The sequence below is a fragment of the Tenrec ecaudatus genome, chromosome 17 (assembly GCF_050624435.1).
Source record: "Tenrec ecaudatus isolate mTenEca1 chromosome 17, mTenEca1.hap1, whole genome shotgun sequence".
NCBI lineage: Eukaryota > Metazoa > Chordata > Mammalia > Afrosoricida > Tenrecidae > Tenrec > Tenrec ecaudatus.
The window spans coordinates 56,589,337-56,877,694 of record NC_134546.1 but is presented as its reverse complement, the minus strand read 5'-3'; the positions used below and the strand labels follow the sequence as shown (position 1 = coordinate 56,877,694).

Sequence of the window (288,358 nt, the reverse complement as noted above, 5' to 3'; positions counted from 1 at the left end):
TCTGGGTATGATTTCCACTGATGTGTGTGTGTGTGTGTGTGTGTAAAGAGAAACCAGAATTTAATTCCAAACCACCAAATATATTCAAGTTTAAAATATAATAATGTAGTCTCATTCTAGAATATGCATCCATTCATTCTTAATTAACCCCTTTGTTTCTTTCAAAGCACTTCCAAATATTGTGATCTATGCATTTCTGGATAGATGGACAGTACTGACATACTTGCTATCAGAATGAACTTCCTGAGACCCCAAATTAGAGGGATCTGGGAAGCAACTTCCTGTTCAGAGTGCCTAGTCAAGCTTATTTCTATGCGGGTGCACAAGATACTAATCTGATATGATGGCTGTGGGAGAATATGAGAAGGTTTTTCAAGAGAGAGGACCTTTGAACTGATGCTTGGAAGATGTACATATGACAAGGGAAAGTTATTTCTCTTAAAAAACAGATAGGTATTGGCATATAATTCACCAATCATACAATTCAATAGTTCAGTCATATGAAGAAAAGTTGTACAATCATCACCACAATCAATTTTAGGACTTTCCCTTCATTCTTATATTCATAGTTATTAGCTCCCCATTTCCCCAGCCTCCTCTGCCATATTCCCAAGAAACTAATCCAGTTACTGTCTCTATAGATTTACCTATCCTGGATTTCAGATACAGAAAAATATGAAAAACAAACCAAAAAACCAACAACAATAACAAAGTACAATAAAGTCCTCAATTAAAAAGAAGGCAGACCATATATCTTTTTTTAATATGTAAAGGATGTTGTCTAAAGGAAAATCAAATGATAAAGTGTTCAATTTTAACCGCAATCAACCACTTTCCAATGCACTCTGCCTGATAGTGAAGCGATTCACATGGCTGGGCAATGGGCAGGGGGGGGGATGTACCAGACTTAATCCACGTGCAAAGAAGGGAACGATGTTTCTAACAGAGAGAAAGCGTGAATGTAGGTGCGCTCCTAGAATCTCCCGGAATGACTGAAAGTCCAATGAACCAGCACAGAGCTTTAAGAATATATGGAATGGAATGTTGGAACGATAAAGTCACACTTTAAAGGCTCTGAATGCCTTCCTTAGGAGACTAGACGCCATTAAGTTAGAAAGAAGCCCTGAAAGGTGTGCGTGGGGGAAAGTCAATGCTCCTAACGATTTTAGGAACATGCGATTCAAAAGTCAAGAGATGAAAGATGGGGAGACAGTTGTTGGCTGCAGTCCAGTCAGCCCTAGACTTGTGACAAACCCCTCTCCAACGAGGTGGGACCACGCTGGCTGAATTTTGGGAGTAGATCATCAGGCCTTTAATCTGGAGATCATGGCTAAAGTACCTGAGCCCTGGTTGCCAGGCTGATCCTCCTAGACTCACATCCACGGCAGACATCACTAATCGATCCTGGCTCTCTCTGCCTCACTCTGCCTTCACAATGCAGCCCTCCAGCCCCACTGAGCTGGCACCGCAGTTAAAAGTACGTACTAACTAACCCTGATGTTGAGCATCTGAGCTGGGGGCAGATATGAGATTCATTGTGTTGGGAAAATAAAAACAATTGGGAGAGGCAGACGAAGCAGGAAAAGGTGTTTAGGATGATGGAACGCTTTTACACCTTACAGAAATCCGATGATAAAGTACGCCATGGATGCATTTTCTCTGTAGCCTTTGAATCTGGACTGCGGCGAGTATATCAGGCGATGCTGACGCGAAGTGGAGAACTGTGTTCAATAGTAAAAATGCAACTCGACAAACCAGCAATTCAGTTTAAAATTAATTGGCATGAAGATGCAGTGTAAGAAAAAAATTATCTGAGTTTTATGTCTTTTCCAGTCCATAATTGATTCTCTTATTGAGCGTTTTATGCTAAGTGCTTTATGACGTGGGGTATTAAAGATATTACGTAAAAAATAAAATGGACAGTAAGATGCCCTTCTACATCTAATCCCAACCCGGCTCCATTTGTCAGTGCCTTAAATTAACTCCTGCTTTTACGAATTTTGTCTGTCTTTTGCAGCTCGTCATTGATTTTCCTTCCCTGCATCTTCGCTCACTGACCTTTACCACACAGCCCTTTCTGTTGCTAGTCCCTCCTCCTCCATTTCATCTTTTCAATTCCTCCCGGATGAGATACCTTATCTTGCTGGTCCTGTTTCAGACAGAGACTGAATTATACAGATTCCCCAGAGAGCCTGCATCGAACCAAGGAAGTGACTGATGTTTCTGCAATCATCTGAGTTTGTAAAAATGTGCTTCCACCCGATTACTGGCTTATTGTCTATTAAGATATTAATTTGTCAAGTAACTATTAGTTGCGATCTATGTTCTAGGCACCTGGTCTAGGCTCTGGAAATACACGTGTCTGTCCATAAGGTCACTGTCACAATGCGTATGCTTTTTATATTTGTAATGGAATAAACACTTATTCATACTTGAAGGCAGACATGCAAAGAGAATGTTACATCTTAGGTTGTTTATAGAAGATCTTCTTTATGAGAACTTGGCCTGCTGGGAAGCCAGGATAAACTCCTAAATTGTAGCCCACATTTTTTAATCTGGTTTGGTGTAATCATTTAAGTGGTCTTCTTAAGAAAATGCTCAGTCTCATTAAGGAAAAAGAGTACTCTGCTTCTCAAATAGCCAGCCGCCCTCCCTGCTGGCGCCTGGATGTGTGAGGAAGGCCCTGTGACCTTGGAATAGAGGAAAGGTCTTAGACCCAGCTCTTGTGTGGTCTCGGTGGCCAGTTGTGACTCTCGTCTGACTCATCACCCATTTGTCTGTGAGCCTCTGTTGCCATTGTCTGCAGCCTGCTATCTCAAACCCATCGGGTTCCAGCAAGGCTCCTGGTCTGACTGACCCGCCGGTCAGCTCTTGTGGACATCACAGATTCTGTTAGGGCTCTATCTTAGCTTCCACCCAGTCCCTGGACAAGCCCCTTACTACACAGGCCCCAAGGCAAGCCCGCCGACCCTCCACTCAGCTACCTTCTGAACATCCACCCACTCAGAGTTTCTCTGTCACCACATCAGAGCCCGCAGCTACTCAGGAGAAGCAAACTCTTAGGCTTCTCTGCAAATTGTGCTGTTCCCAGAACACACACCGTGGTCCCTCCGGGCTGACTGCAGCATAGTCGCTGAGATCGCCTTGTTCCAGAGCCCCCAGTAAAGCACAGTGCAGACGTTCCTGCCTATGAACCACACAAAGACAAAACCAGGTACCGTGGAGTCCATCTTGACTTACAGTGACCCCATACATGTCCCAGGAAACTGGGCTCCTTGGAGTTTTGAATGAATGATTTGGGGGAAATCTATCACCAGGTCTTTCTGCAGAGGCAGGGGAGGGTAGTCCAGAACCTCCAAGCTTCTGGTCCACACCCAAGCACATGAACTCTCTGCACCATCCAGAGACCTCTCCATGCTGAGCTGAGTCCTCCATGAAGAATTCTGGACTCAAACTGTTTTCCTGCTCTTGCCTCTCACCTCTTGTCCCCCGTCTCCTAGGCTTGGGGGAGTAGGCTGTTGTAGGTATTTTTGCCCACTTTCCCTTCCGGTTTGGCCAAAGTCACTTTAGCCAAAAGACAGGGGTGTGCTTTCTCCTCCTTCTTAACCTCAGCCTACGGATAAACCCCAATAGTCAATGAGTCTAAGAGAGACTTTCATCCTAACTTGGCTCCATATGGAGAGAGCCTGACAGTATATTAGAGGGCGGTTCCAAAAAATGGGATGAAAAGAAAATCAATTTTCCCCCCAGAGACACTTTAAAGCCCCCTTGTACAGTGAAAAAGAAGGAAGTCGTGATTTGGGTTTTTTTAACTGTCAAAAGATTGGGTCGCAGGAATTTAGCTCTGAAATCCTGGAACAAAGAATATGCCTTTTCAAAGAGGTTCCCTTGTAATTCAGCTCACACTGTGATACTCATTTCTATTATAGCATAGTCAGATTGAACCTAAAAGCAATTTAAATTAAAATAAATAAATAAAAGCCATTAAAATCATGTGGTGATGAATGTCCACGATATGGTCAGTGAATTAAGATGTGTTTGTGTTTTGGACGTTGCTCCAACACCCAAGTATGTATAAGCGGCCCACAGCTAGCAGACACGCTCCATTCCTACTTCTGCCTGTAAGTCAAAGTTGCACATCAGTCAGAACAGCTAGGTCTTACGTCACTTAGTCAAATGTTGACGGTGTACCTTTTTATGCATGGAACCCTGGTGTCCTAGCAGTTTTGCATTGGCTGCTCATCACAAGATCAGCAGTTTGAAACCACCAGCCTATCCAAGGGAGAAAGATGAAGCGCTCTACCCTCATTAGGAGTTTCAGTCTCAGATGACAGAACTATGGAGTGGCATGATGTTTGGATTCACTCCTAATAAAATAGTTTGGGGGGGGGGGGGGAAAGAGTCTCAGTCTCAGAGACCAACAGGGGCAGTTCTGCCCAGTCTTAGATGTCACTCTGAGTCAGCATTGGTGATGGTGAGTTTGGTTTGTTTGTTTGTTTGTTTGTTTTCCTGTGTATACAGAAGGTTAAAGGCATTCTTCCAGATGCACTAGTCTTAGCTATCATAATACAGTAATGAATAATAATGTTTAGTGGCATGTTACAAAGTATCACTCGTCTGTTATTATAAATCATTATATGCATCTTGAATTTTCAATATATTATGGGAGTATCTTAAAATATTTATGGGAGTTGGGACCACGGATGCATGTGTGGTCTGATGTTGAACAATAGGGGCACCCAACTATGCGTGTCTTTGAATATTACAGATTCCTTTATACCTCCCACGCAACAAGAGAAAGCTGGAATGGAAATCTCCGCGTTAGAAGGGACATTGGCGGTCCACCTAGTTATTTGTTCTCTCCAAATAGAAATGCTGACTTGTATCTCTCCAGCCTTCGATTTAGCATTTAAACGCCAACTGCCAAGGAAATGCAATGTCTTCAGCAGGCAGCCTCTCTCCTAGCTAAACAACCCCCACTGTCTCACAGAGTCAAATTTGCCCCCTGGGACTCAGAGGCTTTAGTCCCTGTCCTGCCCCCTCCCCCCCCCCAGCTCCATAGGTGAATTGTGACATGTTTTCTGTACAGTATTCCTACAGGATTACGGAATAGAACTGCCCCATCGGGCTCCCAAAGCTGTGAACTCTGCAGCAGCCACCTGCTACATCTTTCTTCCCAGAGAGACTGGCGGGTTTGAACCGACGACCTCTCTGTTGCCCATCAAATGCGTTCACTACCATGTCACCAGGGCCCCCAGTTTTCTGTACAGTGCCATTTAAAATATTTTAATGTGAAAATATTCTGCCTCTTCTCTATTCTTTTTGTCATGGTGTGTGTGTATTTCTTCTCCCTTCAGTTCCTGCCACCTCTCACCTTCTCGGTGTCACACTCTCGGAAAACAAGGTGACTGGATGCCACTATGATGTCAAGGGTGGTCCCCTAGCACCAAGTCCAGAGGGATCTGGGCCACAGGTCCCTTCTGTAGGAGTCTATTAGTGAAATTCATGAATGTTTGCTCCCTGCTCTCCAATTCCACAGCCATGAGGCTGACGGAATTGTCCGTCTTGGGCTCATAGATACACCTGCCAAGATTTTGACACTATCATACACCTCACTTCCATCCCCGTGTAGCTCTGGGTACTGTTCGGCTGCTGAAGCTCAGGGGCTCATGGAGGCAGAGGCATGGACACTCCTGTGGGGAAAAACAAACAAACAAACAAAAACACCCAAGCATAGAGTCGCTGCAATCCACAGCAAGGTAACAGTGTACTGCTTTGTGGTTGGCTTTTTACAGACCAGAGAAAGCACCATAGTTGAAAGTAGTGTCAGGATTTCACATAACTGTATTTGTGAAGCATAGAATACATTTGTTTTATTCACTTAGAGTGTCATATTGAAATGAGGTAGGCACATTTTGAGTTGTCTATATTTTCGTTTCATCCTGTTAGGCACAACTATGATTTTACTATTGTTTTTGTTTTTAAATATATGCATGGCTAAAGAGTTGTTTAAAAATGGCGAGCTGACAAGGGGTGGTCTGTGGTAGTTGCATAATTTCATGTCAACTTGAAGACATAAAAGTCTAGTCTGTCAATCAGGTCACAGACTGATGGTACCTCCTTATGGGCATGGCCTTCTCATAAGGAGGATCCTGGAAACCTCCCCTCTATCTCTCTGCAGTCACCTTCCTGCTAATGAGCCACTCAGAGACCTGCCAGAGCCTTCTGATGCTTGGATCCACAAGACTTTGCACCCACTGGCCTGTGATTTTCCTGTGTCTGCTTCATTGCATGTAGCTGTATGAGCCTGCAGAGGGACTTATGGGCTAGCCTTGGATGTATCGGATTTATGGACTTGATCTGGACGAGGCTTGGATCTTTTCTTGATATATGATTACTTCTTGAAATAAAGCTCTTTCTTACACACACACACACACACACACACACACAGAAAGCACCATAGTTTTGTAGTCTCCATTTTCATTATTATTGTCTCAGTATCTTTCTCCCTGGCATTGGAAGCCCTGTTATTCCCATTGGTTGGTGCTCTGTAGGACGTGCTTTGTAAAGTTACCAGTGTCCCCTGTAGAAGCAACATGCTCAGGGACCTCAAAAAAGTCCATGGGAAAATGCCATTTTCTTTTCATTCCATTTCCCATGAATTTTTTAAGCACCTTGTACTGTATCAATATATGAAATATAAAAAAATAACAATGCACCTTTATGCTTAGTCTGAAGCATTTGAAATGGACAGGGTTGCCCCTGCTCACCTTCTACAGTCGTGAGCTAGTCCCACTTAGTATGCCCAACTGCGAGCACTTAATTCAAGCCTAATGCAATCTTAACCTACGACGGTTGCGCTGCCACATGTAAAGCGGGAAGCGTCTTAGATTACTGCTTTGCCTCTCCAGTCAAATACCTTAAGTGAATACAAAGATGGTGATATCATATTCCCAGAAGAACTGCAAAATGTTGTACTTCCTGACTTGGGTGGTTTTAAGTTACATTCTTGACTTTGGGAAATAATTATATATATTATATTATATATTGGTGTATATATAAATAACATATGTTATTATTTATAAATAACATATATTATTTATATATTATATTAATTTATATATTAATTTGGGGTTAACCTGATGGCAAATTTGCTATTCATGATACAGTTCTCCTCTGACCTTCTATCGAAATGCCGTAAGGCTAGACCAACATGCAAAACTGGGGCAAGCCTTGGAAACAATGACTGAGACCATACCAAAACCTACAATAGGGCAAAGAAGAGGACCAGGAATGACACTATCTAATTTGCCCCCTGCGTGGGCCACTTTCTGAAGGATCAAAGGGCAGGTGGGTCCCAGAGAAGAAATAAATTCCTTACATTCTGTCTTCAGTGTTTATACCTAATTCAGGTCCACCTCAAGGGGCCTCAGGGAAATAGACCAGGCTGCCTATTTTTGAAAGGTCAGCCCTTTTTAACCCTGTGGACACAGTTTAACTTTGACACACGTGGGATTATCACGAGTCAGCCAAGAGTTCTTAGCTGTGGGCTCAGCCCCCTCGGTGGGTCAGCATCACCGGATGCATTCCCTGGGAGACAGCTACCATGCAGGGAAGGAGAGCGCAGGAGGTAAGCAGAAAAGGGCCACATTCCACATTAGCCACATACAAACTGTGAGCCGTGGCGGGCCCTGGAAATGCCCTGAAGGTGTGTGGCCTTTGGGTAGGACACTGAAGCAAACAGGCCACCTGGTCCTGACTCTCTGTTGGAATGGAGGAATCCACCCAGGTCCTGCAGAGATCTAGCTCAACCAACAGCGGCATTACTGGGGCCACGTCATGCGGTTCCTCCTGGGGTCCAACAGCTCCATCGGTAGCAGCGCGTACAAAATCCTCAGTACTGCTTAGTACCAATTTTAATCATCGAGTAATCTGTGAGATGGCTGTAAATCACTTCCATGTAATAGCTCTTAGAGTACATGAATGCCAACAACAGAATTGTTTGGCAAGATCTTTCCACATGGAATGACAACCCTTTTAGTCACAGCATTATTAGAAACTAAGTGAAAGCCTCTTTTCCCTTTTCTCCACCTTTCCCTTTAATTAGAGGAGCCTGATGACGTAGTGGAATCGGCTCCGGGCAGATAACAAGGAGGCCAGAAGCAGCAGGTTTGAATTGTTTGCCCTGAAGACCCGGTGGTTACTTGTTGGACAGTTCAAAACCACCGACCGCTCTGCAGGAGAAAGAGGAGGCTTTCTACTCCTGTCAAGAGTGACGTCTCAGAAACCCGCAGGCGCTGTTCTACTTTGCCTGCAGGGTCACTGAGAGTCAGAATTGACTCGGTGACAGTGTGCTTGTTTGTTTGTTTGTTTTTCCTTAATTACGGCAGCATTGTCCAAAAAAAATCTTAACAATAGATGTTCACAAATATTTCTTATTATAATATTGCTGCTAAACCATCAAAAAATTGACCACAATATTTGAAAACAACAACATACACTTACAGTGCTTCCTACAACCAAACCCCAATGATTCAAAGCATCATTGTCATGGGAGAACAATGACAGCTCTCACTGGAATTTTCATTAGAAGTTTTACAAAGTAAATCTGCATAGAGTTTTAGCCTTTGGGGCATATTGATACATGTGAGCTAGGCTTCCAAAAAATGTTTTTGATAACTAATGACAGGGGTATTTTTCTTTTAAAAAAAAGAAGAAAGAAATGTTTCATGGACAGTTATTTTAGGACGGTCCACACAGTGTGGTCCACACAGTGTGGTCCACACTCGCAGGCCTCTGCAACAGATACATGCCAGTTCTCACTGCCACGGGGTTGATTCTGACTCATAACAACCCGGTAGAGCACAGCAGAACTGGTCCTGTGGGTTTCCAAGACTGTCCATCTTTACAGGAGCAGAAAGCCTCCTCTTTCTCCTGGGCAGCAGCTGGTGGTTTCAAACTGCTGACTTTGCAGCAAGCAGCCCCCCATACAGTAACCATTGTGCCACCAGGGCTCTGTAAATACCTATTTAGGACTTCTTCTACCAGTCCAACCTTCACATTTTGAGTTGGATGGACCAAGCAAATTCCATATAATTTGTTGGCAAATCCCGAGTTTAGATCTATTTATTTCATTCATGTTGACTGAACAAAAAGTTAGCAACATGAAGTTTATGAAAAGGTTTATCTTTAAAAATATATTTAGTATGAGTCCCTAATAAAATGTTTATATATATATTTGTGTGTGTGTGTTTGAGAGCTTTATATTAAGTAATTATATACCAAGCAAACATCCCAGTCTAGATAAAGTCCAAAATCCCATACTAGTCCATAAATCCCTCTTCAGACTCATGCAATCGTGCAGAAAGCAGCAAGATCACAGGCTTGTAGGTGAAAAGTCTGGTAGATCCAATTATATATATATATTTTAAAAGGTTTATTTTTTGCCATTGATAAAGATTTAAGGATTACTTTTCTAAGCCCAAAGATACGAGTAAAATAATTAAAAATGGATTTTTCTTGAATTCTAAATTACCACCATGAATCCAAGCAGATAAATCATTTCTATTATTATTTGCAATATAGCATAGAATACAGGGTAAATGATAGGAGACCTGCAATAGCTAGAAAGCAGCAAGCATAAAATAAGTTGGCATAAAAGCAATCTCTTTCACAAGAGACATAAGAAATTTTATTCATTGAATTTCTGTGAAGAAAACAACAAAAACTACTTAGGGAATGTGGGCAAAGACTTGCTTAATGCAGAGCCAGAGCACAGGAGTATGCTGTGGCAGCCTAGCATTCTAGCTTCCCATCACTGATGTGCTTTTATCCAGTACTTCGATGGGCTGTTCTGCTTGTGTGCCGTTTCTGAATCTGACAAACACTCATGGGGCAGGTCCACGAGGAATCCGTTGGTATGAGAGACTAAGGAATCTCCTAGACCACTGAGCCCTCAACCAAAGCCTTGGTTAATGGAGATGAAGAGTGATAGCCCAGTGTAGTATCTCTCACCCAAGCTCATCTCTCATCTCAGTCCACGATGACATAACCCTGCTTGCTTGGCTTGGTTGGGGCATCTCCTGACAAAAATCAAAGACTACAGCCTTCAGCAGGGATTAGAACTCAATGGCGAGAAAACAAAGCAAAACAAACGCTCACAACTGGACCAATAGACAGCATCATGAAAAATGGAGAAAATACTGAAACCATCAAAGAGTAGATCTTAGTTTGGTCCACCATCGATTCCCATGGAAGCTTTTTCTGTTGTTCGATGGCGTCAAGTCAGTTCCTACTTTTAGCCGCCCTAAGTAGAAACACTGCCCGATTATGCACCAACCTCATAGTTGTTGCTATGGGTGAGCCCGTTGATGCAGTCTCTATGGCAACTCGCGTAGTTGAGCATCTTCCTCTTATTCACTGACACACTCATGACGTCTCCCCTGATAACATGTCCAAAGTATGTAGATGAAGTCTGGCCATAGCTGTACTTCCCAAACAGACGTGTTAGCCGTTCTGGCCGTCCATCATGCTTTCAACATTCTTCACCAATACGATCATTCAAATGCATCAATTCTTCCATGGTCTTTCTTACTCATTGTACAACCTCACTGTGCATATGAGGTCACTGAAAGTAGCATGGCTTCTATCAGGCACACCTTAGTCCTCAAATAGGCATTCTTGCTTTTAAGCCCACCCTCTGCCAAAACTAGTTTATTGGGCGCTAATTCAGATAGCATATCGTTCCATCGTTCAATCACATCAAGCGGTATTGTACAATTGCTACCACAATCGGTTTAAAAACATTCTCTTCCTTCTTGAACTCCTTGGCATCAGCTCCCTTTTACCCCTACCCCCACCACTGTACTTCCCAGACACCTTGAATCTATTTGCTGCCAGCCCATACTTTAAAGAGGTCTTGTGAAGCAAATTTGCCCAATATTACTCGATTTCTCCACTGCTGTTTCCATAAGCACTGATGGTGAATCCAAGCAAAATTAAACTCTTGACAAATTCATTCTTAAAACCATTTAACACGATCCCATCTGTGTTAGTCTGGGTACATTAGAGAAACAAATCCACAGAAACTCATGTAGAAGAGAGAGTTTTATATAAAGGGTAAGTGCACATCAAGAACACACCCCACCCAGAATGCTGTCCAACTCACAAGTCCAACATTAGTCTGTTTGTCCAACACCAACTCACAAGTCCAACATTAGTCTGTTTGTCCAACACCAACTCACAAAGTCCTCCTCCATCTCACAAAACACATGCAATGATGCCAACTTCAGGAGGAAAGCTGAATCAGTGAACATGTAAGCAGCTCAGCACTGGCAGGGGTCTCCACGTAGCAATACTCAGGGCTGCATCGGGGTAGGTTCATGTGGCTTCTCCTCAGGGATGTCTTGCAGGAAGTGAGCCTTGCCAGCTGAAGCAGGGAACTGGCTAAGGTAGCTGCACACTGCTCCAACCATCACAAAGCAAGAGACTTGAGAACTAGAAAAGCGAGGCTCACCAAGCCATTTATCTCGCCACCTTTCAATTAACCCCACATGTGTTTATTGGCCAGGTTGGCAGAGTAAACTTTAACTATCTCAATCCACCTCTTGCCAACTTGGCACCTGTACATAATTCTTTAGCTTCACAATTGCAATTAAATAACACCTACACCTTCATCCTGTGAATATGTTCCCCCACCTATGAAAGTTTGTAAGCCAACCACTTCATGCCTTTATCCCCCCGATTTTGGGTATCCAGTTTATATTCTGCCCATTTACATCAACCCAGTGCTCTGAGACAATCATATTTTCGACATGAAGAATCTTCATTCTAGTTGGAACCTTGCAAAGTCTGCATCCATAAGCAAAGTCAAATCCAGACAGGCCATCCATAAAGTCAGCAACAATATGCACCAGTTCACAGGCTCAAAAATCTCCAGCTGGTTGGGTTCTGGTCAACTCAATGTGGGCTGCCTCACTCAGCCTCCAGAGGGTGCCCATTGGTCACCTTGCCTTTAGACCATGGGCTCTCACCAATATGCAACAAGCCTAGCCCCCTTGTGCTAGGTCATGAACTTTAGACCAGTCAATCTGCTCGTGTCTTCTCTTTTTCCTATAAACCAAGTCCACAGGTGTCAGTGGCTCCCACTTCCACTCAACAAGTAGATACAGGTGGTCACCTAACAAGCATCCCAGCCTGCCCGCAGGCTCCCTTTAACATTCAGTCCCAGAGAGGAGTTTTCTTCATGGTTCCAGCTTTTTTCCAGCTTATGACAAAGACCACTGGTTCCTGAGTACTCCAAAGCACTGGGTGGGGCATATCTTTTCAAAGCTTTCTTTGCAGGCATGGCCTAAACCCATCTGAAGATCAAATTTTAATGGATGAAAGCAGATGGGCTTACAAACTTTCTATTTTCATACTTCCCATATTTTCCCCAGAAAACAACCGAGTAAACAGTGTGGCTTCATTGGACCCCAGGCTAGACAAAGAAGAAAAACTACCGTGAGGGAGAGGTCAAACAAACATCTACTCTCCATCTTATGATTTGTTTCTCCAGTGCCCCACTCCCAAGGTACCATAATGTGTTAGTCTGGGTACTTTAGAGAAACAAATCCTCAGAAACTCAAACGTGTAAGAGAGAGTTTTAGATAAAGGGTAAGTGCATATCAAGAATACATCCCAACTGATTACAAGGATCTACATGTGACCTCCTCCCTGGGAGATGGCCAACAGAAAAGTGGGTGAAGGGAGACATCGGACAGGGCAAAATAGGACAAAATAATAATTTATAAATTATCAAGGGTTCATAAGGAAGGGGGGAGTGGGGAGGGAAGAGAAAAATGAGGAGCTGATGCCAGGGGCTTGGGTGGAGAGCAAATGTTTTGAGAATGATGAGGGCAATGAATGTACAAATGTGCTTGACACAATTGATGTATGTATGGATTGTGATGAGTTGTATGAGCCCCTAATAAAATTTTTTTTAAACTTAAAACTTAAAAAAATTTTTTTAAAAGAACGCATCCCAACCCAGTGCTGCCCAAGCCCACAAGTTCAACATTAGCCCATATGTCCCACACCCATAATGGTTCAGTTGTAAGAATTTGGCTTTCTTTGCAGTGAGTTGTAATCCATCCTGATCCCTCTCCGCAAGTGCTTCAAGTCTTCCTCACTCCCAGCAAGCAAGGTCATATCACCTGCATATCTCTGGTCAATGAGACTGTCCATGAAAAAAGGACAAGGCATTCATTCAACTAAATGAAATGACAGCATGACTAGAGCAATGGGCTCACATACAGCAAAACTTGTGAAGATGGACAGGACCAGGCAGTGTTTCAGTCTGTGGCATACGGGTTTGCTATGCAACAGAACCTACTTGTCGGCCCCTAACGACCACAACAGCCAATGTGAGGAACTAAAAGGATGACAGCAGTGTGAATGAGAAGGGGAGTTTGTCACCTCCACTCTGAAGTTGAATGCGGGGAGATCCTTTGGCACAGGCAGCAGCAACCAAAGAAAGCAACCGTAGTACCTGGCTGAATGCCAGCACTGGGCGAACATGAGAACCTTAAATGGAAGCTCAAACCGGAGAGGAAAAAAAACAAACACCTGGACCTTGTAGCAGTTACCTGTGAAAGCGGAAGAGATATGAGGTGCCCCCCTCCCCCAAATGCTCTCTACTGGAGGGGCAGCCTTAAAGCAGGTTAGTTCCGTTTTTGACCATGCCTAAGAATTTACCTTTCCGCTCCACAAATCCTGAGTCAGAATCAACATCTTAACAAGCTACTCATGTGGTCTTGTTAAGTCACCTGTTTTGAAAAGGGTCCTACATTACACCCCAAACCAAAGCAAACCAAACCAAACCCACAGCCACCTGTTGATTCTGACTCAAAGTGACCCCGACAGGACAGAGGAGCGCTGTCCTCTTGGGTTTCTGAGACTGTAACTCTGGAGAGAACCAGACCGCCTCACCTTTCTGCTGTGGATCACCTGGTGGGTCGGACCCCCCCCCCCCCCCTGGTCCTTTCAGTTAGCCCAACACTTCAACTCACTGTGGGGCTAACCAGCAAAGCGCAAGCTATTCTGTCAATGTCTGTCACCTCAAACTGGGATGAGAGGCGACAGAGAAAGGAATTAATTAGCAAGTGAAGGTCAACACACTCCTATTAGAATGGGGGAAAAGGAGATTAATCTGTAAATAAGGAAGACTTCTACTTTCTGCTAAGCAAACGGCTCTCTTGTCCTTTTTCATCGTGTTTTTCAGGTCCAAGATTTATCTTCCATAGATGCAAAAGGGTGCCTGAAAACTCACCCAGCTTAAATACAAGCAGTGTCCACTAGCTATGCTAAGAGTATGCTCAGAGTCCTTACCCATGTTGTCCTTTTCCTAAATAACAAGTCACTCAGAGTGACCCCAAGGGGCAGAGTAAAACTACTCCACCGGACTCCCAAGGTTGTAAATCTTTATCAAAGCAGACTGCCACCTCGTTCACTGCTAGCTTTTCAGTCAGCGGCCAATTGCTTTAACCACTGCGTCACCAAGCTCTATCCTACATAGAAATACACTCCATTTTTCACTTCACTTAGGACACACCATCATTTAGAAGATACACTAGTGTTTTATAACCTGCTAAGAAATAACGGGAGATGCCAATTAACCTTTGGGGTCATACCGTTTCATCTTATTAGAATTTATTATATTTACCAAAAGAGTTCTTTTAAACTTTATTTTTCTTTTTAAAGTCATTTTATTGGGGGCTCATACAACTCATCACAATCCATCCATCCATCCATTGTATCAAGCACATTTTCACATTTGTTACCATCATCATTCTCAAAACATTTTCTTTTTACTTGAGTCCTTGGTATCAGCTCCTCATTTTTCCCCTCCCTCCCATACCCCCTCCTCATGAACCCTTGATAACCTATAAAGTATTATTATTATATAATAAATAATTGTATTAAATACTAATATTTAATCAGCAATACTATGTTTAATAATAAATTATTGTTTTATTATTATTGTCCTGTCTTACACTGTCTGACGTCTTCCTTCACCCACTTTTCTGTTGTCCATCCCCCAGGGAGGGAGTTATATATAGATCCCTGTAATCAGTTCCCCCTTTCTACTCCACCTTCCCCTTCCCTTCCTAGTATCAATACTCTCATTATTGGTCCATTTTTAGACAGATTTTTATTATGTATTACTCTTCTGAATACATAAAACAAATTTTAAGAAGAAATTGGTTACAGGTTTCTTACAATTTCTCCTCCAAAGTTTGGCCTTCTAAATAAGTTTGAATTACTATTGAAGACTTTTTTCTCTAACCAGCCCCCACACTCCCCACTCCCCGCCCACCCCCCTACCCCTACCCCCCCTAAACACACATACCTCATTCCCTTTACACACACATATCACCTTGGCTGATGCGGCACTTTTAAAAAAAGTCACACGCCCTGTGTTTTCTTCTCCGTTTGGCTACACATGTTCAGGCAAATGGTGGCACCGTCACCAACTGACACCAGATCCACGGAAAGACGCCTCCCAATCTCAGAGTTGTTCAATCTGGCAAAAATGAGTGTCTCGGGGCCAATGAAACACACATGCATCCGACGTTCTTGCAGGAGGCGTGAGCTGTGAGGGGCAGGCAGGATTCCTATGGGCGTTTCAGGGTCAGGCCGGGGCAGCAGTAGCATCATGTGAGTTGGAACAATCTTCTCCTCCACCCTGTCGCCAAGTCCATGGCGTCTTCTCACTACGACGGAAGGGGGCTTCAAAAGCTTATGAAAAAGCTCCATTGTCTTTCAACCCCATTTCCCCACCAACTTTTTGATAGCTGTTCCTACAAAGGATATTGCGACATTTATTAATTTCAAAGTTTTTTGGGGGATGAAAATAGATACACAGCTAAACCTCTTCCCTCCAGCAGTTTCTAGACATACTATAGTGATATTGGTTCCATGTTTCACAATGTGTCCACTGTCTCTTGGTTTCTGTTCTGGCTGTTCACTTAAACTCCCTGCCCCCAAACCAAACTCACTGGCATCGTGTCCATATCAACTCATAGCCGCCTATAGGGCAGAGTAGAACTGCCTCTTTAGGTTTCCGAGACTATAACTGTTCACGGCAGTAGAAAGCCTGGTCTTTCTCCCCAGGAGTGACTGGTGGTTTCAAACCGCGGACCTTGAAGTAAGCAGCCCAGTGCATAATTCTCACGCCAACAGGGGTCCCCCTGGGTCCTTACAATGCCTTCAAATAGCTATTGCCCGTTTGGCAGCCTTATATAAACATTTTTTAAACATTCCAATACTGAAAAATAACCATTTTCACTTTTTAAGCTCATATTTTATTTCGTTTAAATGTGACTTCCAGGGACAGTTCCTAGTCAAGATTTGAAAAGTAACTTGGGACAATAGCCTGGGGGACTTCTCTAGCCTCAATAGGTCCAGAACGTCTGAATTCCTTAAGAATCTGAAGTTCTATTCCTCGGACAGTGATCTTTGAATGGAACTCGCATGACCTAAACCAGAAGGACAATGCGTGCTCAAACATATGCTGCATTTTTTCATTTAATACTATGTTTTGCGTATCTTCCCATGCAAGTGCTGTGCCTGATTCGGTCTTTATAATGTCTGTATAGCATCTCCTGGTATTGAGCGATCCAGCATGTAGTCTACAGCTGCCCTCCTGATGGACTCTTAGCTGCCTTCCGATCTTCCTCTTGCCATAAATACTGCTGCCGTAGGCATCTTAGTCTTTGGAAACAAAAAGAAGATATTTTTTTAAAAGAAAGTAAGAAAGAATGGACCCTAGAATTTTGAGATGAGAAGAAAATTACTTTTTGCTGTATACTCTTTTGACTTAAATATGGTTTCTACTATGTGCTTTTATTACTTAATTATCATATTTTTGCTCTATTTTGTGAGTTAAAAAAAAACAAGCAAGGGAAGCGATTACAAGGATCTACATATAACCTCCTCCCTTGGGGGATGGACAACAGAAAAGTGGGTGAAGGGAGACGTCGGACAGTGTAAGATATGACAAAATAATAATTTATAAATTATCAAGGGTTCTTGAGGGAGGGGGCAGGGGGGAGGGAGGGGGAAAATGAGGAACCGGTGCCAGGGGCTTAAGTGCAAATGTTTTGAGAATGATGAGGGCAATGAATTACAAATGTGCTTGACACAATGGATGGATGTATGGATTGTGATAAGAATTGTATGACCCCCAATGAAATGATTAAAAAAAAAAGCAAACTGATTCAACAGTCTACATGTATTTTACTAGTTTTACATGTGGCTTCAACCTGTGGTAGTTACAGCATCTTGTGTCCACTTGAGGGTATTTAGAGTGAAAGGGGTGGAGTCTGGCCTGTCAATCAGGTCACAGCCTGATGATGTTTCCTTGTGGGCGTGGCCATCTCATGATTCTGAGAACTTCCTCTCACTCTCTCTCTTTTGGCCTCAGTCTTCCTGGTGACAAGCCACGTGGAGACTCGCTGAAACCCGTGAGGAGCGCCTCCCTCCATTCACCTTCCTGCTGAGGAGCCGCACTCAGAGAGCTGGAGGAGCATCACACCAGCACTGAGATGCTTCCTCTGCCACTGGATCCACTAGACTTTCACCCACCAGGCTGTGATGTTCCTGCATTCGGCATCATTGCAAGTAGCTACGTAAGTCTGAAGAGCAATTGATGGGTTAGTGTCACACATATGTACTAATATTGGACTTATGGACTTATCTGGACTAAGTGGGGATATTTTCTCAATATACAATTGCTCTTTGATATAAAGTATCTCTGGATTTGTTTCTCTAGTCAACCCGGTCTAACACAAACCCCATGCACTTTTTAAATTGGGAGAAGTATATAGGTAACAGAAGGTTCCTACAGTATTCACACATCACATTGTTCAACCATCACCATAAACCATCCACACTTTCATTATTTCAAAATTTAAAAATAAGACCATCTTTCCATTTATTTCTTTGGCTTGCTCAGGATAGTTGCTGTTTTGACTGGTTTTAGACGTCTCCACTGACACTCGTCCAGCCCAGGAAGCCTCTGGTCCCCCGTTGCTTGGTCCCTGGACTTCTTGGATTTTCCAACAGACAAATGGCTTCTGCAAGCCCAACCCAGTGATTCCCTGCCAACTGCAAAGTAGAAACAGACACGTTTCCTCCCAGAGCCAGTCCAGGCTGCCTATCGGGTGGAAGGCTGCCTTTCCCTGCGTTTCCAGACAGGAGGGGCCTGCAGGACTGCGCAGGAAACCTGCCATCTGTTTGCCTTTCCTTCTCTTTTCGTTTTAATCCCCCAAATTAGCGTCCACACATCACAAAGAGCTATAGCATGCTTTCCCTGGAAGTTTCTTTCTATGACTTCCATTCAGACAGACCTTAGCAAGAACTGTTCATGATGAACATCTTCTTAAAGAGAGCTGGATACAAAATGGTTAAATAATGTGCAGGTATTGTGCTTTTTTTTTTAACCTGTTTTTGGATATTGTGCTTTAAAAAATATTTTTAAAAATTAAAAGATGCCATTGTCTATTTCCAAATTCCATGGTGTTAAAATGTTTTAGGAAAGTAATCTCTCTATTTTTTGGAGGTGAGGGGAGAGTATTAAAAACGTAGAAGAACTTCACAAGTGTTTATTGCGGATGTTTTTTCAAATGTATATTTCATAAATCAGTGGAGGGGAAGAAGAAAGAAACTCTCCCCGAATTGTAGGGGTAGACACACTCTCCTCCTAATCCCCACTACCCAGGCTGAGCTGGACTCAATGACTCCCTTCCAAAGGCTCCAGAAAAGTTCACCTTTAGCAGCGGGGGACTCTGGCAAGCATTCAGCCAACGATCAAGGTTAACATCATCAAAAGTGCCATGCGGCTATCGGTTACCCCCTAGTATGAAGTAATGAGATGGGCACATGACCTCTGTGTTGATCTTTCCCCAAAGCCCATAACCCCAGTCTAATTATGAGAAAATACTTCAGGCCAACCCAAGTTGAGAGGCCTTCTATAAAATGCTAGGCCATTACTTTTGAAAAGTGTCAAGGGCAGGAAAGTCAAGGAAAGATGGAGAAGTTGTCACTGTTTTACAGAGATTAAGGAAATGTGACAACCAAGCCCAATGTGGCCTCCTGGCTTGGCTCTTGGCTCCTGGAACAGAAAAAGCACATGCTTGGAAATTAAGTGAAACCCAAATAAAGTCTGAGCCAGTTGCCATTGAGTCGACCCTGGCCAGGGTGACCCATACGTGTCAGAGAGGAACTAAGCCCCTGGGGGTTTCCATGGCTCATGTGCCAGCAGTAGATCTCCTGTCCTTTCTTCTGAGGTGCCCTCCTACCTGTCTAGTTAGCAACTGAGAGCGTTCACGATTTGCGTCACCCAGGGACTCCACTGCCTTTGTAGATCTTGTCTTGGATGTAGTTTCCCCAAACAATCATGCTCATTGTTCCGGTTGCCATCGGGTCCCTTCTGACTCATTGTGACCCATAGGCTTTCCATGGATGGCATCCTTATGGAAGCAGCTGCAGCATCTGTCTCCCAAGGAGCAGCTGCTAGGTTCAAGCCCCCGGCCGTTCAGTTAGTAGCTGAATGCTTCAGCGCCGCGCTACCTGGGCTCCTTACACTAGTCGTTAGAACACTCTGAACACATTAAAGATGCTGTAAGCCACCGTGAATCCATCCCTTCTTTCAAAGGTTTCTGATCCACAAATGAGCTAGGGAAACGCAGACAAGCAGACACTTACCACTGGGCCACATGGTCTGATTCTTGACTCCGCCTCTGGAGTCACAAGAGTCTTTCCAAGGGTTCTAAGTCTATAAGAAGAGTTTGCATCTTTTCCCTCTCGCTTGTAGGAGGATGGACACAACTCTCTCCTTTGCTTTCTAGTTGATCCCTGGAAGGGAGACTTTCATAAGGAAAACTCAGAATAAGACCGTTATGAACAAGGCGTCTCCCATCAATGTCAGCCCCTAACGTGGTTGCTGGCGAAAGGACGAGAGGGAGAAAAAGATTACATCACCTTTTCTGGACTCCACTCAAGGTCCCAGCCACAGAGCCAAAGGCCAGCTGGACATTCAATAACAACTAACAACTATGAGGGTGTACCCCTCAAGATTTTTTTTCAAAGCTACGTATTTAAATTATTTTACAACCTTGTCATCGTCAAAGTACTTTCCCTTACATTTAAGACATTTGTCAAATCTGTGATTCCATTCTTCCATTTTTCTTTCTATCCCCCAACCCTTTTTTTCAAACTCATCTGTTTGGATGGCTGATAGCACCTCCCTCATTTTTTTCTTCACCTCGTCTATGTCCTCAAGTCGCTGTCCTTTCATGTCCCTCTTCAAGTGAGTAAGTTGTGTAGGCCAAGAAAGGCATGCTGGTTTTTGCCCCAAACTGTCACACTGAGATGACTGTGTGAGCAGATGCATTGTCATGGTGGCAAAACCAGGCCCCTGTCTGCCACAAGTCAGGCCTTTTTTGACATTGTTACACTATTCTTTTCAGAGCATCATCTTGATCTTTGATTTCACTTGACAAGTTTTTGGGGGGCTGAGATGATGATGGCATCTTCCACTGGCTTGATTGATGTTTGCTTTCGGGGTCGTAAGAATAGCACCATGTCTCATCAGTAATGACCTTGGGAAAGACGTCTGGGTCACTTACAAAGCACAACATGTTTCTACTCCATGCTCATTTTGCTGGTCAGTCGGAACCCCAGGCACAAATTTTTCAGTGACCTTTCTCATTCCCAAATCTTCCTTTAAAATTTGCTGAACTAAGCTCCAAGATAGATAGTCCAGATAACTTCCCCATCTCTTCAATGGTCCTTCATAGGTCTCTGAGCACAAGTGCACAGATTTTGTCAAGATTTTTGTCTGTTCAGAAGTTGATGGTTTGGCATCAATCAACATTTCACCATTTAAGGAATGAGAAAACCTGCTCATACACTTGAATTTTTCCTATAGCGCTGGCCTGGTAAGCTGTGTTCAACATCACAACAGTTCCTGTGACATTTTTCCTGAGCAGGAAACAAAATTTCACAGGGGCACACTGTTCTCTTAATTGGCCATCACACACACACACAAAAAAACCAGGTTTGAGTAAAACTGCTTTTATGAAAAAAGTCACTGTGACCAGAGAGAACCTTCCCAGGTGATGCCACTGGGTGCACTAACTCAGAGCGAGTTGCTGGATGTTCGGCTAGTAGGAAAAAAAATGCATACTATGAAAGCTCTGTCCAGTGGTGCTTCCCACCTTTTTTTGGGGGGGTAGGGGTGTCCCACCTTGGATAAATGAATAGGTCCTTGAGTGGGCACAATCAGCTTGGACTCCATCATTATCCTGAATGTTGGCAGTCTGAGCCCACCCCGCGGGGCCCCAGAAGAAAGTCCTGGGCGTCAGCTTCTGTAGCAATGTTGTTGTGAGGTGCCGAGTCAGTTCCCACTCATAGCAACTGTGTGCACAACACAACGAACCCCTCTCTAGTCTTGCACCATTGAAGGCTAAGCTTGTCTCACTGTGGCTATTGCAGTGTCAATCCATCTTGTTTTGCATCTTTTTCTTTTTACCCTGACCCTCTTCTTTACCAAGCTTGGTGTCCTTCTCAGGGAACTGATCCCTCCTGATAACATGTCCAAAGGATGTGAGATGAAGTCTCGCGCCCCTCAGGTCGAAGAGATATTCTGGCTGTACTTTTTCCAAGACAGGTTTGCTCATTCCTCTGGCAGTCCGGCAGTCCGTGGTATGTTCTTCACCTTCACCATAATTCAAAGGCATCAGCTCCTTTGAGTCTTTCTTATTCACAGTTCGGCTTTCACATGCATATGCATCGGTTGAAAATACCAGGTGTGTGGTAGTCTTCAAAGTGACATCGTTACATTGTAACACATTAAAGAGGTTTTTCTGCAGTGGATTTGTTCAATGCAATACCTCCTTTGATTCCCCCAGGTCTGCTTCCTTGGGAAATGATTATGGATCAAGTTAAATAAAATCCTTGGCACCTTCGATCCTTTCTCCACTCACTGTGATGTTGCTCACCAGCCTCGCTGTTAGGGTTTTCCAATTCTTCATGTTGAGGTGCAATCCCTACTGAAGAATGGAGTCTCTGCTCTTCAACACAAAGGGCTTCAAGTCCTCTTCACGTCCAGCAAGCTAGTTTGTGCCCCCTGCCTACCACAGGCTGCTCAGGAGTCCTCCTCCTGAGTCCTCCTCCAAGCCCACTCTTCTTCATCTGGTCTGGCTTCCTGGGGTGATTCGCTCAGCATGCTGATTGAATTCGCATGGTGAGAGGATATGACCTTGACACACTTGCAGCAGTCCTGCTCTGTAACACAAGGGCGCAAGAACATACAACAATCTTTTCATCTTACGAACTGACTGGCCCAAAGTTTCTCGTTCAGCTCTTTAGAAGCATCTAAAGGTTGAATTTCCAAACTCTCCCCTCAGCTTTTTCCCACAGTGGAAGTCTTTCAAGGCTCTTGTTGGGGAGGGAGGGGGGGGAATTGCATGAGCTCATGGAGGCAAAAAATGCTTGGTAAACGACAGTGCATTCCGTGCATGTAAACGACTTCAGTCCCAAGATCCCCCACCCGGGGGGGAAAATACAAACGTGCACACGGTCTCCCCTTTTAGATGGTCTCCCTCACTGGGCATTTACAGAGAGCATTTAGCAATTTCTCCAAGCGGCTCACACCCGTTCCCTCGGTGACACCCTTGCCTGTGCTGGGAAGGCCAAAAAGAGCCCACTCGGCCAAGCCTGGACTGGGGACAGCCTCAGCGCCTGTGGAGAGAGGGGCTCGGTTGCTAGGAGACCAGCAAAAGTGGGCAGCCCGCTCCCAAGCAGGTTAGAATCCAGGGAGGAAGGGTTTAAAAAGCCTATTTCCGGCTGCGCCTGCTGGAATTGAAATTCTCTTCAGGGTCCAGCCACCAGTGGTACAATCTGCTCACATAGTGGTATTGAGAGGCCCTTGGAAGGGATCTATCTGGCTGTTTCTTAGGTCTCCCTCCCACAGCGTCTAGAAAAGCAGGCACTTAAAGATATATTTTAAACATTTTTGTTAAGGAGTAGGTGGAGTCAGTAGCCGAAACAGAGGCATGACAGCAAGAAAACCCAAGCACATCTGATCTTGACCCTTGGACCCCGAAGAGGAAATAATTGTGTTCCCTCTACATTATATTCCTGCACACCTTGCACGACTGCTCAGGACAGCAAGGCGGGTGGACGGACGGAACAGAGAGCTTTGGCTTTTGTTTATCGAGCCCACAAGGGGCATGTGCAATGGGGCTTTCCTCCGGAGTCCATTCCTGGACACAGCTGACGTGTGCCTCTGGGCTAATGCGGGGAGGTTGACCTTGTATTTCAGTATCCCCTTTAAATCCAATGAAGAGAATTGGATTTTCCAATGAGGATTTTTTTGGGGGGGTTGCTTGCTTTTTGTTTGCCAACACACCCAGGACACCCAAGAAAGCAAAACTCTCTCTCTTGCTCGCTCACTCTTTGTTGAGCCCTCTGAGCCGTCAGCAAGTTGTACTGACACAACTGGCTGGCACAGACTATGGGAGCCCAGAGTGATCAGCCGGACAAACAGTGGAGTAATAGGTGCATTTAGAGTCAGTGATAAACGGGTGCTCCCGGTCGCAGGACAACCCACCAGCTCTGACGAGGTTCCAGTGCCCCTCCGCAGACATGCTTTATTCAGCTAAGACAGAACATCTCATCACAAACCCAAGAACAATGTCGGTCTTTCCAGGGACAGCCTGGTCTCCAGCCTGCTTTATAGGCAGTTGGGGCTGGGAGGGTAAGGTGAAGGACGTGGGGGTCAGCAGGGGTGGGACAGTAGTTGGTTGAGGAGAGGAGGACTGGGGAAAATAGAGGACACGCATGAAGCAGAGGCTGTTTAATGGAGATGAAGAGGAAGGCAGACAGACCTGAAACCTGAGAATGATGTGCATTGAAATCAACCCGACTGCAAACCCTTCATTGGCTCATAGTGGGATGTGTGAGGAACACGAGGATGAGCTGGTGGGGGCTGCAAGGTGGGGGGATGGAATCCATAGCAGTCTGCATGTGAATGAGAACTCACAGACTCCCAGGTCCGCCTGGGCATCCAGCACCTCGAAAGGAGTGGGCAAGCTCCAGAAGCAATTCCTCCTAAGCCCTCCGTCCTGTGGAGTGGAAATAGGACTTGGTCATAGAGACTGAATGGAACAATCAGAGGCTTGAATATCACGTGGATCTGGGTTCAAATGCTAGCTTGTCCATTGACTAATGTGAGACCTTGGACATGCCATTCAAGCACCTGCATCTGAATTTTCCAAATCTGTGACATGAAGGCTAGGTAGCATTCCTCAGTGGGGTAGCTTTTGCAAAAGCCCAGTTCCATCTACTTTCTCACACCATATCTAAATCTCTGTCCTGGGCGGGGGGGGGGGGGGGGGGGGAGGGGCGGACGGAGGGGAGGGGGAGAGGGGGGGGGGAGAGAGAGAGAGAGAGACACTAGTTGCTGATTGTGATGGTGGGGGCAGGGCGCTATGATCGGCACTTTTCACCAGGATTGCACAGGTAGAGGAAGGGCATTTCTCTAAAAGACGAAAACAAAACAATTATCCAAACAAAACAGCTCCAAAAGGATTTTTGAGCCCCTTCGACTGAGCACCAGGCGAAGCTCTCCTTCTTGGGAAGTTTGTGGTGAAGCTGTGCTTGGTGTCGGGTGCTGTGGGTCCATTTTGACCCACTGTGACCTGTGTGACCGCGTGGGGCTGCCCCATAGGGTTTTCTAGGCTGCTGTATTTAGGGAGGCAGAATATCAGGTCTCTTTACTCACAGACTAGTTGACTGGTGGCTTTGAACCACCAACCTTTCACACAGTACCCCAGTGGTGCTGGTATAACTACTGGGAATCCAAAGTGATGGCAGCTTTTCACATCTCCAAGAAAGATTCCTCTAGCATTTGGAGCACCTTGATGGATTTGATCACACCTCCTAAGAGGAGACCCGGGGCGACTGGTCAGACAGTTCCTCCAGCTTTCCTCATAGGCAAAGCAGAGGGAGCCACCCACTCACTCACTCACTCACTCACTCACTCACTCACTCACTCACTCACTCGCTGCCATCGAGTCAAGGCTGACTCATAGGGACCCAGTGTGGGTTTCTGAGACTCTAACTATGGAAGGGAGTAGAAAGCCCCATCTTTCTCATGAGGAGTTGCTGGTGGGTTTGAACTGTTCACCCTGGGGGATTGCAGCTGAACATATAATCACTACTATACCACCAGGACCATCCAAATATCCCCCACGGTCTCTGGGTCCCCAGGAAAACCCAATTGCCTCCTTCTGGGCATTGGAATCCAGAGGGCCAGTCTTTCTCCATCCTTCATGAATAAGCAGGAGTCTGTAGGTCTTCTTCCTACCCTCCAAGATTCAGCTTTGGGTATGCCAGCCCCTTTGGCCAGATCCATGGGTCGGGGGTGATGAGAGTAGATGTCAGTGGGCTGCATTCAGGTCTGGTTAGCAGGTAGGGCCTATGTTCTGCCAAACTGAACTGCCAAACTCAGCAAGTGAGTCTGGTTCGAAAGCACCCTGGGCTGGGCCTGGAGGTGATGCTCTAATCAAAAATGGAAGAAGCCGGTCAGCCAGCTCCCGGTAGGTCTGCCTTTTGATCACCTGCTGCTCAGTCTGCAGCCTCACTAGGTCAGCTGAACACTGAGGTGGTGGAGAGCAGCTTAAGAGGTCTCCCAGGAGTGAAGGCAGCTGCTGGGCCAGATGCAGGTTACCATGGCAGCAGTCCTTGCATCCCTGGCTTAAGTCACTTCTATAGGCAGGAGCTAGTGCTACCTGATCCATGATTGAAGGTCATTGGGGAGGGGTCTTGTTTGCCAATCCTTCTCCCCCTTCCCAGCATAGCCCTGGCCAAGCACTCTATGTTTAAGGTGGCCGAATGCCAAATAAGTTTTCTACACCCACACATCCAAATGTACCTGAGGATGATCCATATTTGACCCTCCCCAGGAAGGTGGAAAGACCCCTCTCACTGGTACTCTGAGGGTCATAAGATAGAGGCCTCACTGCTGTATTCTGAAAAACCTAAATCCTCCTCTCCGTGCTAAGTTCATCATGCCCTTGTATGGGGTCCAGGCTCGTGCCCATACACGTGCCCAGGCTCGTGTACTGATTAGGTGAGGGCTGCCCCAAAGGGGTAGATGGGTGGAGAGGACCTGGGGCCAGGTCAAGTCCAAGGGAACTTTAAAATTCCTGGAGAAATCCCTTATCTCTCACTTCCGTTGTTCCAGTAACATCTTAAAACCCGCTTTGTGTGATTTCGAGAGAGCGAGTCAAAGGATTCACAAGCCAGCGGGGGTCTGAAAGCACAAATAAAGACATGGAACTCAAGTCAGAAGAAAAGCACAGCAAGGGGTTAATACAAAGCAAACAAATTACCATCTGGTCCATTCCACCTCAAGGTGACCTTGAGGAGGTACAGAGTGGACCTGCACTCCACAGGGTTTCCTGAGCTATAACCTTTATGGAAGCAGGCCACCAGGTCTTTCTTCCCAGCACGGCTGGATGAGTTTGAACCCCCAATCTTTCTGTTTGTAGCTGAGTGCAGATGAGAAGCGTGAATGGGAGACAAGTCTAGGGGTGGGCAACCAAGAAACTGGAAAGAGCTGCCATTTTGCCTGGGTGGGTGGAGTCACACCAGGTGCGACAAGTCTCTAGACTAGACACAGGTTCCAGGCTGAGAATGGGCCATCAGGGCCAAGCCCTGGTTTCAGGTCACAGAGGCTGGGACATCGGCAAGTGGGGAGGGAGGGTGCATCTGACATGGTGCCAGCAGCTGGCAGTCACAGCAGTCCTGAAACACCTTTTTAAGAAAAGCGGCCCAAACCGGGTATTTCCTGTGTCCGTTGTCATTGCTTATGCTATGTTTGGAGTGAAACCAACGGAGTGCCCTGATCATAACTGGCTTCGCCAGGCACTGATGGCAAGTGCCAAGCCAAAGCCACCCAATTTGAGCACATGTGAAATAGAGCAACTGGCTCAGAGGTAGGGTGACAGAAAGCCTGCCCATTGAGGGCACTTCATATTAGATAGCGCAGATCCAGCCAATTTCTTTCTCTCTTTGGGGAAAAATAAGATCGAGGTTGGTGTCTTAGTTATCTAGAGCTGCTGTAACAGAAATACCAAACATAAGTGCCTTTCACAAAATGAACTTTATTCTCTCACCATTTAGGAGGCATGATTACTAGGCTTTGTATTGCCCTGGATCATACTGGGATTCTCTGTGGCTTGACAGTTAACGCCTAGTCATCTCCCATGACCTGACCTAATACAATGGAATTGCAGTCAATCAGTTGTAAGCCTCAATGATGGGACAAGATTAGGGTGGAATGAAACACCCTTCCACAGATCACAGCCCTGATGGAATCAATTAAAAGGATGTTTCCTTGGGGTGTGGCCTGCTTCCAATGCAAGTGAACACTGTGGAAAAGCTCTTTTTACTGGGTCTGGACACTGTGTCTGGCCCACTGATCTCTAGTTCTTTTAACTGGAGCCAATAGCCTGCCATGTTGCCTGCCAATCCTGCAGGTCATCAGCAGCCTGCCATCTGACATGTCAACTTTGGATTCATTTGCCTCGGCAGTCACCAGCCTGTGGTCTTCCTGCTGGTCTTGAGTTCATCAGACCCTGAAGCTACACAAGTCAACAGAGACCACCAGCCGAACATCTGATCCAATGGAATTGGTACCTGCTTGGACTTGGACTTGGTCCATTTTTTACAACTGTGTGGTCCATTTTCTTTATATAAATCTCTCTATATATAGATGGATAGATTACAGATAACTAGATGCAGTTATAGAGATAACATATAATATATACACAGTCTCTCTCTCTCTCTCTCTCTCACACACACACACACACACGTTTCTGATTTCGCTTTTCTCGTAAGTCCTACTTAAGACAGGGGCTAGACGTCTATTCAGAGTGCCAGCTCTGGAGGAAAACTTTCTTGTGTCAGCTCTGAAGCAAGGGCCTTGTCTCCTTTAGCTTCTGCTCCCGAGCTGTCTTCATGAAGCTTGCCATCTCTTCCGCCATCTCTGTTTGCTATCTTGCTTGTTTAATCTCTTTTATATCTCAAAAGAGATTGACTCAAGACATACCCTACTACAGATAAGAGCTGGAAACACTGGAAATCCAGGACCGATAAACCCCACAGGACTAGTAATGAGAGTAGCAATACCAGGAGGGTAAGAGGAAAGTGGGGGGAGAGAGGAGGAACTGATCACAATGATCTACATGTAGCCCCCTCCCAGGGGGATGGACAACAGAAAAGTGGGTGAAGGGAGACATCAGTCAGTGTAAGACATGAAAATATAATAATTTATGAACTATCAAGGATTCATGAGGGAGAGAGGGTGGTGTAGGGAGGGGAAAAATGAGGAGCTGATACCAAGGGCTCAAGTAGAAAGAAAATGTTTTGAAAATGATGATGGCAACAAATGTACAAATGTGCTTGACACGATGGATGGATTATGATAAGAGTTATACAAGCCCCCAATAAAATTATTTTTTTAAAGATACACCCTACATGAATCCTTCCTCATTAACACACAGAGACAACTCATTCCCAAATGAGAGTGTAGTCAGTCACTGGGCATAGTGGTTAGGGTTTACAGCACTTATTCTGAGGGGGCACAATTCAGCGCCTAACAGTCGGGAGCCCTCATAATCTGGAGGAAGTACAGGAACTCGGACAGAGAGCTGAGATCCTTATGAGTTTGCATTCTTCAGAACTTCTTAAGCAAATTCAGATGTGTGAGGCTCTTGGTCAAAATCTATGGAGCCAGCCAGAAACTACTTAATGGGCAAGGCCAAGAACTCAGGTCATAAGCTTCAGGGTCAGCAGTTAAACTGAGTTTTATGGGATGGGGCTGAGCAGCCAAGGCGCTAACAAAATCCCAGACTCTGACCAGGAAGATGAAGGAGAGAAGTACAGACGGTAAAAGAATGAAAATGCGTGCTCATGTTCATAAGAAATCTTAAGATATGAATTAAGATGACTTAAGATGACTCTTCCATCTTAAGATGGCTGTAATAGACTCATAAGCAGTGCTGAAGACACTGTGGGGCAGGTCTTGGGTGGCTAACTGCAAGGAGAACGATGAGCCTGTCTGCTCCTGGAAAGACCGACGGCCGCAGCAACTCCATACAGGGTTACTGTGAATCAGGATGACAGTGAGTTTGGGGTTTAATGAGAGTCACTGTCAGCCAGTCCAGCCTGCCTCATAATGACGGTATACCAGAAACACAGGAGAACTGCCCGGCGGCGTTTCAAAGACCGTCCATCTTTATAACAGCAAGCTGCCTTATCTTTCTTCAGTGGAGAAGCTCATGAGTTTGAGTCCCCAGTATTCAGCCCGCTGCACCACCAGGGCTCCTTACAGACTCGGAAGAAGCCACCGTGTCTTAAACCAGCCCGAGCCATGGCCTGGGATCTGCTGAGAGAGGGTTTGGGAGAGACCAAATGAGATGGAAGTGGCTTTTTCCTGGTGAGGACAGAGCTAACCCCAGAGGGATGGGAGACTGGGAGACTGATGTTCTTTTTTTTTTTTTAATTAAAAAAAATATTTTATTGGGAGCTCTTACATATATCATAACATTCCCTCAATCACATAAAATAGTATTGTACAATTGCTACCACAGTCGGTTTCAAAACATTTTCTTTCTTTTTTTTACATACATGGCATATAATATTTTAAAAATACCATTAAACAATGTATTATTTAAGGTTAAGTATAATATGAGGGGATTTTTTAAGTGCAGGAAAAAATGAATTAAAATATAATGGCATCTTCCCACTTTCCCCCAATTTTTAAAAATCATTTTATTAGGGACTCATACACCACCCATCTCGATCCGTACATACATCAATTGTGTAAAGCACATTTGTACATTCATTGCCCTCATCATTCTCAAAACTTTTGCTCTCCACCCAAGCCCCTGGAATCGGGTCCTCGAGACTGATGTTCTTACAGTGATCGTGGGTAAGGCTGGCGGCGCTGATGATCCAGCACTCAATTAGAAAAGGCAGACTGGTGGTTTGAACCCACCCAGAAGTACTTTGGAAGTCAGGCCTGGCGATTGCGTCTGAAAGAGTACCCCCCCACACACACCCTCCATGGGGAGGACTCTTCACCCACGAGGTCCCCAATCACAGGGAACCAACCACATCAGCCACTAAGGACGCTGGATCGAATGCCGTCTATGGGTTCCTCCTCCCTTCTCCCAGAAAGCGTAACGTTTGATTTCTTTTCCTATAAGCTCACAAAATGGTTAAGCCCCTGCGTTTGCGGCTGCTTGTTTCCCTCTCGTCCCTGCAATACTATTTATGAGCATATTTGGAAACCGTTTTGGGTGGGGACTATTTTGTTACTCCGCAGAGGTGAGTGTAGCTTTGGGCTTTTTGTAAGAGAGATGGGAGTCCAGGGAAAGTGCGACCTGCTCCAGCCGCCCGCTCAAGGGCGTGCGTGCTGGCTACTTTGTGAAGTTTAAGAGCATGCCTGGAGCGCTGGCAGCGTGGACAGTCAGGCGGGGTCAGAAAGGCTCCTTGTTTCCTCCACATTCCCACACGTGGTTTGCATGTTTGCTTTGTTCTCTTTGAACGATTTGATCTTTTTTTTTTTATCTTCTTTTATTGCGATGCCGTGCAGGGGTCAGCTCTCCGGAATGGGAGAAGACGTGCGGAGGTGCATTCGCGCCGGAGCATCGTGGGCTCGTGGAGGATCTCTCTGTACTGGGCGTCCTCTCCCTTCTCCACTTTCCTTCCTTGAGGGCTTGGCAGGTGCTTTGGGAACGAGAACAATCGCGTGTAACAGTGACTTGCGTTTGCAGGGGACTGTGAGACTCTCAGGGCTACTGGGGACCCAGGAGAGGCAGATGCCTTAAAAGCAACCAAACCCCTTGCTGTCCAGTCAGTTCCAGCTTCCAGTGACCCCATGCGCGGCAGAGTTAGAACTGCGCACCGAGTGGTCTTAGCCGCGATCGTCACAGACGCAGGTCACGCGACCTTTCCTCCGAGTTGCTGCTGGGTGGATTCCAACCACTGACCGCTAGCTCGGCAAACCGCTTGGGCCACCCAGGCTCGGGAAGACTTGGCCAGCTGAATTGATGTTGTGCTTTGCCTTCCCAGAAAGCAATGGTGATGGTATCTGCCAGTGGACCCGCAGGCAAAAGGCATCCTCGTTGGCCATGGTGGGCAAGTCCCTGATAGCCTTTCCAAGCACGAGGCCACAGAGACACAAATGAATGGCTTTGGCCCCAAGGACTAGAGGTGGGTGTGACCAGAGGTTTCCTTGGCAAGGTTTCTAAGATCATGCTCCCAGAGCCTTTCTTCCCCAGAAAGGAAAATAAACATATTTATTACCTGTGGGAAACCCCGAGGGATTGTTGTTTGGTGGAAAGCAAACTTTTTTACATATGTAGATAGACTTTAGAGTCTTAGCCTGTCCCCAGAGAGTCTCAGTAAAGTTCCATGAATCCTGGTTCGTTAAGGCATTCCCTCTACTTACAGATAGATGGATAGGTCGGCTAGAAGACCTCCTGAGAATTCTCTCAGCTCAATGATGCTATATTTATTTCCTCTGGGCTGGGTAATATTCCAATTGTACTCTGTGGGTTTATGATCCAGGAAACAAGTGAGCCGTAACTTTTGATAATGTGCTCTGCATATGTAGCTTGCTGTATTCTAAACCAGCTTGCTTGTGTATTTCTTTGTACACACACACACACCCCACACACACACCCCACACACCCCCACACACACCCCCACACACACCCACACCCACACACACATCCCACACACACACACCCCACACACACACACCCCACACACACACCCCACACACACACACACCCCACACACACCCCCACACACATACCACACACACACCCCTCACACACACACCCCACACACACACACCACACGCACACACACGCCACACACACACACCCCACACACACACACCCCACACGCACACACACACCCACACACACACACACCCCACACACACACCCCACACACACCACCACCCCCACACACACCCCACACACACCCCCACCCCCACACACACCCCCCCCCCCACACACACACCCCCCACACACACACACCCCACACACACAGGGTGACCATGCAGTCTCAGAGAGTGTTGCAGAAGACTTGCATGTGTTCCTTTGTAGACTTGGAAGAGTCACCTCGTTGTTTAAAAATCGCTGCTTTCTCGGGCAGTGATTCCTCTGAGGGACTCTTTGTGACGGCACCACTCTGTCAGCTGCAAGGGTTTGGAACAGGCAGAGTGGAGGACCAATGAACCCTAACGTTTATTAGGGAAGGGTTGGGGAAGCTGCAGGGCAATGGGAGCCTTAATCAAACTTCAGAAGGCAGCCTGCAGCCCGTCACAGGCAGGCACCAGAAGCCCAGGGACTCGGAGCCCATCTGCCCCGATGCCGCCACAGCTGCTCTGTCTCCTGCAGGAGGGCCCAGACTTCGCATTTGAGGGACATGGCTGAATACGCCCAGTTCATTTGTCTTCAACGACGACGAAGAGCCCAGAAAACACGCAGGGAGCGAGTAAGAGGGGATCTGTACTGAAACTGGCGGGGAGCTGAGATCTCAGAGGAGAGGCCTGCAGTAAAAGAGCTTGGCCACCAACACCCTGGGAGGGCGGTTAGGAAAAGATTAAATCAAAAGGAGGCGGCCTCCCTTCACCAATCAGTGCCAGTGTTGTCTTGGGGAAGCTGCTTTGCTCCCCATTCCGCTCCACTGCCTAAGATGTAAGAAGAGAAAATGAAAAGCAAGCAACCCGGAGTACCTGCCGTGAGCAAGCAGGCACTTTGCCTCTCTGACCTTATTTATTTAACCCTTAGTTCTGCTTCATGTGGAAGATGGTCCTGCTCCCACTTTCCCAATGAGAAGGCGGAGCCTTAAAATACACAATTAGACAGCATTCTCAGGGCAGCCTAAAGAGATTAGATGATCGGCCCAAGTGTCGATGGCTGATCTGCAGCAGAGTGGTCATTTGAATCCAGATTTAGACAAGTCCAGATCCTGGCTCTCTCTACTGTACAATCAAATGAAAGCACCAAGCTCACTGTCATGCAGTCTGGTTCTGACTCATGACAACACCGTGTGTTACAGAGTAGAACTCCTGGAGAGGGCTTTGGGGGCTGTGACATCGATGGGAAGTCCACGACACTTCATTGTGCTCATTAAATGTGCAGAAATATTGAATATGCCGTGGATTGCCAGAGCAGGGGGAAAAAATCTATCTTGGAAGAAGTATATCCAGATTGCTCCTTGTGTTAGGCCGGGTTGACTAGAGAAACAAATCTAGAGGCATTCACACGTGTATAAGAGAGAGCTTATATCAGGAAAACTTCCCAGCCCAGTCCAGATCAAGTCCCTAAGTCTGATGCTACTCCATAAATCTAATTTTAGTCCATAAATCCCTCTTCAGATTCACGAAGCCACATGCAACGATGCAGGGAGATCACAGGTAGGTGAGTGCAAAGTCTTGTGGATCCAATGGCAGTGGGCGCATCACCAGGGCTCACACATCATACTCACTGGTAGGAAAGTGAAGGCAGAGAGAGAGAGTGGCCCACCTCCAGAGAGCCATTTAACTTGGTGGCACCTCCAAATGAGGTCATCAAGCTGTGACCTAGTTGACAGGCTAAACTCCACCCATATCTTCGTACAGGCACCATGATGCCACCAAGAAACCTAAATAGCCCACTCCTTAGAAGGGAGGATGGCAAGACTTCATCTTTTTGACTTTGAACATGTTATCCGGAGGGACTAGTCCCATCATGCTGGGTAAAGGAGAGGGATCGGCATAGAAAAGAAAGAGCCGGGTTGACACAGTGGCTGCAACAATGGGCTCACATGTAGAATGATGCAGGGCCAGGCATTGCTTAGTTCTGTTGTACACAGGCTTGTGGTTAGCCAGTACCTGACAACAATAAGAACAATCTTTACGGATTCCAGGACTTTTCTTCTGTGGTGCTGCTGGGTGGGCTCAAACTGCCAACCTTAAGGCTAATAGTCAAGTGCAAGCCGTTTGCACCAGTATAGATGCTTCCACTAAAATGAGAGTTGAAAGAGCAGGGTGTGTGAAAACGCTGTGACAACTTGGAAGAACCGAAAAGATGTAAAGAATTTTTCTTCCTTAAAGCCCAATCTCTCTGTAGCAGCCCACGGTGAGAGAGAGGGGGAAACTGTGGTTTAGAGCCATGCGGCTCACTTGCCAAGTCAATGACACTGCTTCCCAGATCACCAGCAGTAATAAAGTGAGTTAATGACTGAATAAAGCTTTTAATGGCGGGTTGGGCTCAACGACCTCGAAGGTCCTGCCAAGTCAGTAATTCTGAGAATCAGGAATTTTATCAAAGCAGTCAGAATGTGCTGGATCTGACCTCAGCGAAAAGGGCAAAGTCAGCAAAATGTTTCCTTTTTGTCTCCCATTTCTTTTCTCTGTTCTCTCCCCCCACTTTCAGTCTCTTGCCAGACGGCCATCACTCTGGGGGCGCTCCTGAGGTCTCAGCGCCAAAAAGAAAAGGCTTTGATGAATGAATCCAGAATAAGGAACACACAGGCCCCGTTTGAGGACGGGCTCCGTCCGACACGAGGACTGGATGACCTGGGGTCTAGCTTTGAGCACGCCTGAGCCCCAGAGTCCTTGCCTACAAGGGGAGAAACAACCGTCTGCGGGATATTGTTGTAGGAATTGCATGATAGCACATGCGATGTGTTTGGCATACAATGTGAGCCTTCCACATGTTCATTTCCTCTTCTCGTGTAGATGCAGTGACTGTCAGTAGAACATAATCCTCCACAAGGTGCCCGTGTATGTAAAAACGATACCTAGAGAAAGCTCTTCGTGCTGAGTGCACACGGCACACCATGCAGACACCTGCTTGAGCTCCAGACCAAGGCAATCAAGGGAGCCCTGTGGGTGTTGTGTTCGTTTGTTTCCTAATGCATATGAAGTTATAGCTTTAAAAAGCCACATCTACACTATCATCTATTACGAATGCAATCGCATCATGGAAAAGTTTGAACTTTTGCAAGGATTACCAACATGTGAGACAGAGACACAAAGTACCTGTTGGAAAAATGGTGCCATCTGATTTTTGCAAACCTTCAATTTGTAAAAAAACGAAAAATGAAATATGCCTGCAAAAACTAGTCCAATGGTGAATTTATCTCCTGTTGTGAGACCTCGAAGTAGAAGAGAGAAATTGGAGGTCAGGAGAGAAGAGTCTGACATAGATGAGAAACCCCTGAGCATCTGCATAATCCATTCCATTTGCATAATCCATTCAATTTGCATAATCCATGCCATTTCATAGCAGGGCCGCTGTAAGGTGAGAATACTTCCTTATGTTTCTCAATTGAAACTCAATGACCAAAACAACGTTCTCTCTTATTAGAGATGTTCACGGAATGGTTGTGTTCACATGTGAGCAGTCAACTGAATCTGAAAGACGGTTGATCATTTACCCAGGGAGATTACTCCATGAACTCAGAGGCTCTTTGCCCAGAAATGGACCTTCTATTGTTAAAATAAAATATTGATGGGTCTGGGTGACGCAAATGCTTAATACACTTGACTGCTATCCTGAAGGTTGGAGGTTCAAGTCAACCCAGAGGTGCCTCAGAACAAAGGCCTGGTGATGTGCCTCTGCAAAACCACCCACTGGAGCACAGTTCTGCTCTGAGACCTATGGGTCACCATGAGGCAGAGTCAGACTTCCCAGCAACAGATCTGGCAGAGAAGGAGGAGTTGGGAGATGAATGCCTCTCAGCTCTTGCTGTGCACTCAGCCCCTGTGCCTCACAGAGCCACACAGTGCCTGGTCCCGCATCAGCATCACAACCATGACCTTTGAACGCAGTGTTGCAGCCACTGGGTCAATCCATTTCCTTGACAGTCTTGCTCTTTTTCATCCTCAGTTTGCGGTTGTATGTGATGCTGGAAGCTAGGTCACCGGTATTTAAAACAGCAGCGGGACACCCAAGGTGAACAGGTTTCAGCGGGGCTTCTGGACCAAAGAACAGATCACAAAGAAGGAGCAGGCTGTCTACCTCTCAGGGACTGGGTACTGAAAACCCTACAAAACATTTCAGGAGGGCGTCATCCCAAAAGAGACTTGTGGTCTCAAATCCTGGATTTTATTAGTGTTTGTAAACTAGATCTGCTAAGGAAACAGACTTTTTTCTTCATAGGTTTAACTATTGGGTCTTCCCCCAAGCCCCCTATTTTGTTAACTGCAGTATAATATTTTTAACAGAGGGAGAAAGATGAGGCTGTCTGCTCCCATAAAGGTTTATAGCCTCAGAAATCCTATATTCAGGGTCACTTTGCGTTGGAATCAATTTGATGGTTTGGTTTGGGCTTTGGGGTTAACAGTGCCAGGCCTGTAGTCATTCCATAAACATTGGTGAAACCAATGGATTATGACGCTGATACTTTTGTATTTTTAAGTAATTCTTCAGATCCAATATAGAGATGTGTTTCACAGGCGATTGGTTAACACATTCTCAGAAATACTGTCAAAGTGACATGCTTTATTTGTCTTCCCCTTGTGGCTTAGGGATTTTAAAATTCTACTCTACAGCTTCCTATGTATGACACAAAGCTATGGCCTTTGACTTTTTGCTAACAAACAATAAATAATTCCTTGGAAACATCTGCCCTTTGTGGGTAATTGGAAGACTGTATATGTTGGTGATGGGATAAGAGAGATGTGACCTTTTAACTTTTATTCAATTGTTAAGCACACAGAAAGGCCAGGGAGAGGGGATGTTATGAACCGGCAAAGGCAATATTCTGATTTGCTTTCAAAACATGGTACAGTTAAAGACGGTTCCAAATCTTTGTTGGTTCCAGTTTTGAGGTTTTTTTTTTTTTTTCAAGAACAAAAAAAAAGTGTCTTAGTTCAAAGCAGAAGGAAATTATTAAAAGAATTCTGAGGTTTTCTGAGATATCAAGTAGCACTTTCCAAATACACTATTAGGTGAAAGGGAAAGAAAATCATGCTTGAACGTCCCTGGAAACCCATCCTTATTTTTAGGATTAAGAGAGAAATTCCAAGGAAACCACTCTTTATACTCTTCTGAAAACCAAACATTTGAACATAATTCTGGATAGTTGGTTGACTCCCCGGTTCTACTTGCTGTGCATCTCCCTGCTCACAGATGGTGTTTTGAAAGCGACAGAGCCAGTTCTGAAGCATTCTTCAATTGAAGGTGGAAGGGATTAAGTTTTCAAAGAGAACAATTTAGGGTCCCAAGTGTTCTCTACAAAAAGTGTCAGACCTATGTTTGGGAGGAGGGGTTGGGGAGAACAGGGAGTTGTTTAACAAGTGTTTTATTTAAATCATGCATATCTCTATTTTGAAGATTGTTTATCATTATAGAGATCCTTTATTTTTTATTTTTTGAGATCCTTTATTTTTGAGAAGTAGTTTCTTTTCCTCACTATAACGCTTCAGAAATATGTGCCCCGCCCTCTCTGTTTTTACTAGACAGGAAGTTAAAATACCAGGTTGCCTGGCTCAATGCCAGACACCTGGCAACCTTAACGCTGTAAGTTCATCTTTCTCTTGGAAATTTGCATTTGTTTTGTGCATTGGGGCCACTTTGGTGACTGAGTTGGGTCAGGGCTTTCCGCCAGCAAGGGCTGGCACGGGCCTTCACATACCTGTGTTAAGTAAGTTTGCCAAAACCAAATGAGGGGAACTTCATAGTCACAGCATGCCTGATAGCCAGGTCCAGAGACCAGGCCCCTGTTCTGAAGGACAGAATTCCCGACATACAGCAGGCCCATATGGACAGCTGTCAGCCCAAGGCAGGTGCAGGAGGAACATTCAACCAAGTAGCAAGCAGGCCACGGAGCAGGAGCGCTTCTAGCATTAGGCTTCCAGGAACCAGCCACCTTCAGCTTTTGGTCAGTCTCTGAGGCCCTAGGTGGCCCATCCCGATGAGTTTAAGTCTCTGTTGGTAGAGAATGAGCAAGGCTGCACGTTCCTTGAAGGCAATGTTATGGTCTCATTTAAGGGCGGAGAATTCACGTTATGTGACACACCACTCTCAGTGCATGGCCCAGGCAGATTGGAAGAAGCAGGATCTCTTCCTTTTAAGAGTCAGTCGTGTGGGGGTGTTTGTCCTGGGACTTTTCCACTTGACTCTGATCTTGGTCAAAGAAGGGCATCCAAAACAGGCCGTCAAAACAAGGAAGGGCTGGGATGAGTCTTGGGGAAAGAAGTGCAAAGAGAAACGGAGGTCAAGGAAACAAGAGACAAGAGTAGGGAGGAATTGCAAGTTGTCTGAGCACCAAGTAGACAAAAGTCTCAGTGTGTCCTGGAGGCTGAGCCAGAGTTCGTATAGGAGATGAACAAAATTAGTTGGGAGGTGGAATTGGATGTTGTGCAATGTCCCTGGGAGTGGGGGTGAGACACCGACACGTCCCCACCAGAGTGTGGGCTTACATAATAATGGATGATTACTATTGTGGGTTCTAAGAAGAGGGTATGCCCAGCAGGGCACTAACCCACCTAGGGGGAGAGTATTGGTCATGTCGCCACAGAATTGGGAGTGTGCATGCAGACCCCACCACGGCTCACCGAACCCTGAGGGCAATGTAACCACATGGAGAAATACATGAACAGAGTGGGCTACAGGGCCAGCCCCAATCACAGTCAAACTGACCCCCTAACCCTTCCTGGAAACATGTACTACTGAGAATAACACTAAACCTATTGGTTGGGGAGAGGGGCCCGTATCCCACACCCACACAGAAGCAAACCAAGAGGAATGAAGAGAAAGGGACAGTCTAGACCCGATATTGGCACACCAAGCCCAGAGGACGATGTCCCCGCATGGAGCTGCTAAGGCACAGAGAGGACTGACTGTAAGCCCGACAACAGCTCAAGACATGTTGTCCCCTCACTGGAGCACACCGAGGACAATACCGGGGACACACAGTGGAGAGTTAGTCTGGTGTGAACCCCGTGAAGCAGGGCAAACCAAGATGGGAACACAACAGATCAGCAATGGGAACAAAGCAAAGCCACAAAGCCCCTAAACAGCCCCCAAAATAGACTACAGGCTAGGAGGGGCAGCTCCCGGAATTCCCCTAAGACCGGTGGGGAGATAGTCATAAAGGTCAGCAGACAGACCTGGAATTATGTGGGTTTTTCCCTTTCTTTCTTTTCCATCTTTTGTTATCTTTGGTCCATGGTATTTCTGGTTTGCCTACTTTTACAAGATAGGCATGGGAAGCAAGCTGGAGGAGAAAGCAAAGGGACCAACAGTCCCGGAGGGACTTGGGAGGAGAAGGAGGTGGGGGAAGAGAGCAGTGAGCAAACAATCCCATTGACAGGGGAACAACTAGGGAATTAAAATCAACAACAAAAAGGACGTAGAGATCCTGGGGGTGTTGGAGCAACAGCAATCTAGCTGAGAGGAATTAGTAAGAGGCGGAAGTAGGGTGAGTGTGATGGTGGAGAAGTAGGAAGGTAAAAGGAAACAGGAACAATCTAGGAAGTATTAACTCCTTCCTGCATCCATCCTCTCTTTCAGCCAAGTCTACACTAATGACCAATGCTTTTATGCCAGCAACCTCAAAAGATGCCGTAGCTTCGTAAAGGTGGTGTGGGGTGGAAACAACACACGCCGAGATGGCTGGTAGGTCAGGAAGCCCTCCTGGTTCTTTCCTCGGGTAGGATTGAACCGGAGTCCCCCAATCCCACGTGTGCTAACGCAGTAGAAGGCACGAACGTCCTCTAGCCCGGGATAGAAGCCGAGGTGTCTCAACCGCGATTTTGGCCTTTGTTCCTCCCAGCAATCCAGACAGAGATCTCTCTGTGAGGCAAAGAGGTGTGTGTGTGTGTGTGTGTGTGTGTTGCTTGATTGTCAGAAGGTGAACAGCAATGTTTCCATCAGAGTACTGGAGTCTCTAGCCTTGAGGTTCACAGGGGCCATCTTTGGAGTACAAAGTCATCTGTAGGTACAATGTAGAGTTGAAGATTAGGTGACTAAGCTTGGAGAGGAACAACTATAGTTAAAACAAAAATGAGGGGAGGGGGTGACTTCTATGGCTTCGGTGATTCCGTCAAAAATCAGCTTGAGCAAAGAGCGCCAACACATATTTCCTGCTATAATGGGAAGAATGCAGGTCTCTCTGGATGGAGAGGAAAACCTGGGGGGAATAACATCCAGCCCGAAGTGAAAGGACTGAAGCTCCAGTCCTCATTAAGAAGCAGATGAGCCAATGTTAGTGAAATCGCTTTTCTTGTGCCAGTAAACTGTGTTTAGCAATCAGGGAGAGAACGCATGGGTCCCTTCCCCCACAGCCTCCTTCTCAGTCCGTGCAAAATCAACTGGAGTAAAACAACACCATCTGCTCAGTTCACACTTGGCAAAGAAGCATGGCGGCTCCTTCTCAAGGGTAGGAAGTCCAAGCTCAAAAAGACACTCTTCTAGCTGGGGAAAAAGATGCCTTTGGGAATCAGGAAACGGGTAGGCTTTGAAGAATCCGGCATCTCCACCGAAAACCCATGGCAGTGCAAGGCTCACTGAAGAGAGCCACAGAGCTCAGAACTTCCTTGTAGGTGTTGATGGGCCTCTGCTTGGTGACAGCAAGGCCCGGTTCACTGGAAGATTAGATTCCTGTGACTCTGTGACTCTGACTTAGGGGGAAGGGTTGGAGAGAAACCGTCATCGTGTGTATGTCACCACATTGTTTACACCTTAATGCTAGGAGAACAAGAATGGAATGTAATCCATTCAAGCCCTATTTTTCTTCCATAAAGTAACCATTTTGTTGTTGTTGTTGTTGTTTTAAGCAATCACATTTTCAAAGTCTGAATCCTTCCATGAAACTCCATTCTCCACCCCAGAGGTGGTGCTTGGAATTAGATGCTGCTCGGCCATTTGATGTGATGCTCCCTGGATTTAGGGTTCTCAGCCAAACTCTGGGGTAGAAGCAAAGATAAGAATGAGCTCTCTCGAATTCATATGACTGCCTCGAGAGATTGAAAGAGTAAGTTCTTTTGCTTTGCCAACATATCTTAACCTTCTAATCAGCCTCCCACGAAAGAATTTTGTACCAACCAGGCTCCCTGCAACAGCCAGACTTGTCTTTGTGCCTCAAGACTTTCAATAGAGCATCTGAGAAGAATCGAGTCCTCCTCCTACCTCCAACACATGGTATTGCTGCATGTTGGTAACTTCTGACTTCCTCGGAGAATCAAGAAATTAGCCTAAGAGGATAAAGGTTGATATACAAGGATAACTTAGGACATGCGAAGTGCCAGTGATAGGATTTGTATTCTTTTTGTTCACAAAACTCTTAGACCAAAGTTTGGGGATTTGGCAAGCATTGGCCCACATCCATTCAATCATTCAGTTATGTGTCAGTATATCTAGCTGCCTGGGAAATATTGGCCAGGCGTCTATAGTGCCAACACTCACAATCACAAAGACAAATGAGGTGCGGTCCCTGAAGCAGTATCTAGCAGCGTCCACCTCCTAATGGGGAATGGGGACCTGTGACTCACAATGTGACAAAAAGTGCCCAAACAGACGGTGTTCAAGGTGGAAAGGTAATCAAAGAGAAGAGAGCAATGGGCTGAATGCAGGTGGGATTGTGGAGGCATAGGGAGGGAGGCAGGGATAGCTCCTTGGCACGTGCACAGTAGTTAGAAGACACCGCTTGAACAAAGACATGGACACTGTGTCTACGGGGCTAGATCAGGTTAGCCATGGCTGCAGGGTTTTGTGTAAGAGCAGTAAGAGACGAAGCTGGGGAGGCTACAGCGAGGCCAGCGTGGTAGACCGTAGTTAGACATTTCCCTGACCTGCTTTAAGGGGGCGTGGCTTAGGGTCCTTTCCAGGAAGGCTCTGAGAACAAAGGGTAAGCGAACGAAACCCTAAAGGACACTTTCTCTGTGTGTCCACAGCATGCTCTTGAAAACTTTGATCCTATTTCAGCCTTTGTCTTTCTGGATTGTAAAATGCCAGTGTTTTCAACCCCAACACTTTTTCATATCATGGATCACATCCATAGAAAATGATTACTTTTTCTTTCTCTCAATCCCCTCCCCCCAGCATACTGGGGTCGATTGTTGAAGCTTCTTGTTGGAAAGAGACCTGGAGGTTCCAGCGTTTGCAAACTTCATCCATTCCAACCAGGCATTGAGGAGATCAGCAACTCAGCACGCCAGCAACCCAATGGAGCAACCCCTTGTGCCTGGGTGACACTCTGCGTCTACCTGTAAGGGAAACAGATGGAATCCTATCAATCAGGCTCACTTGGGGTAGAGCTAAAAGGCAACCTCTGGTCTCCCAACTCCAATTCGACTCTTTTTCTTCAAATTCAGTTAAGCTTCTTCTTTGAGCTGTACTCAAAAGAATTACTCTCTTGTTTACCTTTAAGCCTTTAAGTCCCCAGACGCTATATCTTTCGATAGCCGGGCACCATCAGCTTTCTTCACCACATTTGCTTCTGCACCTATGTGTCTTCAGCGGTCATATCATGGAGGTGAGCGCACAATGATATGATTTTTTGTTCTTTAATGCCTGATAACTGTACCCTTTGTCAGCTCGTGATCGCACAGGCTGGTGTGCTTCTTCCATGTGGGCTTTGTTGCTTCTGAGCTAGATGGCCGCTTGTTTACCTTCAAGCCTTTAAGACCCCAGAGGCTATATCTTTTGATAGCCGGGAAACATCAGCTTTCTTCACCACATTTGCTTATTCTGCCTTGCAAGTCTGGCTACAGATAGGAACTGGAAACACAGGGAATCCAGGGTGGATGATCCCTTCAGGACCAGTGGTGTGAGTGGTGATACTGGGAGGGTAGAAGGAGAGTGGGTTTGAAAGGAGGAACTGATTAAAAGGATCTACATGTGACCTCCTCCCTGGGGGACAGACAACAGAAACGTGGGTGAAGGGAAATGTCAGACAGGGCAAGATATGACAAAATAATAATTTATAAATTATCGAGGGTTCATGAGGGAGGGGGGAAGAAGAGGGGAAAGGGAGGGGAAAAAAAAGAGGACCTGATGCCAGGGGCTTAGGTGGAGAGCAAATGTTTTGAGCATGATGAGGGCAACGAATGCACAAATGTGCTTTACACAATTGATGTATGTATGGATTGTGATAAGAGTTGTATGAGCCCCTAATAAAATGATTTTAAAAAAAGAATTATCTCTTAGGGTACAGGAAAATGGTGTCCAACCAAAGAAGCTTAGGGATATTTGGGGATGACATCCTAGATTGATCATACTGCATCATAAGATATCTTTCCGTATGAAAGTCAGAGAAGAAGAATGAACTGTGTGGCTGACAGATCATTTTATATATGATTAGACCTGGTGATTACTCAGAGTTGATGCAGCGTCTATGTAATCTGGGCATGTAGTTATAGAGGTTTTGGATACTCTATGGACGTACATAATCAGTGCATGATAAAGCTTAAAGCAACAACAAAATGCCCAATGGCTCTAAGTTGTAGCTGAAACCCTCAACTCACCAGAGTTACTCTTGATCTTTGTTTGGAGCAGTGGTTCTCAACTTGTGGGTCTCAACCCCTTTGGGGGTCAAACAACCCTTTCACAGGGGTTGCCTAAGACCATCAGAAAACACATCTTTCTGATGGTCTTAGGAACCGAGACACCGCTCCTCTATCCGTGTCTGCCCGCATGCAGATACACCCACATACGAGCACCCGGTGTGAAGACTGTTATCCACGCTATACCATGCTTCAGGACAAAATTTCATTTATTTGTCATTAGGAATACATATTTCACAATATATAATGACATTGTTTTTGCGATTAATCACTACGCTTTCAGTATGTTTACTTTGTAACAATGAAAATACACCCTGCATATCAGATCCTTACATTACGATTCATAGCAGTAGCAACATTACAGTGATGAAGTAGCAACGAAAATAATGTGATGGTTGGGGGTCACAACCACATCAGGACCTGTATGAAAGGGCCGCAGCATGAGGCAGGTGGAGAACCACTGATTTAGAGGTTGCATGTTGGAGAAAAGAGATCGTGCATCTGCTTCATGAATAATTTGTGTAAGATAACATCTCAACCTCTTTGCAATATAATTTAGGGTCTCAGACATTGATTAACTATCCACCTGTTTAGCACATCAACATGGTGAGCGGCTGTCTTCAGGAAAGCGCCTTCCTTCTTGGGCATTGCGAGAGGGGTGTCCCTGCTTCTGGTGGGTTTGTTTTGCTTTGTATTACACAGCAGTGCCTTGATTCCTCCAATGAAACCCAGCAATCCGGTGCGTAAAGTCATCTTCTCATGTTTTCCCCCTTCCTGCTTCTTTCATTGTGATTAAAAGAACAAAAAGTGGACATGTTGAAGTTAGCGGTCAACGTTATTTGTCCTCACCTCATTTCCCCCCCTTTTGTCTTCCAAGCTCCACATCAGGGCCCGAGAAAGGAATGTGGGCTGTTGGTCACGTGGTCCTTCTTAGTTGTCCTGCTGAGACTGCCAGCACAGTAGCCAAACAACTGTAGTCCTTTCTGGAAAGCATTTGTGACATTGACACTTGGCCCGTTGTGAACTGCACCAAACCCCTCAAATCATTTCCTAGGGGTTTGAAAGCTGCCGTTCAGCGATAAAAGCTCTCGATTGTCACGGACTCGGGCAAGATTTGTGCTTCATGTATGAATTCCATTTGGCATTTCTGTTTGCGTTTGCATGGGGGCAAAGGTACGTGTGCAATCTTGAGAAATCATCCCGTATTTCTTGTAATCAATACAAATCACCAGCAATCTCCGAGATGCCTGGTTGTCAATATGCCTGGCCAAGCCAGAAGTACATGTCATATGTTCCGAGAGTTGCATTTTCTCAAGGAAGCGTCCAGGTATATTTGTTGCCTCAATTAGTCTGATTTAGTGGCTCAGTCAGTGAGCCAGGACCTCTGGCACTCCGTAGAGTCATTTGCTTCCTAAGCTGCCAGCAAGAGACTCAAAACGATCCGGCACGGTCCATCCATGTCTGGACAACAGATGCACCGCTCTGGACGTTCTCGGTGGCGTGGTTGTCAGGTTACCGTGGTGATGCTCAGAGCGGTCTTCCGCTAGGATTGATGTGTCTCATTGTCACATGCGTGGAGAGTCTGACTAACTCTCCGTTCCCTGAGACTGCTGGGAGCTGACAGGCAAGATGCTCCTTTGGGAAAGCTAGTTCCCCGACGTGATCTTTTAATTGTCTTTAGCTGGCAAGCAGTACGGGTGGCAGTCCCGAGGAGAGAACCACAGGGCATGTTTTAGAAAGAACCGGCTCTCTTTTACCCTCAGTCCATCCAGAGGCCATGAAACCAGTGTTCTGCCGCTCAGATTATGTGCTTTGGCAAAGTGGTCACATGGTGGCTCAGACGACATGGGCTTCAATCCGAAGGGGGTGGGCATTATCTAGATCAAGGATGAGGAGGAGACCTAGGAGCCTCAATGAATATATGCGATTTTTCCTTCTCTTAAGACCCTGATGAACTGACTGGTGGAACATAAAGAAACCACTCCACCATCGCTGTTGTTAGGACCAGCCAGGCCGCTCTGAGTCAGAACCGCCCCTTGTGCAAATACCCGAACCTCCCCCAGCCCTGCCCACCATCCCCATTTTTCATCTGTGGAAGCTCATTGCTGCAGCCACTGAGTCCACCTGTCTCCGTGAGGATCTCCGTCTTCTTGACCGAGCATGGTGCCCTTCTCCAGGGACAGGTTCTTCTCCGGGAATGGTCTTTCCTGACAGCGGCCCCAAAGCATGTGAGACAAAGCCTCACCATCCTCGCCTCTAAGAGGCACTCTGGCAGCCCTTCTTCCAAGACCAAGAGGGATATGTTTGTTCTGTCAGCAGTCCGTGGAACTTTCGGCGATCTTGACCCACGCCAACTTGAAATGCTGCCATTCTTCTTCAGCATGCTTCATTCAACGTCCAGCTTTCATCGTTGCCTCACGAAACGAGCTATCCATCGCACTAACATTTTGGCCTCAAGAGCAAATCTAAGCTGGTTGTAAACATATGTCTTATACTAGCTAGGAATCCGTTGTTGCCAGTGACAGAAAACCAATTCGAATGAACCTGAACAGCAAAAAAGGGGGTGCGGTGGTGTTTATTGGACCAGCATGTGCCGTGGGACAACTTCGGGCACAGGAATGTAGCTGCCTCTCAGGAGCACCAAAAACTGGGGCTTCACTGGGCCTCGGATCGTGTTTGTTTACCTTGCCGCTGTCTGATGCACAGACTTGTGGTGTGTCGGCTTCATTCTCTCCTACTGGACACAGGTTTTCTCCATAAGATGCTCCAGTGGTACCACAATGAAGCCACTGCTGCCAATCAAAAGGGGGCAGTTTGAGCCAACCCAGGGAGCACCATGGGGAAAAAGTCTGGTGGTCTGTTTCCATCAAGATTATAGCCATGAAAACTCTATGGGGGCAGATCTACTCTGTCCCGTGAGGTCACTGTGAGTTGAGAATCAGCTGAAATCCATATGCTGAAAAATATGTAGCCTCTGACAGCTCTGATTTTTATATCTTAGGCAGAGAGAAATGGGCCTCACTCTCACAGTACTCCAAGATAGCCTGTAAGGGGCCTGATAGAGGTAGAGTAACGTTATATGAACCAATTGACTACAGCTAGTGGATTAGGGCTCTCTGATTGGCCACACTGAGGTCAGGGGTCCATAGTAAGCCCAATCAACTACGTCCCAGAGAAGGGGGATGCATTTGACTAACATGGCAGTTCCAATAGCAGCCAAGTGATTGGGAGAGAAGGACCAAATGGACCAAATGGCAGGCACTCCCCCAGATGTCCATCATACACAACCCAAACCCAAGCCAAGGACATCAAATCACTTCCAACTCACTGCGACCCGCTAGAGGGTTTCTGAGGCTCTCTCTCTCTCTCTCTCTCTCTCTCTCTCTCTCTCTCTCTCTCTCTCTCTCTCTCTCTCTCTCTCTGTGTGTGTGTGTGTGTGTGTGAGTGTATACATATATATTTAGTCATTTTATTGGGGGCTCATACAACTCATCACAATCCATACATACATCAATTGTGTAAAGCACAATTGTACATTTGTTACCCTCATCATTCTCAAAACATTCTCTCCACTTAAGCCCCTGCCATCAGCTCCTCATTTCCCTCCTCCCTCTCACCTTCCCCCTCCCTCGTGAACCCTTGATAATTTATAAATTACTATTTTGTCATATCTTACACTGTCTGACATCTCCCTTCACTTACTGTTCTGTTGTTTGTCCCCCAGGGAGGAGGTCATATGTAGATCCTTGTAATCAGTTCCCCCTTTCTACCCCACCCTTCCTCCACCCTCCTGCTATCGGTACTCATACCACTGGTCCTGAAGGGTTCATCCATCCTGGATTCCCTGTGTTTCCAGTTCCTATCTGTACCAGTGTACATCCTCTGGCCTAGCCAGATTTGTACAGTAGAATTGGGATCATGATCGAGTGAGGAAGCATTTAGGAATTAGAGGAAAGTTGTACGTTTCATTGTTGCTACACTGCACCCTGACTGGCTCATCTCCTCCCCGTGACCCTTCCATAAGAGGGTGTCCAGTTGCCTACAGATGGTCTTTGGTTCCCCACTCCACATTCCTCCTTATTCACAATGATATGATTTTTTTGTTCTTTGATGCCTGATACTTCATCCCTTCGACACCTTGTGATCACACAGACTGGTGTGCTTCTTCCATGTGGGCTTTGTTGCTTCTGAGCTAGATGGCGGCTTGTTTACCTTCAAGCGTGTAAGATCCCAGACATTATATCTTTTGATAGATGGGCACCATCAGCTTTCTTCACCACATTTGCTTGTGCACCCATTTGTCTTCAGCGGTTGTATCTGGGAGGTGGAGGCTTTATATTTTTATGAGAGCAGACAGTTTCATCTTCTCCCTACAGAGCCAAGGGTGACTTGAACTTCCAACTGTGCCTATAGCGGCCCAGGGCCCGACCCACAGTGCACCGGGGATCTTTCCACCATGCATAACTGAAGTAAAAAGGAAAGGTTTTTAAAAATCAAAAGAAAACAAAGATATATTAGACACAGGTAAGCTTAAAGAAAATAACATGAAGCTGAAGCCATGCAGCAAAGACAATAATTTTATTTTGATGAAAGCTACATTTCAAAATAAATGCATAATGGCAATAAGTCCCCAAACATCAAGTACCATAATATCAAAAAACATATCATAAACCCGATATAAATAGAAAGGGAAATGAATTGTATGTCTATAAAACCAGAGCTGCCATTAAAAAGCTATTTGAATTGATAAAATGGAGTTCAATAAAATGGTAGAATGAGATAAATACACAAAAATCAATAGCAAGCTTGTATAGCAGCAATAATGTATTTAAAATGTGCTGAAAAGGAAACCTTAGTCTTAATGGCACCAAAAACTGAAAAATGAGGGGTAGGGGGCTGGGATTAATACTTGATAAAATTAGAATAAAATGTTTTTAGAAGAATCAACCATAAAGAAAATTTAAAAATCATGTTGAAAACAGGAATACTGAGGGGAAATTAGTCCCACCAGATATTAGAACATCTTGTAATTGAGTAATTAAAACAGTATGATGTTGACACAAAACACACAGGTAAATGAACAAAATAAAGAACCATGTAACAGATCCTGACATGCTCAAAGTATTAATATGTCATACAGGAAACTGCACAGATCAATATATAAGGAAAAAAATTACGCAGCAAACAGTCTTGGGACAGCTGGTCGTTTTGCATAGAATAACCGGGTCACTGCCAAAGTGAAGAGTCAAGCAAGAATATAGGAAAATTGTTTGCAACAAACACCAGGGGATTTCAAAACATTTGTGGAAAAATTAAAGTGAAGGGCAAAGGGAGTTTATCACATTGTATGATTGCCCTATTGTATGATTTAAGGTTACTATCTCCACTCGTACAAAGCCCATTTGAATAAAAAAGAAATGCATACAGAGAGTTTTGTTAAAAATAAATGTCAAATGATTCTTCCTCAAAAGTGGGAACAGGATTTGGGATACTCCTATTAACCATATATCTCAGGAATCTAAAGAAGCTGGTGGTTAAGTTTTGAGCCACTTAGCAAACAATCTTCTATTCAAACCCTCCCCCTCACTCCCCAACCATACTCTGCAGAAGGATGTGGGGGGTCTGCTCTCATAAAGATTGACAGCCTCGGAAACCCACAGGGACAGTTCTTCCCTGTCCTTTAGGGTCACTTGAAGTCAGAGTTGACTTGATGGGAGTAATTGTGGTGAGTTTGGGTCTCCAGAATCTGGAAAAAGATTCATACATCTTGAGTCAGTAATTCTACATCTAGCAAATGATCCTAAATGTGACTGAACAGAGCTGACCACTATAATCCATCCTAATAAACCAGTTTGAAAAACTCAAAAGCATCGTGAACCAACCTGCTCATTGCCACGTTATTTTTCCCCTTATTTTTATTTATTTATTTTTAAAAATCATTTTCTTAGGGGCTCATACAACTCTTATCACAATCCATACATACATCAATTGTGTAAAGCACATTTGTACAATCATTGCCCTCATCATTCTCAAAACGTTTTCTCTCCACCCAAGTCACTGGTATCAGCTCCTCATTTCCTCCCTCCCTCCCTGCTTCACCTTCCCTGATGAACCCTTGATAATTTATAAATTGTTATTTTGTCATATCTTGCTCCATCCAACGTCTCCCTTCACCCACTTTTCTGTTGTCTGTCCCCCAGGGAGGAGGTCATATGTAGATCCTTGTAATCGGTTCCCTCTTTCCAACCCACTCTCCCTCTACCCTCCCATTATCACCACTCACACCACTGGTCCTGAAGGGATCATCCGCCCTGGAGTCCCTGTGTTTCCAGTTCCTATTTGTACCAATATACATCCTCTGGTCTAGCCAGACTTGCAAGGTAGAATTCGGATCATGATAGTGGGGCCGGGGGCGGGGAGGGGTGGGAGGAGGAAGCTTTTAGGAACTGGAGGAAAGTTGTATTTTTCATCATTGCTGCATCGCACTTTGACTGGCTGGTCTCCTCCCCTATACCCTTCTGAGAGGGGATCTCCAGTGACCAACAAATGGGCTTTGGGTCTCCACTCTGCACTCCCCCCGCCTCATTCACTATGGTAAGTACTTTTTGTTCTGATGATGCCTTATACCTGATCCCTTCAACACCTCGTGATTGCACAGGCTGGTGTGCTTCTTCCATGTGCGCTTTATTGCTTCTGAGCTAGATGACAACTTGTTTACCTTCAAGCTTTTAAGACCCCAGAAAGTATATCTTTTGATAGCCGGGCACCATCATCTTTCTTCGCCACATTTGCTTATGCACTCATTTGTCTTCAGCAATCGTATCATGGAGGTGTGCACCCAATGATATGATTTTTTGTTCTTTGATGCCTGATAACTGATCCCTTCGGCACCTTGTGATCACACAGGCTGGTGTATTTTCCCATGTGGGCTTTTTTGCTTGTGAGCTTGATGGCCGCTTGTTTACCCTCAAGCTTTTAAGACCCCAGACGCTATATCTTTTGATAGCCAGGCACCATCAGCTTTCCTCACCACATTTGCTTATTCACCCACTTTGTCTTCAACGGTTGTGTCGGGAAGGTGAGCATCATAGAATACCAATTTAATAGAGGAAAGTATTCTTGCATTGAGGGAGTACTTGAGTGGAGGCCCAATGTCCTTCTGCTACCTTAATACTAAACCTATAAATATAGGCACATAGATCTATTTCCTCATCCTCATATATAAATATATTCATTGTAACGTTATTTGTATTAACCATTCTCTCTGTATGCAACCCGGTCCCACTCTACTCCCTGCCTCCTGCTCGTCTTTGCTTTAGGATATTGTCACCTGGCATGAGTTGATTGCCAGTCTCCTCCTCCCTAGAATGTAAGTAAGCCCCAGGAGAGTTTGCCTATTTCCTTCAAACCTACATCCCCAGTCACCAGAGCTCGACCCAGCCCATCACTGGCATTTGGTAACGATTGTTTGGAATAAAAGAACAGTCCCACGTATCCAACAAGAAGAAGATGGCTCCTAACCACTACCATCAAGCCGATTTCAACTCATAGTGACCCCAGGGGACAGGACAGAACTGCCCCTTTGCATTTCTGAGACTGTAGGTCTTTACAGGAGACGACAGAGCGCCTCTCACTACCAGCAAGCCCACTGACTCACAGTGATCTCTTTATGAGTGTGGTGAGCCTCAGCTCTCTCCCTAGGAAGGGCTGGTGGTTTCCAACTGATGACCTTGCAGCTAGCAGCCCCCAAAGTAAGCCCAGACACCAGCAGGGCATCCCTGTTGATCTTAAGGCTAGCAGCCCAACGCTAACCCACTGCACCACCAGGGCTCCCTAAGAAAATACTTAAATAAATAAAATATCTGGATTCCATATAACATTCTGCAGCTATTTTATATATACATGGGGTCCTGGTGATACAGTTGTTAATGTACTTGGATAAGTAACCTCAAGGTCAGCAGTTCAAACCCATCACTCTTTGGGAGAAATATGTGTCAGCCTATTTCCATAAAGATTTGCAGTCTTGAAAACATGAGGGAATGGTTCTACTCCATCCTATAGAATTATTAGTTGGTTTTAACTTGATGGCAGTGAGTTTGGTTGGGTTTTCTATATAAGTACATTGCACAAGAATAATAATCTGTACCAGAAATGTTTTTATGAGACGATGTTTTACATACTTATTTATTATGATTACAAATACAAACTTCATAAAGAGAAATAACAATACATAAGAAAGGTCATGCGAAGATGACGTACAGGTGATTTTCCTCTTCTTTAAATTTTTGGGCATTTTTAAGGTTATCACATAATCTGCCTTTCTTTACTACCAGAAACTTGATAAGCACATCATCAAAATGAAAGGTTTTATAAGAGGATGTGATCTCAAATTATGGACAATTAGAAAAGGGAGAGTAAAAACAGGGAATTGTAAATTAAGATTTGGGTTTATCTTAGTCTAATTAGATAAATATGGGCTCAAAATATGAAAATCTTTTCATATTATTTGAAAAATATGAAAAAGATCAATTACTCTAGGAGTCAGTGTAATAAAGACAATGTATTTGCTTACTGCTGCCATACCATTACGTAGATTGCTACCCCTAAGTTCCTCTCTGTAGAAATTCTGAAGAAATTCCCCCAAATGCCGATTCCTAGAGTTTTTCTAATTTAGTAGAACTGGGGCAAGGCCCCGGAATACATGTATGTTTTAAACAGAGTTTGGATGATTCTATCTTTGGGGATCCCTGTTAAGGAAGTGCTCTGTCCTGAGCTAAGGAACTTCTTTCCCATCTGTCCTTGAGTCCCTATTCCTCCTGCAGCCTTGCTTTAGTCATTCTGAGCGTGAGTGGGTACAGGGAATCTAGGACCCTCGTGTGAGCAGTCTCAGGCTGGCCCTTCTTTGCCCCTTGAGCCTTCACCCACTGACACGCTGCCATCACCAAATCAGTATATCCCCAAATGCCACAGGCGGTGCCAGTCTAGTCAGGCTCCTCACAGTTCACAGTCTTCAACACAACACCACGGATCTAGAACCCCTCCTAGGCTCATTGCTGTTTTTAGCTGCCGTCAAGCCTTGAAAAAAACCCCATGTCTACTAGTCAATCTGAGTCGCAGTTGTCACCGGAATGGTCCAGCATCAGACAAACTTCCACAGAGGAGTGGGTGGTGGCCGTGCACAAGGTGTGTTGGCCAGGAATTGCATTCCGGTCTACTCAGAAGGTGAGAATTCCACCCTCGAACCACCACTGTCCTCTGGCTCATCTCGTGTTCTAACTGCTTCCTCCCCACGGATCCAATGGACCGTGCTGAACTTCCTGTCCGACTTGTTCTTCCTGGACACCCCTTTGGATTTTTCCAATGCCTCCATTTACCCAGTCTCTATCTGGGTTCTTTCTCTCTCCCTTTCTCCTTGCCCCACCCCTTTTATTTGATTTGAAATCTACAGCTTTTTTCTGCATCTAAACTACATCTGTTTAGATCTCAAATGACCAGTAGGTAGTGTTAATATTCATCTGGGCCCCTACTGCTATCCCTATGATTTCACGTCCATTTATGACCGCACACTAGGTCGGACAACACAAAAATTCTCCTTGATTTCCACAATCACTGCATGCAGCTCATCATCCTTTTGTTTGTTTGTTTGTTTCTTTTGTCTTCTGAGTGTAAAGTGGCTTTTCATTCTTTCTCTCCACCGCTCCATGTCCTGCCAGCCTGGGTGACTTCATTCGCAACACAGTTGGCCCTTATCTAAAACATCACCCGAAAGAATTAATGAGATTTTGTCTCATTTATTTCAATGTTGTCCAATATGGCTCCCAATTGTTGGATAGCAGACTGTGTGTGCATTTAGGGAGAGGTGGGGAAAAAATGGAGATGGGAGGGTGTTTAGCCTAGAATAAGGAGCCTGGTTATTTATATTCTGATAACCTCTTGTTTTGGCCACTTCAAATATTTGTGGAAGTTAGTTTGGTGTGTGTGTGTGTGTGTGTGTGTGTGTGTGTGTAAGTAGGTTTGTATATGAGGGGCTTCCAAAAAGTCTGTGGGAAAATTTATGATCTTTTCATATTGTTTTTCCAGAAAATTCTTGGAAACCCCCTTGAATGTATGTGTATTTGTGTGTGTGTGTGTGTGTGTGTGTGTGTGTGTGTGTAAAAGAGAGAGAGAGAGATAAACAAGCTCAAAGATATACAATAATATGGAGCCAATTCCAGAGGAGCCATGAGAAGAGAAGAGAACCACTAACATTACCACAGAAAAGTGCACCAAGCGCTGTTGTCTGTTTTTGGCTTCCTTGTCTTTCTGAAGCCATATGATGCTCTAGTCTCAGACGGCAACCTTCTAGCCTGCGTTCCCACTTCTTTGCTCACAGCACGTCCACTCTTTGATCTTTCTGAGTGCGCCAGCTCTTTGACACCTTCATTTTTATCTGGTCATCCTAGCCATTCTGGATTTCTTTCCTTCCTTAGCTAGCCTGAGACACGTGATTCATCACTTCAGTGATTCACTTTTCAGCACGCCCAAGTCCCACAAGTCCTTGTCTTTTCACTTCTTTACCGACCCCTAGGAATCGGCAACCAATCAATGCTCAAGGGAGCAGCAGTTAAGAGATCAAAGGACACATTGCATTGGGAAAATCTGCGGCATAAGACCACTTTCAAGTGGTGACACCCAAGGATGTTACTTTGAGGACTAAGGTGCGCCTGACGCATGTCATAATATTTTCAATGGCCTCATATGCATGTGAAAGCTGGACATTGACTAAGGAAGACCAAAGAAGAATTGATGCATTTGAACTATGGTGTTGGTGAAAAATATTGAAAGTAACATGGACTGCCAACAAAACAAGACAAAACGCAAACCTTTCTTGGAAGAAGTACAACCAGAATGCTCCTTAGAAGCAAGGATGGCAAGACTTCATCTCATGTACTTAAATATATATCTACATACGTACTCAAGTATAAGTCAACCCGAATATCACCTGAGGGGCCTGATTTTACCACAAAAATTGCATAAAAATGTGCTGAAAAACTTGGTTTATAGACGAGTATATATGGTATATATATTTTAACAGTTTCATTGATATATAATTCGTATATGTTATAATTCAGTAGTTTAAGTGTATTAAAAGTTGTGCAATCATTGCCATAATCAATTTTAGAATATTTTCTTCATTCTTGTACTGATTATTATTAGCTATTTTCTTCATTCTTGTATGGATTATTATTAGTTTCCCATTACCCCACAGCCTCCTCTGCCATAACCCTGAGGAACTATTGATCTAGTTATTATCTCTATAAATTTACTTATCCTAGGTTTCATATAGAGAAAATCATACAAACCCCTTAACAACAACAACAGCAACAACAACAAAGTAAAACACAGAAAAACCTCAATCCAAGTGAAAGCAGAAGATAATAGAAAGCCAAGCAAATATAAAATGGATCAAAAGGGAAAACAAGCAATAATACATTGAATTTTAATCTGTCTACAGTAATTCACTTTGCAATGTATTGAGGGCAAGACTATTCACACCCCTGGGCAACGGTCTGAGGGAATTCAATGAATGTTTAATCCACAGGATACCCTGCAAATGGATTTTGGGCTGTCATTCATAGCCTCCTGCAAACCAGGTGCTCAGAATTTAAGCTCTTGTATCAGAGCGTAAAGAGAAGGGTAATATTCTCTCCTCTAATACCAGGTTTTTTAAATTTACAGTCCTTGGGTCACAAGGACTGGTGTGCTTCTTCCATGGGGATCTGGCTGACACCTCACTTGCTACTTGTCTTAGGCTAACCTTTTAGGACCCATGACACTATTCTTCCTGCTCGCCAGGCACCATCTGATTTCTTCACCACTCTTTGCTACAGCAACCACTCCATGACGGCAAGTATCAAACAGGACCTCATTGTAAGTCTCATGGGCTTTGGACCTGTTTCAGGAGAGACCAGTCCCTGGAAAGAACATCAAGCTTGTTGAGAAAGACCCTTGACAAAATAGATTGGCACACTGGCTTCAACCATGGGCAATTGGGAGGATGGCACAGGACTGGGCAGTGCTTTGCTCTGTTGTACACAGGGTCTCTATGAGCCAGAACCAACTCAATGGCTCCTAACTACAAGCCAGCCTAGCCACCCACCTTTTCTTCTCCTTCCATGCATCGCCTTACTAGATGTAGGGAAAATCATGCATGTATCATTATGAATTCACCTGGGCCTTTTTGGAATGCCTTCTCTTAATCCCCTCTGGGACTTTTCCACACAGTTTCCCTTCTCCTTAAACTTCCTACCAACACCCCTGCTCTTACTGTAGCCTGTGACCCTGCCGCCCACTTCAAGACCTTCAAGCATGAACTAGATTTATCCGCACACACCCAGCGTCGCCTCTTTTCTTTCTGAGTGCGATATCCCTCCTCCCATAAAGTCCCTCACACTAATCAGAGAAACATAAACCCCAAATATGTGTTTCTTCAAAAAATATTTTTTATTTTCAACGAGACAGGAGCTTGAAGTGTAATGACAAACAGAATACAATTGCAATCGTTTGACTTGTCTGACCAGCACCCTTTGGCACAAATGCATGTTCTTTCTCTACTTGGTTACCTGGGAGCTGCCAGATTATCCCCCTTACCCCCGGCCTCTCGGGTGGTTGGGATGGGCGTCTAAACCATCTTTGGTGATTGAGCCTTTCACGGAGACCGTTGTATTTGGAACTGAGAGTCAGAATCAGGCTGTAATGAAGCTGTCAGTAGTGGCCATTGTTGTTGCCATGTGACCTAGGTCACAGAGAAGGTCATTCTACAGCAAGGGGGAAGCTGAGGCTGATTCAGAGAGATGCAGCAACAAGGAATCCTCCAAAAGAGGCTTCTTTGATGGACTCCAACTTCTGGTTCTAAGTAGTTGTGATAGAATGTATGTCAACTTGGCTGGACCAAGATTCTCCCTGGTTTGGCAGCCAAGACCTAGCAATCTCCCATGATGTGACCTAATATAAGGTAAGACTATCCACAATGGATCTGCTATGAGCAGCCAATCAGGCACAAGAAGTTTAAGGTGGTGTGCACCTTACTCAGATCACAGCCCTGTTGCAATCAATTGAAATGATGTTTCCTGGGGGTGAAGGGTGGAGTGGGGACTGCATCCAATATAAGCAGGCATTTGTGGACAAGCTTGCTTGCTTTTTGCTGCTTCTGACTTCTGCATCTGGCTCATTAATTTTTGGTTCTTTGGGCTTGAACCAACAGTTTGTCCCCCTTCTGCAACTGTGTGAGCCATTTTTAATATAAATATATATATATATGGGGGTACCAAAAAACCCCAGAATTGCTCAGGGTGGAATGGAGCTTTTGTAGTATGCATTTTTCCCCCTGCTAGGCAAGCATCAAACAACTTGCTCCGAGTTAGTGCACCCAGTGGCATCAACTGGTAAGGTTCTCTCTGGTCACAGTGGATTTTTTCATAAAAAGCAGTTTTGCTCAAATCTCATTTTTTGTGATGGCCGATTTAAGAGAACAGCCTGCAGCTGTGAAATAGTGTTTCCTGCTCAGGAAATGCTGCAGAAACTGTTGTGATGTTGAACAAAGCTTACAAAGACAGCGCTATGAGAAAAAACTCTCAAGCGTACGAGTGGTGCATGTGGAGTTTGTCCACCAGGTCAGACCATTAATCGAGCTTACTATTTAGAGGTTCTGAAAAGATAGCGTAAGAGTGTGTGACCAAAAAGACCTGATTTGTGGCAGACGGGGGCTGGTTTTGCCATATGACAATACACCTGCTCAAGCAACCATCTCAGTGTGCTTTTTGAGGGCAAAATTCCCAGCATGCCTCTCTTGCCCCACACACCTTACTCACCTCACCTCTCTCTGTGTGACTCCTTTTTGTTTCCTCGAATGAAGAGGAACATGAAAAGACAGATATTTGAAAACGTAGAAGAGGTGAAGAAAAAATGAGGGAGGTGCCATCCAAATAGATACGTTTGAAAAAGGTTTCTGTGAATAGAATTGCAGAGTTGACAAATGCATTAAGTGTTATGGAGAGTACTTTAAAGGTGATAAGGTTGCTTTGTTAAAAAAAGTTAAATACATAGCTTTGAAAAAAAATTCATTTTTGAGGGGTACCCCTGTGTGTGTGTGTGTGTGTGTGTGTGTGTGTGTGTGTGTAAGCCTCACTGGTTTTTCTTTTCTAGAGAACTCTAAGACAGGAGCCTTGGTGGTGCTGTATTTTAGATTGCTACTTGCAAGTTGGTGGTTCAAACCTACCAGCTGCTCTGAGGAAGAGAGATGAGGCTGGCTGCTCCCATAAAAACAGAGTCTTTGAAACCCTATATGGCAGCGGTTCTCAACCTGAGGGTCGCGACCCCTTTAGGGAGGTTGAACGACCCTTTCACAGGGGTCACCTGATTCATAACAGTAGAAAAATTATAGTGACGAAGTAGCAATGAAAATAATGTTATGGTTGAGGGGTCACCACCACATGAGAAACTGTATGAAACAGTCGAGGCATGAGGAAGGTTGAAAACCACCACTTTATGGGATTGCCCTGAGTCTGAATCAACTCGGCAGTAGGTTTGGGTTTGGGGTTTTAACTTCTGGTTCTATTCTTGCCCAGCTGAACCCATATCCTCAAATTGCATGTCCTTCCTGTAAAATGTCAGCTTTACGTAGCGTTTTGTGCTGGGTTTCTGTCACTTGCAACGTGAAAACCAACTGCTGTGGGTGGGAAGTTGGATGGCCTTGTTTTCACGATTGTGATCAGCTGGGACCCAACGGCGTCTCCTTTGAGGACAGACAGGGTTGCAAGGTCAGGATGCTGCTCCTTCCTTGAAGTCTTCATCCAGGTGCTGTAAGAAAGACGCACGCTTCAATACAGTTGCGAGCTCTCTGCCACCCACCGGGCCAGGGTGGAACTCTGCTCTGTGAAGTCCTTTTTGCCTCTTGCCAGTTTCAGGACACTACTGAGGTCGGATAATCATGGGCTTTGCTGAATTACAGCTGCCAAATTCTCTACTGTTAGGTTTCTACAGCCATCCATTATCCCTCTCTCTCTCGATTCTGCAGCTCTCCCCTCGTTAGTGGCCCCTCACATCACTATTCCACCCCCCTCTCCTCTGAGCAGAATCCATTCTAACTCCCACCTCTTTCTTCCCCTGAGAAGTGACCGTCTCTAAGAGGTTGTCCGTACCCACAGCAATCAGGCTGCTGCACTCTTCTGGGGCAATTGCTCTTGCTGAGGTTGCCCCTGACCACCTTATCACTAATGCCAAGGAATGCTTTCCAGGCCTTACCTGCGCAGCATGGGTTGACCACTCCTGCATACCTGAAGCACTTGCTTTCCTTGGCTTATGAAATACCACACGATCCTGGGGCCCGTCTTGTTCTTACCTGCTGCTTTCTGGGCAAGTTCCTCATTTTCTATGCCTTGCCTGGGTGGGTGCTCCCCGTTTTGGCCTAGTCCTCCTCCTTCACCCCACATTCTCCTTGGGCCATCTCAAACATTGTTGGCATCACCGTAAACATAGACCCGAAGCCCACTTCACCCTCAATCGTCCCCAGGAAGGGAAAAGAGTCACCTTAAGAATATATTCTTACTCTTAAAAAGCCCTTTGGGTGACTGGATTTTTCTCCCCGGTCCTTTACTTTGAATACTGAAATGCTTTCGGGGGAAGGGGGATATGCATTAGCATGAAATAGTCTCACTCAATGTTCATATAGAGACAACCTGACAGAACTGGTAAGAAAGGAAAGAAAGGCGTTGAACGCAGATCTAGTACTTCTAGGGAAACACCTTCGCTGTTGGCAAGTGTTGGATGTCCTTGTAACCAAGTCTTTAAAAGTAACTAGAAAAAGTCATACGGTAAGTGATTGTGATTACAGGACGGATGTTGTCATGTGGTTGGGTGCTTATGACTGGGAATAACATTTCCAGTGACAACACCGTGCATCCAGTTAAACACAGAGGTCAAAGGGAAGATGGTGTGCTCTGGGAAATGATTTAAGAGACTCCAGCCATGCCCCTGGGAATGAATAAAGACACTGCTAATGACAAAGGTGACCCTGGCAATGACAAAGACCTGGGAAGAGTCTCAATAGAAGTATCTTAAGATTATCGCTACATTAAAATGTTAAGTTGATATCGTCTATATAATAACATGTAATGTAAAGGCCCTGGTGGCTCTGTGGGTTCCTGATTGCAAGTTCAGTGGTTCAAACCCACCAGCCACTTGGCAGGTAGAAAGATGGGGCTGCCTGTTTTGATAACGATTTATAACCTCAGAAACCCTATATAGGGTCACTATGAGTTGGAATTGACTCAGTGGCAGCGGGTTTGCTTTGGGGTTGAGTTTAGTTTAAGAGTTCTGGTGGTGACACATGTAGCTAATCACCCAAGGAAAGAGGTGACAGATTTTACTGTAGAGATGACAGCCTGGGAAACCCCATGGGAGTTCTATCTGGGCTTCCAACCTGTCTAATCGGAATGCATCGGTTGGAAAACCTTGAGTTCTCCCTTTTGGGATCACTGAGTCAGATCCACTCAATAGCACACGTTTGGTTTGGGCTCTCTCCAGGGGAAACACGGCTCCCAGGACAGCTGGTGCCCAGCATCCCTTTGCAGCTGCCCAGCCTGCAAACCACCCACCTCACTGCCACCATGTAGGCAGACAGTGATGGTGGCCTGGATGGTGGCTGTCTGAGCCAGGGCCAGGAGCTGTGGATCCTGCAGCCTGCTCTCCAGGCTCTTCTTGCTCAGCCTACCCCTAGATGCTCATGGTCAGCGGGAGCAATAGCCGCTGTGAGCACTGCTTCGCCAAGAAAGGACCGTCCAAGTGTGGAAGATGCAAGCAGGCAAGGGGGAGGGTCAGGAAGAAGACTGGCCCGTGCACAAGTTGGAGTGCTCTCCCCATGGTTGTTTTCTGGGAAAACTGGAATCCTTCACAGCAAGGATTGTAGCCTGACAGAAAACACACCCAGACTGAACGGCATTCGAGAAGATGCTAGCTGGGAAGGGGTCTGGGTCACATCTGGATAAGTTAGACAGTGAGAAGGTCTTGATGTAGACCGACAGTGCCCCTCTCCATCACCTTTCCTCCAAGCGCCTCTCGAGGTTCCTGGCACCGAGAGCCCGGGGGTGCTTTTTGCACAAGTTCACTGTGATGGCTTTCCAATGGAAGATGAAGAACCCTCTCATTGGGGATTGGCAATGTTTCCTGGGGTTGCATCAGAACCATAGCTGTTGACCCCAATGTGATTGTGACCTACGAGGGGACCCTGGCAGAAGAAAGAGCTCCACAGGAAGTCAAGCCAGGAGAGGAGGTGTTTATTAGCTGTACAGTGACCTCCTGTCTTCCACAGATGATAGAAATGACTAGTAAGACACCCCTACTTCTTTACCTCTGAGTGCCAGAATGTACCACCAAAAGCCAAGGATAAGGCCAAGGTGGACATCAAGAAGCTCGCTGGCACCTTGAAGGTGGAAGCCATCCGTGACATGGTCAAAGATGCAAAGAACATTATTCAGGGCCCAGTACTATCCATGTCCCAGTGAACTGGTAGAGACCTGTGAGCTCAGCCAGGAGATGAGGAGCTGCGTGTTCAAAGACAGTAACATAAACATGCTGCGCATGATGTGCCAGGCCGTGCGGTCTGCCTGTACATGCAAGACTGGGAAGGAATCCTGCAATTTGGGCAGAATATCATTAAGCCTTACAGTAAGCACGAGCTGTTTCACTCCCTCAACATGGCCTCACCTCTATGGGGCCGACGTTGGAAGACGGCACGTGAGCCTGGAAAATGAGGCTGATGGACAGAGAGAAAGCCCAGGAGACATAGCCGTTACGAAAGGAGGTCACAGCAAAGATCACCTGTATGCTTCTAAGATCCAGTAAGAAATCAAAAGTCACCGAAGCTATGGAGCATCTTAGTTGGTATTTGAATCCCAGGACAGAAACTTGAAAAGAATTTGAATCTTTCAAACCTTACAGAGCACTCTAGCATTCCGTTGGGGGATTAAAAAAAAAAAAGTTGGAATGAAAATACTCCAAGCATTTCAATCTTTCTCACTGCTTTTTGGGAGGTTGGGCTTAATTCATTTTTGAATGCTGTTCCTGTCCCCCCTCGACCCCCACCCACCAGCTGTACGGCATGCTTTCCTATATTTTGCACAGGCTGCATTTTAAGGGTCTTGTTTACCCCTTCATGCCTGTTATGTTCCGAGCAAACCTGAAGGATGCAGAATAAAAAAGATGACAGCTACCAGAAATTTGTTTGGGGTTTGAAGTGTCATTAAAATGCATCTTATCAATAAATCATGAATATTTAATGTATATTTTATATATCAAAGTTTACACACTCACGTGGGCCATGTGGCTTTATTGGGGAGTGGATATTTTAACTAGAAAAACTGAGGTATAACATATATTCAGGGGTACTTACATTCAGGCAAATTGTGCCAAACTTCAGTCCCAAATAACAGTTTACTGATTTTTTTCTGTGCAGATAGCCTGTAACCCAAAACCCCAAACCCACGGCCTTCGAGTTGATTCCAAGTCATATGGACCTGAAAGGGCAGAATGGAACTGGTGGGCTGGTGGGCTTGAAGTGCCCACTCTCCAATCACAACCAAGAATTTCACCCACAGAGCCGCCAGGGCCCCTAGATGTCCTTCAGGCACTTTAAAACTCGGCGTGTCCAAAGTTAAACTTCTCACATTGCCTTCTCCTTCTTGTCCCCCACTCAGCTGATGTCACCACATTCACTCAGCTGCCTGAGCTGAAATCTGAGTCTCTTCTCTCCCACACACCCTGTTGTGTCTGTTTATCTCTTCGATCTCAGATCTGCTCATGCCTAATCTGCTTTCCTCCAGGCCACCAGTCTCTCCTTCCCAGGCTACTTTAACCAAAGAACTAGTTTCTTAGTTTTGTCTTCTTCCAACTGAATTTACAGGAACGCTTGGGTGGCACAAACCGTTTAGGAGACAGGCCTTGAGATTCAGATGGCATTCTGCACGGCAGAATCTGCAACAACCAACCAACCAACCCGAGGATCTAGTGGACACACAGATTCCTGGGCTCCACAAGCAATTTAATGGATCAGAATTTCTCGGGGGAGGAGCCCAGGGATCTGTATTTCACCAAGGCAATCCCTATGCACAACCAAGTTTGGGAACCAAGGACCTAACCTAAGCCTAGAAATCTGGAGAGATCCTTCTCAAATGCAAAGTAGACACCAATTCCCACGGCAGGTGTGTCTAGCTCCTATGCACCTGCAGGTCCAATTAGAGACCAGTGCTGCTTCTCTAATACCCCATTGCCACCAGCGAACACAGTTTAGAGACTCTTGCTTTGTTTTCCCACACTTCTTATCTTTCCTTATCATGACACTCTTCGTTGTAAATGTTTATCTTTCTTGTTAGACTGGGAATCTCCTCGATCTGGTTTACCATTGTGCTCCCTTAGAGCTGGACCTGTACTTTACAAATATTAAGTGACTACCTGAACCAGCAATTTTGTAATCCCAACACCCAGCATAATACCTGACCAAGTGTCCTCAATAATATTTCGTTGACTCGTAAGTCGTTGTTGAACTGAAGATGTGTGATTATCAACTGAACAACATGCAATAAGCAAAAGTAATATTTGGTAGGCTTGGTCCTTAGCACAGCTCCTGCTTAATTAGGCTTAATCAGAGATGGGACCCTAAAACAGGTGGCTTTTGAAGGGGACGAGGAGCAAAGAAAAATCCCGACCTAATTGAATGTAAAGGGCAAAAGCAAAAATATGAATGTCAATATGGAAGGAAATCTGATCTCTAAGAGATGAGTAGCTCATCGCTGAGATTTGTGGTGACTGGGAGGAATTCTATACTGGGGACGCTAGACAGGGGCAGCGGGTGGCTAGCTTTCTTCTACCTTGGATACTGGGATTCCACTGGGGAATCAGCTGTAGAATCTCATTATTGCCAGCAATTAAACACTGAACCATATTGCCCCTTTAATGTAAAAAATAATTCTTTCATTGCAGACAATACGATTTCTAGCAAGTTTTATATTCATAGGCTTGATTAATTTTTCGTATCAAAGTACACTTAGAATAAATTTCACCAGCATGTTTGGCCTAGTTATTTTTGGCCTACACTTTGATAACTTATACTGACATATAATGGCCACTTTGTTTTCTTGGCTCTCAACGTTTCTTTGTGCTCAGTCCTTGAACATAGGCCTCCCGTTCTAACTTAGATGAGGAACAAAAACGTGTTAATTTCACAAATGGTTTCATTATAGCTCTTCAGGCCTTAGTAGCTCAGGCTACTAGCTTGCACAGATTTTGATTAGCAGCGTAGGCATGGACTAAGTGAAGCTTTAGTGAAAAATCTTGTTGACAGAATTGAGGAAGAGGAATGAGATGCTAGGAGTGGAAAACAGTTTCCCCAGAGACGCCTTCCTGAAAGAGAGAGAGACACACAAAAACACCAAGTGTCAGAATGTCAGAAGCGTGGAAGAAATCCAAGGACCCGAATTAAAAAATGTACCTGGATTATTTTACTGAGGTTACTCGTGAACGGATAAGAGTGTTTGTAGCTTTTTATTTGCCACTCCGTGACTTAAATCACTGGTCAGAAATATTATTTGTTCACTCTATGTTCAGATACCGCTCAAAAGATTTTTGGTGCCTAGTGGGCTGATAAATTAATGGTAGTTCATAGGAGTCACAAGTGAAAAACGGTCTGAGGACTTAATTAGCCACACCCTTGGTAATTTTTCAAAACTTGGAGATAAATGGAAGCTTTGCCTTAAGAAGGCACACTCTATGTTCTTTAGTTTTGTTCTAATACAATTTCCCCGTTATTGTAAAAGGCATCAGAAAATCAAGTTGCGCGGCAATGGATAGTTTCCAAAGAGCTTTGCATATTATCACAGAAAACTGAATAATGACAGATTATTAAAGGTTAATTAAGCAGATTCTTGTGAAATAATTGGGAGGTAATCTATTTCTAATTTAACAGGTCAATCAGGGGTGTTTAGGAAATAGTTTTTGCTGGTTAACAACTGCAGCAAAAACAAAAAGATAATAAATTATTTCCCCAGTGGCAAACAATAAGCGTCTCTCTACTCTTTTAAAAAGTCAGAACTCAGGTGCGGGCTCCCAATTCCATCCTTTTGATTGTTTGAGAGGTATTGTGAAGGATTCTAAGCTCTTCCCCCCAATGTTAATTCAAGCTTTATATTGTTTATCTTGGCACTTTGCAATTAAAGAAAATATTGAAGAAGCCACAGAGGGATGTGGAAGTCAGAGAAATAGCCATTTTCGGTGGGAAGCAACACATTTTGGGGACTATACAGATCAGTGAATAAAAATGGAACTTCTATTGATAACTAAGCATAACTTTCCAAGTACAGAACTATGCCAAAAAAGGGGGGGAAATTTCCATGGGTACAGTTTGTAAAATCGTAAAATCAGTCTCCTTTCCAGTCGTGGAACTTCAAACTGCTTTCCCTAACTTTGGGACGCCCGGGGTGCAAAGGGGTTTAAAATCCTAAGTCCTCTTGCTCCCCCTTCTACAAGCGAACCCTAACATTCCCAGGGAAGAAAAGGTGAAGTGCGGCCAAGGGATCGGTTTCCGTTACAGCCAAAAGACTAGCCCAGAGGGTCACGGGCTCGGCCTGCGCCCCGGGAACGCTGGAAGTGGAGGAGTAGCTGGCGGGCACCTTTGTCTGCTCTTTGGGTGCTCGGCCGGGGCACCGTCCGCACCGGGGCGGGCCGGCACTGCCCGTTTGCAAAGCGCACGGCCGTGGCCTGGGCGGCGCGGCCAGGAAGCGGGAGGTCAGCAGCGCAGCGCAGGCGGCCCCCTCCTCCGGGAGCCGCGCCAGGTCCCCGCCAGGGCCGGGCCGGAGCGCTATTGTTTTTGGCGAGCCCATAAATGCCCGCCGCGACCCTCGGGGCACCCAGGCTTCCTCCCGGAGGCCATTCAGCGTCCTCCGAGGCCCTATATAGAGGGAGGCCCGGGGCCCGGGCCGAGCAGAGGTGCGCACGGGCTCTGGCGGCTGCAAGCCTGGACTCCGAGCGTCGCTCGAACCTCCGGTCGCTGCCACCGGAGGCGTCCGGGGAGGTGAGCCTGGGGGCGGATTGCTCCCCGGGGTGCAGACGTGCGGGGCCGGGGGGCTGCGGCGAGAGGGCGGGAGGAGGAGGAGGAGGAGGAGGATCTGCTTTCTCCGGGGTTTCCCTGACGCCAGCAGCAGCGCCTGGCGCGCGCCCCGCCGTCCACCCCTCCGGGGAGGGGGCAGGGGAGCGGGCCCGCCGCCCGCGAGGCGGCAGCCGGGATTGGAGCGCGGGCGGGCCGCGCGCCCAGCCCGGGCCGTGCGGGCGCAGGAGGCGCGCGCCCGCGCCGGAGCGGGTGCGCGCGCCGGGCCCGCGCCCGCGCCCCCTCCCCGGCCGCTCGCGGTCTCCGCCCACTTCGCGCTGGTGAGTGGAGCCCGAGTCGGCGGCGGGTGGCGGCGCCGGGAGCCTGGAGACCGACCCCGAGCCCCCGCCCCGGAATGTACTGACTCCCCCTTTTCTGCTCTCTTCCCCTTCCCGGCCCCCCCTCCAGCCCCCGTCGGACCCTGCAGGAGGGAGGCGCCCCCAAGTCTCCCCTCCCGCGAGAGGGGCCGCGGGCCGGGCCGGAGCGGCGGCGGCGGCGGCCGCGGGAGCCGAGCCTGCAGCGAGGGACCGGCTGAGGCGCGCGGGAGCGAGGGAGGCGAGGGCTCCGCGGCGCTGTCGCCGCCGCCGCCGCCGCCGCGGAAGAGATGGCGGCGGAGCGGGGAGCCCGGCGACTCCTCAGCGCCTCCTCCTTCTGGCTCTGCTGCCTGTTTCTGCTCGGGCGCCGGGAGCCCGGCGCCGCGGCCGCCAGGAGCGGCTCCCCGCCGCAGTCCCCAGGTGAGCGCGGCCCGAGAGGGGGTGGGGGGTGGCCCGGGCCGAGGGGGCACGGGGCGGGGGGGGGCGGGGGTGCGGCGCTGCGGCTGCGGTGTTTTTGTTTCGGATCCAGGAGGAAACGTGCAGGAACTTCTCGGCTTCAGCTCTGGATGCCGACGAGAAAGCGGGGCTCGGCTGGTGGCGAGTGAAATAGGCACGGGGGGTGGGGGGGCTCGGTTGGGGGGAGGGGCGGCCATGGTGGTGGGTGGGGGGGCGCGTCCGGCAGGGGCTCCGGGTCGAGTTCAGCGCTTTGTACCGGGAGGCAGGTTCACCCCTCGCCTTCTTCCCCTCCCCTCCCCCAGGCTCATCCCACTTGTAAGAGTGGGGCATTCTTGTGCCCACACTAGCACCAGTAGAGGCCACTACACACCTCATTAAATAAACAATCGTAAGGCCAATTCATTAATTTTCAGGGTAGGAAGGGGGAGGAGGCCGGGCTAGGCATTCTCTGGCCAGGGATTTCCTAGCTGAGGTCCCCGGGAAGCGCTGGCGGATCTCGAGGGACTCCGGGCAGGGACTCTGTGCGGGGATTGGAGGCCCGGGTGTGCGGGAGCCACAGGGTGTCAGAGGGGCACCGTTGCCCCCCTCCCGACCAGTGAGGTGAGGACGGGCACATCGCTGAAGGGTTCCAGGTGTTTGCATCTATCCCTATTCCGTTACGAAATGCCTCACCTTTCCTGGGGATTACAACCGTCTTTACAGCTTGCTACCCACTTGTTTCAGCTTTGGATCGAGGTACTCGCAGGCTGTTTTCAAGTGGCAGTGGAGTACATGTTTGTATCTGGTAGCTTCAGAAGCCTTTTTAGTGGCGAGAGGTGGAGAAAGACAGGTGTGCGAGACATTATTATTTTACCTGGTAAGGACTGTGATAAAGAGTTGAGAAGGGGACCCTGGTGACATGCTGCCTAAGTGCCCTGTTGCTTACCCTAAGGTGGATGGTTGGGGCTCTCAGAGTGGGAGCCAGATGTGGCAATTTGTGAACAATTACAACATTGGAAGCCTTATGAGGAGGTTCTTTCTACTCCATCTAATAGGGTGACTTTGAGTTGGAATTGACTTGGTGGCAGAGGTATGATTGAGGGCTGGGAGCACATTCAACCCTGGGAAGGGAAGATTGATATGTAATCTTATAATCTGTTACAATTGTTTGACCAAAGAAGCCTATCATAAGCATTCGAAAGACCAGGCCCAGTGGCTACTTCTAATCACCAAATAATTACTTAGGATTCTCTGGCTCGTGAGAAATAATAGTTAAGACTCACACTGCACTGTAACTTGGCTGCTAAACTTTGCTTTTCTTGCACAGTATGGCTTTTGCCAATGTTAGAGAAAATCTTTGGGCCTAACTTACAAGTGGCTATTGTCTAACCAGATATATAAGCAGCGATTAATGTTTTAGTATCAAATTAGCATCACTCAGGCCCAGCTTTGTACTTACATATTTAGCCTGTGCATGCTTTAGAATCCACATGTAGTTAACTGATCAAGTCTCTCCGTCATTCCCCTGCCCATGGGGATGAGCAAGAGAAAGGTAATTATCTTAGAAGATACGTTTCTTTTTTTTCTGTTTAAGTTTGTGTATTAAATTGGCAGTTTGTTATACCATGTGTTTTAAACGGTAAGTGGAATTTCTCTTTGAAGATTAGTCAGTAATTTTGTAAGTAAATAAGCTGGTAGTAACCTTATTACTTAGGCTAATAGAGTATAAGCAGTCTCTTGAGAATTGGCATTAATATCTGATTATTTCAACATTAATTCAATTAGCATTATTATTTTACACTGATGGGGTAAGGTGCAAAGTATTGAATTGTACTTCTTGTAGCTTATAGTCTGGTGTATGGATAGGAAAGATAGGCTGTTCACTTGCTAAACATATAACCAGTTGTGATACAGAGGAGGAGAATTGGGTTAGAGAAAGTGCATCCTGGAGGAATCCTAGCTAGTCCAGCTGTCCGGGTGTCTCGGAGAAGCAGTGCTTAAGCTGAGCTCTAAGGGTCACTTCGCAGGAGTGGAGGTGCACAGCTAATTGGCAGTAAAGTTGGGTCTGGCACACAGATCTGATGCCCTGTGCTGAAGGCTTTCCGCAGTTTATCCTGGCTCTTTACAAACATGCATGGCATAAGGAGGAGTTGGTCAGTTCTGTCATGAACTACAGAGCGCTCTGGGAATGAAGAACTGAGGAAGCAGCAACTAGAACGAACGGTCATACATCCGCTATCTTTTGTTGGTTTGTGCGTGTAGAATGGTGGGCTGTGACTCCCTTTTGCAGGGAATTACAGTGAGTAGGAGGTGTGTGGTTGTAAGAGGAGGGAAAAGATAAGCATTCTGGACAACGGGCTAAAGGGAGGTCATTTCCCTGCAACGGGAGGGACGACGGACTATGTGAAGACATGAGGAGATGGAGGTGATTAGGAAATGGTCAGCTGGGTAGAGGGTTGGGGCTGAGGAAGACCATTTCCTGCTCTGAGGAAGGATCACTGAGAGGGTATGTAAGACCAAGAGGGGAGATGTTATCCCAGGAAAGCCTGGGAGTGAGTGTCTCCCCTGTTCAGGGCTCAGGGGCTCAGAAGTGAACGGCAGTAGCTGGAATGGGGATGCAGGGAAAAGAAAGGAAATCGTGTTGTTGAGAGCTCAGTTGAAATCTGTATGAATTTGGAAGGTAGACCAAAGCAGCTAGTTCTTTCTTTTTTTAAAAATCATTTCATTGGGGGCTCATACAACTCTTATCACAATCCATACATAACATTAATTGTATAAAGCACATTTGTACATTCATTACCCTCATCATTCTCAAAACATTTGCTCTCCACGTAAGCCTCTGGCATCAGCTCCTCATTTCCTCCCCCCCTCACGCTCCCCCTCCCTCATGAACCCTTGATAATTTATAAATTATTATTTTGTCATATCTTACACTGTCTGATGTTTCCCTTCACCCACTTTTCTGTTGTCCATCCCCCAGGGAGGAGGTTATATGTAGATCCCTGTAATCGGTTCCCCCTTTCTACCTCACCCTCCCTCCACCTTCACCACTCATCACTGGTCCTGAAGGAATCATCCGTCCTAGATTCCCTGTGTTTCCAGTTCCTATCTGATACCAGTGTACATCCTCTGGTCTAGCCAGATTTGTAAGGTAGATTTGGGATGCTGATAGTGGGGGGGGGGCTGTAGAGGAAAGTTGTATATTTCATTGCTACACTGCACCCTGACTAGCACTGTCTCCTCACTGCTACCCTTCCATAAGGGGATGTCCAGTTGCTTGCAGATGGGCTTTGGGTCCCCACTCTGCACTCCCCCTCATTCACAATGATTTGATATTTTGTTCTTTGTTTCCTGATACCTGATCCCTTCAACACCTCGTGATCACACAGGCTGGTGTGTTTCTTCCATGTGGGCTTTGTTGCTTCTGAGTTAGATGGGTGCTTGTTTACCTTCAAGTCTTTAAGACCCCAGACGCCATCTCTTTTGATAACCGGGCACCATCAGCTTTCTTCACCACATTTGCTCATGCACCCATTTGTCTTCAGCGATCATATCAGGGAAGTGAGCACACAATGTTATGCAAATCAGCTATTTCTACATCTTTTCAGCAGTTGTTTTTATACCCCAAGAACAGTTGTAATCCACTGTTGGTTGCTTACGTGTTCCATGGGCACACCCTCCAACTTTTGTTAGGATAATCCAGCATTCATTCATTGGCCAGATTGGAAGGTGATTTGTCCAAAATCGATATGGTCTTGAGGGTAGCCTAAGCACTCCCTGTGGCCGTTTCTCTGCCCCTCCTATTTTTAGAGTTGCTATGAATCAGAATGGACTCAGTGGCAGTGAGTTTGTTTGTTTGGGTTTTTCTCATTTAAGGTAAAGAATCCTTTCCTCAGCATCCTTCATAGATGACTTTATAGTTTCTGCCTATATCTTTTACTTAATAGTAAGTCAAATTTCATTACCTCACAAGGCAGCCAGCTCGTTCCAGTTTTGAATAATTTCTGTTAGAAAACGTTGCTAAATGCAGTCAATTTACTTAGCTGTAATTTTCACCCACTCCCTGACATTTCTCTCTTGTCTTGCCTTTTCTGACATCTCTCTTTCCTGATTATACTTCTCTGATGAAGCCATTTGTCTTCTTCCATCCACTCATTAAATATTAGTACCGAAAGTTTATAGGAACCACAGGTGAGCAGTTCCAATCCATCCCCTGTTTCACGAGAGGAAGATGAGGCTATCCTGCTCCTGTAAATGTTTTCCACTTTGGTAGCCCTCTGAAGGGTGGCCAAGAGTTAGAATAGGCTGAATGGCAGATACCCAGCTTCTCTCTTGGGGTTTACTCTCTCCTTGTTTTCTGTTGCTACCTATAAAATAGTGATTCTCTCCTAGTCCACACTTGCTCATCTGCCTCTGCGTCGCTGTACTGGGTAGCAGTTTACATTACACAAGTTGAAAGGTAAACTCTTCTTGGGTCTTCTCTCCCACTACTTTCCCGGCTCCTTTTCCCAATGATAATCAGCAAATTCCTGCTCTCACATTGGACTTCTTGACTGGTGTTACCTGTCACTTGCTCACCCATGTTGTGGCCTACAAGTCACCCTGCCAGTCAACATTCCCAGATTCCCCTAGCCAATAGTTATGTTTACTTGTTTACTTATTGGCTGTTTCTTGAAAGGAGTCCGGGGCGCTGTTGGGAAAGCACTGGACTGCTAACCGTCAGCCATTGCTCTATAGGACAAAGATGCGGTTCTCTGCTCCGTAAAGATTTACAGCCTCACAATCATACGTGCAGTCTCCAAGTTGTTCCCGACTTGGTGGCTTTTGGCTTGGTTTGGGGTGGGCATTTCTTGAATCCGTATCTTCTCATCTCTGTCCTTACCTCGTCTAGCAAGAATAAGCAGCTGGGTGGGTAAGCCAACCTCTTTTGTCTCCACTGTTCTACTTTCTAGAAATCTGTGCTCTTGCCAGAGCGCGCTTTTACCAATACGTCTGGACCGTGCTGGTTTTCCTACTTGACATGTCTCCCTCATTTCCCACTGCGTGAGTAGTAGAGGCCGAACTTCCTGGCATGGAGCTTGTGAGGCCCATTGTGTTCTCTGCCTCCCCACTCCCCTCCTTCCCAGCCTCATCTCTTGGCACCCCTAATACGTACCTTATGTTCCTCTGCTCCAGATTAGCTGCCGCACCGCATGTCTGCCTGCTTCTGCACATACTGTTCTTTCCTCCTGCTAATGCCATTTCCCACCTTGTCTGCTTCCAAAACTCTTATTTATTCCCTGGATTCTTCTCAGCCGCCCCCTCCCTTGAAGAGAGTGATAGCTATAATTCTCTGTGTGGCTATTTTTCTTCTAGTGGCACTTAGTTTTCTTGTCTCCCTACTCATCTGAACCTCTTAAGGGTTGGGACCTATCTTAAGTACCTTTATATCCACAGGGTTAACGCAGGCCTCCAGCACAATGTAGACCAAGAACAAGTGCTTGCTAAACGAATGTTAAATGGCCTTTGTTTTGCATCTTCAGGGTTGTACAGCACAAATCCGATTCCTTTCTGAGATAGCCCTTCACACCTCTGAGGACAGTGCACCACTCCCCTCCCTTCTGCCTTTTCTGAGCCAATCATCCCTCCTCAGTTCCCTCACCCACTCTTCACATCCATTAATTTGCTGACCTGTGAGTTTAGTTACCCTTCTTTGCATATTATTCTGCAGTCGCACTCCTGAGTAGTTGGGTCTTCTTCGGCTAGATCATGGATCTGACTAAATCACCCGGGGAAACGGGACTGATTGCCTCCTCCACCTTGCTGCTGAGAGAAGGTACAAAAGAGGGCAGAGGTGTTGTTTCCGAGATGATCCCATAGATCAGATGTGATTGATTTTACTAAAGAATGAGAACTCCCAAAGAGCAGTTCTCTTCTGCATACAGGGCCGGGAAAGGGGGCGGCGTAGACTTCACAGCCGCTAACAGCAGTGAAGGACATCCTGTTTGGTAAAGTGCAGCGGCGTTGAAAATCGAGATGGGTTGACCAGTGGCTGCGTCTCTGGGCTCAGGCATAGGAACCATCGTGAGGATGGTGCAGGACTGTGCAGTGTGTCGTTCTGTTGTGCACAGGGTCACTATGAGTTGGAGCCGACTTGATGGCACCTGACAACAACAACAACAACAGACAGGATTCCTGGTGATGTAGTGGTTACGCATTGGGCTGCTAACCGCATGGTGCATAGTTTGATACTACCAGCCTTTCCACAGGAGAAAAAACAGGACTTTGTACTCTCGCAAGGAAGTAGCCTTAGAAATCCACAGGGGGCACTTGTAGGAGTCAGAAACCACTCGATGGCAGTGAGCTTGAACAGTGGCCATTACCGAAGACTCCCTGAGCCCCAGGCTCTGTGTGTGCGGAGCTCGTCCCCTCCCGCCGACCTGGGAAACAGAATGCTCAAAGACGAAATGACTTGCCCAAGATTCTACAGCTCCTCTGTGGAAAAGTTGGCATAGGAGTCTGTGCCTTTCCAACCCCAAGCCCCGTGTTCTTTTGATTGATATTTCTGCTAAATCAGTCGGTCATTGTTTTTTTTTTTTTTGTATTATGGGTTTTAAAATTGTTCCCAATATGTTGCTGTAGTGAAAAATGCTGTGTTGAAAATGTCCCTGCCTGCGGTCCTTCCCCTCTGTATTTTGGATCGGGTAGGATGCTGGGTCACCATGGATGGATTATTGGTAAAAAGATAGCTTTTGTGTGGATGTGTGGGTCTGGGTTCCATTGCTTGAAGCAATGTAGGGAAACCATGAAGACTAAGACCGTTGACCACTAACTACCTAGGTAACCTCTCCAAGTTATTTTCACCTTTAATGACACATTTTAAGCACTTCGAGCCGATATTCTAAAATGTAGACCCTTTAGCTTCTCTGTTTCATTGTTCACTGGAGTCAAGCTAATTGATAGGTAATCTCCAAGGTTCCTTCTACCTCCAAATTCTTAGTAGGCTGATGTCTATAAAACTGAGTTGGTGGATTTATCGTAGCTAAGTAGCCTCAGGTTTATAGTTCTTGGTTTTAATGCCCATCATCCCCATTAATGGATGCAAGAATAACCTTTCGTCATCCCTAAATTGTACTCTGTAACCCATGGGGTTGTGTGAGTTGGAATGGATTTGGTGGCAATTAATAACAAAACTCAAGTTGTGGTGTTCATCTTTTTTTTTTTTCTGGAGTGAAGTAGGATGTGATTGGGAAATCTTTGAAGTTGGTTGTAAAAGGTTGTATGCAATATTATTTTTGTATGTGTGAAAATAGCTCTAGGGCTGAGTTCAAGAAATGTAATTCAGTAGTAAACAGTTGTGAGCTATTTTAAGTTACATCTTCACTTGAAATGTCAGGTGCAGTGCCCTCTGATGGCACAATGGTTAAGTGCTTGGTAGTGAATGGAAAGGTTGGCTGTTTGAACCCACCAGCCACTCCGAGGGAGGCAGTTTGCTTTCGTAAAGATGACAGCCTAGGAAACTGGGGGTCGGGTCATTCTTCTCTGCCCTATTGTGCTCTACACTGAACGGTTACTCTGAGTCAGGATCAGCAACATGTCTTAATCAGAATTGTAAGGGATGTGAGATTAAATTGACCAGGTTAGAGACCTGGCTTAAATCAGCTGGTGCCCTGTTGATTCCTCTGTGCAAACACCAGGGGGAGAGGTGGGGTGGTTGGTAACCAGCATTGAAGCCGTGCAGGTTCGATTTTCCTGACATTAGTGCTTCAGTTCCTCTTGATAAGGAGTTAGCAGCTGGGCAGTCTGACATTCGGACTGCGTGCCTTTGCTTTTCCTCTTCAGTAGACCAACAAAAACCAGTCATTAGCAATACCCTTCTTTAAAATTGTCGGATAGCAGTAAATGTTACATGTGGTTTTCCAGTAAGTCGCGTGGTTCTTCCATAGCCCAAGGTAAACATTAAAGTAATTTTGACTAGTTGAAAGTACACATATTTGAAGGCCATTTGTGCCCAAAGCTGTATTCTGGAGCTACCCAGTCAAATTGGACTTGCTTTCTGTCCTCAGGAAGCCTGTGACCTGCTAGCAGAGGTAGAGCAGATCCAGAGATAATCTGGGCAGGGATTTGTCGGGGGAAGGTGCCAGGACTGCTGCAGGGGGAAGACAGGCCAGAACCCTCTTGAGTTCCTGTTGGTAAGGGCACCCTGCTGCTTTGGGTGCCACACCTTCAGAGTGGCACTGGGCTTCACTGCACTGTTAAGACTAGAAGTCAAAGGATGACTGGGATGTTTGGATAGAGAATGCCCCACTGCCATCGACTCGCTGACTCATTGCGACCGAGGCTAAAGTCTTTATGGGAATAGAAAGCCTTGTCCCTTCCCACCCACCCCAGGAGCGGCTGGTGGGTGTGAACTGCTGACCTTGAGGTTAGCAGCCAACACATAAGCTTATTTGCCACCAGGGTTCCTGGTGTATAGCATAGGAATGCTAGCAATGGAGTCATCAAAACAAAACTCACTGCCATCAAGTTGCTGTTTACTCCTAACAATCCTGAAGGACAAGGTAGGACTGCCCCTGAACGTTTCTGAGACTGCAACACTTCAGGGGAAGAGAAAGTTTCATCTTCCGTGGAGTGGCTGGTGGATTAGAACTGCTGACTTTTCGGATCGCAGCCCAACATGTAACCCCCACAACACCAGGGCTCCTAATACTCCATGTGTCCTGGAAACCTAGCTACTTATCTTAGCAGCTTTTAGTATTTATTATTGCTCAGGAATAGCCAGAAAAACTTAACCGAGAAATTCTGAGGAGTAAACTTTAAAGTAATGCTACGTTGAAACTATGCAGAGTATTTGTGATTTTTCTGCTACAGAGGAAAGCGCACCAAGATATATTCTGTTATAAATAAATGAGGCCTCGTTACAGTAATTGTTGTTAACAGGTGCTGTTAAGTCCACATCTGACTTTCAGTGACCCATGGTGTAAGAGTATAACTGACCCAAGGTGTTTTCTAGACTGTGATCTTTATGGGAGCAGATCACTGTTCTTGCTCCTGTAGATCTGTGAAGTGCGTTCGAACCTCTACCTTTTTGGTTAGCAGCCGAGTGCTTAAACGTTGTTCTACCAAGCCTCCCAATTGAAAGAATCATCCCCAATGAATTCAGGCATAGTAGAACCAGTTGCAAGAGTGTGGCATAATTGAAGTGTAACAACTGAAATGGGAGGACTCGGTTCTTTGTTGTTGTTACCCATGAAAGCTTTTAGGAATTTGAGATGAGATTATTAGTTGTTTTTAAAATTATGCATTGTCTTGCATCCAAAGGCAAAACTTCTGACTGTAACAACCCTTTCATTTTACTACGCTCCCCCACCCCTACACACACACACACACACACACACACACACACACACACACACACACACACACACACACACAACTCAAGCATAATGCTCCTCACTTCCAGAATGTAACTGAGCGCTAGCAAGTATGCGGAATAACTTTTGAAATGCATGCGTTAAAGTGCATTTTCTCTGAATCCCAGATGCCCTTGTTCAGACTCTGTTTACCGCTAATTCCTTCACAGTTCTTAATAAGCACTGTAACCTGATTTTTAGCCCATGTTGTGAAAGTTGCGTGTGAGACTTGAAAGAAGCATACAAGCACAAAGATCTTCCCGTGAACAAGATAATCCTCACAGATTGGGAAATTTTCCTTGGCTTCTTTTAAGGAGTCCTGGTGGCTTAGTGGGTTATGAACTGAGCGCTAACTACAAAGTTAGCAGTTAAACCAGCAGCTGCTCCGAGGGACAGGGGCGAGGCTTTCCACTCCTGTAAAGAGTGCAGTTCAGAATGAAATAGGTGAATCTACCCTGTCTCATAGGGCTGTTTAGAAAAGGAAATGACTCAATAGGAGTGAGTTTGTTGAGTGATACTCTGGCGATACTGTGGTGAGTTCCAGACTGTCAGAGTAAATTGGAGATAGCAGTAAAGGAGTCACGTGCATTTTTTTTTTGGTTTTCCAGTACATGTAAAAGTTATATTTACAGTATATTTACACTCTAACATAGTCCATATTAAGGAGCCTTAGTGGAGCTGTCCCTGGTGGTGGAGTGATGTGTTGGGCTATGATCCTCATGGTTGACAGTTCAAAAACCACCAGCTGCTCCGAGTGAGAAAGGCGGGACTTTCTACTCCTATAAAGTTAGTCTTCCCCACCAGGGTGTAACAGGAAGGGAGCACAACAGAGCAGCCAGGGGAGCAAAGCAACAAAGTTCCTGAGGACTTTGCACTCAGGGGGCAGGGCTTGGCATTGCATCAGACCTGATAGGAAACCATTCATAAGGGTCAGCAGACAGACCTGGAACTATCCATAGACTATGTTTTGTTTTGTTTGTTTTTCTCCCTGCTCCCCCCCCCCCCATGTCTATCTTTATAAGATAGGCAGAATAAACAATCCCAAGGAGAAAACAATGGGACTGAGGTTCAAGGGAGACAGGGGAGAGGAGGTAGTGGGGGAAAGGGAGGAGGGAGCCAACAAACCAGGGGAAAGGGAACAACAAGAGATCTAAAATCGATGGTGAGGAGGGCATAGAATGCCTGATGGGGTTCGATCAAGTGCAGTGTAGCCAAGAGGAAGTACAGAGAGCCTAATGAAAGTTGAAAATGATAGTGGGACAGGAGGAAAGTAAAAGGAAATAGAGGAAAGACCTAGGAAGCAAAAGACACTTAGAGGTATAAACATAGGCATGCACATATGTAAATAATATATAATGATAGAGACATAGGCCTATGTACATATAATTATAGGTTAAATGTTAAGATAGCATATGGACATTGGGCCCCTACTCAAATCCTCCCTTAACGCAAGAACACTTTGTTCTAACAACCTGGCATTCTGTGACGCTCACCTTCCCAACACAATCACTGAAGTTAAAATAGGTGCATAAGCTAATGTGGTGAACAAAGCCAATGGTACCTGGCTATTATAAGAAACAGCATCTGGCCGTCTTAGAGGCTTGAAGATAAACAAGCAGCCAACTAGCAAGGAAGCAACAAAGCCCACATGGAAAAAGCACACCAACACGTGTAATCATGAGGTGTTGATGGGATTAGGTATCAGAAGACCCAAAACAACTAATCATTGTGATGCAAATGAGGGTGGGTGTAGGATGGAGCCCCAAAGCCCATCTGTAGACAGTCAGACATCCCCTCATGGAAGGGTCACAGGAAGGGACAAGCCAGCCAGGGAGCAGCATAGCACTGATGAAACACACAGCAGTCCTCTAGTGCTTTACTGCTTCTTCCCCCCCACCCAACTATCATGACCCCCAGTTCTACCTTACAAATCTGGCTAGACCAGAGCGTGCACACTGGTACAGATAAGAGCTCTCAACACACAGAATCCAGGACAGATCAACCCCTCAGGACCAATAATGAGAGTAGTGATGCCATGAGGGTAGTGGGAAGGTAGGGGGAGAAAGGGGGAACTGATCACAATGATCAACATACAGCCTCTTCTGGCCCCCTCAGGGGACAAACAACAGAAATGTGGGTGAAGGGAGACAGCGGACGGTGTAAAAATATGAAAATTAAAAAATTTATAAATTATCAAGGGTTCCCGAGGATGGGAGGGTGAAGGAAGGAGGGGGAAAAAGAGGAGCTGATATTAAGGGCTCAAGTAGAAAGTGTTTTGGAAATGATGATGGCAACATATGCACAATTATGCTCGATACAATTGATGTATGGATTGTTAGAAGAGCTGTAAGAGCCCCCAATAACATGATTTATTTAAAAATCCCCAAAGTCTCTGAAACCCACAGGGGGTTACTGTGAGACACAGTGGGCACCATGGCAGGGAGTTTGGCTTGAGTTTGAGTGGCACTGAGGAGGCATTGCGCTGCCAATCACAAGATTAGAGGTTCAGCTCACTAGCCCTTTCATAGAAGAAAAAACGAGACCCCTGCTCTTGGTAAAGATGTATAGTCTTGGAAACCGTATGGAGCAGTTCTCCACGGCCTTCTAGGGTCTCTTTGCGTCAGAATTGACTGGAGGACAATGGGTTTTTATGTGGTCGGCTATTAAGTGTGCAATAGCATTATGAAAAAGTTTGAAATGTGAGACTTAACAAAACGTGACAGGAGACACTAGGTGTGTTGGGAGACTTTCTGGATGCAAGGTTGTCACAAACCTTCTATTTGTAAAAAACACGGTACCTGTGAACAACATACAAGTGCACATTAAGTGAGAGGGTGGTGATGGATGGTTCAGTGGTGGAACATTCTCCTTCCGTGTGGGAGACCAGGGTTTGGTTTCCAGTCAGTGGACTTCAAGCACATGCATCTCCCACGAGTCAGTGGAGGAGGCTACTTGTTGCTTTGTTGCTCATCAGGTTTCCTGGGGAGCTTCCAGACTTAGATGGACTAGAAAGAAATTCATTTCTAAGTCTGAAAATTTGTCAGTGAAAACCCCATGGTTCAAAGTGATCCAATTCCCTTTGCATAAGGTCGCCGTGGATTGGGATCAGCTTGACAGCAGCCAACAAACACACACACACACACATGCATATATATATGTGTGTGTATGCATATATTCATATGTATACACACACAAGCATACAAGTGCATGCCTGTGAGGGTAAGTCACAAAGTACTGCCACTAGGGTTCCAGATCTTACATGCATGCATTTATCCCAAGTAAAACAAACATGTTTAAACATGTCTCTGCTATCAATGATGCCTGCAAAGAAGTTCTCTCAGTAATACATTTGTTGTTAGAATGCCTTAAAACAAAAGATAGTTCTGTATATTTTTTAAATTGTAAATTGGGTGAAGGTGGCAGTGCAAATCTGTTTTCCATTCAGACAATACACATTTGTTTCATGTCATTGATTACAGTCCCGACAATGTAACATCACTCATCCCACCCCCTCCTTGTTTCTGTTCTACCTCCCCTCTGAACTCTTCCCGCCTTTTGAACTTTGAGCTTAGGTAAATGCTTCCCTTTTGATCTCAAATGATGGACTCTTCTAAGGAGCGTATACCTCTGTAGTGTGATTGTTCACTTTATAGACTTGCCTGTTATTTGGCTTAAAATTGAGCCGTGGGAATGAGTCCAGGTCCAGGCATGAAGGGTGACTGAAGGCCATAGGGACAGGCGTTTCTCTAGTCTCCATCTGACAGTAAGCCTGAACTTGTTTGATTCAGAGGAGTGTTTCATAGTTTTCTCCCACTCCCATTCCGCCCAGGACCTTCTCCTGGGAGCCTTTCCAGAATTGGTGGTGGCGGTAGCTGGACACCATTGACGTCAGAGTCATCAGAGGCTGAGATTCTCATGGCCTATTAGTTTTTTGGTCTAAGTGTTTACATGTGTCTTCGATTTTCTCCATTGTTCTTTACTTTGGGTAGGGAGAGTCCAGCAGAGTCTCTTTAGATGGTCACTCACTTAAGAACCAGCCACTACTCATCAAGTAGGATAATAGAACAATGTCGTTGTGGACTGTGTTATGCCGGTTGACCTCAGTGCCTCATGAGACTGTCCTCAGCCTTGAAACCCACCTTCTCATTCTCAACAGGTTTTTGGTTATGGGCTAAGACTTTTTCATGAACTTTTTCTCAATATGAGTAGTACCAACTTTTATTTTTAGAATGAGACTGATCAAGTTCATGGAATGATGAATGAACACAACAAGGTGACCTAAAACCCAAGCATAGTTCACCATCCTTTGTTGAAATGGTTTTGTTGACATGTAACTCACATACACATCAGTGGTTGAAATGCATCAAAAAAAGTTATACACAAAGAAAGCTGATGGTGCCCGACTATCAAAAGATATAGTGTCTGGGGTCTTAAAGGCTTGAAGGTAAGCAAGCGGCCATCTAGCTCAGAAGCAACAAATCCCACATGGAAGAAGCACACCAGCCTGTGCCATCACAAGGTGTCCAAGGGATCAGGTATCAGGCATCTTCAGAACAAAAAATCTTATAATAGTGAATGAGGGGGGACCTGTGGAGTGGATACCCAAAGCCCATTTGTAGGCCACTGGACACCCCCTTACAGAAGCGTCTCAGGGAGGATACGAACCAGTCAGGGTGCGATGTAGCAACGATGAAACATACAACTTTCCTCTAATTCCTAAATGCTAACTCCTCCCCCACTATCATAATCCCAATTCTACCTAACAAATCTGGCTAGACCAGAGGATGTACACTGGTACACATAGGAACTGGAAACACAGGGAATCCAGGGCGGATGATCCCTTCAGGACCAGTGTTGTGAGTGGCAATACTGGGAAGGTAGAGGGAGGGTGGGTTGGAAAGGGCGAACCAATTACAAAGATCTACATGTGACTTCTTCCCTGGGGGATGGCCAATAGAAGAGTGGGTGAGGGGAGATGTTGGACAGGGCAAGATATGACAAAATAATAAATTATAAATCATCAAGGGTTCACGAAGGTGTGGGGAACAGGGAGGGAGGGAGGGGAAAAATGAGGAGCTGATGCCAGAGGCTTAGGTAGAGAGCAGATGTTTTGAGAATGATGAGGGCAATGAATGTACAAATGTGCTTTACACAGTTGATGTATGTGTGGATTGTGATAAGAGTTGTATGAGCCCCTAATAAAATGATTAAAACCAACACAAGTTTAAAAAAGTTATATAATCATTGCCACAGTCAGTTTTAAAACATTTTCTTCATTCCTGCATCCATTGTCATTGTCATCTCTGTCCCCCACAACTTCCCTGTCATGACCCCAAGGGATCATAATTTGGCTTCTTTATGATCTTCTGTATGCTTGAGTATATTTGCTATATGTGTGTGATGTATATGTACACACACACATATGGATGTATATCCAAGAACATAGTAGAGTGCATGTGTAGAATCAATAGGATACTTTTATGCTGTGGGTACAAATGATTTAGACATCAGGGGTAATAGCAAAATGTTAACAAAACTGATGTGGACATGAACTCAAATCCTGAAGCTTTGCAGTCAGGTTTCAGGAGTGGAGGTCCACATGAAACTACAGGTTTTAGTTGGATTGTACAATTTATGGAAGGTTGGAAAGAGCTTAAAGATGACCCCAAAAGGGGAGCTCTACCTCAGTAAATGAAAAAAACGACAATAAAGTTTCAGAAACTGGTGGAAGACCACAGAACACCGCTGATGTGACCGCTGCTGATGCTGGGATCTCAGGTGGTTCAGCATCTTCTTCAGTTTGAGTGGCCATCTTGACCTCAGGAAGCTTTCTGCTCACGGGGTCCCCAAAGTGTTACACAAGATCAGCTAACTGAAAAAAAGGCAACTGACCTTTCTACCCGTCTTTTAAGCAGGATTGAAGCGATTGAAGGCAGTTTTATGGGATGACTTGCAACAAGATGAACCTTGCCTGTACCATTGCTATCCAGAGAGCCAGGTCCAGTCGGAATACTGGCTCCCAAGGGGATCTGCCGGGCCAGTCAAATTCAGAGCTGAGTGATGGTGACTAGCTGGAAGGCTATGACTTCAAAAGGGCAGTATTGATAGTCTTTCTTGAAGGATGCAGGATGGCCATCGAGGCTTATTTCGAGGAAGTTTTAAGAAAATTGAAAACACTACATTGAAGAGGAAGACGCCAGGAAAGTTTCATCAAGGCGTTTTCCCTATCATGGCAGTCTACCTGCCCATTCTTTGAGGCTAGCCAGGGCTGTCCTGTGGGAATTTCATTGGGAAACTTACCATATCCACCCTACAGCCCGAATATTGCCCCCCCACTACCCGATGTTGCCCCTTCAAACTTCTTTTTGTTTCCCGTGCTCAAAAACATTTAAAGGAAACAGGATTTGGGTCTCTTGAGATGGCCAAAACTGCCATTTTAACATGGTGTATCAAAGAGTACAAATTCTTCAGGAAATGGTTAACCCCAAACCAAATCCACTGCCATTGAGATGATTCCAACTCATAACTACCGTGCATAAGGTTTCTGAGGCTGTTAATCTCTCTGGGAGCAGAGAGCCGCCTCTTTCTCCTGTGGAGCAGCTGGTGGGTTTGAACTGTTGCCTTTGCCTACTTCATAGTACCACTATGGAGGATGCTGAAAAACAGTCACTTCACATTTGGATATTGTTTAATAAAGGTTTCTGTGATGTAATAGTACTCTTGTATAAATGCGCGCGAGTGTGTGTGTGTGTGTGTGTGTGTGCGCGCATATAATTCTCTCGGAAACCTTTGGAGTTTTACCTCACTTCCCATGAGAATGGGTTCAGGAGGGGGTTTGAGGTGGGAGGAAAGGAAATGAGATTAGGCAGGGAGGTGAACTTGGCAGGGAGGGTGGGTGGGATGGGCACCTCGGCGACTAAGCCCCACCACTCTGGCTGTTACAGTATCTTTATAGCAGCATCTCAGCCCTGACCACTCAAATATTTATGTAAATTAGACAGATTATTTTTTGTAAAGTTGTTGACTTAAAAAATAGAAAGCAAATGAAAAGGGAAGCCACACTTCTTTATCCTCTCCCCAGAGGGACTCAGCTTTAGTAGCTGAAGACGTTTTGTTTCACAGATACAATGGAAAGTTTTAAAGCACTATCTAGAACTATATGTACATGTAACAAAAGTTCGTGTGTGCTCTGTATGCAGCTTTTCAGCTGGTTTTAGGACATCTTTCCTGACAGATATCCTAAGTATGTGCGTGCATGTAAATTTACCTCAGTTGTGTCTGGATCGCCATATGGTATTTTATGTAGGTATCATATTTCATTTAAACAGTTCTCTCTTGGCTCTCCATTTTCATGATTGCAGACAAATGACACCATGAACAGCTTCTTATAAATGCCTTTGGACACATGTGCCTGGTACTGGACTGTAGGCTGGATTGTAGCTGCGGAGCTCTAAGGTAAAAGAGTGTCTAGAGTACAGCGTTTGGATAGTAATTTCAAACTAATCTCCCAAAAGCCGATGCCCCCTGCCTGCCAACAGCGGGTGAGAGCATGCCTGTTTCCTCACACCAGGCAACACAGAGTGCTTATTTCCCCGCATTTTTTAGTCTTTGCCCAGCAGAGAGATGAAAAACATGTCTTTTCAAAAATTTTGCATTTCTAAGTTTCCAGTGGAAGGAAGTGAGCATCTTTTCACTTTTTTTGGTAAATGGTTTATTTTGTTAGGATTGCCTATTCATGTCTTTTGCTTATATTTCCACCTCCTTTCTTTAATCAGTGGTTCATTTATCATGTTAAACTAGGTTATACATAATTAAGAATAGGGATAATTTGGAACTTTTTGACCACAAAAACTCCCATCGCTGCTAATGATAAACCAGCTGAGTGAGTGAGTCAGTCAGCCTGCCTCCCTGACTTCTGCCGACCACTGCTCATGTCCATTTTATGGGGATTCTTAGACTTTCAAAGTGCTTTGATTTTGAAGGGGAAAATTTAAGTATTTTGTTTATTGAGTGAGGAATGAGTCTAGAAACAGATGCATTTACTTTTAACATGGGTGAGTAACTTGGGTTTAGGGAGAATAATCAGTTCAGTTCATCAAATACCTGCATGCGAGCTTGGGTCTAGAGTGTGGGGGGGTTCACAGTGGGAAACAGATCAAGGGTGCAGCAGGAGAGACAGATCTGAGGCACGGAATGTGTTTTCTGTCTTGAGTACATTAAGCCTGTGGTGCCAGAGGACATCTCTGTAAAGGTGCTACAGAACTAGGGCTGACATGAGAGAAAGAAGTGTAGGCTAGACATGTCAGTTCAAGAATTCCAGCCATGAGAATCAATCGTATAGAACCCGTAGGCAGGAAAAAGAAAACCATGTGCCAAGGCCTGGCCATACGTCCATCCTTACTGTAACTTGAAGAGACACATTCCTTCATTCATTCATTATTTATCCATCTATCTATCTATCTATCTACCTATCTATCTATCTATCTATCTATCTATCTATCTATCTATCTATCTATCTATCTATCCTATATCTATCTATCAGGCATTCTATCTGAAGAGGAGGTAAGGAACAATCTTTACATAGATTGTTTATTTTGCCTTTTGGGAACTATGTATTGTGTTTGGGTGAAAGTTCACAGAGCAGTTGTTTTGCTTCGTGATATGGGTTGAAATTCCCAAAATGAAACCGCGCTCTTCCCACTTCCTCTCCAGGTTCCCTGTGTCCTTTGGTCTTGCTTTCCTGCCTTCCTAGCTTTGCTTTTGGGCAAACACTGCCCTTTTCTGATTGGTTGTTCTGAGAGGACGCTTCTCATCGGTGTTCACATTCTGGCAGTGGGAGCCGGGCACCTGTCGTTTTTCTGTGGAAGACACTGGGGTTTAAGCTGATCATTGGTCGTTGCCCCTGGGTCAGCTCCTACCCAGGGAGACCCTCAGTGTATCAGAACGAAAGGTTAGCTGGTCTTGTGTCCTCTGCATGATCGTTGGCATGTTTGAGCCCTTTGTCATGACTGTTGCATTAAACTGGAATCGGAGCTTTGTAAACTGACAGTTAATCTCATCTCTGGTTACCTATTTGAAGAACTCCTGCAGGAATAAACAGGATGATGTTTGTCAAAGTTTAAAATAAAACACGGTCATGTTTTCAAAAGTAACGTTGGCTCTTCCCCCTTATGCCTGGTGTGCACTGGTGAGTACTGTGGAAGCAGCAAGGACCGCTTACAAAGCAATAATGAACACTGTACTTGGTTCCCTGGGTGGCACAGTTGATTAGGTGCTCGACTACTAATCGATAGGCTGGCAATTTGAATCCACCCAGAAGTGCCTTGGAAAATAGGCATGAAATTCTCATAAATAGCAATAACTTACTACTCTACTGGGATGAGGTAAGCAGTGAATAAGTTAATACAAACATATGTCTATGCTTAGAACAGGTCCTGGCTCGTTGAACTCATTATACATAAATTGATATTATTGTTGTCAGTGTATGTTTAATGAAGAGGCTACCCTAAACACACATGAAAATTAGTTCACTCTAATGTAATTTGGCTTACAGGATAAGTACTGCACTGCTAACTCCAAGGTCAGTGGTTCAAACCCATTAGATGCTCCATGGGAGAAAGCCGAGGCTTTCCGCTCCTGCAAAGATTTACAGCTTTGGAAATCCTATCTAGGGTTCCTTGAAGTCATAATTGACTTAGTGGCAGTTGGCTTGGTTTTGTGTTTTGGTGTCTTAATTAGATTGTCAAATGCGTGAGCTTCTGCAGAGAAGGAGAAGGAGTTGTCTAGTGTGGGAAGTCAGCTGAGTTTCGTAGACAGGACCTGCACTGGTTAGGAAGGCGCGAGCAGACTGTGGTTGGGCACTTATGTGAGCGGAGGTAGAGGCAAAAGCAACAGAATTGTGCTCGATCAGTGAGCCATTTTTTGGAAAGGTTCCTTCTTATCCTCATGTTGATCATGTGCTGCGTAGTGAAGATGTGGTTATTAGATGATGAGGTCATCGCCAGATGATCTTTTCCAGATTGACTTGCACCATCAGAAAAGAAGCTGGGGATAGTGCTTAATTCAATTTTTCATGCCTGAAGGTTAACCTTATCATTGCATATTAATTTTTGATCTTATTTCCTTCCTCATAGATACTGGGGATATGTATTATGAGGCCTTGATTCCTCTGGGTTGATTCACAGCTTCTGGACTGAATTTCAGGATGGTCTCTGAGCCTCTTTTTGATCTCCCTAATATTAGTAGTTAGAAGTTCCTCAGAGAGCTTGCCACTTTGCAGAAAACAGTGTTGTGGTGGTTTTAATCTTCTAAGCGTTGTTAAATAGTGAACTGATATGGCCCTGCTCCAGAAGAGCTGTAGTGGAGTAGATTTTGTAGTGGCAGAATCGGAAGCGGTTTGCCAGTCACTGCTGTCTGTGGGTAAGAAATATTATCAACAGCACACAATTAGGTTTTTAAATTTGCGTCTGCAGATGCATAATAGCATGGCCCTGATGTCCAGTGAGTTCTTGGACAGCTCCAACTCTATATTTCATGTTGCAAACATTAATATTCATGTCTTCTAAGTACTATCTCCCAAGCACTTCCAATCTTTGAAAACATCTGTATGTATGTAGAATTGTGTGTGCATGTGTGTTTAAAGAAATCTCAGCCGGATATGGCTGGGTGTAAGTGAACTTGAGTCTTCTTTTTAAACCTGGTAAAGTAGGGATGCATTTTGCTCTGACATCCGGTTCAAATTCAGCGAGCAATGTGGAAATTGCACACTGTTATACGTTTCCTTTGATGCGCTTTAGGAAAGTCTCACAATGAAGTTGATTTAAAAATAAATCTCTAGATAAGCTGACCAAGGTGCTTATCTATTTGTTTTTAATACATACACCTATTTTATACTAGAGAAGTTTTCTTTCTTTCTTCTGTAGTTTCCTTGTGGAATTTTAATGATAATGCTTCCTCTCTGTTCTTTAGCTCCATGATTCTTTATTTCTCCATTTTGTTCTTTTTTTGCCTATCTATATTGAAATGATTCTATTGATGAATACACATTTAGAATGATCTTTTTGGTGAATTGACTCTTGAGACATTATCTCTAGTAGTGCCTTTTGCCTTAAAGTCTACTTTCTCAGATACTGGTATAACTGTACCAGGAGTCTTAGGTTTAAAGTGATTATGTTACTTTTCCATCCATTTACTTCCAACCTTGTTTTAGTTCTTATATTTGAGGCATAAGCAGTGCATAGCAATGGTTTGTTTTTAAAATCTGCTAATGGCTATGATATATTTGGCCTTGAATCTTTCATTTTAGGATTTACTGTTTGCCCTGTCCAGTATGTGTTCCTATTTCTCTTGATTGCTTTTCTCAATTATTCAATTTTTCTCTCACGGCTCCTTACTGTTTTGTAAGGACTTCTGGTAGCACTTTGGGCTACTCATTGGGCTTCCCACGAGGTATAGGCAGTTTGAACCCAGCAGCTGTGGCTGTGGCTGGGAGAAAGATTTATTCACGGTTCTTTGACTTACTACTGTGACTGGACAGCATGGCTTTCCAGGCACTTTCACTCCATTTGTCTTTCCCTTTAAGTTGATGTGCTATTGTTGCGTGTTTTAGTTTTCCTGTGCGCTTAAGCGCCACAGGACTATTTTTTTTAGGTCATTATTCATTTAGATTTATCTGCATCCCACTGACTGTTCTTTCCTTTTCATTTCTTTCTATTATCTCTGAGCGTCCATCTGGGATCATTTTCCATCTGCCTGAAGAATATCTGTTAGTGCTGAGTTAACTCTGCTGACGATACTGTCAGTCCTGGTCTGTAGGAAACTATATTTCGCTTTCCGTTTTAAATGATATTTTTCTTTGGGAGGGCTGGATGTAGAGTCCTAGGTAGGCTGCTTCTTACGCCTTTCAATGTATTGCCCTTTGTGTCTGGTGAAAAGTCCGCTTCCAGACCTATTTTTCTCTTAGGTGGATATCTGTTTCCCCCTTCCTTATGACCACTGTTCAGACTCATTCTTCATTTTGGTTTTCAAAAGGTTGACTCTGCTATGCCTCGTTGTGGTTTTCATGTTAAGGTTCTTGGTTCTGTGGGAAAGCTATTAGCTCTTCAAATATTCCTCCTGCCCTAGTGCCCCATTAAGAACCTGGTAGTACAGTGATTACAATGCTTGGCAGTTAGCCGAAAGGTTGGCTGTTCAAACCCATTAGTTGCTCTGTGGGCAAAGGATGTGATAGTCGGCTTTTGTCAAGATTAACAGAGTTAGCAACCCACCCCTGTAGTCATTTCAAATTAGAATCAGCGCAGGAGCAGTAGGTTTGTTGTTGTTATTTAATAATGGCATGGGGACAGCATCTAACCTTCTCTAATGTCAAGAAGAGGAGAGAGAATCAAGACCACCAGCATCAGTCACCGGAGGCTGGTTTCTATGGAGCAGCTTAGACCAAAAATGCCCCAGCTCTGCAAACTTTCAAACAAGATGACACCAGCACACTTCCCCATGGCCTTCTCTCCTGCTCTACATGAGTCAATAACTTTTTTGCCGCAGTCACACAACACACACAGACCATACTTAGGGTTATGGGGTTTATTAAGGAAGTAATTGCTTACCATTCAGGTTCAGGATCATTCAGGATATGGTTCTTCAATGAAAACTGCCTCTTCTCAGTCATGCCTGTAGGCAGGTTTCTCTCTGGACTTGACCTCTTGGTCACATGGTCTTGTGGCCCCTGCCCTGCTGAGGCAAGTGTTACGCAGCTCTTTTAGCCCTGCCAATGAAATGAAGAGACCCCACTCCACTAGCAAGCCTCTTCACCGAAGACACTTGATTTTCCCACTCTGAGGGCTGGGAAATCCATTGACCTGCCTCAGGCAGGTCTCTTGGTTCTACTGCCTCTGCTGTCACCATTTCCTGGTTTCTACTTCTCATCACCTTGTGTCATCTCCAGTGTCACATCTCTTGTTCTCCTGGGCTGGGAGGCTCCCAGTGCAGGGACCATGGGTCCAAAGGACATACTCGACTCTTGGCGGTTGTGAGAGCCCTCTTTCTGCCTCTGGGATGGTTTATTTTAAGCCTAGCAGGATGGTGAAGCTGAACAATCCCCATATGAAGGTGCTATACATCTAATTTGTGTGGTTCCAGTATTAGAAGGGTACCATCTCCTTATTTACATTATCAAGCTATCCAATCCCCTTACATTTGCATAGTCATATCCAGTTATTTGGTAGGCGTGCAGAGACTGTGGCTAGAAGGGCCATTTTAAGTAGATCACCACATCACAGTTATGTTGTAGGAGATAAATGATCACGGATAAAGGTAGTTGATGATAAATTGTCACATTTATAGGAAATGTTATAGTTAAGATCTTATTTGTAAATTTGATTGAGGTACCCTTCTTAAAAAAATGGAGACTTCATTTGTTTCTTTTTTGATAAGGTGATTACAGATTATTAAATAATAGAGGTGTATGTTACCTGTATACTTTACTTGTGTGTTGCATGGGGAGTAAACGGCAGAATTCTTTAGTAAATGAAGGAATTTAAAATTTAGTAAGGTAGGCAGACAACGAGCCAGAGAAAAGTAGAAGTGTTATATATGTATTTTTCAACTTTTTAGGAAGAATTAAGAATCTGCTTAAGCCTTCTAATTAGAGTGTAGGTTCCCAAATCTATTTGGCCTAACACCCTTTTTTGGGGGGGTGAGGGGGAATTGCTCATCACACCCCTCACAATAGAACTATACTGTAGCCCATAATCCAGGATAAAGTGTAGGTGTCTGTTTTCCCCCAGCTCCCTTGACTCTTTCCAGCCCCCTGACACTGATGTAGAGTGTGCTAATCTGCTGCAGTGGAAGGACTCAGGTAACTAAGGCCAATGGAAAAGAACGTGGCTAGCTGCAGCCCGCTTTCCTGGGAAGAACATGGCTATTTTCATGACAGGTATCATTGTAAGAATTGCTGTCTTCATTTGATATCCAATAAGGATAGTACAATTTAGATGAAGCCATCAAATGGAATCTTCCTAACTGACGCTTAGGAGCCCTGGTTGTATAGTCATTATGTGTTAGGCTGCTAACCTGAAAGTTAGCAGTTCGAAACCACCAGCTGCTCCTCGGGAGAAATATGGGATTTTCTACTCCTGTAAAGAGTTACAGTCTTGGAAATGCACAGGGGCAGTTCTACCCTGTTCTGTAGGGTCACTGTGAGTTAGAATCGATGAGATGGTAGTGAATGAGAGCGAACACTTTGTCATCATGTAAGCGAACTGTGTTTATATGTTACTGCAGGTTAAATATATTTTGTATAAGAATGATTTTGTAAAATACATTGGCTGCTTTGTTTTCAGTTTTTAATGCAGTGGCTTTCACACTTGTTCAAGTGGTAGAACACCTGGAAATAGTGGTATGTTTTGTGAAAGACTGTGAACTGCTAATATGTTTAATTACATTCAACAAATGAAGTACAGGCAGTCCCTGATGAACAAGATCCATTCCTAAGTGTGTCTTTCAGTCAGATTTGTAGGTAAGTCTAAACAGGTGCATGCGGCTGGTATTTAGCCTTACTTACTTGAGGGTATTGACTTAAAAGCTGATTTAAAATGACTTTGAGCTGGATGTGCAGCAAGTGTAGGCGATTGTAGTGCAGAATTTGTTGTGAGCAGGGGCGGGTTCAGTTGTTTCAACGTGAGGGCAAATTTATATAACACTAATGGGCAATTACGAGTTGTTAGTAAGTGGGGACATTGGCAACCTGGGGACTGCCTGTACAGTTTTACTGGCTGTAAGTATGACTTAATGAATGCAGTTCCACTTAGTAGTTCAAGAAATCTGTAATGAGCAATTGCATGTCATTAAAATGATAACTTCATCATGAGAGTGAGTCATAGAAGAACATAGAAGTGAGGTTTGTTTGTTTGTTTGTTTTCCCCAACCCTCAATGGTGTGTAGACTCTTTAAGACTAGGATTATGGGAGACATTATTTTGATAAATTTTTATTTCCTCAATAAAAGTTACAAACTCCATTTACATTTACCTCTTACCATTTATGCTGACTTTTATCCTCTGAACAGACTAACATATATCCAAATTCACTTTCTAATGAGCCTTCTAATCTTGAAATTCTCTGTGGTATACCTATCTCTACAGATATGAGTCACTTTGATATGAACATACATTGAGTACTAATCAGTAAATTGCTTTTATCCCTGAAAGCATTACTTTTGTAATGTGTTAGTCTGGGTACTTTAGAGAAACAAATCCACAGAAACTTGTGTATAAGAGAGAGTTTTATATAAAGGGTAAGTTCACATCAAGAAAACGTCCCAACTCAGTGCTGCCCAAGCCCACAAGTTCAACATTAACCTATTAATCTATATGTCCAACACCAATCCACAAAGTCCTCCTCCATCATACAAAACACACACTATGATGCCAACTGCAGGAGGAAAGCCGAATCAGTGAATGTGTAAACATCTCAGCATTGGCAGGGGTATCCACACGGCTGCTCCAGCACCCGGGGCTGCATCAGGGTAGGTCCATGTGGCTTCTCCTCAGGGTTGTCTTGCAGGAAGTGAGCCTTGCCAGCTGAAGTAGGGAACTGGCTAAGGCAGCTGCACCCTGGTCCGACCCTCAGAAAGCAAGATACCAGAGAACTAGAAAGGTGAGGCTCACTGAGCCATCTATCTCTCCGCCCTTCGATTAACTCTACATGTGTTTATCGGCCAGGTTCGCACAATAAACTAACTACCTCATGTAATAAATATAAATGTAGTCAAAAGTTCTTGAAAAGTAAACGTCAAATGTAAAGACAAACAATGCAGCAGAGATTGTCATACCGACCGACCCAAGCAACCCTTGCGAACATAGAGCCCAATCTCTCAAATGTTGTATAATGCTAAATATAAGTTTTCTATAACTGTAGAGTATCATATCATTTAATTTATAAGTTAGTAGTGTATAATTATGTTTTTTAAAAATAAAACAAGTTGTTTTTCAAAGAAAATGTGTGGTTTCGTTCACATGTCAATTTGACATGTGTCCTTAGAGATAGGTATGTAAGGAATGTCTGTAAAGATTAGTTGTATCTAGGGGAGGAGACGAGCCAGTCAAGGTGCGATGTAGCAACTATGAAAAATACAACTTTCCTCTAGTTCCGAAATGCTTCCTCCTCCCCCCGCCCCCCTTCACTATCATGATCCGAATTCTACCATGCAAGTCTGGCTAGACCAGAGGATGTACACTGGTACAGATAGGAACTGGAAACAAAGGGAATCCAGGACAGATGATCCCTTCAGGACCAGTGGTGAGAGTGGCGTTACTGAGAGGGCAGAGGGAGAGTGGGTTGGAAAGAGGGAACCGATTACAAGGATCTACACGTGACCTCCTCCCTGGGGGACGGACAACAGAAAAGTGGGTGAAGGGAGATGTCGGACAGGGCAAGATATGACAAAATAATAATTTATAAACTATCAAGGGCTCATTAGGGAGGGGGAAGCGGGGAGGAAGGGGAAAAATGAGGACCTGATGCCTGGGGCTTAAGTGGAGAGCAAATGTTTTGAGAATGATGAGGGCAATGAATGTACTTTACACAATGATGATGCGGGCAATGAATTGTGCTTTACACAATTGATGTATGTATAGATTGTGATAAGACTTCTATGAGCCCTAATAAAACGATTAAAAAACAGATTAGTTGTAAGTGTTGAGTGAGGACTGGAATGCTCTAACTATTAACCGCATGTCTAAGTAATTTTTAAAGTAGGTTACTACCTTCTGAGCATCATCATGCATCTTCTGAGATAGACTCTGGGGTTAAAAGTACTCAGGATAAGCATTATAAGCAATTTTAAGAGGTATAAAATTGAGAAACATTTTCTAAATATGGACTAAAAAGAACAGGGTATTGTTTTTGAATTTATAAAGAGTGATGTTTTAGAATGCACAGCCTCTCGTCCATAGAAAATATTTGCATATGGTGGGTAAATATTTGCATTTGGTGGGGTAGTTGCCACTTGTTTATTCACTTAATGTTTAGGAAATGTCTTAGCAGCTATGACCATTTTGGATTTCTAAAATAATTTCCATTTCCCAGAAAGTCTTTCATTTTAGTTATTTTTCTCATGGAAATTATGTTTTGATACATATCTAATGGCCTTTAATGGTTTTCAGCTATGAAATATCATTATAATTTGGATTATATTCCATTAATGCAATATCTGGAAGATTCAAAATTGTAATGCATTTTTTAAAGTTTTAATTTTTTGCTTTATTAACTGCTTCAACTTTTGGAAGCAGGGACCTCATTGAAAGTTAATGTTTTCTGGATATTTACTGTTTTATATTCCCTGAAAGAAAGTGAACTTCAGATTACTCATTCATTTATAAGTAAACCTTTATTGAGTACATGCTTTACGTTGGGGCCATGAGGATGGTTAAAACTTTATTAAAACCCTGTCCTGATGCTTTTCCCTAAAGTAGGAATAGGTTTGGGGGAGTATATCTATACGAGTCTTGGTGGCATAGTGGATTACCCATTGGGCTGCTAACTAACTGTAAGGTCAGTAGTTTGAAACCAGCAGCCACTTGTCAGGAGAAAGATGAGACTTTCTACTTCCTTAACAGTTTACAGTCTTGGAAACCTGAAAATGCAGTTCTACTCTGTCTTAGAGATTGTTATGACTCAATGGCAGTGAGTTATTTACATGCATGTGCACATTTGTGCATGAAGGTCTTCAAAAAGTTCATAAAATTGTACATTATGAAAAAATGCATATTTTTTGGCACCAAAATTAACTTGGGCTAACTCCTGTCTGAACAGGATCTTTAGAGGGATAAGATAACAATTTGAAGAGAAACATGGATTCCGCTACATTTTCATCAAGAAAACATCAAATTTATGGTGACACTGGAGCAGAAGAAACCATTGATGTTTTGCAAAAAGATTATGGGACACTGCTCAATCCCCTTCCCCCAGTCAGCAATTTATAAATAGGTAACTTGTTTTAAGAAGGGACACGCTGATGTGGAAGATGAAGCCCACAGTGGCAGACCATTCATATTAATTTTTGAGAAAATATTTTTGTTTGTGCCGTAATTGAAAAGGAACAATGATTAACAATGAAAACAATAACCAACACCATAGACATCTCAATTGGTTCAGCTTACACAATTCTGACTGAAAAATTAAAAGTTGAGCAACCTTACTGCTCAATGGGTGCCCAAATTGAAATGGAATTCTCAAAGAATTTTAGCAGGAGACATGAGACACGGCTTTACAATCCTGAAGACAAAGCACCATGAAAGCAATGGCTATCAGGATGTGGCCCAGTCAAGGCAAAAATTAACTCGTCAAGAGCAAAGGTCATGGAAACAGCCTTTTGGGATTCTCGAGCATTTTGCTTGTCAACTCTCTGGAAAGCCAAAGAATGATAACACCTTGTGAGAGTGTTTTGAGGAAGTAAGGCAAAGCTTTGGCAGTAAAACACTTGGGAACATTTCCCCAGAGTGTCAGTCTTCACCAGGACAGTACTCTTGCTCATTCCATTCATCAAGGAAGGGCAATTTTGCAAGAGTTTCCATGGGAAATTATTAGGCATACACCTTACAGTTCTGATATGCCCCTCCCCCCTGATTTCTTTGGGTACCCATTTTTCTTCACTTAATAATGTAAGAGAGACGTACTGGCATGTTTAAATTCCTAGGATGCTTCGTTCTTTAGGGACAAACTAAATGACTGTCACCATTGCTGGCAAAAGAGTCTTGATCTTGGTGTAATTTACATTGAGAAATACATGGAGAGATTTTTTTCTTTTAATCCCATCTTCTATGTACTTTTAGAAATTCCTTAATGTGTACACAGACACACATGAATGAAATTTTAAAAGTTTGTAGAAAAATGGGATGAAAAGATAACGGACCATTTCCACCAACTTTTTCTCACGGCTGTCACATAGGATGGAGTAACTGCTCTGTCGGGTTTCAGAGGCTCTCCAGGAGCTGACAGCCTCGCCTTTCTGCTTGCAGTTCGTGCTCGAAGCAGAACCCATGATGCTGGGTTTGGTTTCGTTTTGGTGCAGAACCAGGAAGGTGGGTGATAAAGGGAGTGGTTGAGGTCGAATAAGGTCCGTGTGTATTGAATGGGTGAGAGACGTGAGCTTATTTTAAAGGCAATAGACGGTTCTGTGAGAGAGGTGCTTTGAAAATAGAAGAACAGAGAAGTCAGTGAAGATTGGGGGAACTTTTGATTCGGCGCATAAGCAGAAAGATTTGCATAGGTAAGGAGGGCAGCTCTTCTGTGTTAACAGGAGGAAGGAGAGTGAGCATAGCAAATATTTTTGATATGGATGCCGGCCTTTCTGTTGAGGGTGAAGAGATTTGTTAAGCGTGAAATACAGTCAAACACGTGAGAGCTGGTACACCACAGGACTGTATTGTTTTTACAAGTCTCTGGCAGGGTGCAATTGTACCACTTTCCTGTTACTCCCTATTACTGGCAAATGTTTGAGCTTCCCATCTTTTGACAGCTTTCTGCTGTACACAGGTTCTGGCTTCTCAGGTGTTACTGTAATTTTCATAAGAATTGGAGAGTAATTTGACCGCAGAGGTAGTATTTACCAGTACATTTAGACATACAAATAGGAGAAAATACTATGTTAGGGACTCCCACAGGATTGTAAATTCTGTAACGGTAGCGTTGTTTTCCATGCCTTTTTAAAATTTTATTTTTTATCTGCCATGGGTCTGAGTGCATTGGAGATTGTAGTTTCTCAGTCAACACCCTAACAAGAACCTTCAATGAAAACTGCTTAAACATCAACAACTCTTGTCTGACTTGAATCTTGCCGACTAATGACAACATAAGGGAAGGGGCTTCTTCTGTATAGTGTTTAAACTCACCGCTTTAGCACCTCTCTCCCTGTAACAGATTTTTTCTCATTTGAAGATCCAGTCTGTGTGTAAACAGGTCACAACTCGGGCATAGGAAGGCACATTATGAATGCAGTCTCAATCTTTAGATGGTATTTTTTAGGTGCCATGGAGTTGGTTCAGAATCATACCGACCCAGTGTACACCACCACGAAACACTGCCCAGCCCTGCTTGTCCACACCCACAGGTGTTGCGCCATGTTTTAGCTGTTGTTGCAGCCGCTGTGCCAGTCCATCTGGTTGAATGTCTTTGTCTTTTGCGCTGACCCGTTAGGAAGCATGATGCGACTGGTACCCTCACCCTTGCCTGCTTCAATAACATATGTGTCCAGTGTGCCTAAGACGAAGTCTCACCCCCATCCTCCCTTCCCAGGAGCACATTCTAGTGGCACTTCTCCCAAGATATATTGTTCATTCTTTTGGCAACCTCCTTGGGATGTGAAAAATCCTTCACCAATCTCTCTCTAAAATCCCAGTGTGTCTAAAAGTGGGCACTTTTACAACCAACGCTCCTAGTTTTCCAGAAGCCAATAATCTCATTTATTTATTTCAAGGATAGGTAGTCCTCTTGTTTTTTCTCTCTTCTAATCTCTCCCTCTGGCCACTCTGTTACTAGAAACTCAGTAGCAAGATACTAAGAAAAGTAGAGAATGCAGGTAAATTAATGACCAAAATGAAATGCTCTTTTGCTTGGTAGTGTCTTTCCTTTTTGGGGACACCTCATCTCTATGCTTGCTGGAGGGCTGTTACCAGTGACTCCTATGTTACATGAGTTTTTTTGTGTGTCTGAAATGATGTTGTTAGTCACCCTCCAGTCAAGTCAGTTCCAATTTAACAGAACAAAAGCTTCTTTGGGTCCTACGTAGTCTTTGTGGCCATTAATATTCTCAAATCCATGATTGTAGCCCTGTGTGCCTCGAGTGCCTTTCCCACCTAGGGCTTCATCTCCCAGCAGTACATCATGGTGTAGTGAATTACTTGATATGGCCCTTTTAGCCATTTAAGGATTTGCAAATCCTTACACTGACTGGTTGTGACTATGCCAATAAGGGTTTTGTGGACCACCCAGAGGATTTGACAACCTGCCGAGTATGCAAACAAGATGCATAGAACTGTTGTGGGGTGGGACTATGCAAATAAGGTAAATGGAGCCTTAAAAAGGGGATCCCTCGGTTTTGCTCTCCTGCTTTGCTTAAATGGAGCCAGTCCCAGGAGTAAGAGGGAACTTCACTACTATTACGAAGAACCCAGGAGTGGAGTGCATATTTGGGATCTGGAGTCTCTGTTCTGAGAACCTCCTGGATCCAGAAGAAACTTTCGTAGCACTGGGGACAGTGAGAATCTGGGACAAGACAGAGAAATGGCGGCAGCAGAGCAGGACACTGGCTTACAGACTGAGGCGGGTTAGTGAGTGTACTGATTCACTGGGTGAAAGCATTGAGCATCTTTGGGCTGCGGTGCAGTGAGGACCCCAGGTACTTACTGTCACTAAACTGAAGAGTTTTGTAGCAGTTGACAAAGCAGAGCCAAGGCCAGACCTGAAGGGGGAGGAACGGCCCCCCTCTTGCCCACATCCTAGAGTTTCACAATATCAGACACTATTCTGTTGTGATTTGTAGGGATTCTGATGTTCAAAAGTCGATTGCCAGGCTTTTCTTCCTCACCCGTTTTCGTGTGGAATCTGTACTAAAACCTGTTTACTGTGGGTAACCCTGTTGGTATTTGAAATAGCAGTATCATAGCTTCCAGCATCATGGAAACACACAAGCCACTACAGTACAAGACAACGCAGATGTATGGTGGAGGGTGGATGTGAGATGATACATGCTATTTTGGTTATTGAGACGATTAACATTTTCACGCAAATAGGATTCGTCTATGTGAGATAATTTAGGCATATGGTCCTTATGCCCCAGGGAACAGCCCTTTTATCTCTGTGTCCTCCTATCTCTAGGGTTCTCTTAGACTTAGAGAAACAAAACCAGGACACTTAGGATTATCTAGATATAAAGATAGGTTTATAATAGCAAACTAGTCCACATAGCAGTACACAGAGCTCAGTCCAACTCACTTTTGTGGGACAATTAATATACCGAAAGCCCTTCCAACTCCTGCAGGCTGCTGGTCCAAGGCCAAGGAAGCAGATGAGATGTTGAGGCGTAGCCGAGGTCAGTAAGGTGGTGGTGGAGCCTCACCGTGTACCATGGTGGTGCGGTGTCTGGAGTGGTGGCAAGACCAGCAGAGTTGCCCATAGGCAGCAGCCAACACAAGGTGGGCGGCGCCTGTAGCGTGGAACAGGACGGCACACAAATGGGGTCCACCACGGCCTGCAGGTTGGCTCGGCCCACAGGTAGCACAACATACATCTGAGGCAGAGCTGTTACTCAGGCAGCTCGCTGGTCCGATCACCAGGGAGAGAGTGGAAAGGGCTGGCCTCAAGGAGCCATTTATCTCCTGTGCACCTCCAAAAGAGGTCATCAAACTGCAACCTGATTGACCGGTTAAACTCCACCCACATCTTCTTACAGGTGCCATGTTGGTGGAAAAAAGCCTAATTATCACAGCCCACCCTTTGCCAACTTAGCACTTGAGGCACCCCTAGCCTCCCTAGCCATTGTGCCCACACCACTTTCTTTGCAAGCAGACGAAACGTTGACTCTTAGGAGCCTGTCAGGGTGCAGTATAGCACCGACGAAAACATACAACTTTCCTCTAGTTCTTTAATGCTTCCTACCCCCCACTGTCATAACCAGTTCTCCCTTACCAATTCACCTAGACCAGAGCATATAAACTGGTACAGATAAGAGCTCAAGAGCTCGCAACACAGGGGATCCAGGACAGGTAAACCCCTCAGGACCAATAATGAGAGTAGCAATACCAGAAGGGAAAGGGAAAGGTGTAGGGGGAAAGGGGAACTGACCACGATGATCTACTTATAACTCTCCTACCCCCACCCCCAGGGGAACAGCCAACAGAAAAGTGGGTGAAGGGAGACAGTGGTTGATCGTGTAAGACATGAAAAAAATAATTTATCAATGATCAAGGGTTCATGAGGGAAGGAGAGTAGGAGAGGGGGGAAATGATCTGATACCAAGGGCTCAAGTAGAAAGAAAATGTTGATGGCAAAATATAATAAAATGATGATGGCAGTACATGTACAAATATGATTGACACAGTGGATGGATGGGTGGATTGTGATAAGAACTGTAAGATCCCCCAATAAAATTATTAAAAAAAAATGTTGAGTCATCCTGAGCAAGGCAGACTAGGACTAGAATCAGGTGGGGCTCAGAAACTTGAGATTGTGTGCCATAGAGTTGATCCCAACTCATAGCCAATCTCTCCGATAGACTAGAACTACCCTTTAGGGTTTCTCGGCTGCGATCTTTATGGAAGAAGAGTCCAAGGGCTTTTCTCCCACCAAGAGACACGTGAGTTTGAATCGCTAACCTTGTGGATGGCAGCCAAGCCCTTTACTTTTCGCTGCTTCAGCAAGGCTCCTAGAGACTTGAGAGAGGAATTCAAATTGTGATCGTGCGACCATACTCCCATAGGTAGTGGCCATACATTTCCAGAAATACTGTTTGTTTTTTTTAATTAAAAGAGTATCTCAAAATTACTGAGTAGTAGGAAGCATCATTGAATTCCTTTCTGGTTTTATAGATGAGAAAAGTGAAACCTTGATAAGCAGCTTTTAGATCGCTGTGACAGGGCTGATTGATTGTAGACCATACATGGATGTGGGTATAACGCACTCCTAGCCATCTAGGCGTACCAAGACACATTAATGATGTAGCACAGTTGTGAGGGACAGAGTTGGGTCGTTTGCTACTTTTCTGAGTTCCTGTTTGCTGCATACAGTACTATGGCACATACAGTTACATAAGACGTAGCCTTTGCCCTCAAGGAACTTGTCTAATGTAACATGAGACGATATAAGAATTAGTATATCTCGAAGCAAGACTAAGTGCCAACCAAGTGGTACAGCTCTCCTTTGTGTATGCTTTAACACAGTGCCCCTGACTCGGCATAGGATGTTGTGTGTTTTCAGTTTTCATCCCGCTTTCATGGAGAGGGGAACAGATTTGACTTGGGTGACCTCTTTGTCTGGAAGGACATGCTGATTATTCTTGTGAAGCCGCAGTGCTGTTCAGTGTAAGTTGCCCATGTGGCGGTTGAACCCAATGATGGTTTTGTTTATGTGTCATACAAATGATGCTATATCATTGACTCATTGCTAAGCTTTAGCCAAAAATTCCCCAGGTCGAACTTGAATCTCTTATGTTTGTTCTAATTTAGTGAGTTTGGCTGCCATGGTTGGAACTGACCCCAGAGCAGTGGATTTGTTTTTGACGTTTGAGGGTGTCTCTCACTGAAGCACTCAGCTACTAACTGAGAGATTGACTGTTTGAGTCTATTTAGAGATGCCTCTGATGGAAAGGCCTGGTGATCTGCTGTACTTCTGAAAGATCACAGCCATTGAGAAGCCCTCCCATAGTTCTAGTTAGTACTGATAACATGACCCTGCTTGATACTCACCATCATGAAATGATCACTGACGATAAGGGTGTTACAGCAAAGGTGTGTTGAAGAAAGTAGATAGTGCCCAGCTATCAATTAGAATAGAGTCTGGGATCTTAAAGGCTTGTATTCAAACAAACAGCCATCTATGTGAGGTGTCAACTAAGTCCACGGCAAAGGAGCACACCAGCTTGGGTGATCCAAAGATGATGATAACAAAATCCAAATATGATGAAGAGAAAAGTAGCAGAGCTTAAATTGTGAACACCCAATTTGTAGAACCCCAAAATCCATCTGCAGCCTATCAAGTAACACTAAGCCTATGGCAGATTCCTTCTAGCCACAGGCAAGCAAGGGACAGCTTTCCTATCAGACAGAGATTATTTTAACATGATTCTGGTGGATCAAAAGTGGTACAATTTGACATCATTTGACCTCCCTCTTGACCCCACTGAAATTTGTTCTAAACTCAATTATTTCTTGCTTGTACCACGACAGAAATTTCTTCTCTGGCTTTTAAAATATTGGTAGTGGTCTTTTCTTTCTTACTCTTTATTTGTATTTTATCTTTATATTATTATTATTTTCTTCTTGCTGACTTATTTTTATTGTTTCTCTTGGGTTTCCCGGCTGGTGAAGCACAGAAGGAGTAGATATGTATCGAGACAATAACTGATGCAATGGTTTACCGGAGAGGGTGAGGGGATTTGGGGGAGCAAACAATGCAGGAGGGGTGAGGGAGCACTAGAACGGATTGTGATGATATGCACACAACTCATTTTAAAAGCGATGTAACCATGGAAGTGTCTGATATGTGAATACTATATCAAGAAGACTACTAAAAAAAGAGAAAAGAAACCAAGCGTGACCAGTGATTACCATGCTAGGGGACGTTGAGTTTATGTCAATGGTGGTGGGATAATTTGGAAAAGGCCGTCAATAATAGTTGTACAAAACATAGAGCACAACTAATGGCACTGAATTATACAAGTAGAAGTGAAATTGGAGACTGTTTTGTTGTGTCTATTTTTGCCACAATTAGAAACAAAAACATTACAAGAATAAAAATGAGTACAAAGAAGAAGAAAATGTTTTAGAATTGAATATGGTGACAGTTGTATAACTCTCCTTGATAGGATTGAATTACTGACTTGTATGACATGTGGGTGAAGTGCTTAAACTGTTAAAAAAAAAAAGCATAGCTCGGCTCTGCACACATGGGGGCACCATGAGTTGGGATTGACTTGAGAGAAACTCGTTTGGTTGGCGAGGAGAAGGTAGAAACCTAGGAGGGGAGAGGTGAGGTGATACTGCTGTCAGTGGACTTGACAGTAGTGGAAGGAACAGGAGCTTGAGTGCTGTTCTGGTTCTCTCCCTTCTGACTGTTTTGGGTTTTTGATAGCTTAACTCTGCCTGCAAGTAGCCACGACGAATATTTTCTATCAGCAGCTACATGAGACTACAATATAATAGATACAGAAGCTCTGAAAATAAAGAAACTTAATAGGTAACATTTATCCTGATCTCAAGGTGTTTGTAACTTAGTTGAGAGATACTAATCTGTGGATTAAATGATTGCGAGAAATCAAGTAACAATACCAAATATCTTGGCCTTGTGTTCAATAAAAAATGAATACATGCCAAGCACATAGTTGATGTTCAATCCCTTTTTTGTTGACTACACAGGAGAAAAGATCTGGGGCTCTTCCCTGATAAAGCTGACAGCCGAGGAAACCCGATGGGGCAGTGCTACTAGGTTCTGTAGGGCCACTCGGAGTTGGAATGGTCTTGACGGTGCACATCACCCCCATGGCAGTAAACGGAAACTGCTATTTCTCTGGCAGCAGATTCTGCCCCGCTTTGGCCACCTCTTGCCGCTTCCTTCTCCTATTCTCACATCATTGCTGTCCATTTCAAAAGATTTAGGAAGATCATGCTGTGGTTCATTAGGTGACCGTCTTCTCTTAAAGAGCCCCGGTTGTGTAATGGGTTACACGTTGGGCTGCTGACCACAAGGTTAGTAGTTCAAGACTACCAGCCACACTGTGGGAGAAAGAAAGGACTTTCTACTCTTGCAAAGAGTTACGGCCTCAGAAACTCACTGGAGCAGTTCCCATCTTTTAAAAAAAATTTGTTATTATTTGATTTAATAAAACAAATGTAAATCACTCAAACTTCAGGGCTCCTTACATTCCTTTTTTAAATGCAAAAAGTTGTAATAGTAGTTATTATCTATGAAAATTATTTTCACAAATATCACCCTGAAAACATCAGTTTTACACCCCCATCACCATGAGATCACAAGAACTGGATGCTGCCCCACTACCTCTTCAGATCAAAGACTTCATAGCACAATTCTGATCAAAAGGGAGAAAATGTAGAACAGAATTCTGAATTCCCATAACATCTAACCTTTCTGGAGCCATGGAGGCTGGGTGAACCTTCAGAATGATTACTCTGAGATTATCTGTAAACCTTAAGCCTGAAATAAACCCCAATGTCTTCCTTAAACCATCAGTAGTTTGACTGAATCAGTAAAGAATATATCTACCTTGAACATTATGCTCTTTTAAGAATTAGATGGGAGCAGTTCTCTTCTCTCCTGTAGGATTGCTATGAGTCAGATTGACCTGATAGCAATATGTATTTTAAAAAGGTTCTCTTAGGGCTTAGAACTCTCTTTAGGCTAAGTCATAGGAGGTAAGAGATGCTATTGGAAAAAAGTACTGGGTTATCAGAAAATACGCCCAAAACATCTTCTATAATTGGTAAGAGGAAACCGCTAGGATAGGTGATATCTTATAATAACATGGGAAAACTTGAGCCACATTTTCAAGCTGCCGTAGCTACATTTTAATTGGCTGCGATTTTTAAAAACACAAATTAAGCTAGTTATGTTCTCCGCCCTTCTCAGTCTTGGCAGTACAAAGGCCTGTTTCACAGGAAAGAACATGTAAACAAGTAGGTACAAGGAAGCTTGTGTGGATGAAGTTCTGCTGTATAGCTCAGTGACTTTCTCCGATTTAAGATGTAGCTCTTGGCAACTTCAAATAGTTTGTGTTCTGTAAGGGAGAATTTCAGTATATTTAGCCATGTTTAGTAAAACTAATTATGATTCTCTGAGGGGAAATAGACTCTTAGACTCACTTATTCATTCCACAAGCTTTTATTGAGTCATTTGCATGGTCAAGGCATGAGGCTAGGTATTGGGAGATGGGAGAGATCAAGAGTTACCAATCTAATAAAAAAGCTGTAATGCCATGCAAATATGTGTTGAAAGGAGGGTAAAGAGTGCCGTAGGGTTCTAAATAAATGGAGGAATTACTTCCAGAGAGGGCAACTCTGTCAAAGTTCTATGCTGGGAGAATTTGAACTACATAGTGAAGGCTGAGTGGAGACCTTTGCATCTGTACGGCAGCACAGGCTGGGTACCACACCGCTCTGGAGTGCCAGTCTGCTGCAGATGGTGTTCCCAGAGCTGTGCAGTCTGTGGGTCCTGGCTATGTAGAGGATGTGGACCGTGGAAGATATGGGAGAGGGTGGGAAACAATAAGAGCTTTAGAAGTTTATCTTGACATTTAGGGTGGTTAAGTGCAGCACTTCAAGAAAGAAACGGGAGAGGAGGATACTTGCCCCGACAGTCAGTTGGAGGAGTGAGTTGAGTTTAGGCTATTTTGGTGCTTTTATGTACTGTTGTTTTCTGTACTGTAGAAGGTAATATTATGAAGGAAGTAGTGTTTTCTGCTCAGGTAAGTTTGAAGAGCCCTGCCAAGAGAGGGAGAATGGAACTGAGATTTTACAATGAATTTTGTGATATGCTGTGCTTCGTTGTATGGCTATATTTAGAATACAGTGGATGTCCAAATGCTCCACTAGATTTTATCAGTTGACATGTTTGCAGCCTATGTGTTAGGTTTCTGAGAGACGATTGAAGACTGGCCGTTTAGGTGGCCATCCCATGAGGGCTCTGTTTAATTTAGGTAATGGCAGCCAAACCCAACCCACTGGTATCAAGTTCATACCTTCTCATAGTGATCAGGGTTTCTGAGTCCGGAGATCTTTATAAAAGCAGACAGCCTTGTCTTCATCCTGCCAAGCAGCTGGGGAGTGTAAACCACTAACCTTGTTTACACGACAATATCCTAGTATTTCCTAAACCTGAACTCAGTGCTGGCTCCTGGGGACCTTGTGGAACAGAGTACAGCTGCACTGGAGAGTTGCCAAGGCTATCAATCGTCACAGAAGCTGCTGTCACTTCTTTCTCCTGTGGAGTGGCTTTGAACTACCGACATTTTGCTTAGCAGCTAAACACTTAACCCCTACGCCATTGGGGATGGATCTTGACTGAAAGCATAGCGTATTGGAAATATGTTTACCTGTGCTTTATTGACTAAAGGCATTTCACTATGTGGATAAGAACAAATTATGCATAGGATGACGAAGAATGAGAATTCCAGATACTTAATTTTGCTTACGTGGAACCTGTTGTTTAAACATGGGCGTTCTGCATGGTGTAAAGTTAGGAAAGATGTGTTTACTCAGTCTGTGTTGCTGAGCCAATAATCTGAGGAGCTGGGCTCTATGAGGAAGAACACAGCTTCAGGATTGGAGGAAGACTCACTTGCAATAGGCGGATGATACCAACTTGCCTACTGAAAGGAAAGAGACTTAGAAGCATTGACGAAGGTCAGCGACTACGACTTTGAGTGTGGATTAGACCTCAGCAAAAGAGAAAACAAAAATCCTCACACTGGACCAATAATCAATAGACATAGACAATATTGAAGTTATCAAGGATTTAATTTTGCTTGGATCTACTATCAATGCCCATGGAAGCAGCTGTCAAGAAAGCAATTGATGTATTTCCTTGGGCAAATCTGCATAAGGTCTCTTGAAAGTATTGAAAACCAAAAAATGTCACTTTGGAGACTAATATGTGTATAGCCATGGTATTTTCAATGGCTTCCTTATATGTGCAAACTGGATTAAGGAGGCAAAAGAAAAATTGTGCTTTGAATTATGGTATTGGCAAAGAATATAGAATATTCACTGGCTTTGCTTTCCTAAGGACCCAGCTTAAGATCGGATAGCGCAGGGCTGGGCAGTGCTTTATTCTGTTGTCCACCTAACAACAGTCTCCCTACCCTCATGCTCAATAAGGAGTCCAGTACATATTGAGTTCATTTGTGGTTTTTCTGGATGGTAGAAGGTATAACATAGACAACTATGGGTCATATGGATGAAGTACATATCCTATATTTCTACTGTGTTAAAATAAATTTAGCTATGTTTTTCTTTTGTATTTCTGTATCTCTCTCCCTCCGACCTACTTATTTATTAGCAGTACTAGGAGTTAGAAGGTTTTGAGCTCTTAGGCTTAGTTGATTAACCTCTCTGTGCCTAACGTTTCCCATGTGTGACAATGTGAGACCATTTCTAGAGTTGTACTGGGGGCTGGCTGAGAATGACTGCCTACCGTCCTTGGCACATAGTGAGGACACAGTGAGCGCTCACATGCAATTATGATCCTACTTAGATTACTTAGGTGACTGACCTGATTGGTTGAGGGAGAAGTGTCTTTTATCACATTTGTGACAAGTAATCCCCCCTTTGACAGCCAGGGGAAATTCTATGGATCACAACAACGCATTCTTCAGCCTGTCTCAGGGAAGGTACGGGACACAACAGTGTTCCCTTCCAGACTGGTGAGGTCGCCGTGAGTCGGGGACACTTTGAGGGCAGCTAATAACTAACAAGAACCTGGGTTGGGGGTCCATTCTTCCCCAGACACGATGAAACCTGAAGGACTTATTAATTCACTTCAGGTCTTATGTGTTAACATTTATATAGTTGTCAGAGAGTTTCTTAAATGTGTTACATCTAGCAAGTCATGTAAACCCATGGATATAAATGTGTAGTAAGGGACAAGCAAGAATGTGAACTCAGACTTGTCTCTTAACCAATTGGTTTATTCTATAATATACTGCTGCTGCTGTTATTGTTGTCGTGTTGTTATTGTTGTCGTGTTGTTTCTGACTGATAGCGACCCTATGTGCTCGTGACTGAAACACCACCTGGTCTTGTGCCATCCTCACAATTGTTCTCGTGTTGCAGCCGTTGTTTGTTGTAGCCATTGCGTTAATCCATCTTATCAAGGGTTGTCTTCTTGGGTGCCGCCCCGCTGCTTTACCAAGCAACGAAGCCCTTCTCCCGGGACTGCTCTTGGGCTCTTCCTGACAACCTGTCTAAAGTACATGAGATGAAGTCCCGCCATCCTTGCCTCTAGGGAGCATTCTGGCTGTTTGTCTTCCACCATTGATTTGTTTGTTCTTTTAGCGGCCCACAATACTTTCAGTATTCACAGCCAGCACCTTAATTCAAATGCATCGATTCTTCTTCAGTCTTCCTTATTCAGGGTCCACTTTCACATGCAAATGAGGCCATTGAACATGCCATGGCTTGGGTCAGGCACACCTTAGCCCTCAAAGTATTATCTTTGCTTTTCAACACTAGAAAGAGGTCTTGTGCAGCAGAGCGACCCAGTGCGATGCATTGTGTGATCTCTCGACTGCAGTGTTCTTACTGCACAGTGATTTTCTTCCTGAAAGGGCTTTTTCTCCTATTCCTTTTGGCTGGCCAAACCGACTCCCTTGCTCCAGTAAGAAAGCAAAGATGTCCTGGTACTGTAACTTTGCAGAGTTGTGTTCAACCAAACTTATTTTTTTTTAAGGTGGAAAGGGTTGTTACTAGGAACCCGATCCTCCAAATGGTTTGCTCCAGAGAGCAGAGTTCCCTTTGTAACGTTACTGTATTTCATGTACTGCTATGTCACAGATTTGAACGCGAGAGTCCCAAAATGGTGATAGTAGGAATACAGGTGATGTATTAAAGAACAGAAACACCCCTGGAGTTAAAACGGATAAGGTGATTTCTATAAATCCTCTTCTCCTACAACCAGAGTTAGGTTAGATTATAATTGGCTACTCTTGGAAGTTTAAACAACTCAAAAGATTTCTACTTTGGCAAAATTGAAATTTAGGGACAGTTGAAATACATAGATCTTAACGGTATTCAGTCAGTCCGTTTTGTTGTTTTTGTCTTTTAAACTTGCGTGTCATCAATTCGGCTACGAACAAATCATATCACTTTAAATAACTGTCTCCGTTTGCTCTGGGGTACCGAGCACTTTCAGCCTTCGCTGTGTTTATATGACATTTGCGTCTATTTTCGACTCATTTATGTTTTTCTCAGCTATGTCATCAAACAGTAGCCTCTTAATTAGTGGAGGTGATCTTTTACACGCGCTTTCGCTGTTATTGAATAGTTCCCCTCTGAAAATGGGCTGTTAGTGTTGGAGCTGCTCAGAGCGAATAAACTTCCTGGGAGGAAACGATAATAAAATATTCAGGAAGTTATTAGGAAATGAGGACTTGTGTTCTTGTTCACTCAGATAAGCTGCAGAGACCTTTGTATGTATCCAAACGGTATTAGGGGGAAGAGGGAAAGGCTTGGCAACTTTCTTTGACTACTGCTAGGGACTTAGGTATGGAACACACAATTGAAAGAAAATCTCTCAAAGCAAAGCTGTTTAAGAATTGTTTTCCCTTCTTGAGTGTTTCCTTCAGAGAGGAGAAGTGAGAACTTTCTGGGGCCTTGCTAAATAAATCAGCTCCCGGTGGGGAAACTGCCCCTGGGGGAGACAGTAGTTTACGCAGTGCTGGTAGATGAAGAAGTGTGGGAGCAAGCATTTCTGTCACGTTCCCCCCTACCCCCACCCTTTTCCTGGATCTTGCTTTCTTGTCTTTGTTAGACAATTTGGCTGTCATGAATGCTAGCAACCTTGTTTTTAAGTGATTCTGAACACCAATTCTGCAGTGTTTTCCCTTTTATTGAATGGATTTGTATTATTTTTCTGAAGTGCCATTGTGGGCACCATCAAAGCTGTTCCAACGCATAGCAGCACAGTGCACCATCCTCACAATGGTTAGGCTTGAGCCCATTGTTATGCAGGTATTGTTTTATTTAACTGAGTGTAGAGACTGGTTCTTTCCATGCCCCCCACCCCCAAAGACATGTTTATGGCAGGGGCGATCAACTCTTAAGCTGATGGACTTTGGGTCCCCACCTCCCTCACACACACACGTAATGCTTGGGAGAGACTCTATCAATATATTTAAAAGTCATACATTTCTGATTTTTGGGGGGCAAAATAGATCTTTTACCCTATCTTTTTTTTAAAGGGAGCTCCAAAGTACATATGCTCCAAACACCTCAAAACTCAGTCTTCCAGATTCCTGGTGCAGATTGGCTTGAAGTCATTCATCTGAGTTGATTGGAGGGTACCAAGAAGAGAGGCATGGGTGACAAAACTGAGTGGCCAGGAGTCCCCATCTCAAGAGTCGTGTGTGGGCCATGCAGATGGAAGAGAAGTCGGGATGCAGGTAGAAGAGGCGTATGTGAGAAGACGGTGTGCTGTAACCAGTCGACTGATTAGGGTGTGCTCCTTAGACAGAAGGATGGATGCATCCACAAACAGCATTTCTGACAGCAATTTAAAATAAGGACAGTTGCTCCAGACAATGCATTTCATCTTGAGATATCGAGCTATTTTATTTTATTTTTTTAAAATCAGAAGTCAACTTTTGAAAACTAGGTAATTGTTTTGAAGTTATTTTACTGATTAGAATATTTAGCAGAAAACATAGAGATGCCAGGTTTGTACCCTTGTTTTGCCGCTATAGCTGATTTTGATAGCTTCTTGGCTTGGTGGGCAGGTCTTCTCTGTCCCTTCTTTTCTCGTGCTCTCTCTCCTTTCTCTTTATTTGCTTTGCCATTTCATCTCCTGCTCTTGGATTCAGCACTCTTCTAGGCTCCCGAAACTTTCGAGTGACTGGGCTTTGGATAGCCACTTTTTTTCTTTAGTGTCAGTGCTCTGCTGCTTTGAGAGATAATTAGGTTCTCTGCGTGGCTTGCCGATACATTTCATGTTAAGATAGAAATAATGTTCTCAGAACCAGTTGTATCCAGCCGATGGTTAACTGGCTTAGGGTCAAATATGCTTAAAAGTATTTAAGGTTTCTTAAAATTCCTTCTAATTGGATTCATGTCTCAGGGTTGATAAGAGTACTTGCAGAAAGTTGTGTGGATCTGCCACCTGGTGGTGAAATATTACAGCAGTTATTGAATCTTTGAAAAGGGTTTACTTATGGTTGCTCGCTATTCCTTGCCTTCATAGGCACCCTGGCGTAGTGGATTATCAGTTGAGCTGCTGATAGTTGTTTGAACCTACTAGCCGCTCCGCGGGAGAACGATGAAGTTGCCTGTTCCCCTCAAGATTCATCGCCTCGGTAACCAACAAGGACAGACAGTTCCACCCTGCCCCGTAGAGCCACTGTAAGTTAGAGTCGGCTCCATGGCAGTGAGAGTGTTTTGATTTAAAGTCCACCGAGGTTCTTTAAGTGTGTGTACATTTTTCTCTCTTAGATTTTGTTTGTTTGGGTTTTTTTTGATTGAGAAAACATTAAGTGTGATAGAAGGGGAGGATATCAGCTAATATATTTCTGTGTAATGTATGCTACTGGCTCATAACATTTGTGTGTTACTGAGTTGAGACTCTGAGTTCTTTGAGAACATATTGCTTTTAAATTTGAAGAGACAAACATTTGAGAAGTTCCTGTTAAGTATTTTAAGAATTTCAATATGGATAGTCATTGACATCCAGAACAAAGGACAAAGGTTTCCCGCCCCTTCTGTTCAGTGTGGTGTTTGAAGGATACAATAACGTGTATGTATCTGCTTAGTTCAGGTGTCCTCAAACTATGGCCTGCGGGCCACTTGCAGCCCGCCGAGGACATTTAACCAGCCCGCCGGGCGTTCTTGCCCCCTTTGTTTTTTTACTTCAAAATAAGATATGTGCAATGTGCATAGGTTTTTGTTCATAGTTTTTTTTTTTAACTATAGTTCGGCCCTCCAATGGGTCTGAGGGACAGTGAACTGGTCCCCTGTTTAAAAAGTTTGAGGACTCCTGGCTTAGTTGCTTCTCATTGCTTCGTAGCATTCACAGTATGCATCTACATGTTTTGCTTAGGCGGGTTCTGCTTTGGGTTGCTAATTGTAACAGGTCCACCAGGTCCTCTGAGGGGGAAAGATGAGGCAGGCTGCTGCTGTAGAGGCAGTTCTACTCTGCCCTACAGGGTTGCTAGAAATCGACTTAATGGCAGTGAATGTATTGAGCTTTGTACTCTTCTTCTTCAGTGATTATTGCTGGGCTGTCATCCTGAAAGTCCACAGTTAGAAGCCAGGTGGGGCATTCTACTCCCCTAAACAGTTACAGTCTCAGGAACTCACAGGGGCAGTTCTATCCCGTTCTACAGGGTCACCATGAGTCGGAGTGGGCTCAATGGCAGTGAATTTTTGAGTCTATGTAGTGTATGTACAGATTGAATAGACATTATAGATATTCTATATATAATCTCACCAGACAATGTCACAATTTTACTTTCTTCGAGATAAGGATCCCATTTCTCAGAGTTGCAGGTGTGTATCTGCATATTGTACCACCACCACCACCACCACCACCACCATCACCACCACCTCCACCAACACCACCACCACCACCATCACCACCACCACGAGTTTGAAGCTTCAGCATTGGGAGTTGTCTGGGACACAGCTCTGTGGAAGAGAGAGAGAGAAAACAAATTCTGTTATTTCACCTAGTTTCTGAGTCCCATATGAGTTCCCCTTCTGCCCCTTAGACTGGAGGGGGCGTGGGTTTCTCTTGGAGTGGGGTTCTATCCCCTTCCTTTGAGTGCAGCCTGAGATACAAGAGGAGGAAAGAACAAAACTTAGGGCGTTCACCACCAGTCTTTATCCTCTGGGTTCTTCTCTTCTTCCCCAGCTGTCCTGTTAGCATTTGCTTTTCCAGAGTTCTAAGTGTTTGGTCCAAAGGTTTTCTGAGGAGGCTTCAAGAAGTCCATGGGAAAACGGAATGACAAGATAGAGGAATTTTTCCATGGACTTTTTGAAGCCCCCCTGCAGTTGCCTTCAGCAGGAGAGTGTGCTTATTGCATCCCCACTGAAGCGGGACTTTCACTTGTCCACTGCACGTGGCTCTCAATTCCTACCTTTGCTCTGCTGGATCCACTCTAGGACTGTTGCACTATCAGTCATAGTTACTTTCTCTGTGGCTGAGACTTCAGTGTCAACTACTTCTGGAAACGAGTTCCTTCCCTTCTGCTGCTGTCCTTTCTGCCAGTGCTTATTTCCCTTCTTGGGAATCGCTCACACTTGCTCTTCACCCTGTCCTTTTCTTCTGTGTCCTTTGGTCACTGGTTTTCAAATCTTTATCTCCATCTTCCCCCTCTTTTTAGAGTTGAGGCCGTATTTCAAGTTAACTACTTGCAAGTTCTACAGGTCACAGATGCTCAGCATTTCTACTCAAATGCTCTTTCTCTAGACCTTTCTTGCTTTGTGTGTAACTAGTGTACCCCTGCTCTATTTCAAACCTATGACGCATTCCCATTAAGACGTGGCATTATGTCTAAGAAGTTTCCATTATGTCTAAGAACTTTACCTTCTGTGTGATCTATAATATTCTTGGATACAATGATATTTACAGCACAAATACATATGTGGAAATTTCCTGTCAGACCTTTTATATACTTTTAAGTGGGCTCCCATTTACCATTTTTGGAACCCTTTAAGATATAAAAACTTATTTTCATAATCCACACAGTTATGGTGGAAACGTTTACAGGGATGAATAGAAATAAGTCACTTAACTCATAATTCAGGTGATTATTAACATTTTATACATTTTAGTTTTTCCTCTGTACATATTTGTATATTCTAAAAGTGCATATTTTGCATAGATTATGTGTACATAAAACAAACACTGTGACCATATTACATATACAATTTTGTGTATGGTCCTGGCATGACTACTTAATTTCATTGTATGGATATACCATAATTTTCCATAAAACTTTTTACATGTGAAATATTTATATAAATATTTCATTGGTTGTGCTAAAATTTTAATGTTGAACATTTGAGTGTGATAAATGTCTTTTACATCAGTTTTTAATTTTCCTTTTATGATACACTTCAAAACACCGAGTTTGACATATTTACGGTTCTTCTTTCATGTTGCCAAATTGTTTTCAAGAAAGGTTGTACAAGTTTTTACTTCTTAATAATTCCTTTGAAACTGTGTGTGTCTCTGTGTGTGAATATACATGTTTATAATTTTCTTAAATTTTAAGTATAGAAACACCTTATTAAAAAGTTTAGTTTACCAAATGAATGTGACTATATGTATTTTTTAATGTGAATATATTTTATGGCATCTGTGTACACAGTACTAGAGACAGTTTTGCACAAATTAAAGATTTTAAATTACAAATGTGCACAAGTGCTAGTAAGAAGTTACTGTGATGATGGTCATGATGGAGATTCAAAAACTCCTTAATTTTATTCGCTTCCTGATTCACCAAGAACATCAGAATCTATTGATCTGCCATTTGGTGGCAGCTACTGCATGCATGGATTCCTCTTGTGTGTGTTCCACTAGCTTTTTTGGTACCACGTCTGACACACCCAGTGTGGTAAGGTTGAGGAATGTCAGAGAGTCAAGAGCTGCTCACAGTAAAGGCAGCACCTCGCTTTCTCAAAAGCATCTCTGGCAAGCAGAGAAAAGAATTTGTATGCCAACGAAACAGAGCTTGGTGGGGTGATGGTGAATACGTGTACTAGGATGGAGTCAAAGCAGAGCTGGCCCAAGCTGGCCTGCAGGTGTAAATGCAATCTAACTGGAGTGCTAATCTGTTTCATTCAAATGACCTTAATCAGTAGAATTCACAATTTAGAAAATACGCACATGAAAGTTTAAAAGACTGAATAAATGGTTTAAATTTTTCAAAGAAAATATTTCATTTGTGTTAAGCAAGTGTCTCGATTCATAAGGTGAGTGCAACAGGTTCCTCGGGTCTGAAGTGTACACGGCGACCCTCATAGAAGTCAGGCATTTGTTTTTAGGTGTGTTTTAGCAACATCACAGACGTAGAGTGATGATGAGCCCTGCTTTGCTTAGGATAGTTCGTACTTGTTGTTTTGGGTATAATTATTAATAGTTTATACTTGTTTGGGCATAATTATTATTAATTATATAATTATTATAAAGTACTTGATTATTAATTATACCCCCTCTCGCTCTCAGAAGTGTTCCGGTTTAGATGATAAATTCTGTAGTCATCATACATTTCTGATCATTCAGGACCCTCCAAAGTAGAGATTTGCTGGAAGCTTGGAACCAAGTTCAACTCATCAAGGAATGTCAAATTAGCATGAAGGCAATTATAGCTGCTCAGGAGAAATAGAAACTCCCGAACATAGTTAACATCTGTGGTCAGCTCCGTCACTTCCCTTTTGCAAGGTAACAGGGCAACGATGACTTTCCCATCACTAGACCATGTTGTCCATCTCCGAGGTAGTGCACACAGCTGAGATTTTATTTCTCAGTCTCTTAGTGCTAGAAGACTAACTCAGAAAAGTGAATTTAAGCTGTGTTTATTTGGATCAAGTATTTTTTAAACCAAGATATGAAAAATGAAAGTAGGCTGTAAAGAACACTGTGTTAGACAGGGTTCTCTAGAGAGATAAAATCAGATTGCGGATAATTATATATATATATATTTATAAAGATAGATAGATAATACAAGAAATGAACAGTTAAATTATGAAGCAGTACAAATGGCTCCCGTGAGAGAGTTGTGAGACACTAGCAATCCTTTAAGTCTTGAGGGCCGCCAGGTAGTCCTCTGTAGAGAGAGTTAGGCTTTCCCAGCACAGGCAGCAACAAGGCAGGTCACCAACCGTCAGCCAGGTCACCAACTGTCATTCCCTGGCTCCAGAGATGTCCATTCCATTTCTCTGGCGAGGCAAGTCTTAAAGGGACCACAAATTACAGTGACAGTTCACAGGTTAGGTGTCCCACAGGTAGTGTCGCTTGCAAATTGAGGCACAGAACAAGCAAGGCAGCCGCACACTGGCCTGATGATCAAAGAGCAAGAGGCAAGAAAGTTGAGGCTCACAGAGCCATTTATCTCTCCGCCCTTCAATTAATCCAGGCTAGCACAATAAACTGACTATCTCAAACACATTTCAGAACAGTAAGGAAAGAAGTACAATCATTATAACATAAATTTATGGGATGTTTAATAGATTATGTGCATTATGTGCCAGGTACTACGTTAGGCCCTGGAGATGGGCATCGAATAAGTCAAGCATAGCCCCTGCCCTTGTGGAGCACACAGTCTGGTGAGAAGACAGACCGCTTAAAGGTGCAATACAATGACATGTGGCAGGTGTCTACAATTACCTTATCAAGTCAGAACCACACATGCCCAAGTTCTATTTACATCCTTTATTAAATTTAGTTGGGCATTAAGTACCCAGCACTTAATTACTAAAATGATAATATCCTGATATGATGTGGTAAGTAGTCACTCCCTTACAACTTAGGTGGGGAACCTATACAGGTGGTGCCCAAGTTTTACTTTTAATTTAATTGTGTTAGGTGCTTTTATTGTTGCTGCGTAATTAACATGTGAATTCTCCTGTTGGTCTGTATTCAATTTAAAGTACAGTATTTATGGTAACAACTGTTTTATCAATGTGATATTTTCAAAATACTTGGAAACTTTTATGCTTGATCATTGAGGATATATGAAGCAATCCATTTCTTGATGAGCTTTTTTGAGTGTGCAGAGAGTTTCTTGCAGTTTGAAGCTATACTGAACACAGATTTGAGTTATTTAAAGAATTCCTGTAGCCATAGCCATAATCCACATGTAGCTTTTGAGAATTTGAAATCTATCTAGTGCCTCATGAGATTTGTTGTAAGTATAAAATGCTATCATTAACTTATTACATGTTTAAATGATTTTAGATTTATTAGGTTAAATGTGTTATTAAAATTAATTCAAACTGTTATATCTTTGTAATTACAGGAACACTTAAAATGACATATTTGGCTTTTACTATATTTCTAATAGATAATACTGTTCTGAAATACTCCCTCGGGATCTCAGAATTCTTTAGATTACACTGCTTTGGGCTATGGCTTCTCAACTTACAGGAAATCTCATGGGCTCTCTGGCCTGAAAGTACACTTGGATTTGACATTCAGTTGGACATGAACTGAAAGCAGAGATGTGATTCACGGGATAACCTCTCTATCTTTACAAAAAAAAAAATTGCACCCTTTTTAAATGCTAAAGCCAATTAGTATGAAATTCTGCAGTTCATATTCAGAAGCTCCTTCACCAAACAACAGTGGGTGAGTCTTTTTCAAACAAGGTCGTAAACTTGAGGACAAAGATTATTTTATTCCTTGCAAGTTGCCAACCGCGTTGTAAATGTGATAAGCACTTGTTGAGCTGGTGAAGTGCCGAAGGCTCACAAGTCGCAGCAATATTCAGTTTCTCAGGGGAGAGAGATAACACTTATGGATTTTGAGAGCCAGGAAAGGGCCGTGGAGGAGGTGGAATTTGAACTGTGATTGCTGCCGGCTTTCAGATTACCTCACATTGCAGCACTGGTCACTTCCAGAAGGCGTAGTTGGCGCCACCTTGCCTTTGCCATCACTGTGAAGCTGGTTGGAACTAAAAGTCCGCTTCAGGAAAAGCAGTGCAGCCGGATTGACCGGAACCGGAGTGAGGAAAACCCAGATATAAATATCACCAGATTTTGTGATTTTCCACCATTTGTGGAGAGAATTTGATCTTGAGAGAATAGAGTTTTATGGTTTTAAACAGTCAGTGTTGGATCATTGTCATGAAGTAAAAGAAAGTGATTCAGGAGAAGGGAGGGAGGGGAATAAGGAGTAAGAAGTCAGGAAAGTAGGTTATAGCTAACGAGCGTGAGTGAGCCTTTTATCAGCCAGGGTCCAATCAGAAGAAAGCAAAATTTTAAAGAATCGTTTAGGTAAAAGGTGATTAATTATAAATGTAAAAGAGAACTATAAGATTTAGCTATTGAAAGGAGTGTACAGAGGTAGCAACTGGGGAGAAAAAAAGTGAATTTAGAAACTCGGGATCCCCACCCCTGGTCGAGACCCACCCCTCCGAGGAGAATGCACGACTGTCACAGGAACTCACGGCTGCTGGTGAACTGGGCCATGGGGTACCTGCCTCTGACTGATTCTCCCATGACACCCCCCATGCCTCTCCGTTCATCTCTGTAGGAAACAGAACGTGGGAGAAGAAAATGCGTCTCTTCCAGTTTTGTGCTCTTAAGTTTTGCCACTAAGTCAACAGGCAAAGGAAGAACGCAGTCCGACAGGATAAAGCAGAGCTGCAATACAGTAAAAAGTAGCACACACTTTAACAGGGAAGAGGTTTTAAGTAGATTTCTAGGTATCTATAGAAAGGACAGACTGAAGTCACTTTTGTCCTTGGGTTCTCAAGAAGATGCCCTTGGGGAAGCAGTAGGGTTCAGTAGGGCAGGAGTAGAGGAAGCATTCTGGGAAACATTCAGAGCGGTCAGAGGGTGTTTGGGATAGAAGGGATGCTGTGGGACACGGGAAAATTGGGCAGTGAGCACTGGGAGAAGTGAAGCTCTTGGCTCATAAGGGAGCATCGGTTGAACCATGGACATGGGAATGTGAAATGAAAGAAGCAGATTTAGATATGAAATTATTTGAAATTTTACTTGATTTCCTCCCCTCTTTTATAAAAACTCCTCTGGCCTCCAAAGGGAAGCCATCGATCAGTTATTTGAACTATTATGCAAAACTACCAGGGAGAAGGTATAGACTGACACTTAGAAATCATCTTCCCAGAAGAGATCATTAAGGCCAGAAAATACACTCAGAATTATCAGAGGAAACAAGTACAGAAGAAGAAAGGACACCAAAAATGGATTCTCGTGCATCCTTTCACTTGGAGAATGGTAGGAGAAGGGGGTGCGGGGACACAGAAGAAACTCGAGTTTCTGAAGGACAGTGGGACGGAGGAGAGCGCGGTCAGCATGAGACACTGCTGAAAGGCTTCAGAAGGCACGGGAAAAGTGGACGGAGCTAGGCCTTTATTTTTTGGTGAAATGCAGGTTCCGTAGAGCTGAAGTCAACTAGGACAATGGTAAGGAATGGGGAACGGGGAGGAAGAAAGCTGGAGTGCGTGCTGCTGTTTCTGAGAGTACTGCAGGGAAGGAAAGAAGCGGACGAGAAGGAAATGTCTCCAGTGGGGAGTGGGATTAAGAGCGAGATGTTTAAAAACTGTTTTTGTTTGACAAATAGGGACCTTGAGCATTTTTTGTAGGTCAGGGCAAAGATCCAGTGGAAAGGAAGAGATTTGATCGGAGCGAGGGAGCGGTTCCAGATAATGACCCGAAATGAGGAAATGCAGTGGGGAAGTGGCACCAGTAGACCCATCTGATGCTCACTCGTCACAAATCTTAAATTTGTAAGAACCACAGAGAACCATAAAACATGGCTCACTAGGGTGAAGGATGCCTGTGTTTTGGATGTGTTATCAATGGGGAGCACTTCCTGGGAAGGAGGTCATACTTGGTGAAGGAAAGGGAGACCCTCAACAAGAGGGGTTAACACAGTGGCCGCAGCAGTGGGCTCCGGCATGGCACTGACTGTGAGGATGTTTCAGGGAGGGCGCTGTTTCACTCTGTTGTACTTAGGGGTTGCTGTGAATTGGAGCAGACTCACCTAACAACTCTACCTGTACGAGCCAGCAGTGTTTACTTTTCATATTACCTCCTGTTCCTTGCAGCTGTACACACATAGTTGTAATCAGAGGACACATAGAGCCCCGTGTGATGTATTTAAAAAATCATACTCTATAGCATACTTATCTTTTGCTGCACTTTAGTAGCTCTCATTTACGAATGCTTATTATGTGCAGGGTACTGTGCATGATTGGATTTATTCCCCCAAGGTAGTTGTGAGTGACGATTGCAGTTTAACTGTTATTCTCATTTTATAGATACATAAACTTGAGAATAGGGAATTTCCCGAGGCCATATAATTAGCAAATGGCAGAACTGGAATTTGAACCCAGAATGCTGGCTTTGAAGTCCATTCTCTGCCCACTACCCTTTTATGGCCTCCTTGTCAATTCTGTACCCTGATTGCCTTCTTTCACCATCTGTGCCATAATTTGCTTAGCCAGTTTTTTCTAGTTATACATCTAGTTAATAAGTTTTAAAGTCTAAACTTCAAATATTTTTAATTAAACCGGTGCCAGCTCTATGCAAGAAATCCGTTTTTGGTACTTTAGGCAGTGGTATGCTTCCATAGTTCTGTCCCAATTTAATATTTCTTTATGCATGTCAGAAAAAGATGAGGCTTTCTACCCTTGCAAACTCACAGAGGCACTTCTACTCAGCCCCATAGAGTCTTTATGAATCAGAATCAACTCAATAGCAGTGAGTGTGGTTTGGTTCTGTGCATGCTTTTCCTATGAAGTGGAGTATATGAAGTGACATTGGTATCTGCGATCATATTTTTGGCAGCTGTTTTTCATTATATTGAAGACATGGAGTCCTCTACAATGGATAGATAGTATGCGTAAGCAACAGTCACCTTAGTTCTGTGGTGCCTTCAAGAGTTCGGCTTTTGTGCATCGAGAGCATGCAGTTAATTCTCTCCTATGACACCTGAAAGAAAACTTATTGAAATGAACGCGTAACATGGTTTGTGATGAGTAAATTGAAGTACCAGTCGTTGAATTGTCTGTTTAAATGGAGAAATGAAATGGGTCATCTCAGATGTCTGATTTGCCTTTAAAATGTCTATTTGTGTGTGTGTTGAAGTAGAGTATGTGTTAGATGAAAAATTACAATCCAGGTTTCTCAGAGAAGTGACAACGTACAACTCTTAAAGGCTAGAGAGCTTCTAACATTCGGTTCCCGGCCCAGTGTTACACTTGCTGCTCTTTGTCTTTGGGAGACCGACAGGGTTAGTTTAACAGGAACCTACATGCCACATGCGGGTCACCTGCTGTAATTGGGTTGTGGGAGGTAAGTAGAGACTTTGTTTCAAAGTTCACCTCCTGGATTTCTAGATACTTATTAATATAGAAACAAGACAAATGTTTATCTAACAAATAGCTCCAAAGCCTCTTTGGTTTATTATAACATTAACTTTTGAAGGCAATGTTGCTGGTATCTTTCCTGGAAAAAAAAAAGTTGTGTTAAAAATACAGCATTTATTTAGAGATCGTTTCATTGGAAATGTTCTTGATTCTGTGGATCCTGAATGCAGTTGGGACTGTATGTACTCCGTGCAACTTCTTCCTTGGTCTTTTTGTCAGTGCTCTTTACTATCTTGTGTTTAAATTTTGTGTTAAAAAGATGATCGCACCTGAAAATGGAAAGTCATTACAAGGATCATAGAGTATGGAGATAGGAATTATATTTCCAATGGTTTCATAAGTACCATAATTATTATTTTAAAATAAAGCTTAATACTCTATCAGTTTTAACCAAAAAATTACAAAGAGAATAGTTTCTCTTAATATTCACATCTCCCTTTAGAATGGGACATTTGTTATTATGAATGAACCCATAACTGAAGTTTATTAGAGTCCATACTTTATTTGCTGTGTTAGATTGGGTAGACTATAGAAACAAATTCATGGACACATATATGTGTGAAAGAAAGAGGTTTATATACAAGAGCAGTTGAATATTAAGGAAACATCCCAGCCCAGTCCAAATCAAGTCCAAAAGTCCAATATTAGCCCGTATTTCTGATACCATTCTTTATAGTCCTCTTCAGACTCACGAAACACACGCAATGATGCCGAACGCAGGAAGATCACAGGCCGGTAGCTGCAACGTCAGTGGTGCTAGAAGCACCTCAGCGCTGGCAGGGGTCTCCATGTGGCTCCCCCAGTTCCCAGGGCTGCATCAGGTTAGGTCCATGTGGCTTCTCCTCAGGGATGTCTCGTAGGAAGTGAGCAGAGAGATAGTCTCTTCTGTCTTCCCAAGGAGGAAATCCAGGAGTTCCAGAATTCTCAGTAGAAACCCATGCCCACACAGAGGCCTCTTTGACTATAGCTTGATTGACAGGCCAGACTCCACCCCTTCACTCAATCCTCTCAAATCCCAAATTGACACCAGATTATGTAACCTACCCCCTTTGCTGCTTCTTTCCTTTTTTTTTTTTTTTAAACACCTCATGTCCTTTACATGCCCCAGCATCTCATCCATTTCCTTGTTTTGAAGATTGCTGGTCAAGTGTTTTCTAGAAAGACCTCCATCAGAGGGATCTGTCTGATATTTTCCCCACAGTTAGACTGGAGTCTAATGGTCTTTGGGAAGAAGACCATAACTAACTGCCCAGAGTGGGTAACAACCCCTCTATGACAGAGTATACATGACCTTGGTGCGTTTCTCAGGCGGCCCGATGCGTAACCCACTGCATCACCAGGACTCCAATGAAGAAGGCCCCAGAGCTTGACAAAGTATCATTTTTGCATCATCTCAAGAGCAGATACTATTAACATGACTTACCATTGTCCATGCTGGCTTGATCACCTGGCTTGAGCTTGTTTCTCCACGGTAGGGCCTCTCACTTACAACGTGAATCTTACTTAGTTTACATCTACATCATGGTTCTTCCACAGTGAAGAATCCTTGCTATTAGTAACGTCAGTGGAATGATTGACTTGCTGTGTACCACAGCAGGGAGCTCTGGTAGTGTCGTGGTTGCACATTGGGCTGCTCACTGCAAGGTCTGCAGTTTGAAATCACCAGCCGCTCCACTGGGGAAAAGAAAGGCTTTCTACTTCCCCCTAGAGTTACAGTCTCAGAAAGAAATTCACTGGGGCAGGTGTACCCTGTCCTATAGGGCTGCTAGTTTACATCAAGCTGATGGCAATAAGTTTGCTTTTGTTTTTTTAATCCCACAGCACAGCACATACCCAACCGTCTCAAAAGGATAGTATTAATATTAACAAAACTTTATTAAAATAATTTAATACTTATTGTTGAATATATTTTGGTTCTTAGAGTAAATCCTAGTGTGTACGGTTATTTGGTCACTGGATTTTTTAATTCACTCAGACTAGTTTGTCCCTGTGTGGTTATAATTGCAGTTGGGAACTTAGGTTTATTTGTTTTACGTTTGCTTTTAGTTTATAGGGATTTTTGAAAATTCATTAAATTTTTTAATTATATAAAATGTTCACATGATTCCGGTCAAATCTATTATCAAGTTATTTTCAGAGACATCTAGCTCCACCCCATCCCCCGCATAGTTATTAAGTACTATATGTGTGTGTATATAAACATCCCCTCTCAAGTACATATATCCACTTTCCTTCCACCTCACTTTTTCTTCCAGTAATTTATTCTAGTGATCATTCTATGGCACAGCGAAGTTTTCAGCTTTAGTATTTTCAATCACATACTTCTCCATTTTGTGGCTGGACCGTAGTTTTAGTCAGCCTGTTCTTTATTGATAGTATCAGGGTTGCCTCCAGATTACTATGACAAATAGTAAGGCTCTCTCGTGTCTTAGTTGGTTATGCATTGGTCTACTAACCTTAAGGTCCATGGTTCAAATTCACCTCATGTTCTGCAGAGAAAAATGAGGTTTTCTGCTTCTGTAAAGATTTGCAGCCTCAAACTCACAGGGATAGTTCTTCCTCTACTCTGTAGTGTGGCAGGGCGTTGGAATCAACTCATTGGCAATGAGATAGTTTATTGCTAGTAGTCCTGCAATTAATGGCCTTATATATGACTATTTGCATATTGTTGCCTCTGTATGAAAGATGGACATAGGAAAGATAGATTTCTAGACACAGGATTGTTTATAGGGAAAATTACACATGTAATTATACGAGACAGTACACATTCTCCTCCGTAGTGAATGCACCATTTTACATTTTCATCAACCTGCTTCCTTATAGCTTTGTCTGCAGAGTGTTAAACACGTGGATTTTTGCCAGTCTGATAGGTGCGAGAAATTGCATCTCAGTGTAGTCTTCATTTGCATTTCTCTTATTATAAGTGAGGTTGAGCATCTTTTCAAATGACTAAGGGCCATTTGCATTTCTTTTAGTAACTAAACCTGCATCTGTGTGGAAATGCTATGCTGTTTACAGTAGTGTGGATGAATCTTATTGTACTCCCACAGATGCATTTGCAACTGCATCTATTTATTACATAGAGGGCTTTGTTGTGAATATTTTAGAACTGGTGCCTACCTTTCTGATATTATTAACAAATTTCTTGGATTTTGAAGTTTTCTCCCACCCTTTTCTCCCAAATTATTCATATAAGAAGTGTGTTCTGAAGAGATTAAGAACTCAACTAATGAAGTACAAAGGGGCTTCAAAAATATGTAGGAAAAGTCAGTTTTCCTACAAACTTTTAGAAAACCCTTAAGGTACAGCTAATTATGACCCTTTTAGCCTTAATCTTTGTAACTCTCAACAAATGATTGTGGGGAACCATATAAATAGGGTATTTGGAACTCTAATGTGGGGATTAGTCGGTTTTGTCATCCTGTTAGATAGAAATTGAGCCATCTCAGCAGCAGGAGAATCTTATAACCGTCAAGAAAAAAGAGCTGGGAGGGGAGTACATCTTTTGGACCCTGAGATTCCCAGGTTGAACCTCTTAAATCCAGGAGACAGAAGGCTGTGATAGTGGAGAAGTATCAATGCACCAAAGTGGCAGAGAAATGACAGGGTGTCGGCAGAGGCAGAAGAATAGAGCAACAGGCTTCCTGGTCCACAGAGCAAGAAAGCCCAGTGCCGGCTTGCAGCAGAGTGGGTGGCCTCTTGCTCGTAATCTGGAGAGCCAGGTTTGTTGACCCAAGGAGCCTGGAGCTACTGTATATACTCATGTATAAGCTGACTGTTTCAGCACATGTTTAATGCCGTTTTTGTGGTAAAATTAGATGCCTCGGCTGATATTCAGGTCAGCTCATCCTCGAGTATCTACAGTAAGCGCATTCAGGCCGAGGCTTATGGTGGAGTGATGTGCCTTTTGAGCACTATTGGCAGTGCTAAAGGAGGTTTGTAACACTTGCCCAAGCGGGGCAGATGCCAAGGGGCCGTGGGACAAAAGGATGGAGGACCAGAGAGTGGCGTACCCCGCATACGTGGCTGAGAAGAGTTGCTCCTGACTGGAAGAACTGTGTCCTAAACTTTTCTGATCCTGAATAGTTAACCTGTTAACTTCTTTAATAAACTCCATAATTGTGAGTATTGTCTTGAGTTCTTGAGCCGAGTAGAGAAGCAGAGAGTGGGAGTGATGATTGATGTCTAAATTGGTAAAGAAGGTTGGAGGGTAGAGGCATGTCTGACTGCTGCCTCTTAGGGATTGGCCAACTGCTGATGGTGATTCTCTCTACTTCACCCCTTGTGAAATCAGAGGTGGCCAGATGTCACCCCTACTCCATTTGTATACCGAACATATGAAATTGTGACTTAATACAACAGCGTAGTAGTATGAGTAAGCGCCTACAGGATTCTTTCATCATGCTTTTGAACTCACTTTATTTTTATCAGGGAGTACACAGTTGCATAGAATTCCAGAACCGGGCCTGTAGACCTAGTGAGACTATGCCACAATTTTTTCTGAAACATCTGTTTATTTTCCATTGAGAGCTTATGCATACACAGCACTCAGTGCAGAAAATAGCCTTGATATTATCAGATTCATTATTAAGAATTCTTAGTCTTGTGTTCTCCTCTGCATATATTTAAGTTGTTAGATTATCCGGTGGGATTTCATAAATATCACTTCTCTTAGTAAAGCTGCTGACAGCATAAGCTCTCAATAAATTATTCATGTGCTGTTTGTTTTCTGTGCTCAAGAGTTAATGCATCTTTACTTAGATTTTTTCCCCTAACTGAATTTGGTAACAATTTGTAAATCTATGTTGGTATACGCTAATAAAATTGGTATCAAATACTTTCCTTATAAGAAAAATACTCCATTAGAAATATGCGAGGAAACCAAACAACATCCCAAATCGAACCAAACCCACTGCCATTGAGTTGATATTGACTCACATTGTGACTCCCAGTCGTGTTTCCAAGACTATAAATCTTTATAGGAGTGGGAGACTTCATCTTTCTTACCCACAGCAGCTGGTAGGTTTGAAACACCAACATTGTGGTTCCCAGCCCAATGCTTAACCTTACAGCGCCTGCAACCTCCTTATTTGCAATATGGCGGCCTCAAAAAGTTTATGAAAAATTCCATGATCTTCTTCCTCTGTTTTTTAACGAACCTTTTGAAGTCCCCTCATATTCTGAGTGCAATCATCTCTCTTGAACATAGTTGATTCCTGAACAGTAAAGGAATAGAGAATATAATTATTATGTTAAAAATTTCCATGTTTTTAAAGATGTGGGCCACTGAATGTTAACGTGCCATCCTTTTTTGTTCACTGTCATCCTTGTATTTTCTGTTTGCTTTCAGTCATTGAGAACTTTAGATCTAAGATCTTCCTTTTTGTTCCAAGACTGCCATCATTTTAGATCATTTCAGTGTGTGCTTCCCTATCTTTCATTATTTTTCTTTCCCTGTGTAAACAATAGTTTACTCGCTTAAGAAGAAAGTTCACACAGAAGATTTGGCTCTCATACTCAACAACTCTGACACAGATTATTCAGTGATGTTTGTTTCATTTTTAACAATGGCCCACTTCTTTCAGTGGCTCACATCTTAAAAAAAACATGGATATCTTTAACATAATAATTATTCTCTATGTTTTCCACAATGTTTGTTTCATTTTTCACATACTGTCCTGGTTGTACCATTTTCAGTACTCTAGTTCCCCTGTCCTTTTACCTTCTTGCCTTTGCTTTAGACTAATTTGTGACCATTTGGCCTCATACGGATGATATTTCAAAGGAGCTCGTTTTCCGCAGGTGATCATCTTTACTCAGGAGCCATTGTGCTATGCATTCAGTTTGCATTCTAAAGAGCATTGGTGGGTGATAGTCTTGAGGGGTCCTTTAGCCTCACCCAGTCCAGGCAGACTGGACTTCGGAGGCATTTGAGCTCCCTTCCACATTGCTCTCTCATTCTGTCAGGGGACATAGAGTGTGGATCTGACCACAACGATCGGTGTTTGTAGAGGACATCATGTACTTCTCATTGCAGGGCTGATGAGATCATGGTCGGTGCAGATTATTTGTCTTACGAAATACTTTCTTCTTTGACGCTTTGGTTTCTTTCCTTCTCTTTGGTTTCCAGAAGCACAGGGGCTAATCGTTGTATCTTAAATGACTGCTTATAAGCTTTTAAGACCTCAGGCACTACCGGTTGCACTGGGATGTGGAACGTATTAATTATATTATACGAGTTGTCCCATGGGACTATGGGCTTGAGCCATCAAACCCAGAAAGTCAATCTTACAAGGTGTTTGGTTATATTTAAGAAGTCTCTAACTATGCCCTTTATGTGTTATATCTAAGTACCTGTAACTGTCACTTTTGTAGTTTATACACACACACAAACACACACACACGTGCACCCATACCTATTTGCACATATATGCACTATACCTATTGATAATCTGTATACATATCGGACATATAATCTGTATATCCATATTCATACCAATATACATACACCTATACATATATCTATGCAGTCACACTTTTTTGTAGTTGTTTGTATTGCAGAATTACATATCTTGTACCCAAAATGTCATTTTCTCTTGTGCCCTTCTTAATGACATAATTTGCGTTGATCAAGCTGTATGCACTAGACCCACATTTGATGCTACGTTTTCCATTACCCAAAATAACAAATGTCTACTATCTTAGGAGTGTTTCCCCTTCTCTCCCCTATTCCTGATAACTACTAATGACTATTGGTCTCTGCATGTATATATTCTTGTTTTCTTATAGAAGTGTGGCCATACATTATCTGTCCATTTGTGATTGACTTAGTTTGCTCAGCATAATGTCTTCCAGATTCTTCTGTCTTATGTTTCAAAGACTCACTGTTATTCTTTATGATAAGAGTTTTCTGTGGTATGAATGCATGGTATTTTCTTTAGCCCTCTGTTGGTTGTCACTGGGGTTGTTTCCATCTTATTGCTGTTGTGAATAATGCTACAATGGGCATAGGTGTGTTGGTCTTTTACACTGTTATTTTTAGTTTTTTAACCTTATTTTCAGTGACTGCTCTTTCATGAGTTCAAGCATCAGCTTCAGTAACTGCATTCTACCTGTTTTGTCACTCAGTAATGGTGAAATTTGAAAATAACACCTGGCCCCCATCATAGTCTCTGATTCTTTCAGGGTTTTCACAGTATACTGACATGGTTTACTTACCTCAGTTCACTCCTGTCGATTATCTTCCCTGTCTGTCTTAGATTTCCTTGCTTGACGTCTTTGACCCCTCTTCTGATCACTCTCAACTTCGCTGCTTAGAAAAACTCAATTGTGAAGCTCTATTTTTTTCCTTTTCTACTTAAAGAAACATATTCTAATATTTGAATCTCTTTAAATACAGTTGTCTGCACCAACTGGGCTGTCAGTGCAGTCTAGTAATTCATTGTTTTCCCTTTTCAGTACTCTCTTCCATTTTCATTACAGCTATTTCAGATCTTTCCTACTACTTGAAATCCTCACTCCTTTTCCCCAAACCCCGAATCTCACCATGAAGATGAAGATGAACTCACCTCATTCTTGGCAGTGTACATAAGCCATGAACAATGACTTCCGTAGCTGTCATAAATGTGTCATAGGTTGAGTTGGGCTAACTTGGCTAGGCCATGATTCTCTGTGTATGGGCAGTTATTTAATGTGATCTGACAATTATGTAGGGGAGGCTGCAATGACCTTACTTAGATCACAGTCCTGATCCCATATGAGTACTTCTTATAATAGATAAGAGAGAGAAGTGAGCAGAGAAGAGGGGACCTGACTCCCACCATGAAAGAGGAGCTGGGAGTTGGAGTATGTTCTTTGAACTGGGCGTCTCCCATTTGAGAATCGTCACCCAGACCCGGGGGACGATTGGTGCTAAGACACATGAAGCTCTCCAAGGAGTGTAGGATCCAAGATGTTGACGAAAGGAAGCAAGAACTTCCCCCAGAGCTAGTACCTTGAATTTGGACTTTTAGCCCCGTGAACTTTGAAACTTTAAATGTTGGTTTATTAAATCCCCCCATTGTGGAATCTCTGTTACACACAGCAGCACTCGATAACTAAATAAGACATATAGCCTCCACATCTCTGTCTCAAAAATTCCTTAACTCGTTCCACATCTAGAGCTGACACTTGGTTCTTCTCCACTGTGTGTTATTCTTAGGTGAATGGCACCACCATCTAGCCATTGTCCAAGCCAGATACTTAGCGGTTGCTCTTCCCTCATCTACTCAGCACCACTTCCATATTTATTCATATCCCAAGACTTATGGATTCTACACTAAATCCTTATGAATTCCATTGCTTTTAGACATTATTGCTGTTCTGATCATGCCGCCATCATGTCAGTGGAGATTACGGCAATGGCTTATATAGCAAAAATGGGGTAGAAAATATTTGTCAGCTCTTAAATCCCTTTTTTAACATACATGAATTTGGTGTGGCCCATTAAATGCTAAACTATTTGAACTTGAACAGTGTATCCCGAAGGATCAGAAAAGGTGAATTTAAGATTTAAAAATTGACTGGGTGAAACAGGATGTTTGAAAGATAAAGTTATGAAAGAGTGAAATACATATAAAGAAATGAAGTTTAGCCTCGGGCTCTAGTCTCTGTACTTTGGATGAAGAGAGAATTTTCTCATAATCAGCAACACTATACAGAATGCTAGTATGTGCAGGCATACAGAGAAGCTTGCTTATCCCCTTGCCCTGCATTTCTGCTAGTGTCAAACTTTGACCCTTGGTGGGCAATAAGACAGACAGATTGGCTTTCGTTTGTCAGTACACAAACACTACATGTTATTATTTTACTCAGGGTCCAATAGGAGGAGGCTTCAAAAAGTGTGTGGGAAAAATAGAATGAAAAAGATAAAGGCATTTTCCCACAAACTTAAAAATAAACCCGCAGTACAATTTTAGAATTATAGCTGGCCACACAGCTAAAGTGCGCAGTGAGTGCTGTGATTGTTGATATTTGGGGGAGGGAGACTGTAAATGAAATAAGCTCCCTGTGGATTCCTTTCGTTTTATAAGATGGAATCCTATCAAGAAGTGAGAAGGAGTCTTATCATAGAGTGAGGAGAAGTGAGCGCAATCTCATTAAGAAGTGAGAAATTTGAAGAGACTTGGGATGTAAGAGACATATCAGACAGGATCATTTAAGCCTGTTTCAGAACAATTGGTCCAGCGTCTCTGGCCATAATGAACTAAAATTAAGCAAACAGAAGTGCATGGGGAACCAGGACCTGGTGAGATGCATAGGACAGTTGATACAAAGTCAGCCAGATAACCCTTCCCCCGTGACAAAGAAAAAGTGCTTAAAGAACATAGTGATAGATTAAAAAATAATAATCCTCTACTTCCACCAAGGATGGCTCAGCAACAAGAAAAAGAGTTAGCTTATTTTTTAAAAGATGATAAGAACACACATGCAGTCATTCATCGATAGTCATACAGAAATAGATGGAATCAAAAGAACACTTGTTATCATCACTTAATGCCAATTCCATTCCCGGGAGAAAACGCTGTGACGGTTTAGTGTATATGTTTGTAGGCTTTTCCCTATGTATTTACAGTTCAAAAAAGTGCATTCGCTTAGGTAAAGCAGACTATACATATTTTGAAATGTGAATACTTTCAATTTAACAATATATCTCTATAATCTTTGATATCAGGCTTCATATATACCTCAGTCCTTCAAGTGGCCACATATTATTCCGTAATATGATTGTACTCTAATTTTAGTCATTCTTGAATTTACAGCAAGTTAGGTACTATGTGTACTCGTGTATAAGCTGAGTTTTTCGGCACATTTAAAAAAATCATTTTATTAGGGGCGCATACAACTCTTATCACAATCCATACATACATCAGTTGTGTAAAGCACATTTGTACATTCATTACCCTCATCATTCTCAAAGCATTTGCTCTCCACATAAGTCCCTAGCATTGACTCCTCATTTTTACCCTCCCTTCCCGTTTCTTCCTCCCTCATGAACCTTGATAATTGATAAATTATTATTTTGTCATATCTTGCACTGTCTGACGTCTCCCTTCACTCACTTTTCTGTTGTCCGTCCCCCAGGGAGGAGGTCATATGTAAATCCTTGTAATTGGTTTCCTCTTTCCAACTCACCCTTCCTCTACCCTGCTAGTATCACCACTCACACCCTGGATTCCGTGTGTTTCCAGTTCCTATCTGTACCAGTGTACATCCTCTGGTCTAGCCAGACTTGCAAGGTAGAATTGGGTTCATCATAGTGGGGTGGGGAGGAAGCATTTAGGAACTAGAGGAAAGTTGTATTTTTCATTGTTGCTACATCACACCCTGATTGGCTCATCTCCTCCTTGAGACCCTTCTTTAAGGGGGTGTCCGGTAGCCTACAAATGGGCTTTGGGTCTCCACTCTGCACTCCCCCCACACCCTCATTCACTATGGTAAGATTTTTTGTTCTGATGCCTGATACCTGATCCCTTCGATACCTTGTGATGGCACAGGCTGGTGTGCTTCTTTCATGTGGGCTTTGTGGCTTCCCTGCTAGATGGCTGCTTGTTTACCTTCAAGCCTTTAAGACTCCAGATGCTATATCTTTTGATAGCTGGGCACCATCAGCTTTCTTCGCCACATTTCAGCACCATTGTAATGCCGTTTTTGTGATAAAATTAGATGCCTCCAAGGGCTCCTGAGGGAGGGGCAGCGGGGAGGGAGGGGAAGAAATGAGGACCTGATGCCAAGGGCTTAAGTGGAAAGCAAATGTTTTGAGAATGATGAGGAATGAATGTACAGATCTGCTTTACACAATTGATGCATGTATGGATTGTGATAAGAGTTGTATGAGCCCCTAATAAAACAATTAAAACAAACAAACAAAAAAAGTTAGGTGCCTCGGCGGATATTTGGGTTTGCTTGTACTCGAGTATATATGGTAATTTGAAGTTTTTTTTCAATGGTAGAAAGAACCAGTGCTTAATTGTAAATGTTCCTTAAAAGAGACGTGCTTACAGGTGGGCTAGGGAAAGGTAGAACCTCTTCCACTAAGGCCCTTACTCACTCTTCAGATCTGAAATAAAGCTCACACCTGTAAGCAGAACATTTTGCCATTTAAGATCAAAATGGCAGCATTTCCCCAATGACAAAGTCCTTAGGGTTAGGAAAGGAGGAGGAAGGAAACAGAAGGAGTGATGGTATGGAGAGGGGATTGCAATGGTGGATGAGTTGAAACAAAGGTGTATGAATTGTTGAGCATAAGACTGATGATCTACTCTTGTAAATCACCCAATTCACAACAAAAAGTACCAATAAACAAATCAATAAATAGCAAGAATGTTGACATAATATGACATTTAACCCAAACTGAAAAACCACACTCACTGTCATTGAGTCCATTCTGATCCTTTTTGCCCTTAAAAGGACCTCGTAGAACTGCACCTTTGGATTTCTAAGGCTGTGAATCTTTACCGTAAAGCCACTGGTGGATTTGAACCGCTGACCTTGTGGTTAGTAGTACAGTGTGTTACCTACTGTACCGCCATGGCTCCACATTTAACCAATGTCATGGGCAATGGGGGGTGGTGGTGGTAAATATTCTTGAATATAATTTCTTTGTGCATGTGTTCACATTTTTAAATAAACAAAAGGGTGAATGCTGTCAAAATTTCCTTCCCAAAATGTTCAAATAGTCGACAATCCTTGCAGTCGTATTTGAGAGGACCCCTTAACTCTTCTTAGCGACACTGTAATGAACAATTCCTTTGTGGTTCTGCAAAACAGAAAATCATCTTAATTTGCACTTCCTTTCTGGTGGATGAGGCTCATCTCATTGTGCTTTTTATTTGTGTTTCTCATTCTGTGAAATTGCTGGTGTGTTTTTCAGGCGCCCTGGAGGCATAGTATATAACAGCATGTTACAAGTTGGGCCGCTAACCCCAGGGTCAGTAGTTTGAAACTACCAGTCACTCTGTAGTAGAACGATGAAGCTTTCTGTCCCTGTAAAGATTTACAGTAGCAGAAACCCCACAGGGCAGTTCTGTAGGGTGGCTGTGAGTCACCTCAACGGAACAGCAGGGAGCATTGCACTGCGAGTGTTGCTTGTGTGTCAGTGGGGCTTAAACACCCTGCCTGTGTGCTGTGTCTTCTTGGTTGTACATGCTACGGATATGAGCTTCCATCTGTTGCTTATATTTTAATTTTATTTTTTTTCTAGAGAAAGTTGTTAGCTTGTCAGATATTTACTTGTCAATCTTTCCATTGCTGGCTGCTCTTTTTTAATGTCTTTCCTATAAATGCCTTCTCTTCTCCATTACTGTCAAAATATTCTTCTATTTTTTATGTTGTAAGGGGTCTTGTCCTAATATGTGCATAATATGTAAGAAACTAGCCTTATCTCTCGTTAAATAAATAATGCTGTGTTTACATGAAATGTTCTGACAATCAGAAAGGTGAAAAAAATTAGACTTCAACTGAAATTCCATAACTCTGAGATAATTTTTTAAAATTCATTTTATTGGAGGCTTGTACAGCTGTTTTCATAGTCCATCCATCCATCCATTGTGTCAAGCACATTTGTTGTCCTCATCATTCTCAAAACATTTTCTTTCTACTTGAGCCCTTGGGATCAGCTTCTCATTTTTCTCCCCTCTTCCCCCACCCTCCCTCCTTCATGAACCCTTGATAATTTATAAATTATCATTATTTCTTCATATCTTACACTGACCAGTGTCTCCTTTCACCCACTTTTCTGTTGTCCATTGTGATCAGTTCCCCCTTCCCCTTCCCTTTCCCCTTCCCCTTCTGGGTACTATCATTATTGGTCCCAAGGGGTTTATCTGGCCTCGATTCCCTGTGTTTCTATAGCTCTTATCTGTACCCATGTACATGCTCTGGTCTAGCCAGATTTGTAAGGTAGAATTGGGTCATGATATTCTGGGGGAGGTGTGAGTAGGAAGCATTAAAGAACTAGAGGAAAGTGTATTTCATAGGTGTTATACTGCACCCTGACTCGCTCATCTCTTCCTTGTGACCCTTCCCTTCTGTAAGGGAATGTCCAATTGTGTACCGATGGGCTTTGGGTATCCACTCCACATTCCCCCTCATTCATATTGATATGATAACCTGATCTCACTGACACCTCATGATCACACAGGCTGATGTGCTTCTTCCATGTGGGCTTTGTTGCTTGTCAGCTAGATGGCCACTTGTTTATCTTCAAACCCTTAAGACCCCAGACACTATCTTTGACAGCTGGGCACCATCAGCTTTCTTCACCATATTTGCTTATGCACCCATTTGTTTTCAGCGATTGTGTCGGGAAGGTGAGCATCACAGAATGCCAGGTTATTAGAACAAAGTGTTCCTGCATTGAGGGAGAACTTGAGTAGAGGCCCAATGTTCACTGCTACCTTAATACTTGACATATAAATATATGTACATAGTTCTATTTTCCAATCCTTATATATAAATGTATTTATATATGTATATGCCTACATTTAGACCTCTATAAATGTCCTTTGTCTCCTAGTTCTTTCCTCCATTTCCTTTTACTTTTCTCTTGTCCCACTATAATGCTTGGCCTTCATTCAGGTTTCAGTAATTCCTGGTTCCTGAAATAATCTTGAAACATTGTGATAACTGTATCTTTTTTGTATTGCTTTAAATATTCACAAAAGTTTGAATATACCACATTTTCAAATTCGTATATGTGGTATTCATAAGTACAGCTTATATATAAAAGCTGAGACTTTTGTGAGTCTTTCATGAGAGTTTTATATACACACTTAATTTTACTTAAGTAGGATGTACATGGTTGAAGAGTCTCTCACAGACACACACGCACATCCACATCCAGTAATCAGTGTCACAACCTTCAAGCTTTGCTTACTGTCGCAGCGCTTAGTCATGTACACAGGAAATTAAATTATTTTCATGTGTATACATTGTTCTTTGCAGGACCCACTCAGAATCGTGGAAACATGGTGCGCTCAGATTTGCACTAGATCATATTAGAGCCAAACCCAAACTGACTGCCATGGAGCTGGTTCTGACTATAGTGACTCTATATAGGCCTTCTGAAAATCTTTGCAGTAGAAGACAAGCCTTTTCCTTAAATGACTGGTGGGTTTGACGGCCAACTCTGCGCTTAGCAGACTGGTAGGAAACCTACCTAGTCAAGGGACCAAATCCATCCCACAACCTGCACCCACAGCCCGTGGGTCAGTCCAAGGCTGCTTTTGTGCAACAGAGGCAGATTTAGAAGTTGCAACAGAGACCAGATGGCCAGCAGAGCCTAAAATATTTACTGTGTGACCCTTAACAGAAAATGTCTGCTGACTTCTGCCGTATTGTATGGATGGATCCGTTTCTTTCTATGGTGCGTATTGGGTTCCAACTTTCTCCCCCTGGTCCTGATGTAGCGGTGTTGGCAATAATCATTGTCGCACACATCGTGCACACATCGTGCATCGTGCTTCCATTCCCGTGGGATAGTCTCCCTCCAGTGGGATTGTGGACTGCAGGAGAGATGCCTTTTACGTTTGGGTGGCTATTCCTGGATTGGTTTTACAGATGTCTGTAACCATTTGGATTAAAAAATAAGCAATGCATGAGAATAGGCTTTTCCTTGCGATCTGACCAACAGTAGCTGTTAGCAAAGACAGAATGTTTTGGCAAGCTGAAAGGTGAGAATACTTCTCTCATTGCTGATTCAATTTGCATGTTCGCACTGTTACGGACACAGAACATGATTTTTATATTCTTGTTGACCATTAGGATCTAGTCTTCTGAAACTTATCCAGTTCATATATTTTGCCCATTTTCCTATTAAATGGTTTAGCTTTAAATTCATTTTCTGAGATACATGATGCAAATATATCTCCCCACTCTATTGTTTCTCTTGCTTCATTAGAGTATTTTGCAATTAAAATTTTTTGATGTAGTAAATTGAAGCATGTCTCCCTTCTCTTTTCTAGTTTTGAAGGTCTCTTATTTCTATTCAAAAAGATAAACCTACCTCAGGCTTATCCGTCTTTTCCTAAAATTTGTTGTAAGCCTTTCATTGCTTATGTTTTTCATAGGCTTAGAATATATTTTTAGGTATATGTGCTGATGCTGTTAGGTACCGTCAAGTCAGTTCTGACTCATAGTGACTCTGTACCCTACAGAATGTACCTGACTCCCTGGCCTTGCGCCATCCACACATTGGTGTGGCCACTGGTCAGTCCACAGTGAGGATCTTTTTGCAGACCTCTACTTTACCAAGTATGGTGTTCTTCTCCAGGGCTTGGGCCTTCCTGATATGGTCCAAGTCTCACCATTCTCACTTCCAAGGAGCATTCCATCTATATTCCTCCAAGACAGATTTGTTGGCTCTCCTGGCAGTCCATGGTATATGTATAAGAGTGACATGACGATGTAGTGGACAGAACACAGTAACAGATCACAAACTCTGGTTCTGTTACTACCTGCGTGACTTTGAAAAGTGTTTGTGCTTTCTCTCTACCCTGGAAGTGAAAATAATGCTTAGAAACTGGCAGTGAAGATTAGATGAGAGTGAAGTGTACAGAAAGTGTTTAAAATGGTCTGCTTTATAGAAATATATACCAGTGTTTATTATTGTTACATGTTGTGGGTCCAGAAACCAAAATGCACTGCCACTGAGTTGATTCTGACTCGCAGCAACCCTCTAGGACAGAGGAGAACTGCCCTTTGGGGGTTCTGAGACTGTAACTCCTTATGGAAGTGGGCAGCCTCATCTTTCTCCCACATGCCAGCAGCTCGGGGTTTCTACTGCTGACCTACACATGTTGTGGGTAGATATCTCCTTTTCTCCCATATGGATAACCAGTTGCCCTAGTAATGAGTAATGTAGGTAATCTTAAAGGTGGCACAGTGGGTTAAGCACTGGGCTGCTAACTGGAGGGCCAGCGATTTGGACTCATCAGTTGGTCCTTGGGAGAGAGATGAGGTGACTTGATTCTGTAAAGGTTTAGTCTTGGAAGCCCTGTAGAGGAGTTCTGTTGTCTTACAGGGAATCAATTTGATGGCACTGGGCTGGACAGCGCTTTTTTTTCTCACTTGATCTAAGATGCTGTGCTAATCGCATGTCAGGTTTCCAAGTGTTATGTAGCTGTGCTTCAGGTTCTCTGTCCTACTATGTGATTTTGTTTATCCTTGCCCCGTAGCCAGAATGGCTTAATTATGATAGCCGGATAATACTGATAACTGATTTGAGTGGTGCGTCTTTATCTTGTTCTTCAAAAAGGAAGAACTCATTCTTCTCGGCTTTCCTTTGTCCTTCCATGGCTAGCATGAGGATGGAGCTCGTGGCCTCATCAATCAGCATACTGTAACTGGTGGGCGTTTTTAGAGTTTATCTGGTTCTCTAATCTAGAGACTGGTACCTGCCGTCCCCCCAAGGAACCAGTAACTAATAATGACGGGTCTAAGAATCACGAAAATTTTCTACAACTGATTGGTGATGCTTGTACAGCTCCTCTTGATGTGATTGAACTATTGAATTGTATGATATGTGAGTTATAGACCATTAAAGCTATTAAAATATTGACATCATCCACTGTGCACCATCCAGTTGGCACTGTGACTGTGGTGAATGAATAAGCACTATAGAAAGACAGAGGGAAGACGGTGACATCTGTTGGGTGCCATGCAAACGTAAATTAGGACATAAATAGGATTTAAATCTTTTTAAAAAAAATCATTTTATTGGGGGCTCATACATCTCATCACAATTCATACATCCATCCATTGTATGTTGTTGCCCTTATCATTCTCAAAACCTTTGTTTTCTACTTAAGCCCTTGGTATCAGCTCCTTATTTTTATCCCTTCCCTCCTTGCTCCCCTTCCCTCATGAACCCTTGATACTTTATAAAATATTATTATTATTGTCATGTCTTACACTATCAGATGTCTCCCTCCCTTCACCCACTTTTCTGTTGTCCGTCCCCCGGGGAGGAGGTTAATGTAGATCCTGATGGATAATATTATTAATAATATGATTAAATACTATTTATATCCGAAATACTTAAGTTTGAGCCTGAGTAATAAATGACTCTATTAGGGTGTTTTGTTTTGTTTTTTAGCATAGGGACTCTTTTTAAAAAAATCATAAGGGAAAGTTGAAGTCCAGCTAAGGAATTGATTTAGATTTTTATATAAAGGCAGGGGTACACCTGTTAGGGGGTTAAAGAAGGGAGAAGATCTTTGCTACTGAGGGCAGAAGAAGTTACTGAGCTCCGGAGAGCACCAAGAACCAATAAAGCTTGGTAACCTTCACTGTATATAATTTCTTACAAATATTTAAAGAATGGGGCTCTTTGAAGTATAGTCCTGGTGGCACAGTGCTTGTGTGTTGAGCTGCTAACCGCAGGGTAAGCAGTTTGAAATCACCAGCTGCTCCACAGGAGAAAGGTGAGGCTTTCTACTCCTCTAAGAAGTGATCGTCTCAGAAACCCATGGGGCAGCTCTACCCTGACCTAGAGGGTTGCCATCGACTTGACAGTGCCAAGCAAACACGGCTTGAGACAGTGATGTTTAAACTGAGCTTGAAGGAAAGGATGGGCGTTCACTGGAAAGGCAGGGCATAGCTCAGATGAAGAGGGCAGAAGCCGTGGAGGACCAGAAAGGAACCAGCATGTAGTGATATAAGGGAAGGTTGGTGCATAGGCCAGAGCCCAATCACCTAGTACATTGAAGTCTGATAAGGACATTATTTAGATTTTCATATAAAAAGCAGTGGCAAGACTCTGGGGGTTTTAAATGAAGAGCTATCTTAGGCCACTTCTCTCATACTGAGGGAATAAAAGATAAAGTCGATAGCTATAAATGCATGAGTGACACTATTCTCAGTAATAAATATTGGATTTATTTATTAAAATTATGAAGTGCCTTGATTTCAAAAAATTTGTAAAGTATTCTAATAGTAGAAACTTCACAATTTTTTAGCAGAACTCTTATTCAACTTGGTGGATAATAGATATGAACTTTTAAAAGGGAATTAAAATCAAAATAAGGAAGAATGTTAATCTGTAAAATATTTAGGTTGGTATCTTTTAAAAATGTATATATTCTTCACATGATAAGAATTTTATTCTGATTCTAAAATTAAATTTGACTGTTAACATACAGAGGAAAGCCTCCGGGGCACAGTAAGTACTTAGCTGCTAACTGAAATGTTGGGGATCAAACCTACCAGCTGCTCTGGGTGTGGAAAACATGACGTCTGCTTCCAGAAAGATTAGTCTCAGAACCCCCTTGGACAGTTCTGCTCTGTCCTACAGGGACGCTGTGAGTTGGAATCGACTTGACATCAATGGGTTAGGTATAGTAAACTGTTTTTTAAATAGCTTAAATCGTTAATATCATATTTGGCTCCAATCCAGATAGGCAAATATATAGACAGTAACTAGTTTATTACTTATCCAGGGAGATGGCATGGAGAGTTGGGGGGAAGTGGAGAGCTAACAATAATAACTAGAGGGAAGAGAGAAGGAAATGTTCTAAACTTGTTTGTGGTGAGGATGGCACAACTCTTCCTAATATGATTGAATTGTATGAGATGTGAATTATATGCCAATAAAAATACATGTGATTCTCTTTAAGTATCTCAGTTTACATTTAAGTGGTATCCCCAAGCTCAAATCAAAACCCACTGCCATCCTGCAGTTCAGGAGGAGCACTGGTTTGGATGTGCTGCTAACTCCAAGGTCAGCAGTTTGAACCCACTGCCCACTCTGCAGGAGAAAGAGGCTCTCTGCCCTCGTAAACCCACAGGGGCAGTTCTGCTTTCTTCTGTAGGGTTGTTATGAATTGACTGGTATAGCAGATATTTAATAGTTATTCAGGAATGGTATCAAAGTAATTTCCCTTAGTTTAACTGTCATTTTATACTGCCCTTCAGTTTATATTTTCATTCCAATAAATTAATAAAATAATGAGTGGTACACTCTAAACTGAATTGTTCACAAGGGAGTTATTTATTCAGTATTTTTTCTTTTTGTGCCCCCCTGCCCTATTTTTCTTTAAGGAAAAGAATTATATCCTTACATTGGACAGATTGTCCTAGCTCAGTGCTGGCTTACTCAACATGACAGCCATGCCCAAAGGTTGCTTTGGGGTCAAGAGAATGAGTCCACCACTAGAAAAACGGACAGATATATCCACTAGTGTATGGGTGGTGGATTTAGGAAAGAAATACAAAAGCCCGATGAACATAGGAATGAAACCTTATTAACAAGAAGGCATTTGAGTTTTCTCTCCGTTATGTGGCCTAGTACATTTGAATAAAGTAATTTTAGGATTTAAATATCTTGCTGTATAACTTAAAGAATAACGTTTACAAGAGCCTCAAACCATCTAGCAAGACCCGATTAGCTCAGCTGCCATGGTCATTTTTTCTAATACCCTTCTTATGTGGGCTAACTTTGCTTTCCTCGTAAAATGGTTTTAAGCCTTAGGTAACGGACTCTATTTTGACTTATAACTTAAAGTGCATAACCATTTCAGAATAATTTTACATCTTATTTCTTATGGAAATAATAGAAAAATGTACTTAACTGTTATTTTATTTTGTTTTATAGGTGCCAGCATTCGAACATTCACTCCATTTTATTTCCTGGTGGAACCAGTGGATACCCTCTCACTTCGAGGCTCTTCTGTCATATTAAACTGCTCAGCCTACTCTGAACCTTCTCCCAAAATTGAATGGAAAAAAGACGGGACTTTTTTAAACTTGGCTTCAGATGACCGGCGCCAGCTTCTTCCCGATGGATCTCTACTGATCAGCAATGTGGTGCATTCCAAACACAATAAACCCGATGAAGGTTACTACCAGTGTGTGGCCACAGTTGAGAGTCTGGGAACTATTGTCAGTAGAACAGCCAAACTTACAGTAGCAGGTAAGGGAGCATTGTGCTTGTAGTTTTCAAATTTCAGTCAACAGTAAATATTGGTAAAAGCAGGATTATCCTGGAGTTTTCATTTAATTGGTAACAACAAATCTTATTTAACAAGTAGCAATTGAGGGTACACACACACACACACACACACACACACACACTCTCTCTCACTCTCTCTCTCTCTCGCACACTGTACAAAAAGACTTCAGAAATTTTGTGGAGAGATTGCATTAGCTCTTCATTCTATTTTCTCCAAAACCTTTTTGCAGGTCCCTCACACGTGACTGTGCGAGGCTGTTGTGTAGGAAGAAAAGCTGTAGGATTTCACCAAGGGGTTAAAGCTTCCATCAGAAGTACTGAGATGCTCTTCTTAACTTGGGTTTTTTGTTGTTTTTTGGGGGGCGGGGTGGTGGGGGAGAGCTTGGTTTGATTGTCTTTTAACTTAGGCATGGGAGAGGAAGCAGTAGTGTAGGAGAAATGAGTCACTTTGATTGCTGACTTTTATCCTACTCAGCATAGACCACTTTGCATAGACTTGTATAATTTTCAGTATAGCCATAGTCTAGTTCTTTTAGATATAATTAGCAGTAAAATGACATCATGAACTACTATAGTTGACAAAATTCTAGACTATGAGGGAGCTTCAAAATGTTTATGGAAAACTAAAATGAAAAGAAATGGAATTTTCTCGCATACTTTTTTGGCAGCCCGTGTGTGTGTGTGTGTGTGTGTGTGTGTGTGTGTGTGTGTGTGTGTGTGTGAGAAGGTAGAGAATGGAGAGTTAAAAATAGAGGACACTGGCAGGGTTTCTTAGGTCAGTGGTTTTTCAGTGTGTACCAGATGAACTAGTTAGTTTTAATGAAAATGTCAGATTGTACAAAACTTGTATTATCTTTTTTTTTTAATTAGCAATAATCACGGCTCAGATAAACCTCACTGGCTATGATATTGCCACTGTGCAAAGCTACTTGTATTATCTTTAAATCCTGTTTTTTCCACCGACCTTGGTGAGATGCTAGCAAGTGAAGATGGAGCTGAAGGGAGAAGTGTTCCATCTCAGTCTCCCTCCCAGGTCCTGGTCTCCCATCTCACAGACTCCAAGCACAATGGCTCCTTTTCTTGTGAGGCAGAACACTCAAAGTTAAATTTCAGTTCGATGCACCAGCACCAAAGTCTGACTCAGAGTGACCCTGTAGGGCAGAGTAGAATGTCCCCATGCAGTTTCCAAAGCTGTCATCCGCATGGAAACCTACTGCCGCATCTTTGTCCTGTGGCAAGGCTGGTGGATGTGAAGGACCAGCCTTTGAGTTAGCACCCACGTACTTTAACTACAGCTCCAGGGCTGCTTTGTGTTTGGCATACAGTTACTGTAATTATTCTAAAGCTACAGACTGAAGATGGAAAAGGGAAAAAAAATCTGACCTACTTGGAAATCCCCCCCCCCCCTTTTTTAAATTGATTTGCCAGGGTTCCCTCCACATGGTTGATTAATTAGCATAAAGACCACCTCAGGTCATTGAAAGCTGCTTCTGGTTATCATTTACAGTAGATTCTTAAATCTCTTATATGAGCACCATTCTTGGCTCCTCCCTCTCAGCTATCAGAATCCTCTGTAATCTCTATTTGATTCTTCCGTGAGTTGGCTGTGGGTTCTTCCTCAGACCTGAAACTCTCTGCCCCCTCCCTCCTGCTCTCCTCCCAGTCAGCAGGGTCAGAGCCCTCTTCCTTACCCTTCTGGGGCTTTCCACTAACCTCAAATTAGCACCCAATCTCTGCAACAGACCTTGGAGGCCTTTCATGAGCTGCCCCTCACTTCTCCATTCTCGTAACATTCCACCCCGCCCCTGCCCCCTTCCGCTGCCACGCCACCACATTTGAAAACTCTCATAATACTGAATGTTTGCGGTTGGCTCCATTTCCTTCGCTGCCCGCTGGCATTTGCTCTTGGCTCCCGACTGCGTGCACTCCCTTCCCTTCTGCTGACCCTCTCTTCGCCTCTACCAAGTCCATCCACCCTCCCTCTTAGTTGCCATATCAGAATCTCTTGGTTTTTTTTTTTAACTCATTATTTAAGTAAGCAGACGATTCTTAGAACACAAGCTGGTAAATCCTGTGGAGGCTGCAGACAGGGGTCTATAGGAGTCATTTAATCGTTGGGTATCATGACAAAGGCATAACTAAATTATAGCTAAACAGACCTTCTTTTAAATAGTTGTACCATTCTGTAACTATATTTTGATTTATTTAAAGATTCCTGTTTTGATCAACAATTAGGTAGATAATTTATTTTTTGTCTTATAGATAATGCGGTTACAGTCCCTGGGCTATGAATAAGTTATGCTCCTCACTGTATGTTTAAGATAATTTGTAGATCCATCTGAATGATTCTTATTTAGCCTTTTCAGTGATGTAAAAGCTGTACATGAAGCAAGTGGAGGTGATTGTAATGAAGAATTTGTTGCAGCAGGGTTTGGTTCCAGGAGCCGTGGTGGCACAGTGGATTGAGCATTGCTAACTTCAGAGTTGGCAGTTCAAACCTACCAGTCACCCTGCCGAAGAAAGATGAGGCTGTAAAGATTTACAACTTCAGAAACCCTATGGGGCAGTTCTCCGTCCTGTAGAGCTGTTATGAATTAGAATCACCTTGAGTGTGAGAGGGGTTGGCTCAGTTGTTTCTAAGTGAGGGCAAATTCATACAACATTAAAGGGCAAGTAAAAGTAGGAGCCGTGGTGGCATGGTGGGCTATGCATTGAGCTGCTAACCAGGAGTTGGCGGTTCTGACCTCCCAGGAGAAAGGTGTCTAAAGTCTCAGAAACCCAAAGGGGCAGTTCTACTCTGTCCTACAGGGTCACTGTAAGTCAGAATCGACTAGAGGGCAGTGTGTTTTGTTTGGTTTCCACGAGGAAGGGCATAGGACAAGACAACATCTTGTTATCCGTAGGCATTATATGTAAACTGGGTGTCCATAACCCAGGGACTGACTGTACTAATGCCTATACTAAAATTGGGATCGCTGGATCACAGATAAGGCCCTTTTTTGTTTGTTTGCTAACTTAAAAAGATAGGAGTGTGGCAATGTCTCAGAATGCCAACTATAGAGTTACCCTATGAGCCAACAATTCCATGCCTACAATTACTAGAAATACGCCTACCCAAGAGAAATGAAGAAATGTGCCCATATAATTTACATATGAATGCTCATAACAGTATTATTTTTAAGAGCCAGAGAATACAAACAACTTAAATGTCCCTCAACTGCTGGATCGACGACCAAGATGCACTATAGCCATACACTAGAATATTATTCAGAATAGAGGAGTCTAACATGGATAAACCTCAAAAACATTACGCTAAGTGAAAGAAACTAGGTCACAAAAGATCACATGTTGTATGATTCCATACACAAAACGTCTAGAATAGGCAAATCTGTGGAGACAGGACCGTCGATTCGTGGTATCTAGGGCTGGGGGCTGAGTGGTGGAGAAGAGGGGGGGTTTGGGGGAACGGGAAGGGATTTCTCTTGAGGGCAGGGTTTCTTTTGGGAATGCATTGGAACTTTTATGAAATTAGATTGTGGTGTTGGTTGTACAACTCTGACGACACTAAAAGCCTCCTAAAATCGTCCTCCAAAAATGGGGGAACGTTAGGATACCATAGATATATCTCGATTAAAAAAAATGTTGCCGCATTGCCTTGCAAAAAGACTTTGGATTGTTGGTTGCAACCAATGGAAACAGATTTGAACAGACATAAGCAAAAGGAAATTGCTAAAAGCGCACCAAATAGGTTAGATGTTTCTTTTTCTCTGGATTGTCTTTCCACCAGAACAAAAATCTCTGCTCTCCTGCCTGGTCAGGAGCCGGACTGTGGGTGTTTTGTGGTCAGGAGCTGGGCTGTGGGTGTTTTGTGCCCCGAGGTGAAGTGGGGCTGGTGGTCTAAATACATCTTCTCAGCCCCGTCTCCCTCCCACTCTCTGTCTGTTTTCTCCTGCAGTTCTCCTTAGACAACAAGACAAACTGGCTTCTTGTGAGCTCAGGAAGCTGCAGCCTTTTCTGCATATGTCAGTTAATAATTCTTCCATCTGCCTTTCCTGCTCAGAATCTTTGAAATCTCTTGTCTGCTGATTACCCATATGTTGTTGTAGATTTATAGTCTTTAAAATTACTCATCCTCATAAAAGCTCAAGAAAGATTTTTTTTTTAAACTTTCATCAGCTGTGGGTTTTAAGATTTTTTTCCTTTATTAGTTTTGGTGTCTATCTTTGTTAAATTCTTCCAGTTATTATATTCTTAAAAGTAAGCATTTAGGTAACTGCATCTTTATTTATTTCCTTCATAAAACCCCTCCTGAAATGAAAAGTGAGAAAAAAAATAATGGTGTAAATGTATCATTTAACATCTAGACTAATCACTCTCATAAAACCAGAAAACCTGGAATTGTTTCTTATGATTTAATATGTTAATTTTTAGAAAAACACTCTGTTGCATTCTAAGTATTTCAGAGTGACTTTGTAGATGAGACGATTGTTAATAATAATCACAGCTAGGATTTGTTACTATAGGCACTACTCTGTGTATAAGGAGCCCTGGGGGTACCTGCTAACCATCAGCCACTCTTCCAGAGGAAGATAAATCTGTTTATTCTCATCAAGATTTACAGTCTTAAAAACCCTATGACTGAATCAACTTGGTGACACTGGGTGTGTTTGGTTCTGTGCTATGTATGGGTTGTTTATGCAGTATGCTTAATCTTTTGTCATAACTGTGAAATAGGTCTCTGATCACTCTGCCATTGAGTCAGTCTATTCTGACCCCTGGGGACCCTGTAAGGCAGAGCAGAACAGCCCCTGTGGGTTTCTGAGACTGTACCTCTTTAGGGGGTGTAGGAAGCTTCCTCTTGCTACCACAGAGCAGCTGGTGGCTTCAGACTTTTGACCTTGAGGTGAGCAGCTCAACATGTAACCTACAATGATACCAAGGCTCCAATTTTTAAATTACTGATAGGGAAATTTAGAGAAAGGTCCACTCACATGCATGAGGAGAGAGACCATTTAAGTGGGCAAAGCAACTCCGGAGCGGAAAGTGCAATTTACGGGACATTTACTTTGTATTAGATATTATGGGCAGTCTAGAGATGATTTGAAGCGTATGAGGTGATATAGGAAAATACTACACACACACACACACACACACACACAGATATTGCCAGCTTTACATAGCTGTGAAGTGGTGGAGCTGAGATTCAAATTTAGGTTGTGTGACTCCAGAACTGAGGATCTTAACTGCAGTATTCTATGGCATTTATGGAATATTTATGGCTGCATTGTTGTTCACATTTTACCTTGAAATCATTTCAGACTTAACAGTGTAATTGCAAGAACAGAACCAAGACATCTCATAAACCCTTCACCCAGGTTCCCTGAATGTTGACATTGCTATACCTGCCTCAGCATCTCCTTCCCTTCCCCCATAGACACACACAGGCATGCACAGTTTTTAGCTGAAGCGTTGAGAGCAAGTTGCAGTCACGTTGCCTTATTACCCTGATCTGAATAAGGCAGTCCCCAGGAGTAAATGAGATCCATTCCTATCAGACCAGGTGTGTATGGTTCTTACCTGGGTGTGTAGTGGGCAATGCATGGCTGGCTAACTGCAAAGTCAGCAGTTTGAAACTACCCGCAACTCCACAGGAACAAGATGAGGCAGTCTGGTCCTGTAAAGATTTATAGTCTCAGAAATCCTAGGGAGCACCACTCTGCCCTGTATAGTCACTATGAATAGGAATCGACCCAGTGGCTGTGGGTTTGGATTATGGTCTCTAGAGCCCCGTGGCACGATCGTTTCTAACTTGGCTGCTAACGGAAAGGTTGGTGCTATGAGCCCACCAGCAGCATCATAGGCGAGAAGACCTACTTCCATAGAGCTTAGAGTCCGGGAATCCCTGTAGGACACTTTGACTTTGTCATATAGGCTCGCTATGAGTCATGATCGATTCAGTGACATCCAGTGACCTCAATAGTCTATGACATAGTTCTCTACTGTAAAACAAATCACCGTTTTATACTTCTCTCACTTAATAAGTATTTCAGCGAGAGACAATCTCATATTCTCTCTGTAAATACCCTGTTCCTCATCCCATCTTGCTGTTGCATGACCTCTTTAGCATCCACCGGTGATTCTCACCACTGTGGTTCCCTAGTGCTGGGCTCTTCTCTAATGTCATCGTTTTTCTTTATGTCCTTTACTAGTTGCTTTTAATATGAACACATCGGTTCCTGCTTTAGTCAGTGAAAAATCAAGCTCTGGTATATTATATTGTACTCATTTCTAAGGGGATGACACTGATTCTAGGCCCTCTCTATGGACACAGCTAAGATACATACAGGTGCTTATTAATGCATATGTAATGACGGCACATGGATTGTCTATAACCTTCGCACATAAACATTTGCACATGAAACAGTAGGTTGACAATGACACCTCTGTTCTACTCTAATAGCGTGGGGCTTACTCTGCTCTTCTTTTCCATATTTATTGCTTGCTTCTTCACCTGTGATAAATCTGACCCTGATTATTCTTGGTATATTGACATACATGCTCAGTGTCGCTGTAGATAACCAAGCTCCTGGCCACAGGGATCTTCTTTTTGACCCTGACTCCCCACAGACTGACCTTGCGGTCCCCCAACTGACTCGATCCTGGCCTCCATAACTATTTGTAAGTAATGCTGAACTGTTTTCATTTTCCTCCCTTGCTGATTGATCCAGGTCTTCCAAGATTTGCCAGCCAGCCAGAACATTCGTCTGCATATGTGGGGAGCAGTGCGATTCTGAATTGTGAAGTGAACGCAGACCTGGTCCCGTTTGTGAGGTGGGAACAGAACCGACTGCCCCTTCTTCTGGATGAAAGAGTTATCAAGCTCCCCGGTGGCACGCTGGTCATCAGCAACGTGACTGAAGGCGATGGGGGGCTTTATCGCTGCGTGATTGAAAGCGGTGGGCCGCCCAAGTATAGTGACGAAGCCGAATTGAAAGTTCTTCCAGGTATGGATTCACTGTTCCAGATTTATGCATGGCTGCAAATTGCCCTTTAGGCGTTTATGAACAAGCCCTGCTAGTATGTGCCGTGGCAAGGTATTGAAACAGAAGGCAGGCCCCGGTTCTTAAAGGGGTAAACCGAAAACAGACCAAAAGGATTCCATCTTTAATGAATTCTTGACTCGGTACAACTCTATCAAGCAGTAAAGTGCATTCAGTGTCCAATGACACGCTGTTCCTGGGCAAGGGAACATTAGCACTGTGTCTTTGGTCAAGCTTCTGCCCACTGTCGCTAACTCCCAAATATGGGGCCTGCTAAAGTTAGGTCCTTTTACTGGCAAAAATCAGTAATCAGGCTCAGGCTGGTTCTTATGAGGTGAATCGGATGCTAACAGTGTGACAGGGTGGCTTAGAGATGCTGGCAAACAAGGGTGCTTAGGTTTTTATAGTGCTCTCCCATTTTAATGTAAACTCAGCTCCTCCCTGTGTCCCCACAGACTTGTCTGGTAACCTATCTTTTCTCTTCTTCCAAACTCCTGCTTACTCAGAACTGCCCTCACTTATGGCTCATCGTAGTCCTTCTACCTTCTTGCTGTTTCATGACCTCGAAGCTTCTGTTCGCACGGCCAGCTGCTTGATGCTTATAGTCTGTCAGTGTCCAGTCTGAGCTTATGGATCTAATTGGGCTGTCCATACCTTCCTTGTTTGGGCAGTTTTTATATCTATGTGGCTGCTTCACAGGCTCATTTTGCAGCCTGAGGATGGATTTGTAAAATGACACCCATGTTCTGAGCTACAACTATCATGGTTGCTCCTGATGGGCCATGAGGTGATTTTTTAAAAAATGTAACTTCTTTTCTTTGTCCTTATTATCTCTGGCCTTTGTGTTCTCCGGCCGCAGCCACAATCATTGTTAAAAATGTCTATTCGCTCATCCAGTACTCCTTAATGGTTTCTCATCTCAGGCCAAATGGCGAAGTCCTTGGCCTACAATGCTTTATGTAATTAGGATATTACCTCCCTACCCTAACCTTAACCCTAACACACACACACACACACACACACACACACACACACCTCCCCTCCCCCGCTCCACCTCTTCTCTCCCTTACTTTGATTATGGCCACTGTATCTACCTAGAAGTAGGAACTCTGGTGATATGGTCGTTATGGGCTGGACTGCTAACCACAGTGTCTGCAGTTTGAGACCACCAAGTGTTCCTGGGAAGAGAGACAGGGCTTTCCTGCTTGGGAAACTTCCAGGGGCAGTTCTCCCCTGTGCTCTAGGGGCACTGTGGCAGTGAGTTTGAGTTTGTTGTATTTTTGAAAGACTCCAAACATGTCCTCCCTCTTTAGGAGCATTACACTTTCGGTTTCTACTGCTGGAACCCTCGTCGCTCATATTTCTGCCTGGCTCATTCTCTCTCCTTTATCGGAGAAGGCGTCTTTGACCACTGCATCAGACAACTGTTTCAGCTCTGCCTTCAGCACTTTACAACCTACTGCTACGCCATACACCCGTGTCGTTTATTGGTTGACCCTCCACTAGAGTGGAGGGTCAACCAATGAGGGCATGGAATTTTGTCTGCTATCCAAAAAAACAGTGCCTAGCAAATAAATATACGGCAAAGTTTTGCTAAATTAACTCTATTCAAGTTAATGGGTTGTCTGGGCTGCTTCTGGGGTGTTAGTTCTCTGGAAGAATGTAAGATTTTAAAAAGGAGAGTACTATTTACATAGACCACTGCATCTCCTAACCTGCTTCCAGACTGCTATCACATGATAAAAGGTCGTATTTCTTCCCAGTCTGTGAAGGCGGCTTCAAGCAAATCCTCAGACCCTGATCCAAGAAAGCAAGGTGTCAAAGAATAAGATTATTGCTCACTATGTGAAACCCAAACCAGTAGTGTGCATCGTGAGGAAAGGAGAGCCTGGCCAGCCATGTATAGTTATCCTGAGGAAGACAGCTAGCAGTTTGGGGACAACTTTATTTTGCGTTGTATTGGCTAAGAAAGTGGCTTGATTATCAGTCCAAGACCTTGTTTTGTGGTTGGTTATAGACCTGGGACCAGATTCATGTCCTCTTTGGAAGCAGGTCACTCTGCTGCTGATTGGCTGACTCGTACAGCCTCAGACAGTCACTGATTGGCTGGCTTCCACAAACTTGTCAGAGATGCTAGTTGCCACCGATTCATTAGTGTTTTACTTGTTGCCATGAATATAGAACTGTCATTTATCGGTTCGACAAGTTTAAAACCAGTTCTGGTGGTTGTTACGCTGCCCCCAGAATGTCTTTTTCTAGGAGTATGTGAACAGGGGTCCCGTCTGTCTGCCGGAGAACTGTCTTATCATTGTCAAAAATCAGGACTAAAAATGTTACCCTAGTAACCCTTTCATATGTCCATAGAGTGAGAGCTCTGTGCAGTGAGCACAAAATAACTGTATTGTTCTCTAAGGGATGCACAGGTTGAGTGGTGGATGCTCTATTACGACATAAAAGGATTGGCAGACTGTGTGTTTATGTGTGTGCAAGTTAAAGCAATGAAACTCAGATTTTCAGAGGTAACACAGCTGTGGACGAGGGATAGAAACCTCTTCTTATCCTTATGAATGAGAGGGTGGTGCCAAGACTCCTGAACTTGTTCTGTTTCTTTCAGGAGCCATTTACTTTCTCCTGCCTTTTTAGTTGGTAGGTTCATGCCAAATTCCACTAAGCACCCTAAAAGAGTTGTACCTTAGGTACCATTAAGAACCACACAGCCTAACCTAGTGATTTGCACAGAGAAATACTGCTAATTTAAATGGAGCGCTATGTCATTTTTCTTACAATGCATTTTGTCATACAAAGCCACACAGACTGAATAGGAATCAATGTTTCCTCATCCTTCAAGTAAGGAGCCCTGATAGCACAGTGGGTTAAGTCTTGGGCTGCTCACCAAAGGGTTGTCAGTTCTAACTTACCAGCAGCTCTGGAGGAGAAAGCTGAATCAGTCTACTTGTGGAAGGGTTTCCGAGTCGGACACCTAGAGTCAGTGTGATGGAAACGACTCCACAGGTAGTGTGTGTGTGGCTTTTGGTTTTCTGTGTGGGGGTTCACATCCTTAAAGTCATAAAGAGTTTTCATAATAATTGTCCTTTATTTAACATACATTTTCCCCCTAGATCCCGAGGTACCATCGAGCTTGGCGTTTCTGAAACCACCGGCTTCCTTAGTCAGAGTCATTGGTCAGAGTGCAGTGTTGCCTTGTGTTGCTGCGGGACTTCCTGCTCCAACCATTAGGTGGATGAAAAATGAAGAGGCACTTGCCACAGAAAGGTAAATGTTGTTGCCTAAAAGCCTGTCCTCTTACCTTGAGATTGGGTCTCATCTTATTGGGGACTACCGATTAATAATGCGTGATTATTTTGTTTTTGTTTTTTTGGTTAAACGCATAATAGTATGTCATATGTCATCCTCGAAATAGATTTATATGCTCTGTCTGGTTAGGATGTATCAAGAAAACGTGCTTTCAAAATATTAAGGGATAATTCTTTCCATTTGTTCTTTCTGAAGCTATAGTTTACTTATTAGTTTAGAGCTGTAGGCTAGTTTGCCTTAAATTGCTGTAAAAGCTTCCGGTCCAGGCTGGCCTGTGTCTTCTCACTCATTCTGTTGATGGTAGTTTTTCCTTTGCTCATATAGCACAAGAAGATGTGTTCCTTAGCCTGTTGTCTTATAAGAGCCTACCAGCCTTCTGCTATCAAAAGTCTTCTCGGTTACCTTCAGCCACCCTGTCTTCCCTTTCAAAATTTGCCTTCCTCACTTCCTGAAGCACTAGGTACATTTTCCCCATTGTTTTCTGATAAGAGAACCGGGTAGTGGTGATGGTTAATAGACTGTTTTGTTCATAAAGTTAAATCTACAACTTGTAATTTGACACTTCAGTCTAAAGCAAGATTTCTTAAGCATTGACATTTGGGGCCAGATCCTTCTTCATTGTGGGAGTGCTCTCCTGTGCATTCTAGGATGTTTATAGGTAGCACGCCTAGCCTCAATCATGAGATGGGTCAGTAGCACCCCTAGTGGTGACGATCAAAATTGTTTCTGGCTATCCTAGATGTCTGGTAGGCAAAAGCACTCCCAGTTAAGAATACTTGTTTAGAGCACTGCTCTCCAATAGTAACAGCTTCTGAAATAGAATGTAAGCCCCATATGTAATTTTGTTGTACATAGGGTCTCCGTGAATCAGAATGATTTCTTGAGATGTCTTTGTTTCTGTTAGAACATTGTAGAGAGAGATGTAGATGGAACTTAATCAGTTATTTAGATCAAAATTAGAAAGAGGTATAGAAATTGAAAAGGGGAAAGTAGCTAGAAGTCTATATAGGCTGGGTCTAGTAAAATATCTTAAATAAGATATTAATATCTTAAATAAATATCTTGCTTCTATTGCTAATTGTGTTAGTCTGGGTACTTTAGAGAAACAAACCCACAGAAACTCGTGTATAAAAGAAAGTTTTATATAAAGGGTAAGTGTGCATCAAGAAAACATCCCAACCCAGTGCTCCCCAAGCCCAAAGTCCAACATTAACCCATACATCCAACACCAATCCACAAAGTCCTCCTCCAGCTCACAAAACACACATTTTGACACCGACTGCAGAAGGAAAGCCGAATCAGTGAACATGTAAGCATCTCAGCGCTGGCAGGGGTCTCCACATGGCTGCTCCAGCAGCCAGGGCTGTATCGGGTAGGTCCATGCAACTTCTTCTCTGGGATGTCTTGCAGGAAATGAGCCTTGCCAGCTGAAGCAGGGAGCTGGCTAAGGCAGCGTGTGCACCCTAGTCCTACCATCACAAAGCAAGAGACCCAAGAACTAGAAAGTCTAGGCTCACCGAGCCATCTCTCTCCACCCTTCAATGAACCCCACATGTGTTTTTCCTACAGGTTGGCACAATAAACTAACTCACTAATCTTAAGACCACTTTGGCAGTATTTCAAAAACATTTTTCTGGCTTTTATAAATACCTAAGAATTAATATATGTATTTAATATATAGATCAAATTTTTTGAGGTCCAACCAAATGTGGCTTATTAAATCCAAGACAGTAGTGGAAATGCATCCCACTTATTATGTGGCTCTATTTAAAAGGAAGATAATTTTCAGAAAACATAACTTTTACTCTGCCAGCTGACTGAAAGAAAAATGTAATTTTGTAATCAAATGATGTTATTTTTAGGGGAATAATAGTAATTGGGTCCAAATGCAAAGGGACAAGTTACAAAAATGCCTGATGTTATACAATTGACAGTAACATTTAAATTATTTTGGAAAAACAAAGAGAGGAGTTCCGCTTTTGGGATGATGGAGTAGATAACTTTCCCCTTTCACTAAATATAACTATATCCCTAGGCATTATTTACATAAGAAGACTGAGAGGTTGAGATGAAGCCATTTTGGCTAGGGATGCTGGCACCCAAGGGACAACATGATAGTGAATTCCTTAAGTCTTATTTTTGCCTCATGGTGAAATGAGTTATTTTATGTGACCCTTTGCCTTGGTTCATTAGAAAAACCGCTTGCGCAATTTTTACTCTAAGCTCCAAGGAGTTTCCCTAGTTTCCTACCCAAAAGGGCTTGTTACTTTTGTCTAGATTGATTGATACTTCCTGGGCAAGCTGTAAACAGTTTGGTTTGGGGTATTTTTGTAAGGTCCTGTGCTGCAGCCTGCCTTGTAGAGATTGGTCAATAGACTACGCAAATGAGATGAGTTGTAGCCTATGCAAATGAAGTATATGGTTTACTGAGAAAAGGATAGATCAGTTTATGGCCCTGATGAGACTACTTTGCTTTGAAATTGACCAACCAAGGAGTTTGTGTGTTTAACAGTAGGTTTACACGATACGTCATTTTGATGCATTTTGATTTCCTCAAAAAAAGAGCTTTAGGGACCTGTGAAACAATATCAAAAGATTATTTGTATCATCAAACCCCTGAAAGGAAGGAAATAGGGCTGACAGAATTCTTAAGGAAATAAATGCCACACATTTCTTTTTTTACTGGAGAATGGGTGTGATGTATTTTTGCATGCTTTTATCATTTATAACACTTTGAAATGGAGCCATTTGGAAAAGGATAAAGGAAAAATTCACACTGCAATATACTATAGTCAGACTTCAGAAAACAAAATGCACTGCCATAGAATCAATTCTGACTCGTAATAATTCTATAGGACAGGACATAACTGCCCCATGGGCTTCCAAAATCATAACTCGTTATAGGAGTAGAAAGCCTCATCTTTCCTCCACAGAGTGGCTCATGGTTTGGAACTACTGACCTTGAGGTTAGCAGCCCAGTGTGTTTCCACTACACCACCAGGTGTCTTCTGAGAAAATTAAAGACCAGCAAAAATTTTTTCTTTAGCTAATGATAGTGGAACAATTTCCCTTAATATTTGAAGCCCGTATATACTCGAGTTTTTCAGCACATTTTTGGGGGTTTGGTTTTTTTAATCATTTTATTGGGGGGGGGGTCGTACAGCGCTCATCACAATCCATACATCCATTCATGGTGTCAAGCATATTTTCACATTTGTTGCCATCATCATTCTCTAAACATCTGGTTTCCACTTGAGCCCCTGGCATCAGCTCCTCATTTCCCCCCTCCCCTCCCATCCCCCCTCCCATATGAACCCTTGATAATTTAAAAGTCATTATTATTTTGTCATATCCTACACTGTCCAATGCCTCCTTTCATCCACTTTTCTGTTGTCTGGCCTCTATGAGAGGAGGTTCTATGTAGATCCTTGTAATCGGTTCCCCCTGTCTGCCCCACCCTCCCTCTACCCTCCTGGTACCGCCACTCTCACCACTGGTCCTGAGGGATTCATCTGTCATATATTTCCTGTTTCCAGTTCCCATCTGTACCAGTGTACATCCTCCGGTCCAGCTGGTGTGTAAGGTAGAATTGGGATCATGATAGTGGGAGGAAGGAAGCATTAAAGAACTAGAGGAAAGTTTTATGTTTCATTGTTGCTATACTGCACCCTGACCGGCTTGTCGCCTTCCTGTGACCCTTCTGTAAGGGATGTCCAGTTGCCCACACATGGCCTTTGGGTCCCCACTCTGCACTCCCCCTCATTTACACCTATGTGATTTTTGTTCCTTGATGCCTGATACCTGATCCCCTCGACACCTCATGACCACACAGGCTTGTGTGCTTCTATGTGGGCTTTGATGCTTTTGTGCTAGATGGTCGCTTGTTTACCTTCAAGCCTTTAAGACCCCAGACACTATATCTTTTGATAACTGGGACCATCAGATTTCTTCACCATACCTGCTTAAGCCCCCATTTGTCCTCAGTGATTGTATTGGGGAGGTGAGCACACAATGATATGATTTTTCCATCTTTGATGCCTGAAACCTTATTCCTTTGACACCTCATGATCACATAGGCTGGTGTGCTTCTTCCAGGTGGGCTTGGTTTCTTCCCAGCTAGATGGCTGCTTGTCTATCTTCAAGCCTTTAAGACCCCAGATAGTATATCTTTTAATAGTTGGGCAATCTCAGCTTTCTTCACATTTGCTTATGTACCCATTTGTCTTCAGCGATCATATCGGGAAAGTGAGCATCATGGAATGCCAGTTTAATAGAATAAAGTGTTCTTGCATTGAGGGAATACTTGAGTGGAGGCCCAATGTCCGTCTGTGACCTTAGTACTAAACATATAAATATATGCACCTAAATTTATTTGCTTATCATCATAAATAAATATATTTATATATGTATGTACCTGTATTTAGACCTCTGTAAATGTCCTTACCTCCTAGTTCTTTCCTCTATTTCCTTTTACTTTCCTCTTGTCCACTATCATGCTCAGCCTTCATTCGGGTTTCAGCATTTTCTCTCAGTTACATTACCCTTGCTCAAGCCCTACCAGGCCTCCTATACCCTCCTCGCCACTAATTTTGGACCACTTGTTGTTCCCTTGTCCCTGGGCTTTCAGCACATTTTAAAATGCAGTTTCTGTGGTAAAAGTACGTGCCTCAGCTGATACTTGGGTCGGCTTATACGCAAGTATATGCAGTAATTACATTCTCACAAAAATGCTTCTAGCAGCTGTATTTGTAGTAACCCTAAACCAGAAACAATAAATGTCCTTCTGTGAATGAATGGGTAAATAAATTATAGGATATCTATGCCATGAAATATTTATGAAGCAATTAGAGGAGTAAACAGTTAATTCACCTTACAACCTGAATGACTGTCCAGAGAATTATTCTGGGTGAAAAGAGCCGATCTGAAAATGATGTGTTCTGTACGACTCTGTACATAGCCTTCTTGAAATGACAGCACGGCCAGGATGGCTGACAGATGGGTGGCTATCAGGCACTCAGGAAGGAGAGAGGGAAGTGAGTGTAATTATAAAAGGCCTTGTGAGGGGTGTAGGAGTGAAGCCATTGTTCCGTGTCTTGGCTTTATCAGTGTTCGTACCCTGGTTGTGATACTGCACTAGGATGGTACCAGTGAGGGCAACTGCGTGTCTCTGGTGACAGCCGATCTCCGTATCCGTTCTTAGAAATGCATGTGAAGCTACAGTTATCGCAAAATGTTTCAGGGGGAAAAAAGCCGAGGAGAGAATCAATATTGCGCCAGCAGAATAGATACAAGGTGGCACTCACCCACCTTTCTTTTCCTTTCCTGCTATTTTAGAAGAGGAGCTATCTGAGAAGAAGGCCCTTTGGGCTCCAGGTCATCACAGCTTCTCCAGCGTGTTCAGGAATTCCCCCTTACCTGGTTTCCTCCTTCTGTAACAACCACAGAAGCCTGTCTTTCCGCTCTCCCCTTCTCATCGACTCTCCTCACACCAGGCGTCTTTGTCAACATTGACTTCTTCCCCATCTTCTCTGCAAGCCATCTGCGAGGCCTGCGTGTCTCTGGATCCGTCTGTGTTGGTTTCACTTGGTTCAAGCTGCTGTCAGCTGTCACCTCTGTCCCTGCACGCCTCTAACTCTTCAAGCCCACCTGTCCTCTGGCCTCATTCCAAAGGATGGTTTGGAATCGTCAAAGTTCAGCTCGCACACTTTCCTTTCTTAACCACTTTTAAAAGGAAGCTTAGTGGAGCACTGAATTAAGTGTAGGGCCATTAGCACCAAGGTCGGTGGGACACACCCAGCTGCTCCTCTCTGTGGGAGAGAAGTGACACTGACGGCTCCCATAAGCTTGGACACCCAAAGGGACAGCTTTACTCCGCCCTGTGGGGCCACTACCAGCTGGAATCTACTCGACAGCAGTGACTAATCACTTTTTAAAACACTCAGTAAATTTCTCGTGGTTCTTAGGTTAAGGATTCAAATTCTTAAACTGGCTTTCAAAGCCTTTCTGTCACATCCTCAGGTGTGCTGTGATCCTTCCATGATCCCTTTGGCCTTCCCTTGCTAGTCTTCCCTTCCATTTAGTTAATCCTCCTCCTTCTTCAGATCTCCGCTCCTGGGTGGGGGCGGGCGGGCGGGCGGGCGGAGTGGGGGGAGCTCTTAGAAATACCGTGGTGTGGGCTTTTCATCTTTTTGTCTCTGTTTCCCCATGAAGAGTGTCGGTGCCCCTTGCCTCCCTTTTACCCCTGCTCTGAGACCATGGTTAGTCTCTTTACCAGCTAGTCTAGCCATTGCAGCAACTTCTTAATCCAAATGAGTGCTTCTCTAGTCTTCTCCGGCTCTTCTTATTTCTCCATGAAATCTGATCTTGTGATTCCCGTGCTTAAATAGCCTGTCTCCTTCACACAGCAGGCTCCTCCACACTTAGCCCAGGCTTCTCAAGGTCAGGAACACACATGTGTTTACATATGCACAAGTGCACACCCACGCCTTATGTATCACAAAGCAGAACTTACCTTGGGTCTACTGACTTGTTTTTTTTTTTCACTTAGTGGTTACTTTTGCTGTATCTTTGGATCTTGGGGTTCTAAAGGTTTGATTGCTTTGTTACTATAAGCCATCCTGTGAGGGGCTTCGAAATAGTCATAGAAAAAAGGGAATGAAACAATAATGGAATTTTTCCACAAACTTTTTGAAGTCCCCTGGTATATGTGAACAAGTTAAATAGAATGTACCAAACTAATGAGCATCTTCCAGGCTGTTTTTAAGGGGAAGAACATCGGCCCCACTAAGAAAGGTCGGCTACTCCTCTGCTGGCACTCAGTTACACCAATATCAGGTATAAAATATAGCAAGTGATATTTTTGAGTATAATTATTAGATATAAATTACTATACTTCATTTCAAGAAAGATTATACTAACTGGTGTTTTAATTTACTTTCACCTCAGCTGGGTATCATGTACATATAACTGATTTTTTATTTGTGTGAGATTGTAATCATTTTAAATTTTGTAAATTTGTCATATTTTGTGAGGGACCAAAACACTATCTTATTTTAACCCCATCATGCTTGCTGTATTCCATTATATGTTATCTTCTCCCATTCCGTCTCATAAAGTTGGGATTTGGGAATATAATTAGGATGGTTCAGATAGGAAGGCCAGTTGATTAAGTTTAGTCATGACCTTGAAGGGTAGTTTTCCCATGGAGAAGTTGTCAAATTTGATTCTGGTTTCAAGTTTCTGCGTGCAGAAACCTAATCTTGTTTGTCAGACGCAGGAAGACTAATTATCTAAGCTCACGGTATACTGAAACTTAATCCAATCTATTTACTTAGAGCAAGAGTTAGAATGCATCATAGCATGGGATAGTTCATCCCTGTACCCTTTTCTCCTCATTAGGGACAGAATATGAAAACCCTACTTATAATCAGAGCATTTTGCGTTGAGCATAGGTACAGAATGGGAATGTATGTAATACTAAGATTGAGAGACACATTTGGCCTATGAAAATCAACACAAAATGGGACAACTACCCAGCAGAGGAGTAGCCAACCGTTCTAGTGGGGGCTGATTTTCTTGCCCTTTAAAGCAGATGCTCATTAGTTTGGTACATTCTATTTAACTTGTTCATATGTACCAGGGGGCTTCAGAAAGTATGGCAGTTTTCATGTTGTCTTGGGTGGTAGGTTTTGAAATGATTGCAGATGTGAAGATGACTTTCAAAGTGGCAGCATTATGAATTTTTTTCTAGAATTAATTTCATTCCTTGATCACATCAGGAACCTCTATATGTTTGATTTTCAGTCTATGATTTTTTAAGTTAGCCAAGCTTGTTCATTTTATTAAAAAAAAACTTGATCAGAATATTGATTTGTGACTTCTTCCTTGATGTTTCAGGATGCTTTTGGATTCTCTTGAAATATTTTCTTTAAATAGACTTGCATGGATCCATAAAGTTGTTTGTGTGTCTGTCAGCCTCTTTGTTGATCTGGGCGTGGTGCAGCTGATTTGTGCCCATTAAGCATGCAGAGAGCTCGCTGGGAACTGCCCCTCTGCTCACTTTTCCTGTCTCTCCTAGCCAGGGCATTCCAGGGAGCTTTCGGGAGTCCCGGGGCCCCATGACTGACATTTCCGAGCTGAGATTTTACCCCCTTTCTCTTTCGTTTCTTTAGATATCTCTGTGGCACAGTGGTGGCAGAGCGTCCCTCAAGTTGCTTCTAGACTTCAAAGTTGCTTGATTTGCCTGGAGTAGTAAGAATATGGGGTAGAGGTAGAAGTAGAATTTGTCACAAAAATACTGTCCTTTTGGAAAGCTGGAATGATCAAAGATGTTTGTCCAAAAAGTTGTCAAATTCATTGTGACAGAATAGGAGTGAAGTAAATTCACTGAATTAAATTATGACAAATTTCTTGCGAGCGTTTGTCATTCTGTAGCCTTATGAGTCAGTGTGCTGCTATTTTCAGTGTTTTCCCTATCTGCATTCGAGTTTCTCAGGTATTATTTTCCAAGTACTAAAAGACATCACTTTTTTTAATCTTTTACTGCAGCTCTGGAAGATTGGTACTGCTGGCAGGAGGGAGCCTGGACATCAGCGATATCACTGAGGATGATGCTGGGATTTATTTTTGTATCGCTGATAACGGAAATGAGACCATCGAAGCTCAGGCAGAGCTTTCAGTACAAGGTGTGTAAAGGTTGACCATCTAAATGAAAGTCTCGTGTGCCTCCTGTGATTGCTCTTAGTTTCACGTGAATACAGGAAAGGCAGTCTAACATAGTACGGAAAGCCCTGAGCTTCAGACCAGGTTCAAATTCTGGCTCTTACCACCCCTAAATTTATAGGAAGCTTACTTCACTTCTCTAGCGCCTCATTTTTCTCATCTGTAAAATGAAGATGCTGAGACTTCTTACCGCACAGGGTTGTTTGAAGACTGAAAGCACTAATGCTTGCCAAGGTTCCAAGAATAGTAACAAGAATATGGTCAGAACTCAGGTGAGCGGCTGCTGTTTGTATTAGGGGTGGTCATGTAAGGAGTAGTATGGAGAAGGCTGTCATCCGGCACATCTTAAAGGGTCCAGTTCTGCTTTCTTGTCTCAGTGCTTCACTTCCTCTGGGCTTCCAGATGGGGAGACTTCCACCAAGGAAGATTCCAAATCCCCATTGCTTTTCTTCCCAAATAATTTAAAGCTGAACACCCGAGCAGAGGAGGTGTCTGTGAAATTCCCAGTAAGTGGGAGTGAACAACAGTGATGTTGTGGTGCCGCGGTGGCACTTTGCTTGCGCTGTCCCTTACATTTATCTTCTTGGGTGCTGTTTGGGCGTGGCTTTGAATCATTTCACCATATGTTTTATCAGATAGAGTGACTTAAACCCTAAGAGAACATTGGTTCACAGACAGTAGTTCACCTGCTCAGTACACTTGCTACTAAATAAAGAACTAAGGGAATAATACAGTTTATCTTACGGGGAATTATTTTAAAAGACTGACCAAAATTTAAAATAAGCAGGGTAAATATATTAAGAATAAGCAATCATAATAACGTAGATCCCAGTAAAAAGATTAGGTGTGAAAAATAGAAACATTAGCCTGTCTTTAAGCTCAGACTTATAAATAAAAATGAGTGCAGCAGGTTGGGTGATGCACAGCAGTTGCAGAAACACAACGGGCGAACACAGGCGTGATTGGAGACTGAGCTTGAGGAGCTGGTTGAGAAGGCAGAAGTCAGGATAAGGAGAGAGAATAAGTAGAATTGAAGCCAAGAGATTTGAAAGTAAGATGTGGGGCTCCTCGAGGAGAGTAAAAAGGGATGGAGACATTATTTGAAGAAAACAATAAAATTCCCAGCATTAAAAATGGGAGACCTTAGATTGAAAAGGCTTACAAGCAGCTAATTAGGAGAGAGAAAGAAAAACCCACTTTTAGACTTGTTGCAGTGGCACTAAAACCCCATTGCAGTTGGGCCAATTCTGAATCCTAGTGACCAGACATAAGGTTTCTGAGGTTTGCAGGCAGAAGCTCATCTTTCTCCTGAGGAGCTGCTGGTGAATTTGGACCGTGTGCTCAGCAGAACAATGCTTTTCCGGCAGTGGCACCAGAGAAACATGCACTTCTAAAAGCTTCCAGAGACTAAGAGCAGATCACCTGTGAAGAAATAAGCCTTAGTGTACACCTAGTGTTGACTTTTGTGAAACCCAACGATGCATCGCTTGTATAAAACACATCTTAAAAATAAAGGTACATTAAAATTGGAAATTAAAATGTGGAAGAAGGTCAACGAGGCAAAAAATTAACCAGGAGAAAACTAGTGTAGATATTATCAAAGTAAGCTATATCCTTATGTGTGATGCAGTATTTGAGATAAAGATGCTGATAAAGGATATTGATAAAAATTAACCTACGGGGGAAAAAGAATGTTCTAAATATTTATATGTTTCATAACATAATCTCAAAATATGAAAAGTTAAAAAGTGATAACTATAAGGAGAGTATTAAAAATAACAGTAAAAATGGTACACTTTTTTATAGTGATACACTTTAATGTACTTTAGTAATTCATAACAATGCAAAGCAAATACGCAAACAAAGGACTTTACCAAGAAAGTAAAGAGACAACCTGGAGGAAGGGAGAAAACACTTGGTAGCCCAATTAAAAAACAGGCAAAGGACTTGGGAATGGACATTTCCCCAGAGAAGAAGTAAAAATGGCCAGTAAGCCCCATAAAAAGCTACTCGGTGTCCTTAACTGTTACAAGAGAAATGCAAATCAAATCGCAGTGAAATGCCATCGGAAGCATTCTGGCGACAGTACAAACTGTTTACCATAAGATTTTTTTTTTTCACCATATGATTTTCAATTGACAATTTTTTTTCTTTTGGAATTAGATGGTCAAATCTTACTTTCTAGGCACCGCTGGGTGGATTTGAACCCCCGACCTTTTGGTTAGCAGCTGAGCACATTAACTCTGCACCACCCAGTAATTTCTCACACCCACTAGATTGACAAGTATCAGAAAAACAAAATAAGAAGTACGGATGAAGGTGTAAAGAAAGGCATCTATGGCAACACAACCTGGCAAATATAATTAGTGCCACGGCATTGTACATTTAAAATGGTTAAAAAGGCAAAGTTTTCCATAATATTCATTCATCAGAGTAACATATATTAAAAACATCAAGGAGTTAAAGTTTTCCTTTAAAAAAGTGTGTGTGTGTGTGTGTGTGTGTGTGTGTGTATTGGTGGTGGGAGTGGGTATCCTAAATACAATGGGTGAGCCTTGATTAAGTCCCTTTCCCAAAATAGTTATAAAAGATATCCATAGGGTGCATAGAAAATGTGGTGAAGAAAGCTGATGGTACCCGGCTATCAAAAGATGTAGTGTCTGGAGTCTTAAAGGCTTGAAAATAAACGAGCAGCCATCTAGCTGAGAAGCAACCAAGTCCACATGGAAGAAGCACACCAGCCTGTGTGATCATGAGGTGTTGATGGGATCAGGTACCAAGCATCATAGACCCAGAACAAAAAATCATAGCAGTGTGAATGAGAGGGTGGTGCAGAGTGGAGACCCAAAGCCCATCTGTAGACAATTGGACATCCCTTTACAGAAGGGTCACAAGGAAGAGACGAGAGAGTTAGGGTGAAGTATGGCACCAATGAAACATACAACTTTCCTCTAGTTCTTTAATGCTTCATCCCCTACTATCATGATTCCAATTTTACCTTACAAATTGTGACTAATATCCATAGACTATATAGACTAATGCTACAATGAACATTGATGTTTGAATTCTCTCATTCAGTTCTTTGGGACATACTCATGGGAGTGGGATTGCTGGCTCATATGATAATTCTATGCTTAAGTGTTGAAGACACACCAAACTGTTTTCTACAATGGCTATGCCATTTTATGGTTCTACCAGCATTGCATGCGGGTCCTGCTTTTTTCGTATTCTTGACAACTCTTGCTATTCTCCCCACCCCTTAGAAACGAGCCATTCCAGGGATGTGTGAAAGGTCCTTAGGTGGTACAAATGGTCTGCGCTCCACTTTTAACCTGGAGGCTGGTGGTTTGAATGTAAGTTACCCAGCAGCACCGTGGAAGAGAGGCCCAGTTAGTGATGTGCTTTCATAGAGGAAACCCTGCGAAACTGAGCTCTGATAGGAGGTCCCCACGAGTCAAGACCCTTTACAGTTTCATTTGAATTCGAGAATTAGCTTTTCCATATGCACCCCAAAAAGGATGTTAAGTTTTGATAGGCATTGTGCTAAATGTATTGATAATTTTGGTTCATATTGACATTTTAACAACCAAGTAAGTCTACCAAAATGTTTCCTTTTTTTTTTTTTAAAAGCAGTTTCTTTTCTTTTGTAGTGTACCGTGGTCTTTAACTTCTCTGGACAAATTTATTCCTGAAGTTTTATTCTGTTAGCTGTTATCAAAGTTTTTTAAAAATAAAAATTCATTTTTAACTTATTCCTTGCAGGTGTAGAGAAATATAACTGATTTTTGTGTGCTGATCTTGTCCTCTGAAAATTTGCTGAATTCATTCGTTGGTTCTAATAGCTAGCTTTCATGTGGATTCTTTGTGATTTTCCACAGAGCATCGTGTGATCTGAAAATATAGCTATCTTTTCTTCTTTCCTTTCAATTTGGATGTCTTTTATTTTGCCCAAATGCTCTGACTAGAATCTCAGTACAGTGTTGAATAGTGCTGATAAAATCGGCATCTTTGCCTTCTTTCTGAGCCTGGGGAAAAAGCTTTCTGCCTTTTCCCATTGAATGTGCTCTTCTTGACTCAAACCAAACCCATGACCATTGAGTTGATTCCAACTCATAGTGACCAGAGTGGACTAAGTAGAACTGCCCCAAAGGGTTTCCCAAACTAATCTTTACAAAAGCAGACTGCCTCCGCTCTCTCCTTCAGAGAGGCTGGTGGGCTGAGCCTCTGACCTTGCATTTAACAGCCAAATAATCATAGCAATACCAGGGCTCATGTATATTAGTGGTGAAATGTTTCACACTCTCATGTTGAACAATTTTCCTTCGGTTCTTAACTGTGTCAAATTCCCTTTTCTGCATCAGTTGTGAAGAGCCTGCTGTTGTTTTTTGAATGTTGAGAGTCTGAGGCCTTCCCTTGATTTTCTTATAGTCAAACATCGTAGCATTCCTGAGATTAAAGCCTCTTGATCATGATGCAGAATTGTTTATTACATTGTTAGACTAGGTTAGCTCTTAGTTTGTTGAGGTTTTGGCATTGATATTTCAAAGGGTATTGGTCTGTTCTTCGCTTCAGTATTTTTATCTGGTTTTGGTATCAGGCTAATGCTGCCCTCATTGACTAATAAGTCTTCCCTTGTCTTCTAATGTTCAGGAGAGTTGGAGGTAGGATTGGTAATAATTCTCTTTATATGTCTGGTAGAATTAAGTTGCCCGCTCCAGGACTTTGCTTTACTGGAAGAATTTTGATTGCTCATTCAATCCCTTTATATCTGAAATATCTATTGAGATTTCCTGTTTCTTCTTGAGTCAGATTACATTACTTTTGTGTTTCTAGTAATTTACTCATTTCATCTGCATTAAAGCATTTTGTTACCTTTTTAATTTATGTAGGACCCATAGTACTATAATCACTTTTATTATAATTTTAGTTATTTGTTTCTTCCCTCAATTTTCTTGTCAGTCTAGCTTAAAATTTTGCTGATTTTATTGATCTTTTCAAAGAATCAGTGTTTTAAATTTTACTGGTTTTCCCTATTCTCTGTTTTATGTATTTATTTTCTGACCTGTGTTAAGAGCTTTTATTTGATGGTGTATTTTTCTGATTTCTCAATGTGTGACGTTAGGTTATTGATTTGAGTCCATCATCATTTTTAATCTAGGCGTTTACAGCTATGAATTTCCCACTGAGCACTGCCTGCTCAGCAGCCCCTAAGTTTGGCTATATCGTGCTTTCATTTTACTTCATTTTTAAATATTTTCTAATTTCCTTTGAGATTTCCTCATTGATTTGGTTGTTTAATAAAATGTTCATTAGTTTCTACACAATAGAATGAAGCAAACATTTCCTTCGATTGTGGTTGGAGAAGATACTGCTCTAAGGATCAATTCAATAAACTCTTGGTTTGAATCTTTAAAGATTTATTCAGACTTACTTTCTTACTTAAAGTCATTGTCTTGGAGTCAATTCTTACCCGTATTGACCTGTAGGACAGAGTGGAACTCCCTCTGTGGGTTTCCAAACTATCTCTATTGGAGTCCGGGAGAAGACAAGACCCAGGTGCACTGGAGCCGAAGGTGTGTTCTGTAGTTGGACGGAATGTGCTATGTTTGAGGTGGCTTCAAAAAGTTTGTGGGGAAATGGAATGAAAAGTTGATGGATAATTTGAGTGAATTTTTTATGGCTAACCCCTCTGTTAGGTATAGTTGGTTTAGTGTCATTCAAGTCCTCTGTTTTCTAAGTTGATCTTCTGTGGAAATGTATTTTCTACTTTCAAATGGTTGGAAAAACTCAATAGAAGATCATTTGTGACTTGGGAACATTTTCTGAAGTTCAGATGTCTTTACAACCTTTAAATAAAGTTGTATTGACATATAGCCTCGCTCATTTATGTAGGTATTGACTATGCCTGCCTTCATGCTACAAAAGAGGAGTCGAAAAATCATGATAAAGAGGATATTACATAACCTAAAGTATTTAGCATCACACAGAAAAAGTTTGTCAGCCGTGGGGTAGATTCTCTAAAGAACTGTATAAATCAGTGAGGTAAAGACAGATAAACCTATAGAAAATGGGCAAAGACTTGAATACCTGCCTCACAGTAGAAAATCTCCAAGTGGCTATTTAAACTTTTAAAAAACTGATTGATATTGGTCTTCAGAAAAATGCAATTTAACACAGTAATGAGATACAGCTTCACGCTGCCAGAATGGCTAAAATTAAAAAGACTAAAAATACTAGGTGTTGGTTAGGACGAAGAACCTGGAAAAGCTAATACAATATAGTTACTTTAGAATCCTGTTTGGCAGAACCAACTAAATCCACACACAGATACATTCCGTGTTGGCAGCTGTTTCAGCCCTAGCAGTGTTCTCATCAGAAGTGTACAAACAGAGGCACCAGAATACATGCGCATTACCTTGCTCACCATTCTATTCACTAAGAACTGGAAGCAATTCAAATGTCCGTGAATTGTAGAATAGATCCTTTTTATTGTTTTCCAGTCATATATAGTGGCGTATAATCAGAAATGAAAATCAACAGCCCACTGCTTCTCAAACAATGTAGATAAATCTCACAAACAGCTTGGAAAGAAAGAAGCCAGGCATAAAATGATACCGATGGTCCAGTTCCATAATTGTATAAAGGGTGAAGACAGACAGTATCAATGCCTGGTGTCAGAGGATGGAGAGAGTCAGAGTTGGGACTGGCGGCACAGGGAGGCTTCCAGTGGTTAGTGCTGTTTCTGCACTCGGAGGGGAGGGCCATTGTGTTAATTCAAGCTGTACTGCTATTGTGTCACATCCCATGTTTTCTTTTTGTATTGTTTAAAAATGAGAAGCCACTGTGTACCAAAAAACATATTTGGGAAAATTTTGTTTTGAACTTTGTCCCATAACTTTAAAAGCTTAAAAGGTTTTTAAACTTTTCTGGTAGTTAATGGTTGGGTGAGGGGAACAGCCGTTAATGAAAAATAGTTGTGTGTATATATATTCATAACTGCCTGGCTTCCGTTAGTTTTCAAAGAAGTTACAGCTTCAGGAAATGCCATAGTGAGTATTCATAGAGAAGAGGTTATGAGTTCATTCTTCATCTGTTAAATCTCTCACATGTCTTGTTTTATCATCGACTCCTGGTGATTCTGCGCATGCTGTGACGTGAATTAGGCCACCATGTATTTCCTGTCATCTCCAATTGTTGATAACACTTAAAATGGGTCATGAGTTCTTTTGTTAATAAGAAAAAAGACAGGGATTTTTCTTCCTGCCCTACAACATGCATAATAGTCCAGGACACGCATTATACCCACAGCCATGGAGTCAGTGCTGACACACAGCGATCCCCTGGGGGTTCCGAGGCCGTAACTGTTTGCAGTAGAAAGCCCAGTCTGTCTCCCGAGCAGCTGCTAGAGGTGTCCGACTGCCAACCCTGTGGGACATGTAACCACCACATCCCCAGGTCTCCCCTCCTTCAAAAAGGAGAAATCTTTCATTGCATTTTTGTTGGACTTTGAATCCTTCTCAATTGGCCATCCTTGGACTTTGCAAATGCACATAATTAATCAACCTTTGAAGTTTCACGGGGCATGGTCTTTCTAGCTACCAGCCAAACTCACTGTCATTGAGGCAATGCCACCTCCGAGTGACCCTTGTAGGACCAAGTGGCACTGCTCCTGTGGGTTTCTGGGACTGTAATGCTTTACGGGAGTAGAAAGCCCTGTCTTTCTCCCTCGGAGAAACTGCTCACCTTGTTTTTAGGACGATATTCTCCTCCCCTCTCCCCTGGGCCTGCCCTCCCCTCCTCCCACCTCCCATTGAGAGATTGAGCTATTTTCCACAGTTGTCTTCTTCCAAATTTCACTTCCCTTTCTTTGCTTCAGGATCATCACACTCTCCATCCACTCTCCTTCAGTGGACTTCTCTGTTCTCTTGACTTCGGGGTAAAATGCTGACTCCTCATGGCATCTGTATAAAGCACACCCAGACCTGTCACTGTCAGCTCGTTTCCTGCTACTGGAGAAGCGCCGCGGAGAAGGATGGGCGCATGCTGGCCCCAGTGTGCAGGGTTTCATTCTCAGCTTTGCCACCTAGTTTGCGTGAACTTCACCAGATTACTCCACACACTTGTGCCTTAGTTTTTTGTTGTAAGTTTGTTTAATGGTTGTTATAAAGATTCGTTAAATAAGCCCCTTCCGGGCCCTCTTGCATATAACCCGGGACGGAGATGGAATCGTCCTTACCAAATAGCATTTAGCTGAACAGATTATTGTTCGACAGCTCTGTTCACCTACATCATCTCCCCTCCAGCTAAAATCCTCATAGTCCTTTTAACCTCCCTCTCACCGTTATGTGTGATTCTTCTCTTAAAACATTACCCTTTTTACCTGCATTTCTCCCTGGTTGGGTTGTGTGCCTCTTCTGCACCACCGATAAACTAGGGACTGTCTTTGTCATTTTCTATCATAGTAGATTATTCATAAAGGATTATATAATGAAACTTTTTATTGACCTTGTTAAATGTGAGTGGATGTCTGTGGTTACTTTATTCTTCATGTCTTTCTTTACACCTTGGTGGTTGTTTTTTATAGACTTCTAATATAAAAGAAACAGATTTCTTTTAATCTTCCCTGAAAACTATTTTGGAGGAAGGGAAACCATTATCCTAACTTATACAATTAAGGTCCCTGTGCGGCCACCATATGCATGCATGCTTTTTAAACAGCGCTTGGTCATCTGTGAATTCCCATTCTTGATCTTTTGGTAGTTTGCATACACAAAGGAAAACTTAAAACACATACATATACACACACCAAAAACAAAACAACACACAGTGAACTGTTAAAAATGAATGATCCGCTAAGTGGCTGCAGTATTCAATCCTGTGTGCATTGGGCACTGTCATCTTTAATCCCAAACCCATAAGATAGTCTACTGCTTTGACAAGATGCCTTATATATGTTTATCTGGAAGGGGTCTTATCTCTTCCAAAAGCCAAGTAAAGAGCACACTGGAGTCCAAGTCCATGGTTCCCAGGGCTCCTCAAGGCCATTGAATCTCGAAAGGAACAACTAGCTGCTTGTAGCAACCTGTGGAGCTTTTGCTTGTATTGTTCTTACCTAGAGTAGGTATTACTGTTTTTACTGCTTAGAGTGGGTAGTAAGAATACTGCTGCACACGGGTTGCTATGGGTGGGAACCTACTCAATGACACCCAACAACAATAGGATGTTTCTCCTCTGAATGGAACAGTGCTGTTCAGAATGGAGTGGAATAGTTCTCTGAAACCCCGACTCTTGCCTCATCTCCTTCTATCCTCCCTCTAGCCTCTTTCACTGCATGCTCTCTAACTTTGTACACATTCTTCATTGCGCATCTCCCTTATGTAATTTCCCTCTTGTGTTTAACAACTCTTCTCAGGTGTATGTCTTTCTCTCTGACCAGACTGGGTTCCTTGAGGACATGGCTGGGTTTGCTAATCTTTATGTCTTTAGCACCTCATGCAGTGCATGAAATGGCGTACTTGACAACAAATGAATGTAACCCTCCCACCTCTAGAGACGATGTTGGAACATAGGTTATCATGCGTTCTTAACCGTATATTTTTTTGTGCCTGGAATATTTCAGAATGCCACTTCACAAACTTTACATTTTGTAAAGTTGTGAATTAGAAGACTAGGAATGTTTCATAATCCTATATTGGGACTGGAATTATCTTGGCTTGGTTTGCAATTCTTAGAATTTTATTGCACTGGTGGCTCTGCTGACTTCAGACAAATTCCATATTCTATAAGCTTGAAATAAGTTTCTCATCGTTATGTAAATTTATTCTGAACCACCACAGTCATCTCATTTCCATGGTAACTGGCCACTTTCAGAAAGAACTTGCAGGTATTCTAGAAAAGACCAGGATTATCCACATGAAACATATCATAAGGTTAGAATCAAGATTTCTGTGGGATACGGATGTGTGCTTTTTGACTATGGAAATGTGGCAGAACAGAAGCGCCATTCCGCATGCCTGAAGAGCCTGCCTGCTGCTGCTGGTGCCCCAGGCAAGAGGCAGCGGGGCATTTCCCTTGCCAACACGATTGCAGTCAGGAGGAGGTTTTGTGGGACTGATACGCAGGTGTGCAGTACAGACACCGGGCCCTAGTTTCCATAGAATGATTAAGAGATAATTAGCATGTCACCTCGTGCAAGGAAGCTGATGCGCCTGGTGGTGAGAGATGGTTTTGGAGGCATGACCTTGTCTCCCCGTCGCTGGCAGCTTACTCCGCTTACTTGAGCCTCAGTGTTCTTACAATGGGGATATAAGAATACTTCTGTGTGACATTTAGCATGAGGAAGTTGCCTGATGCATCATAAAAAATCAAGCTCACTGCCATCGAGTCGATGCTGAGTCATAGCGACCCTATAGGACAGAGTAGACCCGCCCCTGCGTGTTTCCAGGACTGGAACTCTGTGGGAGCAGAACCCCCCGTGTTTCTCCCATGAAGCGGCTGGTGGTTTCAAACTGCTGACATTAATTTGGCCTACTGCATAACCACTATCCCACCAGGGCGTATTATAAGCATTAGGCATTATAGGCAGTCATAAATCTTAAATATGTCTCTCTTGAGTTCAAAGAATCCTTTCTGTCTAAACCAGTGGTTCTCAACCTGTGGGTCATGACCCCTTTGGGGGTCGAACGACCCTTTCATAGGGGGTGCCCGATTCATAACAGTAGCAAAACTACAGTGATGAAGTAGCCACGAAAATAATTTTATGGTTGAGGGGTCACCATAACATGAGGAACTGTATTAAAGGGCTGCAGCTTTAGGAAGGTTGAGAACCACAGGTCTGAATTGTCGCTTAATTTTGCTTTTCTTGATTGATATTTTGAGTACTCACGTGGATCTGTTTCATTCTTAGACCATTCAGAATTCTCACAGGCCTTTTGCTGCGCTCTGTCCTAGACTACCATCCCTCAGATAACCATCGCTCCATGTTTGTAGTCTGTGCACCAGGCCATTCACTCCTACTTCTGTGCTTAGACTCACCGAGATCTGTGCATGATGGCCTGGCTCCTCTTCGTCTAGGATTAGACAACAGAGGAGTGAGCATATTTTCACTTTTTAACAAAAGAGTGTAAGAAAGCATTGAACTCTGAGGGCAAATGCATGCCTCTTCCAGTCCAGAAATAAAGGAAGATTTGGCTATCATTCTTGGTAATAGTACTTTCTACACATTCTGAGGTATCTGTGATGACTTTGAGTTTTCAAGTTTTCCTTTGTTAACCCGCTCAGATCTCCTAGGCATTGGACTTAGCCACCCTTCCGTGAGTCTGTTACATACGCATTCTTTTTGAGGGGATGTGTCCCGTATAGTATTTGCTATTTTATTAAGCCAGGCCGCTTTCCTTCAAGTTCACCAGTGAAGAGTTCCGTGCCAGGAAGAATGGCGCTGCTTTTCCTCTTATTGCCCATGCATGCATGCCTCATATTCAAGACAGGGAGCCCCGTCTATTCCCATTCTCACCTTTCATTTTCATCACCCTCTGCTCCTTAATGGGATGGTTGCCAGAATTGGTAACAGTAGGGAAGTAGAGCAGTTTTATGGGTAAAGAAATGACCCCCTTTCTTACTAAAAAGTTAAAATCAAATGCTCCAAAAGGGCACTAGAAAAATAGTCCCCTCGTGTGAGGAACCCCGTGGTCGGTCTGGTTTCTCCTGGGTGTTAGCTCCGAATCCTTAGTCCTCAGCAGGAGCAGCTTACCCCCAGTTTATCTGAAAGCTCAGTGCACACACGGGGAAGAGGATTTCTGAGACTACCTGCCACAACGATAAAGGAATCTAAATGTAATTTCTCCTTCCCCACACCCCCAGTTCCATTTGTAATTATGGACCACTAGTTGCTCTCCAGTGGATTTCAACACCAAAGAGACCCTGTGGGTGTGGGGAGTAGAACTGAGCTCCAGAGGATTTTCAAAGACCGATTTTTATTTTTTAGAAGTAGATGCCAGGTCATTCCACTGAGCTACCTCTGAGTAGACTTGAACTTCCAACCTTTTGCGGAACAGCTGAATGTGTTAACCATTTGCTCCACCCAGGAACTCCCAACATTGTGCTGGTCTTTTGGTCCAACCTTGGGGTTGAAATTATTTCTGTACTTTAAAAACTCACCACTACCACCAAGGAACTCAAATAAATCTTCTTGGAAACCAAATATCTAAAATAGATAAACATGGAAGTTTTCCAACAGAAGCTAGTTGGGGTAGAATCTCTGCATCCCAGTCCGTCCGTACATCTTTCCAGTCATACATTTTCATTCATCCTTTGTCTCTTTCTTTTTCCTTCATTTGCATGATTACAAATACATGGCTTCAGGGACAATCTTAAAAGCATTATCAAAGACAGTTTTTAAGCCAAGTCAAATCAAACTCACTGTCATTGAGTCAGTGCTGACCCACAGTGGACCCCCCTGTGGGATTCCGAGACTGTAACTATTTGTGGGAGTAGAAAGCCCAACTGCTGACCATGTGACTCACAGCACATTGTGTTAGACGACGCCACCAGGGCTCCTCGCTTCTTTAGCAGGCTCACTTATTAATTCAGTACCTCCTGCAAATAACTAGCAGGGAGCATCGTGAAGGTGAAATGAGAAGTAGAGCACACTCCGACACAGAGACGTAATTGGCCATTCCTAGCTGAGGACTGCCGCAACGTCACATGCCGACTTTCTCTCTCAGCCTCATTCTCTCCCGCTTGGCTGAGGTGCTTCTAGTTCGGGAAATGACATTTGATCGTTTTAACAAGTTAAATGTGTTTATTGAGTTCTTGACATAAAATAGGAACCAGAAATGGACATTCCTCTTAAACACTTAAAAATACTGGATCTTAGGAATATCTCTGTGAAAGATGGAATGCAATGGCAATCAGAGGCTTGAATGGCGTCCTGGTGGCGTAGCGGTGACTTGAACTGCTAACTCAAGAACTACCAGCCGTTCCTTAAGAGAAAGATGAGGCTTCCTCCTCCCGTAGAGTGACCGTCTTGGAAACCCACAGGTGCAGTTCTGCTCTGTCCTACAGGGTTGATGGGAGTCAGTATCGACTGAATGGCAGTGAGTACTTGTCACTGTTGTTGCTGTTATAGTTTTGAAGATGAATTTTGAATAGACAGACCTGGTAAGTTGTGAACTTTGAAATCCTGAGGAATGATTAATGGGTGAACTGAGTGTTGTGTTTCATTTTCAAGACAGAGAATCACTTGGCCAGCTGCCAATTTTTACCACCCCTTCCCATTTCTGTCTTATGAGTATTATTTTTACTCTTCACTGTTGCACACAGAGGTATTGATTTTTTTCTTTCCCTTTTAGACTTTTAATCATAGTAATTTCCTAGTGATAAGAATGCGAGAGCGGTAACGGATGTTTTTCTTTTCTATGGAAAAATTCTTTTCTTTTTTTTCCCCCTCACACTTCTGTGTGATGGAAAATTTTCACAATAAAAAGTTGAAAAGGAATTTTACAGCAAATACCACCTAGAGCCGACTGCTGACATTGCGCTGGAATGACTGTATTCTCCAGATCTGTCACTCCGTCTTTCTAGTGATCCGTAGTAACTTACCCACAGGCACCGTCCCAATACGACACGTGCTGTCGATGGTGCCCAACAAATGCCCGTGCCTTTGCTCTCCCTGCAGAAAGCTCCCTCCTGGATTTCCCCCGACATCTTCTCTTACTACTCCAGAGGCACCTCTTCTTTTGATAGTTTTCTACCATAGATTAGTTTCACCTATTGAGATAGTTAAAGTTTATTGTGCCAACCTGGCTGATAAACACATGTGGGGTTAATTGAAGGGCGGAGGAATAAATGGCTTGGTGAGCCTTGCCTTTCTAGTTCTTGGGTATCTTTCTTTCTGATGTTGGGACCAGGGTGTAGCTGCCTTGGCCAGTTCTCTGCTTCAGCTAGCAAGGCTCACTTCCTGCAAGACATCCCCAAGGAGAAGCCACATGGACCTACCCCGATGCAGCCCTGGGTGCTGGAACATTCGTGTGGAGACCCCTGCCAGCGCTGAGATGTTTACACGTTCACTGACTCGGCTTTCCTCCTGCAGTCGGCATCATAGTGTGTGTTTTGTGAGATGGAGGAGGACTTTGTGGATTGGTGTCAGGCATATGGGTTAATGAGTGAATGTTGGACGTGTGGGCTTGGGCAGCACTGGGTTGGGATGTTTTCTTGATGTGCACTTACCCTTTATATAAAACTCTCTATATACATATGAGTATCTGTGGATTTGTCTCTCTAAAGTACCCAGACTAGTACACCTATTCTAAAACTTGATATAAATGAAATCATGTAGTCTGTACATACTTATATATATGTAAAGACTTTTGCATAAGGTTTCTTTCACATAGCATAGCAACTTTGAGGCTTAACCATTTTGCAAATTCTCTTACTGGGGAGAAGTATTTCTAATAGTATGCCAGACTTTTCCCCAGAGTGGCTGTGTAAGGTTGCCTCCTAACAACAATGTGTATGAGCGTTCTAGTTGCTTCACATCCTCAACCAACATTTAATGTCTGTCTAATGAATTTATAACCCTTGTTGAAGTGTGTAGTCATAACTCTGTGTGGTTTTAATGTCCAGTTTAATGTACAATTATCTGAAGATCAATAATGTGCACTTTGACATATGGTTATTGGTCATTAACAAACATTTATTAGCACGATCGGTTTATAACGTTTTCTTCTGTTTTGTACTCCTTGTTGTTAGCTCCCAGCTTGGCCCCAGCCTCCCCTGCCATACCCTCAAGAAACCGTTCATTCAGTTACAGTGTCTGTAGATTCACCCATCCTGCAGTTCATATACTGGACAACATACAAAACAGAAAAAGCGAACAACAATAACAAAATAAAATAGAAAAGAAAGCATAAAACATTAAAAACTAGAACAACTTTAAGATGGGTTAAAAGGGAGATCAAATGATAAGGTGCTAAATTTTAACCTAAATACATTTACCATAATCCACTTTCTAATGCATTCTGCCTGATAGCAGGTGTTGTTGTCTTTATCCAATAATAAGTAGTTTAAAATATCTAAATGCAAAGTCTGAATTAAAACTGGGAAAGCGTCATTTCCCTAAACTCTGGAGAAATTTTGTTTTCCACATTTCCATTACATGATATCTGTGAGGGAAATTGTATGTGGATTTTGGCCTTGAAGTCTAAGTCAAGGAGAACTAGAGGATCTATAGTCTATCACACCATTGTCCAGAGTCATTCCTGGCTTTTTTGGTGGGTCCGTAATAGTTAAAACCTAGTGATTGTGTAACGGAGTACTACTTTTTACATATGGTTATAGTTTATTTTTTTGAGGCATTATAGATATGTACTAGGTAAAGTCTATGGTATAATGGTTGACTCATAACTGATATTCGGCAAAACGAGTTCCCTTTTCTCTTATAAAACCCTATAGCGGTATCGTTATAATGCAGTGCGGTAAAGCTTTTGGAAGGCCCCAAATTCTGTTTTCCTTTCCATTTGTTTTTCTAACTGGGAGAGAGATGGGACATTCTGCTCCTGAAGGGATTTACAACCTAGGAAACCTCTCACAGTAAGTTGTATTCTTTCCTCCCAGGTCACTACTAGTCAGTATCCACTTGATGGCAGTGAATTTTATTTTTTAATCTTTTGCCTCATTGTGTCTTTGGTGTCATCTTTCAGCGCATCCGGTCTTTGGCCATTAGTTTTTACTACATCAAATCTAGTCACATAATTCTAAGTTCAAGTGGAATATACTCAAGATTGTGTTTTCACTCTCATTGCCTTAAGAATTTTTCCTACAGCTTCAACTTGAACTTGAGCAATTGATGGTCTGTCTCATAGTCAGGCCCTGACCTTATTTTGACTGATGATGCTGAGTTAGACCTTCATCTTTTTCTATAGATATAATCAATTTGATTCCTGTGTATTCCATTCAATGAGGTCCACATTTTATGACATTCTTGGTCAATCCTTTAAATATACTTGTTTGTTTAATTAACACATTGAATTTTCCTATTAAAGAAAAGTGCTTTCCCAAGATCACAAAGCACACTTGAAGACAAAGAATTAAAAGCCTAAAGCTTCTGATTCCTAGTGCTGTACACTTCATACAGTGTTGTACCATTTCGTTGGGCTCCTTCATCTCCCCGACTGGCTTTTAAGCATTATTTTTAACTACTCCAAATGTGGGAGATGCATTTTACCTTGTAATCCAGGGTAGCTACCTATGTCTATATGCCTGTTTTTGAAATGAAAGGTTTACACAGCAGTGCCTGCTGAGACTATGAGATACACCACCACTTTCTGTCCCACGCCGTCTCATCGCTTCTTCCTTATTTTGCAAACATGGTTTTCTGGAGCACGGATCAGCTAACCACGCAGGAAGGGGAGTATTCAGCTATGCTGGAAGGACTGTTTATGTATCACTAGCGTCGTTTAGAATTGCTGGTGATACCAAAAGACGAATTTTTAGTCAGTTTCTTTTTCTTTTTTAATTGTCTACAGACAGCAGCCCCCTATCCCCATTGCTTGTGCCAAATGAACCTCTCCCCTGGGTCTGCACGTGGCATGCTAGTGGATCAGTTTGTATTGATTGAACACAAATCCATTCATTTATCTTTTTGAACCCAAACCAAAGTCACTGCCGTGGAGTCACTTCCGATGCACAGGGGCCCTAGAGGACAGGGTAGGACTGCCCTTGTGGGTATCCAAGACCGTGACTCTCTTTGGGAATAAAAAGGCTCACCTTTTTGTTGGGGAGCAGCTCACGTAGTTTGGAATTGTGGTTAGCAGCCCAACAAGTAACCTTCTGCACCACCACAACTCCAGAGGCTGCATTGTGGGATTGTGGAGTTTGTGTGTATACTTTAATTTGCATATGGAAAAAATACAAGGATTTTCCTATTCATATATGGTAATAAGTAATAAATATGCCAGTAGTAGTTTTATAAACAAAGATCATGTTTAAGAGCAAGCTTTTTGTCTTTGGAGTTGAGGAATTTGGTAGTTCAGAAGGAGCTTAATGAAGATTTAGTGGTTTTGATTGGATTATTGCTTGGGGAACTATATTCACTTATTCAAAGACTTATAATGAGATTACAAAATGATTTTTCCACACATCAAATTGGTAATACAAAAATAGGAAGTTAATCACTTTTTTAATTATAAGAATTATTCATATTATATACCCCCATAATGAAATAAAATTAGAAAGTATTAAAAAGAAAATCAAAGTCATCTTTGATCTCTCCTCCAATAACATTGTTATTAACCTTTTACTTCATAAATCCTAAACTATTTCATTAAAAAGTTCACGTGCTTGGAAAACTAAATGATACTATTAATCAATTTTTTATATGTTTGGTATCATGGTCACATCTACATTATGGGGGGAAAACTTTATTAAAGGATAAAATAATAAATATTTGAGGTTTGGGGACCTTGTGGTCTCCGTCATAATCATGCAGCTCTGTTCCTGCAGAAGGAAAGCAGCTATACTGTACCTCAATTAATGGACTTGACTGTCTTCCAGTAGGAATTAATGTCCAAAAGTGGACTGTTGGCCCTTGTTATATTGTGTTTAATTAAATGAATATGTTTGGTTCATTTTTCTGTACTCCTGATTAACACGTAGGTTGCTTGCATTGTTTTACTACGACAAAGAAAACTGCCGTGAACTTCCTTGAGCATAACAGCTTTACGCTCTTCTAGCTCTCTTTTTATGAAAATCCCTAGGAGCAATTTTAAACATTTACACATCTTGTTCTCTTTTCTTCCTTAGGCATATCTATAATTTTGACGATTAAGTCATATTATAAAATTTCTTATAAATTTTGGTGCCTTCAGATTTTAATTGACAATTTGTATTTTTCCTTTTAATTGTTCTTTAAAAAAAACAAACAATGTTCTATTGAGGGCTCTTACAGCTCTTGTAACAATCCATACATCAATTGTACCAAGCACATTTGTACACATGTTGATATCATTATTTTTTAGACATTTATTTTCTATTGAGCCCTTGGTGTCAGCTTCTCCCCCACCCCACTCCCCACCTACCCTTGTGACCCCTGGATATATAATAAATTATTATTATTTTCATATTTTACACCGACCACTATCTTCTCCCATGGCTTCTGGGAGTGGGGGTTGGGGGGTGCGGTTATGTGTCAATCATCGCGATCATCTTATTTCATGTTAAGAGTTGTCTTCTGTCGGCTTGTCCGTGGAACTTTTTAAAAATGTATTCTGCAATTTCCGGTTTGTCATGTGAATTACAAGTAACTTATTTAAGTGACTTCACTTGTCTTTTAAACAGCTTTGTTGAAGCATAACTAATGTAACATACTGCACATATTTAAAGTGTGTGATAACATGTTCTGCATACACACCTCTGGAATGATCACAATCAAGAATAGCAAACATACTCATCACTTCCAAAAGTTCCCTGTGCCGATTGGTAATTTCTCCCCCTGGCCTTCCTCACTCACCTTCAGCTCCAAACAACCACTGGTCTGTTTGCCGTCTGTCGTTACAGATTTGTGTGTGTCATCTAGAGAATCCACGGTGCATGTGTTTCCTTTGTTTCATTCTCTCACTTGGCCTAAGTACTTAAGATTCAGCCCACGGAGTGTATATTCATGATTTCATTGCTAAGAATTGTTGCATTGTCTGGAAATGCTGCAGTTGTTTGTCCATTCACCTGTTGGTGGACGGACAATTATGACAACTGCACCTAGAGGTGCCGTGACAGTTATTTTCATTTTGAGGTGTGTTTTATCGTACAGAAAAGTGTTCATTTCTAGGTCGTCAGATAAGTTGATAATTTCCCTTTTGGAGTTGGATATCTTAGGCTCTATGAATTCATTCATATGCACATAAGCATATACACACGTTGGAACGAAAACTTCCCCCATTTTCCTTTAATATTTTTGTATTGAGTTTGACCTTTTGATCCCTGACCCCCTTGGTTTTATAATAGTTCGAGAACTAGCTTTATAGTTTCCCCAAATATATCGCCATTTGCTCCAGCACTGTTCCCCCACCCCAGTTATTTGAAACATCGCCCTTTTTTATAATAAAGTGGCTACATATATACCCTGGTCTATAAACCGAAGAGAAAAATGTAATTTATAGAATAGTATTCATTGATTCGTGGTTTGAAATATGAGGGCCTTCAAAAAGCTCCTGGAAAAAATGGAGTTGAAAAATAATGGACTTTCTCACAAACTTCTTGAATCCCTCTCATTCGTGGAAAACCGTTTGGGAAGCTCACCCCCTAACAATGTGAATGGCGATTATCTCTGGGGGAGGGTAGTAGCATTGGCAGGTGGTTTAGAGTTTAGTAACGTGGGGGTGGGGGAGAGGTATGTTTTTAGTATCCTTTATACCTTCGATAAAAACTAAAAACCAAACCCACTGCCAGTGAGTAAATTCTGACTTACGGAAACCCCGTAGGACCATGTCACAGCTCCCTAGAATTCCCAAGACTGTAACTTCATGACAGCATCTGGTGTGTTCCAACCGCTGACCTTGCAGCTGGCGGTTCAATGCTCAGCCCATGGACCATCAAGGCTCCTTTTACATCTTCCATACTGAGCGCTTCGAGGCCAGGTAAGGTCAAGTGTTCCTTGGACAACTAACCACACAGGTGGTGGTTCAAACCCATCCGCCATCCCGTGGGAGGAAAAGGAGACTCTCTGCTCCCCTAAGGATTCGCGGTCTCAGAAACCCTGTGCGGGTGGCTGTGAGTAAGAATCTACTCAGCTGGCAGTGGCTGTCCCGAGTACCTAGAGCACCCCGTTGTTCTGTGGCCATGGTGAGTCTGAATTAACTCGACAGCTGCGAGGTTCTTTGTTTTGTTTCTAATGTGAGCTTCTCACTCTTTGGTGTGACTGAGTATCACCTGAGAGCTTGTTAACAGTGCGAATTTTGTAGCTTCGCCTTTTGAGAATTCCAAACGTGTGGAATTTTTCCCTGAGTCTCTCCGCAGGTAGTCTGTGTTACCTCATCGGGTGACACTTCCTCCCTAGGCATGTGTAGGCTGCCACCACACAGAAGGCAGTCGCCGCAGCTTGAGTTCACTGCGCAGACGGCATTTCTCGTGCGCAAGGGAGCCTCAGGAAGGTTAGGGCAAATGGAAGGGACATTAATGGGCCGGCCTCGCAGTCTTTTTGAAGCCTCCTTATACGGGCAGTGCCACAGGGAACTAACCAGACTCCAGGCACTCACACCATCTGTGTCTAGAAGTGGTGTGCAGTCAGTGTTCAGGGTAATACTGGGGCATCGAGAAATGCTCTTGTGAAGAAAGGGAAGCCTATTCCGCAATAACAGCTTTGGTGAAGTTTTCAAAATATTAGCAAAAAAGGGAAGCTATGGAGCACAGTTTCTCAAACGTAAGTTTTTAAGGGCCCTAAAATCTTAACTTTGGTAAAGACCGCATGATGCAATCATTGAGCCAGCTTGTTAGGCTCAGCACAAATGTAGATGCTACAGTGACCTGCTTATTCACCTTGTATAAACATTTAGAAAGCACATTTTCAAGCTAATGCCGAAAACCCAAATTCCAGTACATCCAAGACTGGATTTATGAACCACTGTTGGAGAACAGTAGCGGACCACATTGCTCTTTGTCCTGGGCCTCAGCCACACAGCCCCTGGGCCTCTGGCCATTTGGGCAAGGGCTACAACGCTGCTTTGTACCGCAAATGCCCAAATGAGCGCCCACTCTGCAAGCTAGCCTCCTGCCCAAAGGCGCTCAGCTTTACTGCCCATGGAAGCCCTTCCCTCTGCCTCGTGGCGTCGGTGCATCTCCCCTGCCACCTCTCCACTCAGAGTGCAGATGGACTTTACTCCTCTAGTCTCCTTTCTTGGGGCTCGTGAGAGTCTGTGTTCTTGTTTCTGAAATGACTCCTCCACTATCAGTGCAAACAAAACAGACCCATCCCCCCATTAGAGTTCTCTACATTCTAATTGCATACTCCCACCCAGCCATTTGGTAGGAATTGTGAAGGCTGTGGATAGAAGAGCCCTACTAAGTACTATCAACAGCACTGCAGCTGATTAGTGGAATTTTTAGAATTCCACTAACCAGTCCTTCAACAAACATATTGAGCACCCTTCATGATTTAGACCATTGGGGTGATCTTGGAAATGGGGCCCTGATGAAACAGCAATGGACAGGAGAACTGGAGACCTGAGGAAATGCTTTTAATTAATATCTGAAGCTAAGTGGGAAGAGGTTAAAGAAAGTTGATGAGCTTAGAGCTGTGTGAGGAGTGGAAAGTACAAAATATAATTTCAAAGTTGTATGGTAACTTTGTCATAATGTTTCACTGTTAAAGAGATTTCACTGATTTCTCACTGTTAAAACTTCGTCTTTTTAAACCTAGTCACCTTCGTTGAAACAGGAAACTTTGACAGATTCTACTGTGCTTTTGCTTTGTTAGTTGAACCAATATTAACGTCAGGTTCAGGGATTAAACTATTTTAACAATATCCCCGATGGGATGTCAGGCTATTAAATAATTGGCTTTTATTTATTTTAAAATTTATTTTGTAAGGAAGCACTTTCGCGAATTACCAATGCCAGTCAGCAAGGGTGCAGTTTAGCGTAGAAAGGACAAGACTGCTTTACTTCTTGACTTCAGGAGCTTCTTAAGAATTTCCGCTCAAAAGCCTTAAAAATCAAACAATAGAAATGCCAACAACTCAGCGCTAATGTAAATAAAAACTGTTGTAACCATCCAAATCACAGAATAATAGCGTAACCTCGAAATGTTGGTGTTGGCCCTACATTATTTTCTATTTGAATTGAGTGGCAATTTCCCACATTATATAGCAGTGATGGAATTAAGTGATGTTTCTAGTGAAAATTTTGCAAGTATAATATGTTTTAGTATTAAATTGTACTTGGTGGGTGTTTAGCAATTAAAATTATTCTTGTAACGATGATGGCATTAGAAGGGATAGGGAACTGTCAAAGAGGATTTGAAGCTTAATTATCTCTTTGGTAACGAAATGCATAATCTTCCATTACAGCACTGATTTTCTTATGGTAATTGACTCATTTGCTCCCTGGTTATCAATTTAACTTCCCAACCACAAACATCTGCTCTTACATTGTGTTTAATTGGTGTGAATGCGCTCTACAGCATAGTTAAAATCCAGAGAAGTTTTGAAAGGCATTATTTTGTAATTCGTGAAAAGGAAGAAGCAAATGCTGAACATTGTGCTGATTCCTGCCCAACAGCCTTGGATCCTCTGTTCGCTAAATTTGCAGGCTGAAATGAACATTAGTTTGGAATGTATCTTATCAAAGAGGCTGTTGCTGCGAAGGAGCCATGGGGGTGCGGTGTTAAAGCGCTTGGCTGCTGATCCAAGGGTCGATGGCTCAAACCCACCTGCCACTCTACCGTAGAAAGATGGGGCAGCCTGCTTCTGGAAGGATCTGCAGACATAGAAGCCCCAGCGGGCAGTTCTGCTTGGTCCTGTCAGGTAGCTATGAGTCTGAACCAACTGGGCAGCAATGGGTTCTGGGTTTGGAAAGCAGAGCCTCAGTCCTTGTTAGTCAATTCCTTAGGCAGCATGGGTGGTGATTGCGAGGGTCAGTTTTAGGATGGAAAAATCTGTGCAGTGTATTGCAGTGTAAAGAAGGGGTGGAGGACAAGTCCGTGAGTACATGTCTGCATACACTTATTACATTTTTAAAATGAAGAGTCAAACCACAAAAATATCTGAAATAATACTTTCTCAGCAAAGAAAACAGAAGCTAGTCCTTTTTAAATATACCTTGCTTTTGTGGATTTTAAATCTTACAATGCAATTCCTGAAAATACAAAGTCAACTAAAGCAAATGGACTATGAATGTCCATCCGGTTGGTAGTGTAGACACATCAAGAGTTGTGACTCCAAATGAATGTGAAGCATGTGTTGAACTGTACACACTTACTGGAACCAATGGAAGCACAAGAATCTTCCAACCTGTGTGTGTGGTGGTTTTTGTTTTGTTGTGTTGTGTTTCATGCTGTCGGTTGGAAATGCTAATGTAGATGTAAAATAAGGCAAATAAGTAATGACATTGGTGCCTTTTGGGATTGAGAGCAAAGAGATAAACATAAAAATCAATAAAACACGTACTTCTAAATTTAATTGAGAACATTTTGGTGAAATTGTAATGAATTTTATATTAAACAATATGTAATTCTCAGCTTTGTTCACCACACACACCCCCAAAAAAGAAGGCCTAAATACCAGTGGTCAGTAGAGACTAGCGACCTCTAGAGTTTTATCCAAAAAGGACCCAGGAGCCATCCTGATGAGATGTCCAATGGTTAAAGATGGGAGAATTCGAGCATAAAAAGAGTAATAATTTCAGTGGATTTAAAGAAATAAAACATTTTAGTCGACCCCTCAGTGACCTCCCTCCTTTGGGTGGTGGTGGGGGGAGGCTATTCGGGAACTGGCACATGACTTCAAAGATTGATGAGTGAAAGGAACGGATGAAGGACCTCTGCCATTTCCTTTCGATAAAAACGGTACTCTAGGTTTACCAAGTAATGGATGAGAAGATGTAGCTCTTCAAAAGAGAATGTTAGAATAATAATATTATCACCTTTTAAAAGAAAACATTGCCATTTTATACCACCTAATGAACAGTGATGATTAAGGGCCTTGGCGTTACAAAAATCCAAGGGAGGGGAACAAAATGAGGAGCTGATTCCAAGAGTTCGAGTGGAAAGCAAATGTTTTGAGAATGATGAGGGCAACAAATGTAAAAATGTGCTCGACACAATGGAAGTATATATAGATTGCGGTAAGAGTTATACAAACACCCAATAAAATGATTTAAATTAAAACAAAATCCAGACAGTTAACATGATATGAGGTTCTTGATAGAAAGACATGCTACTGCTTCTGAGGTAATAATTTTGTAAAAAATAGAGATAAAGGAAAACCTAATTGAAATATAGAGCAGATTGCCTCTATATATATCTATTTATATATATGCATCTACACACACACACACACACACACACATACATGCACTCACTATGGGGAGGCAATCCGTCGAAGGTAGACTGCTCAAACAATACAGAATAACTGCTATTTTTATTTTATTAATCATTTTACTGGAGAGAGAATTTTACAAATCTTACAACAATCCATCATTTGATTGTGTTAAGCATACTTGTACATATGTTGCCATCAACGTTTCCAAAACATTTTCTATTTGAGCCCTTGGTATAAGCTCCTCTTTTTTCCCTGACCTCCCCTCCCCTCCCAGCCTTATGAATCCGTGATCAATTATATATTATTATTATTGTTATTTTGTATCTTATACTATCATCTCTCTTCACCCACATTTCTGTTATTCATCCCCCTGGGAGGGTTATGTATCCAACCTTGTGATGGGTTCCCCCTCTCTCCCCCTTTCTCCACCCCCATCCTTCCACCCTCATGATATCGCTATTCCCATTACTGTTCCTGAGGGTTTTATCTGTCTTGAATTCCGTGTGTCAAGAGCTCTAATCTGTACCAATGTGTGTACTCTGGTCTCACCAGATTTGTGAGGTAGAGCTGGGTCATGGTAGTGGTGAGGGGGGAGGAACTAGAGGAATGATACATGCTTTATAGGTGCTATACTGCACCCTGCTTGAATTATCCCTTCCTTGTGACCTTTCTGTGGGGAATGTCCAATTATCTACAGATGGATTTTGAGTCTCCACTTCAACCCCCCTCCCTTGCATCAATATAGTTGCTTTTTGGATCTTCTGATACCTGATCCCTTAGACACCTCATGATCTTACAGGCTGTTGTGCTTTTTTCCATGTGAGCTTATTTGCTTTCCTGCTAGATGGCTGCTTGTTTAACTTCAAGGTTTTAAGACCCCAGATGCTATATCTTTTGATAGCCGGGCACCATCAGCTTTCTTCACCTCATTTGCTCATGCACCTGTTTTGTCTTCAGCGATTGTTTTGGGAAGGTGAGCATCAAAGAATGCCAGGTTATTAGAACAAAGTGCTCTTGCATAGGGTTCATGAGGGAGGGTGGGGGAGGGGGGAATGAGCTGATACCAAGGGCTCGAGTAGAAAGAAAATGTTTTCAAAAATGATCATGGCAACGTATGTACAAATGTGCTTGACACAATGGAAGGATGTATGGATTGATAAGAGCTCCCAATAAAATGATTTAAAAACAAAAATTAACAGTCTTTGAAACCTGCAAGGACAGTTCTACCTTGTTTTACATGATTAATATGCGTTGGCATTGACTCAATGGCAGTGAGGTTTTTTAAGTTACTGTCAAGATATATGAGGATAAATCAAAAGGTATTGCTATAAGTCATAGAAATCTTTATTAAATAAAAAATGAAGATGGGGGGAAGGTGTTCTTGCGTTTAAGGAGTCCTTGAGTAGAGTCTGTCTGCTGTCGTAATACTTAACATATAAATTGGCCTCTATCCCTTTCATTTTAAATGAATATTTTACATATACATGCCTATAGCTATACCTCTATAAATAGCTTTTGCCACCTAGTTCACTCCTCTATTTCCTTTCACCTTCCTCCTGTCCCACTGTCATGCTCACCCTCTATTTGGCTCTCAGTAATTCCTCCTGGATGCATTGTACTTGGTCAAACCCCATCTGCCTGCTGTTTTCAATAAATAGATAGAAAAGAGATAATAGAGAAAGGAAATTTAAGAATCAAATTAATACTAATGCACAGACCTGTTTGCCCAATAAAAGCAAAGGAAAAACAAAGCCCTTAAGCCCATTAGTTCAGTGTGACTGCGCTTATCTCCATGGAGGTGATCTGACCTTTAGCGACCCTGAAGGACAGAGTAGAGCTGCCACACGGGTTTTCAAAGGCTGTAAACCATCACAGAAGCAGATTGCCACACCATTTGAATGGCTGACCTTTCGGTTGGCAGCTGAGAACTTTAACCGTATACTCGATCATTTAATTGAAAATATCTTTGTGAAATCCTGAATACTGATTGCCTAAATGATAATTTTAAGGAATTCTTGTTGATTTGGGCAGGAGAGTGGGCATCCTGACTGTGTTTAGATAGGGAATTGTTATCTTGTAGAGATTCACAATGAAGTACTCACATATAGAATAATATGATAGCCGGGGCTTGCCTCTGAATAAGAGGAAGAGGCTAGGGCGGGTTGGGGTGTACATGAAACCATATTGGCCATGAGTTGATCATTGTTGAAGCTAGGGGACCCGGTGTATATTGCTTTATTATTCTATTCTCTTTATCTCTGAAGAATTAGGAAGTCTAAGTAAAAAAGAATATTAGATCTGACATCAGACTGCCGACATTCAAAATCCCGATCTCACAAACACTGTGGGCTTTGAGATCACTACCTTTGTGGTCTTTGGCAAGTTGCGGAGCCTCTACGGAAAATACAGACAGTAGTAATACCTAGCTCATCGGATGATCCAGTGGTCAGAGCAGAATTCAGCTAGAGGTCTCTTGACTCTCGGTTTCGACAACTGTATTGGCTACATCCAAGTAAACATGACCATCTTGTTCTTCCATAAGAAGACTCAAGATTGAAAATACTTAAGGTTTACCTACATCTAAAATTATTGCCATTTGAATGAAAACTTCAGGTGGTTTGTTTACTTTGAAAGGGAACATGGACACTAAAATACGTAGAAATTTTATTTGCTGGTGGGGAAGGGGGAGCTCTAAACAAACATGCTCAGAAAATGAAGAAATCCAGGGGTGTAAGGAAAGTACTGCTCTAATATTAAAAATAGTGTGTAGTTACAGTCACGAAGAGTATGAGTCTGGGGCAAGAAGAGACAGATGAGTGACATCAGCTAGTATCCAGAAATAAACTTTAAAAAATAAACTCACTAAGCCTCTAGTCGATTCTGACTCGTAGCCACCCTATAGGACAGGGTAGAACTGCCCCTGTGGGGTTCCCAGACTGTAACGATGGGAGTAGAAAGCCTCATCTTTCTCCCCAGGAGCAGCTGGTGGTTTCCAACTGCTGACCTGTGGGTAGCAGCCCAACATGTATGTGGCCACTATGCCACCAGAGCTCCCCAATAGGTGTGAGTGTGTAACATTTTAGCATGAAGGCTGGCGTTTCAGATCAGTTGAATCTGTCTTTTGGGGGCAACTGGACTTGCCATTTAGGAAAAAAGATAAAACTGGATCTTTATCTCAGAGAATTTCAAATTGTCTTATACAAATCCAAGAAGAAACTGTAAGTGAATATTTTTGTAGCATGGAAGGTAGGAATGTCTTTGAGTAAGAATAATAGAGTGCAGATACCACCTCAAAGGAGGGCACTGATACGTTTTGCTAGGTAAAAAATGGAAAACTTTGGTCCAACAAGTGCTTTGTGTGAAAAGACAAAAGAAAAGGCTGCCACTGTGTAGGTCAGAGCATTGACAGCGTACTGTCTTTGTCAAGTCTGAAGTGCAGAAACAGCACGTGCAGGCATACACAACTATCCCCAGGACTGAGGGAGAGAAGCAGACAAACTTGAAAGGGCTCCGTCCCACAATCAAGGCTGGGATTCATTCAGTCTTAGGTGGAGAAAGTGCAGCTGCTGCCAGAAGCTATAGCCTTGAATCAAATCTGCTCCATAGGAAATCTCCCACGGAGATGCCACAGGCAGGTCTGAGCTGGTGCAGAAAGCCACCGGCTGGGGGCCATGAGTCAGACAGAGCTGGTGTGCTGAAACTATCCACTGGGGTGCTGTGGGTTGTAGCCAATGTGCAGAAAGCCTCCTGGCTGGGTGCTGGAGAAACTTGGCCGGAGGGTGAGTACCACTGGGTACCCTCACCTCTCTACCCTGCATCCCCTCTAGCAGCCATACCGTAAGGGCAATAAGAACACACTTTAACCTGAAAGATAAAAGTTTGCAGTGTCCCTCTGGTGTCCTCTGTTGACTAAATCTAACATCACACCAACTGGAAAATGTTCACACTGTGAAGAATTCTTGTAAATGGATAAGAATGTTGTGAATGCTCTTTGAGGGGGGTTGGGGGGAAGGATTGACTACTTATATAGAAAATTCACAAATAGAAATGGCTAATCGGTGTTTAAAAGAATAGTCAAACTCACTAGTAATAAATTCTCTGATTTCACTTGGGTACACAAACTTAGATTTTCGTATTCTCCATCACTGTGAGTACGTTGCTTCTTGAAGATTACACATTCTGTCCCCCTCCCCCTCCCCCCTGTCTCATACTGTTTCCCTGGAACTGTGTCTGTTACTTCGGCCCTTATTCTTCATTTACCTACATTAGGAAGCCAGGCCCGACCCTACCTAAGGGCAATACAGTAAGAAAATGCGAAGAATAGAAGGAAAGAAAATTGGAAAGGGAAAAATCAGACAGACTGCTCACAGACATTGTAATTGTATCTGCATAATTTCAGAGAGGACACAACCCCAGCTAGAACTAATGGATGTGTTCAGCATGGTCACAAGGTGTAAGATTAATGTACATAAATCTGTTTTGTTTCCGTATACTAACAGTGAACAATTGGAAATTGGGAGGGGGATAAAATGCTTGTAATATTATAAACAAACCTGAGAAAATGTGAGTAAGATTTTTGTGTATCCTAAAAATAAGCATAAGGGATTGATGAGAGACATATAAGATCTTAAGAAAAAGTGTGGGGGTGGGTGGCTCACTGCCATCACGTTGATTCCGACTCTCAGCCAAGACTGTAGGACAGAGTAGAACTGCCCCTTTGGGTGTCCAAGACATTAATTCTTTACAGGAGTAGAAAGGAGCTCAGCATTGTTAAGGTAATCAGGTTGCCCCACGTTCAACACAGTCCCAATGACAGCCCTAGCTGACTGGGAGCATTGTAGCTTAGCAATTGAGGTAACTGCTGTTGTGGTCACTGTTGTGATTTAATCAGACTAGCCTACCTTAGAGCTTGCTCCTTCCTTGGTATTGGAGATTTCAGACAGGGGCCAGGAAGACCCGTTTGCAAGGAGGGTGTGTAGGAAATGACACCGCTAGGTAGGAAGTTGGATTAGGGGATCCTGATTGACCTTTGTAACTCAAAATCTTAGGACTGTTCATTTATGTCAGTGATTTACCACTCTGATGGAAGGGAAATATTGGAATGTGTAGTGAGGCTTTTTCAAAGATATTTACCTTTTCCCCATACATGTCACTCAACTATTCCTCTCCCCTTAAAAGCCATCCCATGTAACGAGGCATTTTTCTAATGGGAGTGTGCCGCACAAATGAACTATTTTAGGTGGCACTTATATTACATACATTTTTCTGTCACTCATCAAGCTGACTGAAGTGAAGATTATTAGTCTTCTTAACTCTTTGAATTTTAATTACGTTTCCCCCCAAAATTGTATAAACTGCAAGAAAATACACTTTAGTAATCATTTTTCAACAGCTTATCATCTTCATGCTTTCAATTTCTTCAACATTATTACTGGCTGAGTAATTATTTCCATTTGAGGACCTGGGGAAACTCGGGAATTATCTTTGTAATTATTTTTCTAGCTAATTACACCAGGAAACCAATTTATAGAGGTATCATAGCTAAATTCTAGTTCTTACATAATTTATATCTTCCTTGGCAAAAAATATATATTAAAGTAAAAATGCTGTGAATGATAATGATTTTTAAAATGGGTTGAAATGTTTACAGCAACTTATTTTTGTTTTCATTGATATCTTAATGTCTTTCTGTTTATAGCCCAACCTGAATTCCTGAAGCAACCTGCCAATATATATGCCCATGAATCTATGGATATCGTATTTGAATGTGAAGTGACTGGGAAACCAACTCCAACTGTGAAGTGGGTCAAGAATGGGGATATGGTTATTCCAAGTGATTACTTTAAGATTGTCGTAAGTATTCAAAGGGAACTTTGTATTCTAACACCTTTAAATGTCTTTACAAGTAATCACCCAAAGATCAGTGCTCTTACATACACGGCTTGTGTATTGCAAATAAATATTAAAACATTCACATAGCATGTAATCACTTCATTAATGGATTCGAAAGTGGAGCCTAGAAATATTTCAGTCGCTTTCACATAGCAAGTTAGTGGCTGAACTAAGCTCAGGTGTAGATCAGGCACACTGGTGCCTTTTCTCAAATACAGCTACTACCACTTTGAAGTAATAATTTTGTGTCTTTCTATGTGTCACCAATTGTGACCTTCTGTTCTCTATTCAAGGAGCCGAAACCTGCCCCTTGAAGCTGGAAAATACACTAGACTAGTAATGTAACAGATAATAAATAATTAGAAAAATAATAAATACTAAACCATACTTAGCCAAAAATCATAGACTGGTGCCCAGGTATTTCTGAAGAAGTATTGGACAGTTACTTGGTATAACAGTATAGATTATAAAGATTCTTTTAAAAAGTTAATGCAAAAAGTGCTGCAAGATCTAATTTAGAGTACTCGGTCATAATTGGCTTTCAACTTTTTACATATGAAGTATCTAGTTAGCCATCATCACCATTCTCATCATGTAACAGACTAGTAATAGAATTGTCTAGGCTTTAGTAATTAGGATTAATCATGTATCCAACGCATGCATGGCATTCACAGAATGATTAGAAGTAATCAGTGTTGTTGAAGACAGAACATGCCATTACGAGTTTGCCTGCCATATAAGTAAGTAATCCACTCTTCGTAGGCATGTATTTTTGAAATGCATAACCTCACAAGTCACCAAGGAGTTATTCATAAACATTAAGTCATTCATAAACAAAAGTAACCTGTTGCAGTTAGCTCACTTATATCATCACCAATCTTTGTATACTTTAATTTCAAAACTATATTGTGTTTTATAAGTAACAATGTGAGCACTTTGAACGGGTATCAATTGAGCCATAATATTTTTATTGTATTTCCATTCCTCAGAAGGAACATAACCTTCAAGTTTTGGGTCTAGTAAAATCAGATGAAGGATTCTATCAATGTATCGCTGAGAATGATGTGGGAAATGCACAAGCTGGAGCCCAGCTGATAATCCTTGAACATGGTAAGGGGGCCCAAAGGCAGTGAGAGGAAGGAGGGGGGATGATGTCTGAGGAACTAGTCATGGCTCTCTCAAGGCCTCACAGCCAGTCACTGTTTTGTAAAGATCGATGCATAGCTAGGTGGAAAAGGAGCGGTAACATGAGTCATCTCTATAGTTAAAGTTCCTAAGAAACAAAATCTCAGATTATCTTAAAAGAAACGGTATTTTAAAATAAAATTATTTAAATTGGTATGACTTTAGATTATGCTTAAAGGAAATGTAGACTCTTGTAGCCTTAGACAAATGAAATGTCAGGTTTCAACCATTGTAATTTCACAAATATATTTCTGCCCTATTAAGAATAATATCTCAAAGTAGCCTTTACTTTTTCCAAAATAAAATTAATCTCCTTTTTCTGATGATTATTCTCACCTCAAAATGCCTATTATGAAAAATTGAGACAACATTGAAAAGAATACAGGAAGGGAAAAAAAAAACCCACCCTCAATCAGTCAGGGTCCAAATCAGGAGAAACTGCATAGTAATTGGAACAGGGATCATTTAACGCAAAGAGTTATGAACTGTGGCATGATTGGAATGACAAAGGGGCTGGCTAGTAAGAAGTAAAGAGAATTCACCCCTGCAGGCAGTCTCTGACTGAAGACTGCTGTCCATTCTGACAACTGCTTCTTTATGAGTTCATTTGGATGGGCGTTGACTGCCTCTTTTTTTCTTCAGATACTGTTAGTATTGCCTTGTATTATCAGTATCTTTATAAATCTAATCATTGTATATATTCAGGGGTTGGAAACATTATATGTGAGAATGATAACATCAAACCCCTTGTTGAAACATTGTATAGTGCATATTATTAATGATGTACAGACCACACCCCACATACCCAAAATAGATGGTTATAAGTGCAGTTTGTCATAACTTGAAAGTGCTGTGAGTTGGGGACTACTTGCGTAGAAATGACATATCAGGCGCATCCACTACCCCTGAAGTCTGAGATACCATGCCCAAGTAAGCACACCCCTGCCTTGCCTTGCCCTGCCCTGAGGGCTGAGGACGATTTCTTGTTGGAGAGAGCTCAGCCATGGTTTACTAGATGGCAATGAACAAGAAGAAGGTTTAAAAATAAACCAGATTAGGAAAGAAGGAGTAATGGAAACAGGAAACACGGGATAAGTGAGGATATATTGATGATCTGCTCTGTAAGCCCGCACACAGTTCACAGTAAGAAAATTTCTCAAGAGGCATGAAGACAAATATTTGTGTAACATGACTACGAAGTGTTGAGTGTTTTTTTTTCAAGGAACAAGCTGAAACCACATCGTAAGAAGTTCAGACAGCCCCAAGTAGGCTACACGCCAACATGTTAGTAGTAGTTTAAAGAAAACAAAGCACATTTTTACACATCACAGTCAAACTACTAAAAGCAGAGAGAAATAATGAAATAAAAATACTGCGATGAAATCAAATACTACAAAAGTAATATTATATACAGAACAGAATTTGGGTTTTTAGAACAGGTTTTTGTTTTGTTTTTTTTTACCAGAAATGAAGGAAGCCAGACAATGGAACAACATCTTAGGTTCTAAAAAGGGGAGAGGGGATAAACCAAATAACTCAAATTACATATCCAGCAAAAATGAAAGCAAAGGAAAGACTCAGACAAAAGCTGAGAGAAGCCATCGCCATTAGGCCGATGCAAACAGAAACATGATGCCTCTCCTCCAGAGATCCGGGGAAGCAGTCCAGAAGTGACTTAAAATCATTTTTAAAGGTAGATGTAAGTTTTCTAAAATTCACTTTAGCTAGAGCTCTCTGAAGCAGTGGCCTGTACATTTAGTCTGGAAAAGATCAGGTCGATATTTTGGGTTTTGTGAGTCATTAGTCTCTGTCACAATTGCCAACTTAGCTATTATAGAACTAAAGCAGCCAAATAGAGCAACAAGTATGACTCTGTTCTCGTAAAACATCACAAAACAGGTGGCAGGTCCTCGAGGGCTAGTCCAAACTCCAACACTTTATAACATGAAATGTTCAACAAGACTACAATTACTACGCACCTCGTGTTGGTTCTGACTCATAGCACGGACACCCTCTAGAGCAGGGGTCCTCAATCTTTGTAAACAGGGGGCCAGTTCACTGCCCCTCAGACCCGTTGGAGGGCCGGACTATAGTTTTAAAAAAAGCTATGAACAAATTCCTATGCACACTGCACATATCTTATTTTGAAGTAAAAAAACAAATGGGGCAAAAACACCCGGCGGGCTGTATAAATGTGCTCAGTGGGCCGCATGTGGCCCGCGGGCTGTAGTTTGAGGACACCTGCTGTAGAACAAAGTAGAACTGCCCCGTGGCGTTTGCAAGGGTGCCGTCTTTAAGGAAGTAAATTACCGCCCCTTTATTTTGTGGAGCAGTTCTGGGGGGCTTCTAAGCACTGACTTAGCACACCGTATTAAACACCCCCACCCACTGCCATTGAGTCAATTCCGACTCATAGCTACCTCGTAGGACAGAACAGAACTGCCCCCTTGGAGTTGCTAAGGCCGTCAATCTTTATGGGGAGCAGATGGCCTCATCTGTGTCCCTCTGAACAATTGGTGGATTCAAACCACTGACTGTGACTGCAGCTTAATGCATAAGCCACTACCATCGGGGTTCTTAATGATATACATCAGGTTGTACAATGTTATTTGAAATAGACCTTAATAAGTTAGAGATGCATATTAAACCCTAGGAAAACAAGGGAAAAATAGAGAGATGATAAGCAAATAATGGAGATAGATACGATGGGATCATTAAAACTACTAAAACTATAAGGAAGCGAAAGCAAAGACAAATAAGACCACAAAAAGTAATAAGGGAATGCTATTTGTAATACAGCAAAGATAAAGATAGGTTATTTCTAAATATGTTCATGTTCTACTTACAACCTAAGACATAAAATTAAATCAGTGAGGTGTCATTTTTTGCCTAATGAAAAAATCCTTCTTTTAAATAATGGCTGGCTAGGATGGGTTAGGTTTATGTCTTTCACTTAGTAAAAATGTAAATCATTGCATCATTTATTAAAACCAGTTTGACAATTAAATCTTAAAAATTATACTCAGCCCATTAATTGTTCTAAAAGGAAGTTTTACAGAGGAAGGAATTCGTTTTGTACAAAAGTTTATATATAGGATGGTTAATTTCAGCATTAGTAATTTATAAAGAAAAGGGGATAAAGAGAAAAAGGAAAGGATGTGGCTTAAATGTCCCCACATGCAGGAAGTCATTTCAATAATTATAGTACACTCGTATGAAGGAAAAGTTGTCGGCCATTAAAAACACTGCTTTTGAAAGCTCTCTAACGAGCTCAGGAGATTCAGAACATAATAGTAAATAGAAAAAAATAATAACTGTATATGCCAAATAATCCAACTCTGGTTTAACAATCTTGTATACACACAGTTTTAGACCTCCCCACACCAAAACGTTAAAAGTGTCTATCCTGAGTAACAGGGTGACTGGCGATCTGGTTCCAGTTTTCTGAAATAGCCATCTACTGCTGTCCTGATAAGCAGGTGTCTTTTAGTCATATAACCTACTTGGTTATATTTGCCGAGGTGAATTCTTTAAAACACCAGGTTTTTTATATGCACTGTGACAAGTGGCACTCTCGGTGGCATTAAAAATAAAACAATATCCAGTCCACATGTTATTAAAGGATTCTTTAATGTGACTGATTAAAAGTATAATTTACATAAGAAATTATGGTAGTTCTATAGTGCCTCCTTTCTGCTTTTTAAACTATTAGAAGGTATATATATTACTTCCTTATGATCATTCTAATTAATATGGCTGCTAAAAATTAACTTTAAAAAAATTAACTTTGTTATAATTAACTGTCTGTAAACAACATAGAGTAGAAAACAGACCTTTTTAGCCTTGTAGTATATAAGTGATAATTTTAAAAGCATAATATAAATGATTGCAGATATATTAAAATGGCAAGAGTTAAGGTGAAATGACTATTTTCTTGTCTGTTTAATTTTTATTCATTTTTTCCTGTAGAATTGAATTTAATAATAGATTATAGGGTTATCATTTAATACTAGAATCTGAAAGCAGAGGTCTTTCTCCCTTGGTTCTTTACCATTAAGCCTGAGAACTTGCAGTTTTAGGACAGGGTAGAAGAACTGGTGACATGACAGTACCATGTAAACTTGTTTTTAGTAAAGGAAATTCATACTTTACCAGCTTCTAGGATACTGTGGCTGTGCTAGATAAGGCTACATATTGGACACCACTTTAATTTTTTGACAGAAACATTTGTCAAAAAATTCCATACAGTATTGAGGCTAATGTTGGATAACAGGAGTTCTGGAATAAGTGACTAATAGCTTGGCAGGATTAAAGTTGGCTAGGTAGCAGGAAATCATTAATCGGTAGTGGAATATTTTAAATAATGCTAAGAGGTTTAATAGTTGGTGGTGATTTTAATCAAAGGGTAAAAGAACTAACTAGTTCTTTGTTTTTTCTTTTTAATTGATGGCAGTAACTATAAATTTAGGGGAAGATTTACTTAAAAAAAGAAACAACAAAAGGCTAATATCAAGGCCTGGATTCTGGAGTTCATATCTGCCATTCGCGTGTTAAGAGATTGAATCAGGTGCTGACAGTCGGAGATGTTTACTTTGTACCGTGTTCTGTCCCCATGTTGAAATAGGCATTTTCGATTTATAAGCTGGATGTTACCTACCACAATAAAAACTCACTCTCACGGCCAGGGAGTCCGTGCTGACCCTTAGCAACCCCCTGTGGGGTTCGAACGCTGTAACTGTGTATGGGAGTAGAAAGCCTTTTCTTCCGCCCGAGGAGCTGTCGGTGGTTTTGAACTGCTGACCATGCAAGTCAAGTTGGAATTAAAATGTACTTTCTAACCTTTCCCAGTATCTCACTTTCTACAGAGAGTCTTGCTAGCAGACGCTGTTTATGTATTCACTCATTCAGTTAATGTTTAATGGGTAAACTGCTACCTGAGCAAAATACATAAATATGACTTTTATGGATACTTGAAAGGTTGGAAAACATATTGGTAGTGAACCTATCGCATTGATTACGGGCTGGGTCACATAGCTGATTACTAGTATAACCAGCTGTCAGTAAGTTGTAGAGCAGGGGTTCTCAACCTTCCTCATGCCACGACCCTTTCATACAGTTCCTCATGTTGCGGTGACCTCCAACCAGAAAATTATTTTTGTTGCTACTTCGTCACTGTAATTTTGCTACTGTTATGAATCAGGCGACCCGGTGAAAGGGTCATTTGCCCCTCTAAAGGGGTTGTGACCCACAAGTTGAGAACTGCTTTAAATTAAAGGATCCCTGGTGGTGTAGTGGGTTATGTGTGGGACTGTTAACTGCAAGGTCAGCAGTTTGAATCTCTGCTAGAGAAAGATGAGGCTCTACTCTACCCTAGAGGGCTGCTGTGAATCAGAATTAGTTTGATGCCATGAGACTTGAGTCAATAAGTTATTTACCTGCAAAAAGCTGAAAGGGTAAAAATTCTGTGATATATGTGGAGCAACAATGAAAAGAAAAGATAAAGATTCTGAGGCTGCTTATGTTCTACCAAAAACCTCATGGAGTTTAATTTCTTGATTTAAAGATTTAGTGCCATGGTTTCATGGGAATTTCCCAGTTACTTGGACCAGTGTCATGAATAGTGCTTCTGCTCAACCTCCTAGTTCATTCAAGAACGCCTAGAGTCTTCAGATTGGCCATTCAAATTGGCTCTCCAAGGCACACCAGTAGTTCTCTACTGGTCTAGACTGGGTACCATATTTATAAGTAATGACCTGATTGGGCCCAGACTACTGGGTTAATCCTATAGGTTTCCTAGGTTTGCTCCTTTTCGTTATTTGTTTTTAAAGTAATTGATACACAACCGAAGAAAGACAGTTGGGATCAGAAGGAGAATACGAAATGTGTGGCCAATGACCTCCATGAACAACTGCCTCCATGGCCATGAGAAGTGGAGGTGCCCAGCTGCTATTGTGGAACACTTGATCATAGCCACATAGCAGGAGCCTGGTCAAAGTGGGAACATGGGGGTGGATTCAGAACAGAATTAAAAATCCCATGGGCTCCAGATTTCTTGGAGCTGTGAAGGTTGGATAATTTTTTAATCTGAAAGCCAAAATATCCCCAAAGCCTTCTTAAAACCAAAGAGTAGTTTAGCTCAACCGTTAAAAAAAAATTAAGTTTGCCATTTTAAGAGCTATCTCTTTGGGATCAACTTTATAACAGCAACTTAAAAGATAAGGTGGGGATCTGATGTTGCTGGATGCCATGGAGTGAGTTCCAAGAACCAACTACTTACTGCCCAGAGTCTTGGGAGGCAATATATTTATGGTAATGGGAGGAACTTCTCCCAAAGAAGTATAAATTACCGAACAACTTGAAGAAGGCAATCAGCGTCACAGAATGGCAGATCTAGAAACTGTTATATTGGTGTGTGCTTTGCCATGTGTGTTAACAACAACCAAAAAATGTATATTAAGTTGAAGAATTCTCTCTGTCAGCCTAAGGTGATGATCTGCATCTATTTAGGTTCTGGGAGTCGGTCCATGTTCCTTTTGAGCTGTACTATCATAAAGGCTCTGGTTTCAGACTGCTTTGGGGAGGTAGGAATGCGTATAAAGTATAATTAGTTTGCTTCATTTTTGCCAGAAGTCATGACGTGTAAGACTAGAACTTGTGAGACACATCTAATAACTTAATGCCTCTTTATAAATTTTTATCTCTATCCGTACAATAGAAACCCTCACAATGGCCTTTTCTGGACACAAGGATGGATTTAGAGGTTTTTTGAAAGCAAACTTGGATTTGTGTTTGATGGTTTTATTTTGTTATAAAGAAAGAATCTATTATGCAGTGTTACAACACCAGAAGGAGGATAGTAATGTCTGGATATCTTTCAATTGGTAGCTATATTTAAAAGATGTTAAATTATACAATAATGTCCTATTTGGCAGACTATCACTTGGGTCTAAAAGACAGCACTGACAGTTTAGCTGCTTAGATATTTGATCTCCTACCGTTTTAATAGTGGATCAGTGTGTCTCACTGTCCGTTAAAAGATCTCACTGATGTTAGCTCTGAGACTATTCCCCAATTGATGCATTCTTATGAGATAATCAGAAATAAAAAGTATAGTCTGGTTTTATGTGCATTTTGCAAAATACTTTGTACAAACATTTTAAATAATACTGCCTCTTAACTGCTAAAGCTTTGTCCTAAGAATGTTGGCTGTGTGCAGAGTTTTAGGAAGCAGCCAGAACTGTTCTCTGGATTCCCTCTTACTGAGCATCCCTCTCTCCCTTGCAGACCCCAGAGTGTGAAGTGAATGTGAGAAACTTTACATCTGGGTCCAGATCCATGACTGGTTTCTCGTAATGTGTAGATAGAGCCCCTCAGTAGTTTACAAGCCTTTGCAAATCTGAGTAATTGTAATTTCTTTTTTCCCCACCCCTAGTTGTAATTCCTTTAAAGACTTAATCTTGTTAAATATTTTGATTGTGAAATACTTTTTTTTAACTATCCGAGATCATAAATACTGCCAGAATTTGGACTCCTGAGTTTTAAAAAAAAAATTCTAATGCTATTTCTAATCCATGTCCACGTTTTGGAACATTGGTTCTGAGTATGTGGACATCGCTAAGTACTTTGGAACACAGTCCGTTTTCCCCCTTTGATTTAGCCTCAATGGGTAATGAACAAAGGTACCGGTCCCTAGTTTGTCTGCCTCCTTTCCGCTGGGGTGTTGGGACAGCATGAGGAGGCAGCCTTTTGGTGTCTGATGAAAGGAGAGAAGCGCTCTGTTTACTGGGCCCACTGCCGGGATAGGTGCGTCACTAACAAACGGCACACCTTTTTAACTAGTGCTTTTGATGACAGGAAAGAGTCAGATGACTTCCTTGAAACTGAAACATCTCTGCACACCAGAGTGGGGGGAGTATTTTATGTTCATTCTATTTTATAATTTCCTCCCATTGTTTACATAAGTCATTTATGTAACCCAGCCGTTCATTACAACTGCTGCTTATCAGAACTCTCACACAGAGTGAAAAACTCCCCTGTAGGCGTATTCACAGATTATGGACTTTTTTCCTCAGGGGTGGGGCTCTCAAGTCTGTGGGATCACTTGCATGCATCTGTCACCCCCTTGTTCCACCAAATTAATGAGTCCCGTGTCCAGGCTTCACATTGCATTTTTCCCCAACTAGTCTCCTAGCTATTCAGCAACTGTGCTGATGGACATTTCAAGTCTTTGAGAACATGTTATTCTCAATAAAATGAAGCAGGGAGGTCCCATACTCCTAAGTACCTGCTGGGTTAATCCTATTAGGGTTGTTCTCTCTCTCTCTCTCTCTCTCTCTCATTTCTGTGTTCTCAGATTCTTTGTGTTTAATTTATTCTGTCAGAGTAAATAACTCAGAGAGAAGGTGTGTGTGTGTGAATTTTTCAAGACTTTACATCTCTGAAAATGCAGTGTTCACCCTCATGTAAAATGTTTTTGTTTTGTCTTTTGTTTTTACTGAGCATGCTGCTAAGAATTTGTTATGTGTTCATTTAACTCATTTAGCATCAGTTTCTCATTTATCTTAAGACTTGGGTACTCGTTTTTGCCCATAAGATGTGGCGTAGTGGGTTATAAGTTGGACTGCTAACTGCAAGGTCAGCAGTTCAAACCCACAGCCACTCCACTGGGGAAAAATGAGCTCTCTCCTCTTGCAAAGATTCAAAGCCTCAGAAGCCCACAAGAGCAATTCTACCCTGTCCTTTAGGGTTCCTGTGAGTTGGATTGACTGGTGAATGAGGGTTAAAGCTTATTTATCTTTCAAGACCCAGTTTTAAATGCTACTCCAGCTTTGATACTCAAGGTGGTTTTCCAGTGGAAAGAAACCTCTCACTTTCTCCTCCTTTTACATTTATTTGACCCCCTTTCCAGCACCTTCTACTTCACATGTAATATTTAATACATACCATTTATCCTGTTAAATTGTAAGATCGCTGGGAACCAAATGTGTCTCTTTTATCTATAGAATTTCTAGCAATGCATGACACATGCCATTTCAGTACGAGTTGTTCAGTAAGTAATTAATTTCTCCAGCTTAACTTCTGTTTGGAATTTTTAAATAGAACTGTTTAAATCAATTTCTTCATCTAAGTCTCTGTTTTACTGTAAATGTTTGTGGGGATTTTATTTAAGTATGAACAGAGATCTTGAGCATATCTGGTATAATCCTGCTAGTGAGATTAATAATTTATGAACATCCAGGAAATGGCAAATAGTTGCAGAACTAATTAGGGAGGAACTCCTCATTGTACTGGCATCAGTGAATCTTTATGAAATACCCTGGGTATTTCAAGGAGCTTCTGGGTATTTGGGAGTCATTCACATGTTAAATAAGCATTTTGCTCACTCCTTGCAATTATATAACATAGGTTGTCATATGGAAGATGATTGCCAAGCCACAAGTAGGCATCAAATTAATGATTGTTTCTGACCATAAAAGACCTAGCAGGGCAGTAGCTTATCTGCCAAATCATAAAATTCATGTGGCCATTTCACAAAGCTAATTGATTCCATGAGGGGGCTCCCAAAAGTTCATGGGAAAATTCCACTATTTCTTAATCCCAGTTTCCCATGAACTTCTTGAAGCCCACCTAGTACACTAGCTTTCTTCCCAAGAGTAAGTAACAGTGCCGTCTGCGCCACTTCAAGCAAATGGCATGTTAAAAAGGAGCCTGGTGACGCAGTGACTTAGTGCTCAGCCTGCTGACCAAAGGTCAGCCGTCCCAGCCCACTTGCTGCTCTGCAGGAGAATGGCACAGCTTTGGAAAGGCTATGGGGCAGCCATACTCGGTCTTACAGGTTACCATGTGTCAGACTCGACCCATTGCCAATGGTTTGGGCTAATTGTTTGTTTTGATATATTATACTTGGAATACTTGGGATTTATTTTCATCTGTTTTAGAGAATCAGGGAATCTTAGAATTAAGTTTTCCCCTATGGCAGTGGTTCTCAACCTGTGGGTCACGACCCGGTTGGGGGTCGAATGACCCTTTTACAGGGGTTGTCCGATTCATCACAGTAGCAAAATGGCAGTGATGAAGTAGCAACAAAAATAATGTTATGGTTGGGGGGGTCACCACCACATGAGGAACTGTATGAAAGGGTCGCAGCTGAGGAAGGCTGAGAACCACTGCTCTAGGGATACTGTGCAGTCACCATAGCCATCTTCTAGCAACGGGGCATTCTCGTTCTCATAGGATGCCTTATTCACGACTGAATAAAGCTTTAGATTTTAAAAGAATTGTTTTACTGTAAGCTCTGCCTCTTTCTTTTCTAAAGCTTTCCTCCTTATACTTTGAGCCTATAGAATCTATACAGATCTGGAGAGTTTCTACTCCCGTGGCAGCTGTACTGTGGGACATCAAGCTTTAACTGTGAGCTGTAGCTGTTTCTTTGAATGTGTCTCCTGGAGGCAGATGTTTAAAACATCAGACTGTGACAGTCTAAGAGGATAAGCTTGAATCAGCACCATTGTGTACCATTATCCCTCTGCTCCAGTTTTCTTTAATTCAATGTTATCATTTTGAAATTTGGAAATGATGGTGTTACACAAGTTTGCTGAAGTAGTGCTAGAAATCTATGCCTTTTCTTACATATCTCTGTGAAGTATGCCTAATCTATTGAGAGGGACCACTGGGAACAGCCTCCACTCATTTTAACTGCCACGTATTTTTCAGTGGCTCCTTTATGTGACAAATTACTCTCAGGAGCATATAATACGTAGCTCTCCTCGAATTCTGCTAGTGTTTTTATTTTTAATAAAGTACTGTGATTAATAGCTTCATGTAATTGTTGTTTCCCTGTTGCATATAAATGCTTCGTTTGAATGTCTTTAGTCTGAAGGCACAGTTGCTTTATTGGACTCTTGTTGTTTTTCTGTGCTGCTCAAGATTTCCTGATTGCTTTCTTCGAGCTATTTGCAATGGGGAAAAATGAACTTCTCTTTCAGAATCGTCAAGTAGGACCCACTAGAGAAATTTTAAGGTTGAATACTGACATGCTTAGACATTCATACATATATATTTAATTTATCATTAAATTTAGAGTGACACAACTTTCCCCAGCACCAGTAGCAGTTTCGATTGACTTTCCACTGATGATTGCAGAAGCAGTGTATCTTTTTTGGCCTACTGGTATTAGAAGGCTACTACTTTATGGATGTTGTCTGAACTGCCAGGGCGCTTCCACTAAGTTCCGTTTTTCCTCTAGAATCAGACTCAAAGTGTAAGACACAACAAAAGCTGGAGAAAAGAGAATTACTGAAAAGTGAGCTGTGTTTTCATTAAAAGGTGCTCCCATTTACCACAAGAGAGCTGTAGATTTTTATTGTTCTCAGGGAATGTGGCTAGAAGTTTCCTAAGTTCAGGGACCAAGAGTGCAGGTTGGACTTGTTACTTTGTTACCGACATATATGTACTCCATTACTGGTAACCGGGGCCAGCTGGATCATCAGTGGTGAAAGTGAGTTGGAAAAGTAGAGCTTGATGTGAACTCAGGACACTGAGAAGGCAGAATTCTGAAGACCCCTGGCGACTGAATGGGTTGCATATAAAACTACTAACTGCCAGGTCAGCAGTTTGAAGCCACCAGGAGCTCTGTAGGAGAAAGCCAAGGTTTTCTATTCCCATAAAGACTTAACATTCTCTACTGAAATGCAAATGAAGGCTGAGCATGATAGTGGGACAAGAGGAAAGTAAAAGAAAATAGAGGAAAGAACTATGAGGCAAAGAGCCTTTATAGAGGTCTAAATAAAGGCATGTACATATATAAGTATATATATGAGGACAGGGAAATAGATCTATGTGCATATATTTATAGGTTTACTATTAAGGTAGCAGGTGGACATTGGGCCTGCGCTCAAGTGCTCCCTCAATGCAAGAATACTTTGTTTTATTAAGCTGGCATTCCATGATGCTCACCTTCCTTGCACGATCACTAAAGACAAAGCAGGTGCTTAAGCAAATGTGGTGAAGAAAGCTGATGGAGTCTATTAAAAGATACAGCATCTGGGGTCTTAAAGACTTGAAGGTAAACAAGCGGACATCTAGCTCAGAAGCAACAAAGCCCACATGGAAGAAGCACACCAGCCTGTGTGATCACAAGGTGTCTAAAGGGATCAGGTATCAGGCATCAAAAAACAAAAAATCAAATCATTGTGAATGAGGGGGAGTACAGATTGGGGACCCAGAACCCATCTCTAGGCAACTGGAAATCTTACAGAAGGGTTGCAGGAAGGAGATGAACCAGTCAGGGTGCGGTGTAGCAATGATGAAATATACAACTTTCCTCTAGTTCTTTAATGCTCCCCACCCCCCCACCCCCAACTATCATGATCCCAATTCTACCTTACAAATCTGGCTAGACCAGAGGAAATACGCTGATATAGATAGGAACTGGAAACACAGGGAATCTAGGACAGATGATGCCTTCAGGACCAGTGGTGATACCTGGAGGGTGGAGGGAAGGTGGGGTGGAAAGGGAACCGATTACAAGGATCTACATATACCCTCCTCCCTGGGGGACAGAAACAGAAAAGTGGATGAAGGGAGATGTCAGACAGTGTAAGACATGACAAAATAATAATAATTTATAAATTATCAAAGGTTCATGAGGAAGCGGGCAGCAGGGGGAGAGGGGGAAAAATGAGCTGATACCAAAGGCTCAAGTAGAAAACAAATGTTTTGAGAATGACGATGGCAACAAATGTACAAATGTGGTTGATACAGTGGATGTGTATATGGATTGTGATAAGAGTTGTACGAGCCCCAAATAAAATGATTAAAAATAAAAGAGACTTAACCTTCTCAGGAGAACATTCTCCCACAGGGGTAGTCTGCTCTGTCATATAGGGCGACTGTAAGAGAGAATTAACTCGATGGCAGTGAGAGTTGAGTGAGTGTGTTAAGAAGGCTTATCTTGAAACTGCTGGTGAAATTCTTGTAAATATTAGTTGAAAAAAATAATTTGGGTGAAATTTAAGTTAAGACAAAATAATTTAGGGTTTGTTTGGAAATTTAGTGGCTTGTTACAGGTAGTTTTAATATTTAGCACATCTATACATTCACACATAAGCATTAACATTGGTCTAGTCTTCTTTGGTGAATGAGTACACTGTTTTACTTTGTCTATGAATGTTAAGAAGGAATTAGAGTTGTGTACTTTTTGTAGTTAAAAGGTTATCTTCTTTAGAAACTTAGTCTCAAATGTTTTCTTTGTGATATAAATTTGTTTTAAAGTCCTATGTAGTCCCAGAAATACCTTTGTTCTTAGATTGTTCTCTTAGATAGTTTTACACTTATTCACACATTAAACAAGCATTTATTGAATGTGTAGTAGATAGCCAGCACTATGATAATTCCTGCAATGAAAACAAATGGACATAGGAATTAAAATAAAGAAGAAATATTTGCTATAATGACCAGAACTTAGAAATATTTTAAATATTTTTAATATTCTTTATCACAGTATCAAATATTTGGAAGAGATTAGTAATTATTATAAAATCTTAAAACATTTGGAATTTACATGTAAGGCCAAGACAGAGAAACTAGTATTAGGCAAGCCTTCCTGATGAAACAGCTAGAAAATTTAATAGAATATATGAAATAAGACCCTTTCCAGGGGTCCTCAAACTACGGCCCATGGGCCACATGCGGCCCGCCAAGGACATTTACCAGCCCGCTGGGTGTTTAGGTGTTTTTGCCCCGTTTGTTTTTTACTTCAAAATAAGACATGTGCAGTGTGCATAGGAATTTTTTCATAGTTTTTTTTTAACTATAATCCGGCTCTCCAACAGGTCTGAGGGACAGTGAACTGGCCCCCTGTTTAAAAAGTTTGAGGACCCCTGATTTAGACAATAGGAAATATACAGGGATTTAATAGTGTTCACATATTTGGCCACGATCCACAAGATCATCAGTTCAAAACCACCAGCTCAGGGGAAAGATGACTCCCTACTTAAAGAGTTTTCGTCTCAGAAACCCTCAGGAGCAGTTCTGCTCTGTCCTATAGGGTCTCCATGAATCGGAATCAGCTTGATGGCAGTGAGTTTGGTTTTGGCTTATAATCCCTCCCAAAAGTCCTGGTGGTGCAGTGAGGTAAGCATGGAGCATCTAACCACGAGGCCCGTGGTTTAAAACCCACCAGCCACTGCACCGGAGAAAGGGGAGCTACCTGCGTCTAAAGCTTGATCGTCTTGGAACGCTTTGGAGAGGTTGTGTGCTCTCTAGGGGTTCTGTGAGTCGGAATTGCCTCAGGGACAGTGGGCTTTTTCCTTGGAGGTACTTTCCAGATTGGTTGCAGTCTCAGTGAAATCAGGCGAGCAACATCAGAGGGAATTTGCTCAGCAAACAGATGGAATGAGCCCGGTGAAAGAACACACATCTGATGCAAAGCTTTCCTGATCTCAGCCCACAATATCCCCTTCTTCTCTCGAAGCAACTGTCTCTTGGTTCTGGTTACAGGTTCCACAAGGGCAAATGAGTGTTCTGGCATTCTCCTTCTTCAGAGTTTATTGTGACCCTTACAGTCCAATGTCTCTGCACAGTCAGTAAACACAAACCTGGTTCTGGGATTCTCTGCCTCCTTGACCATCGGACGTCAGCGGTGATATCCCTCGTGCCGTGTCCTCCTCTGAAAGCGGCTTGCCTTTCTGGCAGCTCCTTGCTACAATCATTGTTGAGTGTGCTTCAGCAATATTTTGCATGAATATGATATTCATTATATTGTTCAGTACTTTCTCTAGTCTGTTAGGTCACCCTTCTTTGGAATGGGCACAAATACGCATCTTTTCCAGTCAGTTGGCCAAGTATCTGTGTTCCAGATAGACTAATGAGTGCTTCCAGCAGTGCACACGCTTCATGAAAGTTTTCACTTGATCTTCTCTCCATTTCTGGACCTCTTTTATTCTTGCTGAGGCCTTCAGTGCACCTTGGACTTTTCCTTTGATACCATTGGTTTGCTAATACACTACCTCGTGAAATGGTTGAGCAGCCACCAGTTCTTTGGGCACAGTGGCTCTGTATTCTTCCTATCCCATTCTGATGCCTCTGTATCTTTCAGTCTTTTCTCCATGACATCCTCCAACATGGCAATTTAAGGCTTGAGTTTTTTTCCATCAGTCCTGCCACTTCCCTTTTGGTTTTCTCACTGAAGGCCTTGGCATTTTTCACGATCTTGCCTTACTTTGTCATCAGCGCCTTTTTGAGATCTTCTCGTTAACTCTGTAACTGCATCATTTCCTCCTTTTGCTTTAGCTATTCTGTGTTCACGGGCAAGTTTCAGAGTCTCTTCTGACACCTCTTGTGGTATTTTCTTTGCTGTCATTTTCTTGACATTTTTTGCTGTCTTCATGTGTGTACTTGATATCATTCCAGAACTCCTGGTCTTTGGTTGTTCGTGTTCAATATGTCAACTCTGTTCTTGAAATGTTCTCAAGATTCAGGAGGAATAGACTCAAAGTCATATTTGTCTCTTGTGGACTTGTATTAATTTTCTTCAGGTTCATCCTGAACTTGCTTTGAACAATTGACAGGCCATTCCACAGTCGGCCCCTGACTTTGTTTTGGCTGTGATATTGAGCTTTTCTGTTGTCTCATATCACAGATGTATTTGATGGCATCTATTTGATGCCAATGTATTCCATCTGGTAAGGTCCATGCGTACAGTCACTGTTTAAGGAGCTGAAAAGGAATATTTGCAATGAAGAAGTTGATGGTCTTACAGAGTTTATCAGCTTCATTTCTGTCACCAAGGCCATATATTCCAAATACTGTTCCTTCCTCATTGGTTTCAACTTTTACATTCCAGTCACCTATAATTATCAGTGCATCTTGATTGTGTGTTTGATCAATTTCAAACGGAAGACATCGGTAGACTGCTGTAATTTCATTGTCGCAGCTTTAGTGGTTGGTACACACATTTGAATAATAGTTGTTACCTTATTTTCCCTGTAGGCATATAGATATTATTCTGTCAGGCAGCATTGCACTTCAAGACAGATGTTGAGGTGGTTTTTTGGTTGTTGTTGGTGGTGGGTTCTTTTCACCATGACTGACACCATTCATTCCTCTTGATTTTTTTGTCATTCCAGACAAAAAAACCGTAGGAGTGCCCTACTCAAAATGACTAATGCCAGCCCTTTTTAGTTCACAAATGCCAAGGATGTCATTCTTTGTGTGTTCCGGTTCCCTTTGAGTACTCCCAGTTTTCCTTGATTCATACTTCATACAGTCCATGTTCTGATTATTTATGGATGTTTACAGCAGTTTGTCCTTATTTTGAGTCATGCCCGTCAGCACATGAAGGTCCCCAAAGCTGTGCTCTTCCCACATCATGAAGGTCCTCTCTACTTTGAGGGGGCAGCTCTTCCCCTGTCATGTGCTGAGCACTTTCCAAGCTGATGGCCTCATCTTCTGACAGTACTCTATCAGGCAATGTTACGCTGTTATTAGAAAGTTTCATTTGCACGTTTTTCCGACTGGACTGCATCTTTCTTCTTCCAGGTCTGCTTTCGGTCTGGAACTATCTAGGTATGATATCAATACCTTCCAAGACCTGTAATCAAGCTTGCTACCATGAAGTTGATTCTGACTCTGTAGTAACCTGTGCTACTGGATGCAACTGCCCTGTGGGTTTCCACACTGTAACACTCCCCGGGAGTGGAAAGCCTTTCTCCTGCAGAGCAGCTGGTGCTTTTGACCCACTGACCTTGTACTTAGCAGGCCAACAAGTACCTACTACGCCACCAGGGCTCCTAGATATAATTTATCCGAGGTCCCCAAACGTGATTGTTGTTTTAGGGGCAGGGGGAGATTTCATGAAGTTAAACAGAGCTCTTTCCTGTAGAATTTCTGAACGTCCTTTAGCATGCACTAGCATAGCTCCACGGTGTTGTCTATATGGCTCTAACTGTTTGTGGTACAGGAAGTCCCTGGGTTATAAACATCTAACTTCTGGACAGCTACTACTTGCACTTTAGTGATTTGTAAATTTGCCTTTACTCTGGAACCAACCCCTACTCACAGCAAATTCTTCATCAGACAACCTTAATTTGCTGCATGTGCAGCGTTTAAATTATTGCCACGTTTCCAAACTTTGCTTGCACTGCAGTAAGGCTAAGTCAGAGCCATATGCACTGATCCAGCTTACCTACAAAGTAGACTTAAAGGTGCATTTAGGAACTAACCTTTCCTGTAACCTAAAGACTTCAGAATGCCTACTGATACTGCTCTGAAGGAATGGGCTATGCGACCATATACAGGGTGATGCCAGTTTGGTAAAAACCCTGAACCTGAGGAAATGAAAGGCTGAGGAGGTAGGAATTTCCCATGATTCTTTTAAAATGGGCATCAGAAGGTTGTTTTTTTTTAAGTTTCAAAACTAATCTGTTGTCAAAAGATGATGAAAAAGGAGCAGAATTTTGTTTTCAAAGAGAAAACTTAAATGTGTCTCCACCCAGCTCACCGGGATGGTGTGAGTGGGTGTAGAATAAGGATAATTGGATCCACTTAACGAAGGGCATTATGCCCAGCATGGAATTTAATGATCTCTACCTTCAGAAATCGTTTCAAGTGCATATGTATATTGGCTAGGCTCATAATTATAAACTGCTAAAAGTAGACACTTTATCAAATCTAATGTGTCATTAAAAGTAGAGTCATCAAGGACAGTCTCGCTGAGTTTTAGAAGTGAATGTTCAAAAACATGAAGAGGGACTCTCATGACATGTTGATCGTAAATTTAGATCAGGAGAACCATAATCACACAGATCACTTCAGATGGCCTTGCTTAAGAGTCTATGGAGGTTATTAGAGGGCAGCGGTAGTGCAGTGTGAACACTACTGCCAGGAGTCTGTGCCAGCAGGTTAGAGCTAACTGTGCTTTGATATGGAATTCCTCTTCTCAAAAGAGTGGCTGGTCCAGTCAGGCTATCTATGACTGTGTGCGTGTACACACACACACACCCTGTAATATAAATAACCCACGTGCTATGATGTACAAAGAGCATGCTGTTGTGGCACCTGGAGCATTGAACTACAGTGGAGAAAGAGAAGGTGTGGGGAGAAGGTAGTCCTGGGGTAAACCTGCATGACACAGGGCTTGCCCAGCAGATTTCAGGCTCTACATTTGAATTGAAATCAGACTCTGCATTGAGTCGCAGTGTGAGCAAAGGGCCAGAAACTGGGGGAGTCCTTTCTAGTTCAGTACCCAGGCACATCACCAACATGCCGTAGCCAGGAAATGAGGCTCGCTGGAAAAGACCAGTCTAGGTAGGACCTTGACCACTATGCTGAAGTTTCTGGACTTCATTTTATAAGTCACTTTAGAGCAGTTGGGTGATGTGATCAAAATGAACTCTGGTAGCAGGAGGATTGGTGACAGAAGGGATGGAAACGGACAATGACTTAACAGCTCTTAACTGAACTAGACCTCCCTATCCCCCACCCCAACAGAGCCCTGGTGGCAGTAGGTACATGTTGGGCTGTAATCAAAAGGTTAGCAGTTCAAAGCCACCACCACACTCTAAGGTAATTTATGGAGCTTTCTTCTCGTGTAAAGTTAGAGTCTTGGAAACCCATAGAGAGACTTCCACCCTGTCCTACAGAGACCCGGTGAGTTGGAATTGACTCAATGCCAGTAACTCCCGGCCCCAAGAAACAAAGATTGTACCAAATTTAGCCTACAGATCTGTGTATTTCACTTTTTCTGGGCCACTTTGTAACTGATTGGCATCTGTAAAAGTCCTTTCAGTAAATTGTGAACATTTTTATTTTGTGAAGACTCTTGAGATTGTCTCAAGTGACAGAAATATCTTTGACTCAGTATTAACGATTGCAATTTCACATGAGGCAAAAGATACATTAAATCTTTTTAACTAACCAGTCCAAGCTGTTTCTCTAACAGCTTTATTGAAGTATAAGACTTACATACTATAAAATTCACCCATTGTAAGTACATGTTGAGTGATTTTTAGTAAATTTATAGAGCTGTGTGGTCATCCCCACAGTCCAGGTTCACAGCATTTTCCACCTTCCCAACAAATTCCCTGTTTGTAGTCTTTTCCCACTCTAACCCCAGGCCCAGGCAATTTCCTTTCTGGCTGTAAAAGACACCTTTTGATGTCATTCTGTATTACATTCTATATTAACTGAATCATGTAATAGTCTTCTGTTACTGGCTTTCATTTAGCCTAGGCCTTTTTTTTCCCCTCACATCATCCTTGTAGTATATGTCAGTATTGATTGCTGAATAGTATTCCATTTTATCGATATATGTAGTTTTACCTATTTACTTACCAGTTTATAGACAGTTGCACTATCCCCTCCAACTTTGACTATTTTGAATAATTGCTATTATGAGCCCTCTTGTGTAGACACTTGATTTTTATTTCTCTTGGGTGGATTCCTGAGAGTGGAATTTCTGGGTCACATGCTCAGCTTAAGGTGATTCAGCAGTTCAAATCCACATGCTGCTCCACGGGAGAAGGATGCAGCTATCTGTTTCCATGAAGATTTACAGCTTTCGAGATGTCGGACAGCGTAAGATGTGACACAAATAATAATAATTTATAAATTATCAAGGGTTTGTGAGTAAGGGGTATAAATGAACTGATACCAAGGGCTCACGTGGAAAGCAAATGTTTTGAGAATGATGAGGACAACAAATGTACAAATGTGCTTGACACGATGGATGTATGGATTGTGGTAAGAGTTGTATGGGCCCCCAATAAAATGATTTTTTTTTTAAAATGATTTTATAGCTTTGGAAACCCTATGTAGGTAGGGTCACTGAGTCAGAATTGACTTGATGGCAGGGAATTTGGATGTTTTTTCTATGTGCTACTTGAAAAAACCAACTACCGGTTAAATTCTACTTAAAGATGGCATGAGCGTGTTATGAAGTTGGTCGTTGATTTAAAGAGCTGGTTTTTGGTCGAGGCACTGAGAGGTAACCTGCAAACCCTCAGACTTGCTCCGTTGATTGGAACCTTTCTTATTCGTGGAGGGGCTCCACCCCTTAGCTGTGTGACAAGTAACACTACGCAGTGACTCTCGGGCAGGGGCTGGCCAGGCCAGAAAGACCTTAAGTCCAGCCTCCCTTCAGCAGAGAGAGCTTGGGGCTGGATTCAACCGCATGGGCAATGGTTGACTTAGTCACGCCTGCAGTAGGACTGCGTTTGAATATGGAATCTCCATTAGCTTTCTGGGTGGTGAAAAACATTGGGGGTTGGGTCATTTCTGAGGACATGGAAACTCAGCGTATTGGAACCTTCCTAGGCCTTGTCCTTTGGGAATTATTGAACCCAACAGAATATTGGAAAAGGTCAGAAGGGAGAGTGTCATGGGAACCCCCTAAGATGACAGCTGGTTTCTGCTGCCTTTAGGAGCGTGCTCTTTAACTTGGGTCTGGAAACCCTCAGGAGTCTACCAAAACAAGAGCCACACTACAGCTAACGAGTTCAACAAGGTCAAGGTCCCAAGGCAAAAACCACTTGATGGCCACAGTCGCACCACTGACTGGCTAGCACTAGGCCTGGAATGTTCACGCTTTCTTCTCTGCCTCTTTTCTAATAATTTCCCCACGAAGGTTTTGATACCGCAATCTAATGAATCCCATACATTAAAAAATAAGGAGATTAAATGTGTGCAGGTGGTCCAGAATAAAGGAGAGTTTAGTTTCTATATTAGGAATATATTTAAAAACTGGAATTGTGTAGCAGTATACTGAACTGCCTTCCCAAAAGACCAAACGTATTGCCGTCAAGTTAACTCTAAGGCACAGCAGCCCTGCAGGACAGACTAGACCTGCCCCTGTGTTTCCAAGACTGCCAGTCTTCACAAGAGCAGAAGCCTCCTCTTTCCCTTGAGGAGCAGACGGTGGTCTAGAACTGCGACCCTTGTGGAACCCAGGGCTCCTGTTAGACCTAGAGTCTCTTATGTTTACAACAGTCATAGAAGGAAGATCTGCCTTGGGAGGTAATAGTTACTCGTGATGGTAGGTGTCTAAAAAGAGCTTTCAACCAATTAAGATTCTGTACTCACCCCTGCTTCATCTACCTGGTATAGTCCCCAAGGCTTGCAAGCCATTTTGATACACACTGTAGTAAGGATCACAAACAGGTCAGCAACCTGCATATTTTAGATGAAAGGTTTTATACTGTCATAGTTAAGTGAGTTAATAAGGTGGCAAGTTAAGGATAACAGAAAGAAATGAGAAAGGTTGGTACACCTCTAATATTAGAAAATGGAAAAAAGAAAAATAACAGCTTAGGTTTAGACTAAAATTGGCAGCATGGCTCTTGAAGACCATTTGCCTTAGCCTTCCTGCAGAGTTGAAGGCACACGCGGCTCTAGAGTGAGGTCCCCGCAGTGTGGGACCTGTCCTGTGCACACGGTTTCATACTTTGACCAAGTAGAAGGGATCTAGTGAGGCCTTATCAGATAGAAGATGAATGTGCAGTTTCGCAGATGTGCATGCTACCGTGCGGATTATGAAGGTTCCTTGGGCACTGCTGTGCCCTCCTGTGAGATGTTTTATTCTCAGCCATCACGCCCCGCTCCCCGTCCCTTGCCCACGACCATTACAGTGATAAGAGAGTCTGCTTGCCGTACGGTGATGTGTCTTGAATAGTGACCATTAGTTTGTGGTTAGTTACCCTTAGCCTGCATGGTAGCCTTCAGGTTAATGGCCTCTTTTATGTTCATTCATTTTATTTTATTTCCCATCGTGGTTTTGTTTATTTCTTTTTTTGTTTTTTGTTTTTCTGTTCTCTTTTTTAAAACCGTCGTGGTTTGCCCTTCATATTCCCCAATGTTTGCACATGACAAGATGTTGCCATCCCAACATTGCCTCCCACTTCACTGACCAGTGCCACTACTGACCATCTAGCGCCAGCCACCGCGGGACCACTGCCTTCGGCTCCCCGGGACGTCGTGGCCTCCCTGGTCTCTACCCGCTTCATCAAACTGACGTGGCGGACACCTGCATCAGACCCTCCTGGAGACAACCTCACCTACTCTGTCTTCTACACCAAGGAAGGGGTTGCTAGGTGAGTGCCAGTGTGTCTGGATCCAGTTGGCCGCATGCATCTGAGCCCACTGCAGCCTGGTCATGCCTGCCTGCTCCCCTCCCCCGGGCTCTTGTTTGTGAGGGGTATTGCTAATGTTCAGTCCAGAAAACATGGTTGCTAACTGAGGTGTGTTCATTAAAATACTCTAAGCCAGGCTGAGACTCTCCTGGTGTTCTGTCCAGCCCTTCTGAGATGGCTTAAGGAGTGTGTGATCAAGGTAGGTCACTTTGTATGAACAAAGACTAAAATGAATATTTGCCTGAGCCCTTGTGTCAGTGTGGACTGCGGAGCTCCAGAGTCTGCAAGAGAAGTTAGTGACCCCACAGGGTCGCTGTGAGTCCGAAGCCACTGGACCATACTTGACAGCAGGAGCAATCTGCCGGAAGCAGCGCTTTCATGAAATCCCTCTCTATCCTCAGCCCTCTCGGGAACTCAGGCTGCTTTTCTATTGCTTCGAGGAAGAAGCCCAGAATCTCCGGGGAGCTTCCTCCCGTGTCTGACTTGGTCTAGCCAACCTTATTTTTCCATCTCTCCCAACTTGATCTCGGTTTCTAATGAAACCAGACTAATTCTTAGCACTGTGATTTCCCCCACGTGCTGGTGTCTTCAATCACCTCTTCTCTCCCGGCCAGCTAAAGTACGCATCTCTTTATATAGATGAGGGCAAGTCAGAAAGTGTTGCTGCTGGGGCATGAGTGGACTTTCACATCCGACGGCTACACATCTCTCTCTCTGACCAGTAGGTGGCTTCAGACGAGTTCTCTTGGTAATACTCTGGCTTTCGTCAAAAAGGCCCACTTTCAACAAAAAGGCCCACTTTCAACAAAAAGGCCCACTTTCAACAAAAAGGCCCACTTTCAACAAAAAGGTCCACTCCACACAGTGGCTTACACAAGGGTATCTGCTGGGCTAGTTTAATTTGAGGCAGTTCAGAAAGTTGTGGCAACTGTTTTGGGGGGAATGCCAAAGGGCTAACCTGGATAGATTTTCTGGAAGGACAACCACAGGGGGGCGGTTATTAGAAAATCTTAAGAAAAGAAAAACGTGCATTAGCAAGAAAAAGCAGGAAAATTGTAAAGAGGGATTTCCCCACCACTACCACCACCAACACAACAATGCACCTGCTCAGTGTTTGAGGGTCGCAGGGGCTGCCCCTTGCTTCTCCCATCCGCCGTATGTACAGCCCTGTAGACGGGTTTTTATTCCCAGAACACAAAGAGCATTGAAAGGGCAGCCCTGCGAGTGCCAAACTGCTGTCCTGATGACATCTGCACTGAAGAGAGCGGACTCTCAGTGAAAGGTTGGAGAGACGGAGACATTGGCTTCAGAAGGGCATAGCCCTAGACACAGGATGCGGCAAAAACAATGTCTCCCCATTGTGATATTTTCATTTAATGGCGGTTTCTAGTTTTTGTAGCAATACTTTTTTTAACTAACCCTCAACTATATGTGTGCGTAGAGATGTACATATATTTGTATAAAATATGTATGTATATATTCCATCAGTCCCTCTAGGTCCAGAGGTAAGCTTAAAGCATTTTTGGGCACCGCATTTTGCAAATATACTTATTTGCACCGATAATATTAGCCCTTGTTTGTGGCGCACACAATCTACTGCTGTCCATTTGTTCCTCTTCGGTCACTTCAGGTGGACTTGTGTTATCTTCTCTTTGGGAAGAGCCAAGCCTTGTGCTGTGTGCCCTAGACGCGCTGCTGGCATGTGGCGGGATTAGATCCCTTCACTGTGCTCACTCTTTGCACCACATTAAGAAAGCCGCAGTCTGCTTTAGTGAGAGGTCCCGAGACAGGACAGGACACTTACCTTTCTACCTGAGTGAGAGAAAGAGAGAGAGACTGAGTACTTTTCCCTGGCCTATTCCTGGGCCTCCTCCTTGCCCATCCTCTGGTGGCATCTGCTGAGGCCTTCCAGGAAGACTCTTCAGTCCCTCCCACCTCTCATGTGCTGGAACCAGCATGTTCCTGAGTTACATTTCCAGGAATTTGTGAAAACCTGATTGTAGCTTGAAATTAGCTACGCTTGGAAGTTTTCGCATCAATAAATGCTATCCCCCAGAGCCCGTTGTTAACGTTTAGCAAAGCACCCCTACCAATCACACCACCTTTTGGGATTTATATAGTTTGGGGGTGGGCTTTGGAAGAACATGTATCACTTTCTGATTTTTTTCTCTTTTATTCCATTATTTATTGTGTGTGTCTTATTCAGTTGAAGATCACCACGACCTGAAATAGAGGCTGGCATATAGTAGTGGGGCGGGGTAGAGCTGCCCCTGTGGGTTTCGGAGACTATAACTCTTCTTGGGGGTTGAAAGCCCCGTCTCTTTCCCTCAGTGCTGCTGGTGGTTCCTAATTGTTAACCTCGGGATCGCAGCCCGGCTCGGAACCACTTCGCCACCAGGGAGGCAGTATAAATTCGAGTGGCCTTTGGGGAGTGGTGATTTGGCAGTATTTTCAAATCTTTTCATGTGAATTTCCTTCAATCTAGTTACACTTTTACCTGTCTGTCTTATATGCACACAGATAGTAAGCACAGGGAGCTTATATAAAAATGTTTATTGTCGCATCGTTTGTAAGGACAAAGCCAACACACACACAGTTTAAATGTTCTTCGATAGAGGAGCATACAGAGAGTGTTTGTGTGTCCTTATGGAGTGTAGTGTAGCAGGCTTTAGAAAATGACTTAGAGCTGTGTGTTTTGATGGTACAGGTAAATATACAGACCGGTGATTCTCAAATGGGGGCAATTTCTCCCCCAGGGGACAGGTCGCAAAACTTTTTGTTTTCACTACTAGGCTAGAGGGATGGGATGGGATGTTACTGGTGTCAGTGGGGAGAAGCCAGGGACGGCACTAAACATAATACACAGGACAGCCCCTACAGCAGAGGACTGTCCAGCCCCAGACCCTGACACCTTAGTGTGGACAGAACTGGCCTCAGGATGTGACAGAAGGATGAGGGCTTTGTTTCTTTCTTTACTACGTAGACTTGCGAGAGAATACATTGCTCTTAAAATTGTCGTTAATGGTTAAGTATTATGAGCAGGGAGACAAACAAATGAAGTTACAATGGGAGAAAAAGGTAAGCATTACACGGTTGGAGGCCAGAAGCCAAGTTTGTATAAAGGGGAGGAGGACACCAGGTAGGGTTTCTGTTGACTCTCTGCTTCCAGGGTGTCAAGAAAGCTAGCTACTCTGCTAACTGGCCTGGCGTTTGGGGCAGGGTTTGAGTCAAGTCCTTGTTTGGAGCCAGATGTTCACATGCCAGGAAGAATTTGGGCGAACGGTTGGTGCGGTGGGGCAGTTCCAGATTGCTGAGCAAGGGTCCGCTGTGGTTTCTTCCCCACGGCTTGCACTAGTGGTGCCTTGGGGACCTTAAGCAAGATTGGCAGGAAGGCAGATTGGGTTCGTGGTAGATGTTGTGCTCCCAGGAGACACACCAGGCAGTGACTCGGGATGGATAGGGTGTGCCTGGGAAATGTTTCAAAGGAAGATTCTTTGAAACTGGTCTCTGTGGAGGAGCACAGTGCAGAGAAGTCCCAAGTCCAAGGACTGCCTTAGCTTCCTGTTTCATGAACAAAGTGCTTTCTTAAACTTAACCTCTCTAAGCACATTTTTCTCGAATGAAAAATGAGGGTGATAAATGTACTCCTGAACGCTTCCAATAAGAATTAACTGAAGATTGGGGTCTACGTAAACATGTTTGTGCTTCAGGAAGTGTGGTGCCCCACTTCCCACAATTGTACGTTCTACCACCGGGTGGCACTAGGCGCCCCGGGTACCTGAGTTGTCCCACATTCCAAAGCAGGGGTCCTCAAACTGCAGCCCACCGAGGACATTTATCCGGTCCACCGGGGTGTTTTTGCCCCGTTTGTTGGTTTACTTCAAAATAGGATATGTGCAATGTGCATAGGAATTTTTTCATAGTTTTTTAAAACTATAGTCCGGCCCTCCAACGGGCCTGAGGGACAGTGACCTGGTCCCTGTTTTAAATGTTTGAGGACCCCTGTCCAAAGGGTTCCAGCCTCTGCCCTTTCGCCCGCAGCGCATGGGCCTTTGGCTGTTATAGCTGTGCTTCTCGATGCTAACCGCTAGAGGGAGAATAACATACGTCCTTCCAGAGGTTGTTGACTTTAGAGCTTAGGGTGCTGGCTTAGCGATCTGTTAAGTCTCGTCCAGAGGTTGACAGACCGTGGGACAAATCAGACGGGCGACTAAACAGCAGCCTCCATTTTGCTCTTGGCCTGATGTACTACAGTGGCACTTGGGGGAGCTGGAAACTAGATGGGACCCCCCCCTTATTTTTTACTGATCTCACAAGTGTTCCACCTTTGGCAGGGTGCCGTCTTACCACTTTCCTATCACTTCTTTCGGTGGAAAATGCCCGAGTTTCCCTCCTCTGACAGGCTTTCGTTTTACATCAGTTCCGGCTTCCACGGGTTTAACTGTATGGACCATCAGGCCCTTTAAGAGAGAGTTTGCTCTAAGTCTGCTCCTCCCTTGGAATGCGTAAGGGCGGAACTTCAAGCCCCCATGGGTCAATGACTGCCCATGGACCCACAGTTCACTAGTAGCATTGCCAGGAGAACTGGATCACACAACTTCGGATTAAATGGAAGTAGACCCTCCTCCCATTGTCTTGTTTCGAGTCTGTGTGGATGAGCAACTCAGACTAGCCTCTGGAGTGGAGCTTTCCGTTGAGTGAGGTGTAAAGTATTTTCTTTTAGACAGGAATCGTTTGTGGACAGCATTTCTGCAAATGTCCGAAGCCGCCGAGTTTCCAGAAATAGCTGATGGCTTCTTCCTTGGGCTCTGTGACTTGGAAGTCTCACCTCATAGATGCTCAAGGGTCTCCTGGCAGTCTCTTTTTAGCCACAGCACTCTGCTCCAGTGAGCTCAGCTGATTATAGAGAAACAATCTCCTACAGAGTGGTGTAGGGGCATGTTGGGTTTTTATTGTTTAATCAAAGTAAATTAACTATAGAAAACTATTGAAAAACGCCTCCCTCAAATGCACAAGTCCCTATTCATTCAGACAACTTGACCGGCTCCTGTAGACCTTAACAAACTATAGTTACTGACAGCAGGGCAAATTACCAATGCTTGTCGGGATGAATTTTAATTCAACAGATTTGACATTTCAAAATAGTTTCTCCCACAGGGTAGTTTTGGCTCTTCTATCACTTTCACAAAGTAGATATAGGTCTTTCTTCCTGTGCTTATAATTCATAAAGGCCAGTTGTCTAAGTGAGTAGGGAATCCATGTGGTGTAGTGGTTACACATTGGGATGCTGACCCCAAGGCCAGCAGTTTGAAACCACCAGTCACTCCATGGGGAAAGATAGGCTTCCCACTCCCTAAACAGAGCACAGTCTCAGAAACTCAAGGGGCATTCCTTCCCTGTCTAATAGAGTTGCTGTGAGTCAGCATCAGCTTGAAGGCAGTGAGCTTAGCTTTGGATTTTAGTGTCATGGTTTCTGTCATAGTAAGGACAGTGGGCTGAGCATAGCCCCCATTATTTAGCTTGGAAGCTACCTTTTAATTGAAGAGCCTAGATAACTGACCTTTGCTTCTCATCGCTTCGTAACTCAGGATCATTGGGTTCATTTGTACTGTTTGAAAGATTTGTCAGACATTTCCAAATGGTCAATTTGTAATCATTCTAATGAGTACTGGTTTGAAGAAATAAATTCTAAAATTCAGTGTCTTCGTCTGTTTTAAAGATTGGGTTACATGGAGAATTCATTTAACTTTGTAATGGTTTTCTTCCCAATTTTAAAGGTGATAATGTCTAGCTTTAAAAAAGAAACTGAGAGTCTACTATCCAACACACACACAGCATCCCTTGATAGTTTCTTTAGCAATTGGGTCACACATATTTAGCCAACCACCTTCTGTTAATCTCCCTGAGAATCACTCACTAGAACTCAGCCTTATAACGCCAGTGAAGACCATGAGCTGCTCTCTCCGGAAGGACGTTGGGATTATAATCAGCACTAGCAGTGTTTGAGCCAGACACCAGCGAGTTTATAGGCACACATAACCTTGCTGGGACCACGGTCATGTGCTCTATAATACACTCCCCCACAGCTCCAGAGTCTCGCTGTTTGAGAACGGAGACTTAATTTGACCTAGAGTTGTTAAGACTTTGGTACAGAGAGGTGTCAGTGAGGCATTGCCATGAAAATGCAGTGGTGCATTCTAGAAAGATGCCTGACTGGTGCCTTTTCTTTGCCCACAGAGAACGTGTGGAGAACACGAGCCGCCCAGGAGAAATGCAAGTAATGATCCAAAACCTGATGCCGGCCACTGTGTATGTCTTTAGGGTCACGGCTCAGAATAAGCACGGCCCCGGCGAGAGCTCGGCTCCTCTGCGGGTGGAGACACAGCCTGAGGGTAAGCCTCCCACCCTCCCACCAGCCCCACCGCAGGTCTGAGTGGGTGAAGGGCCACGCGGCGTTTTGCCTCGCACTCCTTAGAGAGAGAGGAGATGACAATTCAAGGAGCTCCTGAATTCAGGGGAGAAGATCGGTCCACTTCAAGCAATCACAAAGGATCGCCGGTTTACCTCTGCGACTTCTGTACACATTCAGACTTTACTGGCCCTTTAAGACCCCTCTCAGAGCCTTTTTCCTGACCCTGGTTAATGTTGTAGCCCTTCAATTTCTAACATACATGCTCACTTTTCTCTTTGAATATTTGATTTTTTTTTATATATTTGATTATTTTGATCTTTCACTTGTCTTATGTTGAAGACTTTGTCTTTGCCACTCGTGCATTTCTCACCCTGGCTACTAGACTGCCTTCCACATGAAGAAGATTTTTCATAACTGTAGTCAATGGGATTGTCTCATCTTTATATGTATGACACGCTTCTTTTTCAACCTAAAGTTGCTTCCTATTGCATGCCTTAACATTTTCTTTAATGAAGATGAACATCATGGTGGCTTATTTTACATGTATCTTCATGTCTTAAAGGGGCCCTGGTGAGTTAGTGGTTATATAATGGGCTGCTAACTACAAAGTCAAGCCACCAGCTCCACGGGAGAAAGGCCAGGCTTCCCACTCCTATAAAGAGTTACTTCTCGGAAGCTCTGAGTCTCAGTCCTGCACTGCCCTGGGGGGTTGCCGTGGCTCTGGCAGGGAGATGAGTTTGCTTGTTTTGTATGCCTGAAGTCTGGTTAAAAACAGCAAACCTGCCAGTTGTGACTTTTTCCCTAGACGTCTGCCTTCTTTGACTACAAGTCACCGTCATTCCTCAGAGCAGTCTTCGGGCTTCTTTATTGTTACCTGCACTTGTTTGCTGTGTGTGTGTGAGAGAGAGAGAGAGAGAGAGAGAGAGAGAGAGAGAGAGAGAGAGAGAGAGAGAGAGAGAGAGAGAGAGAGGAGAACACAACCTACAGTAATAAAGATTGTACTGCTGGTAGGAGGCATATGTCATACATGTGTGGAAGCTGCTTACCAGAGGACTAAACGTAGTAAATGAATTTAGCAGGGAAATGATGGGAGTAATCCAAGGCCTGTACCTACAGGTCAGAATAAGGGAAGTCGGAGGCTAGGAAGCTTTGCTTCCTGATTCTGTGGCGAACCATTCACTCGTCGAGATTGATCAAGTACCTCCTTTGGGTAGCTGTGATTCGGAATCGACTGGTTGACAGTGGCTGTACGAGGCACGAGAAGGCCTGGAGATCTACTTCTGAACAAACAAACAAACAAGAATCATTCCGAGAAAACCATATGGATCACAGTGGTTTGATCCCATTGTTCATGGGTTGTCATGAGCCCAGGACTAACTCAGAGCTGCTGACAGCCACATGGCAGCTGCCACACGGAGTACTAGGGAAATAGAAAGGAACCAGATAGGAATTTTCCCTTGATATAATGAGCTGCCGAACTAAGAAGCAACAGATTACTTCAGAGACAGAGACTGAAGATCGGAATCAAACCTAGGCAAGAGAAGGGGCACTCCCAGAGAATCCAGGGATTGACCTAAAGAAAACATATGTTCTTGTTACAGGAAAGGATGTTAAACATCAGAGTTGTACATGTTCAAACATGAGTAGGAACATGCCTACCAATTTCAAACTCAGTTACCTCCATTAAGTGTCCCTATACAGGCTGTATCCACGAGAGCTATGGAAAGGCAGAATAAGGAAAAATGACTAGAAGATAGGTAAGTTAAGGCAAATGCTAGACTAAGGTTGGTCTGGAAGTATTTGACATAGAAGATTTGGGAGGAAGGAAGCTGCCTGACCTAAGTCTCCAAAATAGAATCAACATGGAAGAAAAGGCTACTACATTTAACCGAGTGCCAGGATTCTGACCTGGAGCCTGCGAATCTTATGGAAATTCATGAGAATGCATACGTGTGCACCTGTTCACCTTCACATTGTTTTGGGGAGAGAACAGGTAGCTCCTGTGCCTTGCTCAGGGCTTGAGAGTCAAACTGGAGAACCCTGGGACTCAGCAAGTCACTGCCAACTTTAAAGATGGAAGGCAACCTGTGAATTCAGAGTGAGTTCTTTGAGTAACTGACTGCCAGTGTTGTGGGCAGTGAATGTACAAAAGTGACTTGACTCCTGCCCACTAGGAGCACAGTCTGGGACCAGAGACATGAGAGATGCCATTTTAATTGCATGCATAGTATTGCCCTCACAAAGGAAGGAGGCACGGGATCATTTGTTGCAGAAGTTTGGCGAAAAGATAAAAAGTTAAATAAGACTGTTGATGGGAAAGGGCAACAGGTTCTAGTGAAGGCATTTTTAGGGCTAGAGAGAGAGTGTAGCGTGTTTTGGCACACAAGAAGGAGTTAGTGGAGAACGATTAGCATTTCGTCTGGAGGTATTCAGCTTGTGTGTGGGATGTATACGTGTTGGAATCCGCTCGCGACAATATTGTACATATTTAGCTCCACAAACCAACTGAAACCAGCCCCAACCCCCCACCTCACCCTTCTTTATTATTATGCCACTGCTTGACTGAAATGAAGGAATTCATTAGCGCCTTTTGTAGGATCATATTTGCCTCCCCTTAGCCAGTGAATATATTGGAAGTGATTTCAAGGGAATTCAGGAACTGTTTTGCTTTCCTTCTTTAATAAGTTAGAGGAAAGTTTCCCATAGTGGCCAAAGTGTGACAGATCCCACCTGTCAGGCGGCACACAATATGGTCTTGACATTCAACGAATAGCATGATTCATGACTAAATATAGCAAACAACTGGGAGCATAACCATACTCAGGTTCCTCTACTCTGGTAGCAAAATTCGTCTTAAGCTGTGGTGGTAGGTTTTCAAGAAAGCCAGCTCGGTTTGTATTTTTTGGTTGTTTCCCCCTTCTCCTCTTCCCATCTCTTAAGTCTAATGGATGTCTATTACAGAGACACTAGTGCCAGAGAAATTGTTTTCAAATATGGAATGTCTACCAAAGTGTAGAAATAGGCAGCGACTCAGGATTTATATATATGAGGGGGTACCCCTGAAAAAAAAACACCCAGAATCCCCCCCCACGCTATGTTTTTTAAAAAATTTTATAAGACAATCTTATCGCCTTCAAAGTAGTCTCCATTGCACTTAATCCATTCGTCACATCTGCAATTCTATTCTTGGAAACATTTTCCAAACTCATCTGTTTGGATGGCTGACAGCACCTCCCTCGTTTTTTCCTTCACTCCTCTGTCATCAAATCGCTGCCCTTTCATGTCCCTCTTCATGCTTGGAAACTAAAGGGAGTCATGCGGAGCGAGGTCAGGTGAGTGAGGTGCATGGGGCAAACGAGGCATGCTGTTTTTGGCCAACAACTGGTGCGCTGAGATGGCTGTGTAAGCAGGTGCATTGTCATGGTGGCAAAACCAGTCCCCCATCTGCCACAAACCAGGCCTATTTTGTCACACACTGTGATGCTCTCTCTTCAGAACCTCTAAGTGGAAAGCCTGATTAACCGTCTGACCTGGTCGAACAAGCTCCAAATGTGTTATCCCCCTCACATCAAAAACCCAACGAGCATCATCTCGATCGTTTATTTCACTTGAGGACCTTTTGGGGGGCAAGGTGACAATGGTGTCTTCCACTGGCTTGATTGCTGTTTCCTTTTGGGGTCATAAGAGTAGCACCCTGTCTCTTCATCAGTAATGACCTTGGGGGGGAAAAGGTCTGGATCGCTTCGGAGCTGTTTCTTTCAAAGCACAGCATGCTTCCAGCCAATGCTCTCTTTCCTGGTCAGTCAAAACCCAAGGCAAAGTTCATCCCCTCACTTTCCCAAATCTTCTATTAAAATTCGCTGAACCAAGCTCCAAGACAGTCCAGCTAACTTCCCCATCTCTTCAATGGTCCGTCGCCAGTCTTCCAGCACAAGCGCACAGATTTTATCAACATTGTCTTCTGTTCAGGAGGTTGATAGATGTCCAAAATGAGCTTTGTTATCAATCGACAGTATTCTTTTTTGAACTGAGAAAACCACTCATACACTTGAATTTTTCCCATAATGCTGTTTTTGTAAACTGTGTTCAACATCACAATAGTTTCTGTGGCATTTTTCCCGAGCAGGAAACAAAAGTTCACAGCCACACATTGTTCTCGTAAACTGGCCCTCAAAAAATGATGTTCTAGTGAAACTGCTTTTATGAAAGTTTTCACTGTGACCAGAGAGGACCTTTCCATGTGACACCCCTTGTGCACTAACTCAAAGCAAATGTGTGATGCTCGCCTGATGGGGAAAATGCGTATTATGAAAGCTCTGCCCAGCAGAGCTTGTTTCTGTTTTTTGGGGGGATGTACTCCCTTGTATGTTGGTACTGGAGACTACTGGTCACAAAGAAGGATAGGGTTAGAGAGGTATGTGAGCCATGGTGCATACTAGAACCAGATGGACAGACTGGCATTTGATAAGGCAGCCAAACATCCATCCATCCAATATGTTGCTGAGTGTATGATGACATTCTTTCCGCTGGTCTCCTTAAGCCCAAGCCTTAGAATGTACTCAGTCCCTGGCTCCATCACTCCCTAACTTTACCATCACTTGGGGGAAAAGTTCTTACTGTTTCAGCCTCAGTTTCCTCATCTGTAAATGGGAATGATCATAGTCTGCACCTCATTTGTGTTATCACAAAGATTAAATAAAAACCTAGAGGTCTAAATATAGGCGTGTACATATGTAAATGTATATATATAAAACAATAGAGAAATTGACCTAAATATATTCATGTTATGTACATATATGTTAAATATTAAGGTAGCAGATGGACATTGGTCCTCAACTCAAGTACTCCCTCAACGCAAGAACACTTTGTTCTAATAACCCAGCATTCAGTGACACTCACCTTCCCAAAACAATCACTGAGGACAAATGGGTGCATAAGCAAATGTGAAGAAAGCTGATGGTGCCCGGCTATCAAAAGTTATAATGTCTGGGGTCTTAAAGGCTTGAAGATAAACAAGCGGCCATCTAGCTAAGAAGTAACCCAGCCCACATGGAAGAAGCACATCAGCCTGTGTGATCATGTGTCGATGGGATCAGTTATCAGGCATCAAAGACCCTGAACAAAAAAAATCATATCAATGTGAATGAGGGGGAGTGTGGAGTGGAGACCCAGACCCCATCTGTAGACAATTGGACATCCCCTTACAGAAGGGTCACAAGGAAGAGATGAGCCAGTCAGGTGCAGTATACCATTGATGAAACATATAACTTTCCTCTAGTTCTTTTATGCTTCTTCTCCGCCCCCACCCCCACTCCACTATCATGACCCCAGTTCTACCTTACAAATTCAGTTAGACCAGAGCATGTATACTAGTACAGATAATAGCTGAAACATAGGGAATTCAGGACAGATAAGCCCCTGAGGAACAATAATGAGAGTGGCGATACCAGGAGGGGAAGGGGAAGGTGGGGGGAAACCAATCACATAGCTACATATACCCCGTTCCCAGTGGGACAGATAACAGAAAAGTGGGGGAAGGGAGACATCAGTCAGTGTAAGTAAGACATGGGGAAAAATTTTATAAATTATCAAGGGTTCATGAGTGAGGGAAAGGGGGCGGGGGGAAACGAGCTGATACGAAGGGCTCAAGTAGAAAGAAAATGTTTTGGAAATGATGATGGCAACACATGTACAGGTGTGCTGGATACACTAGATGGATGTGTGGATTGTGATGAGAGCTGTACGAGCACCCAATAAAGTGGTTTAAAATAAAAATAAAGGGAAAAGTGATACAAGAAAGGAAGAAAACCTATATGAAGCCAAAATACTTCATTGTAGTCATTCAATAAATGGAGCTGTTTTTAAAAGGCATTATTTTTTAATCATTTTATTGGAGGCTCATACAACTCTTATCGCAGTCCATCCATCCCTCCATTGTGTAAAGCACATTTGTACATTCATTGCCCTCATCACTCTCAAAACATTTGCTAGCCACATAAGCCCCTGGCATCAGCTCCTCATTTTTACCCCTCCCTCCCAAAAGGCATTATTATTGATCCTTTATCTAGTCCTGTGTTCTCACTATGCTACTTCATGCTTGTGTTCAGATGTCCTTTCTAAACACAGATCTCACCACGCCATGCCTCCTGCTCATAACTCGTTAGTAAGTACTTAACATGTGCCAAGAAAGTCCAAACCTATTAATTCAACCCAAGATGTCAAGTCACTTCCACAGCTGTTAATCTGTACAGGAGCAAGCAGCCTCATCCTCTTCCCGCAGAGCAGCTTCTGGGCTGGCAGGCTTGAATCTGCGGGGAGCAGTCCACCTCCACCGCTACCCAACAGCGCCGCCCGGGTGTCACCAAGGTGTTTCCTTCTTTGATTCCTGTCGCCCTTTTCCACATTCTCTCTTGCATGTCCATCCTATGATCCGCCTAATCTGAACCGCACAGCACTGTGTCTTTTCTATACATAGACAAGCCTTGTATCGCCTCCCGTGGACCCATTGAATGGAATCATTTCCCTCTTGGTATATGAGCAAAACCTTCTGCATTCTTGATTCCAACAGGCTTAATCAATCCTCCCCTTTCCTGACTATCCCCTTCCAAGGCAGACTGGAAGCCTCTCCTCCCTCTCGTGCTGCTGTAATAGGGACCCCACAAGTGGCTGGGGGGGGGGGGATGGGGAGCTGCAACAAACTGATCCAGGGGAAGGCTTTCTCTCTGACAGCTCTGAAGGGAAAATGCCCTTGTCTCTTCTGCTTCTGTTTCTTGATTCTGTGGAGATCCATCTCCTTGGGGTTTGGCATTTGGTTTATCCCAACCACCCTTCCTTGTTTAATCTATTTTTATCTCAAAAACCATTGCCTCAAGACACACCCAACATGAATACTGTCTCAGTAAAATAACCAAGAAAACCCATTCCCCAGGATTAGTTCCATAGTGTATAGGTCAAGATTTACAATGCATATTTAGAGGGGAGGGGGTTTGCAATCCAATCCATACAGAATGGGTATGACATTACATGTCTGCCTACCCTGATTAGCATGTGAATTCCTTGTGGACCGAGCACTATAGTCCCAAGACCTACTGTAAACTCTCCCAGCTCACTGCCATCAAGTCAATGCTGACTCATGACCAGCCCCTGTGGGTTCCTGAGACTGTTTATAGGAGTAGAAAGCCCAGTCTTTCTCCCTCAGAGCTGCTGGTGGTTTCAAACTGCTGACCATGCAGCTCCCAGCCCAAGGTATACCCACTACACCACCAGGGCTCCTGGCCCTACCATGGTGCCTGGCAATAGAAGACTTTCTTTGTGGTGGCTGCTGGTCTGTGATTCACAGTGCCACTGCAAAACCAGGACTTTACAAATCACAAAAGAGTTCTGCCAATTTCTGTTTCCTGTCGTTAACCAGGTGCTTCTCACATCGTTGGTGCTTTTAAGTCATGGAAAGGAAGATGCGTTTAATTCTATGTGATCCTGAAGCCACTTCAATTAAAAACACTTATCAGCTGTTCTTGTCCTTTAAATGTGCCCACTTTGTGGACATTGCTGAGAATGGCCATTGAGGAATGCCCTGGGTCTCATGTAAAGCTTGCTTTCCTGAAATTTGTTTTCTAGTTCAGCTCCCTGGACCAGCACCTAACATCCGAGCGTACGCCATTTCACCCACTTCAGTCACTGTCACATGGGAAACACCGCTATCTGGCAATGGGGAGATTCAGAATTACAAGCTGTACTACATGGAGAAAGGGATTGACAAAGAACAGGTATAAAATGAAGCCTCTTTTCAGTACATTGATGGAACAAGTAGAGTTGAAAAAATATTCTGAAACAGCACTGCTTGAATAGAATCTGAGGAGTCGGAAGATCATGAGATTACCAGCTGGGACGTTTCAGCTTCTTTGTATCCAGTAGTTCTACCAGCAGAGGTCACTAAATAGCAAGCAGTGTTTTTAAAGTAAATTGCCAGTGTTTATGAATCACCTGCTTTGACTGTTTATTAACAACGTATAAAGGGGGCGGGTAGGCAGGGGAGGAATCTGCATAATGTTCCCAAATGTGGTTCCCAAATTTATTTGGCCTGCCATTCCCTTTTCAGAAAAAAATAATTAAAAATACTTGATACCCCCTGGCTATTAAAAACTCTTGTACTGTAGCCCATAATCCCAGATACAGTGTAGGCATCTGCTTCTGTAGCCCCAGCCCCCATCTTTCTAGCACCCTCCCAAGGGATGGTGTCTCCACTTTGGGAAACACTGATACAAGGTATATAATTAATGTAGTAATTTCTTCACTTTGACTCATTTATCCTGTATATATGTATAAGTTGTTTCATTTTACTCAAGGATGTTGACGTTGCAAGTCACTCCTACACTATCTTCGGGCTGAAAAAACACACAGAATACAGTTTCCGGGTGGTGGCCTATAACAAACATGGCCCTGGAGTCTCCACGCAGGATGTTGCTGTTCGAACATTGTCAGATGGTAAGTCTTTCTGTCTGTCTATCTGTCTGCCTTTGAAAGAAACTACCACGTTCCATGTTTCTGGCCATGAAGATTCAATTTTAACTTGTTCAACCACATTTTGGAAGTGACTTTGGTCCAGTCCCTTAACATCTCTGAGCCTCTTTCCTTCTATGTCAGTGTAGACAGTGCCAACCGACTTCACAGGGCTGCTGTAAGGAGGCACTGAGAGGGCAGAGTGCTGGTGAGCCTTCCGTGTTTACAGTTTCAGTGGGAGCTTTGTTTAAGGTCCCCTAGAGGCATCATGGGTTAAGGCATGGGGCTGTTACATTCAAGGTCAGCAGTTCGAACCCACCAGCCACTGAGAGAAGGACGAAGCTTGATTGGGCTATCTGGGAAGACAAGCAGTGGTAAAGGATCCTGCCAGCGCACAAACGAAGCCCTCACTGCCACCAATTGACCCCTCAGAACAGGTATCTCTGAGTCAGTCAATCTTTATGGGAGCAGGACGCCTCATCTTGCTCCCGTGGAGCTGCTTAGTGGTTTCGAACTGCTGACGTTCCAAAGTGTAACTGCTTCACAATTGGTATGATTATTACTTATAGTGTTAGGAATAATAAGTATTAGGTGTAACGGTTTGTATTAATAGTAAAAGTTCTGAATGTGGCCATGTTATTGCAGCTATGTTGAAAATAATCCTGTTCTAATAGGTAGTATTAGAACAAAGCTGAAGTATTTGAGAGTGAAGTACTATGATGACTGCAACTATCTCTCAGGTGATTCAAAGACCAAAGAGAGAGAGAGAACAGAAGAGAAACTAAGCAGATACCACAGAACCCTAACTGTGTGAATCTAAGGAAATAAGCTTTAGTGTCTATTGTGCTATTTTTGTCACTTTTCTGAGGGCTTGACATTTTTCAAAATAAACGTTGAGAAGAGTCACTAAAAGCATAAGCCCAAGACGTTTGAGAAAAGTTGAGGGGATTTTAAAAAAATCATTTTATTGCGGTTTCTACAACTCTTATCACCATCTATATATCAGTTGAATCAGGCATGTTTGGACATGTGTTACCTTCTTTCTTTTCTAGACATTTACTTTCTATTGAGCCCTTGGTATCAGCTCTTTCCCCCCCTCTCACCCTCCACCCTCATACCCCCCCAATAGATTGTACATTGTTACTATTTTTCATCTCTCATACCGGCCGCTGGCGCCCTTGCCCCATGTTTTCTGTTCTTCCCCCTGTAGAGGGGTGTATGGTTATGTGTCGATCATTGCGATAATGTAGACTTTAAAGTCTATTAAAAAAAAGATGTACTGTTGGGTCACCTCTGACCCCCAGTGACCCCATGTGGGTCAGAGTAGCACTGCGCCATCGAGTTTTCAATGACTGATGTTGGGAAGTTAGACTTGTGTTGACCAGTTAGGCAAACGTTCACCCGACTGAGTCAGATGGCCTGTGAACCGCAGCGTCCATCACAGGAACGGACTGAGTTTGAGCCTGGTGGTCACGGGCAGTACATCCGAGTAAGAGAACCCTTGGATCCAGTGCCAGCCAAGAGAATTCGCTTGGGCAAGAAACATCACTTCTCTGAACCTCAGCTACAGGTCATTCCTCTGTCGAATGGAAATAAGAATAGGAACTCCGTTGTGAGGTGGCCTGGAGGATCAAGTGAGAAACAGATGTAGCGCTATAGCAGTGCCGGCCATGGAGTGAACCATCAGCCGATCTCTGCTGCTGCTGCTGCGACAGCACAGGATGAAGTCAGAGGGTCTTTAACAGGGAACCAGACAGAATTCTCCTCCTCTTTTGTTCTCAAGATACCAGGGCCTTAGTCATAGCCTAGTTGCATCGACCCAGTGTGCAAGAATAAACAAGCTGTGGTCTCTGGCCCCCAGATGCCTACAGCATGCTTGACACTTATATACCTGACCACCAGTTATTAGAGATCGATTTCTCGTGGGTAGATTAGGAGGAAAAGGCTTGACTGGGCATTTTGTGAGCTGAGAGGAAACCAACCAGATCTCCTGAAGTTCTCTTGGCTGCTAAGGTCACCAGGAATGATGAGGTGTGTGTAGGCTTATCCGGCCTTCTGTTCTGAGTTATGTATGCAGCTGTTTAGCAGCGGTCCCGAGCTTCTCACATCTAGACGAATGCTCCCTGCTGTGTAGTAGGCTAGAGAAACCAGCTGGCTTGCTCTCCTGAAGCAGTCATCCTTTCAATATCTCTCTGCTCTACGGGAGCGCTGCCTTCAAGGCCGCTTTAGGAACCCCACAAGAAAGCCAAGCGTGATGATTTATGTGCATCTCATTTGGGACCCATACGATGTAACCCAGTTCAGATGCTTACCGTAGCCATGAGACTTGGTTCCAGAAAATGTTTGACTCTTCCCCAAGACAAAGATAAGCTAACACGAAGAATAAGCAAAAGGCTCAGAATAGGCCTGGAAGGAGGCATGTGGAAAGGTTTAAAAGCCGCCGGCACATCCTAGAAGTAAGTATCTAACTCCCCGACAGTGTAGACCAACTCTGGTGCGGGGGCTAGCTGCGAACACCTCTGATGTTGTAAGATGCATGAACCAGAGCTCTGTCGATGGGAGCTGGCCTGAGAGCTTCAGGTACATAAAGATGCACATTTCTATGAAGTCTGGGGAACAGCAGCCTCATAGTAGGTGCTGTGTGGGTGATTGGGGGAGTAAAACACCTTTTTAAAAAAAATTCATTTTATTAGGGGCTCATACAACTCTTATCATAATCCATACATACATTAATTGTGTAAGCACATTTGTGCATTCGTTGCCCTCACCATTCTCAAAACATTTGCTCTCCACTTAAGCCCCTGGCATCAGCTCCTCATTTTTTTCCCCTTTCCCTGCTTCCCCCTCCCTCATGTACACTTGATAATTTATAAATTATTTTTTTTTCATATCTTGCACTGTCTGATGTCTCTCTTCACCCACTTTTCTGTTGTCCATCCCTCAGGGCAGAGGTTATATGTAGATCCTTATAATCAGTGCCCCCTCTCTATTCCACCCTCCTGGTATCGCCACTCTCACCAGTGGTCCTGAAGGGATCATCTACCCTGGATTCCCTGTGTTTCCAGTTCCCATCTGTACCAGTGTACATCCTCTGGTCTAGCCAGATTTGTAAGGTAGAATTGGGATCATGATAGTGGGGCGGAGGGGGGGTCATTTAGGAACTAAGGGAAAGTTGTATGTAAAATGCCTTAAAAAAAAAACCACCTTTGTTTGTTTGTTTATTTGTTTTGGCCTGTCTAGTTCCCAGTGCTGCTCCTCAGAACCTGTCCTTAGAAGTGAGAAATTCAAAGGTAAAACTCCATATTGCTGCCGCTCATTTATACGGGTTTCATAGGGAACCTTGGAAGGGCTTAACAGAAAAGGAGATTCCGTGGGAGGCAGTCAACCCAGCTGAAGGAAGGCCAGTGTTGTAATGCGTTACTCTGCAAAATACTAAACCACCCGCTGAAAGCCATCCTGAGGGAGCTGAGAAACACGGAGGCATGAATTGGGCTTCGATGTCAGTGCTGGCGTAGTCTATGTAACCCCCACTGCCAGCACTGTTCTTCAAGTAGACCGCCTTGTAGACCATGCCACTCTGGTGCGGTCCAGTCCAGACCTTGGTGAATGAGTGGAAAGAAATAAGCAGTTTGTGATGAGGCAGTCTTCAGACTATGAGATGAGGCATCGTGCTCCAGGACTCCATTTCCTCTTGGCAAGACAACCCGCTGTTCGCTAAAGGTCCCCACCGGCCTTTTGAAAAAGCTTTCGGTAGAAAACATTTGATTTCAGCTACTCCATGCTGGACATGGGAAGGAACCTTTCCACCTAACAGTAGTTGGTGCCCTGATCCAAGAAAATGCCTCTGACCTTTTCTTTTTCTTTGGAAAACGTTTCTGAGGCTTTTGGCAAGCATCTTCAGGGTAAAATATCAAGTGATCGAGGGCGCAAGGCAGTCGGTCACCGAAGGTTTTTTCAGTGAAACCAGCCTTCTGAGTGGCTGTTGAGTAACTTGGTGAGCTCCGTGTGTGCACGCTGCCGCCGTTACTTCCCTTCTGTTAATGCAGTGAAGACAGGGCAGCAATGCAGGGTCATTGTGGTTATTAAGCAGAGCAGGCTGTGGCAGTGAAGACAGCGAAGTAATGTAGGAGAGCAGTCTGGGCCTAGCTTCGGGGGTACTGCGTTTTCTCCCCATACTCTTGCCCCTTCTAGTGTTATGATACTCAGTCTCCTCGTGTTCCTGTTCCTCCCAGAGTATTATGATTCACTGGCAGCCACCGCCTCCAGCCACACAAAATGGGCAGATTACAGGCTACAAGATCCGCTACCGGAAGGCCTCCCGGAAGAGTGATGTCACCGAAACCTTGGTCACTGGGCCGCAGCTATCTCAGCTGATTGAAGGTAGGCGGCTTTGCCTCTGGGCAAGAGCTAACACGGATTTATACTATTTTACTGACCACTGTGAGCTGTTGACCTGTTTAAACGGGAGTGTTTGCAGTCAGCTTTTTAGTGGCTCCGTCTGTTTCTGACCAGTTCATAGTAGGGGAAACCACGTCTGATGGGTGAGATTGTGTTTGACTGTGTTGCTTGGCTTTTTTCTGTAGTTCATGAATTTTCTTTCTTTCTTAATACATCGTACCCCTTTGTAATCTGAAAAGAAATGAACCAAAGCAATATAAGCAACCACAACAAAAAATTACTCCCCTCAAGCTAGCTGGTAAGAGAGGTCTACAAAGTGATTTTTATAACTTGACATCCTTCATGCGCTCATGGCCCTGAGGCAGTCTTTGCGAAAAGGTACAACAATGCAGCAATCATGCTGGCCATGAGGGACACTGTAAAGTGCTAGAAAAGTCTACCAGCTATAACTCCTTCCATATGGCTTGCCTTGTGTGTACAGCAGAGCCAATGGCCCACCTGAGCCCCAGTGCAGATTGCGAGAATTCCATTCCTTATCCTGCAAGCAGGGGGCGTTGACTATGCCAGGGCAAGGGTCTTTTGCAGGAAGAGGGAGACTGGGTGCTTTCTCTCTCCGTGGAGGGAAAACCAAGCTTAGGGAGAAGAAGGGCAGATGCCCCTAAGCTGTCCTTACCCTGTGGAGGTTTACTTGGATGTGTGATGCGACTGCAGAACAGGCTGTAGCCCGAACAGAGCCCGGCCCACCCAGTCGCCCTGTGGTTCAGCAGTGCCCATCTCTGTCATTGTCAGATACATACAAAGGGGCCTCAAAGAGTTCACGGCAACATGGAATGAAAAGGTCTTTGAGTGGGTTTGCCTGGTTCAGCCCTGGTCCGAGCCTAGGAGTCGCGTGACTGGGCTGTGCCTGCTGGTCGGCCGCATCGCCTTCCTTTGTAACTCCACAGAGCTCACGGTGCTTCGTGAGCAAGCAGTGCATCTGCACCTAGGTGTTTGTAGCCAGCTGAGGTGGACAGTCAGTGCGCAGGAGCAGGGCAGGGGAGCCCTGAGGCAGACCGCGCCGATGGCCCTTGTGTTTGCTCGGAAAGCCCAAAGCAGCGTGGGGGCAGCACAAGAAAGGAAGGTTGCCCTCGCTGCTGTCTAAACCCTGAAGCTTAATGGCACCACCCATTAAGAGCTCTAACTGTTCTTACCTTACCTTATATTCCTCCCGGGTGACAGTGAAATGAAAGGCTTCCAGAAGCTCCGCACTAGCCACTTTCCTGTGCCCCCGAGGACCAGCCAGGGATATTCTCCGATTTTATTCTCGTAGCAGGAATCGTGTCTCCTGTCTACGGGGCGTTTCGTTTGAGCATTTAGCGATAGACATTTTTTTGGACACAGGAACTGCCTTGGTGCTGATTACATAAAAATAAAGTGCAGTCCTTTCTCATGAGAAGGCACTTTATTTTCTCAGTAGAACATTCGATATGTAAGCAAAATGTCGCCCTCATAGTTAAGACACCTTGGTTCACCAAGGAACTTGTCGGGTTTTAAATTCATCTCTAGGTTCATTTGTTTAACAGGCATTTCTGGAGCCTTAATTACCAACTGCTGACACTAGGATACAGGGGTGGGTAACAAGCGGGGCCCTTGCCCTCTTGAAGCATTACCTCGAAGCTTGGTAAATGGTAAGGCAAATATATGAATTGTCATGAGCCTATACTGAAACAGATGGAAGCCAGGTGGCACAGTGGTTACATGTTGACTTGCTAACCACAAAGTCAGCAATTTGAAACCAGGGAAGCAAAGTGAGGCTTTCTATTCTCATAAATGGTCCATAAACAGTCTTGGAAATCCACCCTGTCCTTGAGGATCACTGCGAGTTGGAATCAACTCACTGGCAGTGAGTTTGGTTGGTTTTTGTTTTTCGTTTTTTTAGTTCAAGGTCTGTTTGTTAAGCTTTAGGGGTATTTTCCAGTCCAGTCTGATGGAGTGCCACGCCCTGGCCCCAAAGTCTATTTTTGGTACTCCCTCGGGACTTCCTTGATCTGCTCCCTTTGCTGTTCTGTTGTACGCCCTTAGTGTTTTGCCTCAGTGTGGTAGGGTCAGATCAGGTGCAATTCCCACACTGTGCCTCCAGTGTTGTCCCCTGTAGGGCTATGGGTCAGTGAGGGATGTCATGTCTCTTAGTGGGGCCCTAAGGTCCTCTCTGTGGATTGACTGCTCTGAGTGGGAGTATGGTCCTTAAGGCTTGGTGGGCCAGGCTGTGCTCCACTCTCTCTTCCTCCCCCTTTATTTGCTCCCATGTGCTCTGATCAGACATGTCCCTCTCCCTGAACTGTAGCCTCAGTGCCGTCCTCTGAAGTAAATTCTTCGGGAGGGGGGGAGGGCGGCTGTCCACCTAGTTAGGCTTGAGACTGGCCCTGAGTTTGGTTTTTTAATACTGGACAATGGATTAAATGATTAAGTTTTAACTGGAAGAAATTATTCTTGTGGCCTTTATAAAAAAGTGTCCCACCTTCTACCATCAACTCTAAACTCCGTGGGTTACTTAGAGAGGAAGGAGCGCTTGCTCTCTTCACAGACAAGGGGGCTTCACAAGGTCATAACTGAGTGTTTTTCAGGAACTTCCTGAAGCGCCCGCATAGTGTCTCTCGCTAACTCACTCACTCTCATTCTCGACCTTTCGATCTAACCTCTCCCCTAAAGAGGGAGTGGGGAGGCCAGTCAGTTGGTTTTATTTTCTCCAAACCTTGATTGAGTTCTGTTTGGTCTATAAGCAGGCGGGAACACATGCACAGCTCACTCCAGACTTCCTGGTTCCGTGTATGAGGGGGCAGGAAACCAGGGAGTCACTCACTCGGGCCCAGCCAAGCTGCCCCTCCATCGTTCCTATTCCTTGCCTTGTGAGAGAACAGCTTTAGTGTGGGCCTGCAGAGAGCACGCCTGTACCACAAGACAGCATTGACTAGCCAGGCCAAGATGCTTCAAGAAGCCTAGCTAAGTTCTTTGATTGAAGTTTTTTTCAGTGCTTTGCCGCTGGCCTAAGAGTTGGATGTGGGGTGATATGGTCATTTTATATAAGCCTTGCAACATCTGTCTCATTAAAAAAAAAAACTCACTTCGATTGAGTCAGTTCTGACTCAAGGGAGACCCTGTGGGACAAGGTGGACTGTCCTCTGAGTTTTCAGGACTGTCCCAGTGTTTCCCCCTCAGCTGTCCAGTGATTTCTACCTTAAAGTTAGCAGCTCAACACATCGCCACTCTGCCACCAGGTGTATAAGTCATCTGGAAAATGTGTGGATTAATAACCGACTATATTATTATTGATAATAGCCCTGCTTTGAAGGATAGACTGTATCTTTATTGCCTTCTGTATCTTTATTGCATTCAACACATGGATAAACCATGCGCTGCTATTAAATACAAAAGGCTACCCTGTAGAAACACCTTTTCACCGCGTAGGCGGAATGTCATTGGATTGTTCTGAAGCAGATCTCTGGACCACCTGCCGGTGCTCCACAAATTCCAAATATCTTTTCATTCCGTTTTCCCACGAACTTTTTGGAAGCACCTTTGTGTTTCGTAGTTAAATTTCTCTGCCGTGGGGATGGGCTGGCTCAGAGAGGTCACTAGGCAGAAGGAACTCTAGCTTGCCGTTTCTTCTGGATGTTAGCGTCTTCTGAGACTGGCTGATGCTTTCCTTGGTGTAAATTTTCATCGTCCTTGGTCCTCTGGGGCCTTTGGTTCCTTAGTAACAGAAATGAAGGGATTAGACAAAGCCATTGCCAAGGTGCCGCAGCAACTTAAAAGGGGGTCTAGAAATGTTGCTCGTTTCCATTTCTCCTCTTGGGATGGCAGAGCGTCTGCCTCTGCTTTGGCGGTAGGAGCTGCAGTCCCTCCACGCTGTGTTTGTGCTTTGCTGCTTCTTTAACTGAAGAGAAGATGAGTGAGATGGCAGCTTTACATGCTGCCGGTCAAGTAGCACGCCCAGGTCTTGCTGAGTGGGTGCATGATGGATTTGCTTTCGTGAGCACTTACTAACCTTCTGTTTTCCCACAGCCGTTATTTCAGCTTGTCTCTTCTTGTTTGCCTCTCAGGTCTCGACCGAGGGACTGAATATCATTTCCGAGTGGCTGGTCTGACCATCAATGGCACGGGCCCCGCTACTGACTGGCTGGCTGCTGAAACGTTTGAAAGTGACCTGGACGGTAGGCACCGCCCAGCCGGACGGACTGGTTCTGGGGACGAAGCCTATCAGATGAATCACATGGGAAAGCCACAGGGTTTGGGGTGCAGATGACTTGCAGTGAGGGTCCCCGGTGCGTCAGGGCTCCCGAAACGTCCATATATTTCCAGTGACTTTAAAGGACACCGTCCCTTTTCTTTTCATGTTTGCATTTTGAACCACGGGCTTTGAGAAGATGAGGCACGTAAGCGATGGCATTGTTTCGGTGGCTGTTGCCTTTTCCCTCTGTCTGGACGCCCATCGGTTAGGCAGGTGGCTCCACGTCCACGCAGCACCTGTGTCAGTGGCAGGTGGTGGACCTGGGAGACAAAGGACCTGGGTTTTAATTCTCACATTTCGGTTTACTCGTTTTTAAAATGAAGGTAGTCATTTATGCCTGGAAATCATGAATGTGAAAGATACTGTAAATTGCCACCTTTGTAAGCCTCTTAGTCTCACCACTTGAATCCATTTGAGCTTCTAATGTTTCATATTTTCTGACCCTATTGTGTTCCTTTGGGGTGGGGGTGGGGGGTAAGAAATTGGTGACCTTGGGTGCAGTGGGACACTTGACCACCTGTTGGTCACAGGGTCTGCTTCCTCCATGGTGTTGCCTCTCTCGTTCTGCCTGGCTGGGTTGGAGTGGGGTGTGGGCTCAAGGGTTGGCAGCTCTTGAAAAGCCAGTTGGTTTGTTTTTCTCCATGGAGCCGATGTGCTTAGATCGCTCTTTCTTCCGTTTCCAAATGAATACTGTAGCGCCTTCTAGCTTCTCACCGCCGTGTCCTCGTCCACGATCATCATGAGGCTGCTTGGGTTTTGTTCTCGTTCTGGAACGCAGTAAAACCACAGGCCGTAGTATTTCACTGTGCCTGCAGGTTCCCTTTCAGCTCGTGGAAGAGTAGGGAAACCCAGGCCCACATGGTTCATCAGAGGGCTGCGTGCCATTCCCAGGCATGGCGAGGCTATCCTAAAGGACGGTGGGGGAAGGGCTCATATTCCCAGGCATGGTGAGTTATCCTAAAACATCGGTTCTCAACCTGTGGGTCTCCATCCCTTTGGAGGTCTGACACAGGAAAACCCATCGGAAAACTCATCAATAGTTCACAAGATATATATTGTTTAGTGATTAATCACTATGCTTCCATTTGTAACAATGAAAATACATCCTGCGTATCAGATATTTACATTATGATTCATAACAGTAGCAAAATTGCAGTTATGAAGTAGCAACGAAAATAATGTTATGGTTGGGAGGTCACCGCAACTTGAGAAACTGTGTGAAAGGGGCATGACATGAGGCAGATTGAGAACCACTGCCCTAAAGAAAGGTAAGGCTAGAGCTCATCTTGCTTGTCCGTCTCCCCTCCCAGAAACCCGTGTTCCTGAAGTGCCTAGTTCTCTCCATGTGCGCCCACTTGTCACAAGCATCGTGGTCAGCTGGACGCCCCCGGAGAATCAAAACATCGTCGTCAGAGGCTACGCCATTGGTTATGGGGTTGGCAGCCCTCACGCTCAGACCATCAAGGTGGACTATAAACAGCGCTACTACACCATTGAAAACCTGGGTACGTGTGCACAGTAGGGGAGGCCTCTGTGTCTGGGATTGTTCTTTTAACTGTGTAGGATGCAGTTGTTTCATTTTTTACAGAGAGCTGCGAAATAATACAAAGACCTCTTACACATCCTTCACCCAGGTTGCCAGAGGCTGACATTTGTAACACGTTTGCTTGGCCATCTTGCTTGACAAGATATATCTACACACGCGTTTTTCCCTTAACTGTCTGAGAGTTACAGACATTGATAGCTCTCCACCCATCAATGCTTTCGTGAACAGTTCCTGAAAGCGAGGATCTTTGCTCTTGTCACCACCACACACCACGTTCACATCTGTCAGTTAGCTCACAGAGGCCCTTTATGACCAAAGTGAAGCTTGGCTGTCCGTTCCCGATCTGTTCAGTGCGCCTGTTGTCATTAGGTGCTGTGGGGTCAGTTCTAGCTCATCGTGACCCTGTACAACACACAGCGAAGTGCCGCCCATTTCTGTGCCATCCTCACTGTTGTTCTCTTTGAACTCATTGTTGCAGCCACTGAGTCAGTCCATCCTGTGAGTTTTCCTCTTTCTTACCCCCCTCCCCTTTACCAAGCGCCATCAGCCCTTCCCCAGGGACAGGTCTGCCGATAAAGTGAAGTGAGGTCTCGCCATCATTGCTTCCAAGGAGCATCCTGGCCATTCTTCCAAAGCAGATCTGTTTGACCATCCTAGACTGTACAGTGGTCTCCACAGCACCCTCATTCAAATGCACCCATGCTTCTCCAGGCTTCCTCCGTCAGCAGGTGTCCAGCTTGCACATGCCTATGAGGCCATTGAAAACACCGTGGCTTGGCATCTCATTAGTTCTCTCTGACCTGGTGCCCTCCACGTACTCAAAGGATGCCTTTCTGTGTGCATTAACCACACCACAATGTTGATTATCTATCTTTTACAATACAGAATGAATGACTTTTAGTAGGTTTAATTGCTTTTCCAAATTGGATTATTGTTATACATTTCTTTAAAAGACTTCTCTTTTGATTCAGACTCTGTCTTGACCACATTTCATCTTTTATTTAAAATATTTCTTTGTGAACATCATTCCTAAGAAGGTCACTCTGTGTCGGAATCAACTGGAAGGCAGTGTTTGGTTTTGAGGGTTGTTTTTGTTTTGGGGTGTTTTTTGTGGTGGAAGAGCAAACAAATAAAGTTACCTTCCCATCGTTTCTGATAGAAAATGAATAGCAGTATAATGCTTTATTCAAAACACCAAGTAGCCTTTGTCGTCTTCCCTCGGAGAAGAAAGGGCGCTTCTAACCTAGGAAGTACTCCCCACCTGCAGTGCCTTGGGGAGCTCTTGTGGCGAGCCAAAGGAGAGCTTTGCAGGTAGGACAGACACCTCTGTGGTGACCAGCCTCCTGCTGTTTCCTTTCTGCAACTACTGAAGGGAAAACCCTTTGCAGTGCGGACAAGGCCCAATCCCGGACCTCAGATGCTCTCAGTGGTTAGGAGAACAAAAGCAAGAGACAAGAAGCAATGCATTGAGCTGTGTGTGCGCTCCGAGAAGGGAGAGCGAGCAGGGCAGTGGAGAGCAGTCAGAAAGGAACTTCACCTGGGCCTGGAGACTCAGTACCAAGGAGTGTTTGAAAACACTGAGATGAGAAAGAGCAGTAGAGGTTCTGGAGTTCATAAATGGGTGGGCCTGGTCAGAGAAAAGACTAGAGAGGATGGAGGAGCAGAAGCAATCTGCTTGGCAGAAAACAAGCTAGAGCTAGCTTTCTACCTGGATGGACATCTCACTCAAAACTCACTGCCATCAAGTCAATTCTGACTCAGAGCAAACCTGTAGGGTGACTCTTTATGTAACTGTAACCTCTTATAGGAGTAGAAAGCCCCGTCTTTCTCCCACAGAGCAGCTGCTGGTTTCAAACTGCTGACCTTGTGGTTAGCTGCCCAAGGCATAACCACTCCGCCATCAGGGCTCCTCAGATGCATATGAAATCGAGCAGAAGCAGAGCTAGTCAGGTGTAAAGCACATTTAGGAACTCCTTTGTTCATCAAATTAAAGCTAACTGCCAACCTCAGACAGCTTTGTATCAGATGGTGTAAGCATCATCTGTTTGTTAGATGTCTTCACCCAGATATGTCCTGTGTTCTGCTTGTTGAAAATTAAACTCAGTAACTTCTCCACCAAACCAGTCAATTTTGTTTCAGTTATATATTTTATAATACCGTTGTCACATAATTGAAATTGCTCAGAGTGCTGAGGAAGAGAAAGGGGAACGGAACTAGAAACTTTCAGCTGTTCACTTGGGGGTCCAATCCAGTCTGCATTGTGCTCTGTCAGATGAGCAGGTGTGGCTGTCCACATAGGGAGGGTAGGATGTGTCCCCAGCATAGGGATCTGCTTTGCATGTGATGGCCCGGTGGTGGGAGGGAGGGAGGGGGTGTAATGCCCAGGGAGCTGAGCCAGGACCAGGAAACGCAGCAAAGACAGCAAGGCAGAGAATGGAGAGAGCATGGTCGGAACAGGGAGCCATGTTAGGAATGGAGGATTTTATCCAAAGACTTGAAGGTTTTTAAGCAGGTGTGGTGATAGGATTTACCTTTCTTAATGATCACAGGCTGTTTGGGGAGATTGAATTGGAAGGTAGCCGTTTGGAGAGGAGACAAAGGAGCCCTGCTGGGATAGTGGATAAGCATCAGGCTGCGAGCGGCAAAGTCAGCAGTTCAAACCCCCAGCCAGCTCATGGAGAAAACGATGAGGTTTCCTGCTCTTACAGAGTCACAGTCTCAGAAATCCACAGGGGCAGTCCTACCCATTCCTATAGTGTTGCTGTGAGTCGACGTCGACTCACTGGCAGTGAGACGTTAAACAGCTGCTGGGTACACGGCTCATCCTCAGCTGTTCTTCAGGGGTGCAAAGGGGTTTGCTTAGTTCTGTGCTCCACCTACAGGTTCTCAAGAGATGAACATCCATCCATGCCTTAGCTCATACCATGAACGGCCTTAAACCAGAGTAGGGGCAGAGTGACCCTCCTGTCCCTGGACTCACTCCTGGAAGCTGACCTCCCACATCTTTTCTCTACTGCAGTGCTTCCCTCTCCACATCTCCCCCCACCCCACCCCCAAAGTAACCCCACAGAAACCTCCCCTGCAGGAGTCATGCACGGTTATGCTTGGTTTATTTTTTATTAATAGTGAGGAAATGTTTTAAATGTGTCAACTCACTTCTTCCCTTTAGATCCCAGCTCTCACTACGTGATCACCCTGAAAGCCTTCAACAACGTGGGCGAAGGCATCCCTCTGTATGAGAGTGCCGTGACCCGGCCTCACACAGGTAAGGCATCCCGCCCTGGTCTTCCTCCGCACTCTTGCCAGGGCTTAAATGCCGGCAACTCCCAAGGGCCGTCCCCGCTCTACTGCAGCTCCTCCAAGTCAGATTTGTTGAACGTTACACCAGAACAGGCGTGCTTGCTGCAGTGCAAGCAAAGGCTTGATGTCTTTCCAGGGACCAAGTGCAGAAGAAAGACAAGGCTTTGCCTCCCGGGAAGAGTTAGCCATCTCAAAAACCCAGAGGGGCAGTCCCACCCCGCCCTATCGTCTCTCTGAGTCAGAATCAACCCAATGGCAGCGAGTTGAGTTGTTTGTTAACTCCTTTTAAAGCGAGGGCAAATGTAAATAGCATTAAAGGGCATCTGGGTGCTCAGGAAGTTTTTGATCCGAGACACCTGCACTGGGCCTGCCTCCTAGGTGTCTGTTGAAGGGAAAGTATATGGCCATTCAGGGTGCAAACTTCCAGAGGAAAAAATATGCTTTCAATGTGGAATGTTCTGTTAATTTCTGAGTTTTAGTTGCCTTTTTTGTTGAAAATATTAGCAATCTAAAAAAACATATTAGCAATCTTGTCATGTAAATAACTCGATATAAATATATAATACATGTTTTCAGTGTGTTGCGATCCAGAAAGCAGTTTTTGGAGGGATTTACTCTTACAGTGTTTTTCCATCTCTTGTGCATATGAGTTATGATTGACATGAATCACTAAATGAAAGGATATCCCTACCTCTGCATGGATTATCTAAGTTACGGGCAGAGGCAATAATTGTATATGATTGGTAAATCTGACATTCATCTCCAGAGTCATCCTAAGTTGGTTGATGAGTATACTTCTAAGTACATAGCTCTTTGTAAGTGTTATTCACATAAAGAGTATTAAGTCAGGAGTACTATCCATTTGGTCAATGGTACATTTATTACAGAAAAACTAAATATTCTTTTTCTTTGTGGTTGGCTCAGATACCTTTAAAATAAAAAGAATGTACATACCAAGATAAATTTCTGCAGATAATATAAACCATCTCATTTCTATTTGAATGAGAAAGCTTACTAAAATAAATAGAGTTACAGAGTTTTAAAGGTCCTGGAAACCAGAGAATTTATTGTTTTTATAATTTTTTCCTCCATTTTTGCCCCCAGAATTTTGATTCTGGGTTCCCTGCTAAGTTTTCCGGATGCTTTGCATAATAGCGCACATTTGTCCATATGCTTCTTGTTAAAAAGTAATCTCTGCCCTTTTAAAGCTCTCACTTAACAAGACCCCCATTGCTACACATTTGGTAGTTCTGCTTCTGTGTGCGTGCAATGGATGGTTTTATTTTTAATTTGCTTTGGTAGTCTACACAGGAAAACAAATGGAATTATCCTTTGTTGAGCTTTGAAAAAAAAAATTCTGCTGCTGCCTAGAAGTAGGTGAGGAAAATTTCCTCTGTTGTGTCAGCTAGCTACCTTTTCCAAGAGTTGATACAAATAAAAAAAATCCTCCTGAAGAACAGTAATTTTGCACTTGAAGGTACATTTTCTGTAACTAATTGGTATGTTCCCTGACAGTCTTCAGGCAAAGCCTGTGATTACAGCGTGTGCTGTTCTTCTGTTATTTTTAGCCCTCGTTGTGTCAGAACTACACCAGTGGAGACCATTGCTGTAGCCTGGCAATAAATCTCAGACAAGGCCTGTGCCACTTCAGATTTTGAGCTTAAAGAAGAACTAGTCCTGGTAGCTATGTGGGAAACCCATTGCAGAACTTGGACTAAATCAGTACCTGCATGCTTAGAAAACAAACTGCCCAAAATCCAAATGGACTCTGTTGTGTTGCCCTGGGCCCACAGGCCTTCGTGCCTCCAGCTCCTCCTGGCCTCTCATTGGGCTGCGATGCTGAGAAAATGTGTCCGTTACTGATGTGCAGACTTCCCATCAAACACGCGGTCTGCTTTCTAACTCCTCCAGGGCTGTACCACTTGGAGCTGGGATAGCTGTGTTCCTGTCAGGGACAGGGTCCATCTGGGGGTCGTTCTCTGACTCTGAAAACATCCAGCAGCCCGTCCAGCATGTGGGGTTGGCGTGCCTTCCCTGGAGGAAGAAGAGTGTCCTCTGATTCTCTTTCCTGTTCCCCCTGCTGTCCAAATGTAGCACACTCCCTGAGACCTTTCACAAGCACACGTGGCGCAAAGTAGCAAGCTGTCATTAACTTAGAAGGTCTTTTTCATTTTCCTAGATTAAAAAAAACAACAACCACCAAATCATACCAAATAACACATCAAACCTAAACCACCCCTCGCAGACATACAGACCAAAGCTGTGGGGACTCGTCCTGAGCGGTTGGCCGCAGTCCCAAGGGAAGGCGCGCTGGCAGTGCTGCTCTGGCTACTCAGGGGGCACACTGCCCCTTTAATGGCTTGCTGCAAAGCAAACACTACATACTAGTTTCACTTCCTGTTCCCCCCCCCCCCCTGTAAAAGTGAAAATCCCCTTCAGGTTTCTTACACTTAGCAAAAAGAGGTCCAAATGTAGGTCTGCCGGAGAAGTGAAGCGTCATAAGACAAATTTCAAAGAGTGGGGCATAGCTGTACTGCCGTTAGTTAGACGCAGGACATCAGCAGATGAGAACCTGGCCTAGTGTGGGTGTCCTCTGCCCCTATGCCACCAGCTGGCATTTAGGAAAGTAAGGCTCTTCTTTGCCCCATGAAAACCCGGAAAATTCTCCCACAGGCACTGAAACAGCAGAGCAGGCTCTGAGCCTCCTCCTGCTCTTGTTCAGAGGGAGTCCTCTTGGTTTTCAAAGAAATGTCCATTTGTTGTGATCCTTGTACAGGCAAGTAATGTTAAGAGAATTTAAGTACAGTCAGTGGGCTGTCGGTTTTTAACATGGTTGTAGAGTGCAGGCGAGGACAGAGTTATGGACTGCCTCTACAGACGCTTTCCTGCTGTCCTTTCCTGAAAGAACAAGCGATGTATTCTTTCAGACGAATGACGGCTATCGATTAACTCCAGATTCTCTTTCTCTTTCTCCATTTCTCACCTTCATTCCATTCCATTGCCCTGCATTCTCCTTTTCGTTTACGTTAAAATGCCACTTCCCTTTTTAATTACGTTCCGCCCAGACACTTCTGAGGTTGATTTATTTGTTATTAATGCCCCATACACTCCAGTGCCAGATCCCACTCCCATGATGCCACCCGTGGGAGTTCAGGCTTCCATTCTGAGTCACGACACCATCAGGATCTCGTGGGCAGACAACTCGCTGCCCAAACACCAGAAGATCACAGATTCCCGGTATTACACCGTCCGATGGAAGACCAACATCCCAGCAAACACCAAGTACAAGGTACTGACCCATGGGCTCTGGGTGAGAAAAGCTGAAGGTCAGTGTGGCTTCCGCCTAAAGCTCTTGCTTCCTATCTTTCCAGAACGCAAATGCAACGACTCTGCATTACTTGGTGACTGGTTTGAAGCCAAATACACTCTACGAATTCTCTGTGATGGTGACCAAAGGTCGAAGGTCAAGCACGTGGAGTATGACAGCCCATGGGACCACCTTGGAATGGGGTATGTGTCTTGAGGGCATTTCTGCTCGCTGCAAGACGGGGAAAGCCGATGGACATCACGCTTAGGTTGTGCCGCCTTCCAAGTCATGAGCCGCCTCATCACCTGCCTTTACTACCCAAGATGCGATTGAGTGTGTGAACTGGTGATAGAATCCAGGGTACCCTTAGCATTGGAGTTTGGTGTTTGCTACTTCAACTGATATATTAGGGTTTTTGAAAATCATTATGTAGAAACATTAACATATAAAAGGACACACATTGCACAGGCACACTAGACTTTAGGGATCGGGAGACTTGGCGTTCAAGCCTAGCTCTGCCAATTTACTGATTGCCCGATCACGGGCAATTCATTTAATCTCTCTGAATTGCGGTTTCTTCCATCTAGAAAAGGAGGGCAGTAAGCCTTGTCTTTGCCACTCTAGTGTTCCTGTGCGGGTAGAATGAGGAACGGCAGGGAAGCGTGGTCATTATAAAGCACTGGGTGGAAGTGGGAGGATGCTCTCAGGAATCGTGACCACCCCTCCCCAAAATGAAGCAGCCAGCCAGCCCTTCCCCACGAGACTGCCGGTGCCTTACCTCCTAGAGCCTGAGCACTCGCCCAGGTGACCTACCTTGAAGCTGCTTCTACAGTCAGTGTCTCCCCTGGAATAGCCAACGGGTTTGGTTTGGTTTTTGTTCCGTAAGGGGACAAAAGAAACAAAAGCAAACTAAGGAGTGAGTAGGCCATCTGAGGCTAAGGTCCTGTTTGCTTCTTGGTCACTTTTAGGCTTTCTGGAATTTCTTAATTTGAGGTCACTTTAGGCCTTTTGGAATTTCTTCATATAAGGATATATGCAACTATTGGGAGTTTCTGTCTGTCCTGGCCTCCTGTTTCTCCCTTTCCTATAGGAAAAGGCTCTAAAACATTTTCATTAAAACAGAATGAAAGATAATGGAAGTTCTATCCAAACTCTGAAGCCCCTGCTTACAGGAATGAAAACAAAAGAGTTATAATTTCTCCCCAAGCTGAGCTTGACCATAACATCTTTTTGCCTTCTGTTTAGTTCACTGGACTTTGTCTGAGTAATGAGTTGGATTTTGAGATCCAGAAATAACAATGCATAGACGCTTAAATAGACCTTGAGTTTGCTTCCTCTGCCAAAGCTACAAAAACATATTTTGTCTTTAATTCCAACCCATTCGCCAGCAAGTAAGAATGCTTTTTCCCCTAGGACGTGTGCAGTTCCATCTTATACTAGGCACATTCCTGTATTTCAGGAAGAGGCGCACATTTGACATGGAGTTGATTTTCTCATTGCCTTAGTAATACTTTTAAAAGTTTTTAGCTCTGGCATGGAAACACAAGAACTACACTGTCATTCTTCTTTCATTGGTTTTTTTGTCTCGTGAGTAGCCTCGCATGTAAGAGCGATAGCTTCAATAACTGATATCTGTGATTTTAGCATAAGCTTAAGGTGAAAAACATCAATTTGTTAATTACTCTGAGGTAAACTGGGACTTACAAAAGTCAAATTTATTTTGGAAAGCCAGGTGTAATTGAGAGATGGAGCTATTTTAAGCCTGAAATGGTTCTAACAAACTAATCTCAAGCTTGCGGATGGGGGTGCGGTGACCTTAGCCAAATTACATAGCTTCTCTCCATTTTGAGGGCAGTGGTAAGTGATTGTCGAGATTGCCGTGAAGAGCTAGTGAAGAGCTGGTCCTGCTTGTAAACTCCCAGGCATGCAGTAGGCACTTGGTAAATGCAAATGCCCTTTGCCATTTTCCTCATGCTCCAGCCTGTACCCGATACTGCCAGCGGAGGTATCCATTTCGGATCTTTATAGTGTGGCACTTTCTCCGGGTACTGGGCAAACTCTTGGGGGAGTGAATTCTATGCACATTTTGAATTCTTTGAGGTCAGGAGGCTTTGCCCGTCTGTCTGTTTGTTTTTAATCTTAATACCAATAAGCCTGAACCCCTTACCATAGAGAAAATACCGACTCATAGCGACCCTACAGGACAGAGTAGAACGGAACTTTTGGGTTTCCCAAGACTTTACATCTTTATGGGAGCAGACAGCCTCATCACGGTCCCGTGGAACGGTGGTGTGTTTGCAGTTAATAGCCCAATTTGTAACCTCTATAAATAGGTCCCATCAATGGGAAGCTTTGGACAAATAGGTAAATGAAAATGGACAAGACTTATTTTAAATGTCATTTTACAGGTCCTACGTCCCCACCCAAGGATGTGACTGTCGTGAGTAAAGAAGGGAAACCCAGGACCATCATTGTGAACTGGCAGCCACCCTCCGAAGCCAATGGCAAAATTACAGGTGGGGTGTCTCTGAGCAAGAGTTTTGTCTGAATCCTCTTCGTACCTGGCAGAAGCATTGTTGGATGGCAATGCTTTATTGTTGAGAGAAATTGGGGTCTGGGGGTGGCATAGACGTTTTTACAGGGTGGTGTGAGTCAGGCGGGAGCCTGCTCTTTGCACCAAGTGGCTTGAAAAGGAGTTGTCAGCTAACGGTTCTGACTCAGGATGCCCTTGGCGGCCTTTGGCTGCTGTAGGATTTTATGGATGCATTGCTTTCACCCAGGAAAGCTGTTCTTTTCAGCCACTCACTGGATAACCAGCTGCAGAGTCTTCGGCCCCTGCCTGGTGCTACCTAATACCCAATAAGTAGTGATCCTGCTTCTTCACCCTGGAACCCTCAAAGTCCGTCGCTTCAACTTCCTGTGCTCTGGCTGGGAGGACTGGCTGTTTTAATGGCCTAAGGCCTTCAGGGGACCTGGACTTTCCCTTGGCCTTCCAGGGATGCTTCCTCTGCCTTATCAGAAAGATAAGGGGTTGGCTGTTACATTCTTCCCCTTGCAACGTGTGCTGCAGACGGGTATGTTGAGCAATGGGAGTTTGTCCTGCAATGTCCTTTTGGGTGAAGGAGCAGCCGAAGGTGACTAAAAGGCCTTTCTGAGCACTGACCTGCACGGGCTTTCCCTGTGCGCCACTTTTTTTTTTTAAGTTGTGGATTGCCTCTTCTATTGAAGAAGAAGAAAAGGCAAGTATGCCTTGGCTTGGATTACTTTCTATTTGGTCTTTAAAACCCAGTGGAGTGGCAGGTCACGTAGGGTAGTGGCTGCAGCTGTTGCTGCAACAGTGAGGATAGAGTGCCCTCTGGTGGATGTAGCAGGGGACATTTCTCTGTGGCTGCTCTCGCCCCAAAGTTGGGAAGAACTTTGAAGCAGAAGTGACTGCCCATCTGTGTCCCAGGGCACTTTCTCCTACCCAGCATGTTAAACCCCTTGCTGGATTTCAAGGTGGCATAATTGTATTTAGAATGTATTTTCTGGATATTATTCACATATTATTTCCATAATACATAAATTATTTTAATTTTATTTTGCTTCATATTTTCATAATGATATATGAACGTATATTGTTCAAACACCAAGGTGTTGAAAGGATCACATGTTTTCCTTGTATGGCTTCTTAGCCATGAACTCTTAACCTCGGAGGGCCTTAACCCCTAAGCCACTTTTATCACTTCCGTCGCTGAAGCTTGGTACTGAAGACATGGTTTTCTCTGTACTGTGTGCAGGGGAGCTTTCTGGATGGGCTTTTGCTGTTGCTCAGTGATCAGTAGCTGGTTCTCTTCTTGTCTCTTCTGTGATCAGTACCGACTCACTGATTGCAAAAGGTAAAGCCATAAACTCCCTCGGACAGGTTACATCATTTACTACAGTACGGATGTGAATGCGGAGATGCACGACTGGGTTATTGAGCCTGTTGTGGGAAACAGGCTGACTCACCAGATCCAAGAGTTAACACTCGACACGCCATACTACTTCAAGATCCAAGCCCGGAACTCAAAGGGCATGGGGCCCGTGTCCGAAGCTGTGCAATTCAGAACTCCAAAAGGTAAAGCCCCCCACAATTGGTGTCTCCTTAGTGAACAGCTTACACGCGTCACCACAGCCTGTAGACGACATGGGTAGTAGCATCAGAAGCCTGATGATGAGCTTGTGCGCCCCAGTGGGGAAGGTTTATCTCAGTATGATCCCTCCCTCAGTTGGCTCCCAACTCTGTGCTCCCCAGGCTACTGGCCTGACCCTTTCATACACAGGGGACTTTTCACTCCAGGCTACTCAGGTCAGATGAATTGCTGGGGTGTAGATGGTGTGAGTCTCTTGATTCCCTCCCATACAGCTGAGTGTTGATGTGATGGGCGATTCTCTCCAGACGTCCAGGCTCTTGTCCAGAAAGCTGTTGTTTGAATGTGTGCGTATGTGTGTTTTTGTGGGGATGTACACCATTGTAGAGGGCAAGGGGCCCCTTTAGGAAAACCCCAGGTAAGAAATTGAAGATAAGTGTGCTGAGGTAACACGGGGGCTTCAGAATAGTTCCTGGGAAAATGGAAGCGCCCTTTAAAGAATAGAGTTGGGAGGTGGCTTTACAGCGTTGACACCAGGAAGGAACTTTCTTACCAATCGTACCGGAAACACGGCTCTGACTTTGTTGGAAACCTGTGGGGGATTTATTTTTACCTTTTAGATTTCTGCCTGTCCCACCTTCAAAGCTTGTGATCCTTGCTCTTGTTTTTTCTTCCCCTGTGCTTGACCTGTTAGCGGACTCCTCTGATAAAATGCCTAATGATCAAGGTAAATGAGTAGATGGCCTCTCTCTCCTTTCCTCTCTTTGTCACCTGTTATTAGCTTTTTGTTAGTTTTGTCTGTCTCTTTCTCATAACCCGAAGATCACGACCATGGGTCAAAAGAGCACGTCACTGTGGCCCAACTGGAGTGGACTCCATGTTGGTGGCACGTGGGGTATCTGAAAAGTTGGAGGATCACTTTAGGAGCTAAACAGACTGGCGGGAAGAAACCGGGTCCAGGAAGAGCTCTGTCGCTGAAGGTGTTTGGCACCCCGAGTGTGCTAAGATGCTGCAGCGCTGCTGCAGGGGTAGGCATGGGGGCCTGATGCGACCTTGCACAGTCCCTGGTCCTCACCATGTACCAGCGTGCATACTGACGGCAGCATCCCTGGTACGCCGGTCACCCCAAAGGAAATGTCATCAGATCTGTGGAGACCCTACCTTCCTCCGCTCACCAAGAATCTGCAAATCTGCCCCAGTAAAGAGCATCTTTATTGTGCGCTCTTCTTTGGTGAGAGCGGTGCTGTTCTTAGCCTGTTGCTGTAGGCTTCATCCAGAGCCCCTCTCGCCTGTTTCTTCCCCATCATTGTAAAGGAGTCCAGCCCAAACAATTTAAAATGGAGATTCAGGGAGCATGCACCTCAGTGCCACCGTCCTTGAAGTTGGCAATCTTCTCAATGGAATTGCCAAGACGGCAAGTAGCTGTACTTGGTGATTTCCCTGCGAGCCTTATGTGGAAGGGCAACGGAAGTGAATTTGGTGGGTTAAGAGCAGTTCTTTAGAAAATTCAGGGTCTTTGGAGCTTGGTTAATGTTAAGGAAGATTCAGAATTGAGGTGTAAAGCTCCAGGGCTTTGGAAATAGGTGTTTGCATTCAGTGAGTGTTAGCTTATACATTGTATGTGTGAAAGGCACACGAACCATTTAGAAATGTTGACGTAGCGACGTAAGTGTAAGGGTAGAAAAGTAATCATGGGTATCCACAGGATATAAATGCACGCGGATTCTCTTCACTCATTAACCAGGATGCGGTGCTGAGCTGCACTGCGCCCTCTGGTGCTTATAAACTTTTTACCCATTGGTATTTGGGGGGTTGGGGTTCATCCTTGGAATTTCTTGTTTATGGTTTGATTTTTTTTAATGTGGGACCATACAACAACCCAATTTATTGGCAAAGGGTGTTCTTTTGCAGTTATATACATAATGTAATGCTCTAAATGGCCGTCTTAAATGCAGCCCGCCTGTCTTAAATAGGAAGAGGCTTCTAAGTGCTAAGAATCTCCCCGGCCAAGACTTTCCGCCATGAAAGGCATATGAAGACCAACTGCAGCCTTGCCATGTGGGGCGTGTCAGTTGTGGGCAATGGTGAGAGAAGCGGAAGGATGGGGCAGCAGTGAGTGCGGACAGTGGGCAAGGGGCAGGGCCGGGTGCTCGGGATTCCAGGACGTGCCTTTGGGGTCTCCGAGGGCTTCCGCTGTTTGCTTTCGGGGATGTTCCGCTTCTGGAAACAGTAGCTTTGACCAAATAGAAGACGTTGCTTTAGTCATTAGCTCTGTTCTCCTAAAGGAGCAGCCACAGAAAACTTCACCTTGCAACTTCTTCATTTCCCTTCCAAGTCTAACACTGCACAGACGTCTTTGACATTAGTACGAGTGTTCTGTCGAGACACAGCTCATAACTCCATGCATTTCCAGTCGAGTTTTGTGTGTTGAAGGAGCTCCCGTTTATGTAAGTTGGTTTCTGAAGCTTCCTGTCATCTACCTTTGTTGAAGGGCAGGCTGAGAGTCTTCCCAGAAGACTTGTCCTCCTGCTAACCCTGCAGTAATAGTCGTCAATAGCTATTGAATACTTGTTCTGTGTCAGGTAGTACTCAAACTACTTTATAGGATTAAATCCCTAATTCATCCTTGTAACGGCTTCCTGACATCCATATGCCTATTACCCTTTTCATATGGCTGAGGAAACTGAGACCCCAAAAGAACAGCTAAATAGTTCACCAAGGGTCACACGGTATGTGCGGAGCCCTGAGGCAAGTGCTCCGGAGCCGCCTGCTCTCTCTCTCCAAGCGAATCTGCTCTTCCTCTCGGGCCATAAACCTTGGGTTGAGGGCTACTTCTGCTTTCGTGGGAAAGGGACTCCTGGTACGTGTTTTGCCCACATAAACGCAAGACCAAGCACATGAGTCATTGGAGAAGCTGCCCCATGTCCTGCTCCGTGAGTGCATTCATGCCGTCCCCTCATTGGGCATCAGGAGCTCTCCTTGGTGAGCAACTCAGAGCAAGACTTTGCTTTTCCTGTCTCCGGATGGTGAGGTGTCCCAGCAAGAATGGAGAGCCCAACTTGAACCTCCGCTTGCCTTGTGCTCCTGCCTCAGGGAACTTTATTTTGGCATGATCCATGCTGGGGGAGCGAGGGGGCGTCTACCGACACTGACTTGGCCAGGTCCCTTAGAAGAGTACAGAGCTCGTTCTGCAGAAGCGCCTCCCGGGCCAGTAGCGTGACATTGTCGTCCGGAGCAGGAAAGAGCTGTGAAACCGGGGTCTCGGCCTTTCCGACCCCTCGTTGCACAGAAAGCTGTATCTTCGCTTGCTGGGCACAAACGCACTATGGTTCCTCCCATTGATTTGCTCGTGGGAAGACTGACGTTGTCCAAAACAGATCAGTCCATTTGCTGTGAAGTGGACTGTCACTGTCCCCACCCCCACCCCCACCCGCTTTGTGTTGGGTTCTTACTGATGCTGTTTCTCCTCCTTCAGCCTCAGGGTCTGCAGGAAAAGGAAGCCGGCTGCCAGATCTGGGATCTGACTCCAAACCTCCTCTGAGCGGTAAAACCCTTCCTATGGCTCTCTGGTCTTCCTGCAGGCGGGGCTAGCTATTATGCTTGCAAGTCTGGCGTGGCGTGTCGCGTATTTGTGGAGGGCTATGACGTACTTGGTCGCGCTCAGCAGGTCTGGCCGTAGGCCGTTTTCTATAAAGCGCTTGCTGAGCCCCTGTACCGGATGTTGTTGTTAGATGCCGACAGTCAGCTACCCCACGCATCGCAGAGCGAAGCAATCTGTCATCCTCACAATCCTTACCTTTGAGCCCATGGTCGCAGCCACCATGCCAGCCCGCCTCATTCAGGGCCGTCTTCTTTCTCCCTAACCCTCTATTTTATTAAGTTTGATGTCCTTCTCCGGGGACCGGACAGCGCCACACATGGTCTTCCTAATACTGAATGAAGCCAGGTCAGCAGATAGCCTTCCTTCCCACTTCATACGCGAAGACACTCTGGGTGAACGGGTACTTACCGTTGAATTGACGTGTGGTTTGTTCTCTACATAGTTCATCACAATATTTTAAAAAAAAACCAAAGCCCTCACATGTGAAGGGTCAGAGGTAGTTGAATGAGGATTGATCTCAATGGAATGCAGGACAGAATTACCACCAGCACCAATACTTGCTCCCACACCCTAGCCCCTCAGCCTCTGATTTGTTTTTTTTGTTGTTGCTTTGTTTTGTTTTTTAATTAAATCTTTTTATTGGGGCTCATACAACTTTTATCACAATCCGTACATACATCAATTGAGCAAAGCACCCTTATACATTCGTTGTACTCGTCATTCTCAAAATTCACCTTCCACTTGGGTTCCTGGAATCAGCTCCGTTTCCCTTTTTTTCCCTCCTCCCCCTCCCTCCCCGGCCCCACCTGTTGACAGGGCTGGCTAGCCACTGTTCTCTCGCTATTCGAGGGAAAGATTTGAATTCCCTTCTCCGACAGGTCCCGTCACACGCGACGCAAGTGTCCGCTCTCGCAGGTTGGCTGGGTTTACAGAAGCAGACCGGCTTTATTGTCACACTAATGTCTTCCCCTTTCAGGTGGTTTAGGTTGGAGAAGCTATTTGCTTTGTTTCCCGTGAGCTTTTTTTAAAAATGGCTCCAGAAGTCAGAAAATTGCATGATTTACTGGTTGCTCTTTGCAAGACCAATTTGGGAGTGACATTAAACACTGGCGGGGGCGTGGGATGGTGGGGGCAGACTTGTATTTTGCCAAGTGTGGCTTTGAAAGCCTGGAAACACTAGCTTTGTACGACACCGTCGGAGAACACAAGGGGCCGGATCCGAGACCTCCAGGCACTCGGGCTGTGGACCAGGTGACCTGTTCTGGAGGCACTTAGTCACCAGGCACGGGGGGCAGGGAGGGAGGCGATAGAAAGGCTCGCACAGAGGGTCTGGACTGGCCTGCCACATGAGTGCCACGTGGGTTCCGCTGACCCTCACGATTGCCCCGTGCTTCCCCCGCAGGCAGCAACAGCCCTCACGGGAGCCCCACGTCCCCGCTGGATAGCAGCGTGCTGCTGGTCATCATCGTCTCGGTGGGCGTGGTCACCATCGTGGTGGTGGTGCTGGTGGCCATCTTCTGCACCCGGCGCACCGCCTCCCACCAGAAAAAGTAAGGAGCCCCTGCGCACAGCACGGCACGGGAGCCACCCGAGGCCGGATGCATTACCGCGTGTCACGGGAAACGGCAACGGTTCCGCTTAAGAACGTGTAGATGGATGGGGCACCTTCACAGGGCTGAAAGAGAGTAAGGAAGGACTCCATTTACCGGGATGGGGTGAAAGAAAACATGGAAGGGCCAGGGATAAGCCGCTCGGGATCCCCGACAGGCGCTGTGCTGACTGGTAGATGGAGCCGTGGAACGACTGCTCACCTGGAGCCCAGCAGGGAGGGGATGGGAGAAACACACCTTCCTACCCAGCCCACCCCCAGTGTCTTGCCAGCCCCTTCTATTGTCCAGCCCCAGCGGGAAGCCAGGGTTTTCCAGGTAGATGTGGTCCCTGTAGATTAATCTCTCAAGTTAAGTATGGAAAGTAAATCTAAAGGGGAGTGGAAATGCCTGCCCTTCCTGGTCGCCCCCTTGAGGTGGCATCTTCACACAGTGAGCCCTTCGTGGGCAGGACCTTCCTGCAGCTGCTTCCAGCCCCGGTGCTGTGGGGAGGATGGACCATGCTGTCCTTGTTCCAGATCTAGGTGTAGGAAGGTGTGTACAGATACGGACCTAGTCTCTCGCAGGAGCATAAACGCTGAACAAATCTGGACCAAGTAGAGTCACCCTCGTGGGGGCAGGGGCCGGCTTTCACAAGTCAGAAAGAATGGTCTGTCCCCACGGTGTGATGTGCCCAGAGGGCTCAAAGCATTGCTATCCCTGAACCTCCTGCTGTAGGATTTTGAGGCCTGTGGCGAATGGTAGCAGATAAAAGATGAGTTCAGTTAAACGAGGGAGGGGCCCGCTCCAAAATGCCATGTTCCCACTGACCCTTTGAATCCTCCTCATGATGTCCTGCCTTCCGACACTGGCGAGAACAAAGTTCCGTGTGCTGAAATAGCAGAAGGTAGGAGCTGCCCCACGGAGAAGTTTGTCACTGTGCCCGTGATTACATGTCTGACTTGGCCAGCCCGAGACAAGGTTACATGTGTTTAATGATGATTCGTTTGCCTGTGTCCAGTGGAACAGCCCAAGAATGAGCTACCCTGGAAGTGAGGTCACAAACTACCCGTGATGGCCTTGTGCGACTTTCTGTAGGTGCTGTGATTCGCTCGCTCCACCTCTCTGACGGTCCTTTGCCCACATAGAGCAGCCGCCCCCTGCCCTTTCACTGCCTCACTCTCCCACGAGAACGAGGTTCCTCTTCTGAGCCAGCCGATCCCTGCCCCTTACGACCCTCCTTGTTTACTCTTGGCTCTAAAGAAACCCGGGAAGCTTCAGAGGTGCAGTTCTTCGACACTGGCATCTTCCTCTCTGAGTTCGATTTTATATTCTACTTCAGAAATCCTGAGATCTTGGTTAAAAGACTACTCCGAAGCAAACTGACAGAGAAACCCCTTGGTGTTTGGGGGTCCAAGCAAATAAAGATTAAGGGCAACCATTCTGCTGGTGAAGAGACAGAAAGATAAGTCGGTGGGAGTCTCTGTCTTCTGTACTGGAGTCTGCCAGCCCTGCTCACGGGGCCCCTTGGTTGGAAAGACCCATATCACGTCATCACAGGGCTCTCCCCTCCACTGGTCACTTGCTGTCCAAGTGTCTCCATCAACCGCTGGAAAAACAAGTGAGGTTGTCTTCATACGCTGCTTCTTCTCTGATACCGAAGCACCTCCCACTGAAATGGTAGCTGTTTCTAGAACCCTAAGCCCCCAAGCTGGCAGAGCCTTTGAAGAGGGAACGCCTCCTTGTTTCCCACTCCACCTGGCCCACCTTTTCCCTCACTCCCAACAGATGGCCCAGACTGCCCCTGCGGGGACGTAGAGGGACGCTTAGCCCAGCGGACCATGATCTGCTCTAAAACCCTCCTCCTCTGCTTGCCAACGCTCCCTCCGCGGTCCCCTCCTGTCTGAAGCCAGCCTTCAATTGGCCTCTGGAGCTCTGTGCCTTCTGTCCTTCGAAGACCTGCCCCTGCGGTCCTCCCTCTCCCCAGCCCCTTTATTGGCTCACTCACACTGCTACCTTAAGAAATCATGCCAAGTGCACCCCCGCCCTCCTGCTCCGGCAAGGTCTTGATCACCAGCTTCTTCCACACCCGGGTCTGACCCCGCACCACTGGTTGCTGGGAGACGCGTGTCTGCCCTCACTGACTGTCCCTTCACTGCCCACTCGGGTTCCGGTCCCCTCCGAAAGGGATTCTGCCCCTGCTGCTTTTCCAGAAGCGTTTGCGTCAAGGTCGCCAGTGACCTCCTTATTCTGCAGCAGAACGCCTCACGCCTCATCTGGCATGGCCTCTCATGGTCGCACTCCTTGGGCCTTGCTCTTCGCCCTCTCCACTCACCCCGAAGTGGGCTCACCTGCCCTCCTGCTGCTCCCGTCTTTCCATCTCCACCCACAGCCTCTTATTTCCGAGTCTCAGACTTGCACACCTTACCACTGCCTCTTAGGTCGGCATTCCCCCTTGAGCGTCGCAGAGACACCTAAGACTCCATGATGTCAGAATCAGAATCGATCTTCTTCCCTGCCAGCCTGCTGGTCTTCCATTCTTCCAGTTTAGTAAATGCCTTGATTTCATTGATCCTTACTGAGTCGCTCTTCCACCCCCACCTAGCCCAACAGCTGTTTATTCTCCAAGGCCTCCCTTTCTGGCCCCTCAATAGCTTTCACTCTGGCTTATCCTTCCTCCCTCCTCTCCCAGGCCACCGTTAAGCACTGCTGCCCCTGTTGCGGTATCGTCCCATCCCAGCTGCTCTTTTATTCTGTCCTCACCCAGCAAATGAACAGCTGGGGTAAATCCTGAAATCAAAACGGATTGCCTGACTTGCCTACTGAAAGCCATTTAATGGCTTCTTATTACCCCCAAATGGAAGTTGAAGATGTGCACGTGTCTCTGGAAGCCCTTTACAGTCTGCTCCCTGGCCACCACCCACTCTGGTTCTCTAGGTGGCCACCCTCAGCACTGCTTACAATCCTTCTGAAATGCGGATCGGTGGCCTTCGCCTGTGTGAGCTGGTTCTGCCACCTGCAGTGCCCTTGCTGTCCCTTGAGGCCCGAGCTTAAGTGTGACTTTGTCGGGATTTCACTGTCTGCCTTAGCCACAATTAAGATATTGCAGTAATGCCACTTCTGGAGGAGATTTTAAAAATAGTACCCCAGTATCTTCCTCCCTCACCAAACGTGCGAGCAGGGCCCACCCCCTAGCACAGGGTCTAACCCACGGAGGCCCTTAGTAAGATGCTTACTGACTGGGTGAGCTGAGCGAGCCTGGCTCCGTGGCTCCGTTTTTTTAGGATTGCTCAGTGGGTGGTCCCAGTCTGGCTACCTAAACTGTTCACCCCTGCCTTCACCAGCCGTGAAAGCTGCCTCTGTCTCATTTAGTGAGTTTAGCCCTTCCGCTGCTGATGAGATGCTTGTAGAGAAAACTTCTTTAGAGATTGTTTGCTAAAAAATAGCATCTTGCTCTTCTGTTGATAACTAAAAAAACTACAGTTAGAAGGCAATATTAAAATATATCTTGTGTCCATATGTCTACCTAAAGTTTGGATGGAGAAATATATTTCGCTGCTCCCAGGGGTAAACTTCCTCTATTTTGTTTTTGTTTCAAGCTTCTGCCTTTCCTCAAAATGTCTCTCAGGAAGGGTTTAATCATTTAAGCCCTTTGGCAAATAGGCCTGTAAATTCCAGGGAAAGCAGACAGAGACCTCTCTCCTCTTCCTTTTATGCGCAGGAAGCGAGCTGCCTGCAAGTCCATGAATGGCTCCCACAAGTTCAAAGGGACCTCCAAAGACGTCAAGCCCCCCGACCTCTGGATCCATCATGAGAGACTGGAGCTGAAGCCCATCGAGAAGTCCCCGGACCCAAACCCCATCATGACCGATACTCCCATCCCCCGCAACTCCCAAGACATCACGCCAGTGGACAATTCCATGGACAGCAACATCCATCAGCGGCGGAACTCATACCGAGGTGTGTTGAGGGCAGGGTTTTCTTTGATTCCCCCCACCCCCCAACGTTGGCAGACTAGCTTCACCTAAATCATATGCCATCTCCCGAAGTGGCCTCCATGTGGGGGCTCCTATCTGAGCTCAGTTTGATGCATGGGCATGGTACAAGAGTCGGGTTCCGTGTGGTGGAAAACCCACTAGCATATCATGGGGGAGTCTGTCTCCCATCAGGCTTCGCCAGCTTGATACTTGAGCGTTTGAAGCAGCCTCACCCGCGGCTGTGTGTTCCATTCCGTCCCTTCAGATGGCATCCAGCTGTCATTGTGTAGATCAAAATGCGTTTGGCCTGATGGTCTTACTCAGAGACGCCCTGATGCAGCTTGCAGGCAAGTGTGTCCCCTGCATCGAGCCTCAGCAGGGACTCATAATGTTCCAGTCATCATTTCCTCTCTGTCACTCCCGGCAGAAATGCCTTCTCCCCGGTGTCACTGTTGGTGAGTCCTGGGTTCCCCTACTAGAATTCGGGCCCAGGGCCCAGGCTTGTAAGTAATGTCCATCTCTGATGTCTGTCTAGGCCATGAATCTGAGGACAGCATGTCTACACTGGCTGGAAGGCGGGGAATGAGACCAAAAATGATGATGCCTTTTGACTCCCAGCCGCCCCAGCGTAAGTTCACCCAGTCATGCTGGGGGCGGGGAGGGGATGGTGGAGGGGGAGCAGGACAGCGGGTGGCTATGATCAGTCTCTTCAAATGTGCTTAATCCTAACACAAAGGAGATTTGCGAAAGCTCAGAGGACTTGAAGCAGCCAGCCGGCATTTGCCATGTTTTGAAAAGAGTCTTATGCTTGACACTGACATCCCTAATTTGAATGTCAGCTGAAATGACTGTCTCCCTGGAATAGGGAAGAGCTGGGAGGCCTCCCTCTTGCTCAGCCTCAGGACAGCCAGGTGTCCCAAGCCCTCCGAAGACGTGCTGACACATGCTCAGCATTAAGTTTAGGTTCAAGGTCAGCCAGACATCGTAGTGGGAGGCAGCTCTTGGATCCCTTACATGCAGGTTCCTTTCCCTTATCTGTGACAATCGAGACAAAGGGTTTCTCCAGGGGGCTTCCAGCAGAGCAGCCCTGTCCAACTCCAGACTGGGATGGAAGCCCTGCCCACCCCGGGAGCCACTTGCCTTCTCCCAGCAGGCTGACAAAGCAACTTCTTGCCTGTGAGGCCTTGAATGCTGAGGCCAGCCAACCCTGGCACCGTGAAACTGCCTGGACCCAAACCCTGAGAGCAAGCACACACTAGAGTACACCTCAGTGGACCCTGAATCATGAGTTTCTGAATGTTCTCTTGGTTCCTTAGTCGCCGTCTCGTTTCAAAACTCTGTCAGCGCTCCCACCCCAGGTATTTAAATCATCGAGGACCCCCTACGCCGCACACCAGTGCAGTGACAGCAGACACGAAACACCCCTCCCAGGCACGCACGCACGCATCTGCACCGCACTCTGCTGCTCATTCACACCCACAGGACACGCATGTGCCACACTAGGTTCTGAAAACCAGCACGTAAAGACTCGGGGGCCTGTTTGTTAGCGGGTCGTTTCTGCACCGAGTCGTCTGTGCTTGGGACCTGCACAGACAGTGGGTGTGGCAGGGAGAAAGCGGGGTCCCCTTTTTGTAAAGTGGCACCTGGGTGGGCCAGCCAGATATTAAGGTGAAATCCCCTTAGAAAGTAAACTTATTTTTCCCTTTTGCTTTTGACTTACAAGCACAGTGGTAGCCCGACTTTTTTTATAAAAAGATTTGAGTTCCTTATGCAAACGGGCTTTCTTTTACAAACTAAATGTTGACTAGGCTATACCTGGATGTGTTCCTTTCAGATGCATTTACAATATTATTTAATTTGTGCCCCCAAATTGGGTAGGAGTGGACTTTCTTAGTTCAAGAATATGAAGTGGGAGACTCCAGCTATTGTGCTTGTGAGATGCCCCTTCCCACGGCAGCTGTAAGATGGGCTCCCAGAGCTCTGGGTCCTGGGAGGCACCGGCTCACCCACCACCATCTGCCCACCCTCGTCTCTAGGGGCTAGGCAGTGTGGAGGCTTGCTGGGGTTCAGTCCAGCAACCCTCAGTTCTGTGCTTTGCCCAGGGGACACCTGAACCTCCTGGACTTGGAGCACAGCACAGGAAGCGCCCCTTTGGTTTCTCAGGACTTGGGGCAGGGGTGCTTCAGCACCTGGGCCAGGTTGGCTGTGCCTCCTGCTTGCTCACACATGGCCAGGGCCCAAGATAGGTGGAGAGGAAAGGCTCCCAGTTCATTAGCCAGGCTTCCTCTTGCCCAGAGGAACATTGCGTGGCCTCACTAAGGTCTATGGAGAAATGAGTGACAGTGAACATTGTAACAGGTTCCCGGGGATAATTGTGTTCAATGGCATTTCTGAAACCCTCCCTTCAAGAGGGGGAAAAAGATTGCCTGTGTCTTCCTAGACAGGACAACCTCCGGGGTGGGGGTCGGTCTGGTTAGAACTGGCCATCTCCATCCAGTATTCTGTGTCTGCAACTCCTCCCAAGGGAGTGAGCGCCTGGGAGGTTTGTCCCCCAAAGGTAGCTTTCTGGGTTTGGTTTGGTTTTTCATTTCCAGGATAGATATTGAATCCTGATTAAAGGGGACCTTGATCTTCCTGGCCAAGCTGTTGGGGGGGTGGAACTTGTGTACACAGTGGGCCATGCTCCGTGCTCTCAGCACACAAGAGTGGTGTGGAGCTCCATTTGTATCCGTGCTATGTTATGAAAATAGTTTAAACACCCACTCAGTTGACTCAGCCCCAACACCTAGTGCACACCTCGTTTGGCAATTAAGAAAAAGCCGGGGAATTGGATACATGCGCCAAAGAGAAAGAACTTTGCTCCTTTGAACAGGGAAAAAGTAGACGCCAGATTTTATCCCCACAAGCAAGCCCCTCATATCCAAGTACAGCACATGGGCGGGATGAGATTGCAGAAAGCCATTCTGCATGATGCGTGCGTTGCTCATGTCAAACTACAGCGATGGAAACTTAGGCCATCGTCTGCTTGCTTACGGATTAATATCTGGGGACTGTTTCAAATAACCATTTCTAACGTGATCTATGTTGATTATAGCAGGGTTAATACATGTAGATCAGCCAAAAGGAAAAAACAGTTTTTAATCCTGACCACCCTTCCCCACGAAATCATTGCTGTTAACATTTTAGTTTCTATGTCTCAGATACTTGACACACACCCACCATAGACGAGAAAAATAAATAGGCACATGCAGATGTACACCTTGCAGATGGAGGTGCTGATTTTTCGTTGCTGTTTAATTGTAAACTTCACAGCGAATGGTCCAGATGGAGCTAGCTGCCACCAAAAAGCCAAGGCAGGGGTTGGGGAGCTAGCTGCCACCAAAAAGCCAAGGCAGGGGTTGGCCGCTGGGGAGGTGGGAGGGTGGCAATGCTGTCAAACGGATGTGTGTGTATGTGTGTGCATCTGAGCCGCATGTTAAGCATTTCTCTGTCTTGTGTTCATTCACAGCTGTGGTTAGTGCCCATCCCATCCATTCCCTCGATAACCCTCACCATCATTTCCACTCCAGCAGCCTCGCTTCTCCAGCTCGCAGCCATCTCTACCACCCGGGCAGCCCCTGGCCCGTTGGCACAGCCTTGTCCCTTTCAGACAGGGCCCATTCCACAGGTGAGAGATGAGGGGCGGAGCCCAGGCGGAAAGCTGAGACGGGGACGGGCTCGCCCTGCTAGGAGAGGGATCTGGCATTTGCTCTCCACGTTGCTGCCTAGCCACGACTGTCTTGTTACTGACTCAGACCTGCTTCTGTAAAGTCTGCTCGGTTTTCCTGCGTAAGGTCAGGTGCTCACCGCCTGGGGTTCCTTGAGGGAGAAACCGCTTGGCTCACTTTGCCTTCTCCTGTGCTGGAAGTCAACCGTAACCCAGCCTCCCTTCACCCAGTGCATGGTGTTTACCCTCCTCTCTGAGAGGAAGATTCATCCTGGGTGGACTTCAGATACCGGACATTTCATTAGCTGTGCAGTCGCACCATCATGTGGGAGAACAGTTAAAAAAAAAAAAACATGTGAGTAGACGCCAACTCCTAGGACAGAGTAGAACTGCCCTGTGGGTTCCTGAGACAGTAGCTCTTTCCCGGAGTAGAAAGCCCCGCCTGTTTTCCTGCACACTGGCTGGTGGCTTTGAACCACTGACCTGACGGTTAGCAGCTTGACACGCAACCCACTGCGCCACCAGGGCTCCTCAGGAAGAAGGTCAGTCAGGTGCAAATGACTTCTCCTGTTGGGAGGGAACTGAGCACAGCCTGTGAGGGGCAGTGAGGCCGCTGGGAGGGGGCGCCATCTACTCCAGCCACTACGTTCAGTCTGTGCAGATCGCAAGCGTCCGGGTGTCTAGTGGAGAGTGTTGCCATCAGGAAGGACTCAGGGGCACAGGTCATCCGGAAGCATGCGTAGGAGTTGAGCGTAGCAGCCCAGGGGGCTGGAGACAGGCATTGCCAAACAAGAGCTCGCCTGCCGTGTGGCAAACTTCGGCCGGCAGTGCTTTCTTCGAGGGAGGAGTGGTAGTAGGAGGAGCAGTGAGTGAATAAGGAGGACTGCCCCTCCTCCTCTCTGTTCCAGTGCGTAACGCTGGGAACTCCGCGGATGGACACGCACTCTGAGTTTCTGAACGCTGCCAGCGGCTAGTCCAGAACGCTTGCCCCGGTGCTGGGAAGGGAGGGAGTTGCAAGTGAATTGCTGTAGAAAACGATCCCCGTCCTCTATGCTAAAAGTTTAGATTGCCAGTGAATGTACAGTCCCCTCCCCACTTTAAGTTTTGGCTAATCAGTGTACCCCAGATGATGATGAACGTTTCTAAGGGCTGTGTGGTAACTCTCTGTTAGCCATTGTGGCTAGAAATTTACCTTCCCGCCACCTTCCTCCAGACCGGGAGTTGAGGACCCCACATTTAGGACAAGACCACCCTCAGGACCGACAGAGATTGCAGGCAGCTGTGTGCAGACTGTCGCAAAAGAACAGAGAACCTGGGGGCAGCTCCCCACACCTGGTCTCAGAAAGCAGACTTTGTGCCCAGACTCTGGTCCTCCGATTTTAAAGCAGAAGAATCCCACCCACTCCGATGTGGGCCTGCCTTTAGGGCAACGGTTCTTAACCTGTGGGTTTCGACCCCTTTGGGGGTCGAACGACCCTTTCACAGAGGTCGCCTAAGACCATAGGAAAACCCATCTTTCTCATGATCTTGGGAACTGAGACACTGCTCCTCTTTCCGTCTCCAGACGGGTCCGCCCGCATACGAGTACCCGGAGTGAAGACTGTTACCCATGCTACACCATGCTTCAAGACAACATTTCATTTATTTGTCACTAGAAATAAATAGTTCGCAATATATAATTACATATTGTTTTTGTGATTCATCACTATGCTTTAATTATGTTCAGTTTGTAACAATGAAAGTACATCCTGCAGATCAGATATTTACATGACAATTCAGAACAGTCTCAAAATGACAGTGATGAAGTGGCAACGAAAATAATCTTATGGTTGGGGTCACCACCACATGAGGAACTGTATTAAAGGGTCAAGGCATTAGAAAGGTTGAGAACCACTGCTCTAGGGGATGGCAGGCTTCTGTCAGAGGAGATTAGGAGGAGGGAGGGGCATGGAGCCCCTGCCCAGCCTTCCTCAGCAAGGTCTACTTTGGGCTGAGGCCCCTCGTGGATGGGCCGAGACCCCTTGTGGATGGGCTGAGAGGTGCTGCCCTGTTACCCATAATCCAGTCACGTTCAAGAGGAAGCAAAACTAAAGTGATAGATTGAAGGCATATTGGCTCTGAAACGTAGAGCAAGCATCTAGAGATGATCCGAGGGTGGTACTCCTGGATTTTCCGCGGAGTTGGTGGCCCAGGGCCAAGAGCGTTGCTGCAGGCCCCGTGTGCTCGGACTGAGCACTGAGCAGGTCTAGCGCCTGGAGAGCACCTTCGGGGCATTCACCGTGTGGCCCAGGGAGAGCGCGCTTTCCTCTCTGCACGCACTTGACAGTGCGGCCTTTGTGCAGCTCAAATAACTTTGGGAGGCAAGTAGGTCAGGAGGTAGGCTCTTCACAGACACTGGAGATTCAGCTATCACAGTTTCCCTCCCAGGCCGCTGACGTCTGACTCCAGGGAGCATCCTGCACAGGGAACACCGTCTGGTCTGACTGATGGCCACTTGTTGCACAAGCTGCCCTGGGCAGGACTGTATTCACCTAGTCAGCCTGTTTGTTTTTTCTTGAAGAGCCCTGGTGGCATAGTCCTTACTCATTGGACTTTGATCCTCAAGGTCAGCAGTTCAAAACCCCTAGTTGCTCCTCAGGAGAAAAACAAAGCTTTCTACTCCCGTAAAGAGTTACAGTCTCAGAATCCCACCGGGGCAGTTCTTCCCTGTCCTGTAGGGTCAGCATTGCCTTGATGGCCGTGAGTTTTGAGTTGAGCCCCACTTTGGTCCTCAGAGCGTGAATATAACAGTTTCAAGGCAGGTAAGGAAGCCCGAGGGGGCTTCCTCATGGTGTGACTGGACTTGAGACCACTTTTCTCCCTTCACCCCCTACGTACCCTCCCTAACCCACTCCCACCTAGCCCAAGACCATCACAGATGTGGGGCCAGCAGCGTCCCAGCTGTGCCTCAAGCGAGCCTAAGAGGTGCTATCCTCGGTCACCCCTCGAGGCTGGGAGGTGACTCGGGTCCAGTAGGGTTATCCCCGGGCCTGACTGGCTCTCTGAATCTGAGGCGGATGTGCTATAAGTGAGTCATCCCTGGGACCCAGAGGAGGCAGCGCTCCAGGTTGGTGGGAGCCCATCATCTGCACGAGCAGCTCTGCTAATAAAGTCCTGGCAGAAGCGCCCCTCAGAGGCGCAGGCAAGAACGTACATTGTCTCTGCACCAGCGTAGTTAGGCATGACTACAGAGTGCATCTTTCTAAGGCTGAAGACGGGGAGTCGGAGGACTTGCGGTCACCGAGTATCGCCCTGAGCCACTGCCCTGCTTCTCCTCACCCTTAGGGCTGGGCTGGGGTCTGCACCGTGCAGGCCGTCAGAAAGGCCTTCCTATGGTAGTCTCCAAGGCCTTGGTGCTGCTTCCGCGCCCCTCCCCGCCACCCCCCTCCCCCGGGAGTAGGGCTGGGGGCGAATGTTGGGCCGAAAAGAGCAGTATCGCCTAGTCTTAGGGCACCTGATACCCCTGCCCCAGTGGTTGTAACTGACTGCCTTTGGAGGATTACCCGCAACGCTAAGCCTGGTGCCTGACTTAGCGGACGCCTTCTGGCAGTTGACAGAGAGAGGAAACATTATCAGTGGTTTATGAGTGGGCTCAGCACTTTCCATTTGCTTTCTGGCTCCTGGTCCAGTGAGTCACGCGCTGTTCTCCCTGTTTTCCAGGCGAAGAAACTAAGACTCAGAGACATTCAGCAGCTGCTAAATTCACCCAGCAAGCATGCCAAGAATAGGGTCCAGGGCTGTCGGTTTCCAAAGGCAGTGCACTCCCCACCCCCTGCTCCCTCGTGTGCTGAGACCATCCTGTTCTGGCCGAGTCTCCCCTGCTCCAGGCTGCTCTGCCCTCGTTCCTTTCTCTGGGCCACAAGGGCCTGCTGATGGCAGGAGCTTAGAGCTGTTTGCAGACGCCTGGACTGTGTGGGGGTCCAGGTCTTACGCACAGAGCCTGTGGCCTGGCCCTTCCTGCAGTAGCCTCGAGGCCACAGGGGATGGCTGGCACTTGTCAGGTGCTGGGGAGGTGCCAGTCTCCTAAGACTCCTCGTCAGTGAAGGGGGGTGTTCATCTCTGTGCAGTAGTCACTGCCTCTGAATGAATAGTGGGAGGAGGCTAGGGCTCCGTGTCCTAGGCTCCCTGGTGGATACTGACAACCAAACGTGGGAGGTTAGGACCACCTGGTGGTGGAGGCGAACGCACTGGCAGAGGAGGTTGCGTGGGGCCCTCAGATGGGGGCATTCGTAGCCCTGACAGCCATGCTCAGTGTGCGTGTAGGTCGGGCCTCACACTGGTCCCTGATAGAGCTGCCGGAGGGGGCTGCTCTACAGAATTAGCAAGAACCCTGCGCTTTACAGTTGAAGAAACACTAATGCTTTGCCTTTCCTGCTGTAGAATCCATCCGCAATACGCCCAGCACTGACACCATGCCAGCCTCCTCGTCTCAGACATGCTGTACCGAGCATCAGGACCCTGAAGGTGCTACCAGCTCCTCGTACCTGGCTGGCTCGCAAGAGGAAGACTCAGGCCAGAGTCTCCCTACGGCCCACGTCCGCCCTTCCCATCCACTGAAGAGCTTCGCGGTACCAGCAATCCCACCCCCGGGGCCTCCCACTTACGACCCTGCCTCACCAAGCACACCGTTGCTGTCCCAGCAAGGTAAGGCCACCCGTAGGGACCCTTTGGCGCAAGTACAGGGCAGAAGCGTCCTCTGAAAAATGCCCAGCGGGTGAACTCCGGGCTTGCCTGGCCCAACAGTTCAGAGCAGCTGTATGGGCATGCCCCTCCTTTGGGATTGCTTCAGCCTCCTGAACTGTGTACTGTGCCCACAAACCAACAGGGCCGTGGGCAAGAAGAGACTGAGTTTGTCCAGCCTCCCGGGGTCCGGGGTCCCCTCACTCATGAGACTGCTAGAAAGGGCAAGGGGAGGCCTAAAGACGGCCCCGGAGGATGGAGCGACTGTGGCATAGTGACATGGAGCCCTGCAGAGGGTGGTACTTGCCCAAATTCATGCCAGTCTCACTGCCAAGGCATGCTGACCCCCTAATTCCTTCACCCTGTGACCTGCGACTTACTACAGACGAGGTGATGCTTCCCCAGGGGCCCATTTGCGCCCTTAAAAACTGCCGGCACAAGAGAGCTATCCTTTCCCGGCTTCTTTCCACCAGCATTTCTGCATTAGAAATGAAAACAAACTTCCAAAGAACACTTTATTCGTTTAAAAATATTACACATGTTAAAAAATGTTACACATCCACATGAAGTAACAGTGAGAGCCGGAACCGGGCAGGACGCAGTGGTTTCCGGGCCTCGCACGCTGTCCCCTGGAGGGGGTGATCTGCTCAGTGGGAAAGAGCTGTGTGCTAACACCTCCTTTGACGGGTGTCCACCTCACAGGGTTTTCCTGTGTCCCATTTTTCCAAACGGAAGCCTAGAGAGGTGTGGGTGCTGTGGCTGGTCTTGTCGGAGACCCAGCAAAACTCACCAGGTGGCGGCTACTCTGCAGGCTGGTCGCACTGTGGAAGCTGAAGCCTACCGCTAAGCTCTTCCTGCTCCGTCCATTCTTCTGCCCTGCACCTGGGACACGTGCTCTTATAACAGCACCTGTGGTGCAGGTGGGGAATACTGGTTAGGTCAGTCAAATACTGGCACGTCTCATCAGACTGCATCTTGAAAACGCGTCCGTGCACGTCACCGAAGAAGTCGAGCGTTCAAGTTCCTGGTGACAGGCACAGGGCCTTCGGAAGTCTAGTTTCTCTAGTGTCTCGCAGAACCACCGTCCGCGGCAGTAAATGCTGCCCTCTGCGGTGGCAGATCTGCTTCACACGCCCTCTAGAAAATGTCTACCGGATGCCAGAGCCCCAGGAGCCGGCGTCTGTCAGTCAGTCCTTCTGTGGGGTAGCCCTGGAGTGCCTCTCTGTGATGGACAGCACTGCCCAGGGTGGGCCAGGCGGGCTCCTCGCTCCGCGGCAGAGGGCAGGGGCTGGCCCGGAGCAGCAGGAAAGAGCCAGGAAGGGCTCTTTAAGAACCCTGAAGCAGGGCACTGGGCTTCTCGTGCCACGTCTGTGCCTGCTCCACATCTGGGGCTGGACGCCCGCCCCCTGACGCGCCTCTCCCCCTCCCCCGCAGCTCTGAACCATCACCTGCACGCGGTGAAGACGGCCTCCATCGGGACTCTGGGCCGGAGCCGGCCTCCTATGCCCGTGGTGGTCCCCAGTGCCCCTGACGTGCAGGAGACCACGAGGATGCTGGAAGACTCCGAGAGTGTGAGTCCCCCGCGGTGCCCGGCGTGCCGCCCCCAGCCTGCGTGGGTAGAGCGCCCTCCTCTGCCGGCATGGGGCTCGTGTGCCACCCCAACGCGGCCAGTGTCCAGTGCCCAGCTCCTGCCGCTCTGAGCCAGCGCTGGGTCCTATCAGCCTCAGCCCGCTTCATGACCTCGGCTGCGAGGGAAGTTGCTGGAGTGGGGATGCTCCCAATTCAGAAGCATTCGCGGGCTCTCACTCACTCTGAATGCACAGGGCTCAGAGAGGGGAGTCAGGGCCCTGGGACGCAGGTACCCCAACAGTGGTGAGGGGGCAGGGGCAAGGCTGCCGGCGGCTTTGACGCTGGGGGAAAGGCTTTGGGCCGTGAAAAGAAACGGCCATTGCTCCCTGGGGGGTTTAGCGACCGTGGGTACAGTCTGGGTCCTGTTGACGCTTTGACCACTCGCTCCCGGGTGGCCCCTGGTGTGGTGCAGTGACGGGGCGCCCTCTTCCACAGAGCTATGAACCAGATGAGCTGACCAAAGAGATGGCCCACCTGGAAGGACTAATGAAGGACCTGAACGCCATCACAACAGCGTGACGGCCGCCGCCAGGACCTGTCTCCGCGCCTGAGCGGAGAAGTCTTGGGACTTCGCCTTGAGAAGCAAGGAATTGTACAGAGTCCGAGAGGACGGCACTTGAGAACCGAGCGCTTGCGCAGACCCACACCGCACCGTGGCCGGGCGGGCTCGGGCCTGGCCCCTGCCTTCTCCTGGCCAGCCTGCAAAGAGCCCAGCCGGGGCAGCTCCCCCTTGCCTGCTGAGACCCCGCAGGACTGGGCCAAAATTCCGTGTCCAGGGAAGAGGCCAGACACAGAGCCTGCCTTTCCCTCTGTGGTCAGATGGAATGTCGACATTGGCACTGATGTACAACTTGGTGTCCCGTTGTATTTTACATGTAAGACAGAGAGACACTGTCGGGAGCCAAGGCCACCATCGTCCGTCTGTCCGTCGGCGGAGTTCGCCCCAGCGGCTGGCGGGGACTGCTTGGTGCGGTTGGTATGGAAAAGTCGTAGCCGACGGTGTGAGCTGTTCCAGGGTTGGCTTTGTGTTTTTGTTTTGATTTTTAATTCTGAGTCGTCGCATCCTCTGCCAGCTGTTAACCCATCACTTAAGGGGGAGGAAACTGTTGCGTTGCTGTTTGTAAGCTTTTTTATTATTTTTTTATTATAATTATTAAAGGCCTGACTTTTCTCCTCTCATCACTGTGAGATTACAGATCTATTGGGGTGAACTGTAACATTGGAAGGACTGGCTTGTTGCTTTCTGTGAAGTTTCAGTATTGGGGTGGGGGCGGGTGGGGGGTGGGGAGCCGGGCTGCCGAGGTTCTGGGGATGTTTGGGTCACGTTGTGCTTTTTGCCCAAAGCCTGCAGAGAATGGAAGCATCTTCTTTATTGTCCTTTCCTGGCATGTTGTCCCTTCATTGCCTCTCCCCCCTCCCCACCAAGTCTCCCTTGGCGCTGCTTTTAAAGTCCTGTGCAATAGGGGGGTTCAGGGCTGTACCCTGAAACCAGGAGGCTGTCCCTACCCTGGGTGCTACAGCTGTACACAGGAGTGCGGTGGGTGGAGCAAGACCCTTCCCCTCTCTGGGCTCGCCCCTGCCCTCTGTGGAGTCCACACGAGTGTCCTTGTTTCTCCACTTTCTGCCCCTTGGCAGCCCGCTCTCCGCTGCAAGCTCAGAGCCATGATGAGGCGGGCCAGGGGCTGTCGCACCAGCACAGCCCCGTGTCTCTCCCAGGGCCTTCCCACCACCCAGCTGAGCTGCCCTACAGGGTGGCCAGCAGCCCTGCACAGCAGCCTTCTCTCCAGGGCCCTCCCCGCGGGGCTTCGCTGCAGATCATTAGCCTGTTCTTACAAGAGAGGAACGGAGGTGGTCGGTGGTCTGTGCTTGTGTGCTTTGTTTAAAGATAGACTATGAAGTTCAGGACTGACCCTGAGGCATCGTGCCCTTGCTTCCCAACAGATCCCCAGGAGAGAGTAGAGGGGCCCTCGGGGCGGAAGGGAGGGTGCTGACTAACTCAGCCGGCAGCTAAGTCCACCAGTGGGGCGCCCCTTCCCACGCAGGCCTCGCCGCCCACGCGCCACTGGCCTCTGCCCACGGGCAGCTCCCTGTGCCAGTTTTAGAACGCGCTGGTTTGCTCCAAGATGAGCTCTTCCTGTTTATCCTTCGGGACCAGTGAACAGTGGTGCTGGAACTCCTGCCGCCGTGCTCACTGGCCACGGGAGGTTCTGGAAAGCCGCACACTCGAACTGGTCCAGAAAGGCACCTGGGGATCTCCAGACGCCAGCGGGGCTCAATTCTCTGGAAGCGGTCTTACCTTTTGCCCAAAGAAACATGCTCAGTATTTTGGGCACTCCCTCTCGCGAACCTTAACATTTCTGTTCCCTCAGGGCCTTGGTACCTAGACTGCCACAGAATTGGGGGAGGGTGGGGAAGGGTGGGGGCCTATTTTTTAAATAAAACACGTGTTCAAAGTGGGGGATTTTTTTAATTGAGACAAAGGAAAGCTATTCTGTATTGCACCTTTTCACGATTTAATACATTTTCTTAACATGTTCCTGTGACTTCTGAAACTAACCCATCGTGTGTGCCGTCTCGTCCTGGTGGGGCGCCGCCACAGCGTCCTCCCGGAAGGCTTGGAGCCTTGCTGCCTGCTGGGGGGGCCTGGGGGCTGCTGGGGGCGGGTCTCTGTACACACTTGTGTGGGCTTTTCTGTAGTTGATGCTGTAAACTCTATGGCTTTTTAAAACCGATTTCATGTTTTTATTTAGTATTGGAAATCCAATACAATTTTTTAATCCAAACAAATTCTGGTCTGGTGGAAGCATTTTTTTCCCTGTTTGTTTTTTTATTTTTCCTCAAGAGGACTCAGGGCCCCAATCCCCTGCCCCCGGGAACTATAAAGCCAGGAGATCAAAGGGGCTGCCCAGAGCTCCAAAGGCAGACCCCATCGCTGTCTCTGCCCCCAGCCCCCTGTCACTGCCCTGTGGTGACCAACCTGACTGTGGAGAGCCATGGGAGCCCAACAGAAAGGGGCAGCTGCCCGGCAGGTGTGAAGGCAGCACCCACTTCAGGGCCTGGCTCTCCCCAAACGAACACACACACCCCCACCCCACCCCCCTTGCAGGAAATGCTGTCTGCTGAAAGAAAGCACTGTTCTCAGGCTGCTTTCTCTGACCTGGCTGCCTCCACCCTACACGCTGGTCCTGCGGTTAATGAGGCTTAAGATCAGCGAACAGCGATGAGGGACAGCATGGGCCCTGCCCTCCGTGACAGCAGGGTCCTTGCTAACTGCTCCCTCCACCCCAAATGACATCCCCTGTCATGTACCTCTCTGGCCCCGGTGAAGTTCTAGCCCCCAGTGCTCAAACCCTGCCAGGCAGACAAACCCTAGCCTCTGAGGTCGGAAGGGACCCTAGGTGCCTCATGCCCCCAAGCACCCAGATGAGTAAGACCACCTTCGAGACACTCGGGCTCAGCACATGCTGTTCCTTCTGCCCGGGACCACCGTCGCCCTCTCCCCTGCCCTCAAAACTGTGTCTCAATACACCCTCCCCTTCAGCAGTTACTCACATTCCGACAGCCAGAACCCCGCCGGTGCCCTCCCCTCGGCATCCCTAGAGGGAGCTCTTGGCACATCTGACTCTCTTTCCGCCAGGCCGTGGGCTCAGTGGGGCACCGCATGTCTTCTGAGTGCCTAGTGCCAGGGACTGTAGCAGGTGATTGTCCCTGTGATGGGGGGCGGGGAAGGGGCACAGCAATCGTGAGGAGTTAGGACCTGGAGCAGCCAGGTTACACCCACCTGGTTTTTCACTGGTCCTAGTGTTACTGGTGCCAGGACCCTTTCTCGGCAACCAGTGGCCCCGGGGCACACCTGATGGGTAACCAACACTCTCTGCCTGGCAAAGGGGCACGAAAGGATAGTGCTGCCACCAGTGGCCAACTGGGTGCTGGGATCGGAACCAGGAGTCCTCCGCATTGGCTCTAGGAAAGACACTCGGAATAAAGCGTACACAGAGAAGAAATCCCCTCTTCTCCTAGTCCACTGTGCCCACCCAGGCTCGGCCCCTCCCTTCCTGCATCAGGAAGCCTGAGAGCATGGCGACAGCTGCTGCCCCACGGCCCAGGGGCCCTTGCTATCCCTCTAACTCGAGTCTTGGGCACTGAGAGAGGAGAGCAGGATTCCGCCACCAAACTGGTAGAGATGGAGAAGCAAGGTCCCCAGAGAGACCACCCCTAGCCACCCAAGGGGGTCCCGGCAGCAGATGTCTGGGCTGCACCTCATGTGAAGGGGGGGGATGTGCAGCAGTAGTTGAAGGGAAAGAATGAGGAGCTCACCTTTTTTGGGGTGAGGCTGTATGGAATGTTGGAGAAGATTCTTTTTAAAAAGACAGTTTCCCTCCAAGCGTGGATGGCATTTATCTTGAGGTGCCCTTTTGGGGTAGGTTTGGGGAATGAAAAGCTGGGCCCCAGAGACGAGCTGAGTAGGAGCGAGAGGGAGCTGCGCCACCAGAAGACGAGCTTGGAACGCCCTAAAATAATGGGGGGCACTGAGGGCAGGTACAACCAATCCAAGGTCAAGGGGGATGTGTAGGGAGATGCCCCGGGAGGAAAGGGTTGGACCTGAGTGGCAAAGGGCCTTCTTAGAAATACCGAGCAGGTGATGCGGATGGCTTGCTGTTTGTGCTTGCACTTCTGTGAGACAGCCCCTTCCTTCAGCTCCCAAACCACTGAGTCACCCTGACTCAGCCACAGTACAGCATAGAGTAGAACTGGGATTTCTAAGTGGTAAATCTTTACTGGGCGCTGAGAGCCTCATTTTTCTCTCCAGCCAGATTCAAACTCGATCTTTCAGTTCGCAGCTCGGTGCTCAACCCACAGCACCACCAGGGCTCCTTAACTTGCGTCTAAGACCAGAACACCTCACTCAACTGCCAGTGCATCGATGCTGACCACCCTGTAGGATAGGGTGGAACTGGGTTTCCAACACTAACCTTACGGGAATAGAAAGCCCCTTCTTCGTCCCACAGAGCAGTGCTGGTCTCCAACTCCTGACCTTGCAGTTGGCAACCTGATACATAAGCACTGACCGCCAGGGCTCCCCATCAGCCTGGTCTAGTGCCTGCCACCTGCACAAGGCTCCCCTTGAGCTCCCGGCTAGATCCTGCTCCCTACCCACAGCAAAGAAGGGGGCACTTCAGTCAACGTGGACAGGCAGCCCTTGACCCCCAGTTGGAATTAGGTCACTGGATGCCGGAACTCAGAGCCAAGTCACCAGAATTTCTACCTGAGAATCCACAGAAAACTAGGGAGGACGGGATAGGGCCTCCAGACCTCTCGCGGGTCAAGTGTTCAGTCAGCCTTCTCCCTGCATGAAGGGTCAGGCTGACCCCAGCTGGTGTCTGGGTTGCAGTCAGTTTGCATTTCCACCCTCTCCATCTCTCGATCTGTGGTCAAGCTCGGACCACTTCCTCAGAGGTGTGCTAGGTTCCTGTCCCACGTCACTGCATCTGCCTGTGGCGAGCCTGGCCTTGCAAAGGAGAATTTCCTCAGCGCCACACCTCAGGAAATCCTGCTGGTTCTCCTGCCCAGATCTCCCCTGTGTGGCTCCCCTTTGTCTGGAAAACTCCCCCAATTAATTTCCAAGACTATAAATCCTTGTCCTTGAGCAGAGAACCTCATCTTTCTCCCCTGGAGCAGCTGATGGGTTGACCCACTGACTTTAAAGTTCACAGCCCAGTGCACACCCCATTGCACTGTCACCGGCTCCTTCGGGAGAAGCTCCTTTCTGTCACAGGGTCACTATGACCTGAATCATCTTGATGCTGGCCAGTGTTTTGAACTCTGGCGCTTACCCAGTTGGCCCTACCAATAAAGGATTTTTTGCCTTGTTAGAATAAGCCATGGTGGATTCTTGGAAGGGCTGGGTTGGGGTTCAAATCCACCAGCAGCTACCTTAGAGAAAGATGAGGCTGCCTGCTCTGGTCCAGATGAGACTTGTGGGAACCCTGAGGAGTCATTTTGCTCTACCCTGTGGGTCACGGAGTGGGGGTGGACCCTATAGCAGTAGGCCAGCGGGTCTCAATCTGGGGGTCATGACCCTTCACGGGTCACCTAGGACCATATTTCCGATGTTCTTAGGAACCAAGACCCCCGCTCCTCTATCCACATAGGGGGGTCACCACCACATGAGGAACTGTATTAAAGGGTCACGGCCTGGGGAAGGTTGAGAACCACTGCAGTAGATGAAGCCAAGGGGGCTCTTTCTCAACTCCTGTGTCTGTGAGTTTGCTCACTGTGAGCTTTCTGTGCCTGGCAAATGCCCAGCCTTGGTTCTCATTCCTCTCCTGTCGCTTCCAGCGCACTGGGAACTCCTCAGGGAAGCAGCCGGCCTTGTCTTTGTAGACTGCTGCTCCGGGCCCTGCACACTGTCGGTGCTCATGGACAGACCCCATGGCACAGTGCTGGGGCCCTTAAAGCCCTGGAGCTTTCTGGGAGCCTGTACTTGAAGGTCCCACAGAGGCGCTACAGATGCACTGAGTCTAGATGTGCTGGGGGCGGCCAAGGCTGCTGCAGAGCAAGAGGGGCTGAGCCTTCCCCTTGGCCATGAGGAAATCTCAATGCGAGAGCATCTGAGTGGGGCCCTCAGTCTGTCATCTCAGTGCAGGCCTGGGGCTGGTGCAGAGCCCTCAAAGGGTGCCGGGATCCGAGCTGGCTGACCTTCCATAGCTGCCTGGGCAGTGTTTAACCCCATCTGGGGCTGATGAGGGTGGGCTTCTCCCAGAAACTCAGCACCAAGGTCTTACTGAGAATTCTGGACAGCTTTCTCAGAGGGTGGGGAGGGTGGGGGGGGGGGAGACCTGGGAAGTATTTGGTGAAGGCAGAGGACAGGCCGAGCTGTCCAGTAGACGGCAGGGGAATTCACTGGTGAGCATTCTAGACCAGGCCACAGGAAGGGAGCGGCTGGCTGGAGCTGACGAAAGCTCACTGAGGGCAGGTGGTGTGAGAGGAGTATTGGGGTCTTCTTCACTCGAGAGAGCATGCACCACTCACTGGTTACACAGCTATCCCCAAGAGTCTGCTGTATGCCAGACACCAAGGGTGCAGACAGGCACCATCTCTGTCTGCAGTTGACAGGTTCTCTGTCACATAGGTCCATGCTCCTCCTCCCAGGTTACGGCCTCCTTTTCAGGGAAAATCACATTTACTCAGCGCCCCCCTGGCCATTCATTGCAAACTCTCGCACTGTAGGTCACGATGCAGGAATAAAGTGTAGGTATCTGCTTTTGAAACCCCCCCCCTGAGTTTTTCCAGCACCCTCCAGGGGGAGTATCACCCACTTTGGGAAACACTGGTTTAGAGAAAGAGAAACACAAATGACCACCCAGCAAGAGAAGGGCTAAGAGGCCTGAGCAGTGACCTGGTCACAAGCCAGGAGGTGAACCTACAAGCTAAGCCAGCAAGGTAAGTGTCAAAAGGCAGTGAACGCTGGGAAAGTGCTGGAAGACTCACCAAAGGCAGGCGACGGCGTTTCTTCCAGCCACGTTGGGACCTGACAGGCGTCCTGAAAAGCAGCTGAAGTTCCGATGCTGGACGAGCACAGCAGAAGGCCTGGGTAATGCTTTGCTAACAAAAGACCAAGCCACTAAATGCAGATGGAAAACCACTTGGAGGGGGAAAGTTTCCTGGAGGGAGAGGCTGGTACTACAGACTGCAATAGCAGAGGAAGAGAAGGCGTAGCCTGGCCCACCAGGACTTAGGGCAGCCAGACCTACTCCCGCCCAAAGCCAGCACCCCGAGGGGAACTCCCACCAAGGGGTGGTGGAGAAAGGGAGCCAGGAGTAAGGCCGGTGGGTGCTGCCAGGTTTGAAAAAGAAGCCATGGTCAGCGTCTCCCTTCGTCACTGTAAACCACAGGCTGCATTCAGGAACGGCACTTCGATCATGGGTGTTCTCGACCTAGGCCTTTTATTAAAGCGAGCCCATCTTGACAGTACACTGGTCATTAAGGAAAGCCAGGTCTAGGCCCTCTCGCCTGAACCCAGATCCTTCGGAATTCCAAACAGGAACACACAATTAAAACGGGCAAAATCCAAGGAGACCCGCCTCCAAAACATGTTTGCCAAAGCAAGCAACAGAGTCGGTCTTCAAAAGACTTCAAAGCCTGGTGGCCCAGTGGCTACATATTGGGCAGCTAACCCCAAGGTCAGCAGTTCAAAACCACCAGCCTCTCGTCAAGAGAAAAATGAAGCTTACTACTCCCATAAAGATGTACAGTCTCGTGGCCCTACTCCGTAACCACCCTTGTGAAGAGATCACTAAAGGTAGAAGTGCTATCAAAAAGTGCGTTGAAGAAACCAGACGGTGCCTGGGTACCATTTTAATTGGTGTTCTCTATTGTATCTCCCTGGGTTCTGAGACCCATTGCAACGGCTACACAGAATTTACAGACAAAATTTATGATTAAAGGATTTATTAGGGAGATTAACAAGCTATATACTACCAGAACTGCTCGGGGTTGAATTACTGATCAGAGCATGTTACAAGGCTAGTAAGTGCCCGAAGGCATTCAGCTCAAGCTCCTGGGTCAACAAACCTAGCGCCCTAAATCAAGTGCCCTGAGGCGCCTATTTCAATAAACCTCGCACAAACTACACTCAGCTCTGCTTCCATGGAAAGCAAGGCCTACTTCCTGAATTAAGTGCCCAGAGGGACCCCAGACCACAAGCCAACCTGCTACACCAAAGCCCTCAGCTTGACTTGCTCTCTGGGTTGGGCTGGGAAGTCCACCATTCTGTCCCATGCTCTGGCTCCTGGTTCTGCTGCTGCGTCTCCTGAGTCTGATTGTCTTCTGAATCCAGGAGGCTTGCTGCACAGGGATCGCCGGTGTCGGAGGACACGCTCCACTCCCGACTCTTGCTGGTAATGAGATCCCTCCACCTGCTTCTCAGCAGGATGGTGCTCCAAAGAATCCCATTTGTAATTACTCGTGGACCTGATCAATATCTCCCCCCACCTTCTTAGCAGATGATTCAGGGGGAGGCCGTTTGATGGGAGTGAGAGGTTTTGACTAGAAGAGCCATATTAAATAATGCTGTGCCCCTGCAACCCAACTATTAGAATCGTATCTAGGGTCTTAACACAAGCAGCCATCGAAGTGAGGCATCAACTAAGGCTGCGTGGAAGGAGCACGCCAGCCTGTGTGAGCCAAGGATTGGAAATAGTAAAATACAAATGCAGAGGAGGGAAATGTCTCAGAGCTGAAACTCTGAACCCTGATTTGCAGAAGGCTATGGAGCATCGTGAAAGCCCCAAGCCTTTTGCAGAGTCCATGCCTGAGCTGAGACTCGTGGACCCCTTCCAAACACGGCTCAAGGATGTGGATAACTTTACCATAAGACCGCATTGTGAAGTCGGATATGACAGATGCAGTCAGGTTAAAAATGGAACGCCTTACCATGTAATCCCTTTGGCCCATTTTAAAGTTGTTTCATTTTAAACATTTTCTGCTTTTTAATTGCGGTTTTTCTCTGTTTTGTCTTCGATGTTGGAGTGTGTGTGTGTGTGTGTGTTTTGTTTTTGTCTTCTATGATTTTCTATATATAAAATTCCAAACTAAACTGACCCATAGAGTCGATGCCGACTCATAGCGAGCCTGTAGGACAAGGTTGAACCGCTCCTGGGGGTTTCTGAGACCGTGTACAGAAATAGGTAGCTCCGTCTTCTTCCTCAGAGCGGCTGCTGGTTTAAAACAGCCAAACATGTGATCACAGCCCTGTGCATAACCGCTCCGCCACCAAGCTAGGAAAGGAAATTTATAGAGACAGTAACTGGATTCATAATTACCTAGGGGCATGCCCAGGCAGGTTGGGGTAAATGAGAACCTAAGAATAATGCGCACAAGAAATAATAAAATGTTCATATATATACATACACACACACATACAAACTCAGGGATGCCCTTGTCTTAGTCCCATTGGGGTGCTTTCAACAACAGTATAGAACACTTTTTATGCCATGGAGGGAAGACACTCTTTTAGGTCAGGGCCAATACCAAATTTTAAACAAAACGCAAGGAGACGCCTTCCCAAATCATTGAAGCTTTGCAAAAGTAGAGGGGAATGCTGCCCCACCCAAGAGAACTGTTTTAGATGGATCGGGCATTCCAAGAAAGGGTGGGAAGATCTCAAAGATGAGTCAGTCAGTCGAGAGAAGAGTGTCCGCCTCAATGAACAGAGCACCTGTGACTGGTGGGCAGCCCAGAAGCTGGTGGGAGAAGATTGGAGAATCGCCATTGATGGGCGATAGCTAGTGCAGCGGAGTTCTCACACAATCCAGCATTTTCGGGTCTCAGCAAACAGCTTGGCTTCAGCGAGCTTGGGATTGATGGGTTCCATGGAAGACCAGCAGCTCAAATGGGAGCTCTCCCCACCAGCATTTTAAGCAAATAGCATGCTAAAAAGATGATTGTTAGGCGACTAATCATAACCAGGAATGACGATTGAATTTACCGATACAATCCAGAGAGCAAGGTCCAATCACAACAGTGGCTTCCGCAAGGATCCATGAGACCAGTGAAATCCAAGGCAGAAAGGTCAGCCTGGAAGGCTGTGGAGATGGTTTCTTAGGATTCCCAAGGAGTAATTTTGATAGATTTTCTCAGAGGGCACAGGATGATGAGGGGGACTTATGATAAAGACATTTTAAGATTGAAAAATGCATTAGGGGGGAAAAGATCCGGAAGTTGTACCAAGGAATCCCCCCCTCCGCCCCCCCATCATCCAGACAATAAGCCGACTTATTCTTGGAGGGCAGCCATGGCTGTCCTAGAAAACTTTATTGGGAAACCTTAACTCATCCACCCGACAGCCCCGATCTTGCCCCCTTGGACTTATCACTTTATGTCCCCCAAACTCAAAAACATGGCGAAGGAACACTGTTTGTGACCATCAAGGTTGCCAAAACTGCCATGTTGACATGGTGTGAAATGAAGAACACAGAACCCTTGGGAGCGGGACTAGAGGGGTGTAAACCCAAATTGGAGACGTGCACAGACCGCGACAGAGGCTGTGCCACGAGAGAGTAGCTTCATGTGTTGATATTTTTAGTAAACGTTCCTGTGATTTTGTTGCAGTGCATTTGGACTTGCGCTCATCTAATAATCCTGTACAGAAAGTTTAAAGAAATAAATTGGATTTTTTTTACAAAGGTTCTAAGGACAGGCCTTTTAGAAAATGCTGAGACAACTGGATCAAAAATGAACTTCCATCTTTCTTTCACACCATACACAAAAATACACTAAAAATAGATCATACAGTAAATATAATAACTAAAACCATAACACGTCTAAGATACATTCTAGGAGAGAGTCTTTGTCTTCTTGGGCTGGGTAAATATTTCCTAGGACAGAAGAAACACAAACCATACAAGTAAGAGCAGATAATGTGGAAATCATCAAAATTTTAAATGTCTATCATTCTGGTCTACGTAAGTCACTAGGAGTTGAAGCCAACACAACAGCCCCTAACAATTCATTGAAAGCCAGTAGAGGAAATAAAAATGCAAGCCACGGATTTGGGGAAAATATATGAAAAGCAGCTTAAACCTGACAGTTACCATTATGCACCCTGTAGGATAGTTACAATTCCTGATGATCTACTTCTGAGAAACAGGCAATGGTTTAAAAAAGTAAAAATGCTACAGAGCACAATGATCTGATCGACAGCGGGTTTGGGATTCACACAAAGGGCACAGAATCTAGCAGCGTGTCACAGGGTCACCGTGAATCGGGGTTGGAGAGTTAACGACGAGAGAATGGCTACGTTGGAAAAAGGCTGACGATACAAAGGTTTGCAAGGTGCTGGAGCAACCGGAATGCGCATGCATTGCTGAAGAGAGGGTAAAGCAATATTCCAGCTTTGGAAAATAACCTGGTAGTTTCTTGGGTTTTTTTAAATCATTTTATTAGGGGCTCATACAACTCTTATCACAATCCATACCTACATCAATAGTGTAAAGCACATTTGTACATTCATTGCCCTCCTCATTCTCAAAACATTTGCTCTCCACTTAAGCTCCTGGCATCAGCTTATCATTTTTCTCCTCCCTCCCTGCTTCCCCGTCCCTCGTGAACCCTTGATAACTTATAAATTATTATTTTGTCATATCTTGCCCTGTCCGACATCTCCCTTCATCCACTTTTTTGTTGTCCGTTCCCCAGGCAGGGAGGGGGTCATATGTAGATCCTTGTAATCAGTTCCCCCTTTGCAACCCACCCTCTCTCTACCCTCCCAGTATCACCACTCACACCACTGGTCTTGAAGGGATCATCTGCCCTTCATTCCCTATGTTTCCAATTCCTATCTGTACCAGTGCACATCCTCTGGTCTGCCAGACTTTCAAGGGAGGATTCGGATTGGATCATGCTAGTGGGGGAGTGGGGAGGAAGCATTTAGAACTAGAGGAAAGTTGTATTTTTCTTCATTACTACCTCGCACCTTGACTGGCTTGTCTCTTCCTCGAGACTGCTCTGCAAGGGGATTTCCTGTGGCCCACAAATGGGCTTTGGGTATCTACTCCGTAATCCCCCACTCATTCACTATGGTAAGATTTTTTGTTCTGATGATGCCTGATACCTGATCCCTTCCACACCTCGTGATCACATAGGCTGGTGTGCTTCTTCCATGTGGGCTTTTTTGCTTCTGAACTTGTTTATCTTCAAACCTTTACGACCCCAGACATTTTATCTTTTGATAGCCAGGCACCACCAGCTTTCTTCACCACATTTACTTATGTACCCGTCTGTCTTCCGTGATCATATCATGGAGGTGAGTACACAATGATATGATTTTTTGTTCTTTGATGCCTGATAACTGATCCCTTAGGCACTTCGTGATCACACAGGCTGGTGTGCTTCTTCCGTGTGGGCTTTGTTGCTTCTGAGGTAGATGGCCTCTTGTTTACCTTCAAGCCTTTAAGACCCCAGACACTATATCTTTTGATAGCTGGGCACCATCAGCTTTCTTCACCACATTTGCTTATATCACCCACTTTGTCTTCAGTGGTTGTGTCGGGAGGGTGAGCATCATAGAATACCAATTTAATAGAACAAAGTATTCTTGCATTGAGGGAGTACTTGAGTGGATGACCAATGTCCTTCTGCCACCCTAATACTAAACCTATAAATATAGGCACATAAATCTATTTCCCCAACCTCATATATATATTTGCATATGTACATGTCTTTGTCTAGACCTCTATAAATGCCCTTTGCCTCCTAGCTCTTTCCTCCATTTCCCTTCACTTTCCTCCTGTCCCACTATCATGCTCCGTCCCCACCTGGGTTTCAGCTATACCTCTCGGTTACATTATCCTAGGTCACACCCTACCAGGCCTCGTACACCCTCCTCACCACCAATTTGGATCACTTGTTGTTCCCTTGTCCCTGGGTTTGTTAACACCACTTCCTTTCCCCTACATCCCCGTCTCCCATGTCCTCCTGGAACTGTTGGTCCCGTTGTTTTCTCTTCCAGATTGTTCATCCAGCCTATCTTATTCAGATAGACCTGCGTTTCTTGTTTCTTGTAAAGTTAAATATATACTGACCATATGACCCAGGAATTCTAGTCCTGGGTATTGATTTACCAAGGTAAATGAAAACCTATGTTCACACGAAGACGTGAGTGGAAATGTTTACAACTCAATATTTGCCAATTCATATTTTTCAGGTGTACATTGGCTATAATTTCCTAGGTATGACAACCAAATACTAGAAACTCCCCAATTGTTCAACTGATGAATGAATAAAGCAATTGTGATACACACTAGGATATGAAGGCATAGAAGGAATGTTAGGGAGTGATGGAAATGTTCTCTAATTGTTGAGAGGGTGGTATGACAGAATAACTTTCCCAAAACAGAATGGTGTGCTTAAAATTTATGGGTTTTCTTCTGTATAAATTATACCTTGCTTACAAAAAGAAAGAAAGAAAACCTGATACAATTAGCAATAGCAACACAAAGGTAAAGAACTAAGTGTAAATCCAATAAAATATTCAAACTTTCATGAAGGAAATGGCAAAACTATGTTGAAAGCTTTGGCCAAGCCAATTAATACCTTGGCCTCTTTTGTAGCTAAATGTAGTTGAGAGTCAGTCACCGCTCCTAGCTGCCTGATCCTACAATGATCTTGTAGACCAGCAATTCAAGATGGTATCAGTAAGGAGAGGGGCTGCCTGGCCTGGCATGGGACATTTCTGAATTAGAATAAATCTTTATTATTTTAAATCATTCAAATGTTGGGCTTGTCTATTGGAGCAGCTAGTATTAATTGCCCTGACTAATATTGAACAAGAAGGCATTGATGATTCAGTGGTAAAATTCTCACCTTCCATGTGGGAGATTCAAGTTCAATCCCTGGCCAATGTAGCTCAAGAGTAGCCAACCCTCATTTGTTAATAGAGGCTTACAGGTTGTTCGATGCTGAATGGGTCTCAGTGGAGCTTCCAAACTCACATGAGCTAGAAAGACCTGCTGCTCCACTCCTGAAGATCAGCCGACTGCAGAAGCTCTGCAGAGACCGGCTGGATTCCGCTCTGTTGTGCATGGGTTGAGGGCCCACTGGTTGGTACGTCACAATAGAACAGACTTCAAGAAGACCCGTAACAACAACATGAAAGACATGAAAGGAGACCAGGGTATGAGACAAGTTCTACCACGTACATACATACATTTTCTTGATCGTGTGCATGTAATTTCAATCGAGCACCTATAGAATTCTTTATCCATTTTGATGAACTTATTATAAAATACCCATGAGGAGGAGGGGGCGGGAGGGGGAGATGATGACGAAGATGATGATGGGGGTGGGGGTGGGGAACTTGCCCTATTAGCTATCAGCACACCTTATAAAGCTACAGTAATTAAACAATGTGCTATCTGGATGGGAATCGACAGACTTAAGGTAAAAACGCAGTTCCCGTGCAGACGCAGACATCACCTATATGAGAAGTGATGTCCAAATGAGTATGGCTCATAGAATACATGACGTCAGAGCAATTGGCTGCCCACGCGGGGCAAGAACGAAATGGAACTGTGATTTCACACTACATCCCAAATCAAGGCCAGGTAGAATGTGGAAAGCCAAGCATCACACTTTTAAAACGGAATGTAGAAAAACATCTTTATAGCCTCAGAATGAGGTTTTCTAAACCAGCAGAAACGGCACTGGGTTAGGCTGGGTTCTCTAGAGAAGCAACAGCAACGACACCGAATGTTGTGTTAGTCCAGGTGGCCTAGAGAAACATATGCATAGACAACTCGTGTGCGTATAAGAAAGAGGTTTAGATACAAGAGCAGTTGAACATGGAGGAGACATCTCAGCCCAGTCCAGATCAAGTCCATAAGTCTGATATTAGCCCATACGTCTGATACCAGCCTCACAAAACACATGTAATGACGCCGAATGCAGGAAGATCACAGGCCAGTGGGTGCAAAGTCAGTGATGGTAGAAGCATCTCAGCACTGGCAGGGGCTCCATGTGGCTCCTCCAGTTCCCAGGGCTGCGTCCGAGTAGGTCCATGTAGCTTCTCCTCAGGGATGTCTGGCAGGAAGTCAGCAGAGAGAGAGCATATCTCCCATCTCCAAGGAGGAAATCCAGGAATTCCCAGAATTCTCAGGAGAAGGCCATGCCCACACAGAGGCCTCATTGGCTATGATCCGATTGCCAGACTCCACCCCTTCGCTCTTAATCCTATCAAATCCCAAATCGACGCCAGAGTATGTAACGACCACACATATAAAGAGAGATCCGAAACTAAACTCACAGCGACCGTAGAGGACAGGGTAGCACTGCCCCTGTGGATTTCTGGGGCTAAAACTCTACAGAAGTAGGAAAGCCTCATCTTTTGCCTGAATTACATCTAGAAAGAGAACTTGATGTCAAGTTGGTTACATAGTTGTAGATGCAGGTCAGTCCTGTCTGGTTCAAGTCCATAGGTCGAATGTTAAGACCACAGGCTGGTGGATGCAGAGGCAGGTAAACGCCAAGTCGGCAGGAGAGGCTCATGACTGCCGAGTGCAGTGAACCCAAGGTTGGCAGGCAGCACAGTTGGCCGTGTGCTCAAGTCCAAAGGACTGGAAGTTGATGAGCTAGACACAAGAGCCAGGTCCAGCGAGAAGAGGAGCAGCTCCTCACAGGATCCACTTATTAAAGAATTAGCACGTCCCCCCACCCCCGGCCCCAGGAGACATCATCAGGGCTGTGACCTTAGGTGCATGCTACCCTTTAGCTTCTCACACCTGCCTGGCTACTCACAGTAGGGTCCACCTTGGGGTTGACTACACCGTGGGGCAGTCCCTGGGATGGCACATCAGGGGAGGCCAGTAAGTCTTCCCTGACAAACCCTGAGAATCCCTGGTACAGGCTGAGCCAAGTTGACACACTAAACTAGCAGTAAAGACTAGACCTTAGGCAAGATGACTGCATTAGACCTCAGTAAAATGTAGAACTTTTGTTCATCAAAGGGCATCCCAAAAGGGTGAACTACAAGCCATAAACTGGGGAGAAGATATTTACAACACAGAAAATAAACAGAGGATTTGTTTTCCAAATAGGCACACCCGTGTGGGTGTGTGTGTGTTTGTATAAAACTCCTAAAAAGCAATAAAAAAAAACCAAATGGCACTAGAAAAATACACAAAATACATGAACAAATATTTCTCAGGAAGGGGAACACACACGGCCCATGAGTCTACGAAGAGAAGCTCGATCTTACTAGTAATTAGGGATTTGCACATTAAAACGCAATTAGCTATCACTAGATTGGGAGAACTACGCAAGTCTAAGGATTCCAATTACCGGCAAGGATGTGAGAGCTCGGTGAGAGTCAAAGGAAAGGCTACGCTGCAGGTGGGAATGCACGTTGTCAGAACGACTTGAACTAGCTCGGCATCATCTTGTAAAGGAAGATTGATCGACTCTGTGACTCACGTGCCTCCACTCCAAGAGAGAGCCCAGAGGCCGCTCAGACACCTTCGTCAGCAGCCCGGGCAAGAATGCCCACAGCTGCAATGGAACGGCATGTCCATGTCCCGACGCAGGCACCTGTGAGGGCTGGTACGCTCCTTCACTCAACTGCAGGGAATATGGTTTAACTGTGCGCCATACAAGTAAATGGCAGGAGTCCTGATGGCACAGGACTTACGCCTTGGGCTACTAAGCACAAGGTCAGTGGTTTGAAACCACCAGTAGCTCTATGAGACAAAGCAAAGGCTTTCTGCTTCCACTAAGAGTCTTGGAAACCCGGAGGGGCAGTTCTGCTCTGTCCTATAGGATCACTATGAGTCGCAATGCACCCAGTGGCAGTGAGTTCATTTATCTCTGCATGCACTCAATTGGACTTCCAAAGTGCAATACTGAATGAAGCAGAAATTATTACAGAATACATCCAGCATGGAATTATTTATCTAAAGGTTAAATTTTCACAAATAGATCCAGTGATGTCTAACCCACCCAAGGGGGGGATATTCTTCATATCTCCACCGAGAAAGAGGAACCAGACTTCAACCTGGTGCTCCAAGATGTGAATGCAACATGCCGGCATCAAGCAGGGAACCAGTGAAGGTCTGTGGGGCTGGCCCCAATCCCAACTACGTGGACACATGCCCCTCCCCCCAGAAGAATTTACTTCAGAGGACAGCACTGAAGCTATAGCTCAGGGAGAGGGACAGGTTTGATCAGAGCACATGGGAGCAAATGAAGAGGCAGGAACAGAGAGCGGAGCACATCCTGGCCCACCAAGCCTTGAGGATGAGCTCAGAGCAGCCAATGCACAGAGAGGACCATTTGGCCGGCCCCACTACAAGACACAACATCCCTCACGGCCCATAGCCCTATGGGGACAACACTGGAGACACAGTGTGGGAATTGAACCCCAATCTGATGCCACCACCGGGAGACAAAACACTAAGGGCGTGCAACAGAACAGTAAGGGGAGCAGAGCAAGGAAGTCCAGAGGGAATACCAAAAATAGACTTTGGGGCCAGGGTGTGGCACCCCATCAGACTCAACCAGAAAATACTCCTAAAGGTCAACAAACAGACGTTGAGCTATTTACAGGCTTTTCTCTCTTTTTTTGTCATTGGTTCTTTGCTTTTTTCATAGTGATTAATCACTATGCTTTAATTATGTTCAATTCGTAACCATGAAAATACATCCTGCATCAGCTATTTACACGATGACTCATAACAGCAGCAAAAATTACAGTTATGAAGTAGCAACAAAAATAATTTTTTTATTTTTTAATAATTTTATTGGGGGCTTATACAACTCTTATCACAATCCATACATACAACAATTATGTAAAGCACATTTGTATATTTGTTGCCCTCATCATTCTCAAAATATTTGCTCTCCACTTAAGCCCCTGGCATCAGCTCCTCATTTTTCCCCCTCTCCCTCCCCGCTCCCTTTCCCTCCTGAACCCTTGATAATTCAGAAATCATTATTTTGTCATGCTTTACACTGTTCTTTGTGTTTGTTGCTTTGTTTTGCTCTGTTTTGTTTTTGTGCATATTATTATCTCTGCAGGTCTATCTAGATAAGACAGGCATGATAAACAATCTGGAGGAGAAAACAATCTTGGGGGACATGGGAGAGGGGGACGTAGGGAATAGGAAGTGGTGTTAACAAACCCAGAGACAAGGGAACAACAAGTGATCCAAAATTGGTGGCGAAGAGGGTGTAAGAGGCCTGGTAGGGCTTGATCAAGGGCAATGTAACCGAGAGGAATTACTGAAACCCAAGTGAAGGCTGAGCATGATAGTGGGACAAGAGGAAAGTAAAAAGAAATAGAAGAAAGAGCTACACACATTTAGAGGTCTAAATACAGGCATGTACAGATGTAAATATATTTATATATGATGGTGTGGAAATAGATCTATATGCATTTCTTTATAGATTTAGTATTAAGGTAGTACATGGACATTGGGCCTCCACTTGAGTACTCCTTCAATGCAAGAACACTTTGCTTTGTTAAACTGGCATTCCATGATGCTCACCTTCTCTACACGATCACTGAAGACAAAGCAGGTGCATAAGTAAATGTGGTGAAGAAAGCTGATGGTGCCCAACTATCAAAAGATATAGTGTCTAGGGTCTTAAAGGCTTGAAGATAAACAGGTGGTCATCTAGCTCAGAAGCAACAAAGCCCACATGGAAGAAACACACCAGCCTGTATGATCACAAGGAGTCAATGGGGTCAGGTATCAGGCATCAAAGAACAAAAAATCATATCATTGTGAATGAGGGGGAGTGCAGAGTGGAGACCCAAAGTCCATCTGCAGGCAACCGGACATCCCCTTACAGAAGGGTTGTGGGGAGGAGACAAGCCAGTCAGGGTGCAGTGTAGCAATGGTGAAACATACAACTTTCCTCGTGTAGGGAAGGTGAGCATCATGGAATGCCAGTTCTTAAATGCTTCCTCCCCCACCCAACTATCATGATCCCAATTCTACCTTACAAATTCAGCTAGACCAGAGGATGTACACTGGTACAAATAGGAACAGGGAATCCAGGACAGATGATCCCTTCAGGATCATTGCTGAGAGTAGTAATACTGGAAGGGTTAAGGGAAGGTCAGTCAGGTGGAAAGGGGGAACCGATCACAAGGATCTACATATAAGCCCCTCCCTGGGGGATGGACAACAAAAAAGTGGGTGAAGGGAGACATCAGACAGTGTAAGATATGACAAAATAACAATAATGTATAAATTATCAAGGGTTCTTGATGGTGGGGAGAGCGGGGAGGGAGGGGGGAAATGAGGAGCTGATACCAAGGGCTCAAGTATAAAGCAAATGTTTTTAGAATGATGACAGCAACAAATGTGCTTGATAACAACGGATGGATGGATGGATTGTGATAAGAGTCGTAGGAGCTCCCAATAAAATGATTTAAATATATATATCCAGTGATGTACACATGTGGCAGAGGGGGTGTGGCCCACCCTGGGTGCAGGGAATTATTTGTCAAGGTAAGTTAAATAACACTAAAACCGAGCACACGTCCATCGGCTTTCTGTTACCACCAGGCATCAGAAAGTCTACAGCATGTTTAAGGCAACTGCCTTCAGAGCCGCCTCTCCCTACACAGCTGCATCTACTGTCCGGGGCGAGTGGTTTCTGCAGTAGAACGAATCCTGAAATGCTAGGGGATGAGCAGGTAAAACTTCCGGTCAGTGGTTTCCCATGGGGGAAGGGATGCAGGTGGGGAATGTTGGTGTCGTCAGATCGGTTCAGCTCACAGTGACCCATGTGTGCCAGGGGAACTGCGCCTCGGGGCAATTTCGGTGACTTGTTTTTCAGCAGGAAACCACCAGGCCTTTCTTCCTAGGCATCTCTGGGTAGACTGGAACCACCAACCTTCCAGTGAGGCATTAATTAACAGCTTGTGCCACCCAGGGACACCTTTGGAATGGCACAGCTGTCTACAAAGGCATTCATTATGTTGTTTCTTAAACTAGTACATGGCCGTTTGCTTTATTATCTTTATCATTTACATGTAATTCAATATAAAAGAGTTCCGAGTGGCACAAATCGTTTGCTTGCTTGACGACTAACCTGAAGGTTGGCAGTTCAAACCCACCAGAGGCACGTCCAATAACAGCCCAGGGATCTGCTTCTCTGAGGCAGGGGTGTCTGGTTGGAGCTGGAATCACCGGCCCCCGTGTGTCAGAATCGACTTGATGGTAGCCAATTTTTCGTATGGATGAAATATCCCACCCTGAAAGGAGGAAGTCATATGAAGCAGCGAAGTCAGGATGGGAAACAGGAGAGACCCTGCCCTACAGGGCATCAATTCCCGGCCACCAAGTCGATTCTGACGCAGAGTGACCCTTCCGGACAGGGTAGAACGACCCTGCGGGGTTGCGTCTGCCATCTTTTATGGGGATAGACAACCTCATCTTTGCCCCTCAGAGCAGCTGGTGTTTCCGAACTGCCGACCTTGGGCTTCGGAGGCCAACGGGTAGCCCACTATGCCACCCAGTTTCTTGCCATCTGCAGAGAATAAAGAGGTCTGTCCCAAAAGGACGAGACTCCGTTCCCCAGGCTGAAAAGCAGAGGCTGCTGGGGCCGGAATTCAAGGGACCTCGTCAGAGAGGGTCGCCGTGGCCAGGGCAGTCCGTGTGTTGGGGGAGAAGACCAGAGCCAAGGCCAGAGGAGCGTCCTCTCAAGAGGAAGAACCCCAAAGCTGAGCTTGAAGAAGATGGGGCAGCGAAGGGAGAGTGAGGTGTCTAAGAACTACAGAGGACAAATTCAACAGGCTGCTGAGAGGGCCTTGGCCCCTAGACCGCTGAAGACCTGGTCCAAAGCCCAGTGGGGCAGAGCTGGACGGCAGGGGAAGAAGTGACTCCCCACGAGAGAAGCGAGGAGTTGACACAAGCCCGCAGATGTTTGAGAAGAGCAAACAGTAGGTGCTGGAAGGAGGCCTAGATGCTCCAAAAAGCTCTCATAAAAAATGGATTGATTTAGCCACATGAAGGT

At 44.5% G+C, this 288,358-nt stretch overlaps 1 protein-coding gene and 2 pseudogenes across 4 annotated transcripts; 2 read left to right on the top strand and 1 right to left on the bottom strand.

The window, feature by feature from the left end:
• The first annotated feature begins 60,389 nt into the window (after positions 1-60,389).
• Positions 60,390-61,549, top strand: LOC142430458 (N-lysine methyltransferase SMYD2 pseudogene; annotated as a pseudogene).
• Positions 61,550-66,075: 4,526 nt separating this feature from the next.
• Positions 66,076-268,018, top strand: NEO1 (neogenin 1). Of its 4 annotated transcripts, none has more exons than XM_075535788.1 (28): positions 66,076-66,538; positions 139,121-139,438; positions 146,206-146,481; positions 149,637-149,790; positions 158,380-158,516; positions 188,278-188,432; positions 189,461-189,581; positions 211,522-211,741; positions 218,018-218,172; positions 225,810-225,958; positions 226,538-226,676; positions 229,932-229,981; positions 230,924-231,071; positions 235,169-235,279; positions 236,667-236,861; positions 240,072-240,167; positions 243,316-243,491; positions 243,574-243,712; positions 245,918-246,025; positions 247,414-247,608; positions 251,097-251,165; positions 252,625-252,772; positions 256,530-256,768; positions 257,321-257,413; positions 260,294-260,452; positions 264,911-265,174; positions 266,645-266,781; positions 267,275-268,018. In XM_075535788.1, the coding sequence occupies exons 1-28, from the start codon at positions 66,409-66,411 to the stop codon at positions 267,356-267,358; spliced, it is 4,365 nt and encodes a 1,454-aa protein (XP_075391903.1). In that variant the 5' UTR covers positions 66,076-66,408; the 3' UTR covers positions 267,359-268,018. The 4 variants fall into 4 exon arrangements, with proteins under 4 accessions (XP_075391903.1, XP_075391906.1, XP_075391905.1 ...); XM_075535789.1 differs by having other exon boundaries at positions 66,077-66,538; positions 211,582-211,741; XM_075535791.1 differs by lacking the exon at positions 260,294-260,452 and having other exon boundaries at positions 211,582-211,741.
• LOC142431115 (U4 spliceosomal RNA) lies at positions 140,282-140,404 on the bottom strand (annotated as a pseudogene).
• Positions 268,019-288,358: the final 20,340 nt, after the last annotated feature.

Excerpts from the sequence above, each read along its gene's own strand:
- NEO1 (XM_075535788.1), top strand. The coding sequence starts at position 66,409 with ATGGCGGCGGAGCGGGGAGCCCGGCGACTCCTCAGCGCCTCCTCCTTC. Across the intron at positions 235,280-236,666 it reads GTTTGAAAGTGACCTGGACG|AAACCCGTGTTCCTGAAGTG; the intron begins GTAGGCACCGCC and ends CTCCCCTCCCAG. Across the intron at positions 251,166-252,624 it reads CTCCAAACCTCCTCTGAGCG|GCAGCAACAGCCCTCACGGG; the intron begins GTAAAACCCTTC and ends CTTCCCCCGCAG.